At 45.7% G+C, this 237,918-nt stretch overlaps 1 protein-coding gene across 1 annotated transcript; it reads right to left on the bottom strand.

The window, feature by feature from the left end:
* Positions 1–29,580: 29,580 nt before the first annotated feature.
* On the bottom strand, positions 29,581–204,383 carry LOC115469892 (shootin-1-like). Its single transcript, XM_030202648.1, has 17 exons — positions 204,183–204,383; positions 179,949–180,001; positions 153,872–153,932; positions 123,954–124,048; positions 119,461–119,629; positions 113,472–113,569; positions 98,136–98,217; positions 96,346–96,440; positions 94,688–94,834; positions 89,649–89,802; positions 87,001–87,103; positions 84,095–84,177; positions 69,113–69,228; positions 66,547–66,600; positions 63,466–63,586; positions 54,083–54,266; positions 29,581–29,875 (listed from the first exon to the last, which is right to left on the bottom strand). The coding sequence occupies exons 1-17, from the start codon at positions 204,238–204,240 to the stop codon at positions 29,662–29,664; spliced, it is 1,887 nt and encodes a 628-aa protein (XP_030058508.1). The 5' UTR covers positions 204,241–204,383; the 3' UTR covers positions 29,581–29,661.
* Positions 204,384–237,918: the final 33,535 nt, after the last annotated feature.

Below are 237,918 nucleotides of genomic sequence, written 5' to 3'. Positions count from 1 at the left end.
CTGATCCTTCCTTAACCTACTGTGATTTCATCAAAATTCTTTACCACTTTCTCCTTTGAGCATTAAAGCTTTCCTCTCAGCTGGGCCGAGGTTCTGGCCATCTCCTTGCCTCTGAAGTGGCTAGATATGGACTCTGTTTGCAGAAGGCAACAATTCTTTCCAAGCAACTGAACTGTAAGTTGATTTTCTTTGCTATGATTGCTACATTAAAGAAGAGTTAGATTAAGAATTGAGAGTTTACTGGTAAAATTTTTATTTGGGAATGGTTTATGCTGGCTGTTGAAACTTTGTGACCATCATCTTGTCTAGAACAGCATAAAAAGTCTGTACCAATTACTGCAAAATATGTAAATCATATAGATCCACGAGCTAACAAACTTCCGAATATCATTGAAGACCCATCTCTTTAACAAGGCATACCATACAGAACAACAAATATAAATGCACGCGCCTCCTTTTCCCTTACACAGACCTATTTTTATAATTTCTGCTTGCTCTAAACTTCTACTATCCACCTTATAATCGAAAGAGAAAAACGCCTAGATTTCGACCCAAATCGGGAGATAGACGTTTATCTCACAAAAACGAATAAATCGGTATAATCGAAAGCCGATTTTGGACGTTTTCAACTGCACTCCGTCGTGGATGCGGACAAAGTTGATGGGGGCGTGTCAGAGGTGTGGCGAAGGTGGAACTGGGGCGTGGTTATCGGCCGAGGAGAGATGTACGCGTTAGGGCGATAATCGAAAAAATAAAGGCGTTTTTAGCGAACATTTAGGACACTTTTGTTGGACCCTTTTTTCACACGAACAGGTCCCAAAAAAGTGCTCTAAATGACCAGATGACCATCGGAGGGAATCGGGGATGACCTCCCCTGACTCCCCCAGTGGTCACTAACCCCCTCCCACCACAAAAAATGATGTTTCACAACTTTTTATTTTCACCCTCAAATGTCATACCCACCTCCCTGGCAGCAGTATGCAGGTCCCTGGAGCAGTTGTTAGGGGGTGCAGTGGACTTCAGGCAGGTGGACCCAGGCCCATCCCCCCCTACCTGTTACAATTGTGCTGCTTAATGCTTATTAGTCGTCCAACCCCCCCCCCCCCAAACCCACTGTACCCACATGTAGGTGCCCCCCTTCACCTCTTAGGGCTATAATAATGGTGTAGACTTGTGGGCAGTGGGTTTTGAGGGGGATTTGGGGGGCTCAACACACAAGGGAAGGGTGCTATGCACCTGGGAGCTCTTTTACCTTTTTTTTGTTTTTGTAAAAGTGCCCCCTAGGGTGCCCGGTTGGTGTCCTGGCATGTGAGGGGGACCAGTGCACTACGAATCCTGGCCCCTCCCACGAACAAATGCCTTTGATTTATTCGTTTTTGAGCTGGGCGCTTTCATTTTCCATTATCGCTGAAAAATAAAAACGCCCAGCTCACAAATTGTCGAATAAAACATGGACCTTTATTTTTTGCGAAAATACGGTTCGGTCCACCCCTTCACGGACCCATTCTTGGAGATAAACGCCCATGGAGATAGACGTTTTCGTTCGATTATGCCCCTCTATGTTACTCAAAATCTGTATGCAAAATATGTAATTATTTTATAATATCTGCTTGTTTTTAACTTTTACCATGTTACTCTAATTCTCTATGTAACAATAAGTAACTATGTTCTAATTCAATACCACCAAGAACAACACATTGTAAGCCACTTTGAACCTGCAAAAAGGTGGGGAAATGTGGGATACAAATGCAATAAATAAATAAATAAAATTTTGCACTATAATTTGTGTAGATCTGTGCTCCCTGTTTCTTAGTTTTAGTTTTATTAATTCTGTACTCTTTTTCATTCTACAGAACTTGTAACTTTCCGTGGTCTGAACTAAAGCAAAGAAAAAAATGGAAAATGCATTGCTTTTGCTTAATTTTCTGCTTACGAAAGCCATCCAGAAGAGAAGATGCACACTTTGAGGCCCTTTTACTAAAGCGTGGTAGGCCTAACGTGGGACGCACGATAGGTTTCTGCTTAGCACACACTGATGCCGCAATAGAAATTTTTTTTTTAATTTTCCAGCGCGGGAGGTATGCCCATAGGTGGAGAGTAGTCATGCCTGCGCTAATCAGGTAGCACGGGCACATACCCACATGCTTTCCAATTAGTGCTAGACTTAAATCCAGTTCACTATCCTAACAAGTTGTAAAACAGCTACACACCGTGAATCCAAATTAAGCACCCTAGTATATCAGTGCAATGTTGTATTTTATAATGTGTTCATGCTTAAATAACTTATTTAATGAGCAAACTAATTTGATGAAAAAATGGGAGGAAAAACCTCATACAACAGTGGCTGCACACGGTTCCTCAGAACCAAAGTGTACACATAGCACATTAGGAGCACACAGTTCAAAAAGTAATCATGGGTTAAAAAACCTCCCTTATAAACACACTTAATCAGGGAAATTTTTTTTGTTTTTTTTTTTAATTATGAATAATGAAAACACTTATCTGGAGCTCTGTTCAAAATCCATTCTCTTGCTGGCAATTAGTCTCCAAACAGTGAGGTCCCGACGGACCCATTTCGCCAAGGCTTCTTCTAAAGACCACCACTGTACAGATTCAGGCAATTTATTTATTTTTTAATTTTATTTGTTACTTTTGTACCCCATATTTTCCCACCTATTTGCAGGCTCAAGTTCTGCAGAATGAAAAAAAGAGTACAGAATTTTCTTTTTATGATGTAGAATTTTGATGTTATGAATTTAGTCAAGTTCTGTTTTATATTTTATGACTATGTATATATAATGTGTAATCCATTTAGGTCTAAGCAGAGTACAAATGAATAAACCATAAATTATAACTAATAATCTTAGGGGACTTTAGTTTACAAACTGTCCATTAGCAACTTAATTAACAACTCACCAGTACTAAGGTGCAGGCAGCAGTCCAGCATTAAGATGGGGGCTGTCCAGTCTGGCATCAAATGCCACATGTTTGATTTTCTACCAGTTGGTGTGAAGAGGTCATATGTGTGTACTTGGTGGAAAGAGCTCCTAGGACTCAGGGAACGAGTCTGATCCCTGGAGGCTAGAGTAGAAGATTTGGAGGAGCTAGGGCTGTCAGAGAGGTATATAGAGGAGAGAAATCCTAACTCCATTCTGACAAATTCTGTGTTCCCATAGAGGAGAATGGTCACCTATAGGAGTGCATCACCATGAAGAGACAGAAGTGATCCCACAGCCACGATCTGCCCTCCAGGGGATGCAGTATCCTCTCATACCAAGGATGTGCCTCCAAGGGCTACTACCCAGGAGAGAAGGGTTATGATGAGCATTTTAGTTGAAAATTCAATTATAGACATATACCCTGTTTCCCCGAAAGTAAGACATCCCCTGAAAATAAGACCTAGTAGAGGTTTTCCTGAATTGGTAGATATAAGGCCTCCCCCGATAGTAAGACCTAGCAAATTTTTGTTTGAAAGCAGGGCCGCCGAGAGCCGGACAAGGCCGGCCGCCCCCCCCCCCCCCCACCCGAGGTCACCGGGCCCCCCCTCCACCCACCCTGTGTCGCTCCCGGAACTAACCTTAAACGCCTCCTTTCACCTTCGCAGCAAGCAGCAGCAGGGCAGACCGCTCCTTCCTTTCACCTTCGCAGCAAGCAGCAGCAGGGCAGACCTCTCCTTCCTTCCGTGCCCCGCCCTCGCAGACGTTACGTCAGGTGAAAGGAGGCGTTTAAGGTTAGTTCCGGGAGCGACGGCGGGCGGGCCAACCCCGATCCAACCCCAATGTTTCCCCGAAAAATAAGACAGCCCCTGAAAATAAGACCCAGCGCATTTTGGGGGGCAAAAATTAATATAAGACAATGTCTTATTTTCGGGGAAACACGGTAGATAGCTGGGTGGCTGGAGGACTTGAGGATCGCTTGGTCACTTGCCTGCCTGGTGCGAAGGTGATGGACTACATGTGTCTTGGTGCATATGGGTACTAGTGGCATAGGAAAATGTGGGAGGAAGTTTCTAGAAGCCAAATTTAGGTTCTTAGATAGAAAACTGGAATCCGTAAGCTACAGAGTAGCTTTTTCAGAAGTGCTTCCCGTTATATATGGTCTGTGTTTATAGTTTATGTTTATTTTATATTTTACACTAATATGCTTTTATGTGTTTATTAACAGTTCAATCTCAAGCCCCTGATGCAGCCCTTTGTGAGGGCAAAACATGGGCCTGTCAGGCTTGTAACTATTTATTTATAGTTTTAGTGGTGAATAAATTGGACATTTTCTGAAACTTTATTTTCCTGGCGATTTGCTTCTTTTTGTATGCGTGCTGGATCTTATAAATCGTCTGCCTACCTGTTTTCTTGGATGGGACAATGGTGCAGGAATGAGGGATTTTGATTTGTTAGGAATCAGGCAACATTCTGGGTAAGGGGAAGTCTGTTCTGAAAAAATAGGTTCCACCTTAGTCGGAATGGAACCAGGCAGCTGGCACTAACATTTACAAAGGAAATTGTTGGCTTTCGCCCAGATACTAATCTAAAAGCTGCTCTGTCGCTGAGAAGCACCTGGTTCAGAGTGAAGTATCTTTGAAGGATACTATCAAAACAGCAAAGTTAGGGCATACTGATAGAGATGCTACTACAAAGGCAAAAGTAAGTTAAGAAACTTTTTAAGGTGAGAGCAGTGTAAAGATTACAATCCACTTAACAGTTGACAGGGATAATTTGCAGTTTAAAAAACAAAACAAAACACACTTTTCAAATGTCTGTATACAAATTTTGAATGAAGATGTAGATATAATAGGCTTCTCAGAGACCTGGTGGAAGGAGGTTAACCAATGTGTTACCAGGATACAAATTAAACTGCAATGATAGGGTGGATCAAATTGGAAGAGAGGTGGTGCTATATTTTAAAGAGGGAATTGATTCTAGCAATAAAAATTCAACAAGAAACAGCGAAGTGGAATCCTTGAGGCTAGAAATTCCATGTGTGAAGGGAAAGAGAATACTGCTAGGGCTGTACTGCCATCTGCCTGAACAGACAGATGATGAAATGTTAACAGAAATTAGGGAAGCTAACAAATTTGGCAACACTATAATGGGTGATTTCAAGTAGCCATCTTTGAGCTGTGGTGCTGAATGAAAAGATTGATCTTTATTCCCCTGAAACAGCAAGTTGGCAAAACAGGGGTCCTATTGGGAATTATAATTATATTTCACCGTTTCCATGCAAGAGCAGATGGATTCTAAATATTCATCTATTAAAGATTTGTTAATGCATGAGGTGAATCCTCCTTTCCCCTTTTGTTTTTATGTTATTTTGGATTTTTTTTTTTTTACACTTAAAATCTTTTTGGTAATTAAAAGATTTATTTATATTTGAAAATCTTTTTTGATATAGATGGGCATAATCGAACGGGGACGACCTAAGGGCACCCATCTCTAAGGACGTCCCAGCGAAGGGGTGGGAAAAACCGTATTATCGAAACAAGATGGGCGTCCATCTTTTGTTTCGATAATATGGTCGGGGACGCCCAAATCTCAACATTTAGGTCGACCTAAATGTTGAGATGGTCGACCTTAGAGATGGTCGACCTTAGAGATGGTCGTCCCCAGTTTTCGGCCATAATGGAAACCGAGGACGCCCATCTCAAGAACGTCCAAATCCAAGGCATTTGGTCGTGGGAGGAGCCAGCATTCGTAGTGCACTGGTCCCCCTCACATGCCAGGACACCATCCGGGCACCCTAGGGGGCACTGCAGTGGACTTCACAAATTGCTCCCAGGTGCATACCTCCCTTACCTTTGGTACTGAGCCCCCCAAAAACCCACTCCCCACAACTGTATACCACTACCATAGCCCTAAGGGGTGAAGGGGGGCACCTACATGTGGGCACAGTGGGTTTCGGGTGGGTTTTGAAGGGCTCACATTTACCAGCACAAGTGTAACAGGTAGGGGGGATGGGCCTGGGTCTGCCTGCCTGAAGTGCACTGCAGTACCCACTAAAACTGCTCCAGGGACCTGCATACTGCTGTCATGGAGCTGGGTATGACATTTGAGGCTGGCATAAAGGCTGGCAAAAAAAAAAAAAATTAGGGTGGGAGGAGGTTGGTGACCACTGGGGGAGTAAGGGGAGGTCATCCCCGATTCCCTTCGGTGGTCATCTGGTCAGTTTGGGCACCTTTTTGAGGCTTGGTCGTGAAAAACAATGGACCAAGTAAAGTTGACCAAATGCTCGTCAGGGACGCCCTTCTTTTTTCCATTATCGGCCGAGGGCGCCCATCTACTACTACTACTTATTTCTAAAGCGCTACTAAATGTATGCAGTGCTGTAAACTTGAACATGAAGAGACAGTCCCTGCTCGGCAGAGCTTACAATCTAATTAGGACAGAGAAACAGGACAAACAAGAGGTAAGGGAATATTAAAGTGAGGATGATAAAATAAGGGTTCTGAACAAGTGAATAAGGGTTAGGAGTTAAAAGCAGCAGCAAAAAGGTGGACTTTTAGCTTAGATTTGAAGACGGCCAGAGATGGAGCTTGACGTACCGGCTCAGGAAGTCTATTCCAGGCATATGGTGCAGCAAGATAAAAGGAACGGAGTCTGGAGTTAGCGGTGGAGGAGAAGGGTGCAGATAAGAGAGATTTACCCAGTGAACGGAGTTCCCGTGGAGGAATGTAGGGACAGGTGAGAGTGGAGAGGTACTGAGCAGCTGCAGAGTGAATGCAATCAATAAGAGGAGTTTGAACTGTATGCGGAAATGGATAGGAAGCCAGTGAAGTGACTTGAGGAGAGGGCTAATATGAGCATAACGACACTGGCGGAATATTAGTCGTGCAGCAGAATTTTGAACAGATTGCAGAGGAGAGAGATGGCTAAGTGGGAGACCTGTGAGAAGCAAGTTGCAGTAGTCTAAGCGAGAGGTGATAAGAGTGTGGATGAGGGTTCTGGTAGTCTGCTCAGAAAAGAAAGGGCGAATTTTGCTGATATTATAGAGAAAGAAGCGACAGGTTTTAGCAGTCTGCTGAATATGTGCAGAGAAGGAGAGGTAGGAGTCGAAGATGACCCCAAGGTTACGAGCTGATGAGACAGGAAGGATGAGAGTGGCCACATTGCAATAAGAACTGCTACAGGATGTTCATTTCTAGCAGTTATTGACTGGATGAGATTTAAGCAGAAAAATAACAGTGACCTCGTACTTGGCAATCCTATAATAAATACACAAACACTTACTTGCACTTAAACGCCTACTTCTGTGTGCCCATAAAAAGCAATGCTGAAACAGCATATATTTTGAATTTGATATATTTGCTATCAGTTTAGTTTTGTTCAATTGTATATTTCCAGGACAGCTTCAGGGTACATTATGAACATAAGTTGTATGCTATCTGGAATTCTGTTTCAAGATCACTTTTAAATTATTAGATTGTAAGCTCTTTGAGCAGGGACTGTCTCTCTTTGTTAAATTGTACAGCGCTGCGTAACCCTAGTAGCGCTCTAGAAATGTTAAGTAGTAGTAGTAGTTATCCACAGAAATAGAGAATGGGGGAGGAGGAGAGGTTGGTTTAGGGGGAAAGATGAAAAGCTCAGTCTTGGTCATGTTTAGTTTCAGATGGCGCTTAGACATCCAGGCAGCAATGTCAGACAGGCAGGCTGATAATTTGGCCTGGATTTCTGGTGTGGAGAGGTAGATCTGGGAGTCATCAGCATAAAGATGATACTGAAAACCATGGGATGAGATCAGAGTACCAAGGGAAGACGTATAGATGGAGAAAAGAAGAGGTCCCAGGACAGATCCCTGAGGTACACCAACTGACAGTAGGATAGAAATAGAGGAGGATCCACTAGAGTATACACTAAAGGTACAATGGGAGAGATAAGAAGAAAACCAGGAAAGAGCAGAGTCCTGAAATCCAAGTGAGGACAGCATATCAAGGAGTAGGCTGTGATCAACAGTGTCAAAAGCAGCAGATAGATCGAGAAGGATGAGGATAGAATAGAGACCTTTGGATCTGGCCATGAACAGATCATTGGAGACTTTAGCAAGCGCTGTTTCAGTTGAATGAAGGGGGTGAAAGCCAGATTAAAGTGGATCAAGATTAGCTTGAGATGAAAGAAAGTCAAGGCAATGGCGGTGAACAGCACGTTCAAGTATCTTGGATAGGAAAGGGAGGAGGGAGATGGGGCGATAGTTGGAAGGACAGGTAGGGTCCAATGAAGGTTTTTTAAGGGGTGGTGTGACTACGGCATGTTTGAAGGCATCAGGAACAGTCGCAGTGGACAGTGAAAGATTGAGGATATGATAGATAAAAGGGATGACAGTAGGAGAGATAGTGTTAAGTAGATGGGTGGGAATAGGATCAGAGGAACAGGTAGTTTCGTGGTGGAAATAAAAGTGTAATTTCCTCTTCAGTGGTTTCAGAAAAGGAAATCTCTTAAGCACGCCCCAGTCCCGCCTTCGCTATGCCTCCGACATGCCCCTGTGAATGTTGGTTGTTCCACGATGTACTGCAATTGAGGACGCCCAAAATCAGCTTTCGATTATGCCGATTTGGGCTACCCTGAGAGAAGGACACCCATTTCCCGATTTGTGTCGGAAGATGGGCGTCCTTCTCTTTCGAAAATGCCCCTGACAAAATAAAATTTGGTTTTCACTGGTTTTTTTGTGTGGAGATTTTTTCAAACTTACAATAGAAAAAAGTTCCAACCTGAAATGTTGCTTGCATCAGTTGATTTGTGAGCATTTTTGACCAAGGTCTTTTTCTCCACATTTATATTTTTTTATTCTGATTCTTTTGAGTATAAATCCCACAAAACAAAAACAAAACATCTCTTATTTTGGATTTTATTATTTCACATGCATCTAGTAATGCTATAGAAATGATTAGTAGTAGTAGTAGTAGTAGTATAAATGTCTCAGAAAATGCTAGAGAGGTTAAGAGGCCCTTTTACTAAGCCGTGGCAAAAAGTGGCCTGTGGCAGTGCGAATGCGTCTTTTGGATGCGCGCCAGGCTAGTTTTTACCCATCATGGAAAAAGGACCCCTTTTAAGGGACTGGAAATGGATGTGCGGCAAAATAGAAACCAGCGCGTGTCCATTTTTAGCCATTGAATTAGCGGTAAGGTCTCACGTGCTACCCGAGTGGTAGGCATTCAGTGCACTCCCATTGCTGTTTACCACTGGGTAAGCGCCACGCTGTAGAAAATAGAAAATATTTTCTACCATTTGTTTTTGGCGCACGCCAAATTCAGAATTACCACCCGGGGCACGCGGTAGCCGGGCAGTAATGCCGATTTGGCACACGCTGGACGCGCATAAGCCCTTATGCACTTTTGTAAAAGGGCCCTTAAGGTCCTAGATGAAAAAAATGACTTACTCATGGAGGAGCTGGTTCTGGAACTTACAAGAGTGGGAGCTATTTTAAATTTGATCCGTGGTAGAATGCAGGAGTTGGTGCAAGAGGTAACAGTTTTGAGGCCACTTGGCAATAGTGATCATAATATGATCAAATTTGAGAAAATAACTGGCAAGAAGACACTAAGGAAATCTACTGCCATAGCATTTAACTTTTGAAAGGGCAACTATGATAAAATGAGGAAAATGTTTCCAGAAAAGATTCCATAAAGAAGTGTTACTCTTTCAAATGGAGGAGGTTTGCCGTCTGGTGTGACAGCAAGGCCCTAGATCCTCTTTCTTGTCCTACACAAACCCTGCTTGAATACCTTCTACACTTCTCAGAGTCTGGTCTCAACACCAACTCCATAAGAGTTCACCTTAATGCTATTAGTGCTTTTCATCGTCATGTAAAGGGTAAGCCTATCTCTGGACAGCCTTTAGTTGTTCGCTTTATGAGAGGTTTGCTTTTGTCAAAGCCCCCTTTCAAACCTCCACCAGTGTCATGGGATCTCAACGTCGTTCTCACTCAGCTGATGAAAGCTCCTTTTAAGCCACTGAATACCTGCCATCTGAAGTACTTGACCTGGAAGGTCATTTTCTTGGTGGCTGTTATTTCAGCTGGTAGGGTCAGTGAGCTTCAGTCCTTGGTAGTACATGCACCTTATATCAAATTTCATCACAACAGAGTAGTCCTCCACACACACCCTAAGTTCCTGCCAAAGGTGGTGTCGGAGTTCCATCTGAACCAGTCAGTTGTCTTGCCAACATTCTTTCCCCGTCTTCATACTCACCCTGGCAAAAGCAGTTTGCATACCTTGGACTGCAAGAGAACATTGGCCTTTTACATGGAGTGGACAAAGCCCTTTAGACAGTCCGCCAAGTTGTTTGTTTCTTTCGATCCCAACAGGAGGGGAGTCGCCATCGGAAAATGCACTATCTCAAATTGGCTAGCAGATTGCATTTCCTTCACTTATGCCCAAGCTGGGCTGGCTCTGGAGGGCCACGTCACGGCTCATAATGTTAGAGCCATGGCTGCTTCAGTGGCTCACTTAAAGTCAGCCTCCATTGAAGAGATTTGAAAGGCTGCAACGTGGTCATCAGTACACACATTCACATCTCACTACTGCCTTCAGCAGGATACCTGACATGACAGTCGGTTTGGGCAGTCAGTGCTGCAGAATCTTTTCGGGGTATAGAATCCAACTCCACCCCCCTACACCCATTTTTGTTCTGTTCCAGGCTGCACACTGTTGTTTATGGTTTCAGGTCAATCTATGTTACATCCTCGTGGTTGCGAGGCCCAATTGACCAATGTTCATTTTTTGAGTGAGCCTGATTGCTGGAATACCCCACATGTGAGAACAAGCAGCCTGCTTGTCCTCGGAGAAAGCGAAGATACTTACCTGTAGCAGGTTTTCTCCAAGGACAGCAGGCTGATTGTTCTCACAAACCCGCCCACCTCCCCTTTTGATTTGCTATTTATTTGCTTTTTGATTCAACCGAGGAGGCACACTTGTGCGGTGGGCGGGATATCAGTCTGCTCATGCGTGGTGCGCGCTCCACGCGCGCCAGAAGAGTCTAGCGAAACTTTGTTTATATTTTTCTTGCAAAATGCTGATTCCTGGGCCGATGCGGACGTCGACCCACATGTGAGAACAATCAGCCTGCTGTCCTCGGAGAATACCTGCTACGAGTAAGTATCTTTGCTTTTTATCTAAATCCCTTTTTAGGTCATTGAACAGAGTAATGTCAGGCTTTATCTGAGGAGGTAAGCACCCTTTGCTAGCTCTCTGTATGCTGCAGTGGTGAAGAAAGGCAGCAGGAATGAATTTGCCAGATTTTTATTTTTACTACCTGGCTGCATTCTTTGGGATGTTAGAAGATTGGCAGTGCCCTACAGGGGCACATTGAATGTACCAGGAAAAAGAAGAATTCTGGGCTGATGGTGGGGTGGCTTCCATGGAAGCTGGAACAGGCTAGGGTGGGGTGGTTGGCACTAAGGGGTAGTCATGAGATGGAGGCTATTCTGTTTAGTGGGTGGAGGGGGGTAGCATTTCTGGTAATTCCATTTTTGGCTTTTCTTGAACTACTTCATGTATAGTCTGTCATCATTCTCTCGTGCAAGGTAAAAATGGCCGCGGCACGAGAGAATGATGTGGTTAACTGTAATTGAACCTCTTCCCTGACGAAGAATTCAAAACCTGACCATGTTGGTGGAGGTTCTCTCTTCATCGAAAGCTGCTGCCTTAGATAGCTCTTTATCCTTTCACCATCTTTTTCTCAAACTGTGAAAAGCTGTTTCTTTACGGATGCTTTACTTGGTTCGTCATTTATTTGCTATATCAGCTTTACTTATTCGTACTTATGCATTAGTAATCTCTACTTTAGATTACTGTAATGCTTTGCTATGTGGCATTATTCAAAGAGAGCTACGATGTCTGCAGTTGGTGCAGAACACGGCCTTGCGTCTACTTGGCAGGATGTTTTGATCATATTACTCCCAATCTGCGAGCCAAACACTGGCTCCCAGTCTCGTATTGGGTGTCCTATAAAGATATTAATTTTAGGATTTAAGGTTCTTTTCTCAGGATCTCCCCATCTGGCTTGCTTATTACTGCCTTATACTCCTTCAAGGAAATTCTGCTCTTAGGGCCATTTTCTTCAGGTTCCTCCTCATTCCCTAATATGTCTTTCTATAGTTAGGGAAAAAAAAAAATTTAATATGCAGGGTCTTACCTTGTGGAACTCTCTTCCCATCGACATACATTTAATGCAATCCTTAGCTGATTTTAAACTCAAGACTTGCTTGTTTCAGCTAGCTTTTGGGTCCCAGATGCCCATGACCAACTGTGGAGCCATGGCAATCTGATGTGTGCTGTGTCAAATCTCTGGATTTTTGTTATCCTACTCTTTCTTGTTCTGTTTTTTTTTTTTTTTTAAATTTTGAAATATATGGAATTGTAAACTGCTTTGATGGTCTTCACTAGGCGGTATATTAAGTGTAGAACAAATTTGAACTTGAAACTTGATATTCAAAAGCAAATTTTAGGAATAAACCTCAAATTCAGATTTACATCAGAAAGAAAAAAATATATATATACATTTTCAGCAATCTAGTCCACATTAAGGGGCCCTTTTACTAAGCTGTGCTAAAATGGACCATGAGCTATGATTAGCGCATGTGTTTCCCTGCTCACTGAGGCCACTTTTACTGCGGCTGTAAAATGGATGCATTTCCATTTTTCCACGTAATGGTCAGGTGCTAATTTCCAAATTAGCTTGTGGCCATTAGCATGTGAACCCTTACCTACACCTATTTTGTAGGTGGAAAGGGCTCCTGTTCTAACCATGTACATATCAGTTGGCTTGTGGCAATGTAACTGCGCTAAGAATTAGCGCTAGGCACGCCTCTCTTCCCCCCCCCCCCCAAACATGCTCCGGCATGCACAGATGCCTGCATTACCACCGGTCATCTGAGTACACTCCGTGGTAGTGCATTTTGGCGTGTGGGAAGCATGCATTAGTGCTTATCACCTCTTAATAAAAAGACCCCCAAGTGAGGGGAAGGAGAATACTAAGGAAAAAAAAATTCACATGGAGGGGCATATTCGAAAGGGGCGCCCAAGTTTTCCTGAGGACGTCCTCGCACGATGTCCCGGCGAAGGGGCGGGGAAACCAGTATTATCGAAACAAGATGGGCATCCATCTTTCGTTTCAATAATACGGTCGGGGACGCCCAAATCTTGACATTTAGATCGTCCCTAGAGATGGCCGTCCTTAGACTTGGTCATTTCTGATTTTCGGCGATAATGGAAACTAAGGACGCCCATCTCAGAAATGACCAATGCAAACCCTTTGGTCGTGGGAGGAGCCAGCATTCGTAGTGCATTGGTCCCCCTGACATGCCAGGACATCAACCGGGTAACCTAGGGGGCACTGCAGTGGACTTCAGAAATTGTTCCCAGGTACATAGCTCCCTTACCTTGTCTGCTGAGCCCCCAACCCCCCCCCCCCAAAAAAAAAAAAAAACCTCACTACTGTACACCACTACCATAGCCCTTACAGGTGAAGGGGGGCACCTAGATATGGGTACAGTGGGTTTCTGGTGGGTTTTGGAGGGCTCACATTTACCACCACAAGTGTAACAGGTAGGTGGGGAGGGGTTGGGCCTGGGTCCGCCTGCCTGAAGTGCACTGCACCCATTAAAAACTGCTCCAGGGACCTGCATACTGCTGCGATGTACCTGAGTATGACATTTGAGGCTGGCAAAAAATATTTTGAAAAATTTATTTTGAGGGAGGGAGGGGGTTAGTGACCACTGGGGGAGAAAGGGGAGGTCATCCTCAATTCCCTCTGGTGGTCATCTGGTCAGTTCTTGCACCTTTTCATGGCTTGGCTGTAACAAAAAAAGGACCAAGTAGTCCAAGTGCTCGTCAGGGATGCCCTTCTTTTTTCGATTATGGGTCAAGGACGCCCATGTGTTAGGCACGCCCAAGTCCCGCCTTCGCTATGCCTCCAACATGCCCCTGGGAACTTTGATTATCCCCGTGACAGAAAGAAGTTGGGGATGCCCAAAATCGGCTTTCGATTATGCCGATTTGGGCGACCCTGGGAGAAGGACGCCCATCTTCCGATTTGTGTCGAAAGATGGGCGTCCTTCTCTTTCGAAAATAAGTCTGATAGCCTGCAATACATATCGGATCTTTTTGTTATAAACATCAAGCCTTTGTACCACCCATAAACTGTCTAAATAGCAGAAAACTAAATTCTCTTGATTAAGCAAAAATTTCTCCAACTGTTGCAGGATCAAAAAATCTGTAATCTCATTTTTAACTAAATATTTAAAATGATATTACATAAAGAAAGTAGTACCTAAGGAAATTAATCTAGACTTTTAACTGCAGAAACCTTGTAAGACACATGTGGCTTTTGCCATATCTGAGAATACCTGTATGTGTTGGACAGAAATAAAAGATACTTTTTCTTGAAATATGACCTCAAAACTAATAATTTATTTTGTTTAGGTAGAAAAGATACCAAAAGGGTTGCGCTGGATATAATATTGTAAGAATTTTGTTAGTCAAATGTTTGATTAGGACCCGAACAGTCAAGGGCTCCTTCTTCATAATTGTATTACTATCTTCCTGATATTATTTCTATAAGAAATTGTCTAATCTTACTATCACCTATAGAGAGTCTCAACCAATGATACTCAAGCTTCAAGAGTAGTCATCCTACTATCTTATTGTCCCTAGCTTGTCCATAGTCTGCTTGGAAAAGTCAGCAAATTGAGCTATTGATGTCTTTAAAATGTTTTCAGTTCTTGTCACAACAGTCCAAATATCCTGTTTACAAGTTTCAAAAGACCAATGTTATCAAACTTGAAACCTCAACAGGAGGAGATACCTTAACTAGTCCAGAAAGACTAGAGAACAGCATGGGCCTCAATCAATCTGAACACCCAAGAACGGAGGAACCAGCTATGGAAGGCCCCTCATCTGGACTTAACAAGAAGGTCATAGGTGGTGGCAGGTAGGTCTTCCTGTGGAACGTAGACACACACTTAATGCTGACAGGCGTCACTTGATTTCACGGTAGATTCATCCCCTTCTTACGAGCCTGTATATATCTAGCCATAGGTCCAATAACCAGTGAGGAAGGAGCAGAACATCTTGGGCCCCATAGTCAAATGATTTATGCTCCTAACGTTGAAAGTTATGCTAGTAAAATGGCCTTTTAAAAAATTTACTAGGACGGAGTATATACATTTTTACTCAAAATTTCACTAAACTCTTAAGTTTAGGAGTATAAAAGGTGGTTGGCAATAGGGGCTGATTTAGGGCAGGGAAAAGAAATTATAAGCTTAGCATTGATTTTAAGCACCAGGCTCATAAATCTAGACTAAATTTATGAACTTAACTATTAAGTTCCTAAATTAAGATGAATTTTCAGCTGAACTATTATGCTTCTAAGTTTGGCTGAAAATAGGGCACACATTTAGGAGCTCAGCATTTTCTGAAGATTGCCCCCCCCCCCCCCCCCCCGATGGTTTAGTAGGGAAGTGGGCAGGAGTGATGCCTGCCCTGTGCACCTGTCCCCTAAAAATGGCTGCTGCAACCTCTAGTGGTAGGTGTGTATCCAAAGGGTCCCTAAGCCAACAGGATGGTGAGGTGTGTCTGTATCAGAAGGAGATTTACCCAATAGAATTTTGACAGCTGGATTATGGATCCTGAGAGGGACGCTCCTGAAGGTGTCACCGCTGCCTGTGATATCATCTTTGTAGTCAGGCTGTCCAGAAGGTTGCTAAGTATTATTAGCCCCAGCTGGAGATTGGACAGGGCCTGGCATTAAATATCTGGGCCTAATTCAGCCCACAGCAGTGAGAGTTTAAAAATAAATGCTGACCTCTGTGGGTTGGATACAGCCAGTACATTTTTATCCAGCAAAACAGTTTACCCTCCTTGCTGGCTCCCCTGTTGCTCCAAAAGAGGATTCCATTTTAGGCACACAGCTGTGGCTACATGCTACAAGCAGTGCACTATTAGCACTGTCAGAGCAACACTGAATGTGAGCCAAGAGGAGAGTATGTCCTGCTAGCTCAGCTTGTGATTGACAGTGAGGGTCAAGAGGAGAAATCAAATACTTTTGCTATGGATGAGGGATCTCATTTGATTATTATTATTTTTAGAGGAGGAGAACATTCAAGGGGGGATACTAGATTAGGGTTTTTATTAATGCAGAAGGGAGGAGAAATGGAAGTAAATTGTTTGATTTTTTTTTAATGTTAGGTGTGGAGAGAAGGGAGTTTGGACCATATCATGAAGTTGCTTACTTGTTATCAGGCATTTGTCGTAGACTGCAGAATAAATCAGACATAGCAGTGGGTATTATTATCTCAGTGCTTCTTGGGTTTTCAGGATATCCACAATGAATATGTATCAATTACCATAGTAACTTTGGTTGTTTTTAATATTAATTATTCTTTATTCCTTACAAATTTATAAATCTATAAAACATTAAATGTTTATAGATTTATAAATTTGTAAGGAATAAAGAATAAATAAAGAATAATTACTATTAAAAACAAACAAAGTTACTAGGGTAATTGATATATAATTGTAACGTTTTGAGGAATTTCTCACAGAGGTTGGACAATGAATATGTATGAGACATTTGCATGCATTGCATACTTGGTATGCAAATCTATATCATGTATATTCACTGTGGATATCCTGAAAACCTGAGTTATTGGGGGTGCCTTGAGAACTAGGTTGAGAAGAACTGCATTATGTATATATATTTAATTATCTCTCGGACCTCATGTGCAACTTTCTTTAAATTAGTCACCTTATTTTCTAACTCCTCTTACTCTCTTAACTATCTATATGTTCCATCTTTGCTTATACCCTATGTTGTATATTAAAATGTTCTATTACATATTGTGTTGACATTGTAGGTAGTATACTATGCCATACTTTGTATTATTTGAATATTTTACTGCTGTAATTGTCTGTTGGTAATGTTTGATTTATTCTTACTGTACACCAGCTTGAGTGAATTCTTTCAAAAGGGTGGTAAATAACTCCTAATAAATACAAATAATGGTGTTGACATGGATTAGTTCTCTTAGGTTTTTCTGAGCATGCATGGGAGTTTATAAAACACCACTCAATTTAATGTGGCATTAGGAATCAAAGCCCTGGGAAGCTAAACAGGTATACATATCTGACTTGTCCTACTGTTTAGATCCCTGATGGCGAACCTATGACACGCGTAGCCATTTTGGATGACACGCGGGTTGAAAGCCGGCAGCAGATTTAACCCAGCCTACCTGCTCTTACTGCCAGGGCCGGTCTTAGGCAGGGGCGACAGGGGCGTTGGTGGTCTTATTGCAGCTTCAGAACCCCCCTCCGAGTCGGAACCCCCCTGCTCCGCCCCACCTCGCAGCCTTGGTAACCAGCAGTCCTCTTCGTCAGAATCATCCAATTAGGAGTGCCCTTTTAGGCGCCAGACAGGCTCCCTACAACCAATCACAGCTCACTGCAGTTGTTGCTCAGCCAGGTGAAAAAACTGCCTGAGGCTCAAGGCAATTGTGATTAAATGTCGAACCTGAGTGCTGAGTTGCGAGTAACCCAGGCAGCTGCTGCTCTCTTCAGACAAATAAAGTCGGGTCAGCGGCCGCTTTCTTCCTCTCTGTGATCCTGTTGCAGCCTTAGCTCAGCTGTGCTTGGACACTGACTGCTGCTCCTGCTCCACACTTGTTTGGGAAGTTCCTAAAAATACCGGTCCAGCTAAGAAATCACTTTTCTTTGCTTTTATAATGCTCCTTTCACTACTTGTTTGTAGCAATTCGTTATGAGAGAGGGAAAACAAAAAGGGAGAATAAATCATGGTGCCGTTTCCCCGCCATTAGAAATAGCGGCAGGTAAGTTAAATAATTAGTTTTTGCTTTATTAAATACAGTTATATATTACAATTATACATTTTTGTTATTTAAACTATAAATATCGCGAAATTATGGTTTTTTTTCTCAAAGTGACACACCACCCGAGTTATGCTCGGTTTTTTGGCGAATTTTGACACACCAAGCTCAAAAGGTTGCCCATCACTGGTTTAGATAGAAGCTCCGTTAAAAGTAAGCAATCTTGCCTTCTCCATCAATAAGGAGGATGAGTCAAGCACACAAGTGGGAAATTCTATTCCACTTTCGTTAGGGTGTATGTGAGGGTGGGTGGGGTGTCGACTACTGTCTGAGAAATCCTTATGAACTATTTGACAAATCCCAGAATTCAAAAGATTTATGGTTCAGTTTCTGGAGTAAAAGATCATAAAAAAAAAACTACTAGCTACAGTAGATACACTTGGAAAAGCCATTGCTCATCCCTAGAAACATAGATCTACTTTTTGGAATTTGCTGCTTACTTTGGACCCAGACTGGCCACTGTTGAAGACAGGATATTGGCCTCAATGGATCTTGATCTGACTCAGCACCACTTTTCTTCCATTCATCTGAAACATTTTGTCTATACAGTAATGAAATGCAGAATTGTAAATGGACAACAATGTTGCAGTTCTACATTTCTTAAAAGGAAGGCTTAACAGAGATAGGCAATCATAGTAACATATAGTAACAGTAGATGACGGCAGAAAAAGACCTGCACGGTCCATCCAGTCTGCCCAACAAGATAACTCATATGTGCTACTTTTTGTGTATACCCTACTTTGATTTGTACCTGTGCTCTTCAGGGCACAGACCGTATAAGTCTGCCCAGCACTATCCCCGCCTCCCAACCACCGGCTCTGGCACAGACCGTATAAGTCTGCCCAGCACTATCCCCGCCTCCCAACCACCAGCCCCGCCTCCCGATCTTGACTAAGCTCCTGAGGATCCATTCCTTTGGCACAGGATAGGCAATCAATGTTGCCATGGCTCTCAGTTGATGTACCTTCACTGGATTGTTTAGTTGCAGCCATGCTGGGCAACTCAGTGAGACACTGTAGTCCATTCAAAAGGCTGGATTTAGAAGGGCAGTAGGATGGCAAATGGATGATGCTGGAAGTCCTGGGATGAGGGGATAGAGGACAACGCATGTGCAAACTGGAAGAAGAAATCTGCCCCTTTGCTGCTCCATATTAGTTTCCTGCTTCCTGTAAGCATGAGACATGTTCCTGAAGGAAAAGTCCATATACTATTAAGCAGGCAGACTTGGGGAAAGCCACTGATTTATTCCTGAACATAAGCAGCATGTTATCTATTTAATCTTAGGGGTCCTGCCATACTTGTGATCTGGATTGGAAACAAGATAATGAGTTTGATAAACCTTCAGTGTGCTTCAGTATGGCAAGTGCTCACCTTACAGCATCCCACAGCCTCTCTTTGCCTTGTCACTGCTGCTCCCAACTCTTCCAAGTCACCAATACTATTTTCAGGGGGGAAAAACTACTACTACTAATCATTTCTATAGCGCTACTAGATGTACGCAGCGCTGTACACATTATATACAGGTACTTTCTCTGTCCCTAGAGGGCTCACAATCTAAGTTTTTGGTACCTGAGGCAATGGAGGGTTAAGTGACTTGCCCAGAGTCACAAGGAGCTGCAGTGGGAATCAAACCCAGTTCCCCAGGATCAAACTCCACTGCACTAACCACTAGGCTACTCCTCCATTCCACTGACAAATAAGGCTGCAAGAAGGTCCCTTACCTCCCAAGGGTGGAGAGAAGTGTGTGTGTGGGGGGGGGGGGGGGGGGGGGGGGGTGCACACCTAGGTTTCCATGGGAGATATTGCTGAAGGGTTGCAAGGAAAGGTTTGCCTTTTTGTGGATGACACGAAGATAGCCAATAGAGTGGATACCCTGGAGGGAGTAGAAACAATGAGAAGGGATCGCCAAAAGTTAGAAGAATGGTCAAGGGTCTGGTAGTTAAAATTTAATGTGTCTACAATGCTGTGCAGTATTTGTTTTGTTAATTTTTGAAATATGCTTATGGTGCTCAGTGATTGGGTGTATCCCGCTGGGCTAACTAGCAGTACAGGACTGCTTCATACCCGATTTGACATCATAGCACCAATACCTCTTTCCTTCCTATAATGTTATGACGTTATTTCAACTAAGTCCTCATACTTTAACAGCAATTAGGTTTCAAACAAATATTGGGCACGCTACTTATCTTGATGTTGGTCAGGTAGTGATGATTGTTAAAGGTTAGTCCAGCCGGATCCTCAGTCTGCTTGGTGACGTGCAATAAAATGACCGTGACTCAAAATTAGTTCCTGGTCCAGATTTTCAATGCATTTTCAGTGGAGGACTAGCCTAGTGGTTAGTGCAGCGGCCTCTGATTCTGGGGAACTGGGTTTGATTCCCACTGCAGCTCCTTGTGACTCTGGGCATGTCACTTAACCCTCCATTGCCCCTGGTACAAAATAAGTACCTGAATATGTGTAAACCACTTTGAATGTAGTTGCAAAAACCTCAGAAAGGAGGTACATCAAGTCCCATTTTGCAGGCATGCTTCTCAAGGTAGTGTCTTCAGGGGAACGGAATGCTGAAATGGGTACAATGAAATAAAATTTTTTTTTTTAAAAATTGACAAATTAGACTGGCATCTTTCCATCAAAACTAAGTGCATATGTTAAATATAATATAAACACTCTCAAAATCAGATCCTAACAAAAATCCTCATCGGCTAACCTGTAGCGGGAACAGTTCAGCTTCTACCTTCGACCAGCCAAGATGCTGGTGCATGCGCAGTGAACATGCTCCTGGCCTCTCCCCTTGTTTTTAAACGTTAGGGGGGGGGGGGGTTGTCATCGCCCACCAGTCAATTTCTTTATTCAGGCCTATCTTAATAATGATTTATGGACTTCAGCTCAGGAATTTGTTCAAACTTTTTTAAACATTAAGGGCCCTGTTTACTAAGGTGTGCTAATGTTTTTAGCATGTGCTAACCGTATAGACGCCCATGGGAATATTATAAGCATTTATACGGTTAGTGTGCGCTATTTAGCATGCACACTAGCATGCTAGTGCACCTCTAGCACAGCTTAGTAAAGAAGGGCTGGGATTCTATTCCAGGTACTTCCTTGTGGAAAAGAAAACAGAGGGGATGCGTCCCATCCTAGACCTAAGGGCCCTGAACAAATATCTGGTCAAGGAAAAGTTCAGGATGCTTTCCCTTGGCACCCTTCTTCCCATGATTCAGGAAAACGATTGGCTATGCTCTCTGGACTTGAAGGACGCCTACACACACATCCCGCTATTGCCAGCTCACAGGCAGTATTTGCAATTTCAGCTGGGCACATGTCACTTTCAGTACTGTGTGCTACCCTTTGGGCTCGCCTCTGCGCCCAGGGTGTTCACGAAGTGCCTGGCTGTAGTAGCAGCAGCGCTTCGCAGGTTGGGAGTGCACGTGTTCCCTTATCTCGACGATTGGCTGGTGAAGAACACGTCTGAGGCAGGAGCTCTACAGTCCATGCAGATGACTATTCAACTCCTGGAGCTACTGGGGTTTGTGATAAATTATCCAAAGTCCCATCTTCTCCCAGTACAGAGACTCGAATTCATAGGAGCTCTGCTGGATTCTCGGACGGCTCGTGCCTACCTTCCGGAGACCAGGGCCAACAATCTGTTGTCCCTCGTCTCCCGGGTACGAGCGTCCCAGCAGATCACAGCTTGGCAGATGTTGAGATTGCTTGGCCACATGGCCTCCACAGTTCATGTGACTCCCATGGCTCGTCTTCACATGCGGTCTGCTCAATGGACCCTAGCTTCCCAGTGATTTCAGGCTGCTAGGGATCTAGAGGACGTGATCCACCTGTCCTCGAGTTTTCTCAAATCCCTGTATTGGTGGACGATTTGGTCCAATTTGACTCTGGGACGTCCTTTCCAAATTCCTCAGCCACAAAAAGTGCTGACTACGGATGCGTCTCTCCTGGGGTGGGGAGCTCATGTCGATGGGCTTCACACTCAGGGAAGCTGGTCCCTCCAGGAATGCGATCTGCAGATCAATCTCCTGGAGTTACGAGCTGTCTGGAACGCTCTGAAGGCTTTCAGAGATCGGCTCTCCCACCAAATTATCCAAATTCAGACAGACAACCAGGTTGCCATGTATTACATCAACAAGCAGGGGGGCACCGGATCTCGCCCCCTGTGTCAGGAAGCCGTCAGCATGTGGCTGTGGGCTCGCCGTTACGGAATGTTGCTCCAAGCCACATATCTGGCAGGCGTAAACAACAGTCTGGCCGACAGGTTGAGCAGGATTATGCAACCTCACGAGTGGTTGCTCAACTCCAGAGTAGTGCGCCGGATCTTCCAGGTGTGGGGCACCCCCTTGGTAGATCTCTTTGCATCTCGAGCCAACCACAAGGTCCCTCAGTTCTGTTCCAGACTTCAGGCCCACGGCAGACTGGCATCGGATGCCTTCCTCCTGGATTGGGGGAACGGCCTGCTGTATGCTTATCCTCCCATACCTCTGGTGGGGAAGACTTTGTTGAAACTCAAGCAAGACTGAGGCACCATGATTCTGATTGCTCCTTTTTGGCCGCGTCAGATCTGGTTCCGTCTCCTTCTGGAGTTGTCCTCCGAAGAACCGTGGAGATTGGAGTGTTTTCCGACCCTCATCACACAGGACGAAGGGGCGCTTCTGCATCCCAACCTCCGGTCTCTGGCTCTCACGGCCTGGATGTTGAGAGCGTAGACTTTGCCTCTTTGGGTCTGTCGGAGGGTGTCTCCCGTGTCTTGCTTGCTTCCAGAAAAGATTCCACTAAGAGGAGTTACTTCTTTTTATGGAGGAGGTTTGCCATCTGGTGTGACAGCAAGGCCTTAGATCCTCGCTCCTGTCCTACACAGACCCTGCTTGAATACCTTCTGCACTTGTCTGAGTCTGGTCTCAAGACCAACTCTGTAAGGGTTCACCTTAGCGCAATCAGTGCATACCATTACCGTGTGGAAGGTAAGCCGATCTCAGGACAGCCTTTAGTTCGCTTCATGAGAGGTTTGCTTTTGTCAAAGCCCCCCGTCAAACCTCCTACAGTGTCATGGGTTCTCAATGTCGTTCTCACCCAGTTGATGAAACCTCCTTTTGAGCCACTGAATTCCTGCCATCTGAAGTACTTGACCTGGAAGGTCATTTTCTTGGTGGCAGTTACTTCAGCTCGTAGAGTCAATGAGCTTCAGGCCCTGGTAGCCCAGGCCCCTTACACCAAATTTCATCATAATAGAGTAGTCCTCCGCACTCACCCTAAGTTCTTGCCAAAGGTGGTGTCGGAGTTCCATCTGAACCAGTCAATTGTCTTGCCAACATTCTTTCCCCGTCCTCATTCCTGCCCTGCTGAACGTCAGCTGCACACATTGGACTGCAAAAGAGCATTGGCCTTCTATCTGGAGCGGACACAGCCCAACAGACAGTCCGCCTAAATGTTTGTTTCTTTTGATCCCAACAGGAGGGGAGTGGCTGTGGGGAAACGCACCATATCCAATTGGCTAGCAGATTGCATTTCCTTCACTTACGCCCAGGCTGGGCTGGCTCTTGAGGGTCATGTCACGGCTCACAATGTTAGAGCCATGGCAGCGTCAGTGGCCCACTAGAAGTCAGCCACTATTGAAGAGATTTGCAAAGCTGCGACGTGGTCATCTGTCCACACATTCACATCTCATTACTGCCTGCAGCAGGATACCCGACGCGACAGTCGGTTCGGGCAGTCAGTGCTTCAGAATCTGTTCGGGGTTTAGAATCCAACTCCACCCCCCTAGGCCCATGTTTATTCTGTTCCAGGCTACACTCTCAGCTAGTTGGATAAGTTGTTAGGTCAATCTCAGTTATGTCCTCGCCGTTGCAAGGCCCAATTGACCATGTTTGTTGTTTTGAGTGAGCCTGGGGGCTAGGGATACCCCATCAGTGAGAACAAGCAGCCTGCTTGTCCTCGGAGAAAGCGAATGCTACATACCTGTAGAAGATATTCTCAGAGGACAGCAGGCTGATTGTTCTCACAAACCCGCCCGTCTCCCCTCTGGAGTTGTGTCTTCCCTTGTCTTTGTCTTGCTACATACGGGACTGACGAACACGAGCCAGTTCGGGCTGGAAGACGGCCGCGCATGCGCGGTGCGCATGGGCGCGCAAGGACTAGCAAAGGCCTTTGCTAGTGAAGTTTCCGATTGGAGGGGGCTGCCGTGGACGTCACCCATCAGTGAGAACAATCAGCCTGCTGTCCTCGGAGAATACCTTCTACAGGTATGTAGCATTCGCTTTCCTCTCCTATGGTAGAACACATTGTATGGCCTTGGTCTGGAGGAGAAAATGAACTACTTCTTGAAAGAGACTGAGATGGTTGGAGGGAGGTTAGGTCCATGATAAAAGTAATTCTGGTAGACAGAAGAATATAAGATGATATCTTTCATGGATCATAGAAAGGACCCATGTATCCAAGCCAGATGTCAAAACTGAATGTGCCTCCCCCCCTCAGTCATGCATTGCAGGATGAGTGTTTTGCTGGGACTGGACTCTCAGTATATAGTGAAGGTCTAGCTGTGGAAGTGGCATTGTTCTACTCGCATCCCAGCATCATGAACCCTCCAGCATGGAAAGTCGTCTGCAATGCTGTTGGATCCCTGCCACAGTTCCAATGGGGTTCCACAGCTGATTCGCATATATAACTTCCTCAGTCCGGCTTTCTAACCTCCCTGCACTATGTACACCCCACCAACTCTGAAAACTAAAGATGTGGCAGTGTAACAGTACTGTCCTTGAATGCTGCTAGAACAGGTGTTCTCATCCGAGTCCTTGGGATACACCTAGCCAGTCTAGTTCTCAGGATAACCCTGATGAATATGCATGACCTCGATTTGCATGCACTGCCTTCATTATATGCAAATTATCTCATTGTGAGAATCCTGACCGGCTGGGTGTGTCCCGAGGACTGGGTTGAAAACCCATCTGCTAGAAGATTCAGATGCTGTGGTTTTCACCATGACACATTTTTTAACTTTGTAGAATACCAGCTAAAACGCAAGGATGTCTTTTTTTCTTACATGAATTTGATTTATTGCATCTGAAATACTAGGTGGTAATCTAAGAAAACTAAGCTGGTCCTACTTTGTGTTTAAAAGAGGGCTTCTCCTTCAATTTGGTTCCAGCTAAGCCGAGTTACGAAAGTTTTTATGCATTGAAGAAAGCTTTGAAATTGTGCGGGCGGTATCACTTCGAACACAGGGCTGTAGTCTGCAAAGGATACTTCTCATTAAAGAAAAACATACATCCTCAACATCACTCTCCGCAATTGCTCCCTGTAAGACTTTAGTTTGAAGTATGCAGTGCAGAACAGTTTTGATTATCCGACAAACTGGCATATCCGACAGACCCCTCCCCCCCAATGGCATCATCACATTTCTATTTAAAAAAATTTGTTTTACAACAATTTTTGAAAATCAGGAACTATATGCCTTTGTTTATGCATTGTTAGAGAGGTTTATGCAGTGTGTTCCATATTATCTTACTTTTCAGCTATCCGACACCCTAAACTAAAAGAAAAAAAAAAAGTACCTTCCAATATTAGTTCCTTTTGCATGCAAGAAGGGGCCTGGTCAGCAGCAAAGGCATGAGTTGAGATTATGCAAGACTATGTTCTGAGTGCCCATTTCAACCTGCTGTGTCTCAGATTAGGATGAATGCTTCTTTGGAGGCCAACAAATGTCAAAGAGGTGCTAAGAACCCAGTGACACTGAAATCACCTATGCTTCCTATGCTCTGCAGCATGTAGGAAGCTAAGTACAGTACAGACCAAATGCAAACTGCAGCTGATCGGAAGACTGACGAATTATACTCGGAAAATGCCAGCCACTTGTGGCACCTTTTAACAAACAGCAGTGTTCAATGGGATGAATCATGGACATGTGGGCGCAGTCACCACTTCAAATCACATTCATTTAAACAATCTTTTTCAATAAGAACAACTTGGTCTATCTGCTCATCTCATTCACTGCAAAAGTGCATTTGGCAGCAAGAATTCAGTGCTGCTCTTAACACAATAAGAAAGAATTGGGATGGGTATGATCATAAAAGACGGATGAGAAGAGACTGGAAGAGCTGAATATGTATACCCTAGGGGAGAGGAAGGACAGGGGAGATATGATACAGACATTTAAATACTTGAAAGGTATTAATATACAAACAAATATTTTTCAGAGAAGGGGAAATGGTAAAACTTGAGGACATGAATTGAGGTTGCGGGGTGGTAGACTTAGGAGTAATGTCAGAAAATTCTTTTTCATGGAGAGGCTGGTTGATGCCTGGAATGACCTTCCGAGGGAGCTGGTGGGGGGGGGGGGGGGGGGGGGGGGGGGGAAACTGTGGCGGAGTTCAAAAAGGCAAGGGATGAACACAGAGGATCTGTAATTAGAAAATGAATAGTATAAAAAAACCAAAATGTTTTCACATGTCAAGTGGTACTTAGATGGCAACTCTGACTGTATCAGCTAAGGTCGGTGCTGGCCTGTACTGTGCATATGGCAATCCAGTTTAGGATGGGCTGGAGAGAGCTTTGAGGGAAACTCCCCTAATTTGAAATGTGAGGACAATGGGCCAGATGCACTAAACCTTAACGACCCTCTAACAACCCTTTAACAAACGAAATTCCTAACTGTTGCATGCATTAAAGGCCTTTTTCCAAGGAAGCAAGCAGCTAACGAAAACGGAATACAAAACAGTAACTACCATTGTAATGTGGACGATTCAGGATGCACTAACAATACCGACGATACATCGAATCATTTACCGCGACATATTAAACGTGTGGTCAGAGCAGCTGTAAAGGCCTGAGCTGTCATCTCCCCGCTTCCCCCTGTACATTAAAATTCCAAGCTGGCATGTTGAAAAACAAAATAAACAACATGTGGCTCCCCCGCTTCCCTCTGCACACACTAAAAATGAAACAAAAACAAAATTAAAAAGTTAAAAAAGGACCCCCCCCCCCCCCCGAGGTCGGCGCTGCTCCCCGCTTCAGCATGTGTTAAATAAAAAGTAAAAACAAAAAAACCAAAGTTTAGCAGCCCCGGTCCCTCTGTTTTTCTTCTTCTCCCAAGCTCCGCCTCCCGCCATGCTCCGCCCCCTTAGCTAATCACTGCCGCTCCCCCCCTCTACCGGACCCCCCCTCCACTTTACCGACCCGTGCAGCGCCTCTCACCTCTGTGTGAAGGCGCTGCACGGGCAAGAAGAGCTGATCGGTGATCAGTACTGCCTTCTCCGCTGTCCCTCTGTTCTTCCTGGGCCCGCCCTCCTCTGACATGGGTAACTTACATCAGAGGAGGGCGGGCCCAGGAAGAACAGAGGGACATCGGAGAAGGCAGTACTGATCACCGATCAGCTCTTCTTGCCCGTGCAGCGCCTTCACACAGAGGTGAGAGGTGCTGCACGGGTCAGTAAAGCGGAGGGGGGGTCCAGTAGAGGGGGGAGCGGCAGCGACGAGCTAAGGGGGCGGGGCATGGCGGGAGGCGGAGCTTGGGAGAAAAAGAAAAACAGAGTCAGGAAGGGAGGGGGACCGGGGTTGCTAAACTTTGGTTTTTTGTTTTTACTTTTTATTTAACACATGCGGAAGCGGGGAGCAGCGCCGACCTCGGGGGGGGGGGGGGGGGCAAGGGCGTCCATACAGGATGCCCTGACAAGCGCCTTTGCCCCTTTTATTTTCCACGTCGTTTTTTTTGTTTTGGGTTTTGACGTTTGTGGCATGCGCAAGCTTTACAGGCAGATTAACGATGGGGATTACACTTCTGTAATACATTCGATTTACAAATACCGAACCAAACATGTGGGACTTCTGTTTTTAGTGCATTCTTCGTTCTTTCAAATTCGGTAAGGACTTTTACGTTTGTGATTTTTTAACGTATGGTTGTTGCATCTGGGCCAGTGCCAGGCAGATTTTACGATCTGTGTCCAGCAAATGACAAGACAGATTTGGACAGGCTGGAGTGAGCTTGCCACAGCAATTTCAGTAGTGGGAACGTAACGACAGAGCCGGGTGGACTTCTACGGTCTATGTCCCAGAAACACAATGATCAAGTATGTAATCTCATTGTTTATTTTAATCTTGAATTGATAATGAATGCATCAGCTCCTGTGAACCAAAAATAATCCAACTTCTCAATATATAGCTGTTAAACAACATTGTAAAAGAGATTTATGGAAAAGTTTTTTAAAATTGCATTTTACTGAAACAATTTTTTCTAGCTAAGGGCCAGATGCACTAAACTTAACGAGCCCTTAACGAGCAAGTAGTAAATCCTGGCTTGAACTAAAGACTTATTTCCGACGACGGTAGCAGCTAACGAAAACGGAATGCAGATGAGCAAATTGTGCAGAAACCCTATTGTAATGAGATGCACTAACCTTTTCCGATTGCCTTAACGGTGGAAAACACCGGAAAATCTAACGAGAGGTCTTACCTCTCGTTGGGGCTGCGCTGGATTGAAAAACTGCTATAAAAATAACAACAACAACAAAAAATTGCTCTGCTTCAAAAAAGCCTTCCATTTTGGCCGTTTTTAAAACAGCTGATATTGGAGAGAGCAGTTGAAAGTGTCCATCACAAAAAAAGCCTTCCATTTTGGCCATTATTCACACCCAAATTATAAAAACGTCCTTTTTGGCCGTGTTTCACTCAGCTGAGAGACCTGGAAGTCTCTGAGCCAATCACAGCGTGCTTAGCTCTAAACGCACTGTGATTGGCTCAGAGACTTCCAAGTCTCTCAGCTGAAGCACAACCAAAAAGGATGTTTTTACTATTTGGGTGTGAATAATGGCCAAAATGGAAGGCTATTTTTGTGATGAACGCTTTCAACTCACTCTCTGATATCAGCTGATCAGGTGAGCGGCAACGTCTTCGGGTGGCACAGAGGCGTATTTGGCATGCGCAGAGCAGACAGCATGAGTAGCTCATTTGCATTCCCTTTCCTTGATGCATAGCTGGTTCCCTACGGATTCCCATGGAATTCGGTAGGGAAGGGCTCTAATGACGACTTTAGTGCATCTTGCCCTAAGTCCTTTACTTAGGTAATCCTGCCTCAAAAAGAAGTACTACATTTTTGTGCCCTTAGGTGAGCAGTGTCTGAGTCAAAGTGAAAAGAACTAAAGTATTCCTCTTTAATAGTTAAATTAGCAGGACTAAAAGGTTACAGTGCATTCAAGTACATCACCACCTTTAACAAGTACCATCAACAAGAAAACAATCCATGCACTGCCTTTGTAACTGTTTGCCAGGGCACACGAAATATTGCCATTTCTGATTAAAGGAAAGATATAATATAGCTCAGATTGACGGTTAAAACAAGACTTGACAGATTGCTGTTAGAATATTAAGGCCGTCTTTACAGAGGGTCTAATTTACAGGTGCACCTCTAAAAGGAAACTCTCAAGGACTCAACCCCCCCCCCCCCCCCCCCCCCCAGTTTTAAGTATGGGCCCAATAAAGAGCAAGCACTCATGAAAGCCCAAATTAAGCATGCATACCTCCTATCAAAGAAATCTGAGAAAGCATGTTTTAAGAAAGTGCAGGTCCAGAGGAGTCTCATTACAAACAGTCCAGTAGCCAAAAAGAACATTTCCTGAATAGTGTAATAACTTTAAAAGAAATGTTTTAACGTAAAAAGAGTTCAAGACGTAGGAGCACCTGGAGACACTGAAGAGCTTCTCTTTAACGCATCTGGGTTGTAACTTTTTTTTTTTTTTGTCTTAAGGTTTTGGTGCTTTTGAAACGAGAATACATTTCTCTGGTGCTTTTCAGCAAGATACAGACTTAGCACTCTGGGCTGTTGGTCTTAACTTTCTCATCTTCGGGGTTTTCCTTCCAGATTGGCATCTCTCTCTTATCTTCTGCTTCAGTTGCTTTGACCAGCTGATCGGTAATATTTGCCTTATTGGTGGAGGCATGATCAAATACTATCGGCAAGGGCCCAGTTTGTCCATTATGGCGACACTTTTCTTTTGAGAATTCAAAGCTATCCGAAGACCTAGAAGGAAAGGAAAATAGTGAAACGGAGTACAGTTGTCTTACACATTTCTAGAACTGGAAGACAATGTCTTGTTTGTATGCTCCCTTCTACCGAGGAAGGAAGGAGTAGTGGGTGGGGCGCCTGCGAGAAGCAAATTTCATCACGCTAAAATGATCATACTCTGCTGAAAGTCAGCCTCTTGGTTTTCAGGCAGTGGCATACGGTGGGTCTCCTAGGCCTGAGGACCAATATTTACATTTCTGCCCCCTCTGCTTGACAGCAACTGAGAGTACAGCAGGCTCAACATTTCGCTATAGCTACTCTTCCTTCCACTAATGCCTCTCCTGCCCATGCAGCTCACAGCTAGTGATTGGCAGATTTCTACTGCACACCAGCAGATAATTACATTACATTACTTCTTATATTCCCATCTACCCGTTGCTTCCCAAACCTGGTCCTGGAGGCCCTCCAGCCAGTCAGGTTTTCTGGCTACCCACAATGAATATTCATGAGAGAGATTTGCATGCACTACCTCCATTGCATGCAAATCTCTCTCATGAATATTCATTGTGTGTATCCTGACTGGCTGGGGTGCCTCCAGGACCACCAGGTTTGGGAACCAGGGCCCAGATGCACAAAACCTAACGAGCCCACAACTTGCGTTTTAAACTGGTTCCAACCAGTTTAAAACGCAAGTAGTTCACCCCGGGCATGCACTAAGGGCATTTTCCCTGCCACGGTAGCAGGCAACGAAAACGGAATGCAAATGATTGAAAAAGCTATTATAATGAGCTGCACTACCGTTGCAGCCCATTATAATGAGATGCACTACCGTTTTTCCGATTCCCTTACCGTAGGAACCCTAACGAGATGTCTGACCTCTTGTTAGGGCTCCTGTGAGGGAATCGGAAAGGAAAAGGGCCCCCAAAAAAGGTAAAAAAGAAAAAAAAAAAAAGCAGGGAGCGCATGTGAGGGGCGTCCTTTAAGGACGTACTCTCCCTGCGCTTGTGAGAGACGTCTTTTTTTTCGCAGTTTTTTGCTCTGCCGGCGCTCGTGTTTTTTTTCCCCCTTCTATTTAGTCTTCGCCGCGCCACTTACCCCTCCACAGCTAAATTTTTCTATTTTCCTGGTTGCCGGAGAATCTGGACGTCCCTTTAGATTAGGCTCCTCTTCCTGGTCTCTTCAGCCAATCAGAGTGCGTTTCGCTGACAACAGCCAGCTAAGCCCGCTTTGATTGGCTGAAGAGACCAGGAAGAGGAGCCTAATCTAAAGGGACGTTCCGATTCTCCGACTCAGGTACCGAAGGACTAGAGAATGCAAGTGAGCTACAACGAGTAGCTCATTTGCATTCCCTATCGTTGATGCATTCCCGTTCCCTACCGATTCGCTATGGAATCGGTAGGGAACGGGAATTACCAATGTCTTTAATGCATCTGGGCCCAGGTCCATAGAGTTCAATGCAGATCACAACAAGAAGCAAACAGGCAGACCCTGTGAATTGACATCAATTAATTCACATAAAGAAAGTTAACACATACTGATAATAAAACTTCTTAAAAAGAAAAGTTTTTAGAGCTTTCCTAAAAAGAGATAAGCTCTGAATTTTTCTCAAATGTGTAGGAAGAGAGTTCCATAGCAAAGGGGCCTGACACATAAGCCTAGCAGAATAAATGGTCTTACTTTTCAATTTGCTAGGACTGGGATAGTGAAGTAGTAAGTTATTCTCAAGGCCTCCATCTTTGTTAGCCATTTGAACTCAACCGAGCAAGTATTCTGGAGTTAGTCCATGAAGAAACTTATGAACTATGATGCAAACCTTAAATTGAATTCGAGCCTCCACTGGTAACCAGTGGAGGTCACGGAACCAAGGGAAAACACTCTCATACTTATGAGCAGAAAAAATTAATTGTGCAGCCATGTTTTGAATAGTCTGAATCTTCTGCCGAAGTCCTTTTTGATAACCTGCATAAATGATATTACTATATTCTCAAACAGATAAAAGTAAACTTTGAACAACCAAGCTAGAAGTATGGGTATCAAAGCAATTGAATATTCTGTTTTCTTGTCAAGAAAAATTATTTCGTAATGAGTAAATTTACCTGTGAATCTAAAGCCAGAGTACCTGATAAGAGTAACACCAAGGATCCTAATGTTTTCTTTGAAAGTGAAGTATGGACTAACTTCCATATAGTTGTAGACTGCCCTAATAAAAGAAAGTTTGTTTTATCCTTGTTAAGCTTTAGGCCATGAGTGAATAGAAAACCAGCTTAGAGAAGCATCTGGCCCGCCATACCACCAGCCCCTTTCCTGCTGTCATTTGGAATCCAGAAAGGTGGGAGCTGAGAAGAGGTGGTGGACGGCACCTATGAGCAGTGGGCACAGAAATGACTCTGTACTTTTAAAAAGTCAGGTTACAGCTCCCACCCGAAATTTGCTTCCTAAAGCCTTAATCATGACCTCCCCACCCTTACCAAGAATGATCCTGTAACTGGCATCATACATTTTAAATATTAAACTCTAAATGAATATTTTAATTTTGGTATCACCTTGATAACAGCAACATAAATTCCCTCCTGTGCCAACTGTGCACTGTATTATGAAGTATTAGAAAACCTTACAAAAAAAAAAAAAAAAAAAAAAGAGTACTCAGAATCTGCAATGCCAGGACTTAAACAGCACCTACCACCCTACCTGTAAAAAGATAGTGCTACAAACCCATTAGGAAAATAGAACACTATACCTCTATTCAAGAAATCTAGACTGCACCAACTTGACATTTCGTCCTTTAGATTGTAAGCTCCTTTGAGCAGGGACCGTCCTTTTTGTTAAATTGTACAGCGCTGCGTAACCCTAGTAGCGTTCTAGAAATGTTAAGTAGTAGTAGTAGTAGTAGAACAAGCAGACAAACTGTAGGTTAGCAGAATTCCTCAGTCACAGATGCAAAACACAGAGTGGCCTCCGCCAAATACACAAGGGGCACAAATTAAGAAATTAAAAATGTAGACAAAATCTACACTGGAATCCCCAGGAAGTCAAAGTGTGCCTGCAGTGCAAAATGGGAAAAACAGAAACAAGTTTTCTCTTGAACTGAGCAAAAATAAAAGGGACATGTACAGTTCCCAAAGCTGACATATTCCAATTTACTCAATTCAAAATAAAACCCATTTTTTACCTCTTCTTTCTAGGCATTTTATTTTGTCAATTGTGTTGGATCCGGTTTCTGTTTCCCTCTGTCTTTTCTTAACTGTTTACAATGTTGCCTGCTGTTTTGCTATTTTTCTCTTTCCTGTCTTCTTCCATTTCTCCCCTGCATCTGTCTTTGGCATACTTCTTTTTTCTTTATAGCATTTTCCTCCTTTCTTTTTATTTTCTGCCCTTCAAATTTCACATCTCTTTCTTAAGACCTAAATCTCCATCTTTCATCTTTCCATGTACTTCTCTCACCTCCCTCCTAACACCCACTTCTTCCCCTGCCCCCTATTCTCTTTTTATTGACTTCTCATTGCCCCATATTCACCCCTTTTCTTTCTTCTCTCTCTCCTCTCCTTCACCAGCCCCAGCAACTCTCCTGTCTCTAGTCCCTTTCTGCTATCCAGTCTGATTATCCCCTTTCACCACCTGCACGTATTTCCACCCTCCCATCACTCATCTCCTTGCCAGCCCACCCCAAACCTCCCACATTATTCCAGCACACTCAGCAACTCTCCTGACTCTGCCCTCTCATCCATCCAGCATTTTCCCTCTCTTGTCTCCTTTCTTCCCGAACCTGCATCTCCCCTTTGTCTCTTCTGACCCTCATTCATAGTAACATAGTAGATGACGGCAGAAAAAGACCTGCATGGTCCATCCAGTCTGCCCAACAAGATAAACTCATATGTGATACTTTTTGTGTATACCTTACCTTGATTTGTACCTGTCCTTTTCAGGGCACAGACCGTAAAGTCTGCCCAGCACTATCCCCACCTCCCAACCACCTGCCCCGCCTCCCACCACCGGTTCTGGCACAGACCGTATAAGTCTGCCCAGCACTATCCCCGCCTCCCAACCATCGGCTTTGGCACAGACCGTATAAGTCTGCCCAGCACTATCCCCGCCTCCCAACCACCAGCCCCGCCTCCCACCACCGGTTCTGGCACAGACCGTATAAGTCTGCCCAGCACTATCCCCGCCTCCCAACCACCGGCTTTGGCACAGACCGTATAAGTCTGCCCAGCACTATCCCCGCCTCCCAACCACCGGCTTTGGCACAGACCGTATAAGTCTGCCCAACACTATCCCAGCCTCCCACCACCCTTTCTATTTTCTCCCCTGCAAATGCCACCAATGTTCCATTTCTGATCCTGGCCTTGAAACTGTAGCCCAGACACTAGAGAAAACAGAAGCAACTGTGGGGACTTGAGTACATGTGCAAACTCAAAGCCTGCCACATTTCTGCGCACTGACACACTTTCTGTTTGATGGGGCAGGAATGTAGCAGGCTGAGTGCAGGCATGGGCTCAAAAGTCCCATGCTTACTTCTTTTTTCACCTCTTGGCTAATCCTCCAGACTTGCAAGGCTGGTGGCTTGGTACATCACTGTGTATGGACCAGGAACAGCTGCAAGATCTCTCTTTAGAGCTGTTGGCCAGAGGGCCTTCAAATACCAGGATGCAATGTTGATGTTGGGAGAGGGGTTTTAATAGCCACAGACTGAATTACAGTATATCCTACTTGAAAGTAATTTTTTCCCGGGCTTCACCCTTTCTCTGCTAGGGGTTTTCTTTTTGGAACTGTATAAAAATTAAGGCTAATTTGTACAGATGGAGTACATAAGTACATAAGTACATAAGTAGTGCCATACTGGGAAAGACCAAAGGTCCATCTAGCCCAGCATCCTGTCACTGACAGTGGCCAATCCAGGTCAAGGGCACCTGGCACGCTCCCCAAACGTAAAAACATTCCAGACAAGTTATACCTAAAAATGCGGAATTTTTCCAAGTCCATTTAATAGCGGTCTATGGACTTGTCCTTTAGGAATCTATCTAACCCCTTTTTAAACTCCGTCAAGCTAACCGCCCGTACCACGTTCTCCGGCAACGAATTCCAGAGTCTAATTACACGTTGGGTGAAGAAAAATTTTCTCCGATTCGTTTTAAATTTACCACACTGTAGCTTCAACTCATGCCCTCTAGTCCTAGTATTTTTGGATAGCGTGAACAGTCGCTTCACATCCACCCGATCCATTCCACTCATTATTTTATACACTTCTATCATATCTCCCCTCAGCCGTCTCTTCTCCAAGCTGAAAAGCCCTAGCCTTCTCAGCCTCTCTTCATAGGAAAGTCGTCCCATCCCCACTATCATTTTCGTCGCCCTTCGCTGTACCTTTTCCAATTCTACTATATCTTTTTTGAGATACGGAGACCAGTACTGAACACAATACTCCAGGTGCGGTCTGAATTGTATAGTTGGAGTTTCTTGTCTTGTTATATGTATATTTTATCTTGTATTGGTTTTATGCATTTTGTATTTTAGTAAGAAGCTGTCTCTATGAACCAGATTCTATTCATGGCACCAGATAAATCGGCTCTGAAAAAATTTCCACCTATGTGCATTCTATAAACAGTGTTAGATTTAGGTGCTTTTTATAAAATACTAGTAAAAAAGGCCCGTTTCATTATGAAATGAAATGGGTGCTAGCAAGGCAATCCCCCACCCTCCCTCGCTGTCTCGCTCTGTCCCCTCAGAGTTCCAGACCCCCCTCCCACCCTCCCTTCCAGTTCAAAGCCACCCTCCCTCCCTGCCTTCCTCCCTCCCTCCCAGTTCAAGGACCCCCTCCCTCCCACCCACCCATTTCAAGGCCCCCTCACGCCCCTCCCACCGAATTCCAGACTCCCCCCTCCCTCCGATTTCAACACCCCCCTCTGTGTTACGGACCCCTGGACCCCCCCCCCTGCCGCGACCCCCTTGACCCCCCCCCTTCCCGACGAAAACACTCCCCTGCCACCGTCACGTATCTGTGCTGACGGGGGACCCCCCAACCCCCGACAGCCGAAGTTCTCTTCTCGTCTGTGCCGGCGTGTTGCTTGCTGAATGATCATCTGTTGAAGTTTCTGTGCGTGTGTCTGATGTCAGATGCACGCACAGAAACTTGAACATGTCACCGCATCGAAAGTATAAAACAGCACACATTATATGCAAGAAAAAATGTTTACGATGCTCAGTCGTGAATTCAGATTCCAAATTTAGGTACATAAAGGAAGCACATTATAATTGCACATATTATTCAAGGAGAGAAAACTACATTTAAACATTTAGATTTTTATGCAGCAATTTGCTACAACTGTGCATGTGCTTGATACATGCCGCCACTACTGCGCAAGTTATGTGCGCGTGCATCCAGCCCCTTCTTCCTGACTGCCGCACAAGTTGTCCGCATTTAAAATTTGCATATAATTTATTTACTGTACCACTACGGTATATTTTCACTGTAATTTCACGGTGCAAGCCTGTCCATATGCGGCTCTACCGTGAATGTCTCTGTATCAGTTCCACAGATTGCTGGTGGCACTTTGGTTGAGTGTTGTTTTATGGTCCATACACTCCTAATCATCTGTGCACCTTTAAAGTGAATGGCAGAGTGTTTAAACAAAGCAAGCGCCCCCATGTGGTGGTGGTAAGTACTGTTACCTTACTGGAAACATGCTCTAATTGCTCCAATCAATTTGCCAGAGCGTGCACGCTGGGCTAATAATTTGAAGTTAACTCTGCTCTAACTGCCTAGATATTGTAAAATCAAAAGCGGGAAACGCAAATTTGGATAAATACTGAAAGAGCCACAACAATCTGCATGAACCAGCACCACCTTCTTTCCTCTTCACCCACAGGGTGACAAGTAAGCAACTGTAATTCAATCCAGAAAAAAAGCCTCAGAGGCGCAGCTGTTAGCTCAGTCCAGTGGAATCAATCTTATGAAATGAACACACATGAGAGTCGGGAAGAGCCATCAACATCCAGAAGGTTAGAGATTTCTGAGAAACTTGTCTCTCGTCTTCAGGCTCCCCCCCCTCCCCCTCCCCCTCCAAAAATATTTTGAACATAATACTTATTGTACCACTGCAGCAAAAATATATTTTCTCAAGGATTACACAGAGTATCTTTACGAGGATGGGGATGCGGGAGGGGAGATCAGATTCCCTGTGCTGCAAATGTGGGGCTTTGATACTTAGCCTTGTTCAAACTGTAACTTCTCCTGTCCCATTGTATCTCACGGTCTGTTGTTACTTATCTAAAGTTGTTCTGTCGCCTTGCTTGAAGTTCCCCTTCCCCTTATAGTTTTTGGGTATGTAAACCACTTAGATTTCTCTTGAAAATTCTGTGGTATATCAACGAACCTTGAACCTACTTGACAATGGACTTAGGAACGTGGTGGCTATAAACTCAGGCTGGGCAGTTTATAAGTTGGACAAAATCTGACTAATTTAGCTATTTTCTTTGTGTAGTTACATGCCCAATGTATGCTAAGTTTCTTTCCAAGCAATTTTACAGTAACAGAAAACTTTTAAATACCACAACAATTAGTGTGTTATAGAATGCGACCTTACTTATAAACAGCGGAACAATTAATGAGTTATTCTATGAAACCGTTACCTCCACAATGCTGATTGTTAACACTGAAAAAAAAATGGCAAAGCAATAAATGGCAAGTTCTTTTTTTTTTTTCCTTCTTTCTTTCATTTTTTTTTTGTGTTTCTTTTTTACTTCACTTCTGGAGGTAACTATCTTTCAAATTTCAACAGCTGGACTATTTAACAGAGTCTGGTGAATCAAAGAATAATTCTTTAGCAGCCTCACAGTAGGGCGTCTACATTAGTGCATGGCAGCGCGCCAACAACTGATGCACAGCCAAAGAGTTTGAACTCTTAGATTTCATTTACAATAGGAACGGATAAAACGGCAATCATATTTACCACCTTCAAGGAGAGAAAAATGAAAAATGTAAATCTGTCAGCTTAAAGTAGTTTACTAGAAAAATCCGAGGAGTTGAAGTCATTACTGTGTTTTGGGAGTTTTAATACCTGGACCCAGTATCTGTGGTGCCTTTCAGATTTTTAAGTGACCCTCGAGCGCAGCCGTAAGACAACACTGACACATTCGCTTGGAAACAATGATTAGCAACTTCATCAGCTGTTACATACTTTCACAATCTTATTTAGTCAGATATTGTTCAGGGAAGAATCATCTCCTTTTTTTTTTTTTTAAATCGCCGACGCAAACCCAAAATTTAATTGAAAGGGTCAAATGCACTATGGAAACAATTAATATACTTTAGCAATAGGCTGAAACTAAATTATATTCCACTAATGAACTGATATTCTAGGAATATTCCTCTTGTTGCCCAAGATCATCTGTAACACTAAATGTCTACCTTCTAATATATTTCTACCTTTCATGATGTATTGTAAGCCACATTGAGCCAGCAAAGAGGTGGGAAAATGTGGGATACAAATGCAATAAATAAATAAACAAACCCAAATACAGCACCGTTCATTAAACAATAAATGTATTTTAGCATTCAGTTCAGTGAGGCACAATATCACAATTCTTCCGAATGATAAGAGGTATTTCTTTTGCTTCTCTCTCCTATAAACAAAATAATCTATAGAAATTTGCTTTTTTGTTGTTTTATACTTTTTTTATTGGAGTAATTTAATACATTTTTGACTAGCTTTTGAAGGCCAGAAGTCACAGCTGGGAGACTAAAAAGACAAAATGACTATTAGACATAGGGCCACCTGCAGATTAAAAGAGAAATCATCTTCTTGTATTTATGTTTTGCTTTATTTCTATTTATTACCTTTGCAATGGACTAACCACACTCGTTTAAAAAGGAAACCAGCGGAGGTGACCAAAATAGGTACAATCCACCGAGGTGCACAATTCTCCTTTATTAAGTGTCTTTAAATGACTCAACATGGACTGTGTTTTGACCTATTAATCTGCATCAGGAGGTTGAAGATCACACTTTCAATGTTACACTCAAAATTCAAGCATAGGGACGCCCGATAACTGGATGCGATGAATAACTCTGATCTTGTTCAATTACAGAAACACCAGTGTTCCATAAACTCAAGCGCACCACTAAAATACTCCATTAAAGTACATTAATGCTGTTTTCTATGTGTAATTGCAGGCACTGCCCTACATACTCGGAAGAAAATATATGGGCATGTCTTCTTCATGTCTGAAGGGTTTTGTTATAAAACACACAATAATAAAAAACGTTGAATATAAAACATGCAACAGCTACTTTCTCCTCTTAGAACCCACTTCTCTTCCAAAAGGAAACTAATACTAAAGACTAAAATTAAGAACTTAAACTCTCTTGAGTAATCTCTTGTTCAGTTAATTTTGTTGTTTAAAAGCTCAATTGTCCATGTATGAACAGTGCAAGGAAAACCTTTCTGGCTGTGTCTTGCTGAGTGGCTGAGACGTTTCCTGCAGTGTCAGTAGACATTTCCATGTTTCTAGGATTACAACAGAGGAGGAGGAGAGCAAATCCTTTAATTGTTCAAGATCATCAGATTAAGCTGTACCCTCTGTGGGGCTCATTCTGTTCAGGAGTTCTCTCCTTCCCCAAAGCAAATGTTTGGTAAGTGCTGAGAACACCAAGCTATAAGGACCACCTTCTGGATCATTTAAGGAGTGTTTGAGAAGAGACTCCGATTCCACCCAACTCAAAACCGCTTCAGCTGTCTTACGGAAGGTGTATGAGTGTCCACATTTACTTTCCAGCCAAAATAAATATTTGAGCAAACTATTGATTGAGCATTCTCCTTGAACGATGTTCTGCATCTACCCTGTGCAATCTGTATTGTGGCATTTTCCCATAGGTTTCTCACACACACCTTTTGCTAAACGTATCAAGGCAGCACTGCGGAAACAACTGTAGAACTTGTAATGGCAGAAATCGGCATCCCTCTGGTAGCTGTAGGTTGACAGTGCGGGTAACCTATCACCCACGTGTCCACTCACTGGCAGTTTCACGCTACAGCACTTACGCACTCCCTTATAGACGTGTATGGTTTAACAAAGTAGTCGTATAGCTGAGAAAATACAAAGTTGATTACCTGTAGCAGGTGTCCTCTGAGGCTATAACTCCTTAGTGATAGGTGGACACTGGCACGGTACAAATTGGCCGCCGCTGCACACTGAACAGAAGATTTCAGCGTATTATCTACAATGACACATAGATCTTTTTCTTGGGTGCTGACCTCCAAAGTGGACCCCTTCCATCTGTCATTACTACAAATGAATGGACTAGAACAGGGGTTCCTAAGCAGGGGTGCAAGGTCAAACGAGGTGCAGAGAAGAGTCTTGAAATCTAATAATTTATTGAAACTTTCCAGCCCAAGTGAAGGCAGATATTAGGACAGTTACTGGTAGTATAACTGTAAACTGTAATTGTAGTGACGTGATAGCAGTCAGCTCTGTTAACAGCTATCAGCAACATATGTAGCTACAGTCCGTAGTCACTACTGGACACGTGGTTTACATAGTAACATAGTAGATGACGGCAGAAAACGACCTGCACGGTCCACCCAGTCTGCCCAACAAGATAAACTCACGTGTGTCACTTTCTGTGTATACCTTACCTTGATCTGTACCTGTCCTTTTCAGGGCACAGACCGTATAAGTCTGCCCAGCACTATCCCCACCTCCCAACCACCCGCCCCGCCACCCACCACCGGCTAAGCTTCTGGGGATCCCTTCCTTCGAAGGAGGATTCCTTTATGTTTATCCCACGCATGTTTGAATTCCGTTACCGTTTTCCTCTCCATCACCTCCCGCGGGAGGGCATTCCAAGCATCCACCACTCTCTCCGTGAAAAAATACTTCCTGACATTTTTCTTGAGTCTGCCCCCCTTCCAATCTCATTTCATGTCCTCTAGTTCTACTGCCTTCACCTCTCCGGAAAAGGTTGGTTTGCAGATTAATACCTTTCAAATATTTGAACGTCTGTATCATATCACCCCTGTTTCTCCGAAGGGGTTGCAAGGTTTTCATTCATCCATTAAAGAGGCGCAGGAACCAAAATAAATTAAGAAATCCTGGACCAGAGAAAAAATAGGAAAGGTAGGAAACATTTATGAGTATTTTACAGATTTAATGCCTTTTTTGTCAAGTAATGAGATTGCAAAATGTAACGAACACTTCATCATAGGACAGAATCTCTGCTTTCTTGTTGGTTACAGTGTATCTTGAGTACAATGAAATCACCTGTAAAACAGTGTAGGACATGTTGTTGTATACAACCGTCCAAACTCATCTTGAACCACTATGGCACGATCCCATGCATTATCCTAAATTAAATCAGATCCTTCATATGGTACTTTGTGCTCCATAAGCATAAAGGAATCCTGTGCCGAAGGAATGGATCCTCAGGAGCTTAGTCAAGATCGGGAGGCGGGGCTGGTGGTAGGGAGGCGGGGATAGTGCTGGGAAGACTTATACGGTCTGTGCCAGAGCTGGTGGTGGGAAGCGGGGCTGGTGGTTGTGAGGTGGGGATAGTGCTGGGACAGACTTGTACGGTCTGTGCCAGAGCCGGTGGTTGGGAGGAGGGGCAGGTGGTTGGGAGGCGGGATAGTGCTGGGCAGACTTATACGGTCTGTGCCCTGAAGAGCACAGGTACAAATCAAAGTAGGGTATACACAAAAAGCAGCAAATATGAGTTATCTTGTTGGGCAGACTGGATGGACCATGCAGATCTTTTTCTGCCGTCATTTGTTGGTACTGGAGGCTTTTCTCTTTCTCTGCATAAAATAGGGAATCGGCACCTCCAATTAGTAGCGCAGTTCTTCTGCTTTCTTCGTTACCAGAGTGCATGGTTTTCACGCATCTGTTGAGAACAAGAATTCTCAGATGACATTTTCAATCTGTAGTCCATTATCCAGGTCCCGCGGGAACAGGACAGGGACACAGAAAGAACCTGCGGGGACGGGGTGGGGATGGAGACAGAACCCACAGGGGCAGGGACAAACTTTGTCTACTACTACTACTACTACTAACATTTCTAGAGCCCTACTAGGGTTACGCAGCGCTGTACAGTTTAACAAAGAAGGACAGTCCCTGCTCAAAGGAGCTTACAATCTAAAGGACGAAATGTCAAGTTGGGCAGTCTAGATTTCCTGAGTAGAGGTGTAGTGTTAGGTGCCAAAGGTGACCTTGAAGAGGTGGGCTTTGAGCAAGGATTTGAAGATGGGCAGGGAGGGGGCCTGGCGTATGGGCTCAGGGAGTTTATTCCAGGCATGGGGTGAGGCGAGGCAGAAAGGGCGGAGCCTGGAGTTGGCGGTGGTGGAGAAGGGTACTGAAAGGAGGGATTAGTCTTGAGAGCGGAGGTTACGGGTGGGAACGTAAGGGAAGATGAGGGTAGAGAGGTAAGGAGGGGCTGCAGATCGAGTGCATTTGTAGGTTAGTAGGAGAAGCTTGAACTGATCAGAAGCCAGAGAAGTGACATGAGGAGAGGGGTGATATGAGTATATCGGTCCAGGCGGAAGATAAGACATGCAGCAGAGTTCTGAACGGACTGAATGGGGGATAGATGGCTAAGTGGGAGGCCAGTGAGGAGTAGGTTGCAGTAGTCAAGGCGAGAGGTAATGAGAGAGTGGATGAGAGTTCGGGTGGTGTGCTCAGAGAGGAAAGGGCAAATTTTGCTAATGTTATAGAGGAAGAAGCGACAGGTCTTGGTTATCTGCTGGATATGCACAGAGAAGGAGAGGGAGGAGTCAAAGGTGACTCCGAGGTTGCGGGCAGATGAGACGGGGACGATGAGGGTGCCGTCAACTGAGACAGACAGTGGAGGGAGAGGAGAAGTGGGTTACAATAAGCTCGGTCTTGGCCATGTTCAGTTTCAGGTGGCGGTTGGACATCCAGGCAGCAATGTCGGATAAGCAGGCCGATACTCTGGCCTGGGTTTCCACAGTGATGTCTGGTGTGGATAAGCTGGGTGTCATCAGCATAAAGATGATATTGGAAGCCATGAGATGAGATCAGGGACCCAGGGAAGAGATGTAGATTGAAAAAAGAAGGGGTCCAAGGACAGATCCCTGAGGAACTCCAACAGAGAGCGGGATGGGGGTGGAGGAAGAACCATGAGAATGTACTCTGAAGGTACGATGGGAGAGATAAGAGGAGAACCAGGAGAGAACAGAGCCCTGGAACCCAAATGAGGACTGTGTGGCAAGAAGTAAATTGTGATTGACAGTGTCAAAAGCGGCGGATAGGTCGTGGAGGATGAGGATGGAGTAGTGACCTTTGGATTTGGCAAGGAACAGGTCATTGCAGACTTTAGATAGTGCCATTTCTGTCGAGTGTAAGGGGCGAAAGCCGGATTGAAGTGGATCAAGGGTGGCATGAGAGAAGAGAAAATCAAGGCAACGGCTGTGAACGGCGCATTCAAGTATCTTGGAGAGGAAGGGTAGGAGGGAAATGGGGCGGTAGTTGGAGGGACAGGTAGGGTCAAGTGATGGTTTTTTGAGGAGTGGTGTGACCACAGCATGCTTGAAGGTGTCAGGGACAGTTGCAGTGGAGAGAGAGAGGTTGAGGATATGACAGATGGGGGGGGGGGGGGGGTGACAGTAGGAGAGATGGTGTTAAGTTGGTGGGGATGGGGTCAGAGGAACATGTGGTGCATTTCAAGGAGGAAAGAAGATGGGCGGTTTCCTCTTTGGTGATATCAGGAAACGAGGAGAAGGAGGCCTTGGTTGGTTGGTTGAGGGAGTGGGTTATAGGGTGAAGAGGAGGAGATGGTTTGGTGGTGAATTTGAGGTTGATCTTCTGCACCTTGTCGCGGAAGTAGTCAGCCAGTGATTGAGGAGAGAGTGAGGGGGGGGGGAGTGGGAGCGGAGGGCACTTTGAGGCGGGAGTTAAGGGTGGCGAAGAGACGACGAGGGTTAGAGCTGAGGGAATTAGTCAATTGGGTGTAACAGTCCTGTTTGGCGAGGAATAGGGAGGACTGGAAGGAGGATAGCATGAATTTGTAATGAATTAAATCAGTATGGGTGCAAGATTTCCTCCAGAGGCGTTCAGCCGATCGGGCGCAGGAGCGAAGGTATCGGGTGCAAGGGGTCAGCCAGGGCTGGGGATTAGTGCGCCTTGTGGGACGGGAGATGGATGGTGCAAGGGTGTCCAGAGCAGAGAGTGGCATTGTAAGTGGAGACAGCCTTGTCAACAGACTCAGAGGACATGACAGAAAGGAGGAGATTAGAGATACTAGAGGATAAGGTGGGAGGGTCGACAGCCTGGAGATTCCTGGAAGTAGTGGTTAGTGTTGGGCGGGACTGAGGGGGAGGGTGATAAAGAGTGAAGATGATCAGGTGATGGTCAGAGAGAGGAAGAGCTGAGGCACAGAAATTGGAGGATGAGCAGGTAGAGGAGAGGACGAGGTCCAGACAGTGGCCAGATTGGTGAGTAGGGGTGGTGGAGCTCAGTTGGAGGTTGAAGGAGGAGGTTAGAGTGAGGAACTGAGAAGCGTACGAGTCGGATGGGTCATCAGTGTGTATGTTAAAGTCTCCAAGAATGAGGGATGGGGATGATGGCTCAAGAAAAATGGAGAGCCAGGCATCGAAGTCGGTAAGGAAGGAAGAGAGGGACTTGTCAGGGGGGGGGGGGGGCGGTAAATGACTGCAACTCTGAGTGGCAGCGGGTAGAATAGACGAATGGAGTGAACTTCAAAGGATGAGTCCCCATGTCATTATCTAGTGCTCAACAAAGCCTTGGACAGAATTAAAAAAAAAAAAAGGTGAACAATTTTGCTCCTTTACAACTACAAGAAAGTTGAGACATATGATCAGCTGAAAATTAGGCTGGGGAAGAGGAAAGATAGGTGAAGAAGCTTCAAGGCTCTATGATCAGCTTGGTTAACCACTGGGGAAGTTTTACTGACAGGCCTATGTCCTTGGGGACAGACTCAAAAAGATGTCAGGAAGTATTTCTTCACGGAGAGGGTCGAGGATGCTTGGAATGCCCTCCTGAGGGAGGTGGTGGAGATGAAAACGGTAACGGAATTCAAACATGCGTGGGATATGCATAAAGGAATCCTGTGCAGTAGGAATGGATCCTCAGAAGCTTAGCCGAAATTGGGTGGCGGAGCAGGTGGGGGAAGAGAGGTTGGTGGTTGGGAGGCGAGGATAGTGGAGGGCAGACTTATAAGGTCCGTGCCAGAGCCGGTGATGGGAGGCGGGACTGGTGGTTGGGAGGTGGGAAATACTGCTGGGCAGACTTGTACGGTCTGTGCCCTGAAAAAGGCAAGTACAAATCAAGGTAAGGTATACACATGAGTTTATCTTGTTGGGCAGACTGGATGGACCATGCAGGTCTTTTTCTGCCGTCATCTACTATGTTACTATGTAATTCATTTGCTACTTGAACATCGCAACCTTACCCTGCATTCAATTTAAATTATAAGCTTTTTCAGGCAAAGAACGGTCCTACTTTCTTGGTCAGACTATATACTTGCTTTGCACAGAGCTGTATATAACCAATGCTAAATAAAGATAAAAATAAATTAGCTGGGTAGTATTTTGTTCACTTTCAGAGGGAAAATATGATTTCACAGCTGCATTTCAGCTTTAATGCTGACTAAATCAATATTGGGCATTTTAAAGAAAAGAGAATATTTGTCACTATAGATTTACTTACATTTTATGATTTACTCATATTACCGTAGTAGCTGTCAACCTTAAACAACATCTCTCATGTTTTTCTACTACCAACTAGTCACAACAGTGGATGCTTAGCATTTGCTTCTCTCTTCAATCTGGCTCCCCCCAAAAACTATGAGGCCCTTTTACTAAGTCGCGTAGGCGCCTATGCGTGCCAAACTGGAGTTCCCGCCTGGTTACCTCGTGGCCCTCGTGGTAATTTCAATTTTGGCATGCGTCCGAAAAATGTTTTTTTTAATTTCTGGCATGCACCAGCTACACGCATCAAGTGGCGTTTGACGCGCGCAGGTCATTTCCGTCTGGTTACTGTCTGAGACCTTACCACTAAGTCAATGGCTGGCAGTAAGGTCTCAGACCCCGAAATGGACACGCGGCAATTTTCATTTTGCCGCACGTCCATTTTCGGCAAAAATTTTTAAAAAGGCATTTTTTGTAGGTGCGCTGAAAAATAATTCTATGCGCACTCCAAATCACACGCCTACACTACCGAAGGCCATTTTTCACTGCACCTTAGTAAAAGGACCCCTATGTCTGTAATCAGATACAAACAGAGAAAGGCTAAGATGGACCCTTAAGAGGTCATGTGACCATAAGCATAAGAACATAAGCACCGCCATACTGGGAAAAGACCAAGGGTCCATCAAGCCCAGCATCCTGTCTCCGACACTGGCCAATAAACGGAGCAGATCATTGACAAACAAAACGTAATTTATTAATAGAGACCAATTGAAATATATATACACACACACATAAACAGCCCAACACAGGCCGTGTTTCGCCCAACAGGGCTGCTTCAGGGGCTACACGACAGTCCTTCAGAGATAAGAGACTGTCGGACTGACTCCAAGTCAGCATTCTATGTTTTGGCATCTCTGATTCAGCTGTTTTTTCAAATCAAGGTGATCTTCTGTATATTTAATTGCAGGACATTCTATATTTGTCCATTACACTTGACAGTTTTGTTTGTCAACTATCTGCTAAGTTTATTTTCCATCTTGGAGTTTGCAGACCGTCTGCCTTTGTGCTTTCTTGGATCCGACAGTGGCCAATCCAGGCCTCAAGAACCCGGCAAAAACCCCAAAACAAAACAAAAATTTAAATTAATAATGTTCAATGGACATTTCCTTCAGGAATCTGTCCAAACCCCCTTTAAACTCAGCAATGCCAACTGCTGTCACTACATTTTCTGGCAACGAGTTCCAGAGTCTAACTACGCGCTGAGTAAAGAAAACCTTTCTCCTATTTGTTTTAAATCTATCATATTCTAGTTTCATCTTGTGTCCCCTGGTTCTCTTATTGTTAGAAAGTGTAAACAAACGCTTCACATCTGTTCGCTCTACTCTGCTCATTATCTTGTAGACTTCTATCATATCACCCCTCAGCCGCCTCTTCTCCAAGCTGAAGAGCCCTAACCGTCTTAGCCTTTTCTCATAGGTAAGTCCTCCCATCCCTTTTACCATTTTCGTCGCCCTTCTCTGCACCTTCTCCAATTCCTTTATATCTTTTTTGAGATGCGGCGACCAGAACTGAACAAAGTACTCGAGGTGCGGTCTCACCATGGAGCGATACAATGGCATTATAACATCCTCGTGCTTTGTTTTCCATCCCTTTCCTAATAATACTCAACACATTCTGTGCGCTTTCTTAGCCGCCGCAGCACACTGAGCAGAAGTTTTCAACGTCATCAACGATGACTCCCAGATCCCTTTCTAGATCTGTGACTCCTAACGCGGAACCTTGCATGACATAGCTGTAGTTCGGGATCCTCTTACCCACATGCATCACTTTGCACTTGTCAACACTGACCTTCATTTGCCACTTGGACGCCCAATCCCCCAGTCTCGCGAGGTCCTCCTGTAATCTTTCACACTCCTCCTGCGACTTGACGACCCTGAATAACTTTGTGTCATCTGCGAATTTAATTACCTCACTAGTTACTCCCATTTCTAGGTCATTTATAAATATGTTAAAAAGCAGCAGTCCCAGCACAGACCCCTGAGGGACCCCATTAATTACCCTTCTCCATTGCGAATACTGACCATCGTAAATGAACTTGTGAATAACGTTATGTAGCAGAACTGCGCTCCCAGTGTCCACAACATTCTGCTCCTAAGTTGAATCCTAATTTCAAAAATGACATAATAGTTGGTAGACTTTTCATCCACATGGCAGGAGCCATTCTGGAGGACACTATTAGAGGGGCTTCCATGCAAATACTCAGGGTCTTCCTCCCACAAGAAATCCAAAGGGTAAGGAAAGGCTGACTGAGACTATAACTGGGGAGCATCACAGTAGGGCCACTGAGAGACTGAGCCGGGCCCGGGACAAGGCTGCAGCCGTCGCTGCCCCACCCTCCCTGATCGCTGCTGCTGCTGCTCACCGTAACTGTTAAGTACCTTGGCTGGCGGGGATCCCAAGGCCCCGCCAGCAGACGAGTTCGTCCTCCAGCGCTGCTCTTCATCCTTCTGCTGCGTGGCCTTCCCCTGCGGCTGCTTTTTCTCTCAATATTTGGTAACGACAGAAACCATGTGCGCTGGGGGGGGGGGGGGGGGGGGGAATTACCACCGGACTGCTGTGGTAGTTCCTGTTTGGATTGTGGTAAGCCCTCAGTAGGCTTAATGCCGCTTAGTAAAGGGCTCCCGAAGTTACATGTGCAAACATTACGTGCTAGTCGCACAGTTGAGTGCACAACTTCTTAGAATTAGGGGACTCATTTACGTGAATGTAACTCGCCTTGGAAAAAGGCAGAAGATCCGTCAAATCCAACGTGGAAGATAAAACAGGTAGATCTTGTAAAAAAATAGTTAGTTTTTTTTTGTTTTTACTCTTACGAAATGCCTCCGTGTGCATGAGCATACAGTGTGTACTTTGTTTTATTTTCTGGACCAGACTGGGCGAAGTTTGTTCTGCCCCTGACGCAGCCAATATTCCTGGAAAACATGGCTACATTGGAAACACATGTTTGATAACCTGGGAACTTTCTACTGAATAAAAGACTGTGTTTTTTTATATACATATATAAAATCTGCCTCTTTGTTTTACATTTTACCTTAGAAAAAGGAAGAAAATGATGCTTAAATAAATATTTTTTTAAAAATTGAAATAATTTTCACTTTTTTATAGTCTGATCCCTGTAAAAACCACTGTCTACCATGTCTTTCACTCGAGCCCACGTTGCTTTGAAGCAAGCCTTGGGAGCGTCAAGCGGTAAAGCTTAGAAGTCAATAAATCGATATATTTACATTAGCAGTTTAAGCAGGTAAATTAAATGATGTATCTTTTCAGGTCTCCAGTCAATGCACAAGCTGGGAACCAAATTGAGCTTCACATCAGCTTTTGTGGCACATAACAACTGTGACTGTTAGCATCGGGATTTCTTTCTCTGGCAATTCACCACGCATTCTGCAGACCTGGGGCTCACTGTTAGTTTCTTTCCTTCCCTGTAAATGCAATTTTCATCCTGTTTTTATTTTTTTGGAGGGGAGGGGGGAAGGGGAAGAAGAAGGAGAGCAAAGTTGGAATAAAAAGCCAAACTAAACAAGACAGAAGCTGCGGCACGTTCCGATAGAGTTATCTATTTAAAATGCTTAAAAAATAAATCCACAGGTTTACGAAGCAGCAGCAGTTGCTCCTCCAGCGGAGCTGGTCCGATTATTCATGCTAAATTAGCTGTTAACTAAATTTAATCAGGAAGGTGGGGGGGGGGGGGGGAGGGGGCGGAGGGAGGAGAAAGGGAGTGCACCTTTCCCTTCTTAGATGCGTAAATGATATTTGAGATCGAAATAAGAGAGGAAAAAGGTGACCTGAGAAGATTTGCTCATGACACAAAGGAACTAGTTAAAACTATGAACACTGAAAGGTGTAGCAGCATTTAATAACAAAAGGTCAGTGACTTTTGAACCCCCTTTCCCTTCAAAAACGAAGACCCGAATTTAATTTCCATCCTTGCCCGGACGTATTCTTCCTCTCGTCCTCCTCCCCATTGTCAACGCGGAGACAAGAATAGGTGCTGCTGTAGAACTGGTTATTATTCTTTTTGAAAACGCCGGAAAAGAACAGGAAATCACAGGTTTAATTAAGCGTGATTTGAACATCGCCCTCCAGGTGATTTGTCTCACAAGCTTCCTGGTCCTTGCATGACGAGTGGCCAGACAGGCCAGGTAAAGCCCAGCTGCAGGCTCCTTTCAAAGAAAGTTGGATATAGTGAGCAAATCTAAACGCAAGGCACTAGACCTCCCTGAAATGTGCCCCCTAGAAGGGGGAATATTAACTCTCTGAGGCTAGGAAAGAAGCAAAATAAACTATTTTTCAGTGTGGTAAGCTTTATACCTCAGCATCGTCATTCTGACAATATAGTCCAGAGAAACAGAGCAGGATCAACACTTTGGAGACCCCCCGTAACCAAGGGCACCTGGCTTCCATCATTATATATATATATATATATATATATATATATATATATATATATATATATATATATATATATATATATATATACACATACACATTTTAACTCCCCCCTCCCCCCCAGTCAGTGACCCTATGTGGTTCTGACTACATAGCAGTGGCCTGATTTTTTTGGTAGAGTTTGAGGTTAACCCAGGTGAGCTCTAAATTGTGCAGATCTTTCCTCCTATCAGCAGTGTTGTGCGATATTGAGTTACTAGTAACTAGTTACTGTAGTTAGTTATTTTATTGCAGTAATCCATAAAGTAGTTAACTATCCTGCTAACAGTTAATTATTTCTGAAGAATAACTTAGCACGACATAACATGACAAGAGAGAGGATGTCGTTGGCATGAGTTGGTCAAAACTCCTTGAAATGAGCATCAAGACATGAAGTTATGCAATATTCACATTGGGGTTATGTATAAGATGAATATTTTACCTCTTCATGTATCATAAGGCTTTTACCATAAGTATTCTTGGATGTGGTATCAGTAAAGGAAAAGCAATTAGTTACTCTAAGCAGGTAACTAAACAGTAATCAATTACTTTCCTAAATGAGTAAGGTAAGCACTATAACTAATTACTTTAACCTGAGAAGTAACTAGTAACTGTAGTTAATTACTTTTGAAGAGTAACTAATTCAACACTACCTATCAGCCCATACCACTGCTTCTGACTGGGGGGGGGGGGGTCTGATTCCCAAGTGGAAGGGGTGTGGCTCACCCAGACACACCTTTGGTTATGCCTCTTCTACGGAGGAAAACTGACAGCAGAGGAAGCAGTAGGTAAGAATCACTGCTACTCTTGCTGACTGGGGGACGGGGATAAAGATAGAGGGGTGGATAAAATAGACATACTTTTGTGGGCAGTGGAGGTGCCCTATGGTCTGTGCCCTGAAAACAGCAAAGACAACTCAAGATCAAGTATACATATGTAATATCACATCATACCTTATGAGTTTATCTTGTTGAGCAGATTGGATGGAAAGGGAATGGGATTTGATACACTGCCTTTCTGGGTTTACAATCAGGTACTTATTTTGTACTTGGGGCACTTGAGGATTAAGTGACTTGCCCACAAAACTGAAGGTTCAATGATGATATAGAGTTTACTACGGAGTTGTAAGATGGGTTGAGAGATTTTTTTTTTTTTTTTTTTTGCAGTGAACCTCTTCCCCGATGAAGTACTGAAACCTGGCCATGTTGGTGGGGGTTCTTACAGACCTGCAATCATCTATAAGTTAAGTAACACTACTTGATTTTATGTTTCATCAAATTTTGAAACTTTTGAAGGCTGCTGGATATCTTTAAATAAAAGTATTATAAGTAGACTAGTGCAAGCCAGGGTCTCTTCTCTCTTTCCTGTTCCTGACGGAACCTGAGTGATCACGTCCCGACAGAAGCAGGAGAGAGAAAACTCCGGAACCAGGCCCCCTCTTGGAGGCTGAGAAGGACCCAGAGCTTCCTCCAGCAGCTGCAGGAACAGGCAGTCAGTGCTAGAGAAAGACGTCTTCTGCTGGTGAGGTCTCGGGATCTCAGGTATTTAGGCAGCGGCAGCGATCAGCAGCGATTGGGTGGGGGCGGCAGCAGAAGACGATTGTGTGTGTGGGGGGGGGGGGGGGGGGGGGGGGGGGAGGGTGGCAGCAGCCCTGGGCCCGGCGGCGGTGGCCCTGCCCCAGGACTGGTTCAGTCTCTCGGTGGCCCTGGACAGAAGATCGCAAAGTACTAAGAAATACAGTCTGAGACCAAGAAAATAAGCAGAAAGATTGCTTTGGGTGTCACAAAAAGAATTTCTAGCCACACTTAGATGGGTTGCCTACATATTTAACATCTAAATGAACTCCAGGGAAGCTCTTTTTTGTACGACACAAGTACGACGGCAAATGTAGCAGTAAATTTGAAGGCCTGAGATCATACTCCACATACCCCGGCTTAGGAGCAAGGTTCTTTTCTGTCACAGCATGCGCCAAACTTAACCCATTTAGAAACAAAACCCCTAAGAGAATAAGGAATGGAAACCAGAGAACCTCAAAAGCATATTGTAGTCTGCAGGCCTGCCGTAGGTGGAGAAATGAAACAAATTCTGATTCCACAGTTGCCATAATGCCGAGGAATAGCCTGAAGTTACAAGAGCAGAAGTAAATTACTCATATTCCAAGAAAACAGTGAAATCTTGGCTGTTCCTGAGTTAATGGTTAGGAAATCGGCAATACCACAATGCTGTTGGGTTGTAAGAGTTAGCAAGACAGGGAGTGCGAATGGAGGGTTCTGTGTAATTTTTTTTTTTTTTGGGGGGGGGGTGGTCTGGGGGGGGGGGGGGGGATAGTCAGCAGGATTGAGAATGGGAAATGTTTGTGGGCGGTTTCTGGGTGTGGTAGCCAGAGGGGGGAGATATGATAACAAGGCATTGATTTGTTTTGGTTGTGTTTCATTTTTATTCTGGGAATGGAATTTATAAGTGTCTAGTACATGAAATGAAATGGTCAGATCTGGTTTAAGCCTTCTCTGCTCAACGGTGCAAAAGCAGCAAATCGTTTTTCGAAAGACAGGATTAGTTTAAAACACGTCTTAATACAAGGCTCAAAGGTGAGTAGCCTCGAGCGTAAATGCTAGACAGTATTTCTTGTACAGGGCTATCTCAGTAGCTGAGAGGCAATGCTGGGCTACCAGGGCAAAGGGACCTTGTGTTCAATATCAACCTCAGCATTTTCATTCTCAGATCAGCTCAGGCTAAAATTCAGTGGCTGCAGAGCTGCCGTCACTTCACAACACCATCATCTAGGCTCCGATAGTCAAGTCTACGGCGATTTGTAAGCCGCTCACAGCCACAGGCTGAGCTAACCAGAAAATTCAATGCCAGGGCATGCATGGTTCCCAGTATTGAATATCTGGGTTACAGCAGTTACGTGGAAAATAATGAGTGGAGTGGAAAAGATAGATATGGAGCGTCTGTTTACGCTTTCCAAAAATACTAGGACAAGGGGGCATGCGATGAAGCTGGAGTGCAGTAAGTTTAAAACAAATAAGAGAAAATCTTTCTTTACTCAGCGCGTAATTCGACTCTGGAATTCGTTGCCGGAGAATGTGGTTAAGGCGGTTAGCTTAGCAGAGTTTAAGAAAGGTTTGGACGGCTTCCTGAAGGAAAAGGCCATAGAATGTTATTAAATGGACATAGGGGAAAATCCACTATTCCTGGGACAAGCAGTACAAAATGCTTTGCTCCGTGGATCTTGTCGGGTGATTGTGACCTGGATTGGCCACTGTCGGAGACAGGATGCTGGGCTAGATGGACCTTTGGTCTGACCCAGTGTGGTGATGCTTATGTCTTACTTAACTGGTTAGTGGACCGAATATTGCCACTGGCTACGTTGCAACTCCGGCCCTGACTGTCCCTATTTGGTTAAGGGACGGCCGATTGGCAGAGATATTTTAGCAGCACGACCCAGTTAAGTGCCAGTGACTACTGGTGGCCAGCCAGCCAGTGACGTTCCTAGGTTGGCTGCCACCCGGGGCGGATCGCCGATGTGCCCCCCCCCCCCGGGTGCAGCACGACACCCCCCCCTTCCCAACGCGACAACCCCCCCCCCCCCCCCCGGGTGCAGCACGACACCCCCCTCCCAGAGCATCACCCCCCCCCCCCCCCAAGGTGCATTCTTGGCTGCTAGGCTCCTGTTCCAGGGCAGAGGGAGCAGGGAATCAGCGGAGCCGACAGGTGTGCGGCTGCTCTCTGCACCCCTTCAGCGGCGTACACCTGGGGCGGACCACCCCCACCGCCCTGCCCTTGCTACGCCGCTGCAGCCAGCTCATCGGAGATTAAGCGGGCTGGATCCTCTTCCCCTTTGAATATTCACCCCCTAATCACCACATTTAGAACCCATAACTGGAAGGCAAAACAGAGGAAGAAAAATGCTCAGGTGAAGGTCAAGACAAGCCAGTAAACTGCCTCGTCTTAATGCCCCTGTTGTTTTTAGAGGCTGATGGGGCAAATGCCTTAATTACCCCCTCATTTCAGGTGCAATATTTTTTTCTGACAAGTAGGAAGCGCTGAGACTTTAAATCTATGACCGACTACTTACTGCAGCGTAGGCCTGGATCTTGTGCCTTCACCTCTCATCTGCAGTTTACTGCCCGATTCAGATCTCGGGGTAGCTGCAATATTAAATTCTGCTTCCATCGGTTTCTGGTTCAATGCTGCTCTGGACACAGACCTCAGGACTGGCATGGATCTGGACTCGGCGGTGGCCAATACTCCAGCAGGGCCTGGAAAGCAAAATACATATATGTTCACAGTCTGATGAGAAGCACGGCAAAAGACACAATAGGCTACATTCTATATACGACACCTGAAAAATCTGCCTAGGTGTATTCTCTAAAGTACGCCTAAATTTAGGCATACTTCACAGAATAGGCCTAAATTTCCATGCAGTTTATAGAATACTAGTAAAAGAGGCCCGTTTCCAACAGAAAGGAAACAGGCACTAGCAAGGTTCCAGGGTCCCCTCCCTCCCCCCTCCTCCCCTCCCCACCCCGCCCCACCCCTCTCCCTTCCCCTCCTCTTCCCCCGCCCCACCCCTCACCCTTCCTGCCCCTCTTTCTCCCTCTCCTCCCCCTCCCTCCGGTCGTAAGTGCTGGTTGTCGTTAAAAACTGTTTACCTCCTGCAGCGCCAGCAAGAGTGAAGGGGAGGGTGGGAGGGAGATAATGGAACTCGGGGGGGGGGGGGGGGGGTGATTGTTTACTGACCTCCGGTGGCTGCTGCTGGGTTCCCTTCCCTCTCACTTCCCATTGGTCCGCCCTGTGACATCATCCCCAGGGCGGACCAATGGGAACTGTGTTACAAACCCAGGCATCCAGACGGAGGTGCAAATTATTATATAGGATGCCAAGTGCCCACCCATGCAACTAAATTTAGTTGTGGGCAGTTGGTGTAAATCCCGAACGCCTAAATTTGGCACGGACCGGGTGTATTCTGTACCAATGCGCATAAATTTGAGAAACACCTATGACCTGTCCGTGGCCATGCCCCCTCCATGGCCACACCCCCTTTTCAACTATTCTGCTTAGAAGTTACAAGCATCACGTCACAAAAAACGCTTAGACAGTTCTGCATGTAAATTCTAATTAATTCCAATTAATGTTGATAATTGCTTAAGTGGCAATTATCAGTGATTGGCTGGCTAACCAATCAGCGTAAATCCAGAATACAACCGGATTTGCAAGCATAACATACGCTGCGTTATACAGAATCTGGGGAAATACATCTGCCAAGCGAGACGAAGAGGATAATATGAAAATATTCGGTTCATAAGCAGCTCATAAGCCACTTTCAGCTGCAGGCTAACTTAACCCCTGGTATTCAACGCCATGGGCATACGCAGCTCCCAGCGTTAAATATCCGAGTATGTCCGCAGACCCGAAGGTTAACCGGACTTCAGCTGATATTCATACCGCTGCCCAGTTAACTTGACGATAAAGTTTGGACAGCTGTTTTACTGTCTTAACATTATACGCTTACTTAGCTGGTAAGCGGACTGAATAACACCGCTAACCCCCGGATTCTATACAGCTTGCCAAGAGATCAGAGCTGAAATCAGCACAGATTCTATAACAATCAGTGCAATTTTAACAAGCTTAACTGGTTAATGAGCGCTGATAACAGCACTTAACAAGCAATAACGAGCACTAACTGGCACCGATTTTTATTTTATTTTTATTTATTTATTTTGTTACATTTGTATCCCACATTTTCCCACCTACAGTGGGGGAAATAAGTATTTGATCCCTTGCTGATTTTGTAAGTTTGCCCACTGACAAAGACATGAGCAGCCCATAATTGAAGGGTAGGTTATTGGTAACAGTGAGAGATAGCACATCACAAATTAAATCCGGAAAATCACATTGTGGAAAGTATATGAATTTATTTGCATTCTGCAGAGGGAAATAAGTATTTGATCCCCCACCAACCAGTAAGAGATCTGGCCCCTACAGACCAGGTAGATGCTCCAAATCAACTCGTTACCTGCATGACAGACAGTTGTCGGCAATGGTCACCTGTATGAAAGACACCTGTCCACAGACTCAGTGAATCAGTCAGACTCTAACCTCTACAAAATGGCCAAGAGCAAGGAGCTGTCTAAGGATGTCAGGGACAAGATCATACACCTGCACAAGGCTGGAATGGGCTACAAAACCATCAGTAAGATGCTGGGCGAGAAGGAGACAACTGTTGGTGCCATAGTAAGAAAATGGAAGAAGTACAAAATGACTGTCAATCGACAAAGATCTGGGGCTCCACGCAAAATCTCACCTCGTGGGGTATCCTTGATCATGAGGAAGGTTAGAAATCAGCCTACAACTACAAGGGGGGAACTTGTCAATGATCTCAAGGCAGCTGGGACCACTGTCACCACGAAAACCATTGGTAACACATTACGACATAACGGATTGCAATCCTGCAGTGCCCGCAAGGTCCCCCTGCACCGGAAGGCACATGTGACGGCCCGTCTGAAGTTTGCCAGTGAACACCTGGATGATGCCGAGAGTGATTGGGAGAAGGTGCTGTGGTCAGATGAGACAAAAATTGAGCTCTTTGGCATGAACTCAACTCGCCGTGTTTGGAGGAAGAGAAATGCTGCCTATGACCCAAAGAACACCGTCCCCACTGTCAAGCATGGAGGTGGAAATGTTATGTTTTGGGGGTGTTTCTCTGCTAAGGGCACAGGACTACTTCACCGCATCAATGGGAGAATGGATGGGGCCATGTACCGTACAATTCTGAGTGACAACCTCCTTCCCTCCGCCAGGGCCTTAAAAATGGGTCGTGGCTGGGTCTTCCAGCACGACAATGACCCAAAACATACAGCCAAGGCAACAAAGGAGTGGCTCAGGAAGAAGCATATTAGGGTCATGGAGTGGCCTAGCCAGTCACCAGACCTTAATCCCATTGAAAACTTATGGAGGGAGCTGAAGCTGCGAGTTGCCAAGCGACAGCCCAGAACTCTTAATGATTTAGAGATGATCTGCAAAGAGGAGTGGACCAAAATTCCTCCTGACATGTGTGCAAACCTCATCATCAACTACAGAAGACGTCTGACCGCTGTGCTTGCCAACAAGGGTTTTGCCACCAAGTATTAGGTCTTGTTTGCCAGAGGGATTAAATACTTATTTCCCTCTGCAGAATGCAAATAAATTCATATACTTTCCACAATGTGATTTTCCGGATTTAATTTGTGATGTGCTATCTCTCACTGTTACCAATAACCTACCCTTCAATTATGGGCTGCTCATGTCTTTGTCAGTGGGCAAACTTACAAAATCAGCAAGGGATCAAATACTTATTTCCCCCACTGTATTTGCAGGCTCAATGTGGCTTACATAGCGCCGGAGAGGTGTTTACAGGCTCCGGTGTAAAACAGTTACAGAGTTAGGTTGTGGTAGAAAAGGAACCTGTGGTATAGCCACATAAAAGATTCGTTTAGCTGAGGAGTTACGATCTTTAGTCAAGTTGTGTCGAAGGAATCACTCATTTACGTTGGGTCAGAAGGAGGTGCCTTTTTGAACAGGTGAGTTTTTAGTGATTTTCTGAAGAATTTAGGCACACAACTCGCTAAGCATATTTTGTAACAACATGTGCCAAACTTCTAATGCGTGCAGGCAAAAAGGGGCATGGTTATGGGCGTTTCAAAACGTAGGCGCCTAGTTATAGAATATGGCCCGGTGCGCCTAAATCTGCGCACTGAAATTTACGCCATGTTTTCCTTGTTGTAAATGGATGCACATAGATTTACATGCTGAAATATCAACTTGTTATGGTATAAGCCAATCATCAGAATTAAATGTGTAGCATGATGTTGTGTTGGATTAGATACATATATATACACCAATATATTTGTGCAGCTTTTAAATATATATATATTTGACACTGCAGCAGAGAAAATAGTCTCATTCCAAAAGCCCTCTTCCCTCTCCCTTTGGGGAATATTTACAAGACAAAGGTACTGCTGCAGTGGCAGGGACCTCACCTTGCCTTTTCTCATTCCTTAAACAAAAGACTTAAGACTGCTTTAAAGTTTTAAATTGACTCTATTCCTCTGATCAACACAACAAAGATTGGACCTAACCAGAGGATGCAAGGAGACAAGCAGGTGGGAAAGGTGTGAAATACCCCATTGAAAACAAAGACTTCAGAGGGGAAACCATAAACAGGACATTTGCTTGTCAAAGGTATACCTGCCCCTCCCATCAGCTTTCAGACATGTGCAGGAAGGAAGGACTTGTAATGTGTATCTGCTCCAGAGACTGAGCAGGAAGCCCTGTAAGTCTCGTGATGTCATAAGACATGAGACCAAGACTCAGGGGTCGTGTGCAGACATGAGACCAAGATACCACAATGCTTTGCAAATGCCCAAGGGTCGTGTGGAAACCAGGACAAAGATCCACATGGCATATCCTCCTGCAGCTTGCAAGGTATAAAAGCAAAAGCTGTTTCCCAAGATTCAGATTCTCTTCAACTGCAAGCAACTCAGACTCTCTTCAGCTGCAAGCAACTCAGATCCACTCACTGCAGAAGCCCTGATGCCTTGCTCCTCAACATGTGCTCATCAATCAGCTGGACCACAGCATGCTTGTAACAAGGACTTGTAAGTTAACCTACCTGCTACTTTGTTCTATTTTATGCACAGATTACCTGTAAAGATCTCTTAAAATCTACCTCTCGTGTGCAATTGTATATTAAATCAACCTTTTTGAAGCTAAAAATACGGTCTCTTTGTGTTCTGAGTATATGGTATCTTTTATATATACTTAATTTATTTAATTTATTGCAATTATCACCTTTGGTGATTGGTGGAGAAATTAATATCCTAAAACTTATAAATACAGCACCTGCTCTTAAATTATAAACAGTGGCGAGTTGCTCTAGAGCTATTTTCCCCAAAATAAATCATTTCTTGTAACAAACTGAGCCTATTCTATAACTGGCGCCTAACTTTAGGATCTACTCCTCGCTGGCTAAGTTGCTGCTCCGCCCTAACTCCGCCTCCTGGACCCACCCCTACATAAGCCGTGTTACTCAGTGCCATTACCCGGTTTAAATACCACTGAATATTAGCAGCTGGCCAGCTCAGCGAGGTTTAAATGGGCAGCAGCCTCTCGTGCCCAGCTAAACCCTTTTGAATTTTCACCCCAAAGTGACTAAGTAGTACATTTAAAGAGGATAAAATAATATTTCACTAAACAAATGCTTAGGGTCTGGAATTCTGTCCTGGAGGATGTGGTAAAAGCAGGTCATGTAGCTGGGTTTAAATAAAGATTTGAACACATTCCTGGAGGAAAGTCCATAAACCATTAGTAAGCTACTGCTTATCCCTGGGGTTGGTAGCATGGAATGTTGCTACTAATTGGGTTTCTGCCAGGTACTTGTGACCTGGACTGGCCTCTGCTGGAAGCAGGATACTGGGCTAGATGGACCATTGGTCTGACCCATTATAGTTCTACGTCTGACTGTACACAACACAACCCGAATTATAGCTATGTCATGCAAGGTTCCACGTTAGGAGTCACGGACCAAGAAAGGGATCTAGGTGTCGTCGTTGATGATACATTGAAACCTTCTGCTCAGTGTGCTGCTGCGGCTAAGAAAGCAAATAGAATGTTAGGTATTATTAGGAAAGGAATGGAAAACAAAAATGAGGATGTTATAATGCCTTTGTATCGCTCCATGGTGCGACCGCACCTCGAATATTGTGTTCAATTCTGGTCGCCGAATCTCAAAAAAGATATAGTGGAATTAGAAAAGGTGCAGAGAAGGGCGACGAAAATGAAAAAAGGGGATGGGACGACTTCCCTATGAGGAAAGGCTAAAGCGGCTAGGGCTCTTCAGCTTGGAGAAAAGGCGGCTGAGGGGAGATATGATAGAGGTCTATAAAATAAAGAGTGGAGTTGAACGGGTAGATGTGAAGCGTCTGTTCACGCTTTCCAAAAATACTAGGTACAATGTAGTAAATTTAAAACGAATCAGAGAAATTTTTTCTTCACTCAACATGTAATTAAACTCTGGAACTCGTTGCCAGAGAATGTGATAAGGCAGTTAACTTAGCGGAGTTTAAAAAAGGTTTGGACGGCTTCCTAAAGGAAAAGTCCATAGATCGTTATTAAATGGACTTGGGGAAAATCCACTATTTCTGGGATAAGCAGTATAAAATGTTTTGTACATTTTCGGGATCTTGCCGGGTATTTGTGACCTGGATTGGCCACTGCTGGAAGCAGGATACTGGGCTACATGGACCATTGGCCTGACCCAGTATGGCTATTCTTATGTTCTACGTCTGACTGTACACAACACATCTGTTACCCATCCTGTGTCAAATGTCTTCCAAATGTTGAAACTTCACTGCAGAATATCATATTTAAACACAGCTAGTTGTGACAACTTTAACTGCTTTATTTACCCAAATATACTGCTTCCAGTATTTGCTCGTCAAAGAATGTTCCAAAAGTTGATCCTTTCCGCAAAGTCATGCAAGTCAATGGGCAGTGGATATGTTTCACACACGTTTCTAGAAGTTCTGCCATTTTTATATGGAAGGGATGAGACATTTGGATAAAGGTGTGGGGGCCGTGTCCTGGGAAAGGCACGAAGACTCTTTCACCTCCAGATTGCTGCTTCAAATCGTGCTCCAGTTGACTGTAATGTATGTAGAAGTCATTACTAGCTGCTTACAGAAAAAGAACATGGGAGTGCTTGAATACAGTGGCAGAAACATGTGTGGAAATAGTCAAAATTCAGTGCGCTCCTATGATCTGGATATTTCCTTACCATCTTAATTATTGCCCAGTGGCTAGTATTCCACTTTTTACAAAACTTGCTGAATCTTATATTGGACAATTGTTTGCAGAATATTTGGATAGATTTCAATGTTTACACTTTTCTGTTTGGTTTCAGACCAAGTCATAGTACTGAAACTTTTTCATTGGTTCTTACTTCCTATGTTAAACAGTAATTAAGCTTAGGAAAACAGTCTGTACTGCTCCAATTTGACATATCCGCTGCCTTTGATGTAGAGGATCATGTCTTGCTGTCGGAAAAGCTTGAGTGCTGTGGGCATTACAGAACCTGTCTTTAAATGGTTCCATGAGTTCCTATCTTATCACAGTTATTGTGTCCGTAAGAATAACTCTTGCTCTAAATCCTGGTTTCCGAATTGTGGTGTTCCACAAGGTTCTCTCTTGTCAACACTATCATTCAATCTTTATATAGCTTCCTTGGGAAAACTTGGACTGGAATCTGATGAGTTATTGCCGTCCTATGCAGACAATATACTAATGAGTTGAAAGATACTGTTGCCAAGGTATCGTCTTGCACGGACAGAGTCCAGCATTGGGCCTTGAGAAATATGCAGAAACTGAATTTAAGTAAAACCAAGGTTTTTTGGTTTAGAAGCCCTGGAACTGTTACAACAACATATACTGTCCAGCTGAAGATAAATCTAAGGTTTTAGGGGTAGTCCTTGATTCATGGTTAACTTTGCTTTGGAAAAAAAGCAATGTTCAAGCTGAGACAATTGAGATTGGTAAGATCATTCTTTCATCAATCAGCTTTTAGGCTATTAGCTCAGATGTTAGAATTGACACAAATTGATTACTGTAATGTTCTTTATTCAGGTCTTTCTGCAAAACTGGTTGGGAAGCTTCAGCTTATTCAAATACCTGAGCTAGACTGATTTTTAGGCTTAAAAACTTTTTATAGTATTTTTCCTTATATGAGCAAATTGCATTGGTTTTTGGTTCACAAGAGAATATTGTTAAGTCTACTATTTGTATGATTTTTGTAGCTATTTATAGCCTTATATCAGAGCCAGTGACCAACTTAATCTGTCCACCTCTCTCTAGATCTACCTCCAGGTTAAGGTCCAGAAGGTTCTTCACTCTCTAAGTACTAGAGTGGTGAGATTTTCTAAGATGGCTGGTTCTGTCTTTTCTTCCTTTGCGATGTCCAAATGGAATCTTATACCTTTGGACATTAGACTAGAGTTGAGCTATTTTGCTTTGCATAAAAAGCTTAAGACTTTTTTATTTGATGATATTTATTTTTTAATGAAGTTTTTTTTTTTTTGAACATTAAATTTTTATTGAAAGCTTATGAAGACATGACAAACGTAAAAGTTATGCACCACCAAACAAATTGTAAACACTTTAGTATCTTCCAATTAAAGAACCTTACCCCAGCGAACCCTCCCCAACCTCACCCCCCTCTTTATTGCTGCACCAGATTCTGAGCTCTCCGTGATTTCTTCGGAGTACTCATCTCCTCCCAGTTAAGTCTCCAACTAACCCTTGGCCCCCCTCCTCCTCAAGTACCCCTCAGTAACAGATCCAGATGCACCCATTCTTCAGCAGTGGAATCATATCACCCCAGTCTGCGGTCCGTTAATTTCTCCAGATCCCACAAAAGTTTTATTTTCAAAAACCAGCGAGCTTGTGTTGGTCCCCAGTCTTGCTTCCAATGGGCCGCTAAAACACTATTCGCCAAAGCTTAAATATGGTTTTTAATTGTATGAGATATTGGCGGAAACTTATGCTACTTCTGTGATGATGTACTTCTGTGCAATTGTTGTGAACCGTATTGGACTGAGAAATGGGGATACAGCAGTATACAAGAGATGTATCGGTATTCCTGACTTTTGCAAGTGAACATATAAATAACAAAGGCACACCAGACTCTAATCTGCAAACTTCCAACCAGCTATTCAAAAATATTATAAGAACATAAGCATTGCCATACTGGGACAGACCAAAGGTCCATCAAGCCCACTATCCTGTTTCTCCAACAGTGGCCAATCCATGTCACAAGTACCTGGCGGATACCCAAATAGTAGCAACATTCCATGTAGAACCCCAAAGAGTAGCAAGATTCCATTCAGAATCCCAAGTACATAAGTACTTCCATACTCGGACAGACTGAAGGTCCATCAAGCCCACCATCCTGCTTCCAACAGTGGCCAATCCAGGTCACAAGTACCTGGCAGAAATCCAAATAGAAGCAACATTCCAAGTAGAACCCCAAAGAGTAGCAAGATTCTAGAATTCTAAAGAATAACAAGATTCCATGCAGAATTTCAAAGTGTAGCAACATTCCATGTAGAACCCCAAAGAGTCGCAAGATTCCATTCAGAATCCCAAGTACATAAGTATTTGCATACTCGGACAGACCGAAGGTCCATCAAGCCCAGCATCCTGTTTTCAACAGTGGCCATTCCAGGTCACAAGTACTTGGCAAAGCCATGGTGTTCAAATCAAGAGGAATAAATGTCAAGCTAACATCTCAATCGGTGTTTTCACTGCTAAGAACTAGCAAATGATGATTTCGGACTAAGAACAAACACATTTGAACTTTTACAGGTGATGAGATACTGGTTAGGATAACATCTGCAACGGCCGACACACGAATTCAAAGTAACTTACTAGTACTGTCCTGCTCTGCTGTCACCTTCCTTCGGCGTAAAATTCTTTCCAGCTCTGTCTCATTGTCTGTGGTATCCAGGCACTTCAGCCTCCTTTCGCTGCTAGATGTGCTCAGTGTTTGCTGGAATACAGTTGACCCAAAAGAAAGGTCAGTTGCAAATTTAACCTTTCACAAGAGCCCCAAATGTTCATTCAGTCCAGCATCCGATCTCCAACCATGCTGAGCAGCAGGTTCTGAGATTAAAACCCAAATAAATAGGAAATGTTGTGAAAACTGATGGATAGCTGCTGGGCCTCCTCCTCGCTGTAAGCGTGAAATCTGCAGCACAGCGGAGGTGGTGGTGAAGAGGGAGGAAATGCAATATTCTTCCCAACCTGGGGAAGGTTAAAATGAAGCATTGGCTAATGAACTGCGTTCTGGACTCTATTGTTGCAACGAAGGAGCCAAAGACATGGTTGGTTATGGAATGTCCTGGTTCTGGGAGGCACCGGGGTTAAGTCACCGGTACCCGGTCAAAATAGCCCTGACAAAAAAAGCTCCAAACAAAAATAAAAAGATCCTGACATAACAGCCACTGTCAAAACGGCCTGCCCACAATACAGGCTGCCCAGAATATGGCATTGCATTTTTTTCTAGGGGGCTATTATGTTAAGGGGGCTAATTTGTGGGAGGGGCCATTTTATCAAGGGCTATTTTGTTACCAGGCTGTTTTGTCAGGGCTATTATATCGGGGTGCCCAAGTCACCAACTACATGACGCTTTCAGCAGGAGGAATAGGATAAGCAATATACGGCCCCATTCCAGTGATGAAAGCCTGCCTCCCCAGGATTCCAGGACAAGGCATTTTCTGATTTAGAAAACCTGTCAAACCTAGGCCAAGGATCTTGTGACGCAAGCCTGTGTGAGTGAGAGGGAGGGAGAATCTGTATTCTGCACAACCATGGCTCGGAACTGCCTTTTTTCCAGAGAGGGATGTTAACTTATATCAAGTCAAGCACTGCCTCTGTTATTCTAACCTTCTACCAGAGTTTCCGATTATTTGTCTAACCTCAATATACCATACTGCCCCAATAGAGTTTTACGATCTTTAAATGACCACCACCGTCTCATGCTGCCAAATCCAAAAGCTGCCCATTACTATTCCACGTGACTTTCGGCTTTTTATTTTCTGGCCCCTTTCACTTGGAATAAAACTTACCGCTTTCCCTACGTGCCAGTTCTTCGCTTAAAAGTTTCAAGGTTGACCTTAAAACGTGGTGGCTATTTAAAGAAGTCTTTGGGGTTCCTGATTTCTAGGACTGTCTGACACTGACTCACTGCACTCTAGCCCAGTGGTTCCCAAACCCGGTCCTAGAAGCACCCCCAGCCAGTCAGGTTTTCAGGATATCCCACCATAAACATTCACGAGAGCCTCCACCTCATGCAAATCTATCTCATGAATATTCATTGTGGAGATCATGAAATCCTGACTGGCTGGAGTGCCTCCAGGATCAGGGCTAGGAACCACTGCTCTAGCCTTTTCTTCCTTTTCACTCATCTCTTTTTTTTTTTTTGTTACATTTGTACCCTGCGCTTTCCCACTCATGGCAGGCTCAATGCGGCTTACATGGGGCAATGGAGGGTTAAGTGACTTGCCCAGAGTCACAAGGAGCTGCCTGTGCTTGAAGTGGGAATCGAACTCAGTTCCCCAGGACCAAAGTCCACCACCCTAACCACTAGGCCACTCCTCCACTGTTGCTACTATTTGAGATTCTACATGGAATGTTGCTATTTTTCCATGTAGAAGTCGGCCCTTGCAGATCACCAATGTGGCCGCGCAGGCTTCTGCTTCTGTGAGTCTGACGTCCTGCACGTCAGACTCACAGAAACAGAAGCCTGCGCAGCCTTCTACATGGAATGTTGCTAGTGGAATAGCAACATTCCATGTAGAATCTCCAATAGTAGCAACATTCCATGTAGAACCTCCAATAGTAGCAACATCCCATGTAGAATCTCCAATAGTAGCAACATCCCATGTAGAATCTCCAACAGTAGCAACATTCCATGTAGAATCTCCAATAGTATCTATTTTATTTTTGTTACATTTGTACCCTGCGCTTTCTCACTCATGGCAGGCTCAATGCGGCTTACATGGGGCAATGGAGGGTTAGGTGACTTGCCCAGAGTCACAAGGAGCTGCCTGTGCCTGAAGTGGGAATTGAACTCAGTTCCTCAGGACCAGAGTCCACCACCCTAACCACTAGGCCACTCCTCCCAGAGGAGTAGTGCTTGTGTTCACTTTCCTAGAATTTATGGAGTCCTTTTCAAGCTGCATATTAGATTTGTAAAGTGCTTCGTTCTGATTTCAGTTTTAGCAGTATGGTAAATTTTAATAAACTAATAAACTACCTTTATTGCCTGGTGCATAAATGTAAAACCTCTTTCTTCCAATTACTTTTAAGTCTCTAGGAAGGGGCGGCCCAAAGCAAGATGCCGCCTGAGGTGGAGCTAGGATGCCACCCCCTGGACCATATTGCCGCTCCTCATCTCATGCCGAGATTCTGCCCCCTTTCCTACCTCCAGCCCGTTCACAGCATCTACCTCGAAACGTTTCAAACCTGGCAGCGATTCCCATACGCTGCCCTGCTGTTGGCAGCCGCCTCTTCCCTTTTGTTGTGGCTGCCTGAGCCTCTGACAAAACAGGAAATTACATCAGAGAGGCGGCCGCAGTAAAGAGAAGAGGCGGGTGCTGGTGGCAGGGTAGCGTATGGGAATCGCTGCTGCTGCCCAGTTTGGAATGTGACGAGGTAAACACTGCTGAGGGGGAGATGCCACTCCTGAAGAGTGACACTTGAGGCCCCCACCTCAGGTGGCCTAATGGTCGGGCTGCCCCTAGCTCTAGGTCAGTGAAACAGGCTTCAGAGGCCCCATTACGTGAGCATTTGTCCCTGAGCCTGAAGTGGAAGGTGCATAAATGAAGCATTTCATGGGTGCGTGTGTGTGTGTGTGTGTGGGGGGGGGGGGGGGGGGGCAGGAGTTGCTCCTCCAAGAGTTTAATCATTTGGGTACAAAGCACAAAGAGAGGCTGAAACTGAGCTTACCAGTATACCTTTCAGTTCTTCCACGGCGCTTTCCGAGGGCTTAGACGGCTCAGTCTAAAACAAAAACATAAAACAAATTCATTTAGTTAAAAAAAATTTGTAGCCCACCATCCTTAGCAGTGTTAAAAAAAATTACAATACAGATTAATACCAGAATACAACATAAGAATCCTAACTCAAATAACATTCAAACTATTTCAAAACTCTATATGGCTTAACCCCTGATTATATGCAACCTTTAACTGATCTCCCCCTTTGCAACAGCCCTTCAATCAGTTCAGAACTCCGCTGCACGCCTTATATTCTGCTTGAACCGATATACTCATATCACCCCTCTCCTCAAGTCACTTCACTGGCTTCCGATCAGATACCGCATACAGTTCAAGCTTCTCCTTCTTACCTACAAATGCACTCAGTCTGCAGCCCCTCACTATCTTTCTACCCTCATCTCCCCTTACGTTCCCGCCCGAAACCTCCGCTCACAGGACAAATCCCTCCTCTCAACACCCTTCTCCACCACCGCCAATTCCAGGCTCCGCCCATTCTGCCTCGCATCACCTTACGCATGGAATAAACTTCCTGAGCCCTTATGCCAAGCCCCCTCCCTACCCATCTTCAAATCACTGCTCAAAGCCCACCTCTTCAATGTTGCTTTCTGCACCTAATCTTTATACCTTTCATGTCATCGAGAATGCCCCAAATTGACTACCCCTACTTGACTGACTCTACATTTGTCCATTAGATTGTAAGCTCTTTGAGCAGGGATTGTCCTTCTGTGTTAAAATTGTACAGCGCTGCGTAACCCTGGTAGCGCTTTAGAAATGTTAAGTAGTAGTAGTAGTATCCCAGTTGCAAAAATGTGATCTACTTGTCAATCTACATCAGGATTCCCTTACCTCTGTAACAAATGGTGGAATTCCATCCTGAAATTCATCAGATAGGAACCTAATTATTTGATATTTTGGAAATACCTTAAAGCCTCTCTGTTTAAGCAATTTCTCACGGGTGATCACAATTAATTTAAACCCCTAATTGTACAATTATTCAATTTCTCAGTTCCACTCTAATTATATACATGGATGACTATAAATTGTTACCTTTTTGCATCTAGCATTCGTTTCCATGTTACATATTGTAATTATTCAATCCTTATTGAATTGAGGTTGAAGGGGGGCAGACTCAGGAGTAATGTCAGGAAGTATTTTTTCATGGAGAGGGTGGTGGGCGAGGGAAAGGTGAAAGGAGGGGGGGTCCCCACTAAACACCAGAAACTATATTTTTTAAATTTGAAGTCATGTCAGGTGTGTGTGGGGGGGGGGGGGGGGGAGAAGGGTGAAACTAGACACCAGAGGATTTTTTTTTACTTGGGGGAAGGGAGGGGTAATGGGTGGGGGGTGCACTAGACACCAGGGCCCATACAGGCATCCTCGGCGCCTGCAGCGATTCATTCTCACTGCTTGCGCCAGCCCCGCAGGCTTCCATCTGCCACATACCCATGTCCCATTCTCACTGACGTCATTGCCTATTTTCCTGTCTGACGGGACGCGGCAGATGGAAGCCTGCGGGGCTGGCGCAAGGAGCGAGAATGAATTGCTGCAGGCATCGAAGATGCCTGTATGGTAGACCAGGGAAGGATGGGGTTCAGAGACAGAAGCGCAGATGCTGGGATGCCATGCAGGAAAAAGGGTCGAGAGCAGTGTGATGCTGCCGCTGGGTGGGCCTTAGCCACGAATGGGTGGGCCTGTGCCCACCCGTAGCTACACCGCTGGTGGGAAATGCAAAATCCTCAAGGATGAAGAAATATAATCAGAAACCAGGAAAACGTTGCAGAAATATTCCCAGTTCAACTGGGCGTCAAGAATTTCCTAGCACAACTGCTTGTAGGTATTACACCTTATGAACTTCAGAAGGAAGCTGTCTTGGACACCATGCAAGTGAGGAAACAAGCATTAGGAACACATCTGAAGCTTGAGAATCTCCAGCATACCCGACTTAAAAGTGAGCTTCATGAAATACACATAACTACCTGCTGCTGCCGTCAGCCATTTTAGCCCCTAAATACGGCCATTTCTACATCTAAATACTGAGCGGTTACACATGGTCGGCACTTGCGTGGGAGGGGGAAGGGAGCTGGGGTAAAAGGGGAGCGAGCAAGGAAGAGAGAGGTGGGTTCTGCTGAAGGAGAAAGGAGGAAAGGCTGGGGTAATTGGGGGTGGGTTGGGGGGAAAGAGGAGAGAGTGTTATCATGCCTACGGAGGGAGGAAAGGGGAAGTATGCCTTCCTCTGATAATTCACCTCAATTGAAGTGGGAGGAGAGAAAAGTCCCCCTTCCTCCTGCATTGTCAAATTTAACCTCCCTCCCTCTTTACCCCACCCCACATGAAGCAATCAACTATGCGTATGAACAGAGCGAGGAATGGCCAAAGACAGCAGCAAAACTAAGGGACACCACGCTCACAAGAGACATTTTTTTGACGTGTCTGGTAGACAGATTTTTAATATGAGTAAAGCTAATCCATGCTGCGAATCCTAGAAGTGAGGAATTTCTCTGTCAGTCACTTCCAACCTTTGACTTTAATCGGGTCGCCTGATTAACCGGTCGCAGGTGAACTCCTTTTTTGATCCTCTCCATCATTTCATCCACTGCTTGTTTCTTCAGGTCTGCTGCTGCCGCTTCTCCTGCTTATAAACAAAATTATACAGAAGACATACACGGGTCAACATTTAAACCTCACAGCTGTTATTCTCTTAAATGCTGTCCGTGGTGTTTAAATCATTAGTGGCACTGAATACATAGAAGGAAACAGAGATAAATAAAGCAGTGATATTCAACCTCTATCCTTATAGCTAACGGATTGTATTTAGGACGGACTATTTGCTGTAAAAACGCTAACCTTGACCTACCCTGGCACCACTGGAACTGGGAGAGTGCCAACATGGCCTGTCAGTACAAAGTGGAAGAGAAAAGCAAGAGGTAGACCTCGTGGAAGGCACGATCTTTCATTTTGGGCCCAAATATTAATTTAATTTATTTATCTATCTGTCCATGTACTTAGCCCGCTCTACCGATAACGTCCAGAACAGGTTACAAATTTAAATACATATTAGTGAAAAAGCGGTATAAAAATACAACGATAGAATAGATAAAAATCTTGCTGGGAATTCAGCTGTATGTACTGAGGATGTAATCTCTGTTTCCAGTAGGAGGTATTCATGATTAAATATTGCATATGGAAGATGCACTAACATTCATTGAAAACATGAATGAAATACACTCGGAGAAGGTTAAGGCATAGGTAAACTAGGCATGTGCCTTGGGTCCTTTCAGATGTGCTAAAGATTCAGGAAGCTAGGATTGCCAGCTACAGTATCTGTATTTTTTTTCAGGATTCTAAAAATTTGTACATTACTTGTCTCACAGCCAGAAGGAGTGGCCTGATCGTGACTAAATAGATAGGCATGGACTGGAGTGTAAATTTTAAGGGGCTTCGACGTTAGCTTCAGAACTTTTAGTACAAGAACAGTTCTGGGCAGACTTCTATGGTCTGTGCACTGAGAATGGCAAGGACAAATCAAACTCAGGTATAAAGTATCACATACCATGTAAAATGAGTTTATCTTGTTGGGCAGACTGGATGGACCGTACAGGTCTTTATTTGCCATCATTTACTATGTTACTCTTTGGGGTTCTACATGGAATGTTGCTACTAATTGGGATTCCGGAATCTTGTAACTCTTTAGGATTCCAAAATCCTCAGAACTTTTAGTACAAGAACAGTGCTGGGCAGACTTCTACAGTCTGTGCCCTGAGAATGGCAAGGATTCACATATAAAATGAGTTTATCTTGCTGGGCAGACTGGATGGACCGTTCAGGTCTTTATTTGCCATCATTTACTATGTTACTCTTTGGGGTTCTACATGGAATGTTGCTACTAATTGGGATTCCGGAATCTTGTAACTCTTTAGGATTCCAAAATCCTCAGAACTTTTAGTACAAGAACAGTGCTGGGCAGACTTCTACAGTCTGTGCCCTGAGAATGGCAAGGATTCACATATAAAATGAGTTTATCTTGCTGGGCAGACTGGATGGACCGTACAGGTCTTTATTTGCCATCATTTACTATGTTACTCTTTGGGGTTCTACATGGAATGTTGCTACTAATTGGGATTCCGGAATCTTGTAACTCTTTAGGATTCCAAAATCCTCAGAACTTTTAGTACAAGAACAGTGCTGGGCAGACTTCTACAGTCTGTGCCCTGAGAATGGCAAGGATTCACATATAAAATGAGTTTATCTTGCTGGGCAGACTGGATGGACCGTACAGGTCTTTATTTGCCATCATTTACTATGTTACTCTTTGGGGTTTTCCAATTACGATTTCCTTGCAAGTGTATTTTGATATTCAAGGATAAAAAATATATATTCTTTGAACCTGAACAATTAAGGTCATTCCTTGATATGAAGAAAAACCAATGCTAATTCCATCTCTGGTTTATGGTTCTGTAAATTAAGGAGTACCACTGCTTGTTTTTCCTCAAACTTTAAGTTAATAGCACCAAACTTCCTTTGGTTTAATCAATCTTGAATCCCACTCCTTCTCTTTATGGTGGACTGTTGTAACCAGATTGTAGAGATGTTTTCTATATATATTGTATTCTTTAATGTATTTGTGTTTATATCTGGTGTATCTTTTCAAAGATATATTCTTTGTATTATCACTAAAACAATAAATAAACAAATTAAAAAAAAAATAAAATGAGTTTATCTTGCTGGGCAGACTGGATGGACCGTTCAGGTCTTTATCTGCCGTCATTTACTATGTTACTATGTAATTAAAAGCTCCTAGAAGTTTCAACATAGAACACCCGACATGGTCATGTTTCGCCAGAATTAGAGGCTGTGTCGGGGGCAGTAGTGACTAGCTGGAGTAAAACTTCAGAATCAGCCAGGTCGGTGCAACCGTTGAAATGTGGCAAGCAATCCTCGGAGTTCTGAAAATGTTTTCAGATAAAGTTTTTACTGAATACACAGTGTTTTCAGATAAAGACTGATCTCAGAGTATTACTGGCCACGTTTCGACAGCTACACCAGTCAGGCTGATTCAAAGTTTTACTCCAGCTGATTGCTACTGCCCCTGACGCAGTCTGTAATTCTGGCGAAACGTGGCCATGTCGGCCGTTTTATGTTGAAATTTCTGGGAGCTTTTAATTGACTAATAATGACCGTGTTTACCATAAGGTCTGCGTTTTTTCTCTTCCACGTTGGATTTGGCAGACCGCCCTACCTTGTTGGTTTTTGTCTATACAAAGGTCATTTTTTATCACTGGGTGCCCACATTCCTGCACCAATCACATATGGAAGGGCTTTCGGGTAAAACTTGCCTCTTTGAGGATAATACTAAATTCTGTAATGGGGTAGACACTCCTGATGGTGTGGACCAGTGGCTTAGCTATGCGGGGCCAGGGGGGCCTGGGCCCCCGTAGATTTGGCCCTGGACCCCCCTGCCGACAACCCTCTCGACCCCTCCTCCCGCCGCCAATCCTCCCCCGCCATCACCGTGGACTACCTTTGCTGGCGGGGGACCCCAATCCCCACCAGCCGAGGTCCTCTTCTTCCCGCGAAGGCTTCGTTCTGTTTCTGACGTTGTATGTGCAGGACGTCAGTCTCAGAAACAGAACCAAGCCTTGCGCTGGAAGAAGAGGATCTCGGCTGGCGGGGGTTGGGGTCGTCGGCAGGGGAGTCCAGGGCTAAATCTACAGAGGTCCAGGCTCCCGTGGCCTAACGTAGCTATGCCACTGGGTGATAGTGCCCTTGTATAAGTCTCTGGCAAGGCTATTTAAAGTACTTTGTACAATTCTGGACACCTCACCTTCAAAAAGATATAACCAGGATGGAGTCAGTTAAGAGGGCGGCTACTAAAATGGTCAGTGGTCTTCATCATAAAGCATATGGAGACAGGGACGCTGAGAGGGGGGAGGCAGAGGGGACAAAATTCCCCGGGCCTTCAAGGGCGGCCCGGCAGCTGAAGTTCCCGGTCTCACCTGCCTGCCCTCGGCTCCATCGACAGTCCCCCTCCGTCCGCCACTGGGCCCCCTGCATTCAAATCGGCAGCGCCTCACCTCCGTATGAAAGCGGCACACCGCCTCCCTTTGGGCCCTCCCTATGTCCTGCCCTCGCGGAAACCGGAAGTTACATCAGATGAGGGCGGGACACAGTGACGGAAGGCCTGAAGGGAGGCCATCTGCCACTTTCATACGGAGGTGAGGTGCTGCCGATTTGAATGCAGGGGGTCCGGTAGCAGACGGAAGGTGGCTGGGGGTGGGCGGGTGGAGACTTGGGCCTGTGGCGCCTGAGAGCGGGGAGGCCAGCCTAGTCTCTCGGCGGCCCTGTATGGAGACAGACTCGTAGACCTCAATATGTAACTTCTGGAAGAAAGTCGAGAGAGAGTAGATATCATTCAGACATTTAAATATCTCCGTGATGTGAATACACAGAAGGCAGGTCTCTTTCAACTCAAAGGAAGCTCTGGAACAAGAAGGCATAAGATGAAGTTGAATAGGGGTAGACTCAAAAGTAATCTAGGGAAATACGTCTTTACGGAAATGGCAGTGGATGCATGAAACAACCTTCCGGTGGAGGCAGTGGAGACAAGGACTGTATCTGAATTCAAGAAAGCATGGGATTTCTTAGGGGGAGGGAGAGATAGCAGATTATATGGATTGGTAGACTGGATAGGCCATATGGCCTTTATCTGCCATCATTTTCTCTGTTTCTAAACATACAGAATACCAGCACGTTCGCAGGTAAGTGTATCCTTACGCACATAATCAGGATTTTATTTATTTTTTATTTTTTTTATTTTTGTTACATTTGTACCCCGCGCTTTCCCACTCATGGCAGGCTCAATGCGGCAGGCAATGGAGGGTTAAGTGACTTGCCCAGAGTCACAAGGAGCTGCCTGTGCCGGGAATCGAACTCGGTTCCTCAGGACCAAAGTCCACCACCCTAACCACTACTACTACTACTTAACATTTCTAGAGCGCTACTAGGGTTACGCAGCGCTATACAATTTAACAAAGAGAGACAGTCCCTGCTCAAAGAGCTTACAATCTAATAGACAAGTGAACGGTCGGTCCGATAGGGGCAGTCAAATTGGGGCATTCTGGATTCACTGAACGGTAAGGGTTAGGTGCCGAACGCAGCATTGAAGAGGTGGGCTTTAAGCAAAGACTTGAAGACGGGCAGGGAGGGGGCTTGGCGTAAGGGTTCAGGAAGGTTGTTCCAAGCATAGGGTGAGGCGAGGCAGAATGAGCGGAGCCTGGAGTTGGCGGTGGTGGAGAAGGGTACTGAGAGGAGGGATTTATCCTGTGAACGGAGGTTACGGGCGGGAACGTAAGGGGAGATGAGGGTAGAGAGGTAGTGAGGGGCAGCAGACTGAGTGCATTTGTAGGTAAGAAGGAGAAGCTTGAATTGAATGCGGTATCTGATCGGAAGCCAGTGAAGTGACCTGAGGAGAGGGGTGATATGAGTATATCGGTTCTGGCGGAATATGAGACGTGCAGCAGAGTTCTGAACAGACTGAAGGGGGGATAGATGGCTAAGTGGGAGGCCGGTGAGGAGTAAGTTGCAGTAGTCCAGGCGAGAGGTAATGAGAGCGTGGACGAGAGTTCGGGTGGTGTGTTCAGAGAGGAAAGGGCGAATTTTGCTGATGTTAAAGAGGAAGAAGCGACAGGTCTTGGCTATCTGCTGGATATGCGCAGAGAAGGAGAGAGAGGAGTCAAAGATGACTCCGAGGTTGCGGGCAGATGAGACGGGGAGGATGAGGGTGTTATCAACTGAGATAGAAAGTGGAGGAAGAGGAGAAGTGGGTTTTGGTGGAAAGACGATAAGCTCGGTCTTGGACATGTTCAGTTTCAGGTGGCGGTTGGACATCCAGGCAGCAATGTCGGATAAGCAGGCCGATACCTTTGCCTGGGTCTCCGCGGTGATGTCTGGTGTGGAGAGATACAGTTGGGTGTCATCAGCATAGAGATGATACTGGAAACCATGAGATGAGATCAGGGAGCCCAGGGAAGAGGTGTAGATTGAGAAGAGAAGGGGTCCAAGGACCGATCCCTGGGGAACACCAACAGATAAGGGGATGGGGGTGGAGGAAGATCCATGAGAGTGAACTTTGAAGGTGCGGTGGGAGAGATAGGAGGAGAACCAGGAGAGGACAGAGCCCTGGAACCCAAATGAGGACAGTGTGGCAAGAAGTAAGTCATGATTGACAGTGTCAAAAGCGGCGGATAGATCCAGGAGGATGAGGATGGAGTAGTGGCCTCTGGATTTGGCAAGGAACAGGTCATTACAGACTTTAGAAAGTGCTGTTTCTGTCGAGTGAAGAGGGCGAAAACCGGATTGAAGCGGATCAAGGATGGCATGAGAGGAGAGAAAATCAAGGCAGCGGCTGTGGACCTGCGCGCTCAAGTGTCTTGGAGAGGAAGGGTAGGAGGGAGATGGGGCGGTAGTTGGAGGGACAGGTAGGGTCTAGTGATGGTTTTTTGAGGAGTGGCGTGACTACAGCATGCTTGAAGGTGTCGGGGACAGTTGCAGTGGAGAGAGAGAGGTTGAGGATATGACAGATGGAGGGGGTGATAGTAGGAGAGATGGTGTTAAGTAAGTTGGTGGGGATGGGATCAGAGGAACAAGTGGTGCATTTTGAGGAGGAAAGAAGGCGGGCGGTTTCCTCCTCGGAGATATCAGGAACCACTAGGCCACTCCTGGATCAAAGCTGGAGTGGGCTTCGATGGCAGTGGAGGAGCGGCCTAGTGGTTAGAGCACCGGTCTTGCAATCCAGAGATGGCCGGTTCAAATCCCGCTGCTGCTCCTTGTGATCTTGGGCAAGTCACTTAACCCTCCATTGCCTCAGGTACAAACTTAGATTGTGAGCCCTCCTGGGACAGAGAAATGTCTATCTGCAGCTTCACGGCATTTTACCGGGTCATGGTGACTTGCCAAGCCCGGCAGTGAGTCCCTTACTATGCCCTGCCGCCGCTGGCACCCGCCTCTTCCCTTTACTGCGGCCGCCTAAAGTAACTTCCTGTTTCGCTCAGGCAGTCGCAGTAAAGGGAAGAGGTGGGTGCCAGAAGTGGCAGGGCAGCATACGGGAATTGCTTCCGGGTTTGGAAAGTCACTGTGAGCAAGTAAAACGCCCGGGGGGAGGACAATGGGCCAGCCCTGGGCCTGCCTACCTTCAGGGCGGAAATTTTACGGGAGGTCTGGAGCAGCAGTTCTTCATGTAGGCCCATGGGATAACCCGTCTTGGGAACTGGGATTCTCTTGGCTGGCAGACCATGCAGAGCTACGTGAGACCTTAGCCACACTTTTTGGGTAGGACAGGCCATGCTTCCACGTTCTCCTGACAGTGAAAGGCAGCAGCTTGGGGCTATGTGCAGTGCATGCACTCCTCGGCCACCCTCGGCTAACTTTGCACTGAAAAAAATGCTTAAATATATTTTAAAAAAAAAAAATCACCCCTTTCCCACTGGCCCCAGCTATGGCGATTTTGCATCAAAAAAGTTTGAGGAAAAAAAAAGCTACCCACGGCTTTCATATATGCAGCTTGTATGGGTGTATGAAAGCCGTGGGTAGCACATGCTGTTTTGAGCATATGCAGAGCAGCCACACTTAGCGATTGGCTGTTCCGCTCATGCGCAGTTTACCAATTGACTTCCCCCCGTACTGCGCTGCCTGCTATTTTGGTGAGCAGCTTATTTCCATGCGGTTAGCTATTTTCAACTCGGTAACTTTTATCAAGGATCTCAACAAAGACGGATGTTTCCGGGGATGTCCGTGCATCTGCCCCTAAGTTTTATTCTGTAAGGGCCCTGCTCTGTGAAGGTTACAATTTAGGAAACGCATACAGATGAAAGAATCTTCCAAAAACATAATTATTACAGAAATAGAATCAAACTCAACAAGGCTGCAATTACCCTGGGTTTATGCAGCTTCAAAAAGATGGGTTTTTAAGCTGAGGTTCATATGGAATCTGAGAGGTAGAACAGTGAATCAGCTCAGGAAGGGTATTCAAGGCATATGGTGCAGCAAAGTGGAACAGGTGGACTCAGGGGTCACAATGGAGGAGACGGACACAGATAAGAGCTGCTTGGCCACTGAACAAGGTTTGTACGGGAGGAGGGGAAACAAAAAGAGAGGTGATGGGGAGCTGTAGGACCACACTTCCATGCGGGAGAATGCAATGAGTGAGCTGAGAAGTTATTTGAAAAAGGAAATCTGCGCTGCTGAATTTTGAATAGTCTCTAGTGGAACAGATGGTTCAGCAAGGGGATGTGTGAGGAGCAGACTGCAGACATCTAAGCAGGAAGCATGGAGAGAGCAGAGAGGTTTTAGCAGTGTGTTCAAAACGGAAATGTTAATAGTATTTTGGTGACGTTATAAAGAAAGAGATGGCACAGTTTTAGAACTGGTACGGTTTGGATTTCTAGGGAGAAGGAGGGAGGGAGAAGCGGAAGATGACCAAAAGGCTGTGGTCCAAGAAGGCTGGGAACACAAGTCTTTCTCTCTCTCTTTCTGATATTGAGAGAATTGTGTGTTTGGAAAGAGTGCTTAAGACAAGATTCAATCTGCACAGACATCACATGAAAGTAGCCGGTGCCAGTCAGGCCAGAACACGGCACCAGTGATTTCACAGTAAGAATACTGAAAGGTAATTTTAAAACAATACAGGAACGTAAGACCTTTGAAATAAGAATGATTGAATATTTTAACACAGGACTTAATAAGGATCTGGGTTTTCTAACCCATTATAAACCATCAAGTTGTATTTCTCTGTTTATTACCCTCCTCTCACCTACCAACACCCATCCTGTTAGAATATCAATGAAATGCTTTGATGTCCCCATGCATACCCCCACCCTCCCACTCTGTCAGACTGTCAAAGTAATGCTTGGATGTTTCACTTATATATGCTATCTGCTACCACATTTGCTTATTTCCGATCTGAGGAAGAAGGGCAACCTTCGAAAGCTGATCAAGAAATGTATTAAGTTATGTCCAATAAAAAAGGTATCATCTTATTTTCTTTTCCACGTTTTATTATGTTTGGAAAGAAAGAAAACAAGCTCTGTCTTATCTGTTTATTTATTGGGAATTATTAATGGCCTTTATGGAGAGACTCATCCAAGAGATTGGGGGGGGGGGGGGGCATCCATGTGGTAATGTTGGATAAATAGACTGACATCTGGTAGTGGATTCTAGAGAAAGTTCTAGAACACAAACACAGTTCTTGGAGCTCCTCACATAAAAATGGTACTAAAAGCCATGGGAGGAGGACACAGCAACAAGGGAATGAGTGTAAAGAGAAGAGAACAGGGTGCAGGTCAAGCCCTGAGACATAACTGACCAATAACAGATGGCATTAAAGGCAGAGGCATAAGTGCATATATAAGTACATAAGTGTTGCCACACTGGGACAGACCAAAGGTCCAACAGTGGCCAATCCAGGTCACAAATACCTAGCAAGATCCCAAAAAAGTACAAAACATTTTATACTACTTATCCCAGAAATAGTGGATTTTCCCCAAGTCCATTTTAATAATGGCCTATGGAGTTTTCCTTTAGGAAGCTGTCCAAACCTTTTTTTTTAAACCCTGCTAAGCTAACCACATTTACCACATTCTCTGGCAAGGAATTCCAGAGTTTAATTACACATTGAGTGAAGAAAATTTTTCTCCGATTCCTTTTAAATTTACTACTTTGTAAAGGGGGCAGCTCCAGGAATTTTTGAATAGGGGGAGCAAAAAGTGAACACAGTGAGTTTCACGGTTGGCAAGCGCTCATCCTAAAATTATTTCCTCCGAGATAAACCCTGCTGATTTACATCAGAGGGTCTCAAACTCCAGACCGCAAGGGCTGCAATCCAGCCCATGTGCCTTGATACAATCCCAATAGTACACAAATTTCCACCTGTTGCAAAGATGGTGTATTAGAGGCAACAGACCAGCACAAGGAACCTCCAGATAATTTTCTCTGTTCTCTTCATCCTCATCCATACAGCGTAATTTTGTTGTTTGTATTTAAAACATTCTACAGTTTGGCTCCGGTGCATTTGAGTCATTACGCATTCCTCTGTGTCCTTCTGTAGCAGTTACGTTCAGAAAACGATATTAAATTTGCCATCTGTTAAGCAATTTTGGTCATAGAGGAAGAGATACTGGATCATCTTAGGTAGGGGGTCCAGATGCCTGGAACTCTTGACTTTCAGAAGTGCCATGTTTGTCATTTCGTAAGGATTTCTGACGTGCCCTTAAAACTTGGTTGTTTCCTAAGTTTTATCTTTTTAATACATTTCATTGTTTTATTAGAACCATCAAACTTTCTATAAAAATTATGTTTTTTAAAAAATTGTTATTTATGTTTTGGAATCTGTCTTTAACTGTTGTTGGTAAAGCGAAATACGAATGTTCAAATGAAGTCAATTGTTTGCTTCATTGCATCTTTCTGAGCAACTTCCTTGTACTTACGTAACATCAGAACTTTGAGGCATTCTTTTGGCTGAATTTAAGGTTCCTTAAAATGGGTGTTTTTGATGGACAACATGTTAGGGCAGAAATGGCGTGTGATGCTTGGGCCTTCACAAAGAACAGCCAAGTCTTGGAGACCTCTTCTCCTTCACCAGCTCTGCTTTCCCTCAAGTAACTTGTCTCCTGTTCAGAACAGGAAAGTCAGGCGTTCTACCTTCTCAGTCAAGACAGAAAAGGATGCCGAGATCACCAACAGGAAGGATGCATGCAGGGCAGCGCTCCGGGCAGGAAAGAGGGGGCTCTTTCCTGCCCAGAAGAGGTCACTAGACCACCAGGGCAGTAGTAAGGTAAGGGGAGGGGAGGGTGGTGACGGGGTGTGTGACAGGGGGGAGGGGAAAATGTGATAGGGGGCAGAGCGAGGGCATGAAAGGGGACGGCCAGGGTGTGAAAGGGGGCGGGCGGGTGTGTGGTGGGGGCGGGGCGGGTGTCCTCCTTTTGGGGGGAAAATATGGTAACTCCTTGATGGGAGGTGAAAGGGGAAAGAGGGTAAGCATGTGAGCTGAGGGAATGAGAAACAATCAAACATATAAACGGCGAGTGACCGTACTCACTGCAAATGCGCAGTAGAGACTTCCCTCTCTGTCCCGCCCCCGCGTCAATACGTAATGAAGGGGGGGGGGGCGGGACAGAGAGGGAAACTGCGCCGCCGCCGTTGCTACCGCTCCCCCCCCACTCGGAGTCGCCGCCGCCACCCCTCCACCCGGCCCGGGCCCTCTCTTCCCTTCTGAACTTACAGATCCATTCGCCGAACGCAGCAACGCACATCAGCTGAGCTGCAGTGAGCCCTTCCTTCTTTGCCTGTGGCCCCGCCCTCCTGTGACGTAACGTCAGCGAGGGCGGGACACACACAGGCAGAGAAGGAAGGGGCAGCTCAGCTGATGTGCGTTGCTGCGTTCGGCGAATGGATCTGTAAGTTCAGAAGTGAAGAGAGGGCCCGGACCAGGTGGAGGGGTGGCGGCGGCGACGACTTCGAGGGGGGGGGGGAGCGGTGGCGACTTCGCGGGGGGGGAGGGGAGCGGTGGTATCCGCGGGGGGAGGAAAACCTCTATACCAGCCCGTTTTTACGGGCTCAACGGCTAGTATGGAGGAGAAAGCAAGCTAAGGGCTGCGAAGCTGAGGAGCAGGGTTATGAGGCTGGAGAGGAAACAGAGCTAATGGAAAGAGGCAGGAAAGTGGGTGGTTGAGCAAAGGCTGGAGAAAGCATGCTGACGGAGACAGATTTGTTACTCTAGCATTGGGAGAAGCATGCCGAAGGGTGGTGAAGCCATCAAAAAGTGGAAGTATGAGAAAGGTGGGGGTAGGGTTCAAACCCACTAGAAGAGGGGAGGGGGTACAGCCTAGGTTGGTGGGGTTCGAAACTTGCAGGCAAGTGGAAAAGTCAAGCCTGGAGTTTGGGGAGCGAGGGGGAGATAAGCTAGATGCCACTTAATGCAAGTCAGCCTCTTCCATAACAGCCTCTAGATCCAGAACCGTATTTTCCATACTGTGATCATTAGTTATATCCAGGGGTGTGCTGGTAAATTTTTAACAACAGGCTCTTTCTCGGGACGTAGCCAGCTCTGCAGTTGGAAGGGCTAGGGGTGGCTGGGGTGGTGGGGGGAGCAACACTTGCCTCTCTCTCCTCCCTCCCTTCGTGTGGGCCAATAAATGGACTGCCACCACTCCCAACGTCTTGCTCTGAGCAGCATGCTGAAACTTCTCACACATGCTGGAAAAGTCCCAGCCTGCTGCTCAGAGCTGGAAACAAGGAGCGGGGAGCAGCAGCAGTCTATTTACTTGCCTGGCAGGGCTCAGCATCCCCACCAGCAAAGTAAAAAAGAATTCAGCAGAGGGCCCAAGCCCACATTTTGAAAGCCAGTTGTTAAAGTAGCCATGGAGGGCCCTACTTTAACAACCGGCTCCCAAAATTTTTAAAAACTTAACAACCGGCTCTTGCGAGCCCGTAAGAGCCTGCTCCAGCACACCACTGGTTATATCACAGCAACCAGAGAGAAAACAGGTCAAACAGATATATATATATAGATCTCTCTATGGAAAAGCTGGAAATGGTTACTCATTTCATTGCTGGGCGTCAGGTGCTGATGTCAGAAAGCTGGCATGACTCATCTGGAAATTGTGTAGCAGAACAGCACTGGCATCGTGACCCTAATGGAACTGTGGCACTCTCATTCTGACTGACAAGAAACTCAACGCAAGAGAACAGGGCAGTGGTAAAGGAGAAAAGGGTTTACAAGTATCAGAGCCACGTGAGTATTCCTTGCACATCGTGTGGAGAGAAAATGTTCACGTGCAAAGAAATGCAGTCAAGAGGCCAAAATATGTATTGCATTGGGTGCTAAAGGCCTCATCAATGCATATTAATCTTATGAACTCCAGCGATCATTAAGTTTAAATTCAATCATACTCCACATGCCCTGGCTTAGGAATGAAGTTTCAATTGGGATGTGGGATACAAGTGCAGCAAATAAATAAATAAAATAAATAAATTACTGTCAGGGTATGCACAACACTAACCCATTTGGAGACCACCCTTGAAAGCTCTGAAGGTGAGTCAAGGACAAAGACGACGATAATGCAAGAGTGTCAATGAAAGAGTTGTGTTGTGGAGGAGTGGCCTAGTGGTTAGAGCACCAGTCTTACAATCCAGAGGTGGCTGGTTCAAATCCCACTGCTGCTCCTTGTGATCTTGGGCAAGTCACTTAACCCTCCATTGCCTCAGGTACAAACTTAGATTGTGAGCCCTCCTGGGACAGAGAAATATCCAGTGTACCCGAATGTAACTCACCTTGAGCTACTACTGAAAAAGGTGTGAGCAAAGTCTAAATAAAGATTCTAGAATTCTAAAGAATAACAAGATTCCATGCAGAATTTCAAAGTGTTGCAACATTCCATGTAGAACCCCAAAGAGTAACAAGATTCTTTGGGGTGGAGGAGTGGCCTAGTGGTTAGAGCACTGGTCTTGCAATCCAGAGGTGGCAGGTTCAAATCCTGCTGCTGCTCCTTGTGATCTTGGGCAACTCACTTAACCCTCCATTGCCTTAGGTACAAATTTAGATTGTGAGCCCTCCTGGGACAGAGAAATATCCAGAGTACCTGAATGTAACTCACCTTGAGCTACTACTGAAAAAGGTGTGAGCAAAATCCCATGTAGAACCCCAAAGAGTAACAAAATTCTTTGGGATGGAGGAGTGGCCTAGTGGTTAGAGCACTGGTCTTGCAATCCAGAGGTGGCTGGTTCAAATCCCACTACTGCTCCTTGTGATCTTGGGCAAGTCACTTAACCCTCCATTGCCTCAGGTACAAACCTAGATTGTGGGTCCTCCTGGGAGTGGCCTAGTGGTTAGGGTGGTGAACTTTGGTCCTGGGGAACTGAGGACCTGAGTTCGATTCCCGGCACAGGCAGCTCCTTGTGACTCTGGGCAAGTCACTTAACCCCCCATTGCCCGCTGCATTGAGCCTGCCATGAGTGGGAAAGCGCAGGGTACAAATGTAACAAAAACAAAAACAAAAAAAAACAGAGAAATATCCAGAGTACCTGAATGTAACTCACCTTGAGCTACTACTGAAAAAGGTGTGAGCAAAATCTAAATAAATAAAATATCGTAAATTGCTCAAAACTTTTCTGTTAAAAAGAATATAGTGTCTAATGTTTAAAACAGTTAACTTTTGTTGCTGCTGGGTATTATGGGATATACGAAATGAGATCATTTACAGTGTAATGTAAAGTGGTGATGAATCTCATTTGTCTTTCTGTACAAAGCTGAAAATGCATCTGTTCAAAACTGAATTTTTAAGATTTCACTTGCATTTTAAGGGGAGATGGTGATTTTTTTTTTAGCTTACTGCTTGTCATTTACTTGTGATGTTTTGTGTCTTATTATATATTAATTTTTGTAAACGGCTTCAAAGTAGTTCGTTATACATTGTATAAAAACAACAGATGGAACGTGAAATGAGTGAATTAGACTGATAAGATCGTGAAGAACAGGAGAAATGGAACAGTAGTGGAAAGAATGCAAAGGTCAGTAGCCTTAAGATCAAGGCCAGCCCAACCATTAGGCAAGACTAGGTGGTTGCCTAGGGCGACAGCTTTGAGGGTGTCAGCAAAGAGAAGTAGATGGGGGAAGGTGGCCTGAGACCGAAAGAAGAAGGGGGTTGCTGGCTCTTCATTTTTCCCTGCACATGCAACACCACCAGTTAAGCTCTGGACCAGCTAAACCAATATGGCCAGTGACATCACAGGCTCAGGCCATTGGTGCCCTTTATCTCCGATGCCCTGGGACAGAGCCTCACTTGGTCCATAGGTTAAGCCAGCCCCGGAGTTCCTGGCCTTACAACACATACAATGAGAGACACGAAAAGCTGGCAAACCAAGGATTGTTAGCAAGGACGTAGTCATGTGCTAATGATAGAAAATAGGCCTAGACGGGGCACTGGAGGAAGCCTTACTGGAAGCCCTGGAGCAGAGAACGAGAATCCCAGCTTTCGGGGGATGCAGTGGTATACCAAGGGAGGGGGGCAGTGGGTGTGGTCTGCTCCGGGAGCACGCCACTGGGGGGGGGGGGGGGGGGTGCCGCGCATCTGTCAGCAACGCTCGTTCCCTGCTCCCTCTGCCCCGTAACAGGTTACTTCCTGTTCCGGGGCAGAGGGAGCAGGGAACGAGCAAAGTCGACAGGTGCAAGGCACCCCCCCAGCAGGTAAAAATGCACCCGGCAGGGGGGTGTCCTTTCGCCGGGGGGGGGGGGGGGGTGTGCCCGTCCTTTCGCTGGGGGAGGTTCCTATCGCTGGGGTTGGGGGGAGGGTTGCGCTGCACCCGGGGGGTGTCCTTTCGCCGGAGGGAGGTGTCGCGCTGCACCCGGGTGGGGGGGCATCGGCGATCTGCCCCGGGTGTCAGCCACCCTAGGAACGCCACTGGGGGGATGTGTATACATATGACATGCAACAGTCATTTTAAACTCATACCCATGTCCTGTTGGGGCGACTTGTCCGTTTTGATTGCAGTGCTGTTCGGACTGGATTTCTTCCGAATCATTGACATTAGAGACCTTAAGAGATGACACAGAAAACAATTACAAACACTCGGGAAAATGAATAGGCAAGGTCCCATGCCCGCCAGCCCTGACCCTGTTCCGCTGAGGAGTCCAGAGTCCAGCAGCCATGTATGCTATCCCGTGGTCTTCTCCTTCTGATGCCTCAGTTAACAGTGTACAAACTATTTTAATTTTAAAACCCAGAAAAACAAAAAACAAACACTCACTCCAGTTTTGGTAACAGAGAAATATCTAGACTAACTGCTTGTGCCTCTTAACAGATTCAAATCAAGCACTACATCCAAGGAAACTGGTTTATTAAAACATCATGGTCGAATTCTGTGCAATTAATATAGTTTGCATCAGTGGCGTAGCTACGTGGGGCCTGGGGGGGCCTGGGCTCCCGTAGATTTGGCCCTGGACCCCCGTGCCGACGACCCGCCCGACCCCCCCTCCCGCCGCCAACCCGCCGTCGCCTGCCTTGGCTGACGGGGGACCCCAACCCCCGCCAGCCGAGGTTCTCTTCTTCTCGCAAAAGGCTTCCTTCTGTTTCTGACGTCCTGCAGGTACAACGTGCGGGACGTCATACTCACAGAAACAAAACGAAGCCTTGCGCCAGAAGAAGAGGACCTCACTGACTGATCTGCAAGGCTTTGTTCTTTTTCTGTGACTCTGACGTCCTGCGCAGAAGAAGAGGGCCTCGCTGGTTTATCTGCAAGGCTTCACTCTGTTTCTGTGAGTCTGACATCCGTTGCTGGCTGATCCGTGAGGCTTCGTTCTGTTTCTGTGAGTCTGACATCCATTGCTGGCTGATCCGCGAGGCTTCGTTCTGTTTCTGTGAGTCTGACATCCGTTGCTGGCTGATCCGCGAGGCTTCGTTCTGTTTCTGTGAGTCTGACATCCGTTGCTGGCTAATCTGTGAGGCTTCGTTCTGTTTCTGTGAGTCTGACGTCCGTTGCTGGCTGATCTGCGAGCCTTCATTCTGTATCTGTGAGTCTGACGTCCATTGCTGATCCGCAAGGCTTCGTTCTGTTTCTGTGTCTGACGTCCGTTGCTGATCCACAAGGCTTCGTTCTGTTTCTGTGTCTGACGTCTGTTGCTGATCCGCAAGGCTTCATTCTGTTTCTGTGTCTGACATCCGTTGCTGATCCGCAAGGCTTCGTTCTGTTTCTGTGTCTGACGTCCTTTGCTGATCCACAAGGCTTCATTCTGTTTCTGTGTCTGATGTCCGTTGCTGACTGATCTGCGAGGCTTCGTTCTGTTTCTGTGAGTCTGACGTCCGTTGATGGCTGATCTGCGAGCCTTCGTTCTGTTTCTGTGAGTCTGACGTCCGTTGCTGATCCGCAAGCTTTCGTTCTGTTTCTGTGAGTCTGACGTCCGTTGCTGGCTGACCTGCAAGGCTTCGTTCCGTTTCTGTGAGTCTGACGTCCGTTGCTGGCTGATCTGTGAAGCTTTGTTCCATTTCTGTGAGTCTGACGTCCGTTGCTGGCTGATCTGTGAAGCTTTGTTCCATTTCTGTGAGTCTGACGTCCATTGCTGGCTGATCTGCGAGCCTTCGTTCTGTTTCTGTGAGTCTGACGTCCGTTGCTGATCCGCAAGGCTTCGTTCTGTTTCTGTGTCTGACGTCCGTTGCTGGCTGATCTGCAAGGCTTCATTCTGTTTCTGTGCGTTTGACGTCCGTTGCTGACTGATCTGCAAGGCTTCGTTCTGTTTCTGTGAGTTTGACGTCCCGCACATTGTACGTGCAGGACATCAGTTCACAGAAACAGAACGAAGCCTTGCGCCGGAAGAAGAGGACCTTGCTGGCTGATCTGTAAGGCTTCGTTCTGTTTCTGTGAGTCTGACATCCTGCATGAAAGCCTTGCGACGGAAGAAGAGGACCTCGCTGGCTGATCTGCGAGGCTTCGTTCTGTTTCTGTGAGTCTGACGTCCATTGCTGGCTGATCTGCGAGGCTTCGTTCTGTTTCTGTGAGTCTGACGTCCGTTGCTGGCTGATCTGCAAGGCTTCGTTCTGTTTCTGTGAGTCTGACATCCTGCACATTGTACGTGCAGGACGTCAGACTCACAGAAACAGAACGAAGCCTTATGCCAGAAGAAGAGGACCTCACTGGCTGATCTGCAAGGCTTTGTTCTGGATGTCAGAAACAGAACGAAGCCTTCAAGGGAAGAAAAGGACCTCGGCTGGCAGGGATTGGGGTCTCCCGCCAGCAAAGGTAGGCGACGGCGGCAGGGGAGGGTTGGCTGCAGGAGGGGGGGTCGAGAGGGTCGTCAGCAGGGGTCGTCAAAGTTGTTGGTGGTGGTGGTGGCGGCGGGTCGTCAAATTTGGTGGGGGGGGGGGGGGGGTTGGCGGCGCAGGAGGGGGGGGAACTAAAATGTGGCCCCTCACTTCGGGCTCTGGACCCCCCCCCTCCCGCCAAAGTCTGGCTATGCCCCTGCTTGACACAGAGAGGTAGTACAGCGAGACTACTGCTAGGGGTCGCAGGTGTCATTTTGAACTCTGCCCTAAGCCCACTAGACACAAGGGATTAAGAAAGGTAGGCCCGGGGATAGCAGGAGCCCATGGGATGATGGGAAGTGCTTTGGGTGACCGAAAGGCTGGGTGGGGGGCAGCGCCTGACTGCAAGCGCCAGCCCTTTAAGGACATGCCTGGTCACACTGGACCATGGGGCTTTGAGGCCCAATGCTCCCAGGACAAGAAAATAATATTTTTCCAGGAATACCTGCAGCTTCCAGATACTATAAGGCACTTTAATAACCACCCCCTAAATGCTGCGAGTTAAATATTAAGGATTTGCCCAGTTATATAACTATGAAATGGCAGGTGTGTGGTGCACTTACCGAATTGGATTGGGAGGAGGAGGAGGTGGTGGTGGTGGGGGCGGCGGTGGCGGGGGAGGACCTGGATTTTCTGCATGATGGATTCTTTTCCGAAGCTCCTCCACTGAAGGAAAATGAAAGAAACATATTTCAGTAGTGTACGGAAGCTCTGCATTCGTCTAGCCACATTGCCACTTTCAGTTCAGGTAAACTGCTTTCGGCAAAGTGGGCTACAGTTCAGTAATGCCGCTGCTTCTTGGATGTCTGGCAGCGTGTCTCAGGTGCTCAAAGTGGCTGGGAAGGGAGGAAACCATCTGGTCCCTATTTTAGCAGCTCTTCTTTTGATGAACACATTAGATATGTATATTGAATAAATAATGCAACCCCAATTTTAGAAAGCCAGAATTTACACATGTAAATCTGCCACATGCATACAAGGTGACACAGTTTGGGTGGGTCTAGGGCAGCGCCAAACAAGGCCCAATTCAGAAGGGGAACCCGTGTCTATGATTGCTGTGATCAGTGTCAGGATTTATACCTATCCCCAGGGTATTTTTCTCCCAAAATTGATGTTGCTGAATGATTGTGGCTTCTGTACGTAATTAGGTGCATCTACAGGTTTAGATTTCCAAAATGGCACAGGTACACATCTATGTGTTAGCATTTACACATCTAGGTTATGAAATACCAACTTAAATGTGCAAATGCTGACACTTAGAAGCATAGCTATCAATGTGGCTACTGTTAAGGTGTGTTATTTACCATTAACTCATGCTATTTTATTTAATGGGATTAACAGTAAAATAACACATCTTAATGGTAGCTCACACTGATAACGTCTCCTCTTAATTAAAGGAAAAAGAAATGTTTCTAGAAATGGAAAATCACTGCTATATGCAATAAAAGTGAGCTAAGTATAGGACAATTAAGCCATTGTGACATCACTGATGAGGTTGGCTCTTAGGCATTGGTGGAATAAGGCATTATGACATCACAATATCAGCTCTGGTTACCAGAGACCGAACCTCTTCTTCAAACTAAGGGGGGGAAGTGAGCCAAGTATAGGACACATGAGCCATTGAGACATCTCTGATGAGGTTGGCTTTTATTGGTGGAATGAGGCATTACAACATCAGTTCTGGTTACCAGAGACTGAAACTCTTCACACTAAGGGAGGAAGTGAGCCAAGTATAGGACAAGAAAGCCACTGTGACATCACTGATGAGGTTGGCTCTTATTGGTGGAAGGAGGCATTACGACATCACAATATCAGTTCTGGTTACCAGAGACTGAAACTCTTCACACTAAGGGGGGGGGGGGGGGGGGGAGTGAACCAAGTATAGGACAATTAAGCCATTGTGACATCACTGATGAGGTTGGCTCTTAGACATTGGTAGAATAAGGCATTATGACATCACAATATCAACTCTGGTTACAGAGGCTGAAACTCTTCACACTAAGGGAGAAAGTTATCAATGTAGTCTACTGTTAAAAAGGGTTAATTTACTACAGGTCCCATTTTATAATAATTGGGGTTAACAGTACAATAACACCTTAACGGTAGCCTAGGTTGATAACTTCCCCTTAGACACGTACATTGCTCTGTTTTACACATTAACAATTGTAAAATGGCTGCTCCCACCGCACATAAATGAAGCATGCAGGTGCATTGCTGCCTGCATTTTAGAGCAGATCCTTTTATACATACTACCAGAATTTCCCACATCCCAACCTGGACGTCTCAATTATGTTAATGTTGGTCCCAAGTGGAAGCATATGGAGAGAGACCCCAGGCTTCCAGCTCCATAGCACCACCCACGGCACCAGGACACACCCTATTCTCCTGCCCAGCGGAGGAAGCTTTCAGGCCACAACCCCCCCCCCCCCCCAACCTTTTGTTCACCTTCTAGAAAGAAAATCTGTCCTAATCTTAGTTCATTTTATGCACCATTCTAGCCACATTTCTCTACTGCCACCAGCATGGTTTCTGTTCATATTAGATTAAATTCCGTAAACGGCACCCAAATTTGGGTAATGAAAAACATGAGTGCTATATATAACTGCTGCTCTGAGTTGGGCATCTTTTACAGGCTAGCGCCGGGATCTGCACCCAATTTTACACCAACTGAAACCTAGTACCCTGTTTATAAGTTGTGCTAGGGTTTTTAGCGCTCACTAAACGTTACAGTGTCTCTAGCGTTAGTGCGCTAATTTTTAGCATGCCCTAAAAATGCTAGCGAGCCTATAGCGTGGCTAAACAAACAGGGTCCCTGGTGTAAATCCTTCTGCCTAAATTAGGCGTGCATCTCCCGTATTTTATAATACCGTGTATCTTTAGTAAATGCCCCTGACCCACCCTTGCCCCCCCCCCCCCCATGGTCATGCCCTCATTTCCCTTCTGTGGTAAAAATCTACACGAGCATATTTATAGAATAGCGCCTAGCAAGATGTGCATGTATATTCAAATTGTTCCTAATTAGCGCTGACAATTGTTAGTGCCAATTACTGGCACTAAATAGCTCATTACTCAAATCTGTGCACTATTTTGAGGGCCATTTATAGAATTTCAGGGATTACGTCATTACTCTGGGACTCACTTATTCTTATGTGACTTTTCCCATTTTAGGTTATTTCATCATTCCTCCCTTCCCCTCCCCCCAGCTCTTTACCTGAGTGCTTTAGGTCTTTGACGTTGGACTCCGAGTTCTGACATTTTGTCTCTAACTCCTTTTTCTCTTCCTCCAGAAGCTCCAGGTGCTGTTTGAGAGACTGAATCTCCTTCTGCCAGGCTGCGCTATCCAGCTGGGCCTGCAGTTCTTTCACCTGCAGGTTTAAAGCACCTTACATTACCCTCAAACAACGTTTCCTTCCGACCTGATGTGAGGGCGGAGTTTACACACAGCCTGCGTACACAGGGGATATTTTATAACGCATTTTCCACATGTAAAACAAGCTTTCTGCCGGATTCTATATATGGCGTCTTAATTTCCACGTGGAAATCAAAGTGTATTCTATAACAATGCGCATAACTTAATCGGTTAACTAGCTAATCAGTTCTGTCAATTGGATGTTAACAAGCAATTATCAGCACTAATTGGCATTATGATTTACACACAGAATTCGCTAAGCGTATTCTGTAACGTGGTCCACATAAATTCTAAGTAACATCGTTGAAAAGGGGGCGTGGCCATGGGTGGGGCATAGGTCTATGCACGTTGTTATAGAATACACCCGCTCCGTGTCCAATTTAGGCGTCAGAATTTACACCAAGTAAAACATGGTATAAATGGCCGTGACTAAATTTGGTCCTGCAGAGAGGTGCTTGGCGTATTCTATATACCACACGGAAACTTAAGCCTATTCTATAAAATTTAGGTATACTTAGCGAAAATGCGTATGTGTATTTTTCTTCTGCGTGGAATTTTCAGGCACCATATATAGAATCTACACCTTTCTGTGCAAAGCTATTATGATGAAACTGTACTGAGGAACAGCACTACGCTCCAGGGGCGTAGCCAGACTTTGGCTGGGGGGGGGGGGTCCAGAGCCCGAGGTGAGGGGGCACATTTTAGCCCCACCCCCGCCACCAACTTTGACCCCACCCTGCCGACGACCCTCTCAACCCCCCTTCCTGCTGCCAACCCTCCCCTGCCCGCCTACCTTTCCAGGTGGGGGGGCCCCAACCCCCGCCAGCCCAGGTCCTCTTCTTCCTTCGATCTGTTTCTGAGTCTGACGTCCGGCATGTACAACGTGCCGGACGTCAGACTCAGAAACAGATCGAAGGAAGAAGAGGACCTGGGCTGGCGGGGGTTGGGGTCCCCCGCCAGCAAAGGAAGGCGATGGCAGGTTGGTGACGGCCGGGGGGGGGGGGGTCGAGAGGGTCATCGGCAGGGGGGTCCAGGGCCAAGTCTACGGGGGCCCAGGCCCCCGTGGCCCCACGTAGCTACGCCACTGCTGCACTCAGCTCTAGTTGAACCCACCGGTGCCCCTCTGGCTCCACCCACTTTGCAGCCATCAATGAGAGATGAAGGGCTGGGAGCAAAAATTTTGCACCTCTCCACATTCGCAAACTGTGCAGCTGTACCACTTGCATAGCCCTTGATACGGTGTCACTCAGACAGGCACATGGAAAAAGAGCACCTCTAGTTTTGCATGGGTGTTCCTAGGAGCAGTGGGGGGCGGTTCGCCCTAGGTGCACGCTGCAAGGGGATGCAGGGAGCAGCTGTGCCACTGTCAGCTCCACCGGTTCCCTGCTCCCTTTGACGTTACTTCCTGTTCCGGGGCAAGGAGCCGACAGAGCCGAAAGCTGCGTGACTGCTCCCTGCACCCCCAGGAGGCAATGCACTGGGGAGGGGTGAAGGCGATGCACCAGGGAGATGGAAGAGAAGCACCGGGGGGGGGGGGGGGGGGTGCAGCAGCGATCCACCCCAGGTGGCAGCCACCACAGGAATGCAACTGCCTAGGAGTGCGGTTTTGGTAAAGCAGAGCTGCAATTTACATGCACATTTTTTATTGAAGCCCCACCCAGTGCATCCCAGGATGCACCAGGCAGGGCACCATCATTTTGAAGGCGGAGCCCCAGGAGGAGGCAGTGCTACTCCCTCCTCCCTTCTAAAGGTATGAGGAGGTTGGGCGCACTAGGCTACCAGGGCGGGTGGGACTAGGGTTGCCCACTGAGCCACCAAGGACAGTTTTTTTGGTGTCGGGGGGAGGAAGAATGCCACTGGGCTAGCAGGAAAATTTATCAAGGGGAGGCTAGGGGGGCTGGAAGTTCCTTGCGTGTGTGTGTGGAGGGGGGGGGGGGGGGGAACCTCCTGTTTGACAGGACTGGGCTTGTTTTTTTTTTTTTTTTTTGACAGCCCACAGCTGTGAAACAACTTCTGTGGGAGGACTGTGCCTTGGGCGCATGCCTATGTATGCCCATGATCAGAGCTAATAACGCGCATACATTTGCAAGATATTAGTTTTGATCATCCAGGCTTTAATTCCCCGCGCTGTTCGGAACAGCACAGGGAATTTGATCATCGGCCTGTGAGTGCTGGAGGAGAAAGTGTCAATGATTATCCGTTTGTCTTCCTCTGAACTGCCCTGATCACAGTGATGTTCTCATGAAACCTCCCCACTTTCTAACAATCGGCCCTAGTGATGTCCAACATTCTGTTTTCTAGGATTTATGAACTGCTTAATCCCAATAGGTGCAAAGCGATGGACAATCATAGCCCATAACTAATACAGAACAACAAATAGTACAATACGAACTATTCAAAAGCTATAACAAGCTCTACTTACAAGCACATAAAGGAAGTCTGTTCCATATCAAACCAATCTGATACACAAGAGAGCTATCAAAAACTTTCTTAAAACATACACCTTGGAAACCTAATAGATGACGATCGATCATTTGAGATCTTTTCCTAGGATCTGGCAGTAAAATTAACTCTGTTAAACATAAAGATACCTGACCTAAATTATTTTATGCACAAAACATGCCACCTTTACTCTGGCTTGAAAAGTGTAGTTCCATCAGTAACAGAGTGGCTCTCTCTCAAATTTCTTACAGCCATAAATCAGTTTAGCGAAGTATTTTGTATGAGTTGAATTTTAAAACTCCAAAGAAAAAGTAGAAGAAATGTAATTCAATAGTAAAAGAAAGACTCACTAGTAAGAAAATATGATAAGGTTGCAGCTGTCTGTACTCTCTCTGCTGAAGTTCTGCCAAGTCCTGGCTAACTTTCTGTATTGTTCGTTTTTTATTTATTTATATTTTTTATTTAACACATTTATACCCCACATTTTCCCACCAGTTGCAGGCACAATGTGGCTTACACAATAACACGGGTAGGCTACAGTTCAGTATAATATCATTAAACAATGTCATAGTAAAAAAAATTAATCGCAAACGTATCGTCTAAAACAACAAAAATAATAAAAGATAATGGAAAAAAAACATTAGAGTCCATAAATTTTGCTGAACAGATAATAAACTAAGTAACGTCTGGATGGTACGCCTTCTTGAACAGGGTGGTCTTCAATAATTTCCTGAAGTTTAGATGATTGTGAGTTGATTTTAGGAGTTAAGGCAGTGCATTCCATAGCTGAGTTCCTATGAAGGAGAAGCTTGATGCGTGGGTAGATTTGTATTTGAGGCCATTGCAATCTGGATAATGTAAAATTAAATAGGATCGGGAAAGACTGGAACTATTTCTGGGTGGTAGATCAATTAGATTTAACACGTATCCAGGAACTACACCATAGATGATCCTATGAATCAAGGTGCAAATTTTAAAGGCAATATATTCCTTGATGGGAAGCCAATGTAATTTTTCTCGAAGGGGCTTGGCAGGTTTGAATTTAGATTTTCCAAAGATGTTAACTCTTTTTATTAACAGTTCTCATGTTAGCAAAATACAAGTGAAAACAACAGTCCAGTGCATATTTTTTTTTTATTACATTTGTACCCCGTGCTTTCCCACTCATGGCAGGCTCAATGCGGCAGGCAATGGAGGGTTAAGTGACTTGCCCAGAGTCAAGGAGCTGCCCAGAGTCACAAGGAGCTGCCTGTGCCGGGAATCGAACTCAGTTCCTCAGTTCCCCAGGACCAAAGTCCACCACCCTAACCACTAGGCCACTCCTCCACTCCACTTGAGAATAAGATTTATCATACAAACTCCCCCTCCCCTAACCCCCACCCCAACTTGCTGTCTGACACTGACTGAAATGACACTGGCTGACACTGACTGAAATGACGTGAAGTAAAGCTATCCAGCTATCTGCTGTACTACATTCAACACAAGTTTGCTCCAGAGAGATTCAGGATTATATCTGTACAACAGACAGAGTACTGAGAAGGTAAGTCTGTTCCTGAATCATAGGCACAGCCCATCCTCACGCTGACAAGACAGGAAACCCAGGACTAGCTCTTAGACTGACATAGGGTTACCATATTTTGTCCCCCAAAAAGGAGGACATGCCCCACCCACACCACACACCCTACCCCACCCCGTCACATTTTCCCCTCCCTCCTGTCACACACCCCATCACCCTCCCTCCCTGTCACCCCCCTCCCCTTACCTTACTACTGCCCTGGTGGTCTAGTGACCTCTTCGGGGCAGGAAAGAGCCCCCTTCCTGTTGCTGATCTCGGCGCCGATTCAAAATGGCTGCCAAGAGTTGAAGTGACCTCGCGAGACTTCAACTCTCAGCGGCCATATTGAATCGGCGCCGAGATCACCAACAGGAAGGATGCATGCAGGGCAGCGCTTCGGGTACGAAAGAGGGGGCTCTTTCCTGCCCCGAAGGCGGAAGAGGTCACTAGACCACCAGGGCAGTAGTAAGTAAGGGGAGGGGAGGCTAGCAATCTGCCCGTTTGTCCGGATTTCTGGACAAACGGGCAGGCTGACGAGCAGGCCGTCCTATAGGGCGGCCCCACCCACCAGCCTGCCCATCCTATAGGATGGCCCGCCCACAAGCCTGCCTGTTTGTCCAGAAATCCGGACAAACGGGCAGATTGGCAAAACCCACCCGGTTGCCCGGACATGTCCTTAAAAAGAGGACATTTCCGGGTAAATCCGGACATACGGTAACCCTAGTCTGACAGGATAAGGGGAGTCCATCAGTAAGGTCCACACCCCAAGCACAATTTAGCAGCCCTGAACGTTGTTGATGTGGAGGCTGATTTTTCAGTGCAGCTGTCCATCCCTGCACCTTACCATAAGCTGGTGCCGAATCCGCTCTTCTTCCAGTTTCTGACTCAGTTTGGCATTTTCGTCTAAAGCTTTCAGGAGCTGCTGTTCCGGTGCTGCGTTCAGCAGCAAAAGCTGGCTTTGTCTTTTCAGTTTGTTCTGCTCGATAAACATCTGTTTAAAAAAAAAAAAAGACAGTTGATATAGACCAGCCCATAAGTTGATTCACATGAGCTTCCCTCCGCCACCCCCCCCCCAATCTTTTTGACCCCTAAGCATCTCTGCTATGCCCTCTCTGGTCCGCCATTTTGATTGTGAAGGGCGCTGTCTCATTTCAACCCTTTGGGAGCATATATCTGGAATGGAAAGAGGATCAACATAATCTTTCAGACAACTTTGACAATGTTCTGATGGTAGCAAAGACTGGCCAAGGCAGAGAGTAGGAAAGGTAGGCTCTTCCAAACCAACCGGAGACGGCGTATGTAGAAAATCAAATCTTTTATTCAATTGAAAAAACTGTCACACACTTGACAGTTTTTTCAATTGAATAAAAGATTTGATTTTCTACATACGCCGTCTCCGGTTGGTTTGGAAGAGCCTACCTTTCCTACTCTCTGCCTTGTGCATTTTTCTGCGTAGGATTTCAGTGTACCTCCACCCTTGTAGTGGTTTTTTCCCTTCCTTAGCAAAGAGTGGCCAGCAGGGCTGTATTGAAGATGTCTATCCCCATAGGCAGAACTGAAGAGAGATGGAAGAAGAAGGTTTTTCCTCCCAGAGATTAGAGAACACAACCCAACTCTAGGTCTTCGGGGAGTGGTTTGTGTTGGTCACGTAAAAAACAAAACAGGAACTCTTGTACATCTATTGTTGGAATGTCCTCATCGTATAATGTTTTGGTCAGATATCTGGGGAATATTGAAAGAGATTTTTAGTTTCCATGAATCTTTTTCACCCAAATACGTAATCTGGAAATCTATTTGCATCTCATTTCTCTTTCCAGAAAAAGATAAGTTATTGTTTGACTTCTTGGTCTCAGTTGCATTGAAACTGATCATCTCGCACTGGAAGGACAATTCTCCAGTGAACGTGGTTTGGTGGATCTGGATTCTACTGTACAAAAAATACGAGCAGTCGGTCGTAAATTCTATTCTAGGACATAAAATGGTCTTCAAAAATGGAAATCATAAGACCTTTTTCTTTCAACTACGGCCTGCCATTAGGTCTTGGACTCAGCTTTGTGTACTTTATTGTGTTCTACTATTTTTCTGTTTTTGCTGTATTTTTAAAATCTAATTAAAAAAAAAAAGACACAACTCTAAATCAAGCAGAATCAGGCCCTGTTTAGCCCAGGTATTTGCTGCTTTCAACATTCTTCAAGAAGCTGGCAAAGTGAACAAAACAAAAAGTAGAGGGAATGAGGAGACCCTCAATGCAACGGTTGCACACGTGCAAAACGTTACACTAGTTCCGAGATCTGGAAGTGCTGCTCCATCTTGGCACTGTTGGAAGATGGCACTCACTGGTGTTTCTGATTCAGTCTACTGATGAGAATAAATCTTGCCAGAGCTTCCCAGGGTCTACCACAAAGTAGAGGAGCAAATACCCCACTTTATTCTTCTCCCGTCTCTCTGTTCGACACACTGACTCCTCTGCCTCTCTGGGCTGCTGTGAACAGTAGTGCTCACCTCCTGTGCGACAGACTCTGCTTTCTTCCGCAGGTCTTTCTCCAATGCCAGGTTCACCTGCAGCTCTTCATACTCCTCCACAGCCAAGACGGACACTATAAAAGGAGAAAGTTGCTTTACTCGTTAATATCCCGATCACTAGATTTTCAGAAGTGTTTTTTCACCAGGCAATTAGGTAAACAAATTTTAAACAGGGCCATAAGATATAAAATTACCTTACTTGTGTTTTCCTACTAAGTACAGTGAGGGAACTATAAATTGATGGCTTACAACGTTTGGGAAGCTTGCCGGGTGCCCTTGGCCTGGATTGGCCGCTGTCGTGGACAGGATGTTGGGCTCGATGGACCCTTGGTCTTTTCCCAGTGCGGCATTACTTATGTACTTATGTAAATATTTTAATGATCATTTAAATTGTAACAGAAAAAAAATTGGTGGCCGATATAGCTCACGTCAAAGAAAGAACAGAGAGTCGGGGATGGACACTCGGTTTTTCCCAACAAACGAAGGCAAGCTGAAGAAAAAGTTTATTCTGTTGTCATCAATCCCATATGGTTAGAAACCATACAACATGCACCAAGAGGTTTGCCGAAAAAGACTAGACACAGGTCCATGTTTCGGCAAGAACGTCTGAGTCAGGAGCCGTAACATCTGAAAGACCTTGGGAAAACACTTATAAACACCTCTAAAGCGGTACAAGATTCTCGTGTATTCATGCAGGTGCACAAGGAAAGATATGCTTATTCACATGAGTCCACGAGAATCTCGTACCATTTTAGAGGCACTTATAAGTGTTTGCCCAAGATCTTTCAGATGTTAAGGCTCCTGACCCAAGTCAAGTCTTTATTGGCAAACCTCATGGTGCATGTTGCATGGTTTCTAACCATATGGGATTGATGACATCAGAATACATTTTTTCTTCAAACTTTAGAACTGCCTTATTTTGTTGGAAAGGCTGCATGCAAGAGGGAACTAGACCACAGACCGATACACGACAATCTTTCTGTACAGGGCATAGGACTTTCCTTCACCTCTGTGTAATTTGGAGACAGACTAGGATAAGCCTGACTTTCTCCACGCCTAACATTTAGACCCACATGAGCCCTTTTCAGAAGAGGGCCATGTGCATTTGTTTGTGCTAAGCTGAATATGAATAAAGACAATACACTGGTAATTACCTATGTCCTTGAGCCTTTTCTTCTGCATTAAAATCAATGCTGCACTCTTACCATTAAGGAAAGAAACTTGCACAGTCAGCCTATCCCAAACCACTTGGGCAGTAAGAAAATAATCATGTTACTTATTTCCAAAGAAGGAATGCAGGAGACCTAAGTACATAAGCATTGCCATGCTGTGACAGACCAAGGGTCCATCGAGCCCAGCACCCTGCCACCGACAGCGGCCAAAAGAACAAGCAATTTGTCCTGCCCATCCTAGAAATACTGTATTATTCCCTCGTCCATTCAATAACATTCTATGGCTTTTTCCTCCAGGAAGCCGTCCAACCCTTTTTTGAAGTCCGCTAAGTTAAGCGCCTTAACCACCTTTTCCGGCAGCGAATTCCAGAGTTTAACTACGCGTTGAGTGAAGAAACATTTCCTCCGATTCGTTTTAAATTGACCACACTGCAGCTTCATCGCATGCCCCCTTGTCCTAGTATTTTTGGACAGCGTAAACAGACGCTCCACATCGACCCGTTCCATTCCACTCATTATCTTATAGATCTCTATCATATCTCCCCTCAGCCGCCTTTTCTCATAAGCACAGTGAACTTCTGGGGCAGGTGGCAGTACCTCGATTACATTTCTCCAGGAGTTTTCGCTGTTCTAGGACTTCAGACGTCAGAATACCATTGTCCTGGGTTACTTTATTCACCTGGAAACAAAACCCACAAAGACAGACACTGAATCCAATGGAACTGTGCAGCCCTCTAATGGAATTACATCTCTTATTTTAGTGTGCTGGTGAAAGATTCCAGCTGGAAAATGCTGCAGCCTTATTTATCTATACATGGTGTACAACACAAGCTGTGGAAACAATGCAAAGTGTGTGCACGCACACATACACAATACTTCAAAGAAAAAATACAGCACAGGGAGCATGCAAATGGCCTAGCTATAAAGTTAAGACCTATAACGGTACAGGCAATGACATTGCTTGTACTTATGTGCAGCGGTTGAGTTTGGGCAGTGCTTGGATGGAGTTTGCAAGTGCATTATTAAATAGGCTAATTTATGTGCATGCTTAAATAATCCAGATGCAAATGCCCATGCCCGCAATGTACGCTGAATTTTTGCAGTTTATAGCAGTACTTGGAGTAGCCTAGTGGTTAGTGCAGCGGACTTTGATCCTGGGGAGCTAGGTTCAATTCCCACTGCATCTCCTTGTGACACTGGGCAAGTCACTTAACCCTCCATTGCCCCTGGTATAAAATAACTACCTGAATATATGTAAACCGCTTTGAATGTAGTTGCAAAAAAACCACAGAAAGGCAATATATCAAGTCGAATTTCCCTTTCCCTATTTGAGATTCTACATGGAAAGTTGCTACTATTTGAGATTCTGGAATGTTGCTACTATTTGAGATTCTACATGGAATGTTAATGTTGCTATTCCACTAGCAACATTCTCAGTAGAAGCCTGCCCTTGCAGATCAGCAACGCAGCCGCGCAGGCTTCTGTTTCTGTGAGTCTGACATCCTGCACGTACAGACTCACAGAAACAGAAGCCTGCGCGGCCACATTGCTGATCTGCAAGGGCAGGCTTCTACATGGAACATTGCTAGTGGAGGAGTAGCCTAGTGGTTAGTGCAGCAGACTCTGATTCTGGGGAACTGGGTTCGATTCCCACTGCAGCTCCTTGTGACTCTGGGCAAGTCACTTAACCCTCCATTGCCCCAGGTACAAATAAGGATCTGTATATCCTATGTAAATCGCTTTGAATGTAGTTGCAAAAACCACAGAAAGGCGGTATATTAAGTCCCATTCCCTTTCCCCCTTATTTTATAAAATACTGCATAAGTAGGTGCTTACTTACCCTTAAACTAAACGACCCTCATACTGTCCCATCAGAGAACAGAAAGAGCACAAGGCAGCAGCTGTGGAAGTATCCTGCACACATGATTATACAACAGAGACCAACATAGTGATGCAAGGGTCTAAGTCTTGCCATTTAGTTACTGACTTCCAGAGAGAGACTGCGGACTCCATTGTCAATACCATAGACAGCTGATCATGGATGTCACACAATGCAGTGAAGCGGTCTCACAAAAGACTCACCATGTTAGCCACTTTCAGAGCTGGGATTCATTGTACTTGTCTGTTGTAGAGAGTCCATCAAAGCACAAAATTACTACTACTACTATTTAGCATTTCTATAGTGCTACAAAGCGTACACAGCGCTGCACAAACATAGAAGACAGTCCCTGCTAAAAGAGCTTACAATCTAGTAGACAAAATATAAAGCAAACAAATCAATTAATGTGTAGAGGAAAGAGGAGAGGAGGGTAGGTGGAGGCTTTAGATTGTAAGCTCCTTTGAGAGGGACCGTCCTTTTTTGTTAATTTGTACAACGCTGCGTAACCCTAGTAGCACTCTAGAAATGTTAAGTAGTAGTAGTATTCCACTAGCAACATTCCATCTAGAAGGCTGTGCAGGACGTCAGACTCCGAAAGGAGCAGCTTTGAACAGCACGGACTCCGGAGGACGAAAAAGAACTTTAAAAGAACTCGGCTCAGCTGGCGGGGGTTGGGGGGGGTTGGGATCCCCCGCCAGCCGAAGGAATAGTTTTAAAGGCAGCGGCAGGAGGAAGTGGACCTCGGCTGGTGGGGGTTGGGGTCCCCCGCCAGCAAAGGTAGGTGATGGCGGCAGGGGAGTCCAGGGCAAAATCTGTGGGGGCCCAGGCCCCCGTGGCCCCATGCAGATACGCCCCTGGGAGAGGGGTAGTATGAGTAAAGCGACCCTGGCGGAAGACGAGACGGGCAGCAGAGTTTTGAACCGACTGGAGAGGGGAGAGGTGACTAAGTGGGAGGCCAGCAAGAAGCAGATTGCAGCAGTCCAAACGAGAGGTGACAAGGGTGTGGATGAGGGTTTTGGTAGAGTGCTCAGAAAGAAAGGGGCAGATTTTATGGATGTTGTAAAGAAAGAAACCGACAGGTCTTGGCGATCTGCTGGTTATGAGCAGAGAAGGAGAGAGAAGAGTCAAAGATAACCCCAAGGTTTCGAGCTGAGGAGACAGGGGGAATGAGAGAGCCATCAACAGAAATAGAAAACGGGGGGAGCGGGGAGATATACAGAAAGAGAGGCCAGTGTACCGTGAGCACAGTACACATGCCAGGGAACTTTTCACATGAAAGTGCGACGGCAGTTCTAAGCCATGGCGGAATTTCAACACAGTCCAAGAAACAGAAGCGGTACCAGGAGCCTTCAAAAGCGGGACAGGTCCTTTAATTGTAGGAATCTTGTACATCAATCTTTCATCACTGACCCGACACGGGCCGTGTTTCAGCGCACAGCGCCTGCATCAGGGGTCCATGTTAAACAAAAAAAAAAAAAATCAAAATGCAATTCATATACTGTAAACCTAATGTCAACGGCTGTAGGTACAGTGAGTGCACCTTTAACTACGTAGGCAATGTTAATTTGAAATAAGTATGAATTTTAAATTTTTGAGCAGCCATTGACATTCTACGATTAGTATTACCAACGCGATTGGAGGAGCGCTCAAGGTGAATGTGCTCTTTTTAATGATATCTGGTAAAGACAGGAGCCCAGATTTTAAATAAGATTTTACGGCCGATGGATTTCTTTTATCAGCTTATTACAATAATATCCATTTTATAAGCCCCGACCTTTACTACTTCTTATCTTTTATGACTTGTACGTTATCTTGAAGGAACAAGGTCCCGGTTGTTGTGTACTCAGATTATAGCTGGTTTTCTTACACCTAACAACAAAAGATTGAATCCCGACTTTTGTAATTTCTCTGCAAATCATTTCCAGTGTACCACTATTATCTAAAGTATTTTTGCGTTTCTTGTTCTCGTTGCTTTATTAGAACCATGGCACTTTTGCAATCGTACGTTTGTTGTTTACATTCATTATAATTAGTATCGTGCATCATTACTCATTATTTTTTTTTTTAATAAAGTATTTTTATTAAGTGAAAAAAATCTCAAATTACATACAAGAATTGCCAACTCTGTTCATTTGCTTCTTATAGCGTTACAGATTCTTGATTGCTGCTGAATGCTCAACTAGCTGGATTATCTAATCTAGGACATTATACCACTACCGCTGCCCCCCCTCCCTTCCCTCCCCCCTCTTGGCTGAGCTGACCATCATTTATATATTGTTCATATGGCTGCCACATTTTCCGAAAGAAGTCCATTTTACCCCTTCTCAATGCAGTTAGTTTTGACATCTGGTACAAGTATCCCACTTTGCGGAATACCGTGCTCATGTCTGGCAGACTCGGCTGTTTCCAGGCTCTTGCTATTGCTAACTTTGCTGCCACCATATATTGCGTCGCCAACTTATGATAAATCATTTTAATCCCTGTGGGAGGAAAATGCAGTAGGCAGTGCTCTATCTTACATGGATATACCCATTGCAGTACCGTGTTGACCTGGGCCATCATTTCTTTCCAAAATTTCTGCACCTTAGGGCACTCCCAGAATATGTGTATGAATGTGCCCTTTGCCCCACAGTCCCTCCAACAGGCAGCAGACAACTCCCCCATAGATACGTTGCAGTCTATCCGGTGTATAGTATCTTAAACCCATTCTCCCTCGTGGATTGCGCTAAAGATGGTTTAAATAGTAGTCTATAACATTTCTCCCATTACTCACTATTATTTTTGATTTAAACACAAAACTATTTTGTGACTAGTCACTTTATATTCAAAGTATCCTACGTCTTATGTACGACACGACACGTTGGTTCTGGCACATCAAGGTCGTTTTTTATGCATGTTCACATTACATATGTACATTGTTTTCTAAGGCTTCATTAAGACGTTAATTTTTTTAAACGTATTTGGTTTACAGTATATGAATTGCATTTTGATTTTTTGTTTAACATAGACCCCTGATGCAGGCGCTGTGCGCCGAAACACAGCCCATGTCAGGTCAATGATGAAAGACTGATGTACAAGGTTCATACAATGAAAGGACTTGTCCCGCTTTTGAAGGCTCGTGGTACCTTTTCTGTTTCTTGGGCTTTGTTCTGTATTTCCGACCCTCTCTCTGTTGTTTCTTGAATTTCAACACAGCTTACATATATAGGAGTTCTTTTACTAAGACGCGCTGAAAAATGGCTTGCGGTAGTGTAGGTGCGGGTTTTGGGCACGCACCGATCCATTTTTTTGGCGCGCCTGTAAAAAAAGGCCTTTTTTCTTTTTTTTGCCAAAAAATGGATGTGTGACAAAATCAAAATAGACGTGCGTCCATTTTGGGTCTGAGACCTTACCGCCGGCTATTGACCTAGCTGTAAAGAATCCGCGCGGTAATGACCTACACACGTCAATTATGCGTGACCAAAAATTAAAAAAAATATTTTTCAGACGCACATATCGGACGTGCACCAAAAATAAAATTACCACAAGAGCCACGCAGCAGTCGGGCGGTAACTCCATTTTGTCGCATGTAGACACTTACGTGGCTTAGTAAAAGGGCCCCATAGAGGGGCATAATCGAACGGGGCGCCCAAGTTTTCATGAGGGCATCCTAACAGGACAGCCCCGCGAAGGGGTGGGGAAACCCGTATTATCGAAACAAAATGGACGTCCATCTTTCGTTTCGATAATACAGTCGGAGACGCCCAAATCTCAATATTTAGGGTCAACCTTATTGATGGTTGTCCCCGGATTTTGGCCATAATGAAAACCGAGGACGCCCATCTCAAAAACGACCAAATCAAAGCCCTTTGGTCGTGGGAGGAGCCAGAATTCGTAGTGCACTGGTCCCCCTGACATGCCAGGACACCAACCGGGCACCCTAGGGGGCACTGAAGTGGACTTCACAAATTGCTCCCAGGTGCATAGCTCCCTAACCTTGTGTGCTGAGCCCCCCAAAACCCACTACCCACAACTGTACACCACTACCATAGCCCTAAGGGGTGAAGGGGGGCACCTACATGTGGGTACAGTAGGTTTGTGGTGGGTTTTGGAGGGCTCACATTTACCACAAGTTTAACAGGTAGGGGGAGATGGGCCTGGGTCCGCCTGCCTAAAGTGCACTGCACCCACTAAAACTGCTCCAGGGACCTGCATACTGCTGTCATGGAGCTGGGTATGACATTTGAGACTGGCATAGAGGCTGGCAAAAAAAATGTTAAAGTTTGTTTTTTGCTAGGGTGGGAGGGGGTTGGTGACCACTGGGGGAGTAATGGGAGGTCATCTGGTCAGTTCGGGCACATTTTCACGGCTTGGTCGCAAGAAAAAATGGACCAAGTAAAGTAGGCCAAGTGCTCGTCAGGGACGCCTTTCTTTTTTCCATTATCGGCCAAGGACTCCCATCTCTTAATCACGCCCCAGTCCCGCCTTCGCTACGGTGCCAACCCTCCCCCCCCCCCCCATGAACTTTGGTCGTCCCCACGACGGGAAGCAGTTGAGGATGCCCAAAATCGGCTTTCGATTATGCCGATTTGGGCGACCCTGAGAGAAGGATGCCCATCTCCCGATTTGTGTCGAAAATAAGCCTGATAGTGTGGTCAGCTAAAGCCCTCTGACAAAAATCATCTAATAAGGAATACAAAATAATCCCGAATAATCACATCATTGAACCGGCTACCGGAGGACAAAAGGTGGAACCCTGAATCTCTACCTTATGTTTTCTTTTTTAAAAATCTATATTCATTCACTGCCAATCTATTCTACGTTATATAATGAGGGTTCAAGGTTTTCTTCTGAACATGCTGCTGGATAATATCCTTCTTTAGATTTCGGGAGGCCTGTGAAGCTCGTTCATCACGTGTACCGTGAGGGGCTCACAGCTGTCTTTCTTTAAGAAGTTCCCACCCTGCCTGAACTTCATCGCCTACCTCATCTGTCCAAAGACACTTGAAGGGACAATAAAACACTTCTTGCCTGAAAGCAAACAGACTGCCATTCATTTCTGAGATTAAGCCCAATAACCTCAAAGAGACTTGCGAGTGGGCAGATTCTGCCTGACGGGAGCCAGGGATGCTCTTCACTTCAGCAGACTGAAGAAAGCACAGTGAAAAGTGTCTTCATGGGAGGAAGGATGGCCTTGACGCACACAAGACCTGTCAGCCTGCCACAAAGAAAAGCACAGTGTGCAACACAGCCAGCCTTCTCCTGCACTGTAGGCCACTCCTAGATCCGCACAATGCAAACTTCTTCAGTCCCGGCCACTAGGGCACCTCCTCAGCTCCCAGGTTCCTAATGCAGTGGGGCCTGCAGCACAGCCCTCAGCTAAGCTCCTGTCTGTATTTAGAAGCCATTGTTGAGGGGCACAGCGAAGGCATTCTCCGTTCCTTCCGACAGTCCTCCACAGCTTTGGATGCGTTTAATGGTGTAGCCAAGGGACCGGTTCTGAAACCGGGCTGCAGTGTTCCAATATTCTCGGACTGTCTGGAGACAAAACATCACAATGTGTCAGGGTCCTCTAGTTTTGACCAATGGCTTAGGTCAGCTTGGGCCCTGAGAAATATTTAAAGGCTCTCAGCTTTTCTTGTGAACTCATTAGCACTAACTCCATGTTTGGGTACCTGTTTTGGCATATTTCCCTGTTTTCATTTCTGGTTGTGAGTACGTGTGTCAGGGGCGTAGCCAGACTTCGGCAGGAGCGGGGTCCAGAGCCCGAGGTGAGGGGGCACATTTTAGCCCCACCCCCACGGCGCTGCCGACCCTCCCCCACTGTCGCGGTGGGCTACCTTTGCTGGCGGGGGACCCCAATGCCCGCCGGCCGAGGAGGTCCTCTTCTTCCGGCGCAAGGCTTCGTTCTGTTTCTGTGAGTCTGACGTCCTGCAAGTACAACGTGCAGGACATCAGAAACAGAACGAAGCCTTCGCGGGAAGAAGAGAACCTCCTCGGCCGGCGGGCATTGGGGTCCCCCGCCAGCAAAAATAGCCCACAGTGACGGCGGGGGAGGGTTGGCGGCGGGAGGGGGGGTCGAGAGGGTCGTTGGCAGGGGGGTCCAGGGCCAAATCTACGGGGGCCCAGGCCCCCCTGGCCCCACGTAGCTACTCCACTGATGTGTGTGTGTATATATATTTGTGAGTGGGCCATATCGGCTTCTATCTCAGGTAAAAGCCGAGGGACAAGGAATACAGGTTCATAGGGAGAATGGGCCAGTCCTGGCCTGCAGCCCATGTCACAAATCAGGACCCTAACTGCCCCGGTGGCGTTTCACTGACCTATTACCACAAGCACAGTATTCGCACCGATCAATCAGTTAGACTGTGACATCAGAAACCCTCTAGCAAGGAACCCAGACATCCAACAAGCCACATAAAACACTCTTTCACTTTATACAAAGTGAGATGACTTGTAACTATGTGGGTTAGAAGTCCACGTACTAATAGCTCAGACGGCAAAAGGAAAAAAAAAACAAACAAACTGCTTTTGGGATGGTCCTCTTACTTCATGGCACAGAAGACCTAAGGGGTCCTTTTATTAAGTTGCGTGCAGATCCATTTTTCAGCGCGCCTGTAAAAAAAAGGCCTTTTTAAATTTTTGCTGAAAATGGACATGTGGTAAAAATAAAAACTGGTGTGCATCCATTTTGGGTCTGAGACCTTACCGCCAGCCACTGACTTAGCGGAAAGGTCTCATGCGGTAATCGTCTACGCACGTAGAATGACAATTACCACCCAGTTTCCGCCACGCGCTGGAAAATAAAAATGATTTTCCAGCACGCGTATTGGATGCGCATTAAAAAAAAAAAAATCAAAATTACCGCCTGGGCTTACGCAGCTTAATAAAACGGCTCCTAAGTCCTACTTCTAGAGACATCTTGGGTGAAACGATTGATAGTTGTACAATGTATGAGAAAATTTGAGAAGCAAAGGCATGTCCACATTGGGTCTCGTATACCAGTGGTGTAGCTATGGGGAGCCCCGCCTCCGCCCCCTTGCCGCTGCCACCCCCCGTCGCTCCCCCGCCACTGCCGCCCCCTACCACTGCCGCCCCCTGTCTCACCTGCCTGCCTCCACGGCTCCAGGCCCCCTGTATTTGAAGTGGCAGTCGCAGATCTCCTCTCTTCTGGCCTTCCCTCCCTGTGTCCCGCCCTTGTCTGATGTAACTTCCGGTTTCCGTGAGGGCGGGATCCAGGGAGGGAAGGCCAGAAGAGAGGAGATCTGCGACTGCCACTTCAAATACAGGGGGCCCGGAGCCAAGGAGGCAGGCAGGTGAGACCGTGGACTACAGCGCCGGTGGCCTGACCCCGGCTTGTCCCCCCTGCCCCCCCCTCTCAGCGGCCCTGCCCCCTCCCTTCGAGGCCTGGCTACGCCCCTGTCGTATACTAACTTCCTTTCAGAGTCCCAACTTGTTGAGGGAGAGAGATGGACAATAAAAGATGATCACCACCTTACTGACAGCACTTAGTAAAGGAAGGATCAGAACACGGATAAAAGCATGAAATGGAAAAGTCATCACGTTCTGCAATTTAAAAAAAAAATCACTATTATGCTTCTCCAGCTTCTGATACATTTCCCCAATAATTCCCCCGCTACACTGGAAACCCCCGATCCTTTTTTCCCTTCCTTACGAGAGTAAATGGGTGGTGAGCAGACGAACAGGAGTTCAAACCATATTTTACCACGTCAGAGAGAACTGACAGCATGTGTAGCCTGTAATCATGCGTTTTCAGGAATATAAAAGCCGCAGAAGAAGCAATCATACAAAAATTACGTTCTGTTTTCAAACATTGAATATAATGCAACGGACCCCACTTAACAGAGAAGCTGTGTGTTTACTGCTGATATGAGCAATCACATTGCCGTGAATCTGTTGTAGCACAGACCTGATGAAACAAGCTTAAATAATCATAGATTTCTGTTTTCTCTGTTTATTGCACAGGCCTTTAATGCATTGAACACAGCAATGGAAAAGCAAAACAATGGCTTACGGGCTCACTTTCAAAACAGAAAAACGTCCAAAAAGAAGCAGACGGACTTTTCTCTTTCTGCCAAAAATGCCCAAATACTATTTTCAAAACCCATTTTCTATGCATTTGGTCTAAATCTCAAGGGGGCGTCTTGGAGGAGTGTTTTGGGCGGGCTTATGGTTTAGACCACTGGTTCCCAAACCTGGTCCTGGAGGCTCCCCATCCAAGTCAAGATTCTAGGATATCCACAATGAATATTCATGAGAGAGATCTGCATGCAGTGGAGGCAGCTTGCGAGAATTTTGTTTAAACTATATAAGGTTTCATATGGTTTAGTTTCTTCATATTTTAATTTAAGATGGTGACCAGCATCAGGATTTCCTGCCTCTTATTTGGAATTTTGTCAAAATATAAAAACAGTTTTATTTAGGAAGTATGTTTTAAACTCTGCATAATATTATTTTGGTGTAAATTAAGATTTACGATAACCTTTTTGGTAATTTCAATTTATTGTATTTCCAGGTTATAACTAGCTTCTTATTCTGTGAACTACTCTGAACTGGAAGGCTTGCGTAGGTAATAAGCCCTATCACCATCATCATAAGAATAGCCTTCCTGGGACAGACTAAAGGTCCATCAAAGCCAATATTTTGCTTTCAACAGTGGCCAATCCAGGCCACAAGTATCTGGCAGAAATCTTGCCAGGGTGGTGCGTAAACAGAGAAGCAACTTACCAGGAGAGCGACGATATTCAGAAGGCTATCAGGGCAGGGGGCCTTCTACAATGCCGCATTAGCTCATGGAAAAAAAAATCAGCTGGCAGTAAACGTTGAGACACCCATAGCAATATAATGCGCATCTCAGCGTTAACGCCAGCTGATTTTTATTGCAAGCTAAAAACGCTAGCACAGCATAGTAAAAGACCCCCCCCCCCCCTAGATAGCTAAAACAGAAAAAAAAAGTCCTAACTACCCTGTTTCCCCGAAAGTAAGACATCCCCCAAAAATAAGACCTAGTAGAGGTTTTCCTGAATTGGTAGATATAAGGCCTCCCCCGAAAGTAAGACCTAGCAAATTTTTGTTTGAAAGCAGGGCCGCCGAGAGCCGGACAAGGCCACCCCCGGGCCGCCCCCCCCCCCCCCCCACCCAAGGTCGCCGGGCCCCCCCCCTCCACCCACCCTCCGTCGCTCCCGGAACTAACCTTAACGCCTCCTTTCACCTTCGCAGCAAGCAGCAGCAGGGCAGACCTCTCCTTCCTTCCGTGCCCCACCTTCGCGGACGTTACGTCAGGCAAGGGCGGGACACGGAAGGAAGGAGTGGCCTGCCCTGCTGCTGCTTGCTGCAAAGGTGAAAGGAGGTGTTTAAGGTTAGTTCCGGGAGCGACGGAGGGCGGGCGTACCAACCCCGATGTTTCCCCGAAAAATAAGACAGCCCCTGAAAATAAGACCTAGCGCATTTTTGGGGGCAAAAATTAATATAAGACAGTGTCTTATTTTCGGGGAAACACGGTATATCCATTCACCAATCCTGATGGCAGTCTGAATACTGCTGCAACCTGGAGAGTGTCAGCATTAGCCTGAGGCTTTAAGGCCTACTGGGTGTCAGCCAAAGAGCTCTGGGAGAGCAGCTCTGACATTCCCCCCCACTCCTCCTAGTCTGATCCCTGGGAATGTCAGTGTAAGACAGAACACCTGTGGCTTGCAAGGAATAAAACAAACCAGAACCAATGCTCAAAAAAAAAAAATAGAAATAAACCACTGTCTCCATAAATTGTGTCTTGACAGGAATTCACACCTCCTTGGTAAAACTAACCAAATTATATCATAGGCCTGTGCGTGGGAAAATAATTCAGTTTTTTAAACCCAGAGAAGGGATAAAGAGGGACACGCACTGACACCCCCCCCTCTTCAGACACACATCCACACACCTCCAACCTGCAGCATTCTCATTCACCAACAGAGACATACACAGAACCAGACATCAGGCAGACCCTGAGACCCCCAGAAGCACTTACATAAGTACATAAGTATTGCCATACTGGGACAGACCAAAGGTCCATCGAGCCCAGCATCCTGTTTCCAACAGTGGCCAATCCAGGTCACAGATACCTAGCAGAAACCCAAAGAGTAGCAACATTCCATGTGGAACCCCAAAGAGAACCAAGATTCTAGAATTCTAAAGAATAACAAGATTCCATGCAGAATTTCAAAGTGTAACCACATTCCATTTAGAACCCCAAAGAGTAGCAAGATTCCATTCAGAATCCCAAGTACATAAGTATTACCATACTCGGAAAGACCAAAGGTCCATCAGGCCCAGCATCCTGTTTCCAACAGCGGCCAAATCCAGGTCACAAATACCCGGCAAGATTCCAAAAATGTACAAAACATTTTATACTGCTTGTCCCAGAAAGAGTGGATTTTCCCCAAGTTCATTTAATAACGGTCTATGGACTTTTCCTTTAGGAAGTCGTCCTAACCTTTTTTAAACTCCGCTAAGCTAACCGCCTTTACATAGTAACATACATAGTAACATAGTACATGACGGCAGAAAAAGACCTGCACGGTCCATCCAGTCTGCCCAACAAGATAAACTCATATGTGCTAATTTTTGTGTATACCCTACTTTGATTTGTACCTGTCCTCTTCAGGGCACAGACCGTATAAGTCTGCCCAGCACTATCCCCGCCTCCCAACCACCAGCCCCGCCTCCCACCACCGGCTCTGCCACCCAATCTCAGCTAAGCTCCTGAGGATCCATTCCTTCTGAACAGGATTCCTTTATGTTTATCCCACGCGTGTTTGAATTCCGTTACTGTTTTCATTTCCACCATCTCTCATTTCATTTACCACATTCTCTGGCAATGAATTCCAGAGTTTAATTACACGTTGAGTGAAGAAAAATTTTCTCAGATACGTTTTAAATTTACTACATTGTAGCTGCATCACATGCCCCCTAGTCCTAGTATTATCTTTCTGCCTAAGTGCCGTAAACCTATTTCTAGATAAAATACCTTTTGCTAAATCACCCTGTGCCCCTAGAAGTGGACTCGGGACCTAAAGTAGGGAACTCAGAACCAGACAAAGCCAGAAGCTGACATGTGACCTCTGGGGACATAACGGACAGAGAGAAATGTGGCCCATCTGGATAAAATGCCACAGCTAGCCACAATATTTAAAAAAACTGACCCATGTACCTGTGACAAACAAATATTCACAAATATTAAAACAAACCCCCAGCTATAAATGTAGGAAAATCGAGATCTAAAGAAGCTTTCAAAGAGAATGTTGGCAAGGTGGTTTTCAAATAGGAACGGAAAGGGAAAGGGGACTTGATATACCGCCTTTCTGTGGTTTTTGCAACTACATTCAAAGCAGTTTGCATAGTATATATAGGTACTTACTTGTACCTGGGGCAATGGAGGGTTAAGTGGCCTGCCCAGAGTCACAAGGAGCTGTAGTGGGAATTGAACCCAGTTCCCCAGGATCAAAGTCCACTGCACTAACCACTAGGCTACTCCTCCACTAACAATATTCTGTGTAGAAAACCAAAGAGTAGCAACATTCAGTGTAGAATCTCAAATAATAGCAACAGAACCTCAAATAATAGCAACATTCCATCTAGAATCTCCAATAGTAGCAACATTCCATGTAGAATCTCAATAGTAGCAACATTCCATCTAGAATTTCCAATAGTAGCAACATTCCATGTAGAATCTCAAATAGGGAAAGGGAAATGGAACTTGATATACTGCCTTTCTGTGGTTTTTGCAACTATATTCAAAGTGGTTTACATACTATATACAGGCACGTACTTATTTGTACCAGGGGCGATGGAGGGTTAAGTGACCTGCCAGAGTCACAAGGAGCTGTAGTGGGAATTGAACCCAGTTCCCCAGGATCAAAATCCACTGCACTAACCACTAGGTTATGAAGAATCAAAAAGTTCATATTGCTGTTGTAAGGAAATAAAAAACAAAACAAAACAAAAAAGGCCTTGCAGCTAATGCATTAGCTACATACATTTGCCCCTAAATAATCAAATTGTAAATATCTTATGAAATGTAATAGTGCTCATAAAAAGTTGAGAGACTGCCACAATCAATGGATCAACGGCATGAAAGCTCAACAGGATTTAATCACAACACTCCAAAGTGAGTGTATGAGCACAGGCCATTTTTAAATAAACTTCATCGTTATCAATAGAAATCAAACAAAATAAAACACGGAAAAGAAAATAAGATGATACCTTTTTTATTGGACATAACTTAATACATTTCTTGATTAGCTTTCGAAGGTCGCCCTTCTTCGTCAGATAGGAAATATGCAAATGTGTTGGCAGATAGTATATATAAGAAAGCTAATCAAGAAATGTATTAAGTTATGTCCAATAAAAAAGGTATCATCTTATTTTCTTTTCCATGCTTTATTTTGTTTGATTTCTATTGATAACCTTTAAGAGTGGACCAACACGGCTACCACACCTCTCTAAATAAACTTCCAAACTTGAATAATGATGAAGTACTTATCTTAGATTAATCTAAAAAATCTTATCCCACAAAAGCAGGGTCCCGACACGATCCATGTTTCGCAAGCTATGTGCTAAGTTCTTTTTGAGTAAACTAGAACTTCGTTTGCCTGTGGGTTCCCTGAAGAAGCTACTGGCGAAACACGGAGTGGGGGAGTGGCCTAATGGTTAGTGCAGCAGGTTGTGGACCCGGGGAAATGGGTTCAATTCCTGTTGCTGCCTGATGGTCGGCAGTACGTGGAGATCCTGGGGAACCAGGTTCAATTCCCTCTGCAGCTCCGTGTGACCCTGGGCAAGTCACTTAACCCTCCGTTGCCCCAGGTACAACAGCAGCACAAAGTAATAATTAGACTGTGAGTCCAATAGGGACAGGCCCGGTACCTGTAAAATGCAAAATTGTAAACCGCTTAGCAGGTATATAAATACTCAAATGAATGAATGGACCATGTTGGGACCCTGCTTTTATTTATTTATTATAAGGATTTATTTACTGCCTTTTTGAAGGAATTCATTCAAGGCGGTGTACAGTAAGAATAGATCAAACATGAGCAATAGGCAATTACAGCAGTAAAAATATTCAAGTAACAATACAAAATATGGCATGGTATACTACTTGCAATGACCACACAATACGTAATAGAACATTATAACTGGTAGTGAAGGGTAGGGCAAAGTTGTAAAATATAGATGAGTAAGAAAGTAGGAAGAATTTGAAAGTAAGGTGATTGATCTGAAGAAAGTTGCACGTGAGGTCGGAGAGATGGTTAAATATTATCTCAGTTAGGCTAGGAGTGGATAAACATGTCCCGCTGCAGTATGTGCAGCCCGAGTCAATCCTTATGTGTGTGAGTGAGGTTTTGTGGAATAAGTATGCTAGCAATGGCTTCCCTTATTTATTCCTTATTTTGACTTTTAGCATATTACTAATGCTTCGCTGAACACTAAACACCCTAAAAGCTTCACATACGGCTTCTAAGATTTAAAGAACTGAGAGAATGAGTGAAGTTGGATTTGTTTTTCTTAGAGACCTGCACATATATATTCCAAAGAAATGAAATGCTAAAAGCAAGAATAATTTTTAAATTAAGTAAAGAATGTCACTGTGTGGTACAGTGGCATAGCTATGTGAGACCTGGGGGGCTTGGCCCCCGTAGATTTAGCCCTGGACCCCTCTGCCGACGACCCGCCTGACCCCTCCTCCCGCCGCCAGCCCACCATCGCCTGCCTTTGCAGGATGTCAGAAACAGAAGGAAGCCTTTTGCGAGAAGAAGAGGACCTTGGCTGGCGGGGGTTGGAGTCCCCCGCCAGCAAAGGTAGGCAACGGTGGGTTGGTGGCGGAAGGGGGGGTTGAGAGGGTCGGCGGCAGGGGGGACGGGGGGGGGGGGGGCTAAAATGTGCCCCCTCACCTCGGGTTCTGGACCCCCCTCCTGCCGAAGTCTGGCTACGTCCCTGGTGTGGTGCATGCAAGCAGGATGTAAGTTAGGAGAACGTAGTATTAAGGTAGGAGCATTGCCTTCCATGCTAATGCCACATACCTGATTGATAGCGTCTACCAGCTGGCTCCTCAGATTCTCCACTTCAATGGCCAAGTTCTTCTTTTCCTCTTGAACAGACACAACTTGATCCCGAAGCTCTGCAAGAGGGGAGAAAAAAAAAAGGTTTCTATGCTTCGTATTCTCTTCTACAACTGTTAACCCCAAAGCATTAGAAGGAAAGCGTGAAAAGGAAGCGTATCCAGAAAGTATCCCATAATATGCTTAGATTATGTAAGGGAATGCTGCCTACAGGGCTGGGCTTCCAAACTTGTATTGAACTTTATATTCCTTATATAACTTCCCTCTTTATGTGTCTGTTTATATCTATTTCATTGTAAATAAATTCAATCTATATTTGTTTCTTCACCGTAGGCGGCTATCGCCTCACGGCACTATGTAAGCCACATTGAGCCTGCAAATAGGTGGGGAAATGTGGGATACAAATGCAACAAATTAAATAAACAAATCTGTGATGACTGCCCTGTTTGAAACGCCAAAATTTCAGTTATGTAAGCCCTCACCTGCGGAATGATTTGCAGCTGGAGTTCAGAGAGATCTCACTACTTGCATTTTCACAAGTTAATTACAATTTTTTAGGTGCAGGGTATATAACAGGCTTCATCTATTATGATGAGCTGAATTTTACTGTGTTGACTAAGATTCAATGAAGAATCCTAAATAGCAACATTCCATGCTACCAGTCCAGGGGACGCAGTGGCTTCCCCCACGTCCATCTCAATAACAGATTATGGACTTTTCCTCCAGGAACCTGTCCAACCCTTTTTTTAAACCCAGATATGCTAAGGTTAGAGAGAGATGCTGGATCTGGGAAGAGGGGGTGAGGAGAGAACGGAGGAAAGCCGGACCTATGGGGGGGGGGGTTACAGAAAAGGAGGGATGCTGGACTTGTGGGGGAGGGAGGGTTCAAAGGCAGGTAGCCCTTACCACTAGGTGGCCCCAGGCTTTTTTGCTGGACACGCTCAATGGTAGCTATGCTCCTGTGTTTAAACCCCTCTCTGTTCTATTTGGTATGATTGTGATTCCTCTCCGACCTTGATTTATTATTATGAACTCTTTTGATCTGTGTGCCAGTAAAGGCAGTATATATCAAGTTTAAATAAAGAATTTTAGCAAAATGGGGTGTGTGGAGGGGAGGGTGGGAGTCCCAGGAGCGTGTTCAGGTCAGAGAAAGATAAGTAAAGGCAAGAATTCCATTTTCAAAATCTCCATGCACACTTTTCTGGCAAAATCCCCCACACAGCAGTTTTTAAATTGGGGCCCCCATACAAAGCTGGCAGATAAATTACATCCAGCATTTAGCCTAAAACAGACAGCTTGAAAAGTGCCCCCCTGAATCTTTAAATGCTCATGTGATCCGGTTTTACATGTGCCCAAGTACGCGGCCTGCATCAAGGTTAGTTTCAAGTTTTCAACATAAGAAGATTTGTTCCTGTTTGCTTCTTAAAAGCAATAATTATGTTTGAAAGACGCGTCCCTTACAAAGAGGAGTCACAGTTCAGTGCTAAGCTCGCTTCTCGCATTCGCACAGCACAGACACTAGAGAATGAATCTTTGTAAGACTTCATATCTCAAAGCAAGAAACAAAGAGGCAGTTCAGGCCTGTAGCAACACAAGGATTCATTTTTAGGACTGTGCTGAGAAAGTGCTGTTATGTACGGCAAGTTTAACAGATATTAAATAATCAGATTGCTCACGGATTAGAATTTGATTTTACCATTCTTAATCTGTGCTCTCCCACCAGACCGAAATCCTTTTAAAGAAACTATTCCAGCCAGCAGTCCTCACCACCCTCGTGTCCTGATTCATCCAGGGATTTCCCCTTCGGCACAGAATAGCAGGAAACGCGTGCTGAGTCAGACTCTAGGATGGTTCTGCTGGTGGCCATGGGATCAGGAGACAAATGTAAGGTGGGGTGGGGGTAGGGCAAGAACATCCATGTATTAATCCCCACCAGTACAGACGCTCACGTCTCAGCGGGGAGGAAAGGTGAAGAAGGTCCAGTGAATGTTGAGGAAGGAAATGGTGAAAAATGCTTTGCTTGTATGAATCCTCACCCTGCTGTGAAAATTTATTTCCATGTGTTTCTAACCCACTCATCAGTGCTGTCTGAGCGAGTACAAATCAGACAACAATTAAATCAATGAAGCAAATCACAATAAGAATTAAGCAAGAAAAATAATAAAATTTGAATACTGTAGAAATTTGTTCTTGAATTTCCTTAAACTTGAAATAATCAAATTCTAAAGGGGTCTGTGCTGGGACCGCTGTTTTTTAAACATATTTATAAATGATCTAAAGATGGGAGTAACTAGTGAGGTAATTAAATTTGCCACCGACACAAAGTTATTCAAAGCTGTTAAATCGCAAGAGGATTCTGAAAAATTACAAGAGGACCTTACGAGACTGCAAGACTAGGCGTCTAAATGGCAGATGACGTTTAATATAGCAAGTGCAAAGTGATGCATGTGGGAAAGAGGAACCCGAATTATAGCTACGCCATGCAAGGTTCCAAGTTAGGAGTCATAGACCAAGAAAGGGATCTAGGTGTCGTCGTTGATGATAACATTGAACCCTTCAGCTCAGTGTGCTGTGGTGGCTAAGAAAGCAAATAGAATGTTAGGTATTATTAGGAAAGGAACGGAAAACAAAAATGAGGATGTTATAATGCCTTTGTATTGCTCCATGGTTCGACCGCACCTTGAATATTGTGTTCAATTCTGGTCGCCACATCTCAAAAAAGATATAGTGGAATTAAAAAAGGTACAGAGAAGGGCGACGAAAATGATACAGGGGATGGGACGACTTCCCTATGAGGAAAAGCTAAAGCGGCTAGGGCTCTTCAGCTTGGAGAAAAGGCGGCTGAGAGGAGATATTATAGAGGTCTATAAAATAATGAGTGGAGTTGAACGGGTAGATGTGAAGCGTCTGCTTACGCTTTCCAAAAATACTAGGACTAGGGGGCATGCGATGAAGCTACAAAGTAGTAAATTTAAAACGAATCTGAGAAAATATTTCTTCACTCAATGTGTAATTAAACTCTGGAATTCGTTTCCAGAGAATATGGTAAAAGCAGTTAACATAGCGGGGGTTTAGAAAAGGTTTGGATAGCTTCTTAAGAGAAAAGTCCATAAGCCATTATTAAAATTTCTAGGATAAGCAGCATAAAATGCATTATACTGTTTTGGGATCTTGCCAGGTACTTGTAACCTGGGTTGGCCACTGTTGGAAACAGGATGATGGGCTTGAAGGACCTTCGGTCTGTCCCAGTATGGTAATATTTATGAAAGATTATGCCAAAGAACCAGTCCAGCTATTGAAAATGCAAAAGCCTTTGTTCTAACTTCACCTATAACTTTCAGCAATGGCTCAGATAATAAGCCCCTTTGGGATGGCTTGACTAGAAGGGTATTGCCATTCTGGGTTTTGAAAGTAACATCCTATCTCCTCTATGTAAACTCATTTCCCCTGGGCTCTTTTTGTCTAGGCTTTCTACAAAATGTTTTCATGTTATGATGGTCAGTGTTTTGGTTCAAGAACTCATACATACATTCATCTCCTATGTGACTGTACAGCACTGCAAATGCCAGCCAGGGGACAGTATTTGATGCTGACATTGTTGTGAATCCACCGCGATCATGAACGTTATGGAAAAGAAGCTTATGTCATCGCTCAGAATAACAAAGGTGGTATGATAAAAATAATCTTATGCTATTAGTTTTTGGCCCAAATATTTCAACTCCTTTAGGCTATCAGCTCTACTGGAGCTGGCCTTTATTTGGTTACTGGGCCATGAGCCTTCCCATTTTTCATTATACACCCTGGCTCATTAGCTACTGCAGACAGTACTGCGTGACGCGCTGTTGCATTACTAACAGGAGGGACTCTCTCCAGGTCTTTTTCAAGACCACTCCGTTTTCCCTTGTGGAAGCGCACTTACTTTATTACAGATACCATCATTAAGACTCCTGAGGCAGGCCTGTGGCCGAAACACAGATCTATGTCGAGTCTGTAATAAAATTTGGTTTACACGATCCAGCTATCCCAGTCTCTGAGGTCTTTGGTCCACTTCCCACTTTCTTCTGTGCTCATCTAAGACCAGCCACAGGCCAGAAGCCAGTATACCATACATAGAAACTCCTTTTCCTAACGGATCTTACGTGCTTGACCCACGCTTTGTTAAATTCTGATACAGTCCTCGTTCTCCATGACCTCCACCAGGAGGCCATTCCACGCTTCCACCACCCTTTCCGTGAAAGAGTATTTTCTTAGATTCCTCCTGCGGAATGACAGAGACCGCTTACCAATTTTGTAGCTGTTCTGGACCGACTCCATCCTGTTTACATCTTTCTGTAGGAGTGGTCTCCAGAATTGCACCTACAGAAAGATATAAGCAGGATGGAGTTGGTCCAGAGGGCGGCTAGAAAAGTGGTCTCTATCATAAAACATACAGGGACAGGCTTATGAACCTCGGCATGTATACTCTGAAAGAGAGGCGGGAGAGAGGGGATCTGATAGAGATGTCTAAATACCTCAGTGACATCAACGTACTGGAGGTGAGCCTTTTCCAAATAAAGGAAACCTCTGGAATGAGAGGGCATAGGATCAAGTTAAGAGGAAAAAGGCTTAGGAGGAATCTAAGAAAATACTCCTTCTCGGAACGGGTGGTGGATGCGTGGAATATACCCAAATTCAACTACTAGATGTTGCTGTTAGGCAGTGGCCGAGACATCCGGCAGTGGCCAAGACACCCCCCCCTTCTGTAGCATCTCCAGATGACTCCGAAATCAAACACATATGCACCAGGGGCCAGACCTCACGGTGGGAGGGGCCAGAGCCCGAGGCTGGGAGCACATTTTGAGTGCCGCCCTGACGCCCCCCCCCCCACTGCCACGCCTTGCCCCCTCACAAACAATACCTTTGCTGGCGGGGGTCTGCAACCCTTCTTCAGCGCAGTCTACGGCACAGCCTCGTTCGCTGCCTGCCCCCTGCTCTTCTTTCTTCTTGCTCCTCCTGTGCACGCTGACGCTCTTGTGCGTGCTCAGCGTCAGTGTGCACAGGAGGAGCAAGAAGAAAAAAGAGCAGGGGGCAAGCTGTGAATGCGGCTGCGCCAGAGACCGCTGAGCGTCAGTGAGCACAAGAGGAGCAAGAAGAGCAGGGGGCAGGCAGCGAACGCGGCTGTGTCGGAGACTGCGCTGAAGAAGGCTTCGGCTGGCGGGAGTTGGGGACCCCTGCCAGCCAAACCCGGGGCCCGGACGAAATTTGTGGGGGCCCAGGCCCCCTGCCCCCCTGTAGCTACGCCCCTGCTATGCACAATGCAGAGCATGACAACTGAACCACTGGATCGGCACACTAACACAGAGGTTTATTCAGGAACCCAGGCCTGAATAAGCAGCTTGCACAGAGAGTCAGCATACAGGAAAAGACACAGATAACAGCTAACGCTCAAGCTGAAATACAGCTCTCTGCCATCTAGTGGCTGGAGCTAATTATTACGTCTCATAGTTCCAAGTTGCACCTGCCAATTTCAAAGCTGGGAGACCCTAAATCCAGGCAACAGTTGCTCATACGCCGCCTTTCTGTGGTATTTTGCAACTACATTCAAAGCGGTTTACATATATACAGGTACTTATTTTGTACCTGGGGCAATTGCAACTCTCCCGCTTTTTAACTAACCCACTGATATTTCAATGACACATTTAACAAAGTTCAGCTTAACCTCTTCTGTTGAGAAATACTGCAGGGTGCATCAAGCAAACCAACCCAGAGAAAAAAAATTCTAAGTCACGCTATGGAGAGTCCCAAGATGTCAGAAATACATCTGTGTCCGTCCTGAACCAAACTGCACGTTTGTGTTTGCATGACTATTGAGCATAGGAACAACCAAACTGTGTTATAGCTCTCAGACCAGGCTACGAACGGGTCAAGGAACGTTCTGGTGTGATGCTGGCAGTGTGAGAGAAAATCCTACCTTTGATCTGTTGCTGACACTGAAGGGAGCTGCACTCGCCCAGGGCTGCCTCGGTTTCGCTGCCTGAGTCGTTGTCGTCAATGTTGATCTCTTCCGTGATGATATCGGGTCCCAGTTTGGCCATATAGAGCATGCTGATTCTTTTCAGCGTCTTGTTCTCCTTGTTAAGCTAAAAAAAAACACAAGATATTAAGCAGATTATCAGATGGGATCAAGCAGCGCTAAGAAAAGGACGAATGCTGGACACCATGAATACCCCCAGGATGCAGTCAAATTCGGCCTCTGATCAGGAAAAAAGGCAACACATCTGCAGACGGGAGAGTCACACACACCCTATTACGTGATGAAATGCAAAGTCTCTCAAGGGATTGCTTCTGCATGGACAAAAATCACACCAAGCTCAAACTGTTTTAATGCACCTTGTTTCTATCCATTCTTGTAATCTCCTCTACTGACCAACATCCAGCAACTTCTCAAGCAAGATCCTGCATGACATTTATGGGCCTGGAGCTCTGCTGTAACAGAACAATGCCAGTGATTAAGCAACCAGCTCTTTCCACCCACAGAGAAAACTCACTGCCTCCACGAGCTGGGCAACCATCACTGGGCTGGAAAAACACATCACTCCAGTCCAGATTCAGTCTACGCTAAACGTCTCTCCGCCCGCCCCTCCCAGTGCACCCCAGGCCTGGCTTACGGTGACCGTTGCTCTGTCGTCCAGGTGCTTTACAGAAGAGCTGGATGCAGACTGGCCCATCAGGAAGAGCAGCGAACCACCACAATCTCATCTCCTTACGCATGGATGCTCGGACTTTTGGAGATGAAGCAGACTTTGTTTGCACGACAATTGTCATGTCTTAGTTTCTCAGATATGCATGATATGCTGTATATATGAACGTATGGAACAGGGGATCTTTTGTCCTCATATGTTTTTTTTTTTATTATTAGCAGAGGCTCTGTGGGTGGTAGATGGAAACGGGCCAGAACTCTCAAGACTGGCTGAAAAGAGGCAAAGTGTTGCTCCTACTCAGGGAAATATTATTCACTTGACACTACTATGGCTGAACTTCAGCTCAGGCAGCCGGGGCGTAGCAGGGCCATTAACTGTACCGTGCCTGAAATTAGGATGTTCAGACTCAAAGCAGCATGTGTTAATATGGTGGCAGCCTGGATCCTACAGGTTCTGAAGGTTAAAGTAGTAATATTTGTTTTTAGAAATAATTTAAAATCCCAACTTCTCGGCTCCTTCTCGCCGTTTATCCAACAAGAAACTCATGTTCCCAAAGAGATGACGTGGCTTGGACACTGGAAAATTTAAAAAATAAAATTTAAGAGACTTTTTAAAAGGTTTGGACGGCTTCCTAAAGGAAAAGTCCATAGACCATTATTAAATTGGACTTGGGGAAAATCCACTATTTCTGGGATTAGCAGTATAAAATGTTTTGTATATTTTTTGGATCTTGCCGGGTATCTGTGACCTGGATTGGCCACTGTAGGAAACAGGATGCTGGGCTTGATGGACCTTTGGTCTGTCCAAGTATGGAAATACTTATGTACTTGGGATTCTGAATGGAATCTTGCTACTCTTTGAAATTCTGCATGGAATCTTGCTATTCTTTAGAATTCTAGAATCTTGCTGCTCTTTGGGGTTCTACTTGGAATGTTGCTACTCTTTGGGTTTCTGCCAGATATTTGTGACCTGGATTGGCCACTGTTGGAAACAGGTTGCTGAGCTCGATGGACCTTTCGTCTGTCCCAGTGTGGACGTTTTTTCAGCCATAATGGAACAAAACCAAACCGTCCAGGACTAAAACTAAGACATTTTGCGCTAGACCTGTTTTTGTAACGAATAAGACACAAAAAGGTACCCAAAATGACCAGATGACCACTGGGGGGAATCAGGGATGACCTCTCCGTATTCCCTCAGTGGTCACTAATCCTCTCCCACCCCACAAAACTGTGATTTAAAACATTATTTTCCAGCCTCTATGCCAGCCTCACATGTTATACTCAGGTCCATTAGAACAGCATGCAGGTTGCTGCAATAGTCTAGTGGTGGGTGCAGTGCACTGTAGACAGGTGGACCCAGGCCCATACCTCCCCCTACCTGTTACACTTGTGGTGAAACTGTGAACCCTCAAAAACTCACCTAGATACCCACTGTACCCACATATAGGTGTGGTGTACAGTTGGGGGTAATAGGTTTTGTGGGGGAGGGGGGGCTCAACAGACAAGATAAGTGAGCAATGGTGAGATGTGTACCTGGGAGCATGTTTTTTAAGTCCACTAGGGTGCCCCATTTATCTCCTGGGACGTCTGGGGGACCAGTGTAGTAAACATTCTAGCTCCTCCTACATCCCAATGGCTTGATTTTGTGCGTTTTGCACTTGGAGGGTTTTTTTTTTTTTCAAAAATGTACCAAAAAACAAAACGCCCAAATCACAAAACCTTGTTCAAAACAGTATTAAAAAAAAAAAGACGTTTCTTTTTTGAAAATGACCTTCTTTCCTATTCAGATTTTGGCCATTTTTTGCAAAACGTCCAGTCAGACTTTGACTTCATATCGATAATGCCCCTCAGTGTGTGGTTAAGTACCATGCCTCTTCTCCACTCATAACTCGCCTACTTCCTGGCCCCTAACACAGCACGCAGTAAGCGCACTAAGTAGAGGGTGCAACCGTGTCATCGCAGTATGTTATCGCGTTTCAGCAGTAACCGCACAAACCTAATTAAACTGTTAACCGCTTAACACAATTCAGTAAAAGGACCATGATAAAGGAAATCTGTAGTTTCTTCAAAATAGGTTCATGTATCTGCAGTGGAAAAGAACAGTGACCCTTTCTTTGGAACGGGCAACAAGGTGTGATAAAAACACAGGTAGCATTCAAGAAAGGCTGGAGAACTTCCTGGAAGAAAAGGTACACCTGAGGGTAAGCAGCATTAGAATCTACATATGAAGTACATAAGTATTGCCATACTGGGACAGACCGAAGGTCCATCAAGCCCAGCATCCTGTTTCCAACAGTGGCCAATCCAGGTCACAAGTACCTGGCAGAAACCCAAAGAGTAGCAACATTCCATGTAGAACTGCAAAGAGTAGCAAGATTCCAAGTAGAACCCCAAAGAGTAGCAAGATTCTAGAATTCTAAAGAATACCAAGATTCCATGCAGAATTTCAAAGTGTAGCAACATTCCATGTAGAACCCCAAAGAATCGCAAGATTCCATTCAGAATCCCAAGTACATAAGCATTGCCATACTGGGACAGACCGAAGGTCCATCAAGCCCAGAATCCTGTTTCCAACAGTGGCCAATCCAGGTCACAAGTACCTGGCAAGATCCCAAAACAGTGCAATACATTTTTTCCGCTGCTTATCCTTGACATAAGAAGTGGACTTACCCCGGGAACTAGGACTATACAATTTGAAAGGTCACCACAATCTGATTTTAATTCATTAAGAACAGGTAATTATCATGACTTTTGCTGATGCTGCTTGCATGCTTTAGCCCTATAAAAGTGACCTTTCATCAGGGCAAGGTGACCAGGTAGAAGGCAAAACACTTTAATGACCACTTCCAGAAAAAGAAAAGACACGGCCAAATGCGACTTCATGTCAGTCTGATTTTCACAGCCTCCAAAGAAATGCACATTTCTGGAAGCACAGCGCCAGCATGGTTAATGAAATTTGGGTCAAAATTGCTGCAAATCCATTTTCCTGATGAAGTGGCCCGGTTGCAATTTAATGCAACGCCCCCTCCTCCGTCAACTCCCCCCCCAACGTCAACGTAGAGATAAAAGCACTCTTTAATAATAATAATAATGCGCTTCTGATGAGGCAAAATATAGAAAATTACATACTTGGTAAATTCACCAACCCAGAAGCAATCAACAGACCACTGAAGGTCACCTTCCATTTGGCCTCTGCTTGTTTCTATAAAACAATCAAGTGATATGTAATGCTTTCATCCAGTTCCCCGATTCCATACAAACATTCCATTATTCTTTCATGCCACACACACACACACACACACATTAGATAATTCTGGACTGTATACCATTTTGTAAATACATATTAAAGAGGATGGTGTTCAGTAAAGGCTTTCCTTTCATTCTGTGCCTGTCGTCGGACAAAGTAGGGGCAAGAAGTCACCAGTTTTCAACAACCTGTATGCCGTTCCAGCAGCACAAGTGGAAATGCAGAGCTCCTTAAACTAAATTTTTCTTTTATATTTTGAAAGAAGGCAGAAAATAAGGTAAACAAAAACACACACTGGCAAGAAAATCTGCTTCTCTTTCCTCAAACTTTTAAACTCCTCCCTCCCTCCCACCGTTTCTAAAACAAGACTCAATCTCAACACAGAAGGTTTATCAAAAGGTGTTTCCTGGTAACGCAGACGGGAAGGAAATGATTTGGTTTTCATAGTTCCCACACCACAGAATGACATAACGAGGCACCACAGGCTGCAAAGACTTTTTTAAAAATCACTTCATACCTTTGATGCCAAGGCTTCGGCGCTTTCACGGCAAGTTTTTTCTATTTCAAGATGATTCTGCATGAAGCTCACTTCCTCAATGACCATGTGAGATACTGGAAAAAGAAGGTCTGTTTTAATAAGGATTTTTTTTTTTTTTTTTTTAAGTCAGTCATCTCTTCCCCTCCCTCAGTCTACTCATCCCACGATTCTATACATAGAGGCCCCCTAGACTATTGAAGTTTTCCAACTCAACATTGGCTAGGTTTGAAATGCTCCTGATAGGACCCAACACTAGGACTTAATGCTATAGGCCAGTGATTCCCAAACCTGGTCCTGGAGGCACCCCAGCCAGTCAGGTTTTCAGGATATTCACTATGAATATTCATGAGAGAGATTTGCATGCAGTGCAAATCTCTCTCATGAATATTCATTGTGGATACCCTAAAAACATGACCGGCTGGGGTGCCTCCAGGACCAGGTTTGGGAATCACTGGCATAAGTGCTGTTAATGTCCTCTGGGGGGGGGGGGCCCCCCCCCCAACCATCACATTATGGAACCAAATTGTTTTAAAGCTAAAGACTGACTGCTTATCCCTGCTATCGAGCGGGAAAGAGCAGGGTATAAATGCCAGAAATAAATAAATACAGAAATACAAATCTTCCTCCATCACCCAATGAATTGACACTAATAGTTCCCAAGCCTGGTCCTGAAGGCACCCCAGCTGGTCAGGTTTTTATTTATTTATTTGTTGCATTTGTACCCCACATTTTCCCACCTATTTGCAGGCTCAATGTGGCTTACATAATACCGTAAAGGCGTTCGTCAGTTGGTTGATAACAAATACAAGGTTGTATTGTGGTCGAATGAGGTAGATGTTTGTCAGGCACCGTGAAGGTCGAAGGGAATGAAGATTGAATATTGTCCTGTATGATCATTAGTTGTGCTGTGTTGCTGGATGTGGGGATTTACGTTGGATCAGTGGGGTAAGCCTTTTTGAAGAGGTTGGTTTTTAGTGATTTTCTGAAGTTTAGATAGTTATGGATTTCTCTTACAGCTTTTGGGAGTCCATTCCATAGTTGTGCACTTATGTAGGAGAAGCTGGATGCATAAGTTGTTTTGCATTTAAGTCCTTTGCAATTTGGGTAGTGTAAGGTTAGGTATGATCGTGAAGATCCAATTCTGTTTCTGGTTGGTAGGTCTATGAGGTCTGTCATGTATTGTGGATATCCCAGAGAAAGTAATCCACCAAAGGTGGATGAACACTGACTCCCACGCAAATATATGAAGAATAGAAAGAGTGGGAAGTGGACCAATGATTCCAGGGAAACGGGATATAGGTCTACAAGGTACCACTTTATTCGATGACTCGACACAGTACTGTGTTTCGGCCACAGGCCTGCCTCAGGAGTCTAAAACAATACTACACTAGGTTAAAAACATATATACAGTGGAGGAGTGGCCTAGTGGTTAGGGTGGTGGACTTTGGTCCTGAGGAACTGAGTTCGATTCCCACTTCAGGCACAGGCAGCTCCTTGTAACTCTGGGCAAGTCACTTAACCCTCAATTGCCCCATGTAAGCCTCATTGAGCCTGCCATGAGTGGGAGAGCGAGGGGTACAAATGTAAAAAAAAAAAAATATATATATATATATATATATATATATATATATATATATATATATATATATATATAAATCAAGATAAACCTGACTGGCTGGGGTGCCTCCAGGACCAGGTTTGGGAACCAGGGCTATAGGCGTTCAAATGGAGAAGTACACTTTTGAAATACAACAGCAGTAACTCCCAGTTACCCCCCCCCCCCTCAACAACTGGTAAAAGTGATTATACAGCAACTCCCTGATAGGTCAATTATCACTTGACAGTGTGAACTTTAATGTAAATAAAAGCTTGGTCCTGAGAATGTGTATAGTGTGGTTTCACCAATGGCAACAGAACTAATTCTAAAGATCTCTTTAAAAATAACGAGTTATCACCTTAAGAATTACGAATACTTCAAGCTAATTGATTTCACGCCTGTGCGGTCTGACTTTTACTCATTAATCCATAAACACCACCATTTTTGGAGAGTTTTTTGAAATATAGAAAATGAAAGTACATAAAGAACATACTCTGTCCATGCGCTAAAAACATTTTGCATGAATTACAAAAATGAAAAAGATTCTTATCCCATCAGAGTCCAAATTTTGCAATTTACTGCCTCAGAAGATATATCCTTCCATCTCAACTCTCCATTGCACCCACTTCTCCTGCAACCACTGGGCACTGACCCAGCCTATCTGTACAATTGGTCAATAATGTCTAATCACAATTTTTGAGATAGGGCCAGTGGTGATCCTTGGTCGGCTGCCACCCGGTGCAGCGGCATCCCCCCTCCGGCGTATGACCAAAGCTCCCCCCTGGGTGCAGCACGACAACCCCCCCCCCCCCCAGTGCATTACCCCTCCCCCCCCGGCGCATACTTACCTGCTGGGAGCAGCCGCGCGGCTGTCGGCTCCGCTGGTTCCCTGCTCCGTCTGCACTGGAACAGGAAGTAACCTGTTCCAGGGCAGAGGGAGCAGGGAACCAGTGGAGCCGACAGCCACGTGGCTGCAGGGCTGCCGAGAGGGGGGGCAAAATTCCCCGGGCCCTGGCCTCCAAGGGGGGCCCGGCACCGGGGTCAGACCGCCGGCGCTGCAGTCCCCGGTCTCATCCGCCTGCCTCCTCGGCTCCGGGCCCCCTTCATTCAAAGCAGCAGTCATAGATCGCGTCTCTTCTGGCCTTCCTTCTGTGTCCCGCCCTTGCGGAAACCGGAAGTTACATAGAGACGCGGGCGGGACACAGGGAGGGAAGGCCAGAAGAGACGCGATCTGTGACTGCCGCTTTGAATGAAGGGGGCCCGGAGCCGTGGAGGCAGGCAGATGAGACTGCAGCAACAGGGGGGGCGGCAGCGATGGGGGGGCGGCAGCGGTGGGGGGGGGGGGGTGTAGGCGGGGCAGCATTGCCCCGGGCCCGGCCTAGTCTCTCGGCAGCCCTGCATGGCTGCTCCCTGCACCCCTCCAGCAGTGCACCCAGGGCGGACCACCCCCACCACCCTGCCCTCAGTACACCACTGGGTAGGGCCCCTAAGTGCACTACACATTATTCTATAAGGGAATATATAGGTGCTATAGTACGTAATTGCATGAGGTGTACATGTGGGCGGAGCACAGCAGGGCATGGGCGTGCCTCCAACTTAGACAACACCGTAAATTATGTGATTTGCATGGCACACCCATTTACCCCTCTCATCGACCCTAAATATAGACACCCCAAACCAACTGGGACACTCAGAAGCCAATACAGTTGTTCCCTGCATACCACTGAGGTGCCATGTGACAGAAATACCCCCAGAGTGGTGATAGTCAAATGCCATTCGTGTAACTTAGCAGTTGAATTTAGGGAAGCAATTTTGATGACCTAAATTAAACTGATTAGCTGAACCATTGGCAGCTGAATATTACTAGCTATCTATAGAGTTGGGAAAATGAAAAGGTGCTGTGTAAGAACTTTAAGCAGCACTATTCAGATAAAACCACTAAAAATTCACAGATAGGGCACATATATGTTTAGCATCTACTGCTAGGGAGTCACAAAAGAGAGGGTAAAACAGAACAAAAAAGAAAACACTGGGCCTTCAAGGTTGAGATAATCGATGCCCTTTTAATTATGGAAATGACCTGACAGGGGCCGTGTTTCAGCGTATAAACGCCTGCCTCAGGGGTCAGAAAATCCTAGTTATGGTTTTCAAAGAAATATAGCATTGACCAAACGGTCAAGATGTAGTGCCTCTAACGTAGGAAGAGTCGTCGTGCTCCAAAAAACACTGTCGGTACAGAAATGCACACTGCAAAGGAGTCTAATGGATGTTTTGAAGCAGAGGCGTAGCTACGGGGGGGACCAGGAGGGCCTGGGCCCCCACAAATTATGTCCGGGCTCCTGGTTTGGCTGGCGCTTTCTTCAGCGCCGTCCCCGGCACAGCCGCGTTCCTGCCCTGCTGTTCTTGCTCCTCCTGTCCTGTGCACGCTGACGCTCCTTTACGTGAATCTGAGAAGGAGCGTCAGCGTGCACAGGACAGGAGGAGCAAGACAAGCAGGGCAGGAACAAGGCGGCACCAGAGACGGCACTGAAGGGAGGCTTCAGCTGGTGGGGGTTGGGGACCCCCGTCAGCAAAGGTATTTGCTAGGCAGCGACGGGGGTGCGAGAAGGCACGAGGCGGTGGCGGCGGGGGAAGGTGAGGCGAGGCAAGGCGTGGCGGTGGGGGGTTACCACTCAAAATGTGCCCCCAACCTCGGGCTCTGGCCCCCTCCCACCGTAAGGTCTGGCTACGCCCCTGTTTTGAAGTGATTGCAGCTTTTTCATTTGAGAGCAGGGGCAGTTTAAATAGATGATATTGCAGTAGTCTAGTCTTGTCATTAAAAGGGAAAGAATAAGGGAATTAAAAAGTATTGCGATACAGATAATCCTGCGTTTTCTTTATCAGAAAATTGGAATAACATCAGTACTACCGTTTTAGACGAATTAACCTCATTGAAAATTAAAAGTTTAACAACAAAGAAGTCCAAACCGTGGTTTGAAGAGGTTGTTTTACAGCAAAAACATCTTTGCAGGCGTTTAGAAAGAGAATGGCACAAGGACAAACTTTGGGAATCTAGGATGAAGTGGAGAAGAGCTGTTACAATGTATAAAACACTTTTAAAGGATAAGAGGAAAGAGCATTATTTTTTAAGAAATTGGAGTCACCATTATTAATCCCAAAAAAAACCGTTCAGCTTGGTAAAATTCTACAAAGACCCTAAGGCTATTATTCAATCTTCTGCTTCTACACCATCTGCAAGTGAGCTGGCCAAATATTTTAAGGGTAAGGTTCAAAAATTCAATCAAGAATTAATTAGAGAAACTTTTTCATTCGAATTAGATAAGCCCAGTAATGAGGGAGTTCTATCAGACTGAATTTGGGATGTTTTTAGATTACCAACTTTAAACGAGAGATTAGTATTCTCTTTAACAGATACAATTCAGTCATCTGCATTTTGGACTGTTGCCTGGATTATTTGTTAAAGACTGCTCCTCCTTTTTTTCTGGAAGCCTTAGGGTATAGATTTCTGATATGTTAGTACATGGAAGCTTTCGATAATCTGGCTGCAGGATAATTTTGACTCCTATCCCAAAGAACCCTAAGTTAGGACTTCAAGATGTCACAAATTTTACACCTGTGGCATCCATTCCCTTATTTATAAAAATCTTGGAAGGATACATATCTACTCAGTTACAACTATATTTGTAGACGCATGGCCTATTACATTTTTCACAGTCGGGGTTTCGTGGACAGTATAGTCCTGAAACAATTATTGGGACACTATGGGCAGCGGAAAGATCGCTGCTGAGTTGAGGGCACAGGGCAATCCTATCACAGTTTGATTTGTCCTGTGTCTTCGACTTAGTAGACTATGACATGTTGTTATACGTTCTCAGTACGTTTGCAGTAGGAAGTAGTGTATTGGATTGGTTTGGAGGTTTCTTGCGGAATTGTTCCTATTGTGTTCGATATAATAATACTAAGTCCAATTTTTGGAAAGCAAATTGTGGGGTCTCACAAAGGTCTCCATTGTCCCCTTCACTATTTAATGTCCTGAAGAGTTCTTTCGGACATTATTTAAGTCAAGCAGAGTTTAAGTCTTTCAGTTATGCTGATGATATTTCTGTATTGATACTCCAGCTACAAAGTCAACAGAGGTAATACCTAAAGAGGCAGCTGATTGTATTGAGATACTAGAATTATGGATAAGATCTCATCGCTTAAAACTGGAACTCCAGACCAAGCAAGGCTGGAACCTAGAGTTGCAAAGGCACCGGAAAAGGGTCTGGGCTTCAGTGAAATATGCCCATACCCTTGATATCACTATGGATGCGCCCCTAGAGGTTCCCACCACTAGCCCAATAAATTAAGGGCTGAGATGCTCAGTTGATGGGGGGGGGGGGCTGCTGTCCCACAGCGGTCCTGAACAGAGCAGGAAGCCTCAGACCAAAGAAGTCACAGTAAGATTGTGACAGCACACCCTCTTCAAAGGCCCCTCCTACATCTGATCCTGGGTTTGGGCATGTGAGGAAACAGGCAGTGGAATCTTCAGAGGAGGACAGGAGCATGAATTAGACTTCAAGGTTCCTGAGAATTGTCCTCTGGACCAAAGCCCTTCCAGGCAATAAGGTACTGCAACTTGCCTTGTACCCTTCGAGAATCCAATATATCCTGAACCTTGTACTCCTTCTCTGGGTCTGTCTGAACCGGTAGTGGGGTGGGAAAGGCTTTCTCAATATTAATGGTTTCAGCAGTGATACATGAAAGGTGTTGTGAACCTGTAAGCTAACTAGAAGCCTTAGAGTCTTAACTGGTAGGTAACAGGTCCAATCTGGCAAGTCACTGGGTATGGCCCTATGAAACAAGGGGCGAATTGGGTTGAAGGTATTTTAAGACACAATTTTTATGTGGAAAGCCATACCATGTCCCCTATCCGGAAGTGAGGCACCAGGCATCTTTTTTCTCAGTTTGTTGCTTGCTTCGCTGGGTAGTATGAAGTAAGATGTCCATGGTGGTCTTCCAGATCTAGGAAAATGAAGTGATAATTTCCTCAACAGTGGTGATCTCTGGGGCTGGTGGCACAGGCATGGTTATCTACAGATGCTGTCCATGGATGACCCAAAAGTGAGAGGCCCTGGTGGATGCACTGGCATGGTAGTTATGACAAAACTCTGTCCATGGTAGTAACTGAGTCCAGTCGTCTTGAGAAACAGAAACGTAGGCTCGCAAGAAGGTCTTCAGATGCCGATTGATCCTTTCCATTTGCCCATTCATCTGAGGAGGATACCCCCGATGAGAAATTCAGTTTTTCTTGTAGTGAGCGATTAAGACTTCATCAGAATTTGAAGGTGAATAGCACCCCTCTGTCTGAAACGATGGATACGGGCAAGCTGTACAGCAGGAAGATCTCTTTGAGAAACAGCTGGGCTAACATGGGTGCAGTTGGTAATCCAGCAAGTGGCACGAAATGGGTCATTTCGAGAAATGGTTCACCACCACCCAAATGGTAGTGTGACCGTTTGAGAGGGGAAGATCCATAATAAAGTCCATAGTAATGTGTGTCCATGGTTTTGGGGGAAAGGAACTGGTAGCAGAAGACCCCAAAGACAGGCATGAGAGGGCTTCTGGCAGGCACACACAGGAGCAAAGAACAAAAGCACAAGAAGCCTTCAAGGCAGGGGTTGTCAACTCAAATTTATTGAACAGACCCAACGCAGTATGTGTTTCGGCAAATTTGACTGCATCAGGGGTCATATAGGTACTTGCAGGGCTAGGCATAATGCTCGTTTTCCTCCTACACACCCCTTGCCAGAACATGGTGGCTAGGCTCTCGTTATTCCATGCCAGTTCAGCCACTAAAGTCCAACACTGAATGGCATAATCTCTGATAGTCTGGGATCCTGTCGTAGGTTCAATAGCTACATGGCCTCTGAAGTAGCCTTGCCAAACTCCTCAAAGATCCTGTGAAAGTGGATCAGAAACTCTGCCAGGTTATTCAGTATAGGCTCATTTCTCTCCCAGATAGGAGAGGCCCAGGCACGGGCAGGACCAGTAAGAAGGGAAATGATATAAGCCACCTTGGCCCTATCAGACATAAAGTCTCTAGCTTGTAATTCACATACAATCTGACATTGATTTAGAAATCCCTGCCATGTTTTGGGGGTTCCCATCAAATTGAGGAGGTGGAGCAATGCAGATTACTACTAACAGGAAGAGAGTCCGGTCTAGGTTCTGCAACAGGGGGCAAGGCTGCTGCTGGAGCTGAATCTGACCCTTGAATATTGTCCATCCAATATTTCAGCCATTTGAACAGACTTGGATAGTTGCTGTAGCTGAAGTGCAAGCTGTTGTATCAACTATAAGGCTAGTGACTCTATTGAGCTCAGGCCTTTGCAAGCTGTTATGCTCGGAGTTAGTGAGCCCTTGGCCCACAGTCGTTGGCCTGACAGGTCACCTCTAAGTCCAAAGCAACAGAGATAAAGCAGGACCTCAAAAGCTAGGTGAGGACCAGTTCTGCAAGGACTCTTGTGCAGCACACCTAACTGTAAGTAATTTCTCCTTTGTTTCATTTTGCATTAAAGAAGATTTTGGTTCAAGAGTTCCCAGTCTTCACAGTGATGTTCTATACTCTGGTTATCTGCCTGCTAATCCCTGAGTAGGGAGAGCATATCAGGAGAGCAGAACAGTCTCCGAGAAAGATTCTGGAACAGGCTGCCTAAAATGGAAGTTCAAGTAGCCTCTTTTGAGGCTATTTTCTCATGACACAGAGGTGCCTATCCTGCTTATAATCAAAAGAGAAAAACGCCTATATTCTGACCTAAATCAGGAGATGGACGTCTTTCTCTCGCAGGTGCCCAAATCGGTATAATCGAAAGCCGATTTTGGGCGTCTTCAACTGCACTCCATCGCGGGAACGAATAAAGTAAATGGGGGCGTGTCAGAGGCGTGGTGAAGGCGGGGCTGGGGCGTGGTTATCGGCCGAGCAGAGACGGGCATCTTTAGCTGATAATCGAAAAAAAGGCGTTTTTACCGCGATTTGGGTCACTTTTTTTGGACCCTTTTTTTTCACGAACAAGTCCCAAAAAAGTGCCCCAACTGACCAGATAACCACTGGAGGAAATCGGGGATCACCTGCCCTGACTCCCCCAGTGGTCACTAACCCCCTCCCACCAAAAGAAACCCACGTTACAAACTTTTTTTGCCAGCCTGTATGCCAGCCTCAAATGCCGTACCCACCTCCATGACAGCAGAATGTGTTCTATCCTCTGACAGCCTTTCCCTGATTCTGATGTGGCTCTCGGGTGAGTGTGACACCTTTTCTGTTAAGGGCACTGCAGAGTCACATCAGCAATGCATTGTGGTGGGGGTAGGGTATTGGGCTCCGTGATTCCACTAGCTTGTGTCCCTCTGCTTACTGGGTCAGAGTGTGCCCTGCTTTTGTTTCCAGTAGTCCATGAGGTAGTGGCCATTTTTGTAAGCCAGTTTTAGATCCCGGTCATATGTTAGCCACGTTACAGCACTTAGTTCTTACCTTGAATGTTGCTGAAAGAGGGCATTGTACACCATTCTGCCAGCTGGGACCTATTGCTAATCTCAGTACCAGGGAGACTCGTTGCCAGTGGGGCACAACCTCTGATCTGCAGTTTACTGTGAGTAAACGTGCTTATTCAAATAAAGGACTTTTTCAAAGAGATTAGTCTTCAGGTGTCAACTGCTGTGCCAAGGTTATACACCAGCAACAAGTCCTGTCCCTGGAGCACTTTTAGTGGGTACTGCAGTGCACTTCAGGCAGGCAAACCCAACCCCCCCCCCCCCCCCCCCGTACCACTTGTGGTGGTAAATGGGAGGCCTCTGCAACCCACTGTACCCACATGTAGTTGCCCCCTTCACCCCTAAGAGCTATGGCAGTGTTGTACATTTGTCCCTCCCACGACCAAATGGCTTGGATTAGGACGTTTTTGAGCTGGTCGTTTTTATTTTCCATTATCGCAAAAAAAAAAAAACCGCCCAGCTCAGAAAGGACTAAATCCATGAGCATTTGGTCTGTTCAAACCGTATTTTCGAAAACAAAAGATGGACGCCCATTTTTTTCGAAAATACGGTCTGTCCCGCTTCTTCACGTACCCGTTTTCGGACATAGACGCCCATGGAGATGGGTGTTCGCGTTCAATTATGCCCCTCTATGTTTGTTTGTCAAACAGCCTCATAAAACCTGCATGTTCATGGTTAACATGTACACGGGTGAAATATGCACAAAGGTTACAGGTCCACTTTGTAAATCCCCCCTCCCCACTCAGCTCCACACCCCTTCCCAAACTAAACCTCTGAACATGCCTTCCTGTCACCACATACACTTTTCACGTGTAAATTAAAAAACCTTTAATAAAATGACCCCCATTGGGTCTGAACATCACCACTTAGATGTATGAAGTCGTGTGGCTAAGCAATGGCGTCATGCAGTCTCAAGCCCTGCCAACTTATGGACTAAACTTTACTGTCTGCCCATTTATATCTCCAAAAGCATCCATTCAACTGGCCACATTTTTTCTTTAAAAAAACAAACAAATGAAACCTTATGCAGCTGACCTCACTGCCTGCCTAAATGCTTTTGATTATCAACCTCACGCTATTTAATGTGTTTTGCAATTTGAAAGCACTGAATCCAAAAATGTAAAGTCTTTGGGGATGGGGGAGGGAGTGCAAGAGGAACCTAATGGTTAGTGCAGTGGGTTGGGGGCCTGGAGAAATGGTTTAAATTCCTGTTGCTGCCTGATGGTCGGCAGTACGTGGAGATCCTGGGGAGCCAGGTTCAATTCCCTCTGCAGCTCCGTGTGACCCTGGGCAAGTCACTTAACCCTCCGTTGCCCCAGGTACAACAGTAGTACAATGTACTACTTAGACTGTGAGCCCACTAGGGACAGAAACTGTAAAACTGCTTAGGTCTAAGTGGTATATAAATACTCAAATGAATGGATATGTACACATATGCACAGAAAGTTAATTAACCTGAGTCTATTCCAGTCATCTTCACTATTTTTCTAGTGGTGGCCATGTTGGTGAAAAAACCTCGGCGTGAAAACCTGTTGCTGGATTGGGTTGGGGCAGGGGCGTAGCCAGACCTTGGCGGGAGGAGGGGCCGAGGTGGGGGGGACACTGTTTAGCAGCCTCCCCCGGCGCTGACCCCCCTCCTGCCACTTTGGAACCCCCACTGCCGCAACCGCAACCCCAACCCCCCCACCATCGCCTGCCCCGCCGCCGCATCAGGTACCTTGTTTGCTGGCAGGGGTCCCCAATCCCCGCCAGCAGAAGTCTTCTTCAGCGCCAGTCGACTCCAGCACCTTCGTTGTGTGATCATCTGTTTCTGACGCCTTACGTCTTCCACCGTGCATGTAGCCCCGTGCAGGACATAAGGCGTCAGAAACAGATGATCACACAATGAAGGCGCCGGAGTCGACCGGCGCTAAAGAAGACTCTTCGGCTGGTGGGGATTGGGGACCCCCGCCAGCAAGCAGCGGGGTCAAATGTAGAGGGGGCCAGGGCATAATCTGTGGGGGCCCATGCCCCCGTGGACCCACGTAGCTACGCCCCTGGGTTGGGGTGAAGGGGTAGGGGGGAGTCCTCCAATGACACAGCTGTCCTAAGGCAGGGAGGGATGGGAGGATTACCCTGCTGATACAGCCGGCCTGGCAAAGTTAGTGCCAATAGCAAGAGTCTTGGGAGGTGGGGAGGGGGGGGGGAGACTCAGAGGGCCACGCTTAGAGGTTATGGGGACCACCACTGGCCCTTCGGCCTTGCAATGAAGAACAATGATCCATACGGTTTTGATTTTATACCTAAATTTTGCTGATTTATTAATCCTTCACATATTCCGAAACAATTATTTTAAGTATACTAGAGTAGACCACAGAAAGATCAAGGATTATCCAGAGTTCACGTAAGTTTAAAGTAAGCTACCATGATCAAGAGATCCCAGGCATAGAAAATAAAAACGCAGGGAGATATCCGATTTCCTTTTGAAGTAAAAAAAAACCAAAACAAAAAACACCCAGATACAGCAACATCTTCCTTTTCAAATCCAACAAAAGCCCTTAATATGTTAATATTGAAATTTATAACGCAGCGCTAAGTAGCAAAAAACACATTACTAACCTCGACTTTGTTTTATTCTTTTTCTTTTCACCCAAGATGAAATCAGCTGCTGCAAACTCAAGCCAACCAAAAACCACTTAACTAATTAGCCGTTGCAGTCACCGAGAGAAAAAAAACCCCCCCATGAATCAACACTGTTATTACAAGTGGCACATTTGAGTGGCATCTAATTATGAATTGATGAGCGTGATACTTGCATTACCCCGCATCACTACCGCAGCCCATCAGGGACTAAAAGCCGCTGATGGCACAGCCTGGGAGAAACTCCCACTCAATGGAACAGCGGGCACCCCAACAACCGGCCTGGCAAGGGGCCCTCCTCCTCTCCAAATGACACGTTAAGTGTAATTACTGGTAGACATTGTAAATAAACAGGATTGAAAGTGAAAATTGTACCAAGTGCCCAGAGACAAAAATCTGACACACGCTGGAAGTGGCAGGCCTTAATTGAGAGTTCCTTTGACTGCTGAAGATCATTTCAACTGCATTTCTCGGAGGACAGTGATTATAACTGTGGAGACAGGGATGCCATAATGGTATTCGGCAATGCTGACAGTTCAGTGAATTAAAATGTATCTGCTGTTGTGTGGAAGCCCCTTGATGAGAGGTACAGATGCCTCAGTGGCCTTATCATTATATCGCAGCGTTCATGTTGCCATCAACCTTGCCGGCTCCAATTGAAAAGAAATGATTGTCTGCTAGAGCTCTCCCCAACTCCCTAACCCCCCCCCCCTTTCCCTTAGCCACCCAATCTCTTGTGCTGAATACAGCCGATTTTCAGAGAGCTATGAAATAACGCAACTAGGCCTCAAAATGCAGCTGCTTTGCCATCAAGCGGGGCCCCTCATTAAAGTGGAATCGCACACAATGCGTGTTTACACCGAGAGAACAAATAAAAGCTGAGCCCAGGCCAAGTTTATTCAGATACAAAGCTGAGCGCAGCTCCTCCCTCAATGCGACTGCCTTTTACATTGTAATTTAAATAATGGGCTCTAGCGCTTCCTTAAAAATCGTAATACTCCTGCTGCATTCTCTCACTCGGCTGACAAGAGGCGAGAGAAGGAAGACGGTGAATCTGGAACGGTTTTGAGTCCCTCGGACGCTCCTCTGTTTGCACCAGTTGCCGTCGTCTTCCGTGATTTTGCAGCTGTGCTTGTGCCTGGGTCTGGGCGCATAGCAGGGAGAGCCACCAACGAAACATCTGGACAAGAAATACTGATGAACAGTTAGGAACCGTTAAAAAGTGATTTAGGGATGGCCAGCGCACTTTTACATAAATCAATTACAAACGCACATCTTGAACACTGCATGCGAGTCTGGTCGACCTGCCTCAGAAAGGGCAGCGTACAGCTAGAAAAGGTACAGAAAAGGCCAACAGAGATGGTTAGAGGCATGGATCTACCTCTGTAGGGCTTTTCAGCTTGGAGAAGAGACGGCTGAGGGGTGACATGATAGAGATATATAAAATAATGAGTTGAGTGGAACAGGTGGATGTGAAGCGTCTGTTCACGCTTTCCAAAAATACTAGGACTAGGGGGCATGCGATTAAACTACAGTGTAGTAAATTTAAAACAAATCTGAGAAAAGTTTTCGTCACCCAACACATAATTAAACTCTGGAATTCATTGCCGGAGAACATGGTGAAGGCGGTTAGCTTAGCAGAGTTTAAAAAGTGGCTAGACGGTTTCCTAAAGGAAAAGTCCATAAACCAAGCCGCATTGAGCCTGCCATGAGTGGGAAAGCGCGGGGTACAAATGTAACAAAAAAAAAAGGACTTGGGAAAAATCCACAATCACTACTACTACTACTACTTAACATTTCTAAAGCGCTACTAGGGTTAAGCAGTGCTGTACAATTTAACAGAGAAGGACAGTCCCTGCTCAAAGGCGCGTACAATCTAAAGGACGAAATGTCAAGTTGGGGCAGTCTAGATATACTGAGTAGAGGTATGGTGGTTAGGTGCTGAAGGCGACATTGAGGAGGTGGGCTTTGAGCAAGGATTTGAAGATGGGCAGGGAGGGGGCCTGGCGAATGGGCTCAGGGAGTTTATTCCAAGCATGGGGTGAGGCGAGGCAGAAAGGGCGGAGCCTGGAGATGGCGGTGGTGGAGAAGGGTACTGAAAGGAGGGATTTGTTTTGAGAGCGGAGGTTACGGGTAGGAACTTAGGGGGAGATGAAGGAATAACATGTAATGAATGTTTGTACGTTTGGGAAGCTTACTAGGTGCCCTTGGCCTGGATTGGCCGCTGTCGTGGACAGGATGCTGGGCTCTGTATGAGGAGAGACCCAAGAAACCAGGAGGCCCCAGCTTTGAAAAGAGGAGGCAGGAACGAGGTGTATGAAATCATGAGTGGTTTGGAGAAGGTAAATGGGAATAATTAATGTGGCCTAGCAGATATGCGTTTAAAATCTGCGCTCACAGTATCATTCTTAGTGCAACAATACTTCTGTAAATACAGAATTATAATTTATTTCAACAAAGAATTTAAAGAGAATCAAACCAGGTAAAAATCAGGATTGGCAGTAGGGAAGTATCCTTCATTTAGCTCCGACCTGCATCCCCAATTGTCTTTCTTTCCAACGCTGGTAACCCTCATTCACCCTTAACATGGGCAGCCGAGACCCCTCGGGCCTAAGGGTATTCGTGATATTGAATAATAACAAGACACATGATATTTTCTTATCATGGCACAACTTGGCCGCAGCTTCATTTTAACTGCAAACAACATCATAACATCAAAACCCTGGGTATACCCAAGCCAATCACCTTCCGGCTTATTAGCCGACCCAGTCCGTCGTCATTAGCAAGACTGACCAATCGTATACAGAGCTCCCCGCCGCACAGCAAGGGCGCTCAACTGTAAGCGCAGCTATCCCAGCTGCCTAGCTTACACCATCAGGCTTGGGTACCCCGCCAAAGCTGCGACAAAATATATACATGTACGTGTTCACAATAAATCGGGGGGGGGGGGGGGGCGCTGGGTGCAAGCTGATGCCCGGACGCCAGAAGAGGACGTCCGGGCTCCGCCCAGGGGTTTTAAACCCCTTTTATTTCCCACCCTTCCAAGCAGGGTGCCTCTGAGGGGCGGGAACATGCCCACTGCGCCCGCTCGCACCCCGTTGGCATTAGTGCGCATGCCCGTCAGGGCACGGCGCCATGTTAATGGCAGCTCCGTGCACCCAGTGGGGCACTGCGCCTTGCTTGTATCTGGTACTCTCAAATACAAGCACAACCCTGGCAGTGATCCCTTCTCTCTCACACATTCAGACATACTTGAGTCAATTCCCTCTCATACTTCACTCAGCCAACCCCTAGCATCCCTCCCCGTCAAGCCCTTCTCCCACATTCCCCCAATCGCTTCTAATCATCGCTCATCCTTCCTCCACCTCCACTGCCTAGCAGGGGCATAGCCAGACCTTGGCGGGAGGGGAGTACAAAGTCCAAGGTGGGGGGGGGGGGCACATTTCAGCCTGCCTCCCCTAGCCGCCAACCCTACCCCTGTTGCTGACCCTCTCCGCCACTTTCGGACCCCCTCTGCTGCCCCTCCCCCACCACTTTCGATGTAACGTGTAGGACATGCATGCAGGATGTCAGTCAGGACTCACAGCACAGATCAGCGACGCTGAAGAAGACTAAGGCTGGCAGGAGTTGGGGACTCCCGCCAGCAAAGGTACCTGGCGGTGGCAGGGGAGGGTCGGTGGCGGAGACGGCGGAAGGGGCGGTGAAAAGCAGCGGGGGTTGGGGGGGTGTCAAAAGTAGAGGGGGCCAGGACTAAATCTGTGGAGGCCCATGCCTCCACCTAGCTACGCCCCTGCAGCCCGGTATCCATGACTTCTAAGCTCCGTGGACACCTGCCACCACCCCTGCCAGCACACGACAGGTAGGTCCAAACTGCCTCTGAAGCAAACAGCCAATGCCAAGGCCCTCACCCTTCCTGCAGTCAAGTTCTCCAGTGCCACTGCCAATGCTTGCTACCGTCACATGCAATGTGGCTCCACCTTAATCAAATGCCCTGCCTCTGCTCACCCCCCCCCCCCCTCATTATATGTTACTGGTGTGCCAGCCTCTAATTCAGTACACAATGCAAGGGACCCTGTAACTCACAGCCACCCACAGCCAGAGCCTGACTAAATAGGAATGCTCAAGACAAAGGCAGACAAAAAAAAAAAAACCCCACTACCGCTTAACATTGAAGATACTGACACCTTACGGATATATCTGGTATTGCAGCCTCTCATATTTACAAAGGAAAAGGGGTCCTTATACTAAGGTGTGCCGAAAAGTGGCCTGCGCTGGTGTAGATGTACGTATTGGACGCGCGCAGGTCCATTTTTCAGCGCATCTGCAATAAAGGACCTTCTTTTGGCCGAAAATGGACGTGCAACAAAATAAAAATTAAGAGTGCGTCCATTTAGGGCCTGAGACCTTACCTACACCCACTGACCTAGCGGTAAGGTCTCACGTGTTAACTGGGCAGTAATGGTCTATGTGCATACAATGCCGATTACTGCCCGGTTAGCGCCACGCGCCGGAAAATAAAATATATTTTCCCTGAATGCTTAGTGGACGCGCATAAAAAATAAAATTACTGCGCAGCACCTACGCGGCGTCAAAGTGAGTATAGTTGTAACTAATATCAGAAAACACAGAAATGTGCTCAAGGGTATTCAGGGACTCCTGGAAGCTCTGTTATATTTTATGAACAAAGCTTATCATGAGATGGAGATGAGCTGGGAAAAAACCAAGGACGTCAGAAACAGAAGGAAGCCTTTTGCGAGAAGAGGAGGACCTCGGCTGGCGGGGGTTGGGGTCCCCCGCCAGCAAAGGTAGGCGATGGACACTTTGACAGGCAACCACGATCTTCCTACTTCTTTTCGATTCTGCCGACAGGCAGGTCTGCCGAGAGGGGGGGACAGGGGGGACAAAATTCCCCGGGCCAGAGCCACCGGGGGGGGGGGGGGCCCGGCGCCGCTGCCGCAGTCCGGCCCACCCGCCCTCCTTCGCTCCCTGGCATTGAATTTAAGCACCTCACCTTCGAAAGCGCAGCAAGCAGCGGCAGACCACTCCTTCTTTCCGTGACCCGCCCTCACCTGATGTAACTTCTGCGAGGGCGGGACACGGAAGGAAGGAGTGGTCTGCCGCTGCTTGCTGCGCTTTCGAAGGTCAGGCTCTTAAGGTCAGTGCAGAGGGCCCGGGGGTGGAGAGAGGGCCCGGTGGCGGGTGGAGGGGGGCCCGGCGACCTCGGGTGGGGGGCCCCGGGGGCGGCCTTGTCCCGGGCCTGGCCCAGTCTCTCGGCGGCCCTGCCGACAGGACGTTCCAATCCACACCAGGCAAGTTGAAATCTCCCAGCAACAGTGCCCCCCCTTTCGTACCAAGCTCATGGATATCATCTATCAGATCCTTGTCCAGCTTCCCCGTTTGTATCGAAGATTTGTAGATAACACCCGTATGGATACAGGTTCCATCTTCTCTTTCCAGAGCAATCCGTATAGATTCTTCCTTTTCCCGGGTCCCCTGCATTTTAGCCCCTCCGATATTATTTTTCACCACTCCTCCGCCTCTTCGGCCCTCCCTATCCTTCCTAAAAAGATTATAACCCAGTATGTTTCGCATCCCATTCATGAGAGTCATTGAACCACGTCTCTGTAATAGCGACAATATCCAAGTCTTCTTCACATATCGGGGCTTGCAGATCTTGAACCCTTTTACTTAGGTTTTTTTTTCAGCTTATCAGAAAGAGATACCGGAAGATTCACCCAAATTATTTATACACCAAACACAGCAATTTAGAAGTAATTAGTACAGCTACAGGCAACCAATGCAACTGATACAACAGAGGTGTAATATGAACAAATCTCTTAGACCCAGTTCTTAGCTGCCATGTTTTCCACCAGGTGCAAATGTTGCAAATTGGATTTGCCAAGTCCAACTAAGAGTAGTCTAACCTACTGGTGACCAAATCAGCCACTATTTTTAGTCAAATTTCCTTCTGTTAATACAGGTTTCAATTGTCGTATCATTCAAAGATGAAAGAAACAAAATTTTACAATTTTACCAATCTTAAGAATTAAATTTCAATACAGTATCACAACCCCCCCCCCCCCCCCCCCCACACACACACACACAAAGTAGTTATTTCCTGCGGTAATGGGAAAGAAGGAAAAGAGCATGGATCTGGATACAGGGATTCCAGAGCCTCCTGCTCGTAACACTGAGGAGATGAAATATATGGAAAAAGGGTGGGGTGGGGGGGGGGGGGTAAGTTCATAGATGAGGCAATGGGTAATTAACTTGCCCAAGATCACAAGGAGCTACAGTGGGAACTGAACCGGATTTCCCTGGTTCTCAGCCTTCTGCTCTAACCATTAGGTTACTCTTCCAGCAGGTACAGTAGGAATACAATTAGTCTGATAGTTTTTGGCATGACATGTGGTTGTAACATCTTGAGTTGAGCTACAAGAAGGGGTGCGGTTTGCCTATAAATCTAAGCCTCTGCCAGAAGGGGGAAGGTTTAGGAACCCTATGCAAAAGTGCCTGAAGCAGGTGATAGAATACCCTTTTTTTCTCAGTACTGCAAATCTTGAGATTTGAATGCAGCCTTAGTGTGAAAGGAGCAGAACTTTTCACTTCTGAAAAGAGTTGCCTAAAGTAGTTTAAGAGACGTTATGCCTGCCAAACTACTTAGAATGGTCTGCTTGGAAACAGCACACAGGAATTTAAAGAGTCAATAACTGGCTATTTGCCTAAAAAACTGGTGAGAGGCCATTTCCTTGTTCTGATGTGAGAAAAGTTACTTGAACAAGAAAAATCTCATACATCACTAGAAAATTCACACCGGAGAGAGACCACTTTCACATTCTGAATGTGACAAATGCTTCATTCGGAAGGATAGTCTAGTATATCACCAGCAGATCCACTCTAGTGGGAGACCATTTTGATTCTGTGAATGTGAGAAAGCTTGTGAGGGTTGTGAGGTTAGTGCAGCGCGCTTTGATCCTGGGGACCTGGGTACGATTCCTGCTGCAGCTCCTTGTGACCTTGAGCAAGTCACTTAACCCTCCATTGTCCCAGGTACCAAAACTTAGATTGTGAGCCCTCTAGAGACAAAGTACCTGCATATAATGTGTGAAGAGCTATGTTCGTCTAGTAGTGCTATAGAAATGATTAGTAGTAGTAGTAAAACTCCTCCTCAACTCTCACCAATTACAGTTGTGATTAAAGCCAGGGAGATTCACAGATTAAAGAAATCATAGTGGGAGGTTGGGGAACACAAGAATTGCCATATGGGACCAAACCAAAGCCCATCAAGCCCTCTATCCTGTTTCCAACCATGGACAATGCAAGTCACAAGTACCTGACAAAGATCCAAAAAAGACCAAACCCTCGGACCAAGACAAGATTCTGGTTTCATGTGATAAATGTACATGCATTGAATCCCTCGTGAAAGAAGTAAAAGAACTAAGAGAAGAAGTGGCAAGACTAAAAAACATCTGGGACAACCAGAAATTTGTCCCAGAAATTCAGGTCAAAACACTGAGGACTTCCAGCAAAGGGCGAGAAGATCAATCCTCCAACTCCACCTTCTGTTCAACTAAAGAATTGGTTCACAGTCCTGGAGGTAGAAGAGCTTGAAACGTCTAAAAAACAGGAGGAAACAATAACCAAAAATGCAATCACCGCCGGACAAAGGGCCAAAAAAAAGCGAAAGGTAGTGGTGGTTGGGGATTCAATTCTCAGGGGTACCGAAGCACCTATCTACTGGCCGGACATGTTGTTCAGGGAGGTGTAATGTCTGCCTGGTGCCAAAATTCGCAATACTGTGGACAGATTGCCTAGACGCATCAAGTCTATTGACCACACTCCTATGCTACTCATCCATGTTGGCACAAATGATACAGCTAAATATCCAACTAAACATATCATATGAAACTTCATGGCTTTGGGTCAGGGGGTGACGCATCAAGGTGCACAGGTGGTGTTCACATCGATCCTTCCTGTTGAAGGTAAAGGCCGAATGAGAGAAGCTCGCATCTTTGAGATAAATGTGTGGCTGCGTGGTTGGTGCCGACGAGAGTGCTTTGGTTTCGTAGACCATGGGATGATTTTCCAAGAGGAACTGAGCGGTGATGGTGTCCACCTGTCAAGGAAGGGAAGGAGTGTCTTCAGCTGGCTAAAGTACTAAAGAGGGCTTTAAGCTAAAAATGATGGGGATGGGTACAAAAAGCCAGAAAGCCATAATTAACCCCAAGGAAGGTAGGACATCTAATCCCTCTATAGAAGAGACAAAAAAGAGTAACATCTGGAGAGCCTTGTATACCAATGCCTGTAGTATGGGAAACAAACTTCTTGATCTTGAGGCTACAATGATGGAAGCAGACTTGGATTTAGTGGCTGTCACGGAGACGTGGTTCACGGAGAACCATGACTGTGATGTTGCTAAACCTGGCTATAATCTATTCAGGAAGGACAGAGTAGGAAAAAAGGGTGGCAGTGTGGCATTATATGCTAAGAATGATATCCAAGTGATGGAACTGCAAGACACGTGGGGTAAGGAAGAAGCGCTGTGGGATAAACTGGAAAGAGGGAAAGGAAAATGTATCTATATCAGAGTGATATACAGACCACCCTCACAGTCGGAGGAAATGGACGGACTTAATTGAAGAAATCCGCAAGGTAGCTACGAAAGGGGAAGTACTACTGATAGGTGACTTCAATATGCCAGATGTTGATTGGGGTGTCCCAGCTACAGGGTCATCTAGAAGCAGAGAGATCTTAGATTTCCTACAGGAAGAATTCTTCATATGCCATTATTAAAATGCACTTGGGGAAAATCCACTGCTTGTTTCTGGGACAAGCAGCATAAAATGTTTTGTACATTTTTGGGATCTTGCCAGGTATTTGTGACCTGGATTGGCCACTGTTGGAAACCGGATGCTGGGCTTGATGGACCTTCGGTCTGTCCCAGTGTGGCAATGCTTATGTACTTATGTAAAACACAAGCATACAGAAACCATTTCCTTAGCTTCAACCTGCCTCCATGACCAAAACAAAGTACCCTGACCCACAAAAGATAAGACGCTCCTGAGCCACCTTCAAAGAACTGCATTCATCAAACTACTCAAGCCCACATGCAAAACACTGACTCCAACATCCACCAATTTGTTTCTAATTTCATTTTCTTTTTGGTATTTAATTTCTACTGAGCCTATGCCAGGAGCCAAGCCTCAAGGGGTAGCGTATAATAACCCACACATTAATTTCTGCAACAATTTCTAATGAAGAGGTTTCTGCTTCTTTAGGAAAATTATTCTGGCAATTAATTACATCCAACTTTAGAAACCAGTAACTTCAAAGCCCTTTGTATATGTGTAATTGATCATATTATATTAATTACAAGGACAATGCTCTGCTTGGTCCCCCACCGTGCACTCCATTCTACCCCCTTACAAAAGACGCTCAGAAACAGAACTCCACAGGCTTCGTTTTAAGTCTGCGTCTAATTAACATTACAGACATTTGTTTTTCTTTTATTTCCCTTCTTAACCTGAACAGGTTTCTACTTTCTACACCGTCGTATAAACAAGTCAAAAAAATAAAATCTTTTTTCCCAGAAATAAATAAATACACCAGTCTTTAGGCAACAAAAACATAGGGACAAAAGGAAAACTTTAAAAGCCATTTATCCAGATAAATGGCAAATTACCCGGATAAATTAGGGGGGGGGGGTAGTTATGAATGTTATTTTAGCACAGGTCCTATTTTATGCAGTGAGACCTAACATGTCTTAAAAGTAGCCCACGTTGATAACTCCCCCCCTTAATTAAAGAAAAAAGAAATTTCTCTAGAAATGGAAATCATCGAAATATGTAATAAAAAAGTGAACCAAGTACAAGTCAATCAAGCCATTGTGACATCACTGATGAGGTTGGCTCTTATTGGTGGAAGGAGGCATTACGACATCACAATATCAGTTCTGGTTACCAGAGACAAACTCTTCACACCAAGGGGGGGGGGGGGGGGGGGGGGGGGATGTGAGCCAAGTATAGGACAATTAAGCCATTGTGACATCACTGATGAGGTTGACTCTTATTGGTGGAAGGAGGCATTATGACATTACAATATCAGTTCTGGTTACCAGAGACTGAAACTCTTCACACCAAGGGGGGGAAGTGAGCCAAGTATAGGACAATTAAGCCATTGTGACATCACTGATGAGGCTGGCTCTTATTGGTGGATGAGGCATTATGTTCCCTGTTATTACCTCAACATTAGATCAGTGGGCAACAAAATACCACTCCTAAAAGACTGGCTAGAGGAACATGATGACAAAAAGTTATTCAAAGTCGTTAAATCGTGGCTGTCTAAATGGCAGATGACGTTTAATGTGAGCAAGTGCAAAGTGATGCATGTGGGAAAGAGGAACCCGAATTATAGCTATGCTACGTCATGCAAGGTTCCACGTTAGGAGTCACGGACCAAGAAAGGGATCTAGGTGTCGTCGTTGATGATACGTTGAAACCTTCTGCTCAGTGTGCTGCTGCGGCTAAGAAAGCAAATAGAATGTTAGGTATTATTAGGAAAGGAATGGAAAACAAAAATGAGGATGTTATAATGCCTTTGTATTGCTCCATGGTGCGACCGCACCTCGAATATTGTGTTCAATTCTGGTCGCCGCATCTCAAAAAAGATATAGTGGAATTAGAAAAGGTGAAGAGAAGGGTGACGAAAATGATAAAGGGGATGGGACGACTTCCCTATGAGGAAAGGCTAAAGCGGCTAGGGCTCTTCAGCTTGGAGAAAAGGCGGCTGAGGCGAGATCTCTTCATGTTCAAGTGTACAGCGCTGCGTACGTCTAGTAGCGCTTTAGAAATTATAAGTAGTAATAGTATATGATAGAGGTCTATAAAATAATGAGTGGAGTTGAACGGGTAGATGTGAAGCGTCTGTTCATGCTTTCCAAAAATACTAGGACTAGGGGGCATGTGATGAAGTTACAATGTAGTAAATTTAAAATGAATCGGAGAAAATGTTTCTTCACTCAATGTGTAATTAAACTCTGGAATTCGCTGCCAGAGAATGTGGTAAAGGCAGTTAGATTAGCGGAGTTTAAAAAAGGTTTGAACGGCTTCCTAAAGGAAAAGTCCATAGACCATTATTAAATGGACTTGGGGAAAATTCACTATTTCTGGGATAAGCAGTATAGAATGTTTTGTACTTTTTTGGGATTGTGCCAGGTATTTGTGACCTGTATTGGCCACTGTTGGAAACAGGATGCTGGGCTTGATGGACCTTTGGTCTTTCACAGTACGGCATGTACTTATGTACTCATCAGTCGGGATGCCTCTTTTTAACGGAAACCTGGCTATTCTCTGAAGAAGACCCACCAATCAAAGAACTAACTCCCACAGGATACAAAACTATCACACTAACCCGGAATGGGAAAAAAGGAGGGGGCATTGCCCTCATATATGAAGGCATATTCGATGTTGCACTTACAGACTCATTCCTAACTACAGATCTAGAGATCCTTGCATGCCATCTCAAAGACTCCTCATGAATAGTCTATCTAAATGGCCTAAAGCTTACTCTCAATTTTGCAAATTTGTCTCAAAAAACTCAACTGGAAGTTCCTATAATCTATTAATGGGAGACATTAATGTCCATTTAGAAAACCTGTCAGACACCAGCAGGACTGATCTCTGCATTTTTCTGTCCTGGGAAGAATCACTATGGTCTGACCACTACAGATGCTCTCACAATCAACTGGAATCGCTTCAAGAAAACCTACAACAACAACACGTTACATCCAGAGGGAGAACAGACCCCAATGCCTTCTGGGATGCTGTACTGCTAAAACTGCCTGAAGACAGAATACTCAATTTAGAAATCAACTGGCTTAAAATCGGCCTTCAGATCCTGGATGAGATAGCACCCCTCTGCTCCCAAACTAAGTTGATACGGAAAAGTGACAGATGGTTCAGTCCAGACCTTCTGAAACTAAAACATAATTGCAGAAAACTTGAACACAAATGGAATAAAGAGAAATCCAACCTATCCAGGGCCAACTGGTGAGCAACAGTCCATATCTACAAAAAAGCTACAACTTTAGCCAGAAAAAATATTACTTGGAGCTGATCCAAAAAGGGGCATGTAATCTGAAATAACGTCTCCATTGTCGACTCACTTACTACACCTTCCAAACCTGAAGAGCATTCAAAAGAGAAACTTCCTTCGGCAAACCAACTAGCCAGATATTTCCAAGACAAGGTGAATAAGCTTAGAACTGGTCTCCCCTGTACCACCGACAAAGATTTTGGCTCTCTAGCATCCCTGTCTCCCAAAGAAGGCACCCCTGCAAACAGAACCTGGAAGGAATTTGATAACACACAATGGTCTGCCTTTATCAAACTGTTCTCAAAGTATGCTCCCTCTTTACTGCATACTAGACATCTGCCCTCCCCACTTGATGACCACCACCCCACCATCATTCCGCACTAATGTCCTCTCATGGATTGATCAGCAACTGTCACTAGGAATATTTCCTCAAAACGTGGCCAACCAACCTAGGCAACTGGTTTCTAACTACAGACCGGTAGCCTCCATCCCATTCATAGAGTAAATGACGGCAGATAAAGACCTGAACGGTCCATCCAGTCTGCCCAACAAGATAAACTCATTTTACATGGTATGTGATACTTTATACGTATAACCAAGTTTGATTTGTCCCTGCCTTTCTCAGGGCACAGACCATAAAAGTCTGCCCAACACTGTTCCTGTACTAAAAGTTCTGAAGCTAACGTCGAAGCCCCTTAAAATTTACACTCCAAACCATCCATATCTATTCAGTCATGATCAGGATGCAGACCGTAGAAGTCCGCCCAGCACTGGTTTTACTCTTCAATTACCGGCATCGTCACCCAATCTCTGCTAAGATTCTGTAGATCCATCCTTTGTGTTTATCCCACGTATGTTTGAATTCCATTACTGTTTTCATCTCCACCACCTACCGCGGGAGGGCATTCCACATATCTTTACTAAATTAATGGAGGGAATAGTAACCCTACAGCTCACTCACTTCTTGGACTTGCATGATATTCTTCCACCATCTCAATTAGGATTCCTTGTGCTTTTTAGCACAGAAAAAGTTCGTAGCTCCATGTTACACCACATCCGACTATTGTTAAGTGAAGGACAAAGAACACTGCTACTTCAATTTGATCTGTCCTCAGCGTTCGACCTAGTAGACCATAGTCTCCTACTATGGAACCTCAAAGAAATGGGAATCACAGGTAATGTTTTAAAATGGTTCAGAGGCTTCTTGGAAAGTAGATCATACAAGGTCAAAGTAAATATAGATATCCCTAAACAGAAGAACTGTTCCAGCAGTTGGTAATGGAACTCATACAAGGTCCTTACAAACAGGGAGAGTGTTTCTGAGGTTATAGTGTGTGTTTATCTGGTATCTAGTCATCCCTGGATGGTATGGATCAATATTAAGACATACATGGAGAGAATTCATTCAAAACCGAAAGTTCTAGACTTCAAATAAAGTAGCGTTGTCAAGATGGGGGATTACCTCAAGGAGTTGTTAGCAGGATGGGAACATCTGTGGGAAATAGAAAAGAAGTAGGCAAAATGAAAAAAAAAAAAAGCTATTTATAGGCAACAAATCTTTTGTTTAGGAAAATAAATACAAGTAAGAGGAAATAAAGGCCAATTTGTTTCTCAAAAGTAATAGCTGAAAAGATAAGGGGAGAAACGATAACCTTTATAAACTATAAGAAATTGCAAAAAGAGAATGACGTGCAACATCATCTAGAAAAGCAAAGAAAAAACATCCAGTATGGTAAAATGGAAAGGGGAGAGGAGGGGGGGAACAAGACATTTTTTAGTGATAGGATAAAGTGGAATTACTAGTACTTAAATATTTCTATTCTATGTTCACAGATGAAGGGATGGGAGTAGGAGCTCAGAAGACAAACACAGGTACCCGATGGCGGCGGCAGGAAAGGGGGGGGGATCGAAAGGGTCGGCAGGGGCCAGGGCCAAATCTGGGGGGGTCCCAGGCCCCCATAGCCCCATGTAGCTATGCCCATGGCGGCAACACCGACACAGCCCCATTCAAAGTAAACGGGGGGGGGGGGGGGGGGGGTTAAAGTTACAGGCACTGACAACAGCGCCGGCCACTTTTTAGCGCGGCTTGCTAAAAAGACCTCTTTATCCGCTAAGCTAAGCACGCATTGGTCTGAATATCGGCCGATTCACAGTTAACTGCCAGGTGATCGAACTTACTCAGATTCTCAATGCTGGAGCCTAGATATGGCCTGGCACTATCTGGGCTTATTCAGCCCACAGCTATCAACAACTTAAAAACTACCGACTGCCACAGGTTGAATATCGGGCCGTATAATGTTAAGGGAACACGTAATAATTGTTTTGTTTGTGGGGGGGGGGGGGGGGGGGGATTGTGAATTCCCAGAGATTGCTGGTTTTCTTTATGCTAAATTGGGGATTAGGAATCATAAGTACCTAGATGAGATTACATCAAAAACAGTGGGCAAGGCAAGATGGCTGCCTGGGGTACTGCATTGTTGGTGGGGTGGGGGGAAGGATGCTAGCAGGTCATGCTGGGGGAAGGTATCACATAACCTGCTATGGCAGGTGGAGCTGCTGTAGTACCACTGTACTCCAGTATGCAGTGTCATCCAGCAGATGCCTCCTTGTCCAGCTACATCATCCGAGCAGACCCTTCATCCCCCACTGCCCATCAGTGGTCCAGTTTGCATGTACGTAGAAAAGTGGACATGTCTGAAACCAGGGCCGGCGTTAGGGGTGTGTAAACAGGGCAACTGCCCTGCCCCCTCCCCCTCCCCGTCCCGGGGGGCTCCAAACCTGCCTAAAGCTGAAATACGGACAATCTGCAAGCAAGCTTTGGGGGCCCCTTCCCTAGTGTCTGTCCTGGGCCCCGTCATGCCTAGCTCCGGCCCTGTCTGAAACAGAATGCCTGCAAGAGAGAGAGAGAGCGCGAGAGGAAAGCTGGGATTGAAAGGAAATGGAATTAAGGGACATCCTGTGAAAGTTCAAAGAAGAAACACAGTACTGGCTACTTAAAGGTGGATTTTCACATAAACTACAGTATGTTAAAATAGGAAAAGATTCAACACTTTGTGATGTTGCAGCTAGATTGCCTTGGTTCCCCCCTGGTGTGAACAGTTGTAACAGTTTGGGGCAGCGTTAGATATATTCAGGTCTGAAGGTTGGGAGTGGTGAATAAAAGTGGTTGCATAGGTGGGTGGACGTGTATTTGGGTAGTACATAAGCACCGCCATACTGGGAAAGACCAAGGGCCCATCAAGCCCAGCATCCTGTCTCTGACAGCAGCCAATCCAGGCATCAAGAACCTGGCAACCCCCCCCCCCTCAGGAATCTGTCCAAACCCCCTTTAAATTCCGTAAGGTCAGCCACTGCCACCACATTCTCCGGCAATGAGTTCCAGAGTCCAACTACACGCTGAGTAAAGAAAACCTTTCTCCTTTGTTTTAAACCTGCCATATTCTAGCTTCATCTTGTGTCCCCTGGTTTTGTTGTTGTTTGAAAGTGTAAACAAACGCTTCACATCTGTCCGATCTACTCCGCTCATTATCTTGTAGACTTCTATCATATCACCCCCTCAGCCGCCTTTTCTCCAAGTTGCAGAGCCCTAACCTTCTCAGCCCTTCCTCATAGAGAAGTCATTCCATTTATCATTTTCGTCACCCTTCTCTGCACCTTCTCTTATATCTTTGTGAGATGCGGTGACCAGAATTGGACACAATATTTGAGATGCGGTCGCACCATGGAGCGATATAATGGCATTATAACATCCTTGTGTTTGTTTTCCATCCCTTTCCTAATAATACTCAACATTCTGTGCACTTTCTTAGCCGCGGCAGCACACTGAGCAGAAGTTTTTAACGTCTTATCAACTATTACTCCCAGATCCCTTTCTAGGACCGTAACTCCTAACGCGGAACCTTGCATGACATAGCTGTAATTCGGGTTCCTCTTTCCCACATGCATCACTTTGCACTTGTCAACATTGGACTTCATCTGCCATTTGGACGCCCAATCCCCCAGTCTCGCGAGGTCCTCCTGTAATCTTTCACACTCCTCCTGCGACTTGACGATCCTGAATAACTTTGTGTCATCTGCGAATTTAATTACCTCACTAGTTACTCCCATCTCTAGGTCATTTATAAATATGTAAAAAAGCAGTGGTCCCAGCACAGACCCCTGTGCTCACGTTTGTTTAGTCCTTCATTTGATTTATAGCTGCCCATTTGGATAGACTCAGGGCAGGGTGAATGGGTGTTTGTGGGCAGGGTCTGTGGATGGAGTGGAGGGGGCAAGGCGATGCCCCCTACACGTTGCAAATCTCTCTTCTCTTTTTGCCCAATATCTGCTTTTGTGGCCATTGCAATATCCGCTTTCCAGAAGGACTTTAACTGACCAGACCTTCTGAAAGCTTTCTTACATGAGTTGGTGATTGGGGGGGGGGGGGGGGGGGGGGGAAAGTAGCACCTGTGTATCTAGTCCTTGTCTGAATAGGCTGTCACCAACCGGCTACGTGGTTTTGGACAGGTCAGGAATAAACTGCGTCTCATTAGATATCATTTGCTACTTGTCAGCAGTAAATGCGCCAGTGATTGGAGAGCACAATGGCTACTCGGTTTCATGCCTTTCAGTCGTATTGTGAAGGTTTTCAAATATTACTACTCATCAACAACTTACAGTAAAAGCTCCATTATCCGACACTCAACCAACCTAATGTTCAACTAAATGGCAAACTAGCAGAATTGCTTTGCTTTTTTTTTTTTTTTCCTTGCACACCTTCTGGTGTAGGAATGTCTGTAAGAAAGGGAACATGCACATACATGTTCCTTTAAGCCCCAGCAGTGCTATACTGAGCACAGGATGAAGAAAGATAACCAGGAGAGCATTGGGGGGGGGGGGGGGGGGCTGGAGAAAAAGCACTATTTTTGACACACTCTCTTTAATAGCCAGTTCTTGGAGGAGTAGCCTAGTGGTTAGTGCAGCAGGGTTCGATTCCCACTGCAGCTCCTTGTGACTATGGGCAAGTCACTTAACCCTCCATTGCCCCATGTAAGCCGCATTGAGCCTGCCATGAGTGGGAAAGCGCAGGGTACAAATGTAACAAAAATAAAATAGATACTATTGGAGATTCTACATGGAATGTTGCTACTATTGAGATTCTGTTGCTACTATTGGAGATTCTACATGGAATGTTGCTATTCCACTAGCAACATTCCATGTAGAAGGCTGCGCAGGCTTCTGTTTCTGTGAGTCTGACGTCCTGCACGTACGTGCAGGATGTCAGACTCACAGAAGCAGAAGCCTTTTCGCGGCCACATTGGTGATCTGCAAGGGCCGACTTCTACATGGAATGTTGCTAGTGGAATAGCAACATTCCATGTAGAATCTCAAATAGTAGCAACAGAGGAGGAGTGGCCTAGTGGTTAGGGTGGTGGACTTTGGTCCTGGGGAACTGAGGAACTGAGTTCAATTCCCACTTCAGGCACAGGCAGCTCCTTGTGACTCTGGGCCAGTCACTTAACCCTCCATTGCCCCAGGTACAAATAAATACCTGTATATACTCTGCAAACCTCTTTGAATGTAGCTGCAAAAACCACAGAAAGGCAATATATCAAGTCCCATTAACAAGATTCCAGGCACAATCTCAAAGAATAGCAACATTCCGGAATCCCAAAGTAGCCTAGTGGAATGTTGCTATTATTTGAGATTCTACATGGAATGTTGCTAGTGGAGGAGTAGCTTAGGGGTTAGTGCAACAGACCTTGATCTTGGGGAAATGGGTTGAATTCCCATTGCAGATGCTTGTGACTCTGGGCAAGTCACTTAACCCTCCATTGCCCCAGGTACAAGTACCTGTATATACTATGCAAACTGCCTTGAATGTAGCTGCAAAAACCACAGAAAGGTGGTATATCAAGTCCCTTTCCCTTTGGCTTCCTACCTGCCTGGGCGTGGCTTATTGGGCTGAAACTAGAATGGCCCATACCCTCGGCTACTAGAACTTGTCTGTGGAACCTGATGATTTCACATGACAAACAATAGCAATTCAGTGCCATAAAAGCAAGCGATACATACTCACTTTTATTCAGCTCTTCTAGTTTTCTGACCGCTTCATCCCGCTCCTCTCGCACCTTCTCGTACTGTGGCAGAAGAAAGAATTTTGAGCGTACAATGGAATGGGACTAGACTTGCAATAGCTTGCAAACAAATCTACAATTTGTGTATGAAACAGTGGCGTAGCCATGGGGTCCTGGGCCCCTGTAGATTTGGCCCTGGACCCCCCCTGATGACAACCAGGGGCGTAGCCAGTTTGGGGCCACAGGGGCCTGGGCCCCCGTAGATTTGCCCCTGGACCCCCCTGCTGACAACCCTTTCGACCCCCCCTACCGCCGCCAACCCTCTCCCGCTGCCACCGTTGGCTACCTTTGCTTGCGGGGGACCCCAACCCCAACCAGCCGAGGTCCTCTTCTTCTGGCGCAAAGCTTCGTTCTGTTTCTGTGAGTCTGACGTCCTGCACGTACAATGTGCAGGACGTCAGACTCACAGAAACAGAACAAAGCCTTGCACCGGCAGAAGAGGACCGGCTGGTGGGGGTTGGGGTCCCCCGCCAGCAAAGGTAGGCAACGGCAGGGGAGGATTGGCAGTGGGGGAGGGGGTTGACAGGATCGTCGGCAGGGGGGGTCAAAGTGGGGGGTGGTGGTGGCCGCAGGGGGGGTCAGCAATGGCAGGGGGGGGGTCGGCGGCACCAGGGGGGGCTAAAATGTGCCCCCTCACCTCAGGCTCTGGACCCCTCTCCTGTTAAAGTCTGGCTACGCCCCTAGTATGAAATGGAAAAAAAATGCTTCATTCTGCCACCTACTTATACTACTACTACTACTTAACGTTTCTAGAGCGCTACTAGGGTTACGCAGCGCTGTACAAAATAAACAAAGAAGGACGGTCCCTGCTCAAAGGAGCTTACAATCTAAAGAACGAAATGTCAAGTTGGGCAGTCTAGATTTCCTGGGAAGAGGTGTAGAGGTTAGGTGCCGAAAGCAGCATTGAAGAGGTGGGCTTTAAGCAAAGACTTGAAGACGGGCAGGGAGGGGGCTTGGCGTAAGGGCTCAGGGAGTTTGTTCCACGCGTTGGGTGAGGCGAGGCAGAAAGGGCAGAGCCTGGAGTTGGCGGTGGTGGAGAAGGGTACTGAAAGGAGGGATTTGTCTTGAGAGCGGAGGTTACGGGTAGGAACGTAAGGGGAGATGAGGGTAGAGAGGTAAGGAGGGGCTGCAGATCGAGTGTATTTGTAGGTTAGTAGGAGAAGCTTGAACTGTATGCGGTACCTGATCGGAAGCCAATGAAGTGACTTGAGGAGAGGGGTGATATGAGTATATCGGTTCAGGCGGAAGATAAGATGTGCAGCAGAGTTCTGAATGGATTGAAGGGGGGATAGATGGCAAAGTGGGAGGCCAGTGAGGAGTAGGTTGCAGTAGTCAAGGCGAGAGGTAATGAGAGCGTGGATGAGAGTTCGGGTGGTGTGCTCAGAGAGGAAAGGGCGGATTTTGCTAATGTTATAGAGGAAGAAGCGACAGGTCTTATAGAGATTAGCAGCCATATTTGACTATTCAAATTTCAAAGTATTTACAAAAACAAGGGTGCACCGATTTTCCATTGTTTTCATGGAAAAAAATCTAATGCGGCATCAATAGAAAGTTAGCTTAGAACTTAAAGGTTACCTCCCGCAGTCCGCGCTGTTTCCAGTGATCAGCGTTGAACATCCGGTTTATTTTTGGTCGGTACTTAGTGCTGGACGGTTAAGTTTGACCCAGTCAAACATACTCCAGGTATTGACGTAGCCATATCTGGCCACCAAATTTGTCCGGCAACACACTGAAAATCGTAGGTTAGGTTATATTGCGTAAAATAACCGGCTATCCGCTAGGCGCTAACTGGCAATATTCAGTGGGAGACAGCCAGCTATCTTCCATTGAATATCGCCGGATAGCCAGCTAAGTACCATTTAACCGGCCAGGTACCAATCCTGGATGGTTAAACGGTTTTGAATATTGGCTGGTTGGTCTTCACTCAGCCCTGAAGGGCCACCAACAAGTCAGGATTTCAAGGTACTCTGAATGAATATGCATGAGAGAGATTTGTATGCTGTAGAGGTAGAAGGCATGTGTGGAGGAGTGGCCTAGTGGTTAGAGCACTGGTCTTGCAATCCAGAGGTGGCCGGTTCAAATCCCACTGCTGCTCCGCGTGATCTTGGGCAAGTCACTTAACCCTCCATTGCCTTAGGTACAAACCTAACCCTCCTGGGACAGAGAAATATCCAGAGTACCTGAATGTAACTCACCTTGAGCTACTACTGAAAAAGGTGTGACCAAAATCTAAATAAATAAATCTCTCATGTGCATATTCATTAGGGATAGGTAGAAACTTGGACCAGTCGGCAGCCCTTAAGAACTAGGAGCGAAGACGAGGGATTAAAAAAAGCTAATTTTAATGATAAATTCGATACTTTTGATGTTTTCCACTTCCTGCGTGCCAGGGTTCTTTGTACCGCAGCAAGTAAAAAAAAAAAAAAAAAGTCCCCAGCACACATGGGCATGCGACGGGGAGTCCTTATCGTTACCCACCGAGATGGCAATAAGGGCTCCCGCGCTAACCCAGCGGTAACCGAGGAGCACGTGGCGAAGCCTGATTACCGCCGGGTTAGTGGTGTGCAAGCCATTTCCAGAGGTTTTCCTTTTTCCCCCGGAAATGGCCGGCGCTTGGGGCGGGACTTCCGCCGCCAGCTGTGTTGGGCCAGCGGTAGTCCCCGAAAGAGCAGGCTCAGTAAAAGGGCCCCATAATTTGTTTTTGACACAGGCACAAAGTATGACAAAAAAAAAACACCTTTTGTTTTCAAATAAGTTACAAGCCTGCTCCCTGCCCACCCCTCCACCCTCAGCACAATAAACACAACACAAAACAAAACTGGATTATCTTACAAACTGATGGTATGGGATTTGCGTTACAAGACGTATGAGGAGAGACTTGCTGACCTGAACATGTATACCTTGGAGGAAAGGAGAAACAGGGGTGATAAGATCCAGACGTTCAAATATTTGAAAGGTATTAATCCGCAAACGAACCTTTTCCGGAGATGGGAAGATGGTAGAACGAGAGGACATGAAATGAGATTGAAGGGGGGCAGACTCAGGAAAGATGTCAGGAAGTATTTTTTCACGGAGAGAGTAGTGGATGCTTGGAATGCCCTCCCGCGGGAGGTGGTGGAGATGAAAACGGTAACGGAATTCAAAAATGCGTGGGATAAACATAAAGGAATCCTGTTCAGAAAGAATGGATCCTCAGAAGCTTAGCCGAGATTGGATGGCAGAGCCGGTGTGGGGGGGGGGGGGGGGGGGGCTGGTGGTTGGGAGGCGGTGCTAGTGCTGGGCAGACTTCTATGGTCTGTGCCCTGAAAATGGCAGATACAAATCAAGGTCAGGTATGCACAAAAAGTAGCACATATGAGTTATCTTGTTGGGCAGACTGGATGGACCGGGCAGGTCCTTCTCTGCCGTCATCTACTATGTTACTATGATCACCTGCTTGTGTCAAAGATCTGTGTCTGCTCCATAGGCCTCTTACACTTTATTATTATTATTTGTTACATTTGTGTCCCACATTTTCCCACCTTTTTGCAGGCTCAATATGGCTTGCATATAACCGTTAACGGCGTTAGCCGATTCCGGTCTGGACAAATACTTGGTATGAATGAATACAAAGTGATATTGTGGTAGAATGAGCTACATGTATGGTAGGTAAAATTGGGGGGAACTTAGGGAGGGAAAGGGGGAAGAAGAGTCAGGTAATGTCCGTTATATAGGGAGCGGCTGAGAGCACATTTTTAAGGGTACACAAAACTTCCAAGTTCTCACTCACGGTGACCACATGAGACAGAGATTAAGCGCACGTATGTACCTGGTCCATGTACAATTTAAGAAGATTATCCCCAATCTGCCACGGAATAAAGACATACAGTTTCCTGAAACCAGAGTCTCAGTTTTGTTTGTCCTGCACCCTGCTGACCAGGCCAAGGACATCACTGGGAAAACACAGAAAAATCTCTGACTCAGACCAGATCAGGTGATGCCAGCAAACAATGCACATGATTATTCCAGGTAAAGGCTGGTTTTTCAACCAGCTTCCAGCAGAATCAGCACATTTTCAAGTTGGCTAGCTCAGGTTTCTGTTTCACAGGTTGCATGGAAGACTGAAGGTGGTTTGGGGGGGGGGGGAGGTTAAGTTCTCTCCTTTGAAGACAGGACAACCCTAAAGAACCTTACATCTGCCACCCCTGCAGTGCCAGCCACATTAACATGACACACTTGGCCAACTGCCCTTCCCCCGTCACCCCTCCCAAATGGGAATCAGCGTGTAACTACAGTCTTATCTGTCTCTCCCACATAAGCACACATCAGAGGGGCAGGGAAGGGACAACATAAGCAAGCCCTTGTGTAACACTGCTCTTGAAAGACCTTGAAGTGTAAACTCACACTGCAAAAGTAAATGAAATGATAACAGAGCTGGCTCTCTTGAAGGGAATGCGATTAAACAGATTAAGTTTGCTTTTTTTTTCTTCTTTTAATACTATCCCTATACAAAAACATTTGCATCATATTTATTTACCGACAAAGCGCCGCTGGTATTTTGTCTTTACCCTAACTGAGGGGTGCAGATCTCAAAACACCTGTCAGAAATGTTATTACATTAGTGTCCAGATAAAAGGATGTCACCTGCCCCTTATTTGTTGATCTCTGCTCTACATTTCCTCTACTGGTAGCTACTCCATCCGCTGACCAGGTACTTTTAGGACAAAGAGAAGAGTCTGGAAGGATAACGGCACAGGAAAGACATGCACGAGTCAACAAGTGCTTTACTGAAGCAAGACGGTGTTTTCGGGCACAGACTGGAATAATTCTGCACTGCCCTGAAATACAGCACAACAGAAAGGAATCGTGTTCTTAACCAGTTCAATCAGACGGACAATACGAAACTGTTGGGATTTGTCATATTTTATGTTTTACTGTCTACAGCATATAATCTGTGGTACAGAAGAAGGATTATAAATCAAATAGACAATATATCACAAAGTAAGTAGCAGATTGGTTGCAGCAAAAAAGGGCAGAAAAGCATGGAAGCCGAGGTTCAAATGCCACTCCCGCCACGGATGCTCCTTGTGACCTGGGGCAAATCACTTTATCTCCCACTGCCTCAGGTATCCACCAATTGCAATCTTCTCTGAATCTACACACAGGCAAAATACTGACGCCCAGCTCCTCTGATGTACAACTTGTTTCCCAGCAAACCTCACACTTTTCTTCCCCCAAACCCTCTAGATCCTGTCACACAATCCCACACTCACCCCAGAACCTCTCACCCCCTACTACTACTACTTGACATTTCTAAAGCGCTACTAGGGTTACGCAGCGCTGTACAATTTAACATAGAAGGACAGTCCCTGCTCAAAGGAGCTTACAATCTAAAGGACAAATGTACAGTCAGTCAAGTAGGGGCAGTCAAATTGGGGCAGTCTAGATTTCCTGAATGGGTAAAAAGGTTAGGTGCCGAAGGCAACATTGAAGAGGTGGGCTTTGAGCAAGGATTTGAAGATGGGTAAGGAGGGGGCTTGGCGTAAGGGCTCAGGAAGTTGATTCCAAGCATAGGGTGAGGCGAGGCAGAATGAGCGGAGCCTGGAGTTGGCGGTGGTGGAGAAGGGTACTGAGAGGAGGGATCTGTCCTGCTCCAGATCCTCTAACTGAAAGAAGGGTTCAGGATTTTATACAAGTTCCCCCTCCAATCGCCTTTGTAATTCCACCCTCCCCCCCTCCCACGCTAGAGCTCTCTTTCTCCATCCATCCCCCCCCCATACAAACACACTGATCAGATGACTGCAGCATCTTGGGCCATGTCCTTCCCCTGTGCTGTTTGAGGTCCGAATACTTTTGAATCATGCAGGACACTGTACAGTCACACGGTTCAAGCAGTCAGACCCAGGGAAGCAGAGGACATTGAGGACACAGTCTGAGGCAGTGGTTGCTTTTCTTCTCCTACTGGTACTCTCCGGAAGCAGGGTTGTCAACTGGATCCAGATTCCTGGATTAACCTCATTGGATTCAGGGACTTGTAGCTCTGATTTCCCCATTGCAGGGCCGCCGAGAGGGGGGGGGGGCAAGAATCCCCAGGCCCGGGGACTCTCGCCCTCTCCTGCTCCCAGGCCGCAGTCCCCAGTGTCCACCTACCTTCCCTTAGCTCCCTTCTGTCTGCAATTTGACCCTCTTCATTTAAAAAAAAAAAAAATCTCAAAATCGACAGCGCAGCGCCTTCTGTGTGAAAGTGGCAGATCGCCTCGGGCAGGCCTTCCCTCACTGTGTCCCACCCTCTTCTGATGTAACTTCCTATTTCCACGAGGGCAGGACACAGTGAGGGAAGGCCCGCACAAGGCGATCTGCCGCTTTCACACAGAAGGCGCTGCGCTGCCAATTTTGAGATTTTTTTTTTTAAATGAAGGAGGTCAGATGGCAGACAGAAGGGAGCTGAGGGGAAGGTAGGTGGAGACTGGGGACTGCGGTGCTGGCGGCCTGGGAGCAGGAGAGGGAGGCGAGAGCAGTAGCGATTGGGGGGAGGCGGAGGCGGCCTTGCCCCGGGCCCGGCTTAGTCTCTCGGCGACCCTGCCCCATTGCATTCCCCTAAGGAAAGCAAAGATACAATTCCCTGCAGGCAACAGGGTAAACTCATGACTGGATCAACCCTGTCGTGTGAATCCGAATCCAGCTGGGAGAGGAATTTATACATGGACACCTTCGCCAGCCAGCAGCTGCCTGCCCAACCTACTTCTAGTCTTCAAGCTCCTACAGACATCCTACGCTAACAGTTGAATTTTGAAGACATGAATATGGTAATAATAATAATAATAAAAATAAAAAACCTACAACAGACATCTGGTCCACCCAGTTTCCTTCCTGTCCCAATACCACACACCACAACTGCATCATAACGACTGGGCAGACCACACAATCTTCTTCCCCCTTGCAATCTTTCAAAATCTCAGGTTGGTATTCTGGAATCATTTGTTCATTCTACCATAGAATACAGTTTTTTTTCAGAACTCCTCTGTGTGATATACGCCTTTGTATTGGCCCGTGGTGCGACAACACCTAGAATATTGTGTTCAATTCTGGTCACCACATCTCAAAAAAGATATAGTGGAATTAGAAAAGGTACAGAGGAGGGCGAAGAAAATGATAAAGGGGATGGGACAACGTCCCTGTGAGGAAAGGCTAAAGCGGCTAGGGCTCTTCAGCTTGGAGAAGAGACAGGTGAGGGGAGATATGATAGAGGTCTATAAAATAATGAGTGGAACAGGTAGACGTGAATCGTTTGTTTACTCTTTCCAAAAATACTAGGACTAGGGGGGCATGTGATGAAGCTACAAAGTTGTAAATTTAATACGAATAAGAGAAAATATTTCTTCACTCAACATGTAATTAAACTCTGGAATTCATTGCCAGAGAATGTGGTAAAGGCGGTTAGCTTAGCGGGGTTTAAAAAAGGTGTGGACGGCTTCCTAAAGGAGAAGTCCTTAGACCTTCTGGGATAAGCAGCATAAAAGGTATTGTACTTTTTTGGGATCTTGCTAGGTATTTGTGACCTAGATTGGCCACCTTTGGAAACAGGATGCTGGGCTTGATGGACCTTTGGTCTGTCCCAGTATGGCAATACTTATGCACTTGGGATTCTGAATGGAATATTGCTATTCTTTGCAATTCTACATGGAATGTTGCTATTCTTTGGGTTTCTGCCAGGTACTTGTGACCTGGTTTGGCCACTGTTGGAAACAGGATGCTGGGCTTGATGGACCTTTGGTCTGTCCCAGTGTGGCAATACTTATGTACTTTCTATATAATATAGTAAGTCTTCTTGAAGATATTGATTTTTTTAATCTTAATATAAAGGAACAATTTGTAGATACTCCGAGATGTACCTCTCTTGTGAATTTCATATGTTCAAAAACCTCCAGCTACCAACATTTTAGGATTTTATGATAAATAAATTCAGACACACAAGGGGGTTCACTGAATAAAAAATATTTTTGCATTAGTATTGTCCCATTTTTGGGTTATGTTTGTGTATTTTTTTTCTTTTTTTCCTTTTATTTTTATAAATCAGTTTCACAAAGAAACAAGACAATTTCAAGAATACAATAAGAAAACAATCATAAATCACAAATAAACATTCCAAGCCCACATCTAGGGGAGCAAAAGTAGATCTAGTAACAAGAAACAAAATTAAAGGAATACAGTATCAAATCATAGTACGTTACAACTCATTCCCTACCCTGACTATTCCCCAGTCTCCTCTGGGCTCCAAAGGGGCGTGCCCCTTTGGGTCATGCACTATGTCTGTGCTCACCTCGCCCTCTGGTGGCCAGAACCGGTGGCTGCTGTGGACCGTCACCCGTTCCAGATTTCAGCCCAATCCGGTCCGGATCTTCCAGGCTGCCAGACTTGCTTGCTTGGATTAAACCTACACAGCACCCGTAGTTTCCTGGTGATGGTTGCAGCTGAGCTCCAGGTGCTGCTGGGCTTATTAGCCATTCTGAAACCTTGCTGCTTTGCCTTTGCATTGCGTCTAAGGCCCTGGTATGTTAGTGCTTGTTGCTCTGCTGCCTAGTTTGAATCCTTGCCTTGATTCTTGTCTGTTCTAGCCACTCAGTGTGTAGTTAGTTTAGGTTGTTGTTAGTTTGCTAGTCTTGTCTCTGGGCTTTAGTTTTATGTTTAGTCTTTGTCAGTTTGTGTCTTAGTGGCTGCTCTGCAGCTTTTAGTTCTGTGTCTTGTTAGTCAGTGTTTTTCCCCCGGTTTAGAGGCTGCTTGCAGCTTCCAGTTTCTGTCCCCTGGCTTGTCTATTCCCTGCCTTGTGTTGTATTGTCTTTCTTTGAGTTCTGCCCAGGCTTCTTCCTTGCTGTCCCTGTAGATTCCTTTCCCCTCTGACCCTTAGTCCTTGTTCAGCCTGGGGGTATCCAGCTCCTGCCCTGCCCTGCAAAGTCCTGCCGGTCACTTGAACCCAGAGGCTTAACTTCTGGGGGGCAGCAGCTAAGCGCAGGTGAAGACTAGGGTTCCTACTTTGCCTGTTCTAGCCTGCTTGGCTCAGCTGCAACTCCAGTCCGGGGTTCCAGTCCTGTTCTGTCCCTGGTTTGGGGGTGGTTTTGCCTGCCGCTGCTGCTCCTCGGCAGTGGCCCAAGGGCTCACGAACCCAGTGTCCAGCTTTGAAAACGTGACACGCACCACAAACACTGCTGTAGTTTAAGGTATTCCAGAAGGACCCCCCCCCCCGATGACATCAAGGGGGGTCCTGTCTCGCAGGTGGTTTGCAACGCCTGTTTCTCCATTCACGGACTCCACACCGAGATCTCTCCCTGTGTAATGTATTTTTATACCGACCAAATTTCAAAACAGACACAGGTGCTGTCACCCTAAGACAGGGGTTCTCAACCCAGTCCTCAGAACACACCAAGCCTATCTATACATCTCCGCTTTATCCTTCACTACCAATTAAAATGTTCTATTATGTATTGTGTTGACATTCTAAGTAGTATACCATGCCATATATTGTAGGTATGTCAGAATGAATATGCATAAGATACATCTGCATACAATGGACGCAGTGAATGCTAATTTATTTCAAGCATATTCATTATGGATATCTTGAAAACCAGATGTCACGGTGGTGACTGTTTCATTGTCTGTGCTCACCTCGCCCTCTGGTGGCCAGAACCGGTGTCTGCTATGGACCGTCACCCGTTCCAGACTTCAGCCCAGTCCGGTCCGGATCTGCCGGGCTGCCAGACTTGCTTCTCTTGTTTGTGCCTGAACAGCACCCGTAGCTGCCTTGTGATTCCTGCAGCTGAACTTCAGCAGCTGATGGGCTTTATTAATCACCTGGAAACTTCTGTGTTTGCCTTTGCATCGTCTAAGGTCCCTGGTTTGTTGGTGCTTTGTTGCACTTCTGCCTAGTCTGGTTTCTTGTTTGAGTTTCTTGTCTGGTTCTAGTTAGTGTGTGTGTAGGTTTCTGGTCTGTATTCCTTGTCTAGTTTCTGTTTGTCTGTGTTCTTGTTTAGTGGCTGCTCTGCAGCTTTCAGTCCTGACTCTTGTCTGTCAGCGTTTTTCAGTGGCTGCTTGGCAGCTTTCAGTTCCTGTCCTCTAGCTTGTCCATTTCCTGCCTTGTGTAGCATTGTCTGTCTGTGAGTCCTAGCCCAGTTTCCTGCCTTGCTGCCCATGTATATTCCCTTTCTCTCTGACCCTCAGCCTAGTGGGTACCCAGTTCCTGCCATGTCCGGTAAGTTCTGCCGGCCGCCTGCACCCAGGAGCTCAACTCCTGAGGAACAGCGGTCAAGTGCAGGTGAAATCTAGCTATTTCTGTCAGAGTTCTGCCTTGTCTCTGGTGTGGTGTGGGGTGGTTTTGCCTGCCACTGCTGCTCCACGGCAGTGGCCCAAGGGCTCACGAACCTAGTTTCTGCCTTGAAAACCTAACACCAGACTGGCTTGGTGTGTCCGAAGGACTAGGTTAACCGCTGACCTACGAACATAATCAACATAAATCACCTTTTCCTCAAGATGTAAAAGCCTTTAGCCTGTAAAAGGTCTTCTAGAACTGCTCAGCCACGCTAGGTAAATCACCCATTAACATGCTGTCATACTTTCTCTACACCACTTCACTTGGAAAGTACAGTCAAACAAAAAGTTTTCACCTTTTTCTGGAAATACAATAAATCATATTCCCACTTGATCTCAAAAGATAAAGCATTCCACAACCCAGAACCTGCAATTGAGAACATGTGACTGTGTGTTCAAACTTCAATCAGAGAATGCTCGATAGCCTCTGAAGATTTCACCTTGACTGATTAATAGGAAACTGCAAGCACAGCCAAATGGAGAATCTTTCCACTCAACTGGGGAAATAATGACTAGACTGCTTGCTCTCATTTAAAAGCTGAGCAGCAACGTTTTGAATAAAGCTGACAGCCCCATATAGATCGACTTTCACTAATCAACAGACACCAAAACTAGCTGTTACAAAACGGTCCAGAACAGAGCACAATCCAGATATGGCTTGAACGGTCCTAACAACCGCAATCTATAAAAAAGCATCCTCATGCTATTCGTGATTTAAAAATTAAGCATGCATCCGATAATTATACCTGCGCGGCGAATCTCAGACAACATAGAAATAGGCTGGACACCAGCCAGATGAACAAACATCATACATAAGTATTGACAAACTGGGAAAGACCAAAGGTCCATCAAGCCCAGCATCCTGTTTCCAACAGTGGCCAATCCAGATCACAAATACCTGGCAAGATCCCAAAAAAGTACAAAACATTTTATACTGCTTATCCCAGAAATAGTGGATTTTCCCCAAGTCCATTTAATAATGGTCTATGGACTTTTCCTTTAGGAAGCCATCCAAACTTTTTTTAAACTCCGCTAAGCTGACCGCCTTTACCACATTCTCTGGCAATGAATTCCAGAGTTGAATTATACGTTGAGTGAAGAAAATTTTTCTCAGATTCATTTTAAATTTACTACTTTGTAGCTTCATCGCATGCCCCCTAGTCCTAGTATTTTTGGAAAGCGTGAATAGACGCTTCACATCTACCCGTTCAACTCCACTCATTATTTTATAGACCTCTATCATATCTCCCCTCAGTTCTCCAAGCTGAAGAGCCCTAGCCGCTTTAGCCTTTCCTCATAGGGAAGTCGTCCCATCCCCTTTATCATTTTCGTCGCCCATCTCCGCACCTTTTCTAATTCCACAATATCTTTTATGAGATGCGGCGACCAGAATTGAACACAATATTCAAGGTGCGGTCGCACCATGGAGCGATGCAAAGGCATTATAACTGTCTCACTTTTGTTTTCCATTCCTTTCCTAATAATACCTAATATTCTATTTGCTTTCTTAGCTGAAGCAGCACACTGAGCAGAAGGTTTCAACGTATCATCAACGACGACACCTAGATCCCTTTCTTGGTCCGTGACTCCTAACGTGGAACCTTGCATGACGTAGCTATAATTCAGGTTCCTCTTTCCCACATCTAGTAGGCTATTCCTACCCGAAGACAAGGAATTCAGGTTCCTTCAAATTCAAACAAATGATTACCACTCAACCAGAGAGAGATTTTATATGTTCCGCCACACACATCAAAGCAAAATCTGTATCAATACTTACAGGCAAAACCCACATTATGTCACCGGCATAGATTCAGTAGCCGACATTCAAGGTTATTTTAAGATCGCGCAAATCTAGATTGAAAAGGATTGTTCAGAGCACAGACCCTTGTGGTGTCCTACAATGTCTATAGCAACAAAATAATGGAACTATTTGATTACCTCAACATGGCAAACAAGACCTACCATAACCAACTGCATTGAACACAGCACAAATGTCCAGAAAAACTACCACAGCAATCCGACTAGACTCCAGGATATTGAACCACATATCAACCCCCAGATTCGATGTATTTATTTATTTACCGCCTTTTTGAAGGAATTCACTCAAGGCGGTGTACAGTAAGAATAAATCAAACACGAGCAATAGGTAATTACAGCAGTAAAAATATTCAAACAATACAAAGTATGGCATGGTATACCAGTAGCGTTCCTAGGGGGGCTGACACCCGGGGGCGGATCGCCGATGCGCCCCGCCCCCCGGGTGCAGCACCTCCCCCCGGAACAGCGCGACGCCCCCCCCCCAGCGAAAGAATCCCCGATCCCCGGGCGAAAGAACCCCCCCCCCCGGGGTGCATGCCGCTGGGGGGGGGGGGGGGGGTGCCGCGCGCCTGCCAGCTCTTCGTTTTCATGCTCCCTCTGCTCCGGAACAGGAAGTAACCTGTTCCGGGGCAGAAGGAAGCATGAAAACGAAGAGCCGACAGGCGCGCAGCACCCCCCCAGCGGCGTGCACCGCCCCCCCCCCCTTGGTACGCCACTGTGGTATACTACTTACAGTGTCAACACAATATGTAATGGAACATTTTAATTGAAAGTGAAGGGTAAAGCAGAGATGTAACATATAGATAGGCAAGACAGTAAGAAAAGTTAGAAAGCAAAGTGACTGATTTAAAGAAAGTTACACATAAGGTCAGAGAGATAGTTAAATATTATCTCAGCTAGGGTAGGAGCGGATAAACACGTCCCGTTGCAATATGTGCAGCCCGTGTCACTCCTTGTGTGTGTGAGTGAGACTAACAAGTTAGGTAGTTACTTCTTCCATCAAAGGCTTGGTTGAAGAGCCAAGCTTTCACCTGCTTCCTGAAGTAGAGATAGTCTTGTGTTAAGTGGAGCCTTTCAGGCAGTGCATTCCAGAGAAGGCTCGCTTGCAGGCATCACATCGTGTAATGTCTTTTGGACAGAGTGTGGTTAGGGATGTGCCTTGAGAGGACCTTAGAGTCCTTGGAGGTGTGTAGAGGGTACTCACACAGTGCGGCTTGAGTTGCACGCGCAAACCAAGTCGTGTTCTGATTAGCATGTGCAACTTAATTATCTTAACAAGCCGATCAGTGCCGATAATGGCCACTTAACAAGCAATTATTTCACAATAATTGGTTTTAATTAGAATTTACTCGCACAACTTGCTGAGGGTATTCTGTACAGTGATGCGCATAAATTCTAATGTGCGTAGCCAAAATGGGGGAATGGCCACGGGCATGGAATGGGTGGTTTGTGGGCATTTCTACATATTATGCATGTGTTATAGAAGACACCTGATCCGCGCCTAAATAAGTAGCCAGCATTCCTGCGATTAGATTTAGTCAAGTGGACAGGCCCCAGGCATATTCTATAAACCGCACCTAATTTTAGGCGTGGCTTTTAGAATACGCATAGGCATGGTTTTTTCTGGCTCCATATACAGAATCTAGCCCCAAGCGTCAAACAAGTACTTAATCCACGAGAGTACTCGCCACTCCACAAGCTCTGCTACAACCTAAATTGATTACAAAACCAGTGAGACTCTACAGACTTACCAGACCAGTACTCTACCATCACCGTCTACCACACCGCACCTTGAGTATTGTGTTCAATTCTGGTCGCCGCATCTCAAGAAAGATATAGTAGAATTGGAAAAGGTGCAGCGAAGGGCGACTAACATGATAGCGGGGATGGGACGACTTCCCTATGAAGAAAGACTAAGGAGGCTAGGGCTATTCAGCTTGGAGAAGAGACGGCTGAGGGGAGACATGATAGAGGTATATAAAATAATGAGTGGAGTGGAACAGGTGGATGTGAAGTGTCTGTTCACGCTTTCCAAAAATACTAGGACTAGGGGGCATGCGATTAAACTACAGTGTAGTAAATTTAAAACAAATTGGAGAAAATTTTTCTTCACCCAACGTGTAATTAAACTCTGGAATTCGTTGCCGGAGAAAGTGGTGAAGGCGGTTAGCTTAGCAGAGTTTAAAAAGGGGTTGGACGGTTTCCTAAAGGACAAGTCCATAAACCGCTACTAAACGGACTTGGAAAACTCCAAAATTCCAGGAATAACATGTATAGAATGTTTGTACGTTTGGGAAGCTTGCCAGGTGCCCTTGGCCTGGATTGGCCGCTGTCGTGGACAGGATGCTGGGCTCGATGGACCCTTGGTCTTTTCCCAGTGTGGCATTACTTATGTACTTATGTCCTCTACTTGGCTCACTTTTATTACATAGAGCAGTGATTTAACCTATTGTGATGTCATAGTGGCTCATTCCACCAATAAGAGCCAACCTCATTAGTGATGTCACAATGGCTTGATTGTATAGAATGTTTGTACGTTTGGGAAGCTTGCCAGGTGCCCTTGGCCTGGATTGGCCGCTGTCGTGGACAGGATGCTGGGCTCGATGAACCCTTGGTCTTTTCCCAGTGTGGCGTTACTTATGTACTTATGTACCACCCACCTGTGGACACTGACCTAATTGGGTTCCTACTGAGTTAAAGCCTTCTGATATTTACCCAGCTACCCCACGGCCTGAACTATTACTGTGTCACGCTTTCTTTAAGTACCAATCAGATCATCCAGTCTACTTAATCCTACCTCTCTGTGTTTATATGCTTTTTTTGAACTGTGTTTTTTTTTCCTTCGGCTCCGCCATGGCTACTCCATGCTCCATAACCCTTTCTATAAAGAAATATTTTCTTACATTTCTCCCTACTCTGCTCCTTGGCACCTCACACTATGATCACTGCCTTAACTATCAGGAACAATATTGGGCTTTATTTTATCCGAACACTGTTTTGCTCTCGAGGTCTGAATGCAGAATGTTTGAGTGGTTCTTGATGCTGTGGTTTGCTATTGAAGTGAAGACTGTTTGGTTGCCGAGAGCCAAATGAATATTTTAAGATTCCGACGCCAGGTTTTTCTTTCAGATGGTATGAAGATGTTGGGAGTTTGTGCTTGGAGAACAATCTTTTTTTTTTTTTTTTCAAGTTGAAAGGACTTATGTTAATGAGGAGGAGTGGCCTAGTGGTTAGGGTGGTGGACTTTGGTCCTGGGGAACTGAGGAACTGAGTTCAATTCCCACTTCAGGCACAGGCAGCTCCTTGTGACTCTGGGCAAGTCATTTAACCCTCCATTGCCCCATGTAAGCCGCATTGAGCCTGCCATGAGTGGGAAAGCGAAGGGTACAAATGTAACAAAAATAAAATAGATACTATTGGAGATTCTACATGGAATGTTGCTACTATTGGAGATTCTACATGGAATGTTGCTATTCCACTAGCAACATTCCATGCAGAAGGCTGCGCAGGTTTCTGTTTCTGTGAGTCTGACTCACAGAAGCAGAAGCCTACGCGGCCACATTGGTGATCTGCAAGGGCCGACTTCTACATGGAATGTTGCTAGTGGATAAGCAACATAGAATCTCAAATAGTAGCAACAGTGGAGGAGTGGCCTAGTGGTTAGGGTGGTGGACTTTGGTCCTGGGGAGCTGAGCTCGATTCCCACTTCAGGCACAGGCAGCTCCTTGTGACTCTGGGCAAGTCACTTAACCCTCCATTGCCCCCTGTAAGCCGCATTGAGCCTGCCATGAGTGGGAAAGCGCAGGGTACAAATGTAACAAAAATAAAATAGATACTATTGGAGATTCTACATGGAATGTTGCTATTATTGGAGATTCTACATGGAATGTTGCTACTATTGGAGATTCTACATGGAATGTTGCTATTCCACTAGCAACATTCCATGTAGAAGGCTGCGCAGGTTTCTGTTTCTGTGAGTCTGACTCACAGAAGCAGAAGCCTACGCGGCCACATTGGTGATCTGCAAGGGCCGACTTCTACATGGAATGTTGCTAGTGGATAAGCAACATAGAATCTCAAATAGTAGCAACAGTGGAGGAGTGGCCTAGTGGTTAGGGTGGTGGACTTTGGTCCTGGGGAACTGAGGAACTGAGTTGGATTCCCACTTCAGGCACAGGCAGCTCCTTGTGACTCTGGGAAAGTCACTTAACCCTCCATTGCCCCATGTAAGCCGCATTGAGCCTGCCATGAGTGGGAAAGCGCAGGGTACAAATGTAACAAAAATAAATAAATAAAATAATGTGCATTTTGATTCCGTGATGTGGTTATTGAAACTTGATATGCTGTAGTTTCTGTCACATTTACAAACCTTCAGGTAAATCAATAAATCATTTTTTGAAATTTTACTCATGCTATCAGTTTGATGGTTATATTGGCTTTTCAACAAAAAAAATATTCATAATTTGAAAATGTAAAAAATAACGATTTGTACTATAAATGTGGTGGCCCGATGATGATGTGCATACTGCCATGAGGAGGAGTCTCCCCTAGACAGCTGTAAACCTGAACCTTGTGCGTGCACTCGCTAGGCTATGAAGGAAATTTGGAAAGAAGCCTGAATTGCAGCCCAGGCAGGGGGAGGGGAAAGGGAAGAGGATGACTGACTACTCAGAAGCTGGTTGAAAGGGGTTTGGCTTCCCCCAGGTCCTCTGACAGGTACATGAAGAACTGGAGGAGTTTCCGTCAGCTAAAGTAGAGAGGTGTGGTAGCCGTGTTAGTCCACTCTTAAGGTTATCAATAGAAATCAAACAAAATAAAACATGGAAAAGAAAATAAGATGATACCTTTTTTACTGGACATAACTTAATACATTTCTTGATTTGCTTTCGAAGGTTGCCCTTCTTCCTCAGATCGGAAACAAGCAAAGTTGGTAGATGACAGTATATATAAGTGAAATATCAAAGCACTTCAGTGACAGGGGGGTGGATAGGTGAGACTCAGGGAGTCAGGAGAGCAATACAGTTTACAAAGCAATACAATTTTATGTTTTGTAATGGGCTAGAAAACCCAGATCTTTGTTAAGTCCTGTCTGCTGGGTGTCAAAATATTTAATCATTTTGACTTGAAAGGTCTTACGTTCCTGTATTGTTTTAAAGTTCCCTTTTAAGATTCTTACCATGAAATCACTGGTACAGTGTTCTGGTTTTGTAAAGTGCTGTCCCACAGGCCTGACATCTTTGCTTGTACTGGCATTTTTCATATAATCTCTATGTAAATTAAATCTCTTCTTTAGCATCTGACTTGTTTCTCCAATGTAGCTAAAGAGATGTAGGTTGTGGTCCCAAAGAGGAAGGCATGGGAGGAGCTCCTGGTGGTGGAATCCAGGGCTGTTCCAGAATTTAAAAAGGCATGGGATAAGCATGTGGGATCGCTTAGGAACAGGAAGAATTAGGGGTGACAGAGGATGGGCAGACTGGATGGGTCATATGGCCTTTATCTGCAGTCATGTTTCTATTCCACCAATGCCTAAGACCCAACCTCATCAGTGATGTCACAATGGCTCAATTGTCCTATTATTGCCTTACTTTCCCCCCCTTAGTGTGTTTCACTCTGGTAACCAGAGCTGAGATTGTGATGTCATAATGCCTCATTCCACCAATGCCTAAGAGCCAACCTCATCAGTGATGTCACAATGGCACAATTGTCCTATTCTTGGCTTACTTTCCCCTCTTAGTGTGAAGAGTTTCAGTCTCTGGTAACCATATTGTGATGTCATAATGGGAATAGGCTTAGGAGTAACCTAAGGAAGTATTATTTCACAGAAAGGGTGGTGAAGGCGTGGAATGGCCTCCCGGTGGAGGTGGTGGAGTCGAGGACTGTTCATGGGATAAGCATGTGGGATCGCTTAGGAACAGGAAGAATTAGGGGTTACAGAGGATGGGCAGACTGGATGGGTCATGTGGCCTTTATTTGCCGTCATGTTTCTATGTTTCTAGGAGCTGCTAACCCAGGGCTCTCAGGAAGATAGACTGCACAACCTACAGAGGGGGAGAGACAGCAGATTACAACCCCTCTGAGCAGATCCATGCTGTAGAAGTGGAGCCCTCCTTAGGAAGGTTTGAAGAGCACAAAACAGTGACCTTTCCTACTGACAGAGAGGAAGTTGAACTACCTACACAGACAACATGAACCTCTGAGTACCAGGTGTTGCCAGAATCCTGATGCCACCACCTCCTGTATATTCATGTAGACAGGAACATGAAAAATGAATTTGTCTATTACAAATTCGTTGATAAAACTTTATCAAGCACATTCTTCTCTTTGAAAATAAAGGGTGTGTGCCCTTTGTGGCTACAGTTCATTTAAAAGAAAAAGAAAAAACTTGAGCTGACATTTTAAATAAAGAACTGGCTTGTGTTGTGATGACCACCCCACCATACACACACATTCATTACTACCTTAAATGCACAGCTAGTCCCAGAAAACACACGTTTTCACTGTCTTTGTAAAACCCAACCAACTTTCTGACTTAAGGAGTAGCCTAATGGTTAGTGCAGTGGACTTTGATCCTGGGGAACTGAGTTTGATTCCCACTGCAGCTCCTTGTGACTCTGGGCAAGTCACTTAACCCTCCATTGTCCCTGGTACAAAATAAGTACCTGAATATATGTAAACTGCTTTGAATGTAGTTGCAAAAACCACTGAAAGGCGGTATATCAAGTTGAATTTCCCTTTCCCTATTTGAGATTCTACATGGAATGTTGCAGTTGCTACTGTTTGAGATTCTGGAATATTGCTACTATTTGAGATTCTACATGGAATGTTAATGTTGCTATTCCACTAGCAACATTCCATGTAGAAGTCGGCCCTTGCAGATCACCAATGTGGCCGCGCAGGCTTCTGTTTCTGTGAGTCTGACGTCCTGCACGTATGTGCAGGATTTCAGACTCACAGAAACAGAAGCCTGCACGGCAAGGGCAGGCTTCTACATGGACTGTTGCTAGTGGAGGAGTAGCCTAGTGGTTAGTGCAGTGGACTTAGATCCTGGGGAACCGAGTTCGATTCCCACTGCAGCTCCTTGTGACTCTGGGCAAGTCACTTAACCCTCCATTGTCCCTGGTACAAAATAAGTACCTGAATATATGTAAACTGCTTTGAATGTAGTTGCAAAAACCACTGAAAGGCGGTATATCAAGTTGAATTTCCCTTTCCCTATTTGAGATTCTACATGGAATGTTGCAGTTGCTACTGTTTGAGATTCTGGAATATTGCTACTATTTGAGATTCTACATGGAATGTTAATGTTGCTATTCCACTAGCAACATTCCATGTAGAAGTCGGCCCTTGCAGATCACCAATGTGGCCGCGCAGGCTTCTGTTTCTGTGAGTCTGACGTCCTGCACGTATGTGCAGGATTTCAGACTCACAGAAACAGAAGCCTGCACGGCAAGGGCAGGCTTCTACATGGACTGTTGCTAGTGGAGGAGTAGCCTAGTGGTTAGTGCAGTGGACTTTGATCCTGGGGAACTGAGTTCAATTCCCACTGCAGCTCCTTGTGACTCTGGGCAAGTCACTTAACCCTCCAAATAAGTACCTGAATATATGTAAACCGCTTTGAATGTAGTTGCAAAAACCTCAGAAAGGCAGTACATCGTCCCATTTCCCAACCATATACCACTTAAACAGCTCTGTTTAATCAACTCGCCACTGCTGGCGTGTCCCAGGAGATAACTGCAGCAGCCTGATAAGTTACAAAGTACTCTACCAGCATTACCGGAAGCCTTGGAAATCAGGCTCCAAAATAACACTGGAGAGGTTGAAGACAGGTTGGGTTATACATTCACATGTTAACGGAGAAAGTCTCAAAAAAATACAAATGAAATAATGACATCAATGTCATTCTGTGCCCCTTCCAAATTTCCCCTGCCTGCATTTTGCAGAACTGAAATATATGTAAAGGTAAATCCCTGAGGCTCTTTACTGCATCTTTTTACAGCCTGTTCCTTAGACACTGGAAACTTTTGTGCTGTGAGCTCACTCTTACTGCAGTTTTATGAACAAATTACAGCAACCAGACAACAGAAGCTGCGTCCCTGTGACAGAGTGCACAACCCCAGTCCTAAACTAGAATTACTGTAATTCTGTTGCTTATTGTCGTGGGCTTCTTGCCATTGTTTTTGTGAACAGACTGGTAATTCTAGTTCTGCATTTGCGTAGTCTGCTTGTATAACAGGGAAACTCTCTCTCATGAGCAGAGAACAGAAGTTAGAAAATACCCTCCTAATGTACCACCATATGATGAAACATACCCCCCCCCACCCCCACCCCCAGTGATTCTCTCCCACAGGAAGCTCTTATGCTCTGGAGGGTTGTGTTATATTTGTGATTGTGATATGACTTTACAGTATACAACAGGGGAAACAAAATATTAATTTCAAGAAGTTAACGCATCCCTGATCTTAGCGTTTTCCCAATCAATGTGCTGTGGGAAGGTCAGTCCTGACCCCTGCTCTGACCAAGACACACAAGGGGCTACTCTTTTGCGAGCGCTTGTGTAGTCACACCTATGACTCCTTCCTCACCAGAGCCTGAGCCCCAGAGTGTGGGGATTAACAAACAACATGTAGTAACATAGTAGATGACGGCAGAAAAAGACCTGCACGGTCCACCCAGTCTGCCCAACAAGATAAACTCATATGTGCTACTTTTTGTGTATACCTGACCTTGATTTGTACCTGTCTTTTTCAGGGCTAGCCCCGCCTCTCAACTACCAGGCCCGCCTCCCACCACCGGCTCTGCCACCCTATCTTGGCTAAGCTCCTAAGGATCCATTCCTTCTGAACAGGATTCCTTTATTTTTATCCCACGCATGTTTGAATTCTGTTACCGTTCAAACATGTCCTACATTCAAAAATGGAGGAGTGGAGGAGTGCCCTAGTGGTTAGAGTGGTGGACTTTGGTCCTGGGGAACTGGGTTCGATTCCCACTGCAGGCACAGGCAGCTCCTTGTGACTCTGGGCAACTCACTTAACCCTCCATTGCCCCAGGTACAAATAAGTACCTAAGCCGCATTGAGCCTGCCATGAGTGGGAAAGCGCAGGGTACAAATTTAAAAAAATTGTATAGCCAGGCCCTGCTTTGTGCAGTCCACACACTGCCCGTGGCACCTCCTCCTCCTGAACCTCTTCCACCAAGTAGCTTCACCCTCTGTCTTATCTCCAGAGTAAGACAGGGACAGCATGCACCAGGCGCTTGAAATAATGCATGTTTAATGTGGGATATAAATGCTATAAATAACTAAATAGATGCACCGAGGGGTCCTTTCACTAAGCTGCGGTAAAAACTGCCCTGCGGTAGCTCTGGGGGATCGTTTTTACCACAGCGGGTAAAAAGCCCCTAAAAAGAGACTTGGCGCTGCAATAAGATTCTTCTTACCCTGTGGCCATGCGGGGGGAGGGGGGAGAGAACTTACCGCCACCCACTGAGGTGGTGGTAAGAGCTCTTGTGGTAACCCAGCAGTAAACTTACCACTGGGTTAGCGCCACGCTAGAAATTATTTAATTATTTTCTGTAATGCTGGAAATGGCGGGTACTCAAGGCATAACTACCACCAGCGTCAGTTCCAGGTTGCTGCACAGGAACCCTTTTTAGTAAAAGGCCCCCCCCTCCCCCCCGGGTGCTGAAGCACCACTAGCTGCCACACCAGGGGCCTGGGTAGAGAAAAACAGATGCCAAATTACCCAGTTCCAGGAGGGAAATTCCGAGCCAGTCCTGGATTTCTTCAACCCCGTCCTGGTACCTTATGGGACCACCTGAAGTGCTGATTTCAACTGATGATATCAGAGACTCCAAAAAGAACGCTGACTTGAGATATAAGTTCAAAACAGGACTGACCCAAAAGTCTCCCTCCTGGACTGGAGCTGCATAACTTAGCAGCTCTGCAACGGTGGGCTCAGAACCAGGGAAGCCGGGCAAGTCATATTCAGTCTCCGATACAAACCAGAGACTCCGAGGATGGACTGCTCAAAACGAGTGAGATTTAAGGGCAATGGGTCCAAGATATAAATTTACAAAATTTTACATGTGAAAAAAGGTTCACAAATGTAATAAAAAAGCAAAATAAAATATTTTAGCTTTTTTTTCAATGTCTCTGAAAGAACACAGGCAGAATTAGGACTGTGTTCAAAGGAATTTCCCAGAGTAATTCCTGGGCTGAAAACTTCCCTTCACTTAGTATGTACACAGGTACATTTTGTAGCAGTGAACTTCCCCATTCCAGCCCAGATTTTCAAAGGGAAGCTTATTATCCTCACCAGATGCCCAGAAACATCCACAAGCAGGTGACCTGCACTTTTTCCAACTCTCTTTCCTTGTCCTGCCCTGCTGCTCATGTGCTCATTCAGGCAATGCCCCCACCTCCCACCAGGTCTGCCCACCCTCATGTAAAATTCTGGCATTTGCTGCTTGTTCTTTTGCTCAGCAGACCCTTCTCACTATCCTCCTCCCCCTCCCCAAGAACAATCACTGACCCTTTCCAAAGACCCTGTGCAGAGCTCAGCTTCCCACAAGCCAGTGTTGCCAGATGGCGAAAAATTTTCCAGCCCCAAACCAGCTCAACATTAATATAAATATTAATAAGGTAAATATGAATGAGGTCAATATGATTATTAACGCACTCACAAATCATAAACAGAATCATCAGCAGCAAAATCATCAGAATCAGCATAGGATAATCAGCACAATCAGCAGCATAATCTGCAGCATCATTATAATTAAGACAAATTCATAATCCATCCATCCACAAAAATAAAAGGAGCAAAGTTCCCACCACAAACCATCTCTTTTGATCTAGGCACAAGGGGAAAAAAAAAGATTTTACTTCTCCCCCAAGATTCAACCTAAATCATGTTTAATGCGGGATATAAATGCTATAAATAACTAAATAGATAGAAACTCTGAATGATGAGGACCGGATTCCCATAACATGCCTGTTTTAGTGGCCCTTTACCAGGAGAAAAAAAAAATTCTCTTGAAGATACAATGTGTGCTAGCCAGTGGCGTAGCAGGGGCGGCTGCCACCCGGGGCGGATCACCGCTGCACCCCCCCCCCCCCCCGGGTGCAGACCAACACGACACCCCCCCACCAGCGTGGACCCCCCCCACCTCGACACCGTCCCCACCTGCCTAAGAGCTCCATCTATCTGCAGCGCTGCTGTAAAGAAGAAATCGCTTCGTCGGCCCTTCCCTCACTCACTGTGTCCCGCCCTTGAGGAAATAGGAAGTTACGTCAGAGGGCGGGACACAGTGAGTGAGAGAAGGGCCGACGAAGCGATTTCTTCTTTACAGCAGCGCTGCAGATGGATGGAGCTCGTAGGCAGGTGGGGACCGTGTCAGGGGGGGAGGTGCTGCGTCGGGGGGGGGGGGGGTGTGGACGGATGCACCCCCCACCCGTTGACACCCGGGGCGGACGGCCCCCACCGCCCCGCTACGCCACTGGTGCTAGCCTCGTGTCCCTATAACCAGCCCCTCCTAAGGCCACACTGATAACGATTTAAAATAAATTACTACTCTATACTATATTTCCTCTGTGAACATCCGTAGGCCGCACAAGCTGGCAAGTTTGAAAATATAAGTCAGATGAAATAAAAAAATGCTACCAAGCACAACGTACGTGGTTGAGGTAGCTCATAATGGCAACTCCACTCCGTCCCTCTCCCTCCCTCAGCCCGGGCCCTCCCCAGTGACTCACTGGCTGCCTGGCTCGTCTCTTTCTCTGGACGCTGCATGGGCGGGTCCCCTGATCACTCTGACTCTCTCCAGAGCAGATCAGGAGGAGGGGAGCCGCCGCCGCCACATCTGACCCCGTCCCCAACGCCATCGCCGTGGCTGTCCTCTTCGTCTTCCCTCCACCTCCTCCTGCCCCCCCCCCACCCTTTCTATTGGTCCAATTGGGGAGCCAATAGAAACCTGGAGACTTCCTCTGCCTGTGGGACAACCGCCTAATCCACGACCGCGGCAGCAAAAGCCACCCAATATCCCGCGACCTGCGGGATTTGGGGTGAAACCCGCCCAATTCTGTAGCCAAACCATGGAATTGGTAACTTTGCCTACAGCCCCTGCAGCTCTCAGCCCCTCCCTTTCTTGTGAATACTACAGCCTTCCCATTGGCCGGATTCTACCACAGCCTCTGCACTGGAAAGGGGGAGCATTGGACAGCTGTCATGGGCTAAACTCTGAAAAATATCCACATACTAAGAGGCATATTTTCAAAGCACTTAGCCTTCCAAAGTTCCATAGAAGCCTATGGAACTTTGGAAGGCTAAGTGCTTTGAAAATATGCCTCTTAGTCATCCTTCTGGCTTTCAGACAGATAATGTACACATGTTTAGAATCCTGAAAAAATCCAGACAATTGGCAATTCTAGCCTCCTGAATCCTGAGCACATCTGACAAGGCCCCCCTAAACTTTTGTGCCTGAGGCCCAGTTTGCCTATGCCTTAATCCAGCTCTGCCCCCAGCCCCCCCCCCCCCCCCCACACAATGTGCATTGTAAAAGAGGAAAGAGCAATGCCCACTTTCTCACACACCACCATCTTAACAAATGTAGGTATGCCATATAAGGGCATTTTCCCCTTATTTGTCATTGTGAGTGAAGACTGTCAAATAAGGAAAAATTCCTTCATTTGGCAGACTACCGCCTGCTCAGTGCATCCCAGGATGCACTGTGTGGGGTCAGGTGCTGCCATTTTTCAAGGTGGGGAGGAAGGCAGTGAGGTGCACTAGACACTTTTTTTTGGGGGGGGGGGAACCATAAATAAAAGCAACAGAACCCAAAGTAAACGACAAGTTGATCTTGTCCCTGCAAATCATGTTTGATACACAGCTAGATAGAACCCTTTCTGCCTTGCCTCACCCCATGCCTGGAATAAACTCCCTGAGCCCATACACCAGGCCCCCTCCCTGCCCATCTTCAAATCCTTGCTCAAAGCCCACCTCTTCAGTGTCGCCTTCGGCACCTAACCACCATTCTATTCAGGAAATCTGGACTGCCCCTACTTGACATTTCGCCCATTAGATTGTAAGCTCCTTGGAGCAGCGACTGTCCTTTTTTGTTAATCTGTACAGCGCTGTGTAACCCTAGTAGCGCTCTAGAAATGTTAAGTAGTAGTAGTAATACACTTCAAATTAAATGAAAGAGGTATTTATCTTCCAGGGCTGGCAAGTGAAACTCCTACACTAAATTCTTGTTTGTTGATACCAGCAGTAGGAGTCGGGTTACCATATTTTGTCCCCCAAAAAGGACACATACCCCGCCCCCTTTCACGTCCTTGCTCTGCCCCCTGTCACATTTTCCCCTCCCCCCTGTCACACACCCCATCAATCCCCCTCCCCGTACCTTACTACTGCCCTGGTGGTCTAGTGACCTCTTCGGGGCAGAAAAGAGCCCCCTCTTTCCTGCCCGGAGTGCTGCCCTGCATGCATCCTTCCTGTTCATGATCTCGGCGCCGATTCAAAATGGCCACCGAGAGTTGACGTGACCTCACGAGACTTCAACTCTCGGCGGCCATTTTGAATCGGCGCCGAGATCACGAACAGGAAGGATGCATGCAGGGCAGCACTCCGGGCAGGAAAGAGGGGGCTCTTTCCTGCCCCGAAGGCGGAAGAGGTCACTAGACCACCAGGGCAGTAGTAAGTAAGGGGAGGGGAGGCTAGCAATCTGCCCGTTTGTCCGGATTTCTGGGCAAACGGGCAGATTGGCAAAACCCGCCCGGTTGCCCGGACATGTCCGGGTAAATCCGGACATATGGCACCCCTAGGTAGGAGAGACACCCAATACCAATAGAGTGCATGTTTAAGAACTTACTTGATCTTTGGTTTTCACACTTTCTGCCCTCAGCTCTTCATATTGGGCAACTGCTATAAAACAAGATTTTGAGAGATTATTAGAGCAGGTTACGCTGAACTGAACAAATCACTGTATAAGAAAGGCTCAGAATTTAATGCAATAGGTTAAAATATCATTTATGCAACCAGCGTTGCAGGGAGAGGGGTCTCAATGTACACCAGCTCATGAAAAACAGTTTTCCAACCAGACTTGGCATCAAGAGCTGCTCATTTCTTGCTTATTGATATTCCACTAATCATAAATCGCTCCAAGTATATCTGATCTTACTCGTGTCTCTGAATGGAGGAAAAGATGATGCTCGGCTTATCGATGTAAATTTTTCAAACTGATGTGAATCATAATCAACACTGAGATAAGTGTCCTTGACTTTTAAGGTTCCTAATATGGGAGATACATAAGAACGTTATGTTATAAAGCAAAGATTGAATGAAAATAATAAGAAATTCAAGAACAATTAAAAAATAACATTTACTGAATGGAGGTTTTTTTATGACCGATGAGGAAGTTTGAACGGCAGTTTTGGTTGAAAAATTTACACCAATAAGCTGAGCATCTGAAGTCTTTTCCTCCATTCAAAAACACAAGTAAGATCAGATATACTTGTAGCGATTTATGATTAGAAGGTTCTCATAAGCAAGATTATTGCCATATAGTTAATATCATAATTATGGATATTCCAGCAAGTTTCAGTGTCTTTCATTGGTCCCACCCTTTATGCTGCCACACATGAACCTTTGGGATGATACGAGACCCTTTGTGCCACAACCTACAAAGGGTTAACACTTCCTCAGCAGATATCATAACCACTGCATTGCATTACAGCCTCCCACTACAGATTTAAACACGATTAGTAGCTGGAAATATTTTGAGTTCACCCCCAATTATTAATTTACAAAGTTACCTACAAGGTAAAATTTTTCATCTAAGAAACAGGAGAAAAGCCCATGAAGCATCTGAACAGAAAACTGTACGGCAGTAACTCTAAACTGAATGACGTAAAGCCACTGCTTTAATAGGTCTAACTAGTGCCAATTCTACAACCGAGCAGTGGCGTAGCTACATGGGGCCACGGGGGCCTGGGCCCCCATAGATTTGGCCCTGGACCCCCCTGCTGATGACCCTCTGAAACGGGCCTCTTTTACTAGTTTTCTAATATGTGTTATATGTTTAAGGTGGGAATTAGCACGCACTAGCACTCTAGTTCAATAATCTTGCATGCAAAAGTGCGCACGTAGGTTATAGAATACTACCATGTAACTGCACTTAGAGGGAAGTTATCAACGTGGGCTTCCCTCTTTAATTAATGAAAAAGAAACGTCTCTAAAGTCAAAATCGCTGCTATCCTATATAATAATTCTCACCTCCAACAGGATGTGCTTGGGACCATGCCTGCCGGAAGTGGTCTGCTAGGCAGGCACGCACTGACCTCAGTGACAGACAATTTGGCAAAGCAAAACAATCTGAGTGCTGGCCATTAGGACACAGGGTTGATAGGAGAGTTTTAAAAGACTGAAGGAATCGAAAGTGTTCAGGGTGGGGGGGGGGGGGGGGGGCAAGTTCTGAATGAATGAAAGAAATGAAAATTTACGAGAGGCACACAATCTGAATGCCGGGCATTTGTACACAGGATAGATAGGACACTTTTTTAAAACAATTAAGGACGTCAAAGTATTACATCTTGGGGTGAGGAGGAAAACAGTGGGGTATCCGGATACTGGGCGTTAGGGCCATGGGGGTACATAGACTTTTGAAAGCCTTAAGGAACCCAAAGTGTGGGAAGGAGGAGGAAAAGGAGGGGAGGGAACGGGGTGAGGGGCATTAGGAACAGGGAGGGGGCCCTGTCACACACTCTCATTCTCACACACACACTGTCACACATATAGACTGGGGTAATGTAACATCTGTACACGCAAGGGACATAAGATTTCTTGATGAAATCAAGGACAGCTTCATGGAACAGCTAGTTCAGGAGCCGACAAGAGAAGGAAAAATACTAGACTTAGTCCTTAGTGGTGCTCATGATCTAGTGCAGGGGGTAACGATACGAGGGCCGCTTGATAACAGTGATCATAATATGATCGGTTTTGATATTGGCATTGAAGGAAGTGAAACTAGGAAATCAAGTACGCTAGCGTTTAACTATAGAAAAGGTGATTACGACAAAATGAGAAAAATGGTGAAAAAAAGACTGAAAGGAGCAGCTCGCAGAGTAAAAAACTTGCATCAGGCGTGGATGCTGTTTAAAAACGCCATCCTGGAGGTTCAGGACAAATATATTCCACGTATTAGAAAAAAGGGAAAAAAGACTAAACGTCAGCCGGCGTGGCTAAACAGTAAGATAAAGGAAATCATTAGAGCCAAAAAACAATCCTTCAGAAAGTGGAGAAGAGAACCAACTGAAAGTAACAGGATAGATCATAAGGAATGCCAAGCCAAATGCAAAGCGGAGATAAGGAGGGCAAAAAAGGACTTTGAGAAGAAATTAGCGTTGGAAGCAAAAATACATAGTAAAAACTTTTTTAGATACATTAAAAGCAGGAAACCGGCCAAAGAGTCGGTTGGGCCGCTGGACGAAAATGGTGTTAAAGGGGCGATCAAGGAGGACAAAGCCGTAGCGGAGAAATTAAACGAATTCTTTGCTTCGGTCTTCACCGAGGAGGATTTGGGGGGGACACCGGTGCCGGAAAGAATATTTGAAGCGGGGGAATCGGAGAAACTAAACAAATTCTCTGTAACCTTGGAGGATGTAATGGGTCAGTTCAGCAAGCTGAAGAGTAGTAAATCACCGGGACCTGATGGTATTCATCCCAGAGTATTAATAGAACTAAAAAATGAACTTGCGGAGCTACTGTTAGAAATATGCAATCTGTCCCTAAAATCGAGTGTAATACCGGAAGACTGGAGGGTAGCCAATGTTACTCCGATTTTTAAGAAGGGTTCCAGAGGAGATCCGGGAAATTATAGACCGGTGAGTCTGACGTCGGTGCCGGGCAAGATGGTGGAGGCTATTATTAAGAATAAAATTGCAGAGCATATACAAAAACATGGACTGATGAGACAAAGTCAGCACGGATTTAGTGAAGGGAAGTCTTGCCTCACCAATCTAATGCATTTTTTTGAGGGGGTAAGCAAACATGTGGACAATGGGGAGCCGGTTGATATTGTATATCTGGATTTTCAGAAGGCGTTTGACAAAGTGCCGCACGAAAGACTCCTGAAGAAATTGCAGAGTCATGGAATCGGAGGTAGGGTATTATTATGGATTAAGAACTGGTTGAAAGATAGGAAGCAGAGAGTAGGATTGCGTGGCCAGTATTCTCAGTGGAGGAGGGTAGTTAGTGGGGTCCCGCAGGGGTCTGTGCTGGGTCCGTTGCTTTTTAATGTATTTATAAATGACCTAGAGATGGGAATAACTAGTGAGGTAATTAAATTCGCCGATGACACAAAATTATTCAGGGTCGTCAAGTCGCAGGAGGAATGTGAACGATTACAGGAGGACCTTGCGAGACTGGGAGAATGGGCGTGCAAGTGGCAGATGAAGTTCAATGTTGACAAGTGCAAAGTGATGCATGTGGGTAAGAGGAACCCGAATTATAGCTACGTCTTGCAAGGTTCCGCGTTAGGAGTTACGGATCAAGAAAGGGATCTGGGTGTCGTCGTCGATGATACGCTGAAACCTTCTGCTCAGTGTGCTGCTGCGGCTAGGAAAGCGAATAGAATGTTGGGTGTTATTAAGAAGGGTATGGAGTCCAGGTGTGCGGATGTTATAATGCCGTTGTATCGCTCCATGGTGCGACCGCACCTGGAGTATTGTGTTCAGTACTGGTCTCCGTATCTCAAAAAGATATAGTAGAATTGGAAAAGGTACAGCGAAGGGCGACGAAAATGATAGTGGGGATGGGACGACTTTCCTATGAAGAGAGGCTGAGAAGGCTAGGGCTTTTCAGCTTGGAGAAGAGACGGCTGAGGGGAGATATGATAGAAGTGTATAAAATAATGAGTGGAATGGATCGGGTGGAGGTGAAGCGACTGTTCACGCTATCCAAAAATACTAGGACTAGAGGGCATGAGTTGAAGCTACAGTGTGGTAAATTTAAAACGAATCGGAGAAAATTTTTCTTCACCCAACGTGTAATTAGACTCTGGAATTCATTGCCGGAGAACGTGGTACGGGCGGTTAGCTTGACGGAGTTTAAAAAGGGGTTAGATAGATTCCTAAAGGACAAGTCCATAGACCGCTATTAAATGGACTGGAAAAATTCCTCATTTTTAGGTACAACTTGTCTGGAATGTTTTTACGTTTGGGGAGCGTGCCAGGTGCCCTTGACCTGGATTGGCCACTGTCGGTGACAGGATGCTGGGCTAGATGGACCTTTGGTCTTTCCCAGTATGGCACTACTTATGTACTTATGTACACAGACAGTCTCACTCTGTCACACACCCGCACATTCACTCTGGCTCTCTCTCTCAAACATACACACTCCCAGGAAAACCTTGCTAGCGTCCGTTTCATTCGTTCCAGAAACGGGCCTTTTTTACTAGTATGTAATAAAAGCAAGTCAAGCATAGGACAATCAAGCCATTGTGACATCACTGATGAGGTTGGCTCTTATTGGTGGAATGAGGCATTATGACATCACAGCAGGGCCAGGCTGAGGTTAAAGAGACCCAAGGAGAGAAGAGTTGAATCCCCAGCATCTGACGCTGAAACCACAGTTCCATAATCGTGACCTGACTGAGGTAAGCCATTTGAGGTAAGCCTGGCTGAGGACGCCTCAGTGATCCATGATGTCATACATGAACAGCATCTTGACATTCTAGGAATAAGTGAAACCTGGCTAGATGAAAGTGGGGGTTTTACAACTGGCTGAACTATGCCCAAGAGGTTTCAACATCCAACATCAACCAACACCAGGAAGACGGAGTGGAGGGGTAGCAGGCTTGATTTGGGATACAGTCAAACTACACAGAATCTCCATCCTCCAGCTACATAAATCAGAATCTGTTTTAATCCAGCTTAAAGAGGAGAAACCAATCTGTCTGCTCATGGTATACCGGGCACCTCGTAACAACACGTTATCTGTGCAAGAACTCCTAGACCTGATTACTCAAGTGACCCTGAATAACCCTAGGTTGGTAATTTCTGGACACAATCAGGCTTATTTTTGAAAGAGAAGGACGCCCATCTTTCGACACAAATGGGGAGATGGGCGTCCTTCTCTCAGGGTCGCCCAAATCGGCATAATCAAAAGCTGATTTTGGGCGTCCCCAACTGCTTTCCGGAGGCGTAGCGAAGGCGGGTCTTGGGCGTGCCTAACACATGGGTGTCCTCAACCCATAATTGAAAAAAAGGGTGTCCCTGATGAGCACTGGACGACTTTGTCCTTTTTTTCTTACAGCCAAGCCACGAAAAGGTGCCCCGAACTGACCAGATGACCTCCCCTTACTCCCCCAGTGGTCACTAACCCCCTCCCACCCTCAAAAATTTTTTTTAAAATATTTTTTGCCAGCCTCAAATGTCATACTCGGGTCCATCGCAGCAGACAGGCAGAACCAGGCCCATCCACCCCGTACCTGTTACACTTGTGGTGGTAAATGTGAGCCCTCCAAACCCCACCAGAAACCCACTGTACCCACATCTAGGTGCCCCCCTTCACCCATAAGGGCTATGGTAGTGGTGTACAGTTGTGGGTAGTGGGTTTTGGGGGGGGGGGGTGTTGGGAGGCTCAGCACACATGGTAAGGGAGCTATGCACCTGGAAGCAATTTCTGAAGTCCACTACAGTGCCCCCTAGGGTGCCTGGTTGGTGTCCTGGCATGTGAGGGGGGCCAACGCACTATGAATGCTGGCTCCTCCCATGACCAAAGGGCTTGGATTTGTTTTTTTCTGAGATGGGCGTCCTCAGTTTCCATTATCACTGAAAATCAGAAACGACGAAGTCTAAGGACGACCTAAATTTCCAGATTTGGGCGTCCCCGACCTTATTATCAAAATGAAAGATGGACGTCCACCTTTTTTTTGATAATACGGGTTCCCCCGCCTCTGCATCGGGACATTTTGCGAAGACGTCCTCATCAAAACTCGGGCGTCCCTTTCGATTATGCCCCTCCACAATAGCACTAGGTGACACAATGACAGCACTAGGTGATCAATTCTCCAACCCACGAAAGGGGTCACATACTAGACCTGGTATTCTATAAAGGGTTGACATCCCAGAGTTCTGGGATAACAGTATTTATTTATTTATTATGATTTACTTTCCGCCTTTTTGAAGGAATTCACTCAAGGCAGTACTCAGTACGAATAGATAAAACATGGGCAATAGGCAATTACAGCAGTAAAAATATTCAAATAACAAAAGTATGGCATAGTATACTACTTACAATATCAAGACAATACGTAATAGAACATTTTAATTGATAGTGAAGGGTAATGCAAAGATGGAACATACAGAGAGGTAAGAGAGTAAGAACAGTTAGAAAGTAAGGTGAGTAATTTAAAGAAAGTTGCATATGAAGTCGGAGATGGTTTAATATTATCTCAGCTAGGATAGGAGTGGCTAAACACGCCTTGTTTCGAATTGTATTGAAATAACATCCCTATCATGGTCAGACTATTTTCTAATTAAATTTTCCCAACCTGACCATCTGAAACAAATGGCACCTCCCAGAGTTTCGAAGGAGGTCAGAGAAAAAAAAATAGCTGACTGTTGAGAATTTCCTAGAGGTCTTGGACCACTCACATGTGGATGAAAGGACAACTATAGTGTCAGAACAGGTTGACATTTGAAATACACACTTAGCCAAGACCTTAGAGAGAACGGCACCACTGGAAAAGGTCTTATGCTCCACACACAAACGCTCACCTTGGTTTTCCCCAGAACATCGGATCCTTAAACGCGAATGACAGAAACTGGAAATGAGATGGCGTAAATCTCGCCTGGAAGACAGTCGTTCAAAAACGTATGGTTCGGAACAAAAATCTTTCAAAGATATCACCAAAACAGGGAAGATAGGGTATCCCAATAGCGACGTTGCAAAAGAGATCATAGTAGATCAAGTGTCGTTAAATGAGAATCAGACAAAAGATTGCAAATTAACACTGTCAACTACTGAGCAAGACGTAAATAGGAAGGACAAGCATATGGCCCTGTTTACCAAGGTGTATTAGTGTTTTTAGCATGTCTACACAGCACACACACGAACATGGTTAATGCGCTTTAAAAATGTTAACACGCCTGTAATGCTGCTTAGTAAACAAGGCTCATAGTTTGAAATGTCTATATGCGAATGACAGAAGCATAATGAAATGGGAGAGTTAGAATATATTGCACTAAATGAAAAATTAGATATAATAGGCATCTCTGAGACCTGGTGGAAGGAGGATAACCAGTGGGACGCTGTCATACCGGGGTACAAATTATATCGTAGTGATAAGGTAGATCGAATTGGTGGAGGGATAGCATTGTATAGATTGAAAATTCTACAGGAAACAAAACATCTTGAAATCCCTATGGACTGAAATTCCATGTATAAAGGGGAAAAGGATAGTGATAGGAGTGTACTACCGTCCACCTGGCCAGGATGAACAGATAGATGTAGAAATGTTTTTTTATTTATTGATTTGTTACATTTGTACATCCATCTGTTCATCCTGGCCAGGTAGTACACTCCTATCACTATCCTTTTCCCCTTTACACATGGAATTTCAATCTGTAAATATAACATCAGGGCATGCCAGGGAAGAAAAATTCCTTGACGAAATCAAGGACTGCTTTATGGAGCAGATGGTGCAGGAGCCAACAAGAGAAGGAACAATTCTAGACCTAGTCCTTAGTGGACTGCATGATCTGGTGCAGGAGGTAATGGTGCTGGGGCAGCTTGAAAACAGTGATCTTAATATGATCAGATTTGATATTGGCTTTGGAGTAAGTACACACAGGAAATTCAATACGTTAGTATTTAACTTTCAAAAAGGAGCCTATGATAAAATGAGAAGAACGGTGAAAAAAAAAAAAAAAACTTAGAGGAGCAACTGCGAAGGTCAAAAATTTACATCAGGTCTGGATGCTATTCAAAAATACCATCCTGGAAGCCTTGGCCAAATATATTCCATGTATTAAAAAAGGAGGAAAGAAGACCAAACGACAGCCGGCATGGTTAAACAGTGAGGTGAAGGAAGCTATTAGAACTAAATGAAAATCCTTCAGAAAACAGAAGGAACCAATTGAAAACAATAAGAAACAGCATAAGGAAGGCAAACAGGAATTTTGAAAGAAAAAAAAAAAGATTGCGTTGGAAGCAAAAACATATAGTAAACATTTTTTTAGGTGTATTAAAACCAAGAACCCAGCAAAAGAATCAGTTGGACCACTTGATGACCGAGGGGTAAAAGGGGTAATCAGGGAAGACAAAGATATAGCGGAGAGTTTAAATGAATTCTTTGCTTCGGTCTTCACCGAGGAAGATTTGGGAGAGATACCTGTGCCAGAAATGGTATTCACGGCTGACGAGTCAGAGACACTGAATGAAATCTCTATAAACCTAGAGGACGTAACGGCGCAATTTGACAAATTGAAGAGTAGCAAATCTCCTGGACTGGATGGTATTCATCCCAGAGTAGTGATAGAACTGAAAAATGAACTTGCGGAACAATTGTTTTTAATATGTAATTTATCTTTAAAATCAAGCATGGTACCGGAAGAGCGGAGAATGGCCAATCTAACGCTGATTTTTTAAAAAGGTTTCTAGGTCATATAAAGTAAAACATAATGGAAAGTTATAGGATAGTTTGGAGGAATCCTTGTGGAGGGAAAGAGAATGGGATATTTTTTTTTGCATTGAAAGTTGTTTACACAGGTACTTATTTGTACCTGGGGCAATGGAAGATTAAGTGACTTGCCCAGAGTCACAAGGAGCTGCACTGGGAATTGAACCCAGTTCCCCAGGATCAAAGTCCGCTGCACTAACCACTAGGCTACTCCTCCACTCCTGCAGGGTTTTCCTTTGTCGCCTACATTGTTTAATATCTTTTTACATTCTTTGGATATGGAACTCACCAGAGAGAATTATATCACTTACAGTGATACCGATGATATTACACTGTTAATTCCGATTTACTTATCTACAAATTGTTCAAAGATGTGTAACATTGATTAGGTCCTGAATGTTACACTTTTGACTCAAGTTAAACACCATTAAGACCAAACAATCCGGACCCTTCAGTGGACCAAATAATGGTGAAAAACTAGATATTCACTTTTTTCTCTTATAAAGACACCGGGGTTTATGTTGCCCAGACTTTAGCCCTCAACTCAATGCTCTGATTAAGAGCTCTTCCTTTCTTTTACTACTACTACTTATCATTTCTCTAGCGCTACTAGACGTACGCAGCGCTGTACACTTGAACATGAAGAGACAGTCCTTGCTCGACAGAGCTTACAATCTAATCAGGACAAATAAGGCATAAGGACAAAAAGTAGCAAGATTCCGGAATCCCAAAGAGTAGCAAGATTCTGCTCAGAATCCCAACAGTAGCAAGATTCCGGAATCCCAAAGAGTAGCAAGATTCCGCGCAGAATCCCAACAGTAGCAAGATTCTGGAATCCCAAACACTACTATTACTACTACTACTTATCATTTCTCTAGCGCTACTAGACGTATGCAGCGCTGTACACTTGAACATGAAGAGACAGTCCCTGCTCGACAGAGCTTACAATCTAATCAGGACAAACAGGACAAATAAGGCATAAGGACAAAGAGTAGCAAGATTCCGGAATCCCAAAGAGTAGCAAGATTCTGCTCAGAATCCCAACAGTAGCAAGATTCCGGAATCCCAAAGAGTAGCAAGATTCCGCGCAGAATTCCAACAGTAGCAAGATTCTGGAATCTCAAACACTACTACTACTACTTATCATTTCTCTAGCGCTACTAGACGTATGCAGCGCTGTACACTTGAACATGAAGAGACAGTCCCTGCTCGACAGAGCTTACAATCTAATCAGGACAAACAGGACAAATAAGGCATAAGGACAAAGAGTAGCAAGATTCCGGAATCCCAAAGAGTAGCAAGATTCCGCGCAGAATCCCAACAGTAGCAAGATTCTGGAATCTCAAACACTACTACTACTACTTATCATTTCTCTAGCGCTACTAGACGTATGCAGCGCTGTACACTTGAACATGAAGAGACAGTCCTTGCTCGACAGAGCTTACAATCTAATCAGGACAAATAAGGCATAAGGACAAAGAGTAGCAAGATTCCGGAATCCCAAAGAGTAGCAAGATTCTGCTCAGAATCCCAACAGTAGCAAGATTCCGGAATCCCAAAGAGTAGCAAGATTCCGCGCAGAATCCCAACAGTAGCAAGATTCTGGAATCCCAAACACTACTATTACTACTTATCATTTCTCTAGCGCTACTAGACGTATGCAGCGCTGTACACTTGAACATGAAGAGACAGTCCCTGCTCGACAGAGCTTACAATCTAATCAGGACAAACAGGACAAATAAGGCATAAGGACAAAGAGTAGCAAGATTCCGGAATCCCAAAGAGTAGCAAGATTCTGCTCAGAATCCCAACAGTAGCAAGATTCCGGAATCCCAAAGAGTAGCAAGATTCCGCGCAGAATTCCAACAGTAGCAAGATTCTGGAATCTCAAACACTACTACTACTACTTATCATTTCTCTAGCGCTACTAGACGTATGCAGCGCTGTACACTTGAACATGAAGAGACAGTCCCTGCTCGACAGAGCTTACAATCTAATCAGGACGAACAGGACAAATAAGGCATAAGGACAAAGAGTAGCAAGATTCCGGAATCCCAAAGAGTAGCAAGATTCCGCGCAGAATCCCAACAGTAGCAAGATTCTGGAATCTCAAACACTACTACTACTACTTATCATTTCTCTAGCGCTACTAGACGTATGCAGCGCTGTACACTTGAACATGAAGAGACAGTCCTTGCTCGACAGAGCTTACAATCTAATCAGGACAAATAAGGCATAAGGACAAAGAGTAGCAAGATTCCGGAATCCCAAAGAGTAGCAAGATTCTGCTCAGAATCCCAACAGTAGCAAGATTCCGGAATCCCAAAGAGTAGCAAGATTCCGCGCAGAATCCCAACAGTAGCAAGATTCTGGAATCCCAAACACTACTATTACTACTACTACTACTACTACTTATCATTTCTCTAGCGCTACTAGACGTATGCAGCGCTGTACACTTGAACATGAAGAGACAGTCCCTGCTCGACAGAGCTTACAATCTAATCAGGACAAACAGGACAAATAAGGCATAAGGACAAAGAGTAGCAAGATTCCGGAATCCCAAAGAGTAGCAAGATTCCGCGCAGAATCCCAACAGTAGCAAGATTCTGGAATCTCAAACACTACTACTACTACTACTACTTATCATTTCTCTAGCGCTACTAGACGTATGCAGCGCTGTACACTTGAACATGAAGAGACAGTCCCTGCTCAACAGAGCTTACAATCTAATTAGGACAGACAAACAGGACAAACAAGGGAATATTAAAGTGAGGGTTCTGAACAAGTGAATAAGGGTTAGGAGTTAAAAGCAGCATCAAAAAGGTGGGCTTTTAGCTTAGATTTGAAGATGGCCAGAGATGGAGCTTGACATAGCGGCTCAGGAAGTCTATTCCAGGCATATGCTGCTTAAATTTTGAAGCATTTAAGCAGCATAAGAAAGTATTTTGAATTTGAGCAGTTTGGATTATCGGTACAGGCATTGCTTTTGTCCAAGTTGGACTATTGTAATGTTATCTATTTGTGTGAGCCTAGACAAGTTATCCAGTGATTGCAAACAGTCCAGAACACAGCAATGCGTTTTCTTCACCCAACGCATAATTAAACTCTGGAATTCGTTGCCGGATAACGTGGTGAAGGCGGTTAGCTTAGCAGAGTTTTAAAAGGGGTTGGACGGTTTCCTAAAGAACAAGTCCATAAACCACTACTAAATGGACTTGGGAAAAATCCACAATTCCAGGAATAACATGTATAGAATGTTTGTACGTTTGGGAAGCTCGCCAGGTGCCCTTGGCCTGGATTGGCCGCTGTCGTGGACAGGATGCTGGGCTCGATGGACCCTTGGTCTTTTCCCAGTGTGGCATTACTTATGTACTTATGTCCTCTACTTGGCTCACTTTTATTACATAGTGATTTAACCTATTGTGATGTCATAGTGGCTCATTCCACCAATAAGAGCCAACCTCATTAGTGATGTCACAATGGCTTGATTGTATAGAATGTTTGTACGTTTGGGAAGCTCGCCAGGTGCCCTTGGCCTGGATTGGCCGCTGTCGTGGACAGGATGCTGGGCTCGATGGACCCTTGGTCTTTTCCCAGTGTGGCATTACTTATGTACTTATTTGTTTTTCACTACAGAAGTCGGATAAAATTTCTTCATATTTTGTTGAATTGCACTGGTTGCGTACAGAGGTGAGGATTATGTTCAAATTCTATTGCTTTCTATATAAGATCCTACATGATGAATGCCCAACTTATATAATGGATCATATGGAATTTATTTCCAATAATAGGGAAAGAAGATCATTTCACAATTCACTTTTCATCCCTCCATCTATTAAGGGAGTAAAACGATTTAAAATGTTTGATAGACTTCTTGAACTTCAAGCACTGACGTCTTGGAGTGATTTTAATTAATTGTTTTGCTGCTCAGTTATCTTTTTTCTTATTCAAGAAATAGGTAAAAACTCAGCTTTTTAAGAAGTTTGTTAAAATTAGCTCTTGAATAAGATTCTCTGGTGTCCTTTTAATAAGCTACGGTAAAAGGGGGCCTGCACTAGCGTCAGCGCACGTTTTTGATGCTCGCTGAGGCCCCCTTACCGCGTGGCCATTGGTGGGGGGGAGGGGAGCACTTACCACCACCCACTGAAGGGTGATAACCGCCGGGTAAGCACCGGCGTTACAAAAAATAGAAAATATTTTTGTAGCGCCAGAAATGTCACGCGCTGGGGGTGGGAACGACCGTCGGGCTCCTGCGGTAGTCGTGGACTGGCGGTGCCGCAAGCCTGTTGCCAAGCACCATCCCTTTACTAAAAGGGCTCCTCTGTTTTTTGCTTCCCAAGAGATTATCTTGGCTTTTTAATTATTGTAAACCACTAAAAACCTAAAGGTATCAGCGGTACAGAAGTCTATTGTTTGTTTGTTTGTTTTTTTAAATTTTTATTTATGCTTTACAATATAATTACAAGTATTACACTTGAAGAGAAAATCAGACTTAAATATTTCTATATATTACAATAACCCATTAAATACTTAAGGAAAATTAAATATATGTAAAAAAAAATTATAACAAAGAATATTGTAGTACTAGTCTTCTTTAGACCTTATAAAGTGAGGGAAGAGTATAAACATTCTTCAGGAGATAAATTAGGTATGAAATCAAAGAAATGCTTTGCACCCACACAGACTAATTATTCATATTCTCAATCTGGACATCAATTTGATCTCAGCTTCTTATCATTTATAAAGGTCTTTAAGTGTTCTGGATCAAAAAAAATATATTTGAGCCCAATATATTTTACCACACATTTACAGGGGTAATTAAGATGAAATGAGGCTCCTATAGCCAAAACCTCTTTCCTTAAAGTCAAGAAAAATCGTCTTCTATCTTGCGTTTGCTTTGTAACGTCCATATAAATCTAAATCTTTTCGCCATAAAACTGAAGTTGAGAATTTCTAAAGTATAATCGCTTCTAAATCTTGTTCAAAAATGAAAGAGGCTATTAAAGTCTTACGTTCTAAAATTTCAAATGAGGAAGATTCTAGAATATCTATTAAGTTCAATTGTTCTTGATTTTTTTCTTTTTCAGTCTGTTGTTCCATGTTTAAAGCTTCATCCGATTTTTTTTTATTCATTATATAATATACTCGATTAACTGGAGGAATATGTTCTGAAGAATACTTTAAGTTTTCTATTAGATATTTCTTAAAGGCGTCTAGAGGGGAAACCCCCATAAACACAGGAAAATTAAGAAATCGCAAATTCAATCTGCGATTATAATTTTCAATTTGTTCTATTTTCCTGTGCGTCCAATTCTTGTCCTTAATAGATAAAGTTGAAAATACTTGTAATTTCTTTACCTCTTCCTTTATTTCATTGGTTTGATTGTAAGAATCTTTTTTTATGGCTTCTAACGATTTAGAAAATAAATCAACAGTACTTACTAACGAAGCAATTTCCTCTGTTGTGCTGGTCAATTTGGTGTCGAGTTGTTGTAACGCCTCCCAGATGCTCTCTAAGGTAACCGTTGTCGGCTTCACTAGTGGCACCTTAAGTTGGTTAAGTGGGCTCGAAGAACCCAATCCTCTGCTGAAACTCATCTGCTCAGCGCCCCTTTCAAGGATACCTCCTACATCGCTTCCCGACGGAGGAATCGCTAGCTGAGATGGTGATCCAGTAGGAGGAGGCGGCGGAAACGTCCAGCCCTAAATCTCTCAGTTCTCCTACTGAAGAGACAGCAGGGCGTCCTCCGGTTTCTAAGTCTGGGGTCCTCACGACAAAGCTCTCAATAGTTCGCTGCGATGGAGAGGAGGTTCGAACTGAAGGGGCAGCAGTTCTTACCAGTCCTTTACGTTTTGTGTGAGGCATATTGGAAAACAGGAAAATCTTTTTAACTCGCAGCGTTCACTAAAGGAGATATGCCACGGGGTTAGTGTGCCGCCATTTTGAAACTCCACCCCCCGGACAGAAGTCCGATGATCAGAAGCAAACGCAGGTGCTAGAGGCCAACAGCACCATAGTAGAGCCTGCATTTGCTCCCCGCCCAATGATCAGAGCCATCGAGTGCATATAAGAACATGCTCGTCGGCCCTGAACACTAAATGTATGCAAATGCATGCAAACAAGGGTCTCCCACATTCCTCCCTCATGATCAACAGGCAGCACACCAAACAAGGGCGCTGTTCCCTCTGCAAACTCTACGCCAGCTTGGAGCTGGTGTTAGGGTTTGCCAGTGAGGGACAAATGGGGGAGACCCACTGAAGAGGTTTGACAGGTCCGGGAATTTCTCCCGGACATGTCAAACATAAGCCCGCCCCCCCCCCCCCCAAAACACAAGACCTGGAAGTCCAGTGAACCTCCAGGCTTCTCACCCCCAAAACACAAAAATCCTGGTGGTTCAGTGGGACCGCTGTCTATCTAGCTAACCCATCCTCCCTCCCTCCCCCCAGCGGCCTACTCTCCGTAGTAGTAGTTGCAGGAGGGAGGAAATAGCACTCCCTCCCTCCTCTTCAGGCACCTTCTCAAAATAGCGATGTCCTGCCCTGCCTGGTGCATCCTGGGATACGCTGGGTGGGGCTTAACTTCCATATAAGGGTTAAACCTCGCCCAGCGCATCCCAGGATGCACCAGGAAGGGTGAGATGCAAATTATTTTGAGAAGGCACCCGAAGAGGAGGGAGGGAGTGCTATTTTCTCCCTCCTCCAACTACTACTACTATGGAGAGGTAGCTCCCCCCCCCTCCCCCCCCCCCCCCCCGTGGGGAAGGAGTGGGAGGGTGGGGTAGACAGATAGCTAGCTTTGATCATAGAGGCATTATAGCCCCACGCTGTTTTTAGAATGTTGTTTGGAACAGCGTGGGGGCTTCTGATCATCAGGACCTCAGTTACAGCCAACAAATACTGTCCCCATGAACTCTTTAACAGGTCAATGCTGCTTTTAACCCCTAAACCTTCAACTGTCCCCTATCCCTGATATGTCCTGTCTGTCCTAACCCTTATCCCTTACTTGTCCTGTCTGTCATAATTAGATTGTAAGCTCTATCGAGCAGGGACTGTCTCTCCATGTTCAAGTGTGAAGCGCTGCGTACGTCCAGTAGCGCTATAGAAATGATAAGTAGTAGTAGTAGTAATATTCACATGCAGCAGTCAGCATGTTTTCAAACACTGACCACAGCTTTTAAATCCATTCCTTATATTCATCGCCGCTGTCCAGATCGTGGGTGGTGCTGAATAAATAAGGACAGCAGAGAAATTCAGCCACCATCCATATAGCTGTATAGTTTAGGCTGAGGGAACCTTTTTTGCAGGCCTAACAATCTGCATTGCTAGTCAGATAGTGGCTGAACCTCGCCAACTAGTGGTAGTCAGGCAGAACTCCATCACTCCGCCCTGGCACCATCCAGTGGATCCGTACAGCAGCTGCTACTATATGGATAGGTGCATTTCACGTATTGAACCCTAAAGTGCTAAATAAGAGCTAATATAACAGTTCTATACCAAACTATAATGTCTTTATTAGCTTTACAAAAATCCTGTTATAATGCTTTGGACTTTTAACAGGTGCTTCTGGTCATAGCTGCAGAAACCCAAAATATGGAATATACAAAGAAAAACAAAGCAGGCATTCCCAGCATGGGGCTCAGATGCATTCTTTAACGCAGTCCTGTTTTCATTCCAGAAATATCTATGAGGAAGTTTCTGACTAAGGAGTTAAAGTGTCAGATTAAAAAAAAAAAAACCCCATAGTATGAGTTTTCCTTTTTTCACTATCCTAATAGACTACAGTGTAAATGGGTGGATGCGGGGGGGGGGGGGGGGGGGGGGGGGGGACACACAGACTAATCAGAAAACAAGGGTGTTTGCTAATTTATACAGATACTGGGGTGTAGACTCGTCTGTAGATCACGGGATACAGAGCTTTTCCTCCAACAACCTCAGACCTACTTTAATAGTCTCGATACCTGAAAATCGCTCATAGATTTAGCTCACTGGTGTTTAACTTTCCTTTAAAAAAGGGATCACCTCCAGTAGTTCCAGTTCGCACTGGGGAATAACCATCACCTGCTTTGTCCCATACCCTCCCCGCAGTACTCTGAAATGCAGGAAACAAGTATTTGTTCCTATGCTAGAGACGGAGGCTGTGAAGATGGGAGTTAATAGCACTTAAGGGCAGATTATCAAAAGCCCCGCATTGTTCCAAACAGCGCGGGGCTTTACCGCGCCTATGATCAGAGAGCATTGCATGCAAATTTAAGGATGCAATGCTCTCTGATCATGGGGTAGAAGTGCGGGAGGATTGTGCCTGATCCTCCCGCACTTCTGTCAAAAGCCCAGACCTGTCAAACACCGGGGCTGGAGGTCCATGGACCACCAGACCCCAACTACCCCCGCCCCGAGCCAGGCAAAATGGGAGCTGGAGGTCCAGTGGACCTCGGGTCCCCCTGACCCCCCCCCCCAGACACAGGTTCAGGGGAGTCTGGAGATTCAGTGGGTCTCCAGCCCCCCCTAACCCCCAACATTCCTGAGATGTCCCTGGTGGCCCACTGGGCCGCGGTCAATCCCCCCACCCCCCTACCTTGTTGGAGGAGGGAGGTGGCCTCCCTCCTGTTCCATTGGTGCTGCCTGAAAAATGGATGCACTGGGCAGGGCTGGGTGCTGCCATTTTGCAGGCGGCGCTGATGGAAGAGGAGGGAGGCCACCTCCCTTCTCCAACCTAAGGTAGGGGGTGGGGAAGGGCAGCTAGACCACCAGGTGGGTGAGGGGGATTGACCGCAGCCCACTGGGACCCAGGAACATCTCAGGAATGCTGGGGGACTGTGGGGGCTGGAGACCCACTGGATCTCCAGCCCCCCCTGAGCATGTCAGGGGCGGTCGGGGGACCCGGAGGTCCACTGCACCTCCAGCCCCCTGTCGCTGGGGGGGGGGGGGGGTCATTGGTCGGGTGAAGGTTCCTGCAGGGGGCTGCTGCATTGGGGGGAACGGGGGCCTGCTAGAATGCAAATGCATGCTGGACAGGGCTCACTATTCCTCCCCAATGGTCTGCAAACCCTAACTCTAGCTCCGAGCTGGCGTAAAGTTTACCGCAGCCAGAGTGCCAATCTTTGGCACGCTGGTTGCTGATCATTGGGGATGAATAAGTTTAGCCCCATTTTTCATGCATTTGCACGCTACTTGCGTTCAGAGTCTGCGAGCGCAGGGGCTCTGATCATGGGGCTGTAGCAAACGCAGGCTCTAGTATGGCACGAACAGCCTCTAGCGCCTGCGTTTACTTCTGATCATTGGCCCATTAGCCCCTAGAATGGTTCCCAGACACATCTGGATGTCTGCCACTGGAGATTCCAGTTCCAAAAGCACGAAAGGGCCTTGAAGAACTATCCAACAACAAAGATCACTCTCAACCTTCAGGTTGGAACAATTCTAGAAGCAAAATCCCACTGTTTGACAAAGACAGACATGGAGGGGCATTTTTGATTCGATGTCTAAATCCGATTTTGGACATTTTGGGAAAAATGTCCAAAAATTCAGTAGCAAACGAGGCCATTTTCAAACCAGAAAAATGTCCAACTTTTTGTTTGGAAAATAGGCATTTGCTAGATGTTTTTATGCTCAATGCATCTATCTTTTAGGATCATTAAAAAAAAAAAAAGTCCAAGGGAAAAACATACCAAAACAAGCCATTGGGATAAGAACACAATAGTAGCCATACTGGGTCAGACCAGTGGTCCATCTAGCCCAGTATCCTGTTTTTCAAACAGTGGCCAAGACAGGTCAAAAGTACCTGGCAGAAACCCAAATTGTGGCAACACTCCATACTACAAACCCCAGGGCAAGCATAAAAGGTCCCAGGTACACATCACACCATTGTCCCCTTATATTGTATGGGGCAACCTCCGAAACCCATCAAAAATCTACTGTACCTACATATAGGTGATACCTTCTGGCATAATGGCTACTGCAGTGGTATACATTTGGGTACAGTAGGTTTTTGGTGAGTTTTGGAGGGCTCACACATTCCACCAAGAGTGGGATGCAGGCCTGGGTCCCCTTCTCTGCAATCCACTGCACCGACCACTAGACTGTTCCAGGCACCTGCTTGCTGCTCTAGCAGGACTGGTCATAACATATGAAGCTGTCATAGGGGCTGGTATGTACTGTTTCACATCTTTGGGGCTGGGCCGCTGAGAGTGGGGAGCAAAATTCCCCGGGTCCAGGACTCCCAAGGAGGGCCCGGCGCCGGGGTCTCTCGCCCTCTCCTGCTCCCAGGCCACCAGCACCACAGTACCCAGTCTCCACCTACCTACCCTTAGCTCCCTTCTGTCTGTCATCCAACCACGTTCATTTCAAAAAACAAAAAAAAATCTTGAAATCAGCAGCACAGCGCCTTCTGTGTGAAATTGGCAGATAGCCTGGGGCGGACCTTCCCTCACTGTGTCCCGCCCTCGCGGAAATAGGAAGTTACATCAGAGGAGGGCGGGACACAGTGAGGGAAGGCCCGCCCCCGGTGATCTGCCAATTTCACACACAAGGCAATGCGCTGCCGATTTTGAGGGGTTTTTTTAAATGAAGGTGGTCAGATGGCAGACAGAAGGGAGCTAAGGGTAGGAAGGTGGAGATGGGACTGCGGCGCCGGCGGCCTGGGGGAGAGGGAGGCAACAGCAATAGCGATTGGGGGGAGGGGAGGTGGGGGGTGGCGGCAATCCTTGGGGTGGGGCAGCCTTGCCCCGGCTCAGTCTCTCGGCGGCCCTGCTTTGGGGGATGGAAAGGGGGGGTCAGTGACCACTGGGGGAGTAAGGAAGAGGGTCATGCCTCAATCCCTCCGGTGGTCATCTGATTATTTAGGGAACCTCTTTGTGTCTTAGGCATGACTAAAACAGGACTAGACCAAAACATCAAACTTTTAGCCCTGGACGTTTTTGCTTTGTTCCATTATGGCAGAAAAATGTTCCACGTTTCGTGAATGTTCAGATCCCGCCCCAACATGCCCCTTTGTGATTTGCACGCACTGCAGAGAAAAATGTCACAAATCCAAGTTTTGAAAAACGTCCAAATGCCACTTTTGATCCTTTTTTCTCTTTTAAAAATGAGCTTTGTGTCCGCCAACATGAAGGGTGTCTTAATAACGTGAACTCTGGTGCAGTCAGCATCAATCACTTTACATCAAGAATGGGGTTATCAAATAGCTCTAGATAATAAAAGAACAGACTCAGCTGGTTCTATATGGCAGGAAACGACCTACTATACCTAGAAATAATTTACCTTGAACTACCGCTTAAAAAGGCTGGCGCTAAATCATAGCTGGTTAAATCCATTCTCAACGCACACCAGGAACTTCACTCAAGATTTTGTAGGTGTAGAACACGTAAACATGAATCGACTGGTTACTCTTTCAAAAAGTACTGAGATTAGGGGACGCTCAGGGGTCCTTTTACCAGGGGCGTAGCCAGACTTTGGCGGGAGCGGGGTCCAGAGCCCGAGGTGATGGGGCACATTTTAGCCCCCCCCCCCCCCGGCGCCGCCGACTCCCCCCCCCCACCGCCAACCCACCGTCACCTACCTTTGCTGGCGGGGGACCGCAACCCCCACCAGCCGAGCCGAGGTCCTCTTCTTCCCAATCCTGCGCAAGGCTTCATTCTAGTCTGACATCCTACACGTTAACGTCAGACTCACAGAAACAGAACGAAGCCTTGCAGATCAGCCAGCGAGGTCCTCTTCTTCCGGCGCAAGGCTTCGTTCTGTTTCTGTGAGTCTGACGTCCTGCACGTTGCACTAGAACGAAGCCTTGCGCGGGATTGGGAAGAGGAGGACATCGGCTCGGCTGGCGGGGGTTGGGGTCCCCCGCCAGCAAAGGTAGGCGACGGCGGGTTGGCGGCAGGAGGGGGGGTCGAGACGGTGGTCGGCAGGGGGGGTCCAGGGGCAAATCTACGGGGGCCCAGGCCCCATACTGGCTATGCCACTGAGTTAATGTAGCTGGGTTTAAAAACGTTTCTGGAGGAAGTCCATAGCCTGCTATTGAGACAGACATGGGGAAAGCCACTGCTGTCCCTGGGATTGGTAGCATGGAATCCTACTACTCTTTGGGATTCTGCCAGGACTGGCTGCTGCTGGAAGTTTTAAGGGGCTTCGACATTAGCTTCAGAACTTTTAGTGGAAACAGAGTGCTGGGCAGACTTCTACGGTCTGTACCCTGAGAATGGCAAGGACAAATCAAACTGATAGTAACATAGTAAATGATGGCAGAAAAAGACCTGCATGGTCCATCCAGTCTGCCCAACAAGATAAACTCATATGTGCTACTTTTTGTGTATACCCTACTTTGATTTGTACCTGTGCACTTCAGGGCACAGACTGTATAAGTCTGCCCAGCACTATCCCCGCCTCCCAACCACCAGCCCCGCCTCCCGCCACCGGCTCTGGCACAGACAGTATAAGTCTGCCCAGCACTATCCCCGCCTCCCAACTACCAGTCCCGCCTCCCGCCACCGGCTCTGGCACAGACAGTATAAGTCTGCCCAGCACTATCCCCGCCTCCCAACCACCAGCCCCGCCTCCCGCCACCGGCTCTGGCACAGACCGTATAAGTCTGCCCAGCACTATCTCCGCCTCCAGCTCTGCCACCCAATCTCGGCTAAGCTCCTCAGGTATAAAGTATCGCATACCATGTAAAATGAGTTTATCTTGTTGGGCAGACTGGATGGACCGTACAGGTCTTTATCTGTCGTCATTTACTATGATACTGGGCTAGATGGACCATTGGTCTGCTCCAGTATAGCTATTCTTATGTTCTTAAGAAAAGTAAGCTTTAACCTGCTGAAGACCATTAGTAAGGTTACCAGTAGCCCGTCCCTGTAATCTGGCACCATCTAATAACTCCACAACTAGAACAACATAAAAGTCTAAACTACTTATACTGACGTCAGGCTACCACTGGAACAGAGACTGTATATGGCATGAAATCTCTGCAATAAATACTACTTCCTTGTTTGAATACAATTTGGATAGGAGGGGCAGACTCAGGAAAGATGTCAGGAAGTATTTTTTCACGGAGAGGGTGGTGGACGCTTGGAATGCCCTCCCGTGGGAGGTGGTGGAGATGAAAACGGTAACGGAGTTCAAACATGCGTGGGATAAGCATAGAGGAATCCTGTGCAGAAGGAATGGATCCTCAGAAGCTTAGCTGAAATTGGGTGGCGGAGCAGGTGGGGGGAAGAGGGGGTGGTGGTTGGGAGGGCGAGGATAGGGGAGGGCAGACTTATACAGTCTGTACCAGAGCCGGTGATGGGAGGCGGGACTGGTGGTTGGGAGGCGGGAAATACTGCTGGGCAGACTTATACGGTCTGTGCCCTGAAAAGGACAGGTACAAATTCAAGATAAGGTATACACATATGAGTTTGTCTTAGGCAGACTAGATGGACCGTGCAGGTCTTTTTCTGCCGTCATCTACTATGTTACTATGTAGGAGAGTGTTTTAATTCAAGCACAGTATGGGGGCAGTGGCCTGAACATCTGTTTGATTGTTGACTTGTATATAAGAACTTGTAGCTCTGATTCCTGAAAGAAATACTGAGATGCATATTAAAGAAATAACCATAATGTGCTTCCGATTTCATTACCTTGCCGCCACCAGGTAACTCTTAAAGAGCTGAAATTCTTGATCCACACAATGGTTCACTATTTGGGGATTTCTATTCCTAGAGCCAGTTTCTGCTAACTGGCTAGCAAAGCTGTCACGGGATTCCCAGTACCTGCACTGCCTATGTTCATACGTGTGCCAACTTCTGAAGAGAGCGGAAGTCAGTGGATCCCTTAGTGAAGCCTTTTAACCACAACAGATGAGTCATCCAAGCAGAGGAGGGGTGGGGAGTTCACAGCGAGGGGTCCCCAAGCTAAAGCTGGCTCTGACTGAGATGAAGACCCCCCAAATCCCGAGGACATTAATACATTGCTAACAAGATTTCAGGAATTTACAAACACAGTAATGCAGAACAGTTACCGTGTTTCCCCGAAAATAAGACACTGTCTTATATTAATTTTTGCCCCCCAAAATGCGCTAGGTCTTATTTTCAGGGGCTGTCTTATTTTTCAGGGAAGCATCGGGGTTGGCCCGCCCGCCCTCCGTCGCTCCTGGAACTAACCTTAAATGCCTCCTTTCACCTTCGCAGCAAGCAGCAGCAGGGCAGGCCACTCCTTCCTTCCGTGTCCCACCCTTGCCTGACGTAACATCCGCGAGGGCGGGGCATGGAAGGAAGGTGAGATCTGCCCTGCTGCTGCTTGCTGCGAAGGTGAAAGAAGGCGTTTAAGGTTAGTTCCAGGAGCGACGGAGGGGGGGGGGGGCCCAGCGACCTCGGGTAGGGGGGCGGCCCGGGGGCGGCCTTCTCTGGCTCTCGGCAGCCCTGCTTTCAAACAAAAATTTGCTAGGTCTTACTTTCGGGGGAGGCCTTATATCTACCAATTCAGGAAAACCTCTACTAGGTCTTATTTTCAGGGGATGTCTTACTTTCGGGGAAACAGGGTAGTTAACACCTGCTCAAACAGTATTAGGAACTTAGGAGACATCCATGAAGCTTAGTGGTGACAGAAGTAAAACAAATTGATAAAGTATTTTTGTTCCAGTCTAGACACAACCATGGAATCTATTGCAAAAGAGCTAGGTTTAAAGGTCTGCAGATCAGGTTTAATAATTATTGCTAGCTAGACTGACATGAGGATGATCTCTCCTATCTCTTGAGAGCAGCGGAGAATGAGTCTCCCCCTTTGGATCAGTTGAGTCCTTCCAAGTGGTCATGTCAGAGACTGGATGCTTGGCTTGATGATCTTTGGTCTGACAAGGTTCCTACCCAGCATAGTAAAAGCAGAAATTACATAAACTTCAATGCAAGGGGAGTGTTAATATAATCACAAATCCTAAGTGTGTTTTCTCTAGACATGATACTTTGTTTTGTATCCTTTGTGGTCACAGAGTACAAACAACAGATTTAAGTGTGTGTGTGTGTCACCTGTTGAGGTATTTAGTTGCCAGGAAACAAGACGTGAACACTGACACAGTTAGAGGATGAAGATGTCAACCCTATTCCATTTCATTGTGCTGGCATAAAAGACACTGACCGTCCTTCCCTTCGTCCCAGATATTCCTACACCCCGGATCTTTGCTAGCACACGTGGTTATTTTCTTCTTCCACACTGACTGCACATGTGTCTTGACATGCACATGCAAAAGCCGTGTCCAGGACGGGATGGCAATCATGCACCTGCTCAGACATGTCCATGAGCTGTTCTGGGGTGCAAGCTGGGCACGTGCACAGTCCCACCCTTTGTGGCCACAGTGCATGGAGCCAGCTGGTGCCCGGGACTCCGGACACCGTCCGGCCATCCATTGTCTCTAGCAGCACCTGGGCGTGACTGCACCTCACTCCTGCTGCTGCTCCTTACCTTGTTCCTTCAAGCTCGCCATCAGCTCCATTTGCTTCTCGTCCTCCGAACTGTCCATGTCTGGGGGGAGGGGGAGGAACGGGAAAACGTTCCAGGATCGCCGGACTGAAGACAAGAAGACCAGGAAAGCCGGTTCCTTCTACCCCGGAAGTGGGCTCGGCACGCGCGCTGGCAAAGGAGCACGAGACGGCCGGGTGGGGCGCGCGAGCGCGTTACACGACTGCTGCCGCACCTATGCCTAGAGGCGCGCGCGCCGCCCCCTGGACACCAGCAGTACCTGACTCCCGGAGCGCGCGCGCGCGCCTGAGGGTGCGGTTTTCGCAGTGCTGGAAGAATCAGCGCAGCAGGTAGTAAAAAAACTGCTGCTGAGAAGGACCGTGCGGTGCAGAGCCCAAACCCAGCTTTCTGCAACTATCACCACAGTCTCAACGATTAAACATTTGGGGCGTAGCCAGACCTCACGGTGGGAGGGGGCCACAGCCCAAGGTTTGGGGCACATTTTGAGTGCCGCCCTGCCCCCCCCACTACCTCACCTCGCCTCCTTGCCCACCCACCGCCTCGCCCCCTCAGAAACAAATACCTTTGCTGGCGGGGTCCCCAACCCTCGCTAGCCGAATCCTTCAGCGCCAGTCTCCGGCACAGCCGCGTTCGCTGCCTGCCCCCTGTTCTTCTTTCCTTTTACTCCTCCTGTGCACGCTGACCCAGTGTCAGCATGCACAGGAGGGGTAAAAAGAAAGAAGATTAGGGGGCAGGCAGCGAACGCGGCTGTGCCGGAGACCGCTGAGCTGGGGCTGGCAGCAAACGCGGCTGCGCCGGAGACCGCTGAGCGTCAGTGTGCACAAGAGGAGCAAGAAGAAAGAAGATTAGGGGGCAGGCAGCGAACGCGGCTGTGCCGGAGACCGCTGAGCTGGGGCTGGCAGCAAACGCGGCTGCGCCGGAGACCGCTGAGCGTCAGTGTGCACAAGAGGAGCAAGAAGAAAGAAGATTAGGGGGCAGGCAGCGAACGCGGCTGTGCCGGAGACCGCTGAGCTGGGGCTGGCAGCAAACGCGGCTGCGCCGGAGACCGCTGAGCGTCAGTGTGCACAAGAGGAGCAAGAAGAAAGAAGAGCAGGGGGCAGGCAGCAAACGCGGCTGTGCCGGAGACCGCTGAGCGTCAGTGTGCACAAGAGGAGCAAGAAGAAAGAAGAGCAGGGGGCAGGCAGCAAACGCGGCTGTGCCGGAGACCGCTGAGCGTCGGTGTGCACAAGAGGAGCAAGAAGAAAGAAGATTAGGGGGCAGGCAGCGAACGCGGCTGTGCCGGAGACCGCTGAGCGTCGGTGTGCACAAGAGGAGCAAGAAGAAAGAAGATTAGGGGGCAGGCAGCGAACGCGGCTGTGCCGGAGACCGCTGAGCTGGGGCTGGCAGCAAACGCGGCTGCGCCGGAGACCGCTGAGCGTCAGTGTGCACAAGAGGAGCAAGAAGAAAGAAGATTAGGGGGCAGGCAGCGAACGCGGCTGTGCCGGAGACCGCTGAGCTGGGGCTGGCAGCAAACGCGGCTGCGCCGGAGACCGCTGAGCGTCAGTGTGCACAAGAGGAGCAAGAAGAAAGAAGAGCAGGGGGCAGGCAGCAAACGCGGCTGTGCGGAGACCGCTGAGCGTCAGTGTGCACAAGAGGAGCAAGAAGAAAGAAGAGCAGGGGGCAGGCAGCAAACGCGGGCTGTGCCGGAGACCGCTGAGCGTCGGTGTGCACAAGAGGAGCAAGAAGAAAGAAGATTAGGGGGCAGGCAGCGAACGCGGCTGTGCCGGAGGACCGCTGAGCCTCGGTGTGCACAAGAGGAGCAAGAAGAAAGAAGATTAGGGGGCAGGCAGCGAACGCGGCTGTGCCGGAGACCGCTGAGCTGGGGCTGGCAGCAAACGCGGCTGCGCCGGGGACCGCTGAGCGTCAGTGTGCACAAGAGGAGCAAGAAGAAAGAAGAGCAGGGGGCAGGCAGCAAACGCGGCTGTGCCGGAGACCGCTGAGCGTCAGTGTGCACAAGAGGAGCAAGAAGAAAGAAGAGCAGGGGGCAGGCAGCAAACGCGGCTGTGCCGGAGACCGCTGAGCGTCGGTGTGCACAAGAGGAGCAAGAAGAAAGAAGATTAGGGGGCAGGCAGCGAACGCGGCTGTGCCGGAGACCGCTGAGCGTCAGTGTGCACAAGAGGAGCAAGAAGAAAGAAGAGCAGGGGGCAGGCAGCAAACGCGGCTGCGTCGGAGACCGGCGCTGAAGAAGGCTTCAGCTGGTAGGGGTTGGGGACCCCCACCAGCCAAACCTGGGGCCCGGACTAAATTTGCGGGGGCCCAGGCCACCGTGGCCCCCCGTAGCTACGCCCCTGGTCTCTACAAGCTGCAACAAGATATTCCCAGTGGGTTTACATGCAGTGAGCAGTGGTGCTACATCTTAGCTTTGCAGTTCTCTTCCATAGCGCAGACTGAGGTTCAGGTGTTACAGTGTCCAGTGAGGGTGGTGGGATTAGAACTCAGATTGTCACACTTGTAGGCTCCCTTTAGGCGAACACGTGGCCACTGACATTCGTGTCTACAGCTAACCCGAAGCACAGACTATGCCCCACATCACTTTCCCGGAGCAGCGATTGGCAAAAACCTATGTGAGCCTTTGCAACTAAAAGAACCCCAAATCAACAACCTTTCCTTCAAACTTCGTGATCGTAATATCGAAGTCTAGTTAGTACGCAAGTGTACAATAAACTATCAGCTTATCCTGTTGCTGAGGTGTCTACACAGTAACATAATGAGGTAAATGACGGCAGATAAAGACCTGAACGGTCCATCCAGTCTGCCCAACAAGATGAACTCATTTTACATGGTATGTGATACTTTATATATGTATAACCGAGTTTGATTTGTCCTTGCCTTTCTCAGGGCACAGACCATAAAAGTCTGCCCAGCACTGTTCCTGTACTAAAAGTTCCGAAGATTCTGGAATCCTAAAGAGCTACAAGATTCCAGAATCCCAATTAGTATCAACATTCCATGTAGAACCCCAAAGAGTAACATAGTAAATGACGGCTGATAAAGACCTGTACGGTCCATCCAGTCTGCCCAACAAGATGAACTCATTTTACATGGTATGTGATACTTTATATATGTATAACCGAGTTTGATTTGTCCTTGCCTTTCTCAGGGCACAGACCATAAAAGTCTGCCCAGCACTGTTCCTGTACTAAAAGTTCCGAAGATTCTGGAATCCTAAAGAGCTACAAGATTCCAGAATCCCAATTAGTATCAACATTCCATGTAGAACCCCAAAGAGAAACATAGTAACATAGAAAATGATGGCAGATAAAGACCTGAACGGTCCATCCAGTCTGTCCAACAAGATGAACTCATTTTACATGGTATGTGATACTTTATATGTATACTCGAGTTTGATTTGTCCTTGCCTTTCTGAGGGCACAGACCATAAAAGTCTGCCCAGTACTGTTCCTGAACTAAAAGTTCCGAAGATTCTGGAATCCTAAAGAGTTACAAGATTCCGGAATCCCAATTAGTAGCAACATTCCATGTAGAACCCCAAAGAGTAATATAGTAACATAGTAAAAGATGGTGGATAAAGACCTGAACAGTCCATCCAGTCTGCCCAACAAGATAAACTCTTTTACATGGTATGTGATACTTTATACCTGAGTTTGGTTTGTCCCTGCCTTTCTCAGGGCACAGACCATAGAAATCTGCCCAGCACTGTTCTTGTACTAAAAGTTCTGAAGCTAATGTCTAAGTCCCTTCAAATTTACACTCAGGCCCATCCCTATCTATTCAGTCACGATCAGGGCGTAGACTGTAGAAGTCTGCCCAGCACTGGTTTTGCTTCCCAATTACTGGTGTCGCCACCTAATCTCCGCTAAGATTCCATGGAACCATTCCTTCTAAACAGGATTCCTTTGTGTTTATCCCACACATGTTTGAATTCCATTACCGTTTTCATCTCCACCGCCTCCCGCAGGAGAGCATTCCAAGTATCCACCACCCTCTCCGTGAAAAAATACTTCCTGACATTACTCCTGAGTCTGCCCCCCTTCAATCTCAATTCATGTCCTCTAGTTCTTCAAATATTTGAACGTCTGTATCATATCACCCCTGTTTCTCCTTTCCTCCAAGGTATACATGTTCAGGTCAGCAAGTCTCTCCTTGTACGGTTTGCAACGCAAATCCCATACCATTTTTGTAGCTTTTCTTTGCACCGCTTCCAGGCTTTTTACATCTTTAGCAAGATACGGCCTCCAAAACTGAACACAATACTCATGATTTTAGGTCACAGACAGACAAATGAAAGGATATAGACTTGATTTACTTTGTACAAGAATATCTAATGGCAAAAACCAACCCCCTAGAGGAATTCTCTATTTGTGCAGCCCAGGACGTCTGCTCAATTGAAGTGTCTGTGTGGGTGTTGCTATTGTAAAAGGTGGGATATTGTAGCATATGTTGAAATCCCCCCCTTGGGTAGTATCTTTCCATTTTTAGTTCAAGTATTTTAATTGGGTGTAATGCAAACAAAACAGTAAATAAGGATAGCAAGTGTAACTCCCTCCCCCCCCTCCCAATTAAAAAAATCCCTTGCCCTCAAGGTATACTACTCGTTTTGTTCTCCTTTCCCTATGGAGCAACACAAACCCAACACAACATTATTCATCATATCTTTTTCCTTAATCACTCCTCCAGTGATCTGTGTCCTCACATAACCCCTTGTTATACAACCACTTTATCCACTTCAACCTTTTTCTTATTTATTTTTGTTACATTTGTACCCTGCGCTTTCCACTCATGGCAGGCTCAATGCGGCTTACATGGGGCAATGGAGGGTTAAGTGACTTGCCCAGACTCACAAGGAGCTGCCTGTGCCTGAAGTGGGAATCAAACTCAGTTCCTCAGGACCAAAGTCCATCACCCTAACCACTAGGCCACTCCTCCACTGTCACTAGGCCACTCCTCCACTGTTGCTACTATTTGAGATTCTACATTCCATGTAGAAGTCGGCCCTTGCAGATCACCAATGTGGCCACGCAGGCTTCTACATGGAATGTTGCTAGTGGAATAGCAACATTCCATGTAGAATCTCCAATAGTAGCAACAGAATCTCAACATTCCATGTAGAATCTCCAATAGTATCTATTTTATTTTTGTTACATTTGTACCCTGCGCTTTCCCACTCATGGCAGGCTCAATGTGGCTTACATGGGGCAATGGAGGGTTAAGTGACTTGCCCAGAGTCACAAGGAGCTGCCTGTGCCTGAAGTGGGAATCGAACTCAGTTCCCAGGACCAAAGTCCACCACTCTAACCACTAGGCCACTCCTCCACTCCAAAATAAAAGTCAGTTTTAACACAAAATTTATTCCTTCATATATTACGAGTAAATTTACCATTTACCCCATCTCCTTTTTCCCATCAATCACTGGACATGTTATCAATGACTTTTATTTCTTGAATCAGGAGCTTCCATTTTCCCCCACAATCTTCCCCTGCAGGGATATTTCTTTTTACACATGGGTCAGTTTTCCTCTGACCCCTTTACCACTTAAACAGGACACCCAAAGATTATATAGGGTAGCAACCTGTTTAAGCTGGGTTCTGTTTATCATCTCCCCCCCTTCCCCTCCCCCCCCCATGCAACATGAGTCAGTGTACTCTGGCAAGCCAAACAGAACAGGAACCCTCGCAGTCCCAAGGACACACCAAACACAGCGAAGATGACAAAAAGGCGGAAGCTAGACAGTATTGAAGATTTAGTCACTTTTATTCAAACATCTAGACTCGACACAAGTCGTGTTTCGGTCACAACGGCCTTCATCAAGAGTCTTCCGCAGGATGTATTATAGCACTCGGTAGCTATCCAATCTTGTATACAGAATAAAAACCGCATCCCACAAAGAAATCTCTCACATCAAAGTACAAGTGTGTATTCACTTGCAAAGTAAGAGATAAAGAGGGGCATTTTCGAAAGAACATCCAAGTTGTGATTTGGACGTCCTTGCCAAAACGGCAAACTCCAGGGGCGGGGAAACCCGTATGTTTGAAAAAATATAGACGTCAAGCTTTTGTTTCAAAAATATCATAACAGACGTCCAAATCCATAAATTTAGACGTCCCTAGATTGGATGTCCCTAGAAATGGACGTTTCTGACTTTCGGCGATTTTCGGAATACCAAAGACGTCCATGTCAAAAACGTCCTAATGCAACCATTTGGACAAGGGAGTGAGCCAGCATTTGTAGTGCACTGGTCCCCCTGACATGCCAGGACACCAACCGGGCCACCCTAGGGGGCATTGCAGTGGACTCAGAAATTGCTCCAGGAATTGTAGCTCCCTTACCTTTTGTGTCTGAACCTCCCAACCCCCCCCCCCCAAAACCCACTACCCACAACTGTACACCACTACCATAGCCCTTCAGTGTGAAGGGGGGGCACCTATATAAGGGTACAGTGGGTTTCGGAGAGCTCGCTGTTTCCTCCACAAATGTAAACAGGTAGGGAGGGTATGGGCCTGGGTCCGCCTGTCTGAAGTGCACTGCAGCAGCCACACTAAAACTGCTCCTGGGACCTTCATGCGCTGTCATGGACCTGAGTATGACATCTGAGGCTGGCACAACATATTTTTGAAGGTGTTTTTTGAGGGTGGAGGGGTTAGTGACCACTGGAGGAGTAACAGGAGGTCATCCCCGATTCTCTCCGGTGGTCAGAAGGAATGGATCTTCAGAAGCTTAGCCGAGATTGGGTGGCAGAGCCAGTGGTGGGAGGCGGGGCTAGTGCTGGGCAGACTTCTACGGTCTGTGCCCTGAAAATGGCAGATACAAATCAAGGTAAGGTATACACAAAAAATAGCACATATGAGTTCATCTTGTTGGGCAAACTGGATGGACCGTGCAGGTCTTTTTCTGCTGTTATCTACTATGTTACTATCCAGCTTATTTTCAAAAGAGATCGCCGACCATCTTCCGACACAAATTGGGAGATGGCCGGCCATCTCCTGAACACGGCCAAATCGGTATAATCGAAAGCCGATTTTGGCCGGCTTCAACTGCGTTCCGTTGCGGAGCCAGCCAAACTTCAAGGGGGTGTTTCGGCAGGGTAGCAAAGGTGGGATGGGGGCGGGATGGGGCGTGGTTTTGAGATGGCTGGTTTCACCTGATAATGGAAAAAAGATGGCCGGCTCTGACAAGCATTTCGCCAGCTTCACTTGGTTCATTTATTTTCAGGACCAAGTCTCAAAATTGCCCCAATTGACCAGGTGACCACCGGAGGGAATCGGGGATCACCTCCCCTTACTCCCCCCAGTGATCACCAACCCCCTCCCACCCAAATAAAAAACAAAAAAACTTTTTTGCCAGCCTGAAATGTCATACCCAGCTCCCTGACAGCAGTATGCAAGTCCCTGGAACAGTTTTTAGTGCGTGCAGTGCACTTCAGGCAGGTGGACCCAGGCCCATTCCCCCCCCCCCCCCCCCCACCTGTTACACTTGTGGTGGTAAATGGGAGCCCTCCAACCCCCCTCCCCCCCCAAAACCCCTATACTGTTCGGGACCGCTTTATGTCGGCGCTGGCCATCCTAGATGGCCCGGTGCCGTTCGATTATGCCCCTCCAAGTTATGTTACTATCCAGCTTATTTTCTGTCACGGAACTGGCCAAACTTCAATGGGGCATTTCGGCAGGGTAGCGAAGGCGGGACGGGGGTGGTTTCGAGATGGCCGGCTTCGCCTGATAATGGAAAAAAGATGGCCAGCTCTGACAAGCATTTTGCCGGCTTCACTTGGTCCATTTATTTTCAGGACCAAGTCTCAAAAAAGTGCCCCAATTGACCAGATAACCACCGGAGGGAATCGGGGATCACCTCCCCTTACTCCCCCAGTGATCACCAACCCCCTCCCACCCAAATAAAAAACAAAAAAACTTTTTTGCCAGCCTGAAATGTCATACCCAGCTCCCTGACAGCAGTATGCAAGTCCCTGGAGAAGTTTTTAGTGGGTACAGTGCACTTCAGGCAGGTGGACCCAGGCCCACCCCCCTACCTGTTACACTAGTGGTGGTAAATGGGAGCCCTCCAACCCCCCCCCCCCAAAAAAAACCCCCCACTGTACCCACATCTAGGTGCCCCCCTTCACCCATAAGGGCTATGGTAATGGTGTAGACTTGTGGGGAGTGGGTTTGGGGGGCTCAGCACCCAAGGTGTTTGGCGGGCTGAGCACCCAAGGGAGCTATGCACCTGGGAGCTATTTTAATTTTTTTTTTTTAATTTTTAGAAGTGCCCCCTAGGGTGCCCGGTTGGTGTCCTGGCATGTGAGGGGGACCAGTGCACTACAAATGCTGGCTCCTCCCATGACCAAATGCCTTGGATTTGGCCGGGTTTGAAATCGTCGGCATTAGTTTCCATTATGGGCGAAAACCGATGCCGGCCATTTCAAACCTGGCCATCTTTGACATTTGGCCGGCCCCAACCGTATTATCGAAATGAAGATGGCCGGCGCCGTTCGATTATGTCCCTCTCTGTTAGCTTGGCAGAGTTTAAAAGGGGGTTCGACGGTTTCCTAAAGGACAAGTCCATAAACCGCTCCTAAATGGACTTGGGAAAAATCCACAATTCCAGGAATAACATGTATAGAATGTTTGTACGTTTGGGAAGCTCGCCAGGTGCCCTTGGCCTGGATTGGCCGCTGTCGTGGACAGGATGCTGGCTTGATGAACCCTTGGTCTTTTCCCAGTATGGCATTACTTATGTACTTACGTCCTTACTTGGCTCACCTTTATTACATAGAGCAGTGATTTAACCTATTGTGATGTCATAGTGGCTCATTCCCCAATAAGAGCCAACCTCATTAGTGATGTCACAATGGCTTGATTGTATAGAATGTTTGTACGTTTGGGAAGCTTGCCAGGTGCCCTTGGCCTGGATTGGCCACTGTCATGGGCAGGATGCTGGGCTCAATGGACCCTTGGTCTTTTCCCAGTATGGCATTACTTATGTACTTATGTCCTCTACTTGGCTCACTTTTATTACATAGAGCAGTGATTTAACCTATTGTGATGTCATAGTGGCTCATTCCACCAATAAGAGCCAACCTCATTAGTGATGTCACAATGGCTGATTGTATGTACGTTTGGGAAGCTTGCCAGGTGCCCTTGGCTGGATTGGCCGCTGTCGTGGACAGGATGCTGGGCTCGATGGACCCTTGGTTTCTTCCCAGTGTGGCATTACTTATGTACTTATAATTAACTCTGGAATTCGTTGCCGGGAACGTGGTGAAGGCAGTTAGCTTGGCAGAGTTTAAAAAGGGGCTAGATGGTTTCCTAAAGGACAAGTCCATAAACCGCTACTAAACGGACTTGGAAAAATCCACAATTCCAGGAATAACATGTATAGAATGTTTGTACGTTTGGGAAGCTTGCCAGGTGCCTTGGCCTGGATGGCTGTCGTGGACAGGATGCTGGGCTCGATGAACCCTTGGTCTTTTCAGTGTGGCATTACTTATGTACTTGTTCGTAAGAAAAGAAGTCCGGGTGAAAACGTCCAAGTGTTCGTCAGGGACATACTTGCTTTTTTCGCTTATGGGTCAAAGACACCAAGTGTTAAGTACGCCCAAGTCCCGCCTTCGCTACACCTCCGACATGCCCCCTTGAACTTTGGACGTCCTTGCAATGGACTGTAGTTGGTGACGTCCAAAATCGGGTTTGATTATACAGATTTGGACGTCTCTGGGAGAAGGACGTCCATCTTCCGATTTGTGTCGAAAGATGGACGTCCCTCTTTTTTGAAAATGAGCCCCAAAGTCTCTCGTTCTGTATGCAAGATTTGGATAGCTAGTGAGTGCTGTAGTACAACGTGTGGAGGACTCTGAAACACGTCTTGTGTCGAGCCTTTGAATAAAAGCGACTACATCTTCAACATCGTCTAGCTTCCGTCTTTTTGTCACCTTCACTGTGTTTGGTGTGTCAGTGGGCCTGCCAGAAGTGGGAGCCTGCTCAGCCATTTACCTTCTATAACATATTAATATACTGCAACCATTTCCCCCATATCCCCCTTGCATTGAGAACACTTATTTCTACAATAAACTCAAACTTGTATTTAACCGTTAATTATGTGTACCTTAACACCATACTTTCAGTTGTGTCTCTGCTTTATATATATACTAGTAAAAAAGCCCCATTTCTGATGCAAATGAAACGGGGGCTAGCAAGGTTTTCTTCTGTGTGCATGTGGGAGTGTGTGTGTCCCTGCCCTCTGCTCTCTCTCCCTTCCCCTGTGCTCTCTGTCCTCTCTGTCCCCTCCCCCCTCGGAGTCAAGTCCTTCAGGGTTAAGTTTCCTGCTGTGTTTGTGTTACAGAGATAGTGAGGGCTTCTGCCCTCTCTCCCCTCCCCCCTCTGAGTCCTTCACTGTTACAGAGAGAGCGATTTGATTTCGTGCTTTGCTGTGTTTTCCTTCACTGTTTGTTTTACAGAAAGAGCGAGGGCGGGGCAGACACTCATGGGGAAACCGGATATCTCTCCCCCTTCACACTTCCAGCTGGAGGCTTCATTTAGAACATTGGTGGTGCCTTTTATATATAGAGATAAACACCGTTCTTCATTTTAACTGAACAGCATTTCTTCTTTGCTCATCATAATACGCTAATCTAACATTATTTTCAACAGCTCAAACACTCGTCATTTTCTTTTCGCCCAAACATTTTTTTCAAACACTATCTTTTTTTCAACCATTATTTTTTTTCTCTCTTTTTTTTTATTTGTTTAACCTTTACACCTTAAATTATAACTTATTTTTTTCTTATAACCAGGGCCGATTGCCCAACCATTTACTGTCCTTTAGCTGTTATTTATTTTAACTCACAACCCATCATTCTTTCAACCAGTCTTTCCTGAACCTAAGTCCTACTCAACAGTTTAAGCCGTACCAGTTTGGGTCAGGCTTCTGCTCAAACAGGCCCCCATGTAGCAGTCTAGGAGAGCTACAGACCTAAACCCGAAAGTGAGAATCTATCATTTCCACTTTCTGTTTATAGATAGACAGTCCCACAGTCCATTTCTTATCATTAAGTACATAAGTAGTGCCATACTGGGAAAGACCAAAGGTCCATCTAGCCCAGCATCCTGTCACCGACAGTGGCCAATCCAGGTCAAGGGCACCTGGCACGCTCCCCAAACGTAAAAACATTCCAGACAAGTTATACCTAAAAATGCGGAATTTTTCCACTATTTAGCATTTCTATAGCGCTACAAGGCATACGCAGCGCTGTACAAACATAGAAGAAAGACAGTCCCTGCTCAAAGAGCTTACATCTAATAGACAAAAATAAATAAGTAAGCAAATCAAATCCATTAATGTGAACGGGAAGGAAGAGAGGAGGGGGTAGGTGGAGGCGAGTGGTTACAAGTGGTTACGAGTCAAACGCACTGTCAAAGAGGTGGGTTTTCAGTCTAGATTTAAAGGTGGCCAAGGATGGGGCAAGACGTAGGGGTCAGGAAGTTTATTCCAGGCGTAGGGTGCAGCGAGACAGAAGGCGCGAAGTCTGGATGTGGCAGTAGTGGAGAAGGTAACCGATAAGAAGGATTTATCCATGGAGCGGAGTGCACGGGAAGGGGTGTAGGGAAGGACGAGTGTGGAGAGATACTGGGGAGCAGCCCAGCTAGAGTGAGTACATTTATAGGTTAGTAGAAGAAGTTTGAACAGGATGCGAAAACGGATAGGGAGCCAGTGAAGGTGGTCTATGGACTTGTCCTTTAGGAATCTATCTAACCCCTTTTTAAACTCCGTCAAGCTAACCGCCCGTACCACGTTCTCCGGCAACGAATTCCAGAGTCTAATTACACGTTGGGTGAAGAAAAATTTTCTCCGATTCGTTTTAAATTTACCACACTGTAGCTTCAACTCATGCCCTCTAGTCCTAGTATTTTTGGATAGCGTGAACAGTCGCTTCACATCCACCTGATCCATTCCACTCATTATTTTATACACTTCTATCATATCTCCCCTCAGCCGTCTCTTCTCCAAGCTGAAAAGCCCTAGCCTTCTCAGCCTCTCTTCATAGGAAAGTCGTCCCATCCCCACTATCATTTTCGTCGCCCTTCGCTGTACCTTTTCCAATTCTACTATATCTTTTTTGAGATACGGAGACCAGTACTGAACACAATACTCCAGGTGCGGTCGCACCATGGAGCGATACAACGGCATTATAACATCCGCACACCTGGACTCCATACCCTTCCTAATAACACCCAACATTCTATTCGCTTTCCTAGCCGCAGCAGCATATGTTGACGGACACTGGAATCCCTGGGTCCAACCAAATGGTTCGGGAATGGTCCCATCTGCTGGTGGATAGTATCTTTCATCCAAATCTTTCTCCATACCTCCACGGCACTCATAACTGGCAAGGGGACATAAGGGTGTCCCAACCCCCACATATCCCAGACCAGCCGCTTCAAATAGATGTCTGCCCCTGCTCACTCGGGGCAGCCTCTGTCCTTCAGCTTTGCCCCTTTCTATCCAGGGCTCTTGTAACATCTTCTTTGGCACTGGGTTTCCCAACCAATGCCCAACCAATGTGTCTGTCTCATATTCTCCAACAGATATCAGGCCAAGGTCCAGACTGCTTAAGAGGCATTCGACTTTGGAGCTCCGGACTGTCCACTCCATGGCCATCACCCCTGGACCACTGGATTCAAAATCTCCTTTGGTGAGACATAGGTATTCGAGCAAATGATTGGCTTGGGAAGAGCCATCTTGGAGTCAATCGGTATTCTCCACAAAACCCTTGGCTCCACACATCCAGCAGCTTTATCCACATTTGATTCTTTTGGACTGATTTTCCGGAGGGATCTTGTCCTCCAAGGTAACCACTGTAGGCATGCTAGAGGTACTTATATATCAGAGAACATTACCAGATAGCAATACTATGGACTTGTGTCTAGGGAGGTGTACCTCTATAGCCCGAATGACAAGCTAGCTGTTGTAAAATAAACCATGCCACAGATGGTATGTATTATTATTTATTATGTAAAGAAAAAAATATATATTATTATTATTATTTATTGCATTTGTATCCCACATTTTCCCACCTATTTGCAGGCTCAATGTGGCTTACAAAAACCTGTTATGGCATCGCCATTCCAGGAGATAGATACAATTGGTGTTATAATAAATTCATGGATGAGGAAAAAGATGTAAACAGTTATAGAAAGATAGTTAATAGAATAGGGTGAGGTGGTGAGGTGTTATAATTAAGCTATGGGTTCCCATTGTAGACCTTGTTGAAGAAATGGGTTTTCAGAGGTTTACGAAAGCTAGTTATGTCGTTTATCGTTTTCAGATCAGTTGGTAGTGCATTCCATAACTTTGTGCTCATGTAGGAGAACCTAGTCGCATGTGTTAGTTTGTATTTTAATCCTTTGCAGTTGGGGAAATGTAGATTGAGGAATTTGCGGGCTGATCTGTTAGCATTTCTAGGAGGTAGGTCCACGAGGTCTTGCATGTAGCTCGGGGCATCTCCGTGGATGATTTTGTGGACAATAGTGCAGATCTTAAACGCGATACATTCTTTAAGTGGGAGCCAGTGCAGTCTTTCTCGTAGGGGTTTCGCACTTTCATATTTTGTTTTGCCAAATATGAGTCTGGCTGTGGTTTGAAGTTTCTTGATAATTTGTTCTTTGCAACCGGCGTATAGTGCATTGCAGTAGTCCAAGTGACTCAGCACCATTGATTGTACCAAATTACGGAAAATGGATCTAAACAGTACTGAAACAAAATGCCAAGCAAAATAGAAAAATAACTTGCTATAAAAATAGATTATCACCAGAATAGATAATACAATATGATTATCCTAACGGACTAACTAAAAGAGTTATTACACAACTCAGTACAATCCTGAAATCCTAATAATTCTTATAAGAACATTACACGTCTTATGCAAAATACAGTGATCAGCTGAATACACAGACCAGAAGTCCTGACGTAAACCTATCTGTCTCAGACAAACTAAGGACTAATTATCCCCGTGACTATAGGTAAATATATCCTGTTATCTCACCTTGCTGTCTGTCACAGACTCCCAATGGTAGAGAAGCGGAGTTCCTCAGAGTCTCGAAATGAAATCCTCAGCGAACCTCCCAGTCCAGGAATAAGGTCTGAGAATGTTGCCCTCTACAGTCTATGTCCCAGAAGCAGCAAAGAAAGACCAGGATCAAGCATTGTATTACCATATTCATTGTTGGTTATTCATGATTTGATAATGAGTATGACTGTTGGGCAGATTGGATGGACTGTTCAGGTCTTTATCTGCCGTCATCTACTGTGTTCTAAATAAAGGCAGAGAGGAAGTAGCCTGCATGTTCTGCCCAAGAGCGACAGCTGTGCCTCTGGCCACTTTGCTGGGCAGACTTGATGGACCTACGTGACTATAGAAAAACTTTCCGTACCATAACAGCACTAACTCATAAGGTGCAAATAGCAAGAAGTATACATTTGGAAAAGAACGTCAGTATGCCTACCAGAAAAGCCGAACAAGTCAGACAGCTTATAGGTCTGCATACAAACTACAGGCTAACAGAATCCTTTACATGGTTCACCACAGAGAACACCCTGAAATTACAAAATAAAGGAGCATGGAAACCCTGAGAAACCACAGTCCAACATAGGAGAAAAAAAAAATCCCAGGAATAACATGTATAGAATGTTGGTATGTTTGGGAAGCTTGCCAGGTGCCCTTGGCCTGGATTGGCTGCTGACGTGGACAGGATGCTGGGCTCGATGGACCTTTGGTCTTTTCCCAGTGTGGCATTACTTATGTACTTATGTACTGAGTAAAATGCACATTCCCAAAACTGATGTATTTCCAATCACTACAAATCTAAAATAAAATCTTTATTTCTTTTACCACTGTTGTGTGAGCAATTTATTTTTCTAATTGGGATGGTCCCCGTTTCCTCCCATTTTCCAGCATTGGTCTTCCAAAGTCTCCATTTTTAATTTATTTTATCTGGCTTCCTGCATCCCTAAATCCGACATTGATTTTTTACTTTTCGTCTTGTTTTCTTCATTTCTCTCTTCTGTGTCTCTGTCGTCCTATAGCTAGATTTCACCTTTTTTTTTTTTTCTTTCTTTCTTTCCCTCTCTTCACCTGCCAGTTCTCAATCTCCCTTTTTCACTTCTTACCCACATTAACTTTCCATCTTCCACTCTCCCTCCTCCCTAGTTAACCCATTCCCTCCTTTATCTCTTGCTCAGTCCCTAGAACCCTATTTCTGTACTCAAATTCCTCTGCAGTCCTCGTACCTTCTGTCTCTTTCCCCCTCACCACTCCTAGCTCCTTCCCTGTCATTCACTCCTCTTCCCTGGCCTTTAAGCCCTTCGTTATGTCTCTTATCTCCTACGTAGCTTCCCGTACCTCCTCTCATGCCTTTTCCAGGTCTTCTTCTATTTCTTTCTGCCATCCCTTCACAGATCCATCTCTTTCCTCTCTCTCTCTTACCCCTTCCCCTCACCTTCACAATTTTCACAGTTTTGCAGCATCTCTCTACCCCACCCACCTTTCTGTACCCTGCTCAAATATCCCAGCCCATACCTGTACAGATATTCAGATCCAGGTGCCTTGCCATCACTGCCACACAGTCCCTGAAATCCCTACTCACTTTCTCAGTCCCCACTCTAATCATCTGCATTCCCCACACTCCCACCCAATCCCATGACCTCTGTCTAATCCTCGAGGGGCCCTTTTACTAAGCCGCGCAAGCGTCTGCATGCACCCAACGTGACAAAATGGAGTTATTGCCCAGCTACCACGTGACTCTTGCGGTAATTTCAGTTTTGGCGTGCGTCCGATACGCGTGTCTGAAAAATAAATTATTTTCTGATGCGCGTATTGGGCGCTCACCAAGTGGCATTTGAAGCATGTAGGTCATTACCGCCCGGTTACCATGTGCATCTTTACCGCTAGATCAATGGCTGGCAGTAAGGACTCAACCCAAAATGGACTTGCGGCAATTTTCATTTTGTCGCACGTCCATTTTCGGCAAAAATATAAAAAAGGCCTTTTTTACAGGTGCACTGAAAAATGATTCTGCACGCGTCCAAAGCACGTGTCCACACTACTGTAGGCCATTTTTTTCAGTGCGCCTTAGTAAAAGGACCCCTGAATCCATGTTCTCTCTCATTCCCAAGTGCCTACCTAATCTTGATTCTGAAAGTCATATTTCTTGGAAGGAGGGTTGGGGACCACTTACCACCTCTAGGGTTTCCTTCCCGTTGTGATACCGCTACACTGAACTCTTACTTTCACATGCCTCCAGTTTACCCCATCTCTCAAACACACTCCCCCCCCGCATGTGTATCATCTTTCTCTGTGGCACAAATTCAACCCAAGGAGCCCCTGTGGTGCATGAGGGCCCACTTATAACTGCTTCTGTATCTTGTGAAGTGGATCCCCCTACTCTAGGGGCCTTTTTAAAAATTTTGCTTGGAGGCCTTTCATTTGAACTCCGGACACTGCACTTTCCCCTTAGTCCAGATCCAGATGTGCTCTTCAGTCAGAGTTCACACCTGGCAACCCACAATAAAGGACCCTGCCTCTTGGTGACATCACACAGGCGTGTTTTGTCATTGCCTTCTCCTGAGGCATGGAGTGTTAAGTGACTTGCCCAAGGCCACAAGGAGCTGCTGTGGGATTTGAATCTGGGCCCTTCTGGTTCCCAGCCCACCGCTCTAACCATTAGGCTACTCCTCTGCTCTTCCCACCCTAGCTCCCCCTTTAAGAAGTCTCACCCTCTCCACCCAATGATCAGAGCTGAGAGAAGGAGAAAGAGTACAAGGGAAAGTTTCCTCAGGTTGTTCCATCCTCCTCTGGAACTAGCAAGTACAGGAATTGTGGCTACAGAGGAAGGAGCAGGATGTAGTATCTGTATCTCAACCCTGGGCTGGTGGCAGAAGTGATCACTGTGAATAAACTGTGTGTTTTAAGCCTGTAAAATGTATTGGATATTTTCCTGCCTTAATAATGTCCTGAACTGTATTTCTCCTATTTGGCTGGCAGGTGGTGTTTCTTTGCTGTAAAGCTGTTACAGAGAAATAAATGCTCTTTTCTTTAGTTTAACAGAAACAAGAAGCAAGATGCAGTATATTTTTGAAATGTGTTCTGGGCTCTGATTAGCCTGCAGTTTGAAGCTAACTAGCAGTTACTGGGTTTGAGTTCAGTCTTAGCCAGGGAGAAAAGAGAGACAGATCTTTTTGTTGAGGATCGGTGAATTATATGTCCTGATCTTCCCAGGTACTTTTTAGAAAGTAAACAAATGTTTAGTTAGTGTTATAATTGATCCATATTTCAGTTACCTGTTATTCTTTGCTGATTGCACATTTTTTGTTCATTGTTCAATTTTTAAGACAATAAACAATTTGTTATTAATAGCCTTTCAGTTATCTTGGGCCCAAACTCTGGAACAATCCTCTCTCAAGTATCCATAATCAGCCTTCTCTCCAGACCTTTAAACAAGACCTAAACATCCCTCTATTCACGTTGACCTTTCCTTCTCCCTCATGACGAAATGTAATTTTTAAAAATTATTACTCTGTTTTTTTATTGTATATCATTAATCTTTTTTTACTTTTCTCATTTTTTAAACCACATTATGCCTGCTTGTGAGGCCGTAGTGGTATATCAAGTTTTATGAAATAAAGTGAAACAGAAAAGTCTTTCATTTACCTGAGTCCTGCTCAATACCAGGCAATGAGGTGTATTGTATGAGGTACTGCGTAGGTACTACAGCACATACAGTACATTTAGGGCGAGGCAAGAGCAAGTCATGGGTGGGTCTCAGAGAATACTACAAGCTATATAGGAACCTGCCAATATTTAGGTGGGTGCATTTTCACTTGCCATGGATTAGGTATAAGTGGTCACCCTTAAATTCTAGTATTCTATAACAAAAGCTTATTACCCACCATTTCACTCGAACTTTGGTGCTTTATTTTTAGCAACCTATAAAAAAAATAGGCCCCAGAATAACTTTATTGAGGATCTTCACAGTGGGACACACCAGGGTGCTAAATATCTCACATTTTGATCTAGAAAGAAATAGCCAAAGTTACGCGCTGGAACTCATTGCTGGAGGATGTGGTAACAGTGGTTAGAATATCTGGGTTTAAAAAAGGTTTGGACAAGTTCCTGGAGGAAAAGTCCATAGTCTGTTATTGAGATGGATATGGGGGAAGTCACTGCTTGCCCCGGGATTGGTAGCATGGAACGTTGCAACTCTTTGAGATTCTGAATGGAATATTGCTACTCTTTGGGGTCCTACATGGAATGTTGCTACTGTTTGAGTTTCTGCCAGGTACTTGTAACCTGGATTGGCCACTGTTGGAAGCAGGAAACCGGGCTAGATGGACTATTGGTCTGTCCCAGTATGGCTATTCTTATGCTCTTATGTTGACAATTGGGGTCTAGGGTAGCAGTAGATCTGGGACTGGCTTTTGTTTTGTTTTGACTCACCTGTGCTCTAAGACCATGTTTCCTCCTGCAAAGACAGAGGCTGAGTAAAAGACATGGGTCGAGTGGAGGGAGTTGGCATTGTTCTCACTACGGGAATCGGAGTGTCTCGAAACACTCCGAATAGTGGCCAAACATCTCCTTTCCCAGCAGCTGCTGTTCGCCTACTGGAGAAAGGCACAAATCTTCCAAGGTGAATCAAGCCAAGGGAGATAAAGGGGACCTTCTCAAGGTCGGATAGTGAGTGGTGAAGGGAAAACGCAGCTCTCTTGTTCTTCAAGTTAAACTCAGCCGATGTTTTCCAGCTGATTAAATATAAATACCAGGCAACAGTGAGGCGGGAATTGTGGCTGGATCAGCAGCTGTGGGAGTACTTTGCAACAATAGCATAATGCATTAAATAAAGGTATTTACACAGTAAGCGTACGTTTGTAGGGCTGTACATTTGCACATTTTCTGTAATTCAGCAGTGCTGTAAAACACCAGGTGCAATTATGATCATGCTAGATTCAATAAATCTACATATGAGTAACTTGTTATCTTGGGAAACATAATTCAAGACCTTGACAGCTGCCAATAGACAATGGCTTTAGGCATCTCTGAAATTCAATACACTAGCTAATTCAAGATCAGTTTAACATTTTCAGCAGAAACAATGCACGGAAGCATTTTTAAGGTGATGTTACCACAAAGAGCAAACAAACCAGCTTCTTTCTATTTCTCTTTTACAAGTTTTTTTTTTACTCTATTTGATGTTATTTTCTCCGTGATATTAAAAAAATCAGGCTGTTTGTTATCTATACATTGCATTCCAAGTGCTAAATCCCTCCCTTCCTCTCGCCTCAAACAATGTAAGATGGAGGACACACATGGTGAGGTTAAAGCAGATGTTTCAAGGCTGACTAGACGGCAGCTTGAAAGAACATTGGAATTTATTTCCGGTGAGGGACACAGACAAGCTGCAGGCTCAAACTGGTTCCTGCTTTTCTGACTATTCCTTTGTAAATTGTCAATACTCTTGCTACAACGCACACGTGTTTGACACTGCAGTGGGACACACAGAGTGGTTCTAAAACTCTTATGTTGTGACTTCAAAATAGAGACAAAAGACTAATGGAAATGAGCTGTAATATCCCTGGGGTCTATAAGAGCAGTGGGAATGGGACTGGAGTTTCTTTGACTCACTGTCCTGTGACCACTTTTCCTTCTGTCAAGGGAAAGGTGAGGGGAAAGACATGGGTGGGTGGGTGGGGAACCTGATGTTGATTTCATTATATTTATTTATTTGTTACATTTGTATCCCACATTTTCCCACCTATTTGTAGGCGCAATGCGGCTTACATAGTACCGGAAAGGCGTTTGCAGATTCCGGTGTAAACAAATACAAAGTGATGTTGTGGTTAGACAAAGTTCATGTGGCACAACCACATTGTGGAATCGTACAACGGAAGAGTTGTGTTATGTTCATTACGTTCTTTAGTTTTGTTGTGTTGCAGAGATCAGGCGTTTATGTTGGATTGGTAGGGTATGTCTTTATAAACAGGTTCGTTTTTAGTTTTTTCAGGAAGTTTAGGTGGCCATACGTCGTTTTCAAGGCTTTTGGTAATGCGTTCCACAGTTGTGTGCTTATGTAGGAGAAACTGGACGTGTAAGTTGATTTGTATTTGAGTCCTTTGCAGCTTGGGTAGTGTAGATTTAGGTACGTTTGTGTTGATTCAGATGTGTTTCTAGTTGGTAGGTCAATCAGGTCTGTCATGTATCCCGGGGCTTCACTGTAGATAATTATTATTATTTGTTACATTTGTATCCCACATTTTCCCACCTATTTGTAGGCTCAATGCGGCTTACATAGTACCGGAAAGGCGTTTATCGACACCAGTGTGAACAAATACAAAGTGATGTTGTGGTAAGATAAAGTTCACGTGGCACAGCCACACTAGGGCATCGTACAACGGAAGAGTTGTGTTATGTCCATTACGTGCTTTACTTTGGTTGTGTTGCAAAGATGAGGAATTTATGTTGGATCGGTAGGGTATGCCTTTTTAAACCGGTTAGTTTTTATTTATTTATTTGTTGCATTTTTATCCCACATTTTCCCACCTATCTGCAGGCTCAATGTGGCTTGCATAATGCCGGAGTAACAGTTGCCACTTCTGGATCTGAGAAATACAGATTGGTATAGCATGTACATTATACAGTATAGCATTATTATTCCCTTGATGATAGCATAAAATTACAAGGTGGTATTGCATTAGAGTTCATAAATGATAGAATAAAGTAAAGGGTGGTTAGATAGTCAAATATAGAAAGTTCATTTACGGTATGGACAGCAGGTGGTGGTGCATAGTATGTTAAATGTGTCTGAATTGTGAGGTATTCCAGTGTAGGGAGTTCGGTTTTGTTTAGTTTTGTTGATATTTCGTTGTCCGGTATTTTAGTGTTTTCCGGAAGTTTAGGTGGTCGTTCGTAGTTTTCAAGGCTTTTGGTAATGCGTCCACAGATGTGTGCTTATGTAGGAAAAACTGGACACGTAATTATAGGAAATTAGGGGCTCCTTTTACTACGCCTCGATACCGCTCGCTATAATGGAGGTACCGCCAGGCTACTGCGACAGCCCTGCGGTACTTCCCATTCCTACCACGCCATCATTTCCGGTGCTAGAAAAAATATATTTATTTTTGTAGCGCCGGACTATACCTAGCGGTAATCGGACAGTGCCGCGTGCTGCCCGGTTGCCATCGGGTTAGCGCAGGAGCCCTTACCGCCACCTCAATGGGTGGCATTAAGGGTCCCCCCCAAAAAAAACAGCCATGCGGCAAGTGCTTTATTTGCCGCTCGGTCATTTCCTGCAGGAAAGCGAGACCTTCCCTTTTACCGGCTGCTGTAAAAGGGGGCCTCGAAGCACATGTAAAACATGAGCCGATGCCAGCGCCGGCCCCCTTTTGCCACAGCTCGGTAAAAGGGGCCTCCGAGCTTATCTATACAACATGGTAGAGAACCAGAGGAGAAAAACAATGTGGTCAGAACGAGTAGCCCACTTGGTTGTTAACAACTGGCATCATTGTGTACTAAAAACAAGATGACAGATGGCTTTCCTAACCTTGGTGACATCTGGCCTGGTAACTTGATAGAAACGTTCAGAGATTCATAGGTTTTCTTTGAAGAGCTCTCTAAAGTAGTGTCTATCCATCTTTCTGTGGTCACGACCCCATTCATTGCAGCCACAAAAATTGTGTGATCTCTGGGCAGCGTGGACCAATGATGTCTTCTGGTGGACCTGGAACAGGAGAAGAGCCTCTTCAAAAAACAGACCAAAGACGGCCAATGTAGATATAAATTTATTAAAGGATGACTCAAGACAGTACCATGTTTTGCCTTCTTCAGGAGTCTTGGTAAACGTGTCTAACAATCCTTATGAACAATGAATAATATTACCCACAGCACTTTATCTAATTCTGACCATTCATTCCACATTCCCATCGTGAATACTGGGTTCAGTTTAAGCATCAAATATTTCTCTTCTTCACTCCATACAAAACATATCTCCACTCCAGTGTAGATTATCCCATTTTCCCCCAGAAATATTTTTATAAGTTGTTCCTTAATAATTGTCCACCATGTCTCAAATACTTTAACATGAATGTCCACTTGTCTCTGTTGCTCCTATTCCAGTGACTGTATTCTCACATGCATCTCAAACGGTGCCTTTAACCAATACAATTTTCTTCATATACATAGTAACATAGTAGATGACGGCAGAAAAAGACCTGCACGGTCCATCCAGTCTGCCCAACAAGATAACTCATATGTGCTACTTTTTGTGTATACCTTACTTTGATTTGTATCTGTCATTTTCAGGGCACAGACTGTAGAAGTCTGCCCAGCACTATCCCCGCCTCCCAACCACCAGCCCCGCCTCCCACCACCGGCTCTGGCACAGACCGTATAAGTCTGCCCAGCACTATCCCCGCCTCCCAACCACCAGCCCCGCCTCCCACCTCCGGCTCTGACACAGACCGTATAAGTCTGCCCAGCACTATCCCTGCCTCCAACCACCGGCTCTGGCACAGACTGTATAAGTCTGCCCAGCACTATCCCCGCCTCCCAACCACCAGCCCTGCCTCCCAACCACTGGCTCTGGCACAGACCGTATAAGTGTGTCCAGCACTATCCCTGCCTCCTACCACCGGCTCTGGCACAGACCGTATAAGTCTGCCCAGCACTATCCCTGCCTCCCAACCACCAGCCCCACCTCTCACCACCGGCTCTGCCACCCGATCTCAACTAAGCTCCTGAGGATCCTTTCCTTCTGCACAGGATTCCTTTATGCTTATCCCAGGCATGTTTGAATTCCGTTATCGTTTTCATTTCCACCACCTCTCGCGGGAGGGCATTCCAAGCATCCACCACTCTCTCCGTGAAAAAATACTTCCTGACATTTTTCTTGAGTCTGCCCCCCTTCAATCTCATTTCATGTCCTCTCATTTTACCGCCTTCGCATCCCTACCTTTCAAATATTTGAACATCTGTATCATATCACCCCTGTTTCTCCTTTCCTCCAGGGTATACATGTTCAGGTCAGCAAGTCTCTCCCCATACGTCTTGTAACGCATATCCCATACCATTCTCGTAGCTTTTCTTTGCACCGCTTCAATTCTTTTTACATCCTTAGCAAGATACGGCCTCCAAAACTGAACACAATACTCCAGGTGGGGCCTAACCAACGACTTATACAGGGGCATCAACACCCCCTTTCTTCCGCTGGTCACACCTCTCTCTATACAGCCTAACAACCTTCTAGCTATGGTCACCGTCTTGCCACACTGTTTCATCGCCTTCAAATCTTCAGATACTATCACCCCAAGATCCCTCTCCCCGTCCATACCTATCAGACTCTCCCCGCCTAACACATACGTCTCCCATGGATTTCTATTCCCTAAGTGCATCATTTTGCATTTCTTCGCATTGAATTTTAATTGCCAAACCTTAGCAAATGACCACACCGCTGTTCCCTCAGCTCTGTCCATCTCGCATGTTCACAGGTTTTGTCCACTCCGCATTTAACAATGTCAAACCCTACACAAGTCTGCATTTTGCTGATTGCGTCTTCAGGGGTTTTAATTGAAAAGTGCAGATTAGTATTACACCAAAGCGTCTATACCTTTTTTTTTAATCCAACCTACTTTATCTAAAAAATTTTTTTACTTCTTCATAAAGTGCCTTCTTAGCCAAACTCCCAGGGCAAACTTCCAACTGGTAATAAAGTGTGAGGTAGTTACTTGATAGTCAATACTGAACATGCATGAGATATTTTCATGCATTGGAGGGAGTGGGAGCCTGGTGTTGAGTTTTCAACCACCCGTTTGCCTGTAAGATATTACAAAGCTTAGCTTGAATATTGTGTTTGATTTACGATAATATCGGGTTCATTTTCAAAAAAGAAGGACACCCATCTTTCAACACAACTTGGAAGATGGATGTCCTTCTCACAGGGTCGTCCAAATCGGTATAATCGAAAGCTGATTTTGGATGTCCCCAACTGCTTTCTGTCACAGGGATGGCCAAAGTTCAAGGGGGCATATTGACGAAGTAGCGAAGGCAGAACTTGGGCGTGCCTAACACATGGACGTCCTCGACCCATAATGGAAAAAAAAAGGACGTCTCTGATGAGCACTTGGACGACTTTACCTGGTCCTGTTTTTCTCACAACCAAGGCACAAAAAGGTGCCCGAAATGACCATATGACTACTGAAGGGAATCAGGGATGACCTCCCGTTACTCCCCCAGTGGTCACTAAGCCCCTCCCACCCTCAAAAAATATCTTTCAAAATATTTTTGCCAGCCTTTATGCCATCCGCAGATGTCATACTCAGGTCCATGACAGCAGTATACAGGTAGGTTCCTGGAGCAGTTTTAGTGGGTGCAGTGCACTTCAGGCAGGCGGACCCAGGCCCATCCCCCCCTACCTGTTACACTTGTGGAGGAAACAGTGAGCCCTCCAAAATCCACCAGAAACCCACTGTACCCACCTCTAGGTGCCTCCCTTCACCCATAAGGGCTATGGTAGTGGTGTACAGTTGTGGGTAGTGGGTTTTAGGGGGGGTTGGGGGGGCTCAGCACACAAGGTAAGGGAGCTATGTACCTGGGAGCAATTTATGAAGTCCACTCCAGTGCCCCCTAGGGTGCCCGGCTGGTGTCCTGGCAAGTCAAGGGGACCAGTGCACTAGAAATGCTGGCTCTTCCCATGACCAAAGGGCTTGCATTTGGTTGTTTCTGAGATGGACGTTCTTGGTTTCCATTATCACCGAAAATCAGAAATGACCAAGTCTAGGGACGACAATCTCTAAGGAAGACCAAAATTTCAAGATCTGGACGTCCCTGACTGTATTATCGAAATGAAAGATGAACGTCCATCTTTTTTCGATAATACGGGTTTCCCCGCCCCTGCATCGGGACGTTTTGCAAGGACGTTCTCATCAAAACTTGGATGTCCCTTTCGATTATGCCCCTCCATGTATAATATGGATGAGGGAAGGGGATGTTACAGTGACTGTTATTTTGTATCTAGATATCTGACCCCTGATGGTGCTTAGATGAGTGAAACACGGACCATGTTGGGTTCGGGAACTTTTAAGGACAGGCTCAAGTATCAACATTAGTGCTCTTGTGATACATTTAAGCCATAGGAGCCAACTTTTCAAAATTATTGGGGGTGCTGAATGAACGCAACCCAATATTCTCCCTCCACATGCCACCACCAAAAATAATCTTAGACTACATTCACACTTCTTTTGTTTTAGTTTTTTAAATATGTTTTATTGTAACATTCAGATAAACAATTAACAATACCAAAATCAAACTTGCCGCGTGCCCATTTTGGGACCGAGACCTTACCGCCAACCGTTGACCTAGCGGTAAAGAATACGGGCGGTAATGACCTACGCAGGTCAAATGCCATGTGGTGAGCGTCCGTTACATGTGCCCGAAAATAAAAACATATTTTACAGACACGCGCATCGGGAATGCGCATCAAAAATGAAATTACCGCAAGAGCCACGCAGTAGTCTGGCAGTAGCGTGTAGACGCTTACGCGGCTTAATGAAAGGGCCCCACAGACACTTATTTTTTTCTTGTCAAGGGTTGCTGATGTTATCTGTGTATTGATGATATATGTTTAGGAGGTGTGTATAACAGCGCTATATACACGTGGTTTTGCATCTGTATACATTTTTAATGTAAGATTTATAATTTGGAGGAAAGATTTTGTAATGTTAGAGTTGTGGTAATAGATTGCTTGGTATAAATGCTTATAACTGTATTGAAATTGATTGACTCATATATTTAGAGCATGAATATTCATGAAGGATATCCTGATAACCTGCCACAGGGGACTGACTCTACCCCTTGCAAGGGGCACAGAGTTAATTGCACTGTAATTACAATATCTTTTAATGCAATCTCCTCCTTGCAGTGCGTTGAATCCCTTGTCCATCCTAATAGGACAACTCTGGAGGAGGAGAATGGACAGTCAAGAAAGGACATGGAAATGAGAATAATCAGAGAGTAAAGTTTTATTTTTAACAAAGCCAACAATTGTGTTTGGCTTCTGAATGATTGTTGCTTGTTTCAGTGTCAGCTCGTAAAAAACAAAGGCTTTGTATTTATGTAGATACATAATGCAGGAAGCTCTGTTCATCTGTGTCTGATTATGATGAGAGCATTCATATACTTCCGAAAACAAGCCCCCATGCCTGCATTCATGATGTTAATTATATACACAGATAGTTATGGCCCATTTGACTGCGCTGTTTAACATTTTCATTTCCATAGTGAGACGGGGGCTTTCTTGGGTCTGGCAGCCTAGCCTGGTGTTCAGAGAAATGAGCCGGGGAAGCTGGAGATCTGGGCTCAAATTCTAGCAGCTATAGCTGGTGCATTCTGGTTCTGCACGACTTTTGACATAACCGTAAGTACATAAGTATTGCCACAGGCGGGACAGACCGAAGGTCCATCAAGCTCAGTATCCTGTTTCCAACAGTGGCCAATCCAGGTCACAAATACCTGGCAGAAAACCCAAAGAGTAGCAACATTCCATGTAGAACCCCAAAGAGTAGCAAGATTCCATTCAGAATCCCAAGTACATAAGTGTTGCCATACTGGGACAGACAAAAGGTCCATCAAGCCCAGCATCCTGTTTCCAACAGTGGCCAATCCAGGTGACAAATACCTGGCAGAAACCTAAATATAGCAACATTCTATGTAGAACCCCAAAGAATAGCAAGATTCTAGAATTCTAAATAATAACAAGATTCCATGCAGAATCCCAAGTACATAAGTATTGCCATACTGGGACAGACCAAAGGTCCATCAGCCCAGCATCCTGTTTCCAACAGTGGCCAATCCAGGTCACAAATACCTGGCAAGATCCCAAAACAGTACAATACATTTTATGCTGCTTATCCTAGAAATACTTCAATTTAGTAGACCAGTATTTTTCGTGTGGGGACTTCATAACCAATATCACATTTGGGACAAATATATGTATCCTAGAAATAAGCAGTGGATTTTTCCCAAGTCCACTGTAATAATGGCTTATGGACTTTTCTTTTTGAAAGCTAGCCAAACCTTTTTTTAAACCCCGCTAAGCTAACTGCTTTTTACCACTTCTCTGCCAACTAATTCCTGCATTAGCATCTACATAAATACAAACAAGCCAGATCAAGTTTAAATGCTGCTTCCAGAAAGGGATAAAAATGTCCTTCTCAATTTTTTATGTGTTTTTTTACACTTCTTAATAGACTTTGTTCGACCATATTCAGAGTGAGTTATGGCTGCCGACTGATTAACGTTAGCACTTGTATGCAACTATCCGGTCATTTTCAGTGAACTTAACCGTTAGTGCCGAAGGGAAGCTGGCTACGTCGGGGACGTTTCAGAGGTTGAGTCCGGGTAGATCCCAATATTTAGAGCTAACCGGGTCATGTTTAGTGCATTAATAGCTGTCCTGTCTTTACGCGCTAGCCCATGACCGGATAAGTCTGAATATTGACTTAACTGGGCATGTGCTAACTGGCTTTTAAAACCCAGAAATTCAATGCCGAAGCCTACACAGGACCTGGCATTGAATTTCCGGTATTAGCACCGGTGGCAAACAAAGACATGCTTTCCACCACCAGCTAAATGTCAGCCGGTGTGCTTTTGGCTGGCTATTGTAAGCAGGTACCTCTAAGTGCAGCCAACAATCTCCTCCAGCCACGGGCTCCCAGTACAGTCAAGAAATAAATGTCCACCAGCAACTTCAATCTTAAGGACTTTATTCCATGCCGGTTTCTAGTAGACCTGATACACAGTTCCAACAGCAGCATTCACCTTCAATCTAAGCACATATAAGCCAACTGAAAGTGTGTGGCAAATAGTTCCCTTTAAGCAGTAGGCTATCAGCACATACCAGGATTCAATACAGGCTCACAGTCAGCTCCAGTCTGGGCTCTTATCCAGTGCACAATAAACGTAGTTCAATTCCAAATAGAAGCAGTTCATTCGGTTCATCATCACAGTTGAATCATAAAGCAGCAGTTTCTACCTTCTACCTTCTACCTTCTACCTTCTACTCTCTCTTCATAATGGGTTCCATACTTTAGAGACTTCTTATACCCAAGGGAATCCACCTGCATCTGCTTCACTGGTAGATTCAATACTTTAGGGACCTCTCTTACCCAAGGGTTTTCAGCCTGCACAACTAACTACTACTACTTAGCATTTCTATAGCGCTGCCAGGGTTACGCAGCGCTGTACAAGTTTAGACAAGGGGAAGGACAGTCCCTGCTCAGAGAGCTTACAATCTAAAGGTAATAAGCTATGTAGTCAGTGTAGGTATCAGGAATGGGGAAGGTGGTTAGGGCCAAAAGCAAGAGAGGGGCCTTGAGTAAGGACTTGAAAATGGGCAGGGAGGGCGCATGGCGTATGGGCTCAGGAAGTCTGTTCCAGGCATAAGGTGAGGCGAGGCAGAAGGGGCGGAGTCTGGAGTTAGCGGTGGTGGAGAAGGGTACAGATAGGAGTGATTTGTCCTGAGAGCGGAGGTTACGGGTGGGAACATACGGGGAGAGGAGGGTAGAGAGGTAAGGGGGGCTGCAGATTGAGGCCTTGAAGCAATAGGAGAGCTTGAATTGTATTCGGTAGAATCGGTCAATGAGGAGAGCTGATTGATATTGATATTAGGTATGGATCGGTAGCGGTGATATGAGGAGAGGGGTGATATGAGAGTATAGGTTCACGCGGTAGATAAGACGTGCGGCGGAGTTTTGGACAGATTGAAGGGGGGATAGGTGGCTAAGCGGGAGGCCAGCGAGGAGAAGGTTGCAATAGTCACAATAGTTGCAATGCACAACTTTAGGGACTTCTCTTACCCAAGGATTTTCAGCCTGTATCTGCTTCTCTCTACAGGGACTCCTTCCCCCCTGCCTAATCAATCCCTGGCTTCTGCTCTCACAACCAATCATTCTCCTTCCATTAGCTTCCCCCACACCCATACCAGCTGAGTTAAGCATTAGACTAATGAGGAGCTCCTGCACACAGGGTTTCCTATCTCTCTTTCCCCTTAGTGGCAGCCAATCTACACGTCTGCCAGCTTACACCCATGTCTTCCCCTATTGCAGCTAGGATTCCAGTCTGGGTTCTTCATCTCACCCCCTGGCTCCTTGCCTGCAATGCCTTCTGGGACTTGTATTTCAGACTGAAACTGCCTTAACCCAACTATCCTGGATGTGACGTTATCACGCTATTGATATGCAGAAGCTCGCAGAAGGAACTTTCAAGTTGCAAAACATGTGAAGGGCCATTCTATAGAGTAGAGGTTCCCAGCCAGTCAGGTTTTCAGGATATCCACAATGAATTTTCATGAGAGAGATTTGCATGCAGTGGAGGCAGTGCATGCAATCTCTCTCATGAATATTCTTATGAGTATCCTGAAAACCTGACTGGCTCCAGGTTCCCACTGCTATAGAGGGTACCTACATTTAGGTAGTAATTGCGTGCATAAATAAACAATGCACCTATATGCATGAATGATATTGGCATTTATGTGCGTATATTTTATGTGCATAGGGGGAGATTCTATATTATTATTATTATTTGTTGCATTTATATCCCACATTTCCCACCTTTTTGCAGGCTCAATGTGACTTACATTATGCCGTAGTGGCGATCGCCATTTCCGGAATGAGAAATGCAAAGTGATATTGCATTAGAGTTCATTATAGAGTAAGTTAGATAATCAGTTCGTTTCCGGCATGAGAAATAAGGTGGTAGTGCGTTAACGTTCATTAGTGACAGAGTGATTGAAGCAATCAGGTAAAGAGAGTTCGGTTCTGTCTGGTTCTGGTAGAGTTTCGTTGTCTGGTAGTTAGGATGGATCATTGTGGTATGTCTTTTTGAACAGGTTGGTCTTTAGTCATTTTCGGAAGGTTGTTAGGTCGTGCATTGTTTTAATGACGTTTGGTAGTGCATTCCATAGTTGCATGCTGATGTAGGAGAAGCTGGATGCTTATATTGATTTATACTTAAGTCCTTTACAGCTGGGGTAGCGGAGATTCAAGAATGTGCATGCTGACCTTTTTGTGTTTCTGGTTGGTAAGTCTATGAGGTCTGACATATATGCCGGGGCCTCGCCGTGAATGATTTTATGGACCAGGGTACAGATTTTGAACGTAATTCGTTCTTTTAGTGGGAGCCAGTGTAGTTTTCTCTTAGGGGTTTGGCGATTTTGTATTTCGCTTTTCCAAATATGAGTCTGGCTGCTGTGTTTTGGGCAGTTTGGAGTTTCTCAATGATTTGTTCTTTGCATCCGGCGTAAATGGCATTACAGTAATGGCATTACATTGGCTACCAGTCAAGATGGCACCTAAACAATTGGCACAGAAATCAAGGCCAACTAAGGGACTCTTTTACTAAGGCATGCGCTGGTGCAGGCGCATGTTTTGGATGCGCGCAGGTCAATTTTTCAGCATGCCTGGAAAAAAGGCTTTTTTTTGTGGCTGAAAATGGACGTGCGGCAAAATTAAAACCAGTGCGCGTCCATTTTTTCAGCCTGAGACCTTACCGCCACCCATTGACTTAACGGCAAGGTCTCATGCACTAACTGGGCGTGTGCGTAAACTGGCGATTAACGCCAGGTAAGCGCCACGCGGTAGAAAATAGAAAATATTTTCTACCGCATGTTTTGGGCATGCATCAAAAAATGGAATTACCATCCGGGAACATGGTAGCTGGGTGGTAGTTCCAATTTGGGTCACGTTGGATGCACATAGGCGCAAGCACGCCTTACTAAAAGGGCCCCCAGTGTATTCTATAAATGGCGCCTAGATTTAGGCACAGTATATAGAATACGCGTAGTCGATATATCAGCGCCTAAAACTATGCACCTCCATTACACCAAGAAAAATGTGACATAATCCTGGCACGTAAATTTAGGTGCGCTGGGCCATATTCTATGAATATGCATGTATATTTCAGAACGCCCACAAAAAGCCTCCATTTCCACGCCATAACCAATGCCCCTTTTTGCCTGCATATTAGAACTTAGGCCCACTGCATTACAGAATGCGCTTAGCGAGCTGTGCACGTAAATTCTATTTATTGCCAATCAGTGCTCATTATTGCTTGTTAAGAGCTGTTATCAACACTGAATAGCTTGTTAAGTCAATTGAGTTACGTGCATTGTTATTGGACATGGCTGGGATGGGAGGGCAGGGAGGCAGAGGAAATCACTGGGCATCGATGGGATGGGAGGCGAGGGGAGAATCGTGGGACACGGATGGGAGGCAGGGCAGGGCAGAGGCAAATCGCTGGACATGGAGGGAGGCCAGAATCACGGACACAGAGGGGAGGGAAGAATCGCTGGACATGGAGGGAGGGCAGGGCAGAGGAGAATCGCTGGACATGGAAGGGAGGCCAGAATTGTGGGACACGGAGGGGAGGGAGCGGAGAATCACTGGACATGGATGGGAGGGGAGGGAAGAATCGCTGGACATGGAAGGGAGGGGAGGGGATGGCAGGCGGCAGAGGAGAATCGTTGGACATCAATGGATGGGAGGCAAGGGGAGAATCGTGGGACATGGATGGAGGGCAGGGCAGAGGCGAATCGCTGGACATGGAGGGGAGGCTAGAATCACGGGACACGGATGGGAGGGGAGAATCACTGGACATGGATTGGATGGGATGGGAGGGAAGAATCGCTGGACATGGAGGGGAGGGCAGGGCAGAGGAGAATCACTGGACATGGAAGGGAGGCCAGAATCGCGGGACACAGAGGTGAGGGGATGGGAGGGGATGGGATGGGAGGGCAGGGTAAAGGAGAATCGCTAGACATGGATGGGAGGGGAGGGAAGAATCGCTGGACATGGTGGGAAGGGCAGGGGAGAGAGGAGAAATCGCTTAGACAAGAGCCTTCCTAGGGCCCGTTTCATTTTTCACGAAACAGGCTTTGTTGCTTGTTATTATATAAAATATGCTCGGATTTTGGTGCAGATATATAGAATCCGGGGATAGCGTGTAGTAACAAATGGGCAGTGGACAGAGCACGGATATTCCTCCTAGCAATGTACGCAATTTGTAAAATCGTATCAGATGTGCGAATCGCAAGGTGCATTTAGGTGCTTCAGATTATGCCTGCCGTTGACTTGAGATTCTAGATGGAATGTTGTTACTATTGAGATTCTGTTGCTACTATTTGAGGTTCTACAGGGAATGTTGCCAGTGAAGGAGTAGCCTAGTGGTTAGTACAGTGGACTTTGATCCTGGGGAACTGGGTTCAATTCCCACTGCATCTCCTTGTGACACTGGGCAAGTCACTTAACCCTCCATTGCCCCAGGTGCAAAAACTTAGATTGTGAGCCGGCTAGGGACAGAGAAAGTACCGGCATATAATGTGAACAGCACTACTTACATCTAGTAGTGCTATAGAAATGCGTACTAGTAGTCTTATCTTTATGCGGCAGGTTAAGTGCCATACACTGCACTTAACAGGCTACATGCTAGCCGGCTCCACAAACCCAGAAATTCAATGCCAGACACCAGACATGGCCTGCCATTGAATTTCAAGGGATAACGCTGGTAGTGCTCAGCAAAACATTTAGGGCCAGAGTCAATATACGGCGCCTAGAAAATCCGCACGGAAAACAATTCTGCCTAAGTGTATTCTATAAGCGGCACCTAGATTTAGGCATGTTATGTAGAATACACTTAGGTGATACCCTAGGTCTTAAAACTCTGCACCGTCAAACAACAAGGAGTGGGAACTGGATCAGGTTCTTCGAAAACAGATTCAGGACTCCAAAATGAAATTAGAGGTATTTATTTAAGCTGACTTGACATTTCACCATGTTTCGGCACATACGTGCCTGCCTCACAAGCCATTGAACTTTTTCCTTAACCAATATTTCATGTTTGTTTTGCCAGACGCTTTTACCAAGGATACATGTGACTGTCAAGTATACACATCGAGACTCCTGAGGCAGGCACGTATGGGCTGAAACATGGCGCCATGTCGAGTCAGCTTAAGTGAATATGAGTGGTTTCTGATCTTTAAACAAAATGTAACATTGGACCAGAGATTTTCAACCTTATTCATCTCATGGCACACATACTCAGCGCTAAAATTGTTAAGGCACACCCCCACACATGGTCCAGAATTTTAACTTCTCTTCTCCCCATCCTCACAAAGAGTCCAGCATTTACCTTCTCTTCCACCCCGGGTGTCAGCGTCGAGGAGAAGATCCGCCCTAGGAAGGATTCGCCCCCCCCCTGCATGGCGGGAAGACCCGACCGGCATCCAGAGAGGGCAGGCGGGAGGAACGTGCCGCCGGCGGCTCAGTCAGCTACCCGCCCTAAGCCTGCACTCTGCACTACGGAGCCGCGAAGAGGGGAAGCAGAGCACACCACAGAGACGTGGCCTAAGCCTGCTGCCTCCTGCAATCCCCTGGGCCAATGGCGCCGCGGTCGCGCATAGCGCTTTTGATGCCGGAGTCCACACAGACACATTGAGTGTGACAGCATGGGGAGAAGGCAATAACAAACCACTCCTGTCTCATGCCACGAAAACCACGAGGTGGGGTCCCTTATTGTGTGGTCACCAATGGTCACATCGGGATCTGGACTTATACATTTTGGGCCTCTTCTTCCCAATTGTGTCCTGGGATAAGGTGAGTATTGCAGAGTACAGCCAACGAAAAATCCACACGTTATCCA

This window comes from Microcaecilia unicolor, chromosome 5 (genome assembly GCF_901765095.1).
Source record: "Microcaecilia unicolor chromosome 5, aMicUni1.1, whole genome shotgun sequence".
NCBI classification, from domain to species: domain Eukaryota; kingdom Metazoa; phylum Chordata; class Amphibia; order Gymnophiona; family Siphonopidae; genus Microcaecilia; species Microcaecilia unicolor.
This window is presented reverse-complemented; position numbering and strand designations above follow the sequence as displayed.

Bases quoted from the DNA above. Each gene is read 5' to 3' on its own strand.
- LOC115469892 (XM_030202648.1), bottom strand. From the start codon at position 204,240: ATGGACAGTTCGGAGGACGAGAAGCAAATGGAGCTGATGGCGAGCTTG. The intron at 153,933-179,948 runs GTAAGTTCTTAA...CTTCTGCCACAG, and splicing joins GTGTGAAAACCAAAGATCAA to TACGAGAAGGTGCGAGAGGA. The intron at 66,601-69,112 runs GTTGGAAGTGAC...TTTTTGTTTTAG, and splicing joins CGACCCGATTAAAGTCAAAG to ACTGAGCCGTCTAAGCCCTC.